This window comes from Cyclopterus lumpus, chromosome 11 (genome assembly GCF_009769545.1).
Source record: "Cyclopterus lumpus isolate fCycLum1 chromosome 11, fCycLum1.pri, whole genome shotgun sequence".
NCBI lineage: Eukaryota > Metazoa > Chordata > Actinopteri > Perciformes > Cyclopteridae > Cyclopterus > Cyclopterus lumpus.
Genome location: NC_046976.1, coordinates 9,299,733 through 9,528,384, shown reverse-complemented (window position 1 = coordinate 9,528,384; position 228,652 = coordinate 9,299,733). Strand labels below are relative to the sequence as shown.

At 43.1% G+C, this 228,652-nt stretch overlaps 5 protein-coding genes and 1 long non-coding RNA gene across 9 annotated transcripts in view; 3 read left to right on the top strand and 3 right to left on the bottom strand.

Annotated features, from left to right (window-relative positions):
* atxn1a (ataxin 1a) overlaps positions 1–12,071 on the top strand; it is an 86,533-nt gene extending 74,462 nt beyond the window's left edge. The window contains exons 5-6 of the mRNA XM_034545055.1: positions 2,507–4,860; positions 7,026–12,071. Of these exons, the coding sequence (XP_034400946.1) occupies positions 3,001–4,860; positions 7,026–7,619 (2,454 nt within the window). The 5' untranslated portion in view covers positions 2,507–3,000 and the 3' untranslated portion in view covers positions 7,620–12,071. The remainder of the gene's footprint in view (positions 1–2,506; positions 4,861–7,025) is intronic.
* A 4,567-nt stretch (positions 12,072–16,638) lies between these two features.
* gmpr (guanosine monophosphate reductase) lies at positions 16,639–22,169 on the bottom strand. Its single transcript, XM_034545204.1, has 9 exons — positions 22,083–22,169; positions 19,578–19,697; positions 19,331–19,414; positions 19,063–19,236; positions 18,899–18,980; positions 18,287–18,393; positions 17,636–17,678; positions 17,367–17,526; positions 16,639–17,294 (listed from the first exon to the last, which is right to left on the bottom strand). Exons 1-9 carry the CDS (start codon positions 22,167–22,169, stop codon positions 17,111–17,113), a joined length of 1,041 nt encoding a protein of 346 aa, XP_034401095.1. The 3' UTR covers positions 16,639–17,110.
* Positions 22,170–28,802: 6,633 nt separating this feature from the next.
* Positions 28,803–44,305, bottom strand: mylipa (myosin regulatory light chain interacting protein a). The gene is made up of 7 exons (XM_034546056.1): positions 44,095–44,305; positions 42,705–42,895; positions 34,137–34,322; positions 32,812–33,009; positions 32,535–32,699; positions 31,468–31,885; positions 28,803–30,511 (listed from the first exon to the last, which is right to left on the bottom strand). Exons 1-7 carry the CDS (start codon positions 44,179–44,181, stop codon positions 30,317–30,319), a joined length of 1,440 nt encoding a protein of 479 aa, XP_034401947.1. The 5' UTR covers positions 44,182–44,305; the 3' UTR covers positions 28,803–30,316.
* Positions 44,306–73,374: 29,069 nt separating this feature from the next.
* dtnbp1b (dystrobrevin binding protein 1b) lies at positions 73,375–101,575 on the top strand. Of its 4 annotated transcripts, XM_034545945.1 has the most exons (5): positions 92,019–92,050; positions 92,178–92,299; positions 95,824–95,991; positions 99,438–99,581; positions 100,866–101,575. In XM_034545945.1, exons 2-5 carry the CDS (start codon positions 92,278–92,280, stop codon positions 101,198–101,200), a joined length of 669 nt encoding a protein of 222 aa, XP_034401836.1. In that variant the 5' UTR covers positions 92,019–92,050; positions 92,178–92,277; the 3' UTR covers positions 101,201–101,575. The 4 variants fall into 4 exon arrangements, with proteins under 4 accessions (XP_034401837.1, XP_034401834.1, XP_034401836.1 ...); XM_034545946.1 differs by lacking the exons at positions 92,019–92,050; positions 92,178–92,299 and adding an exon at positions 73,375–73,419; XM_034545943.1 differs by lacking the exons at positions 92,019–92,050; positions 92,178–92,299 and adding an exon at positions 73,715–74,256.
* A 4,820-nt stretch (positions 101,576–106,395) lies between these two features.
* jarid2b (jumonji, AT rich interactive domain 2b) lies at positions 106,396–204,539 on the bottom strand. Its single transcript, XM_034544699.1, has 19 exons — positions 203,974–204,539; positions 157,758–157,884; positions 150,733–150,856; positions 136,890–137,113; positions 127,899–128,111; positions 124,534–124,775; positions 117,821–119,276; positions 116,114–116,679; positions 113,578–113,670; positions 112,601–112,719; positions 112,313–112,383; positions 112,015–112,129; positions 111,697–111,802; positions 111,415–111,597; positions 110,459–110,589; positions 109,895–110,081; positions 109,286–109,393; positions 109,003–109,057; positions 106,396–108,907 (listed from the first exon to the last, which is right to left on the bottom strand). Exons 1-19 carry the CDS (start codon positions 204,016–204,018, stop codon positions 108,669–108,671), a joined length of 4,404 nt encoding a protein of 1,467 aa, XP_034400590.1. The 5' UTR covers positions 204,019–204,539; the 3' UTR covers positions 106,396–108,668.
* Positions 204,540–217,444: 12,905 nt separating this feature from the next.
* LOC117738682 lies at positions 217,445–219,184 on the top strand. The gene is made up of 3 exons (XR_004610105.1): positions 217,445–217,645; positions 218,064–218,102; positions 218,816–219,184. It is a non-coding gene; the product is annotated as an uncharacterized LOC117738682 (long non-coding RNA).
* Positions 219,185–228,652: the final 9,468 nt, after the last annotated feature.

Sequence of the window (228,652 nt, the reverse complement as noted above, 5' to 3'; positions counted from 1 at the left end):
ATTGTATGCCCTGGTGTATATTTGGATAGCTTTTCTCCCATTAACCTAGACCAATTGTCCTCAACGGTTTCTACTTCTAAACCGTCGACCTGTCTCTTGGACCCCATCCCAACGAGGCTGCTTGAAGACGTGTTGCCTTTAATTGGCACCTCTCTGTTGGATATTGTTAATGTGTCTTTGCTAACAGGCCATGTACCGCATTCCTTCAAAGTAGCTGTAATTAAACCTCTCCTGAAAAAGCCCACTCTTAATCCAGAGGTGTTGGCTAACTACAGACCGATCTCTAACCTTCCCTTCCTCTCTAAGATCCTTGAGAAAGTAGTCGCAAATCAGTTGTGCGACTTTCTACATCAGAATAGTTTAATTGAGGAGTTTCAGTCAGGATTTAGAAAACACCACAGCACCACAGAGACAGCACTGGTGAAAATTACAAATGGCTTCCTAATTGCATCAGATAAAGGACTCATCTCCGTACTGGTATTATTAGACCTTAGTGCTGCGTTCGACACCATTGACCATGACATCCTATTACAGAGACTGGATCAGTCGATTGGCATTTCAGGTACCACACTAAGTTGGTTTAAATCCTATTTATCAGATCGATCTCAATTTGTATTTGTAAACGATGAAGCCTCAGTGACCACCAACGTTAATCACGGAGTTCCACAAGGTTCTGTGCTTGGACCAATTTTATTTACCTTTATATATGCTTCCTTTGGGCAATATTATCAGGAAACACTGCATAAACTTTCATTGCTATGCAGACGATACTCAATTATATCTATCGATCAAACCAGAGGAGACCAACCAGCTCGCTAAAATTCAAGAATGTCTTAAAGACATAAAAACATGGATGACCTGCAACTTCCTGATGTTAAACTCAGACAAAACTGAAGTTATTTTACTGGCCCCTGAACACCTCAGAGATCAATTATCTGTAAAGAATCTCGGTGTTATCTTTGACCGAGACTTGTCCTTTAACTCCCACGTTAAGCAAATCTCAAGGATTGCATTTTTTCATCTACGTAACATTTAAAAAATCAGGCACATCTTGTCCCAAAAAGATGCAGAAAAGCTGGTTCACGCGTTTGTTACTTCCAGACTAGATTACTGCAACTCCTTATTATCAGGCTGCTCTAATAAGTCTCATAAGTCCCTCCAGTTGATCCAGAATGCTGCAGCTCGTGTACTCACAAAAACTAAGAAAAGAGATCACATTATTCCTGTATTAGCTGCTCTGCACTGGCTCCCTGTAAAATCAAGAATCACATTTAAAATTCTTCTCCTCACCTACAAAGCCTTGATTGGTGATGCACCATCATATCTTAAGGAGCTTGTAGTACCATATTGCCCCACTAGAGAGCTGCGCTCACTAAATGCGGGGCTACTTGTGGTTCCTAGAGTCCTAAAAAGTAGGATGGGAGCAAGAGCCTTCAGTTATCAAGCTCCTCTTTTATGGAACCAGCTTCCACTTTCAGTCCGGGAGGCAGACACAGTCACCTCATTTAAGAGTAGACTTAAGACTTTCCTGTTTGATAGTGCTTATAGTTAGGGCTGAATCAGGTTTGCCCTGGTCGAGCCCCTTGATATGCTACTATAGGCTTATAGGCTGCTGGGGGATGTTTTAGGATACACTGAGCACCTATCTCCTCTTCTCTCTCTCCTTATGGATGAATTTACATCTCTCCATTGCACCTTATTAACTCTGCTTCCTCCCCGGAGTTGTTGTGACTTCACGTCTCATAGGGTCCATTGGACCTGGAGGTGTCTGATGCCTGGTGAGCCGGCCTCCCGCGTTGGCCCTGCTGATGCGCCCCGCCCCCCCTCCTCTCTACCTCCTTCTGTTTCATGGATTGGAGTTCCATTCATACATTGTCATATTCATGTAATGTGTTTATGTAACTTTGTAATGCTGTTCATTCTGTACACATGACATCTATTGCATCTGTCCATCCGGGGAGAGGGATCCTCCTCTGTTGCTCTCCTGAAGGTTTCTTCCCTTTTTTTCCTGTGAAAGGTTATTTTTGAGGAGTTTTTCCTGATCCGATGTGAGGTCCTGGGACAGGGATGTCGTATGTGTACAGATTGTAAAGCCCTAAGAAAACAAATTTGTAATTTGTGATATTGGGCTATACAAAATAAACTGAATTGAATTATTGACAAGTATCTTGCATAGTTTCACTTGCCTATATGGTGATTAATCAATGGTCATATTAGCTTTCATGAATTTATACGATATTTCTTTGCAATATTTTTAGAGACTGCAAATAAGAGCAACGCTCCTTTGTATCACTGTATCACAGACCAGGGATACTTACTGTATGACGCAGTGCATTTCAGTATGTCAGCTAATTTCATTTTCATTGAAAAACAATTAGCTGATGCACCCGCGCAGCGTTGGACGTGGTTGCTGTTTAAGTTCAAAACAAACTGCACTATTGAACTATTCATCAGTTTGAGAACCACACCTTCATCCTAACAGTCTTCCAATCTCTCTCTTCGACAGGATTGTGCTGGGTGCGGGCAGGCTTGCTTTTACAAGGAAATGATTCCGCATGAAGTGCGACGCACTCGGCCCCCCGTCGTCCTCGGCGGCAGCAGCAGCAGTAGCAGGTGTGGCGACATGACTCTCTCCCCTATCACACTGAGCTCACCCTTCAGCCACTAAAGACCTCTGGACCAAACAGACCACCCTACCCTCCCCTCTAACCACCCCTCAATATCTTCATCTCCATCTGTAATCCTTCCTCACCTGCTTGTTACGGTCTGGATTTTCTTTGTTATCAAGAAAAGCCCCAATAATCAACGGCCGTGGGTGAACTGAGGAAAAGAGGGACGAGATTGGTCAAGATCATTTCTGGCTAATTTAGGCGAGACAAGGGATGGCTCAAAAGTGAGAAAAAGAGACAGGAAAGTGAAATCAAAAGACAGAAAAAAGCTATAGAAGGCCAAAAGTAAAAATAACACAAGTTCAGTTTAGGGACGTGAGGCAAAGTCAACATGAAGTCCAACTATGAACGCAGTAATGAATGTCTGCCCCCAAAGAAGAGGGAGATCCCCTCAAGCACATTATCATCTGACTTTCGCTCACCGGTCAACCCACCTGCCAGTGACAGCCAGCGCACTGAGAACATGGCCTGGCTGGCCAGTGTGGCTGGTGGGAATGAGAGTGCCGTACATGGACACCGTAGCTCCAGTCAGTCAGACGGCCTCCAGAATAAATCCCTCTTCTCCACATCAGACTCTTCATCCTCCTCTTCCTCGCTGAGGCTAGTCTCATCTCTTCCTACGGTGTATACGTCCCCCCTGTCACAGTCCACAGTTGGAGGAACTGTACATTACGCCCAACTGCCTCCCAACCTGCAGTTTATAGCCTCACCCTACTCTGCCCCGTATGCTGGCTACATCTCCCCTCAACTGCTTCCCCCTCCTCCTCCGCCTCCCCCCTTCTCCTCCTCATCCTCCTCTTTAGCCGCACAGAGACACTCACAGACAGAGACAATCTCTGCTCCTTCGCATGCCTCCAAGCATGACCAGCAAAGAGCATCCACGGGGCGCACCTCCATGCCTCCGCCTTCTACAGACCTCGCCCCTCACTATGTTCAAATGTCAACCTCAACACGGACTGTGCCGTCACCTCATTACCATGGAGGCATTCACCTTCCTCCCCATTCACTGCACCCCCACCATACTTTGGGACATGGGATGTCCCACCTTGTGGTGCAGTATACGGACGGACCCACGAGGAAAGAGGAAGGTGGCTCCAGAACCAGAGAGCTCCACAATGGAGAGCTGGAAAGGGGTCGGCGATTTGGGGTGTCCCCTGAGTCCGGCCACTCTAAGCCAGGGGGCAAATCCCGGGATCCCACTTCGTCCTTGTCCTCCTACGAGGCCCGCCAGCTGGTTCTGCATTCAGACTACTCTACTCACGATCCCTCAGGGCTGAGAACCTCTTACATGCTAATGCCCAACAGCCATGGGGACCACCAGCTGTTGCCACCCAGACCGAGCCCTGAGAAGCTGACGACTTCTGCCCCCACACACCTGGAGAAAGGTGGCATCATCCTGGGCAGGCCTGTCAATCGCACATCCTCCTCCTCCAACACCACCTCCTCTTTCACGTTTCCACCCCCATTAAGTGTGGACAGCTTGAAAGCTGCTGTCAGCAGACTGTCGCCCCAGACTGTTATCCAGACCACCCACAGCGCTACAGAGTCACTGTCAATGGGGCTCCCATCCACCATATACCCTCAGCCGCCTATCATTGGTTACATAGCAGGGGGCAGTGGGAGCCAGCATACGCCAATCAGCTACCACACCAGCCTACAACAACACGTACTCATTCCTGGCGCCCAACCGGTAATCATCCCCGTCAGTGGAGGTGGAGTCACCACATTGGAACCGGTAACCTCTCACATAACATCCTCTACCCAAGCCGCACCGTTTCCTCCCACACTCCCACATACATACATTGCTGCCACTGCACCCAAAGGAGAAACTCTAGAGCCTTCCAGTGCCTCGTATCTCCAGACCACTTCAGGTGCAGTGGTCCAAGCCCATCTCCATCTCCCCATTGTTCCCGCTCCGCCGGGGCTGGTCGCTCCTTCTGCTCCTCCTCCCTCATCCACTGCGGTGGTACCCCACTCCCTCCCCCCATATTTCATCAAGGGCTCCATCATCCAGCTGGCCGATGGGGAGCTTAAACGCGTGGAGGACCTGAAGACGGAGGACTTCATCCAGAGTGCCGAGATCAGCAGCGACCTGAAGATCGACTCGTCCACAGTGGAGCGCATTGAAGGGAGCCACACCTCCACCAACTTTGCTGTGGTTCAGTTCTCTGTTGGTGAGCACCGTGCACAGGTGAGAAACATGTAGCAACCTTTGTGAAAGGATAACTTTGACATTTTGGTAAAGACACTTTTTCACTCTCTCATAAGAGTGCATTACCTATTGAACTTTAGCCATGAGTCAGCTGGCTTAGCTTAGCATAAACAGCATAGCTACTAGCACTTCTAAAGCTCTCTGATTATCAACATTTAATCTTGTTTGTTCAACGTGTACACAAATTCCATCCCTGAAGAAACACATTTTGTTTGTGTACAGATCAATGACACAACATTTTACTCTTTAGGCTTCAGAGATGCTAGAAGCAGCAATGCATTTCACAACTTTGGAGTCAAGCTCTTTCCCCTGCTTCCAGTCGTTATGCTAAGCTAAGCTAACCAGCTCTCAGTGCTGTCTCCATTGTCAATGCACAACAATGAGATTGGTATTGATCTTCTCATCTTACTCTCTGCAAGAAAATGAAACTATTCGTTTAAGGCTTGTTCTCGATGTGATTTGATGACGTTATCAGAGCGCTAAAAGCTAATGTCAATTTAAAAGCTTAGAGGAACAACAACTGATTTGATTAATTGCTCAGCTCCTCTATCAAGCCCTTTACTGGTGTTTCTATGTGGAATTTGGTAGATTGCAGAGCTAATTAGCTCAGTTGTATGTTGCATCTGTGAGTGAAAAGCCACTTCTGTAAGAAGTCTTTAATGCATGCTCTTGTAAATGTTGAGCTGCTCTCTTATTTATGACTCTTACGGTGAATCTCACAGGACTCCACTATTCCTTTTTAATTTGGTTCACTCATGGAACAAACATGTTCTGATTTATGAGCTTTGGAGAAGTTCACAGAGTTGAGTGTTGGAATCGACTCATCGCATATTCAGTACAGGCAGAATGCAGTATCACATTCTGCTGCTACATGTAATACTGTAGTACTCTGAGAGGTTCAATCGGTCACAGAAAACTTGTATAACTTTGATCTCTCAGTAATCTCTTGACATCTAATACTACGCCTCGATGTTTCTGTCTCCGGTTTTACCCAACTCCTTCAAACACACACACACACACACACACACACACACACACACACACACAAAAACACACACAAAAACACACACAAACACCCCCTTGTCACTGTCTTTGAGGGTGTCCGTTAAAGCCAGTTAATCTATTTCATCTGTCCAGGCTGTGGCTCGTCCACCCACACAGCACATCTCTAACCATCTCTTCCGCCCCCGGCTGCTCTTTGATGCTGTATCCCACAAAAGCTGACAATCTTTCAAAGACTTATCTTTCTGTCTTTTACTCCATCAGTGGCTCTCCTTACTTTTTTTCCTTGAGAGGTGGTAGCAGCGTAAATCAAAAATTACATAATCCAGGAGGGAAAACATTGCCTGTCGTTTGCTTTGAGGGGGTGTTTGATACATCTTACATTTGTATCGTTCTTGACATTGTTCTCTTTCACATTCACTTCCTCACTCCTCCTCTTGTTCAACACACCCTCCCTCTGTAAACTTGCCTTTTCATCTCCATCTCAGTAAGTTCCTCCACTCCCACCTTCTCATTCTTTCTCCTATATTTCAGATCTTCCTCCACATCCCCCTCTCTACCCATCATGCTTCAAAGCCTCCTCTGCTTCTATCTGTCATCTCTTCCCTCTGTCATACATACAAATGATAATGCAGACATAATCAGTTCTAAAGCTACAGAGCTCAATACAAAACTCAGACAGAAGAATTTAAAAAACATAAATATGTTCCATCTGACCAAAAGGCTCAAATAAGTTGCCGCTTTGGTCACCAAGACATTTCTTCCTTGTGAATGTTTGTATTTCTGTCCTGCTGTTATACCAACAACATCCAGCTGTGCCCCTAACAAACCATAATTATTCATTATTATTAATTATTACATAATCGCCTTGTCCAAGTTGTTTCAACAAACAACCATCTCTATACTCCTGTCTGTAAAAACAAAAGGTGATTATAGTTGGTGCCGAGTCTGAGCAAAACATATCCATACAGTCCAGATTAGTGTTTTTGAGTGTGAGCAAAATTGTAATTAGTTTGTTGCTTATTTTGTCATAACTATTTAGTGTTATGGGACACATCTGTAGGTGCTTTAAAGCACAGAAGATGGGTTGTATTGAAGTGTCTCTCTGTTGACGTTTCTTCCCATCATTCGGTCTCTTCCAGGTGAGTGTGGAAGTCTTGGTGGAGTATCCCTTCTTCGTCTTCGGCCAAGGGTGGTCTTCATGCTGCCCAGACCGGACCACCCAGCTTCTGGAGCTGCCCTGCACCAAACTCTCTGTGGGCGACGTTTGTATTTCCCTCACCCTCAAGAACCTGAGGAACGGATCTCTGAGGAAGACTCAGACCCTGGAGCTCGTCAACCCTGCCTCCGTCCCAGCCTCCAGCCACGGGCACCTCAAACCCCCCAGAGCCGTCTCTGACGCTCCCCAAAGCTGCGGTGGAGGAGGCTCCAGGCACAGCGAGCGGGAGAATGGCATCAGCCAGCGAGGGAAGGGTGGGAGTGGAGCGGGCACCAACGTGGTAAACGGGGATCTCATGTTTGGGGAAAGAGGGTCCGTTTCTAAAGGTCAGGTTGCCAGCAGCACAGAAGCTGGCACCAGTAAGCCATCAGGAAGCCGGAAGCGAAGATGGTCAGCTCCGGAAGGGCGGAAAGTAGACAAACCAGAGGAGGAGCCGCCCCTGACCCTGCCCAAACCTTCCTTCATCCCTTATGCGGTGAAAGTCAGCATCGAGGGAAGGTCAAATATTGGCAAGTGAAGGCTAGCAGGACTGTTAAATAACCATTGGGATTTGGAGAAAAAAAACAGAAAAGGATTCTACAAAAAAAAACATGAATGCTCACATTAATGTTTCATTTGTCTTGGTTGAAAAGTTTTGTTTTCCGTTTTTATTTTTCTATCTTGAATAATGTACTGTAGAGGCAAATTTACCCTACATGATATCACCTTACATTAAGTCCACATAGTTAATAATGTAACAACATTTTATTTTTAATAGATGGATTTGATATCACACAAGCAATCAATGCCGGTTTGGTGAGGGATTTGTGAGGCGTTCTAGATGTTTATTGATGGCTGTGTGGCACACAGGAGCAATGCTTGATGTCTCTTTTTTTTGCTGGCTTTACATTACACATAATGTAGATTTAAAATTGAATATGCTCACAGTTTGCCTATTGTAAGCAATGTACTCCCTGTGCGCTGCTGGTGAGGCTGCCACCTCTTTACCGCGCCAGTGGTTTTACACTCGGCCTCAGGAGTCATATAATGTCAGATGATCCAGAGCATAAAGGATTTGTGATTATTTTCTAAATCAGAGTTTATGGCAGTTGAAAAAAACGCAATTCTCCACGTCTTGAGTACAAACAAACCCTGTGTTATTATTCACACCGGTGATGTCATTAATTGGTGCTAGTGTGCCACACAGAAGAGAGCTCAGTGTGATGACAGTGGAGCCTTTACTTTCATCTTGAGCGTTTTAATTTTTGTTTTCATAAACCCCTCGTCTTCTATCTCACCAGATAGTTGATTTCAATGATTGTCAAAAAATCTTAATCAGGGGTCATTTAGTCCTAGATTGAACCTAGGTGGGTTAATGTATAAATGTGAGATACCCTAAATTAATACATACAAACACACTGGGTTGGCGAACTTCACTTCAAGAATGTGTTAAGAGGAAGACTGCATACAATCCTCATTGTTTATTGATGAAGTACTTTATATTTCTTTATGGACAGAGTGAGAGAAACCGAGAGAATCTGCATGTCAGCTCTGAGAGGGTCAGGATGTTTCAAAGCACTTAACAGACCTGTCACACTCGCCATACAGACGAAAATTATTTTGTTGTCTCTTTATTTACGCAGTACTGTATGTTTTTAGATTATTTGTTGTATTAAGACGAGGGTAGAAAGTAGCAACAGCACTTTGTAAAGGTGAAGCTTTTGGAAAAGTGGAGCGGTGGTTTGGTAACGTGGGAGCGCATGTGCCATTGGGTCACAAAGAAAGGGATGATTGTGACAAGTTCTGGAGATGCTCTATCCAGTTAGTAGGTTAGGTTAGTTAGGTTAGAGCAACATTCATGGTGACGAAAGGTATGAGAAATATGATGGTTTACAGCATGTGAGCTTGTACAGCCGATGCGAACGTTAGGGGAAAGTATTGGAACGTGTTTTGAAAGTTTGAGATCTGGCAAAAGGATTAACAAGGAACAGGCTTTTAAAATATCCCAATGATGTTCTGTACTAGACTTAGAGCATTGATTAGAAGGTCACGCCACAGCATTTTGAAGGCTGTCATATATTTGTAATGTGTGTGTGTGCTAGAGTGTGTATGATTCTGGTCTCTGTCTGTCTATACAAACACACACACACACGCTCACACAAACACAAAACAGTACAGACCATCCCTAAGACTCAATGACCTATAATATGTACTGTATTTAGATGAATGCAGATGCTTTGTGGTGCATATTGTCCCCACTGCAAAGACACTAGTTGACTGACATTGGATTAACACACACTGCTCACAGCAAAGAGTGCTCTGTGGTGTGTGTGTGTGTGTGTGTGTGTGTGTGTGTGTGTGTGTGTGTATATGTATGATTGTATGTATACAGTGTATAGGAACAGGTTATACTCATTTGATATATAGTCAATGCTAAATGTCCAGGGTTTCGGCTTGGAGTCGTAGTTAATAGAATCTTGCAATTTGCACATCAGGAGGAGGGAGAAGGGTGGAGACATGATTTAGAACCGCCCGGTCCTGAAACGAGCCCTAGACCACATGACACACTGGAGGAGACCAGGGTTGTTGTTCCTCAACAGGCACTTGACACATTGTAGAGGAAAAGTTTCTACATCAATGCAGTTAAGGTCAAATTACATTTGAGTTTTCACGAACATACATGTAAACCATAGCTGTAAAACAGAATTGTAACACGTGCCTGCCTACTGAATTTAAAAGATATGCCATGTAGTGTATCTGAAGGAGAATTTTGATTTTTTTTGGTCGACTTTACCCGCTGTTAAAAACAGGGTGCAGGGGCTAGGGTCCAGTTTTGAACACAGACTGTGCTTTCAGCCAGCTGAAACCCTATTTAGCTAAGATGTAGCAGTTACCTCAACAGATACGCCTGCCAGGTCGGCCCAACATTTACTTTACTTAAACATCCTCACCGGCTCTTTCTGGCTCAAGTTCAGTTTTTTTTTTCCTGAGCTTGGTTTTTGAAGTGAGGTGTACACCACCTGTTCATCCTTTTACTGTAGCTAAAATGGTTTAGTCTGTATTTCTTTCCTCTAACAGTGTAACTGAAATACAGGGATGCTTTCTTTTTCAATTTTGAAATATGATCAAAACATAATGAAATTTGCAGTTTTTATATCTATCCATGATGGCAGATAAACATGGTCTGGGAAATAGTATGATTTGCCCAGTAGTTAGATGAACATGTGCAGGTTGCTGGCCCAAACGTGTTGTAATGGAGGTGGAGACGACGTGGCTTCCTGCAGGCATATCTGTTGAGCATCTGTATCGAGGTGTTGAGAAAGAAGTAGATCAGTCGTATTCATCCCACTGAAAATATCTGTGGAGGGCAACGCTTCATGTGGTGGGAGTTTAACCAGGTTGATGGCAGGATGGATGTGATGTATGGGGAAGGTGAGTAAAAGAATAGACTCCATATGAGATTTGAAAATGCTTTATTTTTTTATAATAAACAGGGTTTCTCAGATCAACAACACCACAGTAGTACATATTCATTTCTTCCTTTTCCTATTGAAACATCCATGATGATTACTAGTAGAAGTAGTAGCATGTGTGTGGGTATGTGTGCATGTTTTGCAATCTGTGTGTGTGTGTGTGTTTTTGTAAATGTATCTACATGTCACACACACACACACATGTTTGTTTTCCAACCCTCTTCCCGACAAATACAAAAGCAGAACCAACAACATCTAAACAAACCCGTCAGTCACTCAGACCATTGAAAACTTTCAGGTTAGAAACATGTTTAGCCAAAGCCAAGTGATGCTGATGTTACTTTGGTTACTTTAGAAAGCAATAGTACAACAATATTCAGGCAGTTTCTTTTGTGTATCAGTAGAACACACACACACACACACAAACACACACACATTGTCATTCCACTCAAATTCTCTGCAATAAAATAAATCATAATAATCGTCTCGCATTGCAATCAAAACAAATCCTCCTTTCCTCCCATAGAGAAAATCTTGCCATATACTGGAAAATGCACATAGAAGCTAATATACCTGAACACAACTCGCTCCAGGTCGCACTATTCCCCTCATCATGAAGTACATTTTAAATCTTTAGAAATTGCAGTTGCAACACCAGCTGCTAGTTTTTCAGGGAAGTGTCTCATATATGCAGTATCGGACCCCCAAAACCTCCAACGTCCCAGCTGGTTGGAGTCATACATTCTGTTGTCATGCTACAGGCGAGCATATGTCACATGCACCTGAAGTAACCAGAAGACATTTTGACTCCGCCAAGGTCTGCCTCGTTGCCACGACTCCCGTAGTGACCTCGTGAACTTTGTTTCAGGTACCCAATCAGAGCCAGCCAGCCTCACACCTCCTCCTGAGGCCAAGCAATCGATTAACCCTTAACAACCGTTAGCTACCTTTCAGTGTGGCCTGGGCTGCCTGCTCCTCATCATATTTTGATGTTGGGTCTCCTTTTCACTGCTAGCTTATAACGATCATTGTGTTCAATAGGAAATGCATGCTTAGTAGTAGACGATGAAACAGAGCAATCTGAAATGTAGACCCACTTGAATGCAGTGGAGGAAATGGCGCATCGCAGCAAGGTTTCACATTTCTTTAGGGTTTTATTGTAGTTTTCATTTTGTTAAAATAACCCCAAATTTAACCCTTTCATTCCCTTGAAATGTTCCACAATGTGCAATACTTACATGTGTCCCCCCCCACACACTCTTTGCTGTGCCAAGTATATGTTTAAAGTCCTACTCCAGTGTCTCATCCATGTTAATGGCTTGTGTGTTTTACTGTCTGTCGATGTGTGTGTCACATCTGTAAACAAGGATGTTTGTGAAGAGAAACAAACCCAATGGAGATTTTTCCCCTCGCCTTTCTATCCCTTTTATCCCTGCGGCCTTCCTAAATTTGAGTGTGTGTGAGAGATTGTGTCATGTCTCCTTGATGTGTGTGTGCGTCTGTGTGTGTATGTGTGTGAGTGTTCATGTGTGTGTGTGTGTGTGTGTGTGTGTGTGTGTGTGTGTGTGTGTGTGCACCATGTGTCATGTGTGTGGTATGTGTGCTTATGTAAACCGTGTGTTCAATTGTGTCCTGAGCAGGTTTGAGTGTGTGTGTAACGGAGTGTTCTCTCCTCTAATTGTCTGTGAGATCGTAGACCCTGACACTTGACGGTTCACGGTGAGACCCACAGAAAAAAAAAAGAAACCTCATTGCTTAGTGGGGACCACTTTTCTTTTTTTTTTTTAGAAAAAGAAAAAACGACAACCAACCAACAGAGATGCACATGTAAGTAGATGTAAAAGACTTGATAATATTTCAGCACTTTCTAATCCTAGGATGGGCTTGGTCTAACCCCTCTGTCTCAGACCGATACCCTCCCTAGGGGTAACATTCATTCAAAACAGACAGAGAGAATGAGAATGACAAAGAGGGTGAATAAGGATGAAGAAAGAGAGATGGCTCAGTTTAGGTTTTTGCACATCACCTTGTGTTTATCTGTCTGTGCTCCATCTCGCTTGGCGCTCGGCGCGTTCTTGGGTCCAACGGGCCGAGGTGTTAGGTGGTTCCTTGGTTCTTTTCTTCTCGGAAAGCCTTTTGTCATGGAATGCATCCCTTTTTTTGTTGTGTTTGGATTTGTTTGGAATCTTTCCCACCCTACGCCGACCAGGCTGTGCGGTTTTATTTTGTTCACATTTTGAGATCTAATTTGGACACATTTGTAAGGAGTTTGGCACAGCTCGGTTTGGTCGTGCGGTGTGAAAACGGTGCGTACAAACCTAAACCTTATCTTTGGTGCAGAAGCTTTTTCTGTGTTTTTGGTCTCCTTGTAGCACTCAATATAATGTCAGGAGACTTCGAACTATGTAGAGAATGTGTCATTGTTGAGTTTTTACGACAAGCTTCCTCAATTGAGGAACACTGCTAATGTCTTTTTTTTTAATTGGCTTCTTGCACAATTTTACAAAATAAAATGAATGTTGGTGTGTGAGCTTTGACTTTTTCGATCAGAAAAATAAGGCATGTGTGCTCTTTGTTTCTTGATGTTTGTACTTTCATTTTGCAAAAAATATGTGTTTTTGGCACTTTGTTGTGTTTTAAAGTGAACAGAATTCAATCAGGATTCCTTTTTTTTTGTGTATGACGTCACGTCAATGTCCATAGCGCTGGATAACCAACTCAGGCAGAATGAAAAAAACACTTGTAGAGGCCCACTTAAAAGTTTAGTTTCACCCCAATCAATTTACATAGTGGGCTGTTATAAGATATGTAAATGTATTACATATTATTTGATATGATTAACAAATGTCATTATTGACAATTAACTATGAATTATTATTATGATATGTGTATTATGCTGGAGATGGCTTGGATTACTCTTTAGTGTACTGAACATCTTTGTTCTGCCTCTCTGTGCAAGGCGACACTTCAACAGGGGACAGGCTGTAAGGTTTGTGACCTTTGACCCTGCCCACTGCCACGGTGGGGGGGGGCGGCTGTCAGCTGTGGCTCAATTGATTTCCCCCCCCCCCCTCCTGTTCTGAACACTCAGCCCTGAGGCTAGCAACCAGTCCATCTCGATGTTTCTCTGCTAACCTGTGACACCAAATACTGAACTAAAACTGTTTGGCCCACTTGATGGTAGCAGAGAACCGGACATCAGCACAGACCTTCTCGGACAGTCTGGCCTGCAGGGAGGCCGCAGCAGTTCCCAGCCAACGTGTCTGTATTATATTGTACTCACCATGTCCCCGTGTCTCACCACCCCTTTCCTCTATAGCAATGGAGAACCCCTGTCGGCGTATGTGTTTGACATCTGTACAAATGCACCTCTTTGAAAAAGAAAATGAAACCTTGACATATCTGGAATAAATGTGCAAGTTGTGTCTTTATTTGAATACTAATGCTAACAAATGTACCCACAACACCACAATTTGATATAGATTTCCACACACAACACAAGCACTGCATTTGAAACCTTATCGTTCACACGCTATGATATTTTTACTCCATTGGTTGGTTAAGTGCTGAAATTAAGCAGAAAATACCCCCCTCTAGTGTACAATAAGCTGCATGACAACTCCACTTCATGCAATGACACTGGTCGGTTCGCTCGCAGGAGTTCTTTGTTGTGCAAAGACAACCTGCTCTGGTTGTCTTTGACAGTTTTGATTTACTGTCAACAAATAAAAGCAGAGGAAATGGAGAATATACTTTACTGCACTAAAGACAATGTTATTGTAAAGAACAGAGTAGCAAAAGGCTGGAGATTTTGCAGATATTTCCAGTAAGGTATATTAACAAAATAAAACTACATTTGAGTTCAATAATAATTTACACAGAAGAATAGATATTAGGTGACAAAATAAATCTCCTGGCCTGATAGATGACTACAACAGTCACCAAGAAAACAGCATCTCTGTGTTTTATAACTCCAAGAAAGCCCCCCAAAAAGATTCTTTCATTTCCTCGCTCCATTTTGCAGTACAGAAAACAAATAATGTGAATTATATGTTGTATCGTTCTCCTCTAATTTGTCAATTGGCTCCTGCTGGATGATTTTGGTTTGAGGGCTATACTCTTTTTCATTCAACAATACCGCAAATATAATAACGAAAAACAAATCATGCTCCAACCTCTAGGTTGTAAATGTGACCAAAAAAAACCCTTTGTGTCATTCAGCAACATAAATGTTAGTGTTGTTTTCTGACGCCCAGTTTGATTGAAATTGGAATTGGAGTCCAGCGAATTTTGTTTTAAGTTACATTCCTTAATTGATGATCCATTAAGTGTGAACTAATGACATGAAGTCATAGTGTATTAATAATGTGTTAATGGTGAGCAACAGGAATTCATGATATATTGTGCATTAATGCAGTCAGGCATTAGTTAAGCATATTTTGTTCTTCCAAGCCAATAAGAGCAGACTGGGCTTTTTTCGGGAAAGATAGGCATTATTTCTTTAGAGTATAATCACCTGAAAGTAAGAATTGTTGTGTTAAGTTACCTTAGCATGAGTTATTTATATCTACACACAGAGTGAGACCTCCTCATGAGAATGAGTCATTTATATCTACACACAGAGTGAGACCTCATGAGAATGAGTCATTTATATCTACACACAGAGTGAGAACTCCTCATTAGAATGAGTCATTTATATCTACACACAGAGTGAGACCTCCTCATTAGAATGAGTCATTTATATCTACACACAGAGTGAGACCTCCTCATTAGAATGAGTCATTTATATCAACACACACCGTGAGACCTCTTCATTAGAATGAGTCATTTATATCTACACATGGAGTGAGACCTCTTCATTGGAATGAGTCATTTATAGCTACACAGAGTGAGACCTCTTCATTGGAATGAGTCATGTATATCTACACAGAGTGAGCCCTCTTTATTAGAATGAGTCATTTATATCTACACAGAGTGAGCCCTCTTCATTAGAATGAGTCATGTATATCTACACACATGGCGAGGTCCTAGAGAGGGCCGGGAGAAGTTTCAGTTGGTTGCAATTCTGCAACATCGCCGCTAGAGGTCGACAAATCACACACACTGCACCTTTAAGCACCACCCGGTCAGCATGCCGAATGACCAAAATCCAACGTAGGCTACCCACTTAACAGGTGCCTCCCGGGTCTGGATAACTGCTAAAGCGCTCACGGTGAGATCCTCCAGTGTGACTTCTGAGAGATTTGATGGACTGGGTATACTGGGAAAGAGAGTCTGCATGGACTGGTTCCAGGCTTTGAGCATGAACAAGCAGAGAAATTGAACCTGGAGCAGATTCAGGAGGAATTGACGGTGAAGAAGACTCACAGAAAGCCGTTCAGACAGGTGAGCGCATGATGAGTTCAACCACGAACTGAATTTACTCTCCCAATGATTTAATTCTTAGGTAATTGTTTTGTTTAGTTGTCTGAGTTATGTCCCTTTTATTGTGGTAATGTCATAATTGATAATCAGTTGAATGCACATGCTGCAAGTCTACAGAGATGACATTTACTGTATAGGTGTTGGACATCAGGGCTGCTTCCAGTGCGTTGACATGTGTAAGGCAGTAATGTTTACTCGGAGTACATTTCAACTCTTTTCTTTTTACTTTGTCCTACTTTTACTTGAGTAAAATGTTTTAAAAATAACAGTACTTTTAGTGGAGGATGCTATTCTAGGACCCTTTCCATACATGCACAACACATATTATATCTGATGGTTTCTATAAATAATTGGACAGGATAATCCCATCAACAATGCACATGAGGTAACCACTAGCACAATGTTAACAGCTGTTGTGACAGAAGATAGTGGCTGACTCTCAAATTGTGTATTTAATGTTTGATCCATTCTCAATAACCATGAATCTGGTTTGCTTTCAAATTACACATCATCGCCTATCACATATGCAGTTTCTTATCCAGAAACAAATCACACTGATCATTCAGGTTTATTTTCACCATTTTCTATCTTTGCAAAAACTATTAAATGGTGTAAGCGCTGCTTGTCTCGTATGTAATGTAAACTTTGTCGTCTCTTTACGTGACTTTTCCCTGAAGTTCCTTGCGTAAAGTACAAGAGCATTAGAGGCCAGAGGACGCTATTGATTTAAAACGCCAGGCACAGTGGAGTCAATGAAGAGGCCTTAAACATGACTATATGCACAGCGTGGTGAATTATGTCAAATGTGTCTGATGCATATATTCAGAAGTCCTCATGTCCAGCTAGCTCAGTCTTCCTGACACACCCAAAATACATGCACACACTTAATAGGGGTACACAATGATGTTGTCTGTCATCCAGACAATGATTACAATTCAGAGAATAATCAACACCACTGAGGAAAAAAAAAATTGCAGAGGGTCCTGCATGCGGTTTATTGCAGAATGATTTCTCCAGTAACCGTTAACAGGTGACTCCTATGGATCTTGCATATTGTATTACACATTCATTCCAACATACAGTTAAATAGAATAGTTTGCCCCTTTTCTCTGTCTGTGTGTGTGTGTGTGCCCTAGGAAGTGAACATGTGGCTGGACTGTTGTGTGACACGAATGAAGGTGGTTCTCCGGCTCAGCTCTTTGAGCTTCGCGGCGCCCACGTAGGTGCAGGTGGAGCGGAGGCCTCCCAACACGTCACGGATGGTGTTCTCCACATCTCCTCGATAGGGAACCTCCACGGTCCGTCCCTCAGACGCCCTGAGAGCAGAGAGGAGGAAGTAAGAATACGAACATCTTGTATTGATCGCCGTATACTCCTCAGTGTCTTACCTGTACTCAGCCACTCCACCCACGTATTTCTTCATGGCTGTGTCGGAGCTCATGCCATAGAAGAGTTTGTATTTCTTGCCGTTCTTCTCAGTGACCTCTCCAGTGCACTGGTCGTGGCCTGCAAGCATTCCTCCCATCATTACGAAGTCAGCGCCTGCACCTGAGGATTTGAGGCAAAGAAGATGGAGAACAATACAGCACAGTCACATAAACACATATGTGATTCATTAAGAGTGAACAGAACATCAATGGTGGGGTTGAATACTTACCAAAGGCCTTCGCCACATCCCCTGGGCAACTACAGCCGCCGTCCTGAACAGAGAAAAATAATCGTACTGGTGTCAGTCACATGGCTTCATGCTGGATCTCAGGTCTGAGACGTTTTTTCTTGTTATTCTACCAGCCTCAGAAGACTGAGGACGCCCTCTAGTGGTTACTGTCATCAACAACATAAACTATTACAACCGCTATATAAAAGCATATTATGGACTCATTTTAAGTTTAAAAGCAAAAAAGGCCCTAAAATAAAAGCAATCTATTTTGTCATTGTGCATAATGTCAGTTATGACCCAGGCTATAGTGTTGATCTGAGGGCCCTTGGTTATGTTTGTTAGGACCCTATCCTGTACGTTGAGAGGCATTTCAATAGCGTGACATGAAAAAAAGCTAATTTTCTCTTTGAAGAGCAACATTACAAAATGTTAACTTGATTGTTATACTTTTATTTCAATGTCCATCTATATCTAAGTCCTGTGCATCCATGACAGTCCCCTGCTCTATGGAGGATGATGGCCTTTTGCCCAACGAGACCATAGTTAATTATGCTTTTGTTGGACTGATGTCTGACTGATAGCGTTAACATATGCAGTGTATTTAATGTACTCATACATAATAATATCCGTTTGTGCTGTGAGACTTACAGAGATAATGTGTCCTTTGAGTCCGTGGGCTGAGTCTGCACACTCTATAACGGCACTGAGTTGTGGGTAGCCAACTCCTGTCTTGATCCTTGTCGTGCACACAGACCCTGCAATGCAGTTCACATGCACGCATTAGAGAAGTCCATCGGTACGTCCCTGTCTGTGTGTAACTGCTGCTGCCTCAGCTACAGGAGCCAGTTATCTTTCAGGTCAGGTTGCTATTCCACAGACTGGAACCAGAAAACAGCACTGTCTGAATGCCAGGCCCATAAGGGATTAATCAAACTTCATAGCAAAACAGAATAATTGATACTAAAGCTCTTTTCTTTTTTTACAATGATCTGCTAAAACTGGTTCTGCTGCATTGAAGACTAATCTGCTGATAATAAAACCACGTGTACCCTATTTGTAACTCAAATCCAGCCTTGCTCAGTGTGCTAACCTCGCTGATAAAGGCAGATGTGTGTGTCGGTCTCCCTGCCTCCCATCTTAGTTGTGTCTGTGTTTTATATGTGAGGTCATGTGAGCCTTGTACAGTCATTTCTGTTGATTTAGGGGGAACTCCCTACTCAGGCTATTTGCAGAGACACTCAGACAGTCGTGCCCACTCACCTGGCCCGATGCCAACTTTGATGATGTCAGCACCAGAAAGGATGAGCTCCTCCACCATCTCCCCTGTTACCACGTTACCAGCCTGCAAAGCCAGACAGCGTTAGCCCCAAGGCACCGTCTCACAATACAACGCATCCCAGAACAGGGGGAACCGTCTCTCTTACCATGATGGTGTGCTTCGGAAACTTTCCTCTGACCGTCTTGACGAACTCCACAAAGTACTCCGAGTAGCCGTTGGCCACATCCAGACAGATGTACTTGAGGATGGGGACTGCTTCCAAAATGGCACACAGCTTCTCCAGATCTGCAACGCTGCTGCCTGAGCTGGCGGCGACATGCTGGGGAGAAAAGCAATGTTTGCCATTTAGGGGGAAACCCTCGTGAATACAAATGTGTGTAGTTACTGTCGCTTACGGGGAACAACATACATACCTCTAAGCATTCTGGATGATTAGCAGCAAAGTTTTTCCAGTCCTCTACAGAGTAGTGTTTATGGATGGTTGTGAAGAGAGTGTGCTGCAGAGAAAGAAAGAAAGATGGAATGGAAACAAATCCCATTTTTGTCTGTGATTCCATGTCAAATACAAAGAGATTGTGCAGAGAGATCTTGTCAGTAACACACGGAGACAATCGGGGATGCTGTGATTGGTCTTTCATCCATTCAGGTGTGTTAACTCACTCTGCTGAGGACCTGTGCCATCTCAAACGTCCCTGTGGTGTCCATGTTGGCAGCGATGATGGGGATCCCAGTGTAGGTCTGTTTAGAGTTGCGGAATGTGAAGGTCCTCTGGAGGTCCACCTGGGGGGGAGAGAGACGTGAGTGCTTCTGGAGTTAATCATAGCTACTAGGAAACGGTTTTATGAGGCAGATGAATATGTTTTTCTCTTGAGCTGACCGTGGGACTTTTCCTTGATAATGGAAGCGGCTCATGTGGCTCATGTTCAGAGTGTTGATGGGATGCACTGAAACATTTAGAGCTACTGATTACCTTCGCCGATGCAGCTATAATGTGATGAGCTACATGCAACAAGCGGGGCCCATTGTGACACACTAGCTGTTCCCTTTACAGGAAAGTATACGCATATATATATATATATATATATATATATATATATATATATATATATATATATACACACACACATATATGTATGTATGTGTATATATATATATATATGTATATGTATGTATGTACCGATTTAAAGCCTTCAAACTAATTCCATCTTCTTAAATCCAACAATTCCATAGTGCTGAGAGCTGTTTTTGAGTACATTTACATGTATTATGCAAACCTGGCTAACAGCCCCAATGTGTGCCATAACTTTCACAGTGGAATTATTTTCAGAGCCACAGCAAAATGAGTCAATAACTCATAATGGCGGCAGGAAAGAGGAAGGTGGTGAAAGGAGTATGGATGAGAAGGGAGGAGCGCCCGGTCGTGCACGTGCATGGTCTTGCAGCAGTAGATCAATACAGGACTCTTCTTTTGTTACAGCACACTGACTCAGCAAGATTGTCCAGTCTAGTCGCCAGTGAATCATGACAAAGATGACATGTGGATCCAGTTGTCTCGGGGATGAAGCATCCTTGATTTATGCAATGACATTTTTGTTAGTTCTGGATATATCCGACTGGTTATAAAATCGGTATAGTCTTTTACATTTTTGCATTGATTTAGAAATCCCCCTTGATGTGAAACACGAATGAATTGTCTTTCATCGTGACAGGTTTTGGGGTTAGAATCTCAATACATCTGTCTAAGCGGATGCAGATGTGCAGCCATACAAAAGGGCTTGAATACAGTTGCTGTCATCTTCTGTTTATTACCGTGTTGCAGGTGCTGTTGCTAACTCCAGCTGTGAAAATTCATATCAATGATTTATGCAAAAAATGTATTAAAGAGACCCGTCACCCAATACAATTAGCAACCATCTTACCGCGTGTATATGGTCTCTTGTTATTGATGCAGTTTGTCTTCCATGACATTCATATACCCTCTTCTCCTCTAAACTTTGTGGATGTCTGCTACTCTTAGCTTTGACAGGTGGATTTCTGCTCTTGCTAAATGCAGCAATAACAAGAGCAGTCAGGTGGATGCTTTTAGGAGTGTATGAGCTCTTTGGATTGGCTGCTTCAATGAGGTCATCGTGTGTAGACTATTGACATCTGAACTCATGTCAGTTATTTTAGGTGTTTATTTAGATTATTTTACTATAGTGTCGTGCTGGGTATTCTCTTTGCTGTTATCTGCATCAGTGTATATACTGTATGTATATATAATGTTATCCTGATGCCTCTGAGGCATGTGAAATGTGCTCTGGTTTGCTGTAACACACTGTACTATTTTTAAACAGGATTTCTGAGAAGTCTCCCATATCTCATGTTGTCAGAAGCCAACTCCCACCCACTTCCACCTTCCACCCCAGGTCTAGTGCCACCAAACCAGTATCGTGATCTTGGGTCGGTACCAGTCCATGATCTAGTGACACGAGGTATAAAACCACTGCCACAAGAGAGGGCTGTGTTGTCCTCGAGAGAGAACCCTAAACCAGTGGGTGCCAGAGACACTGTGGCCCATTATACATAAAATAAAAATGACTAAATCCATTCTAATCAATCCATTCTTTTTACATTTTATTAAAACATGTTTATCTCTGTCTCTCCTCTTCTTCTTACGTTGTTTTATCTGCTTGTGGACAGCTGTTGTTTACCTCTGTCTGGTACAGGCTTGCCTTGTTTCTTGTCACCTTTAAGAAGGTCACTCTGCTGTTACATGCTCAGTCAAGGTAGCATTTTTACTCACCAAAGCACAAAGGCAACAATGAGACTTGCACATATTGAATTACAGTGAGCGTGCACTTTACAGTTTCAGTGAGATATTCTTTCAAGCCTGTAGGGTTATTTATTGTCATCTCTGTTCTTGCTCATCTTCGATCATGACTAGCAAACAGGTTTAGAAGGCCCCAAAATACTGCCCCCCACACCTTCCACCCCCTTGTATTAATAATTTGTATATCTCTAATGCCTCACATATCATAGAGGCGCAATAGCAAATATACTTTCTGAATGCAGCAGTAAGCAGATGACACTCCTCCTGAGAAATATGCCGGTCTGATGTTAATTGACCTGTAGCTGTACTATTTGGATTACATTATCAGAGTAAAGCTAATTAACCGCACCGACCTCTGAGCGACTCTTCAGGCTGCTCCTCTTGGGTCTGAAGAGGACATCCTTAAAGTCCAGCTTGAGGTCCGAGTCCACGCGAGGCATCTTGGCTGCTGAGAACACCGACGACCAGGATGTGGATGATGAGTATGCAGAGGAGACTCTCCTGAGGAAGGCTGCTACAGCAGTGGTGGTCACTGGTCCCAAGCCCCAACTACAGAACCCGAACCTCCAGGCGGCCAGCGTATTTATAGCAAAGGGGGGCCCAGCCCAGCACCGGCCCCCATGGCTTTATTTGGATCTGGATTCTATCACCTCTCTATCCCCCTTGCTCTCTTTCTCCATCCACTCCACCGATGTCCAACACCCCCCCCCCCCCCCCTCTTCTTCAGCCGAGTGGCAGGAGCAGCAGTGGCCAGGCTGGCATGCACGCCTGACGCATCCACACAAACACACCCTCTTACACATACAGACATGGTAGAACTGCAGTGGGTTGTGTGCTGCAGTGCTAAAGAGCACACCTGCTGTCCAGTGTGGGCATTGCTCCCCATGCTAATGTATGCAGACAGAGAGAGAAGAGGGAGAGAGGGAGCGACAGCAAAGAAGAGAGATGCAGAGGAAGAAGAAAAGAATCAATCATGAATAGTGTGTAATAGGGAACATAATACTTTTATTTGTACTGTGTTTTTATATTTATCTTTCCTTGATCAAATGTGTTTTAAATAGTTAATGCTTCTGTTTTAGATTTTGCTTTATAATTACAGAAACTATTCCCATCAAAGACAAGAAAATACATTCAGGTTTAACCATGTGGTGTCCCACCATCTGTAATCCCTTCTGTTAGATGAAGTCAACAAACATGTTTAGAGCGTATCACATGGTCTATTATTGCATTTTCTGTTGTGAAAGATCTTTTCCACTCAAAAATGATGTGTGGAAATCCTCCAGTGCACATACACTGAGAATGGACTTTTCAGTGGACTGGGAAAAAACTTTATTGCAAAAGTAACATAACATATTTAAGTGAAATTAAAGAAATGTATATGTCCAGCTATACACTGACTTTACATGCATACACACAGTAATCAGTTTAACTGGGGTATTCCAATAAGCAGAATTTTCATCACTTCAGATTTGATCTGAGACATTGGAGTTAGTATGTGCTTGTTATTATCAATATTGGTGACGTAATTGTGTGTCACTACATCTTGATATAGGATGTTATCGCCATATAATTCTATTGAATGATGATGAATTATCATATTGGATGATCAGAGCCTTACTTAAATGTAATTAAATGTACCGGCTGTAAGAAATACTACAATTCACAAGGCTGTCCTGAAAAGGCATTATGGAGACACAACTATACTTCAGCAGCAGAACCGTTGCACTTCACTTCACACATTCCTGAAGGCAATCAACGAAAGCCCTCCATCTACTCTGGTCTCGTGGCTTTCAATCCAGTCCTTCCTCTGACTGGTTGTTGTTCAGACCCAACGTCAGCTCTACTCACTCTGACATCCAGCAGTCGGTGCCTCAAAACGTCCAGTTGATGCAGATGTGGTCGATCTGATTTTCCGCTGTGTGGTTGGCGGACACCCATGATGCTTTTTGGATGACCTTGTTTCGGAAAACCGAGCCAAGTAGTTGTGTGCACAGACTGTTGCAAATCTTTTTTTTTCACATTGCCATTATTTGCTCTTATCAATCTTTCTGGAGCATGTATGTTTTTTACAGGTTAGAGTTGCTATCAAAGCCCAACCTTCCCCCATTTCTGTGTTGTTGTTGTTTCTGGTGTGTTTTGGAGTTGGTTAGTTTGTCCCTTCCCCTAGCCTGTTGTCCTTCAGGTATGGATTGTGGTCCCATACCACATGGGACCACAGAGACTTTGGGTTGTGCACAAGCTTTCTTGGCAATGTAACAGTGAAATGTAATGCACATGTACAGTACCCCTAGACACAGTACATGTGTCTCTATTTGCCAGCATGTATAACTGTTAGCACAAAGGGAGACCAGTAGATGTCAGCAGAGCCGAGGAAAACAGCAGAGTGAGTGCCGGGTCAAAGCTCTTGTTAAAGTGTGTCCTGGCAACAAGAGGGTCCTTTGAGATATGTATGTCTCTCACTGCCTTTACAGCTGTGTGATATTGTCTCTAACTAGGGTTTTTTTGTATAGGGCCTTTGCAGGAAGCAGTTATTCCTAAAAGCATGATGAGTGTGTAAAAAAAGTAACCTTTTCCACAATTCCTGCACTGCGAGGTTGTGTAACAAAGGCTTAAACAGAAGAGGGTTTATTCATCAGGACATGTCAGAGGAAAGTCTGCATTGCTGTATGAATAAAGGAATCAAGTGAAGTTAAATTAATTAGATTTAAATGAATTGGTAACAAATTGACTGAACTGAAATTAAATCCTGAATAAATTGACTGCTTTCAATTCAAATTAAGAACAAGAAACCATTTTTATTAACAGATCACTTTTCTATGACAAATTTAAAGTGCTCTTTAATAAAAAACACAACGGTATACATTTTTAAATAACTCTTTATTCCCAATTGGCACTGGATCTACAGGTCTAACCTCATGCCTTATTAATATGTATGTATGAGGTCAGAATAATCCACAGCTATGAGGTAAAGCAGCTGCTATGAACCCACTGCTCTTTAACTTCATGAGCACGTCCCACTGAACTGTATTGATAAGAAGGTTCTGAGATAAGTCTTTCAAAGCCTTTTAGGACATTAAAACTGATAAGGACAGAACACGTTGGCCCCATCTTCGTGTACTCCGTGTATCCTGTGTCAGCTTGCAGCGTGGCGTCTCAGGTATTCCTCTGAATTACAGCCTGAGGTAGAAAGTAGGTGAAAGACCAACAAGTAGCTGCCTCTGTATACGTACATGCATGTTTTACTGCCTGTATGGTATGGGCCACTCTCTCTGTTTGGAATAATATACAATAACTGTAAAATGTAGCTTAATGTCTCTTATCAAAACACTTTGATATTTGACACACCATTATGTTTTCATTCGTGGTTTCCAGTTACATCTCTCAACAACTATTGGAGGAATGTCAGTAAAAACATTCATGTCACTGTCAGAATAAATTGTAGTAACTTTGTTGATCCTTTCATTTTTCCTCGTCCAATACTTTAGTTTATGACCGAATATCTAAATAATGACAGCCTCACTTGTACAAGTGTTTATGTAACTTTGTAATGCTGTTCATTCTGTACACATGACATCTATTGCATCTGTTCATCCGGGGAGAGGGATCCTCCTCTGTTGCTCTCCTGAAGGTTTCTTCCCTTTTTTCCTGTGAAAGGTTTTTTTGGGGAGTTTTTCCTGATCCGATGTGAGGTCCTGGGACAGGGATGTCGTATGTGTACAGATTGTAAAGCCCTCTGAGGCAAATTTGTAATTTGTGATATTGGGCTATACAAAATAAGCTGAATTGAATTGAATTGAATAGAGCAGAATCACACAAAAAAACAAGAACATGATATCATCATAAGCATCGCAGTGTTTTGCTGACTTTCATTTTCTTGGACATGGAAATACCCAGGAACTAATACTTTAACCTATAGAAACTATTTTCAGCATCTGGTTTTAAATATGTAGAAAACAACTTAGTTTGTTATTTTGATAATGAAACCATTGACTATTTGTGCTATCCTTTTATAATTATGAAATAAGTATTTCAAACAACAATGCAATCTTTAAAATGTATCAGGTATACACGGAGAATGTAAAGCCTTTGCAGTCAATAAGAGCACCAGCCTCCACAATAACATGGTAATGTGGACGTGCTAATGGCGGCACTGTAATTCTCTGCATGGAGAACATTGTGCAGCCCGGCAGCAGCAGGCTGTTTACACCCGTCTTAAACCTCTGAGAGGCGTGCACACGCATAGACTAGACGCTGTACGCCGTTACCAGCTGACAATGCCATGAAGAGGTGGGCTCTGTTGGCCCACAGGAAAGTTATCTCCAACACATGCGGAGGAGCTGCGTTTCCCTTGGCAGTGTGTCATTGGGCTGAGCAGATGTGAAAACCACACGGCAGTGAGTGGGTGAAGTTGTTGAGAATCTTTGATGTTCTTTTTCTGGCAGGAGTTGAAATGACGAGAACTAAAATATTCTATTTGTTTCCTACCTTGAGTGGCTCAAGTAACAAGGAGGAAGACGAATCTTCTCCATCAGGGAATATGCGCTGCTTTGTGTGGAGGAGGTTTGAAGTGATGAACTAGAATTTTAATGCAGGAGACGACATCGAGCCACACGTGAAGCACGTCCTCTCTCTCTCTCTCTCTCTCTCTCGGTGGGCCCTGGCTTCTGCGTGGACTACACTTAGGTAGTAGGTCCACTTCCATTAAGGGTTAACAAGACAGCATGGCCTCAGAGACACGGTTTGATATGCAGAGGAATGGTGCAGACTTGTTTACTTGCTCCATACAATTATATTGTTATAGAACTGAGTTCTACACACCTGACCTAATTCTGAAGTATGTTACTTAAGTCATAAACAAGTTCCTCACCGTAACCACCATGCAGTCACAGTTGGCACGAGCCTGAGAGCGTCTGTCAACACACACTTCCCGTCAGTTCTGTCTGAATCTGTTGAAATAATTCCCATGTTGAACTCTCATTGTCTGTCGTTGGGTTGTGGCATGTGTTTCCGTGTCGCATTTGACATGTGACAGTGAAGTAATTTCACACCGAATGCAGCGGTGCAGGCCAGAGGGAAACGTCTCTGCCTGGGTTTAAGTAAAGGAAATGTTGTGTACAGGCCAATAAACACAGGGAGCCAACGTTGCAAATTGTTAGATATGATATGGACTATTGACTGCACACCTGAAACTTTGATGCTGTTTCCCATCGTTTTGTATTCACACAGAGCTCAACCTGACCAGTAGTTTTTATCCTGATGCAGTTTTACATCCAGCATTAACTAAATGTAGAGTCGCTCCCAGTATAGTATAGTCAAAGTGGGTCAAACCATGCCTCCACACGGTTTTATTGACTATTGCTCTTTACTACACCCACACTAAAAAGGGACCTTTGCAATAGAAAGCCAATCAAACCTGATACAATAAAAATAATTGTTTGTAAAAATGTTTTTGGCAGAATATTTAAATATGTCTGATATACATATGTTTTTTGAAAAATGTATTGTTTGAATGATTGAAAGGGCTGTAAAAGCCTCAAATACCAGGGTCGTTTTTATTGAAACAAGATTGCAGTAGAACATAAATATGCAACAGATTAGGCAAATCCAAAATCCAGTGTTCAATGAATCTGCTAAGCCTTTTTTTTGGTTGTTTTCTCTTTCTATTTCTCTCTGACATTGGCTCTACATGTCACCGCCCACTGCAAAAATCCATATTTTGTTGGAAATTTCTCAACAAGAGATTAATGCAGTTGTGTGTGGGGTATTACAGATACATTTTGGATTAGTGTGACAACAGAAAATGTCCTCATGTTGCAGTGTTCCCGTGTTTTTTACCCCACTGTGTTCTTATATATATATATATATCACAAGACCACAAACTCATCTTTCTTTTCCTTGATATGACTAATCATTTCCCTGATTGTGCTTCAGCTACATGTCCCTGGGTCAGGGCAAAGCATTGGGCCGAGTCTGGCCCTGTTTTTAGCTAAATGTGCATGCATGTGAATCTGTGTCAGGGATGCAGACAGTATGAACAAGAAAGCGGTTGATGATTGATCTCGGGCGTGAAGTGCCTTTTCACAGCTCATCAGTCACACCTTGTATTTTAAGGTCAAAGTTGAACTTTAAAGCCAGGTGAAGTTCTATGCGATGCTCCTTATGGTGTTGTTTTCCAACCTGCAGTTCTGCATGTCTAGAAATCACAGCCCTCTTCCTCATAAGTCTCTCCCTCCCTGCTGTCATCAGTGTCCTTGAAGTGTTTAATGGCAGTGCTGCATGAGGGATAGAAAGAGAAGCATTCTCATCCAGAGGGTTGTGAGAAGAGAGAGGGATGGAGTCTGGCTAATCAATAGCTGCTGCACTGAACTCTTATTGGCACACTTTATAATTACAGTCCAGTGGAGCTTGTCATTTCTCATCAACATAGTCTCTCTTTGTACCACACTGAAACTCTCAGCTCCTTTTCCTCGTCTGACAATAACAAGAGGCACGTTGACCTTTCAGAGTACGATTCCCCTGGGGTGCTGGAGAAGTTAGGACTGAGGTCACAGCAGACATTCGCTCCACTGCCCTTTCTCTTCTCATGTGTCATCTGGAACCTCAAGACAGCAGGTTTGATGGTTCATCTTGAAAACTTTGCCGAGGTCAACAGTTGGATTTGAGGGAATTTCAAGCTGTGACTATCTACCAGTATATTGGAACAGAGGCATGGCATGAATGGGGTGACTAGTCAGCCTGGTGGATGAAGGATTGAGTTTTAAGAACATTTTACAAGAAAGTAAATATTTTAAAAAGTAAGAAAAAATACTTTTAAAATCTCTTTTATTGACCTTGTGACCTAGGCTTTCCAGCATTCAGATTGGGAACCACTGGCCTAGTCCGTTCCCATAACTTTTAAAAGTGTACCTAAACAACTTATGTTCAATTCAACATACAGAAAAGTATTTGCATTTTAATTCCAGAAGTCAGTAAAAGTTTGGGTTTTACTGGCATATTTGTTCTAATCGCGTGTCAGGTATAATTGCTTTCAAATAACATACAAAACAAAACGTCCCCACAATCCAGGTTTTTTTAAAAAACAACTTTAATACTTTCTCTTGTTAAAAACAGAATATATAAAAAAGGGTTTAATGCAGTTATTTTTTTTACAGATAAGTGGCTTTTGCTTCAGAAAACAGAAACAAATCACTACTTGTAAAATGTGAAAAATAAAAGTCCTTCCCCTGCACCGACTGAGCTTAATCGAGTCAGCATTAAAAGAAATAAAAGTTTTCCTTTTCTTACCAGAAAAAAAGTCTGTGGAAAGTTTATAATAAACACGGTGTTGCTGCTACATTAAGGCCAAACCCCCTACAGACACGTGGACAACTTCCTTGGTAAAGTGACAGTCGTTTTTCTTCTTCTTAAATATAGTCTTTGAAATTAAATATAACTTGAAAATTAAAAGCTTTTCAAAAAGCAAGCATGTATTGCACGGACAGATCTCCTTGTACCCTTTAAAAATATATAAAAAAGGAACTCGTTAGTACATCCCAGAGGAGAGATTTATAGCGGAGGTTTTCAGAGGAAGCAGCAGCTACTGGACAAAGTCAGATTTCTTTTCTTTATAACCTTGTGGAACTGCATTTAGTAGAAGAGCATTTTGTGCTCTTCATGTCTAACTTTCTGTTGGCGTGGAGATACAAATGGAAAGGTGCATCAGACTATGAAATCAGGCTTGTTGTTTTGGACAAGTGGCAGTTTATCAACAATACCCGTTTCAAGGTGAAGGTGGCAGTGTGAGAGACAGCAAGCTGCCGCATTTCACGTTCAAGCTCAGTCCCGGTGGGCTAAAAACCTTCAAGAACCCCATTGAACTGAGACCACAAGAATAGGACCATGGTGGTCTTAGCGCCTGGTCTATCTTATTAGTATGCACCGCTATACCGAGCGCAGTGCCGCTTCGCCTCTAAATACCCCCTTATTGGCATGGACAACATGACAAACAAGAAAAGAAATATTTCTTAAAGTCAAAAAATGCATTTCACTCAAACAATAAAATTCAGTTCTCAAATCAAAAACAGAAGCTTTCAAATGTAAAAGGAAGCATTAAAAATAAAAAAATAAACAAACACTTTTTACAGTGTTTAGCTATTCTAAAACACAAACGTTCACCATATGGTTCAGGTTCTGGGAGAGGAGCCTGATGTGGAGCTGAGAAAAACAACTGACACAAATCTTAAAAAACATAAGAATGTGTCTATTCTGTATCAGGTCAACTGATGCAATAATTTAAAAAGACAATGAGAGCCTAATCTAAAATAAAAATCTCGTGGCAGGGGCTCTATAAAATAAACAAGATCTGGACAGAATGACATGCAAACCAATAGCAACGATACTATCAACCAAACTGACGTCCAAAAAGGACGATGGTAAATAACATTAACACACACACTTGTTTAGGGAGTGGTTAGAGTGTGTCGATCTTTGAATGTGCTCAGGAGTCTCTATACGTTTGATAGTTCCTGGAGTCCAGGCAGGAAACAGACGGACTATAAATGTTCCTTCTTTATGAAACCCAGTTCCAAAGTGTCCGCTGGAGTCGTCTTTATGAGTGGTAGATCTTGTGGTCGTACTCCGTTGCAGAGCAGCTGTGAGGAGAAGCCATTTCTCTGTGGATGGGCACGGGGATGCTGCTGCGGTGTTGGTGGTTGTCCGTCAGCGTCAGGTTCAGCAGGCTGGTGCAGGTGGGCAGGTAGACGTGCTGCACGTGCTCCACCTCCGACCGACACACAGGACACATCTGAGGGAGAGCAGAGACAAGTACTTAGCACCGAGTTTGTGTTTTAATTAGTTTATTCTATCATATTGAGCTAATTTATACTTTGAGCCAACGCGGTTCAACGAATGCATTAAAGTTGTGAACCCAATGGCAATATATCTTTGCCTGCTTCGGGGATCTCCTCCAACATTCATTTAATGGCCACATCATCATACATTACAACACTGTTAACTTGGTGTAGTCTTACTCAGGTCTCTTAGTGTGTGAAAGCACACGTTTCCAGCAAACGTGTGACTTCGAAGCAAGAGGTGTCAAAGCCAACACAGTGCAAGCTAAGAGAAGATGCAACAACCACTCAACTGGCTCCCTCATCTAATGAGCTGTGGAGAGTAATGTTGACGGCCATCAAGGCACCACTCAGGTCCTCCGTCTGCTAATGTTAAGACTGAAGGACGCCGTGACAAATGCACTGAAACAGGCGAGGTCAGCTCAATCATAAACAGGTGTAATGGATTGCTATAGTGGGAAAATGGTTTTCACAATCATGCTGAAAGCAGTGGAGCTTTCCTTCTCGTCTTTTGTCTCGGGTTTCTACCGACTCATCCGTCAATTAGCTGGGTCGCGTTTCTTAGTTAAGGTAATGGAAGTGAGATCTGCCTGGCTGCTAGAATCCTTTCATAAAGACAAACTCACTCACACCCACCATCTGCTTCCACAAAGAGGGGCAACATTTAGCTGATTACATGAGGGACAATCAGGTCAGCAGAGTGCAAGCAGAGGACCAGTAAGAAATATAATTTAAAAACTGACAAAGCAAAATCCATTTAGTTTTTAAGCTCTTGCCTTTTAAAAGTACGAGGACGTCAACATTTGCAGTTTAGCAAATGCCAGCAGTATTGTCCTGTGTCAGTATGTGACTCCCCCCCCCCCCCTCCCAATGTGGCTGATACACTCATCAGCATTCCCAAGCATCTCACCTGCAGCTGATTTGCGCAGGTCTGGCAACACACCATGTGGCCGCAGGGGCAGAAGGCAGCGTCTATCTCCTCCTCGCAGCAAAGCATGCACAACAGAGCCTCCCTGAGCTTCTGCAGCCGCTCCTGCAGGGCTCGGCTAAGCTGGCAGCTGCCGCAGTCCAGCCCGTCGTCCTGCTGGTCGTCTTGGCTTGGGGAGCGCGAAGGAGAGGCGCGTCCGTCGCTGCCGGACACCAGGTCAGCGACACCAGAGTTGTAGAGTGCGCGGCGGGCGTGGTCGTAAACCTCCTTGGAGGTGCGTCGGATGTCGAAAACATACTTCTTACCCAGGTTGATGTTTTCGTTCAGGAAAAGGGAAGCTAGGTGTCCCTTAAAGTCTCTGCTGTATTGCATCATCACCGCATTAGTAACTGTGTCGCACCTGCAAATCAAAACAGGACGAGGTCAGACAAATTGAAGCATTTGACCAGACACAAACTAATCTGCAGTATGACTCACATCCGTCTTCACAGTTTTACATTTGATTTATCCAATATCACCCATGCACTGTTTATTTACGCAACATCTAAATCATCCTGTACCGATGCCACATTCCCCCACTGTGAGATAAACACTAGTTTCTGAGCAAGCAGGACGAGGACATGCCCGCCAAAATAAATCTGCAGACTCAGAGCTAAACCCCCCTCCCTGAAACAAAAGGACAGGGCTGTCTTTTGTACCGTTGTGCTATTGTGACTGACTGACAACTATTTCATAGCTCAGCCATTTGAGTTGACACTGACTGACTGACACACACGTTTTACCCACTGCACGTGTATTTATTCCATTAAAAAAGGGCAATGTGTACAAATGTGGGAGAATCAGGAAGCACTGCATGCCAAGGAGAACAGAACAAACATTTACACAACACATTCTTAGATCCGTTCCCCAACCTTTTATGATCTACGAGTCTTTAGTGAAGGGCAGTGAACAAGTACTTGCTCTAGAACATTAAAACATGCTGCAGTGAATAGAAAGATTGTTCTCAAGCAGGTCAGACTTCCTGTTGCCTGAATGTCGTCAGCTCTCACCTGTAGAAGGCGTGGGTCTCTGTGATGGCTCTGTACAGACCACTGGCTGCCCGGTTACTGATCAGCTTGAACAAAAGCACCACGCTGTCACTCGTGTCCTTGGTAACTGTCAAGTACACGCTCTTCCCCGACTGGGTGGCAATCTGGATGATTGGATAGCTTATTCTGCGATGAGGCAAACACAGAAGAAACTGTTGAACGTTCTTACATCAGAAAAGACAGACCTGCATGCTCGATAACCAGTGCAACATGAAACGTAGCATCACAAGAAGCATACCTGTTGACTAAGCTGAAGTCCTCCTTGCAAATGGCGATGCCCTCGGGGCCGACTCCAATGGCCAACCGTTGACCATTTGCATCCCGAGCCCAGTGCCACTCCACGCCGTAATGCTCCAGAGAGGAGACCAGCTGCAGGGCCTGGTACTCCACTGAGCCCTGACTCAAACCCTCCAGAGCCTTGTGTCTGGATACGATACTGCAGACAAGATGGGGTTGGAGAGAGGGGAACAAAGACAAGCATTTAGGTTTATTTCGCACGAAAAGCTCATATTGGAAATTACACAAGCTGCATCATACACACTCTTTTAATAGTAACACCCACTGTATTGTATAAGCAAGATAAAAGTGTGTTTTAGTGGTCGAAGTTGAACACATCCTCAGGCAGAAAGCTCCGATGCTAAACTGGTTCTTTTATGACAACTATACCAGCACTCGGGGAGCATAGCTGATTACTTCTTTTATCCAGTGAGGTCTGCTGATTTCCATTGTACTGGAAAATGCCTGATGGCCATGGGTGGAAGTAATTAATTGAATTTACTCTTGTTACTGCAACAAAGTTGTTTTTTGTACTTTTTCTATTTACTATTTCTAAAAATCAGATACATTTCTTTCCAATGGGGAAGTAAAAAATAAGTTTATTTCAACTAAATCTGTTGGGTAATTCTGTCATGCACCTGCATACATAACATGCTGGAGTAAGAGTAGCAGGGAACAGCAGTGCTGTTTCATGTAGCAAATCTGGCAGATTGGGCTCAATGTATTAAGTAAGGCTTTGCATGCGAGGAACACATTTTTCCAGTGTGCCCCCCAAAAGGCTTAAACTCCAAAATGGAGACATTGCATTTATTCTTAAACAGGCATTTCTATCGAAAGTGTGCTGCGGCTTTTGCACAATGCAATGGGATCCATGTTCTCGGACTCCACATCCTCACACTAGGAAACGTTGTGTACAAAGAAAACATTGAAGATGTTCAGTGGGAGGGTCCGTCAGTGGAACCCTGCAAAACACATCTGATTTCCCATCAGCTGCTGTTTGGCTAATCTGTGTATGAGTTAGCCGTGACCCATTATTTAGATTTCATCACGTCTTCCCCATAACGACCCGTCTCCCTTGGAGATAATAAGGGGGCAGAGATTTAAGAGAGCTGCCACAGAGAACCGGTTTCAATGATTAGCCAGAGCTTGTTAACTTATTATGTCCAAATTCCAGTTGTCTTGTTTGAATTACCACAAAACCACAGTCAAGGTAGGGTTCTTATTATAATAAGTTGTAGTGGACCACAAGGAATTTGGGTTATTTTGGGTGATGCAAGAGGGTTGTACCTGTTGATGGTTGCAGTGCTGGGCTCCTCTCCACACAGCTCGGAGTACCAGTACTTGGCCGTGTTCTGGTTGTAGTCGCCGAACTCGGCCTGTGCCAGCAGTGCGCTCAGCTCCTCTGCTTGTTCCGAGCCCATACGTAGGTGACCGTTATGGAGGTCCTCCTTCACATGCATGAAGAAGACGTGTCTGGTGGTCAGGAAGAAAACAGAGCAAATGGGAATTAAGTCATGTGCTGACAAACTCTTCACTTTAAAGTTCATCCAGAAAGAAGACGGATCACAAACACTGCACACTTTCACTGTTTAACTGACTTCTATGTGGAGACACACGCACACACACGCACACGCACACACACCAGAGCAGGTGGTCATTACAAGGCTAGAATTTCACCACAGACTGCAGTTGTTGGCGTGTGTGTTAAGCAGAAGGAAAAGCAACTGTGACATTTGTTCAATGGTCACAACGACTCACTTTCCCTTTTTTTATTCTCTTCCTCAGAACTTCCTATAAGAGTGAATTCACTTGAGCCTCTTAAAAGTGGAAGTCAAGTGGTTTTCTCCAGTCGAGGAAGTACTTGGACTTTTAACCCGGTGACTCAGTGGGTAACTCTGCTTGTACAAGCTCTTCTATGCCAAAGAGTTACCATGAAAGTTGAATGCAATAATGGGACTTAACATGAGTTACAATGTCCATCATCCCACCTGTGTCTCTGTGGCTTGCCGTCAATGTGGTCCAATCGAGCCCATTTAAGACAAGCCTCCACTAGCCTTGTTTTGCCCGACTTGGGGGAATTCTCATTTGAAATGGAGGTGTGTTTTATGGAGTGACAGTCGAGAAAATAGTTCAAAGATTATTGGTGATCAAAAACACCATTGTTAGTGTTAGGGCTGAATGATTAAATAAGAACACAGAGTTCTGGTGTGGCCAAGGTAAACAGCTAAATCCTCAAAATAAATAGGCCGCGGCTGGTCCTTTCCATTGTTTTGACCAGAAGATGTGAGGAATTCTTTCCTTCTAGCAGCAGGAGACAAAACGTCAACAGAAGTAACACCCAGACTGACTCGATCCTTGCATCATGAGCGTTGAACTAGAGTAACCTAAACTGATCCTTCCTTGAGATTACCTATGACACAGTAGCCTTAAGAAGATTGTACAGGCCAAGGACCGACTTCCAGGACCACAAACCAGTCTGACAGCTCGTCACCAGCCAATGTTGTTGACCTAACTTACATTTCTTTTTCAATAAGAGATGTTATGCGACTCCCGTCAAGTGGTGCAGTCAGGGTGCGCGAGGAAGAAAGTTGTGGCGGTACCGTTTGTTTTTACAATCTAATCATTTTTCATATGCCAATATCTGTCTTTTTACTATTCAAATATTAGTTTGAATTTAGAGTATTGGTTGAAAGCCTCACTTGACAGAAATGAAAGTCCTTCCTGTACCGAGGAAAGTTCTCGCAGTAGAACAGTTTAATGCACAAAAGAATGTCTGAATGTCTTTACCCGCCGCATCCTGATGTGGTAGACTAAAAGCAGACTGCGCCAAAAACTGCTCATTTCCGAACCCCCCCCCCCCCACACACACAAAAAACCTCCCTCAGGCTACAGTTCTCTTTGAAGCATGATGCAAAGAGGGACATTTTTCATTTTTGCAAATCAGGTCACACCGTGACTTGAGGATATTTGAGAGGGTTGGGTTTGGGGGGGGAGGGGGTAGCACTCGTCACCCCTTTTTATTAAGTTTATACAAACCCATTGTGTGTTTATTTATATCTTGTGGGAACCACAAGAGGACGTGGAATGAGCTGGATGTGACGTTTCCTCTGTCATCTTATGGGACTAACAACCGGACTCTCTTGAGGGACCAGCGCACAACAGGCTGGCAAAGTAGGAAACCGTGTATATGGCAAAGGCTTCAGCAGCAATAACAGAGGCACACCTCGTCCAACACACAACAGCGGTAGCGAAAGCAGCTGTGAGGCACACAAACTGAGTGGCTCTACGCCACGCCTGATAAAGCCAGACCATAACAACGAAGCCCCAAAGCTGACTAGCCTCAGGCATAACAAACATTGCTTTGATATGGTGTTAAACATCACATTCCCTCCAACACACGCACAAAATACTGCTCTCTATTGTGTCAGGCCCAGCAGGCACCATGTGATGCAGCGCTGATAGTTAGCTACCTGTCTGATGCAAACAATAGGGCCGACAAAAGGTTACTATAGGGCAAGATGCGGAGGTTACTATAGTTCACCCGAGGGTTGGCAGGAGGTTAATATCGGTCACTGTGCTCCTGAGCAAGTCGTTTAACAACTTAAAAAGCTTCCTTCAGGACAAGCCTCGGCCTGTTGGTTTGGTGTTCTGACAGAAGATGTCACATGATGGGTTTTAACCCCCAGCGAACCATCTGGGAAGAGGTAGAGTATTTAGCCACTGAGCTGCTGAGCAAGATTCCTACATTCCCAGTGTTTTGGGGGCTCACACGCAATATAAGATGTGCGTTTAGAAGCAAACGACTACAAGGTGTACAGTAAGACAGGTTAACAGGCCCTGCAACTTTAGGTAACTAAAGTTCAACAAGAGCTGTTCCTGCATGACGTCCCAAGGCTGAATGATCTGCTACAAAAACATGACTAAAATCCACAACACACAGCTGCTTCACAAGCAGAAGGTAACACTTTCTCCCAGTGAGGCTCCTGTGAAGCTATAATGCTACTGTATCAGCTCTAAATACCAGCTGCAAACTCCTGTTAAGATAAGGAGAAACGTTTTGTACAGATTATCCTCCTGCCCTCCTCGGCCTCCACAGTCAGTAGATCGCTTCTCATAAGACCGTCCCAGCATCAGTGTGCTCAGGCAGTGCCGTGCTGCCTCACCTGTCAGTCTCTGGTCAAGGACCATCCAACACTTTGAACATGGGAGAGATAATGGCCCATAAATCTTTCGGCTCACATGTGTTTGAGGCTGGAACTAAAAAAAAAAGACTTTGAACTGTCTTCAGTGGGCACACCATTTGAGACCAAATGAAAATAAGTTATTCCTGTACAAACCCCTTCAGGCTTGCACAGGCTTGTAACCAAGGTGACGAGAGACAGAACAGATAAATGCCCCAGAACACAGCCATGTAAATATTGTCGACTGTCTTGAGCGTGACTTGGCCAGACAGAGTCACAGGAATCTGGTCTCTTGTTGGGACGCGAGGATGCCATGCTGAATCAGCGATTTAAAAAGCAGCTCGACCTCTCCTCTGTGTGCCTCAGCCCGTTAGAGTCACCATGTCAGGGACTAACCCACATTATCATTCAGACATATTTGCACGTGCATCACGACTGGCTCATCCGTGGACACTGCAGTCATCACCTCTCCAACACACCAGACACAGACAGAGTCTTAGTAATACACTTGGGGGGGGGGGGGGGGGGGGAGAGAAGAGGTCATGTTGGGTGCTGCAGGAGTGTTTGAACACCGTCTGTAATAATTAAATTAAAAGCAGGTCAGAACCCTGAGACAGAAGATTTGGAAATGGGTCACTGGCTGGCAACAGAGACGAGAAGTCCAAGTTTTTCGGCAGATTTCTGCCCAGTCTTTGAGCCATTCAAATATAGAACACCAAAATGCAGTGTTTGCAATTCAACATTTGTCCTCTGGTGCCAGAGAATGAGGAGGAATTTATTAAAGTAACCGGACACTCATTGCCAAGTCAAATCCTCTATCGTCAGTTCCGCCCATCTATAAAACCATTGTCTCATTTGAATGTTTTCTGCCCAAATCCAGGGTCTATTCTCTGAGCAGGCAGCATGTCAGCCGCTTCACTTCACAGAAGAACAAAACGTCCCCACAAACTGAAACCCAACACCTCTGCCTGGAGACTGCACCTCATCCAGCCAATCACCAGTGGAGTTTCAGAGCTCATCGGTTGGGCTCTCAACAATGTGGTTTGTAAGCTAGTCAAATGACACACTGCCGTGAGGTTACTAGCGGTCAATGAACTATGGTAAACCCTGCTCTTCTCCCTAAGGTGCGAGTTTAATGGAAAGTCAGACTGAAACACTTATAGAAGTTTACCAGAAAGTTGCTAAACAATCATTTCAAGCTCTGAGCCGAGTTGACCAGAAAGCTGCACAGCAATAAAACAAAGAAGCGGTTTGTCTGTTAAATGCCTTGTGTTACAGGCTGGTGCTCTCAACTGGATAGTAACACACTGATTAAAGCTCAGCATCAATCCTAAATTCAGGCGCCAAAGAAATAAAACAATTCTATCGTTCTTGGACAGGGGCTAATGTTGCATCTTCAAGCGATACAGATCAGGGCTAGGTTACTCGAGTGCACAACAAACGGAAGAGGAAAGAAACGCGGAGCATGCAGATAAATAATTTGCGTGGTGCTTTGGAACACTTGAAGACCCACAGGCATCGTGTGTGATCTTTGGCTTAATCGTCTCCGTAGCCTCCCGCAGCGAGCTAAACATTGTAACTTCGGTGTGACTGGAATAAATTACCTCAACTTTGGCAAGAGCATTCAGTTGAAAATGCAGAGTAGAGACATAATGCCCGTGTCTCAGTTTTCATGGGTGAACTAATGTATGATAAAACTGCAATTTAATGTTGTAAAGCAAAGCTGAATCATGCAGGATATTAAGTGGAGTCAAGTATGGCTGCACAAGATCAATGATGCTTAATGTAAATGTTGGTACATCCATGCAAAGTCATGCCTTTCATTGTAAAATCTGTCCTCAGTTGACCCATTCTACAAACACGACACTGGGTTGGGACCGATGCCCCCGTGCACTGGGGGAAAGGCGAGGGAGCACCCCGCGCAGACAAAATTGTCTGTTGCAAGGTTAACATGCAGTCATCTCTGTAGATTTAGTCTCCTGTGCCCCTGACCAGAATGTCTTTGAACTGCATGGGCTTATGCAAGAAGGGAGGCACAGTCCGGAGAGAGCCCATGACAGTAGTTGAGCAGAGTCATTAAAGTTGGATTTAATTCAATATTTGTTTTATTTTAAGTTAAACTTAATACCCGGGGAGGTAAGAGGGATTAGCAATCAGGAACTCTGATAAATTGTGTACTAAAAGTTGTGCCCTTTCAGGATATCCAATGTTTGCCTGATCAGAATGCTAAATACGAGGGCTAATGAAGGGAAAACATTCACATATTTAAACCAGACGCACCCCCGAGCAAGTGGTGCTTAATGTTGCAGATAACACATGCTGTTGTTGAGGCCCTTGGGTCAGTGTCCCGTAACCAATAAAATGTGTTATTTCCTTCTGTTGATGCCTCGTAAAAATACAGATTAAAAAAGGTGAACCGGTTGTTTTTAAGCATCTAGAATTTTAGTGAACCGTTTTTGTTTTCCATCGACATAGAATAAAAAAATATTACGGCAGGAAAATAGTTCAGTGCAACGCCATCTCAAACCACTGGAAGTATGGTCTTTGTTCAGATGCCCAAAATAGAAGCTGAAGGCCAATTTTACGCATTTTCAAAGAGTGTCTTATTAGCCAGGCGCTCTCTGTGAGCGCTCCGAGCTTTTTAGAGATGACGGTCATAAATAATTCACTGATAAAAGCAGTTTTAGCGCGTCTTGTGATTTTACAAAGACAGCCAATTAGTTTTACATGCTTTAGCTATATAATATATACACATTTGAGTATATATTTTGACAGTCAAATTAAATTGTTTACAATAATACCTCATTTGGCATGGTGGAGGTTGGTTTATGGAGTTTTCATTATCTTCTTGCTTCTTCACGGTACATTTTGTTTGTACGCTCTCTGGCATTTGAAAATACAACGAAGAACACAATAAGCATAATGCCTCTGTATGTTCGCAGCACACGCCACGTGCGGGGACAAACAAAGCTTAAGCCTTGTAACTAAAATAGATATAGCCTGCACGTTGTTGCACAGTAGTACCTAAAGGTTATATAGGGATTACACATTTGAGGAAATTAGTTTAGATACTATAAAACATTGGGTTTGATTCTGTATAGTTTTGTAGCAGTGGTAGGCCTGACAAAAAGAGGAAGATGAATTACCACAAAGTATCTAAATCATCAGCTGCATGTGAGCAAGAACATGAGTGACCTGCTCGGCTTTTAGATGGCAGCAGAGTACAGAGCAGCTTATATAAGCAGCTCTGCGCACTCCGTCCAGTGCAGGTTATGTAATAAGGCCTATAAGAAGGGCGTTGAAAAAGAGGCCCACCCCTCAGCTCAACTGCGTTGTGGCACGTTACAGTCCCTTCTGCCTTTTCCAGAAGCTGCTGAGAACATTTACTCCGGCTCACATACACTCGTGGAACTAGTGAAACATGCCATGTGGTTATAAAGTGGGCGTGTCCAGTCTCATGTTGGGTTGCAGCTTCTGAAACCTGTTCACGGACTGACATTATCTGACTGTTTACAAGTGTAAATGCGGCAAACGCTGGGCATATTGAACTTTCAGTAGACAAGAATTGGACACATTTCTATTGGCATATTGGACCAAAAATGTACAAAGCTATGATCCCGAGGGCCTGCTTGTCTGCAGTCAGGACGAGTTCAGTGGAGGCATTGGTAGACCAAAGTAGGTCAAAGGTGACAGCACAAGAATTGAGTCAAACGGGACCCCACCGGCTTCTCAACCCGCCAATTTATTCACATTATTCCTTGCAAGTTAAGTTAGACATTTTAAATGCAAGTTTAGAAAATTAATGCTGTGTAATAATGTATGACCCTTTTAAATGTTCCCAGACCTGTGTTTCTCCCCAAAATGCCACTACTGTGCACTGTCAACATCTTGCCCTCATCTCTAAGAGTGATGCCAGTATTTGCTTAACCACCACTTAAATGAGATCACATGAGCTGATGGAAGGCATGCAGGGTGTGCCAAGATTTAACACATAGCTTGACAGCATGTTGGCATGTGCGAGTAACTATTAGCAGCAACCCCACATATCCTTGCCTGCCATCTCACATCCTAATCTCACTTTTTTTTAACAACCCCATAACCCCCACCCGACACCAGCCATCTGTTGATAACCCCTGCTAATCTAGTGGAGGTCAGAGCGCAGGCAGCCAAGTGTCTTTGAAGCTCACTCTCTCCCCCCGCTGCCTTTCACTTTTTGTTTCAAAAGGTTGCCAAATATTGGGCAAAGTGTGGGTTGGGCTCAGAGGATGGACGAGGAGGGCATGCGAGTGGGGACAGTTTATATCCGACAGCGATATAAATATGGCAAAAGAATAAAGATGTCTTTATATTTGATAGCGTGATGTGAATGAAGGTAAACGGGAGTGGAAAAACAGCAGAAGATGGGGCAGTGGGTGAACTGGGGAGCAACTGAGAGCGAACTGGAATGCCAAGCAAACCCCGGCCAAGGCAGATAAATGTCAGTTTAATTAACAGTTCTAGTGGCACGCTGCATTTCTGAGCGAGGGCAAGAGCAGCGTGGCGGAGTTTAAAAAAAGAGACCAAACAGTCTGCCCTCCCTCCACATCATGGGTCCAACGCTGCAGTATGAAAACACTGCCTGAGGTGAATAAAAGATCTACGGGATCACACCAGACAGTGTGTAAAACAAGTCTTTTGGATAGGTTCGGAGGACTGAGAGTGCTATTTATAACTTCAAAACGAAACTGGGGTCGGGGAATACAGAGTCAGAATCAAGACTTGACACAGTTTGTTACTTTGTTCTCAATAGTGTTGTTTTGGTTCCTCCATCAAACTGACTTGGTACAGAGGAGATATGCAATTCCAATGTGTTATTCGCTATGGCAAGTGTTATGCTGGCTATTAAGTTTCTCAAATGAAAATATGCAACTGTAGCGTTAAAAAACTACGATAAATATCACTATGAAAACCGGCTGCAAACTGTGACACATTTCTACGAGAACAAAACCTCCAGAGGAAAACAACCTACACCCAGTCACAGTTGCCAAACGGCATCTATAAAAAACCCAAATGTAGGAGTGTGCTTTTGTTCTGACAAAAATGGCCAAACAAATGGACACAAAAAAAAGGCAAAACAAAAGTTATTTTGAGTTGAATGGGGGCAGTGACAGAGGACTGTCCCTCAGAGCGTCCCTCGGGGCAGTCAGAGCGACACATAGCCCCAGGGCTGCTGGATCACATTTCCTGCCTGGAACTCCACCAACTCAACCTTTAGTAACCCCGGAAGGGCTCGGGGAAGAGGTTACTAGAGGGCATTCTACTGTATTGTATACAAAGTGATCAGATTAGGAGCTGGCAACTCATTTATGGTGTGTTTGTTTTTTCTTCCGCTCATTATTGCATGTCATAGTCAGTCATAATTGTATGTGTCAATGGAAAAACCCAGCCCAGATCCAATTCTTACTAAGCTCTTTCTGTGGAGGCGATGAGCTAATTTGCAGGTGCTTGGCCACAAAGGAAGTGGTTACTCATGCATTTTTATTTTTTTTTAATATATATTTATATACATATATATACATATATATACATACATACACACACACATACATACACACACACACACACACACACACAAATAGACGACTAGTTTCAAGAGGCAAGTTTGCTATGCAAGCACGTGAGTTGGTAAGCATACCTCGTCTGTTCCTGCAGAATGAGATGGGGCTCCACAAAGAACTTGACGCGCAGCCTCAGTCGACAGGGCGTCACATTGTCCATCTGCTGGCAGATGCGGTTCCTCAGATTCAGCCACAGGTTCTCTCCTTTGCTGCCTGTAAACTGCAGCCCAAAGTAGTCCACTTCAATTATGCCCAACTTTCTGCAAACCTGGAAAGCAATGAAAGATATGGGTCACAAAAGTAGATTTGGAACAAAGACATTCAAATAGGACCCGGTAAGAGTGAGGGGGGGGGGGGGGGGGGGGGGGGGGGGGGGGGGGGACCACGATACCAGGATTGTACCACGAGTAGACAGGAGTTTTGAGTTGTGACAGCCGCTGAATGTCCTTGAACAAGACAATACATATTGGCTCTGGTCTGCCAGGGGAGAGTACCAAGAATCAACTCCACAAAAGGAATCAATAAAGTGTAGACTAACACGATTTAAGAGGAAAGAATATAAAGGGTGCTTTTATCACTTTCTCCATTTGGATTGCTGCTACCCCAATACTACACAGATACAAACCCAGCACTAGTGGAAGTAAACGTGGAGGCTCTCCCGGGGTAAAGGGGCTGATCAAACCCACAAACCCTCGGGTTTATTACATAACTGCTGGTGAACGTCTGCGGGGAGCCCCGGAGGCGAAGATGAAACTCATTCATGCCACACGGCGTGCATTTAAAGTAGCGCTGCACTTCATGAGCGGACACGAACACACAACTTGAGGCGGCCGATGAACTGGGAAGCATGCGAGGTCTCTTCTCTCGTGCCCACCTTGGAGGGGAAAGAGAGGACTGTCTGAAGCGCTGAGTTCACACTGAAGTTTCACTTGAGTGGAGCGAGAAGGTTTGAGTGGTTGAAAGAGCAGAATGAACTCAAGTAACCTCGACGAAGCCGACCGCCTCCGACTAAAGTCACGCAGGTAGAGGCGACCGGTTTCACACCGATGCACCACAACCTTGCGACAGTTATTACAAGCCATACGTGTAGACCATAAATTGACATTTGTTTTTGTTACAAACAGATTTTTCCTTCTGCACATTTCATTCTGCACATTTGGTTTCCTGCAGTCCCCATGTGCAACAACAACAACAACAAAAGCCGATGCATCGCGAGTTCTGGTAACAGAATAAGTAACGCGACACACTGAATATTAAGTCAAGCAGCGATTGCGTCGTATTTGAAGCATTTCTCTTAATGCATAAGCTGGAGTCGCAAATAAGCCGAACGTGCGGAAGTTTAGGAACATGGTAAATCTAAAGTTACGAAAGATGACTAGAGCACTGCTGCTCTGCCTGGCCATGGCACGGTGTTTTAAATAAGGTATCAGAATGACTAAACGTGATGCGTGTCCCACCACAGCCTACCTTATTCAGACAGTCTTCCCCGTTTGCCTTCGCATCAACTTCCACTTCCATCACCACCGAATCCGGCCGAGTAACGTGGCAAAGCATGTTGGCTGTGTACTCTGTGAATCTTTGTGTGTGCCACCCTTTAAAATAATAAAACACGTATCGAGCCTTCTTGAACCCCCCCCCTGCATCAAGCCCTCGACACTTGCATAGCCCTTCCAGTCCTTGTGGCGAATCTATAGCCACCAGCTGTAGGCTATATCAATGAAATGCCACGCACGGCTCCGCCTCCTCGCAGCCGACCAACGGTGGCCCGTTTGACATATTCGCCGCAGAAATCCAACCAATCAGAAGTCGTGTTACATGCGCACGCTGCTCTGGCTCCAGCTCGACCCCCCGCCCCCCTCCCCCCGTGCCTGGAAGTGTGACGAGTCTACTGCGCCCTCCTCTGGCTCGCCTGTTGCATGTCGCTTTAAGCCGCTTTTCAACTCACCTGCTCCCTAATAAATTAGACACGTTCGCGAACTTCAGCATACCTCGGGGTGAGTTTAATGGCTTGTATACGGGCTCCCACCTCGGGTTGTGTGAATAATGTATGGGAATGCAGTCCAGAAATAGCTGGGATAACGGGAGAAAAAAATACCCCGCCTTGCTAGTCTGCAGCTGCTGTCCAAAGCTATGATGAATTTTTCATAGTTCGGTAAAGTTGGAAAGATATTCATAATGGTGGTGGTTGTGTTTCCAACTCTGGTCCACCTTTCCCACAGTATCCCTGCTTGTGTAACACCGCGTTGTGTCCATATATGCTAAAATTACTTTATAAATTGGAGTTCTAGGCTAACGTGTTTTATCAAGGTGACGAACAAAGGTCCGAAAGAACGATTTGCTGATATGGAGATTGTGGTGACATCATCATACGATTGTATTGTGAGGTTTGGCCTCTAGCCACGTTTGTCAAACCTCTGACCTGATACGAAATACTGCTTCTTTTGTTTGTTTCCTGCCTTTGTGACTACTTTTGGTTTATAGAGAGCTATTCCGTAGTTAAATGCAGCCTCGTCTCTTACACAATACCCACTCTTTTCTGATATATTATTCATGAACACAGCGTTGCGATTTCCACGTTGGGAGAGACAGCGTCGGCCAGGAGACACTGCAGACAACTTCATCCACACGCTCATACATCCACTAGGGAGGCACGTGGTCTGGAGCCAAACCCGGAGTCTGTCTGCCAGGGGACATTTTAGGGTACAGGCAGCGTGCTTCTCCATATTGATGTGCTCTCCCACCACTGCATTTCTGACGTACCACTAGGAACTCTGTATAAAAGGACCCAGAAGGAACCCCTACAAAGTCACTTCATAAAATGATGACAGGCAGTCTTGTTTTTATGTGTAATAGGTCGGTTGGTTCAAATGTATTAGCCTCTTAAATGTTTCTCAGGTGTGAGAGTCTAAGCAACTTGGATTGGTCCATGCTGGAGGAGGAAAATATCCATAGCTGAAAGCCGGGAACATCATAACCTCCGGTGGGGCCCTTCTGGCCTTTCCAAAGTCAAGGCTTAAATCAAAGGGTGACTTTTGCCATCAGAGCCCCTCGACTTTGGAACAACCTACCTGAGGAGATAAGGCTTGCAGAATCTGTAACTTCTTTTAAATCACTTCTTAAAACCCATTTTTATAGAACTGTTTTTAAGTATTTGTATTTTTCTATTCCATTATTGTGTTCATTGCCTATATGGCATGGTCTCCAACATGTTTTTTGTCTTGCTTCTATGTAGAGCACTTTGTAAACCCTGTTTTTAAAGGTGCTATATAAATAAAGTTGTTATTATTATTATTATTATTATTATTATTATCATGCGACGGTGGCTTGCATCTGACACTGTTGATCACCCCTAATGTACCTAAACAGTAACAGGTGTAACTGTGAAGGTGTTCCGAGACCGACTCACTCTCTGTCTCAAAGATAAGCCCCCCTCTACACACACATTGACTGACCAGATTGATCAGCTGCAACATGTGTGTCTTTCTGTGTGGGATAAGGTCAGCCGGTCTGGAGTCTGCTGTGGCTGGGGTCCTTTTGTCCTGAGGTGATGCAAGAAGGTGTCCGCTGAGCGAACAGAGGACGTGCAGTCTGAACAGCCGTCCTATCGCTATAAATGGAGAAGCAAAGAAGATAGCGGATGACCTCAGATCCACTGTCGACTATGTGGTGACAGGAGGTACTTTCTGAGCAGGACAGACATACTCACGTACCCTACGACTGTACTGCACATGTAGAGCACCTTCACAAACAAAGCGGATGTAATCTCGGTCCCGCAGCCCTCCAAAATACAACAACAGACATGCATGCCAAAGTTATTCGATAAATGCATTTTTTAAATTAATGGTTATCTGTGATGCCATTGAAAACATCTTATGTGAATAACAATTTTAGTGGTTGCTATATTTAGTATATCCTCTATATTTATATCTCTGTGAACACTAACATATTATAGAAACACTGTTGTTTCTAGTTACTCTCATCCAGATCTTATACATTTACACTGTCTCTGTTATTATTATTTACTATAATAATAATAACTATTATTTACTATATTATTTGTTAAAGGATACCAATACAATGATAGCTGTAGAAGAAGTAGAGTAAGATGAATGGGGTAAGGGGGGAATCAACATTTATTTATCAAGACTCCCCTTTTGCACATCTAGGTCAATTTTGGGGGTAGGGCATATTTTTTACCATCTGGGCTCTCGCACAGAAACAGACCGGAGCTGACTCCTGGTTCGCGGCTAGGTATGACATCATGCAATGTGACATCACTTCCCTTGGAGGCAAGTCACCTCTCACTCGACTGGAGCGTGAACACATAGCCATGCAGGGTTTCTGTGTGTGTGCATGTGAGCACATGACACTGCAGCGTCATCACTGCCCATCTCCATAGCCAAAGCTGTGCCTCTTGAAGCAGAGATTATGTCAGAAAGTGCCATGTTAACAGAGCTGCTGCGGCTGTTGTTGTTTTTGTTGTGGTGGTGGTGGTAGCTGCGATTACAATCTTTTTCAATTTATCTCCTGTAAGCCTAAAGAAAAGCAGCAAAAGGCAGCTGACATTAGGCAAAAATGGAAGGACGTGTTTGCCCAATTACGAGGAAAGGCCAGAGGACGCGCAGCTCCTCTGAGTCAGAAGAGAATCAACAGCCACGGTCAACGGATCAGAAAGAACAGTCATCACCACGTGGGCGCTCACCAGATAAAGACTCGTCGTCAGATTCCAATGTGGAGGCAGAAAGTGCGATGAAGAGGAGCCAGAGGTTCAGCAGCTCCTTCAGCTTTGGAGAAGATCGTCAGCTACAGCCAACTAAAGAGGGCAGAGAAGAAGAACAGTTTCCAAAGAACTCTGATGGAGTCACAGAGCTGGTGGAGGCAGAATGCATGCGAGATGCTTTTTGTGACACAAATCATCCTCCGAGGTCAGGTGTTTTCAGGCCTCAGGCATTATGGCTGGCTATGACGAGATGTCTCTCCCTTCGATGGCCTCCTTGTCTGTCAATCAACAGGCAAAGTAACAGGAAATTAGCCTACCAAGTGGACCTTGACCAATCAGAAGACATGCAGTCTTTTGTCAGCTCCGAATCAACCAATGAGAGCTCTTCAAGTACTACCTTGGATGATAGAGAAGTGACATTGGTGAAACGCAAGGAAGAGGAAGTTCAAAGCAGAGGGGTCAAAAGTGGTCCAGCCCCTTGTCGCGGGATTTCTCGTTCCTCCCCCACTCTGCCGAGAGCCAGACAAGCTACAGACTCTGCGCTAGCGTCATTGATCTTGGAGAAAGAAATGTTCCTGAGGATTGAGCTGGTAGATTCAGGAGCTGAGAGAGATGATTTACGCTACCGGGCAGAGTGGAAGCTGTCAGAGAGAACAAAGAAACTGGGAGAGGGAGTCTGGCTCTCTAGAAGCCAACAAAACAACGGCATGACCTATTAAGTTAGACGTTTGGTTGCCTTGATGGGGTCCTCTTTATATTATTCATTTACATTGGTTATTGCAACCATCAGTACATTGGTTATTGTAATCTTCTAATCTTAGTTTATGTGACTGCTGATGAGAAGTGGCCCAGATTTCAATGAATAATCGGTAATGTTGGTTTGGCATGATGGCCGTGTAAACTGCTGTGTGCCGACACAAATGCCGTGACTGGAGCTAACTAATTAGAAATGCTATTTTCAGAAACGCAGCACGGTTGGTGTTAATGTTTATTTTTCCGCCTTGCTGGGTCTCTCGGAGAACATTTTACACATGGCTGGCTCAATGCGTTGGGGGCGCGGGAGCTTGAATAGAAATATGTCATGTATTTATAAATAAAAGCCTTTTTGTGATATGGGTTTCACTTTTTTAATTTCTGTTATAACAAATGCAGGCCAGACATTTATAGTGGTGCTGGAAAGGGGCATCCTCGTTGCAAGATGATGCTCAAATTTCCCACAAACATTGTATGTGAGGAACATTTGGGGCATTGTTTTTGTTTCTCATAGTTTGTCTGCATGCTTAGAACAATTTCATGTTTTGAATTTTACACCAAATTAGGATTTATAGTCATTATGCATTAAAACAATAACAGAAAAGCAATGTGGTTTTATACACACCAAATAAATTTGATTACAAACCCAAATTTAAGTTTCATGGTCAGTGTGTGTCAGCAGTCTTTAGCAAATCCCACCGACTTTTCTATTTATTCATTTGGTGATTTGTGTTTTAAAAGTCTCAGACAGCATGTTTTTAATGCCTTGTGTGAGTAAGAACATGATTGGAATTATTTAAATGTATTTAATGTCTGTCAGAGTAACTACATTTCCAAAGTGTTTCAACAGTCTCTCAGCTGAGGAGAATTATAAGTAGTTTTAAAAAATAATAATTGAATTATTGCTCAAATCTAACAGCCTTTCATTTCCACATTTTGAGACAAAAATAAATGGAAATATAATAGTAGTGAATTACTCAAATTCTGACAGTCAACCCTTTTAAAGCAATTACCTGCAATAAAACATATGTGGCTGCAAAATTATGATTTTACACTACTAGTGATATTTTTATTGTAGCCTTTCCAGGAGTGTCTCTGCATAGCTGTAACTCATCTCTCCATGCAAGCACATAACAGAGCTCTGCTATGAATATGGATATGTGCAGTGTGCACAGTGTAGCTTCTTAAGCAGTAGTATTACATTGGGCCATGCCACTATCAATAACTGCAGACATCATACATTGCAATGCATGTTATTAGTGCTTTCCCAAATAAAATTGCACGTTTTAAATTTTGATTACTTAATCACACGGTAGCAGTCTCACTATCATACATTTTGCATTTGATGGCTTGCTTGTCACGTTCTCATTTCAAGTTAACTTGCTTCCTGTTTCTGCATGTACACCCATAGCTGACGGTACATCATGCAAATAGTTTCTTGTAACAAAACACATACAACAAATTGTTCCATCACGGGAAGATATTTTCTATTTTCCCAGCGATGTGACTGATTATTGTAACCGAAAATGGAGCACTGAGGAGTTGGCATGAGGTGCGGAGGCAGAGAGAGTTGCTTGGCTTGACTGCCAGTTACCCTGATCCCTGTAATGAGGAGCACTGGGGAAATACGAAGGCGAGATGGGAGGGTATAAACAATATTGTTTAGATTGTTTTTGAGTTATTTTTAGAAAAGGAATGAGACATTTGTATGCACATTTAAACTGTATATCTGGCACGTATTAACATCCGGAAGATGAAAAATACAGGTGGTGAGAGTGAAGAAGTGTCTGGTAAGGCAATGTGTGCATTTGTAAAAAAGGATGAGAAAAAGGAATGAAATGAGTCTCGTCTGTTGTGAGCCAGGAGTTTCATCCCTCAAGCCACACAACTAGCGCCCCATCGTCCCTAATGACTGCCTCATTAGGCAAATGATACATGTACCACAGACGATGACAGTCTTGGAGTGAGTATTCAATGATTACTCAGTTCCTCTTGGGTAAATTATGTTTAAATACTGAATGTATAACTCCTCAACTCCCAAGTCTTTATAGACTATGGAAAGGAGTAATTAAATAGCAACTATAGACGACTAATTAGTAAATATTGCTTTTTAAAATGAGTTTAGGAACTTTAGGTGATTTATGCATGGGATGTATGCTCATTTATTTTACGTTGTGCCAGATTCATTGTCACTAGGTCATTTACTTTACTTTATATTATATTAGACAATTTAAGTGATACTTTATCAACCACTGTGGAGAAATGCAGCTGCTGAAAATCTGCATTCCTAAAACGTAGGAAGAAACTCTTGGCTTCGATCCTGGTTTTAGTTTTGTCATGAAACACCAGCAAGCGAGCCAAGCTCCTAAACATTTAACAAGTAAAAATAATCTAATCTTCTTGTTGTAGGACATTGTGTTGCACAGCACCTTAGAAAAAATCGCATAGATACGTGTATTTAGCATACATTACCTTCATAAGTAATCAGTTATAGCAAATATAGGATAGCACAACATATTTGAGGGTTTTGCTTCATATTAAAAGTAAAGATGTATTTTTTGGATCAATTGTTAGTTGTTGCAATATGTTGTGACTGAAGTATGAAACGAGTGACATCGATGCACAAAAACAAGACTGAGGAGTTTTTACCTCGTAAAATGTTTCTCTTTCAGCACTCACAGACTGTTTCTGACCAGTTTTACTTCTGAACATAAAGTATTTCATGACTTTGTCTTTGTCTGGCTGTTCCAGAAACTATCAACAGCCTGACCTCCTCTGACAGGAAGCACTCACAAGATTGTAATGACACCATCATACTCTGGCAATCGTCAAGAGGGAAAGAAGGAAGTATTCCTCATCGTCAAGAGAGGGACAAAGCATAGAATGGCATGTTCCTCCGTCCCGGTTCCTCCTCAGTCATACAAGTGTGTTTGTTAACTCCTGGAAGGAACCGTCCCCAAAGATGGTTACGTAACGTGGCGATGGGCTGCTAATCCCAGCAGAGGACACACGTTCCAGTTGTTAAAGGACAAATGTACTTTCGGAGGCTCGCCAGACTGTAATTGCTTTATCTACTTGGCCTTTTAGTTATATTCTATTAGATTTCAAGCTTTAAAAAAAAGAAGGAAAAAAAAACATATTGCTCTTCCCCCACACCTCATACCATTTTTTAGATAATCTAATGACCAAAGTCTTAAAATATGCAGGAAAATAAGTCTTACAAACTTAATAATATTAACATAATGTCAATATTTGTCTGGCCCTGAAATCAAATCTTAGGAATGCATTAGAACTGATGGTATCTGTTCCTTTTGGCAGGCTTCAAATAAATCAGATTCATTTACAGGATATTGATTTTTTACTCACTGCAAATAAGTCCCAAGTTCAATTCCAAAGTATTGCCAATTATACGCAAAGTGTTGTAAAAAAGAAATTGATTGAAAATAGTTCCTCCCCAGGTTCATATCCACAATGTTAACAGCACAAGAGATAGAAACAAAACATATTACTTGTGTGTATGTGTGTGTGTATGTGTGTGTGTATGTGTGTGTGTTTTCTGCAGATTGGTTTGTGAATTTTCGTAAATTTCTCTACATTTGTGTTTCATAGCAGGCAGGATACCACGGTGGCACGAAGGGGCAAAGTGGACACTTTGCAAGTTGAACACTTGACTCAGGATGATGAATTGGAGGTGTGTGTGTGTGTGTGTGTGTGTGTGTGTGTCTCTGCGGAGGACAAAGAATGTGATGGATGATACCAGCGGGGCATTTGTGGTGACGGCCACACACACACACACACACACACACACACACACACCAACAGGCTTTGCAGATGGCCTGAAGTACCGTGGTGGCTGTTTGGGATTCTTATGAGACGTGTGCGTCCTTGTGGGCTCATAGTCTGCTGCATACATGTGCTTGGAATACAAGGGTGGTATTCTGCTACAGCACAGGGCTGATTGACTGATAGATTACTATCATGAGACTCTTCAATATTCCCGCCTGTGTCACCTACACACACAAATACACTGCTGTAACAAGATGCAAGTAGGTTCTGCTGACAGTGGGGTAGTGGTTAGGGGTAGGGTTTCCCTTTAGTACTTGGAAGTATTGGTTGGTTAAACATTATCTAGCTGCAGTCATCATCATCTGAACTTTACTCACATTGTCAGAGAAGGCTTCGGCTGGGGATTATGTGCCTCAAAGCCATACTAGACATTGCTGCTAAGTGAGATGGGCCTGATTCTCACTCATAATTCCCATTAATAATGCCCTTCTTCAAGCCTCACCCATAAAATCCAGTAAGCCCGAAGCAACTGGATTTGCTGTGTAGTAGAAATTGAATTTCTCCCTAATCTGTAAGGCTTAATCATACTCCCCTCCACCCCCCCATCATAACTAACGAGTATATATGAATATATTCCATAATATACATGACAAATACCCTTTTAATTGTCAAAAGGCTTAAATGGAACTTGTCTACAACCTTTATGCTTGTATGGTTGGACCAAACCGTTATAGGATGACCAAAACAACCTTTTTCTTTTAAGTTTGAAAATAGCCATAGTGGCAAAAATCTGTAATTGCTGAGTTCATGTTTATTCTCAACCAGAACGACTGTGAACCAACAACCCTCTTAACATTTTTTAATAGCAGAGCACAAGTATAGTAATCTGTGTTTAACCCTATGGGATGGCATGTGGTTACACTATGACTGTTGGTATGGATACAATATGAGGATTTTCTTGGAACGATGGCATGTGAATTGTGTGTCTTCATCGATCTCTGTCGGATTTCTCGTCTCATACTCATCTAATAATTTTCACTGCATAAACTAAAGCTGCAGGACTCCTGTAGATGATTGTCACAGTGCTGTAAAAAGTAATTAACGCTCCTACTTAAGTAACTTTAATAATGTTTTATTCACAATGGGGCCGACAAGGAGCTGGAAGTATGTTCTGATGTGAGAAAGTTAAGTTTAAACACCAATACTAATTGAAAAAAATTTACTGCTGAGGGTTGCTGTAATTTAATAGTACCAGGTAGGTGAACACCATGGAATGCATTTGTTTTCTGACTACATTGTGAAGACATCAAACACATTTTAATGTGCAGTATGGCAAGTTTCATGAACTTTTAATGTATCCTTCTTTCTAACTGCAGCTTTGCTCAAGATGAGAAATATGTATCTTTACTCTTAGAATCTTAATAGAAAAAAACTTGGATGTAATGGAAACAGTAAGTTCCTTAGTTCAAAATAATCCCTGAAATACTATTTTACAGTTCAGTTTGACAGTCGTGCCACGAAGATCGATTCTGGTTAGTGGCTCAAAGAAAGCCTTTTTTTTACTGAGTAATGATCTGCTTGGGTGATCATTTACAGAGCTTTCCATCAGTTTGCTTAGAAATGCCCTGAGAGGGTTTCCACTTTCTGAAGTGAAAAATTCACGTTACACAGTGATTTTCCACAGTGACGTTGCACTGTTCGTTACACCGTGACGCGTTACACCGTGACGCGTTACACCGTAACGCGTTACATATGTTAGAGGGGACATGGATCGCTAGACACTGCTGAACTTTTTTACATTTTTTCAAAAATGCATGAAACGCAATAAGCACGTCTGTTTAATTAGTTTGCACCGACTATTAATAACATGAGCATGGGAGAGGTTTTTGCAGTCAGAACTACTCGGATATAATTGTGCTGTCAAAGAAACCCTTGAGGTGAGTTCCGGCGTCTGTCATGTTCTTTGATGCAACATATCACACCTGTGTTGAGCTGACTGCAGTCTGTCCTTTGCCATGTTTCTATATTTCTCTCAACCTTCCTCACAAACCACATGTGATCATTCCGTGAAATAGTCATGCTTTGTCTGGTCAAGACGAGAAGGTCACATGGTTACAGCATCTTGGGTTGGTGTTCTGTGCATTTTCTTAGTGCTTGTTGAACACTTTGAGAAGTTTGCTCTGGTCAGTTTGCTGGGTTAAATGCGTCTTTGAGAACCTGTAAAGCTTTTGGTAGGCCAGAGGATAACTTTTAACTCCCAGATAGGATATATCTCCTTGAATGCCGACAGTGTTTTTGTCATTACTCTCACTGCCAGAAGGGGTAGACACAGGTCTCCGCACTGCATGTTTAACCCTGGAGTATCAAAAAATAATCATTTTAATCATAAACTAATGTCTATACATTTGAACTATCTGTGCAGACCTTTATCTAAAAGTAGCAGGGCAGAATAAGGTGAATATATTATCAATTGGTAATTAGAGTTTGCCCTCTTAAGACCTTAATTGTCTGCCTACATGGAGTTTCACGAGTATTCTTTATGCCGCAGGGCTAACTGCTCATACAGGAGGCTACAGTAGATTATGTGTGCGAGAATCACAAGGTCTAGTTCTGAGCTGCAGACCGTTCTGAAAACGATGTTCATAGAGGTCCATTGGTTCCCAAATACTCCTTGCATGTCTGTGCTTTTACTTGCCTTGTCATGCTCATGCTTGCTCGTGTGTGCCTCCATCCCAATTCAATTCAGCTGGGTCTTGTTTAGATGCATTCCCAGCTGCCCCACTGTACCCATTCATCACGCCTCAGTGAACAGAGCAGAGTTCAACGTAACTTGCATGCAACTGCCCGAGGGAGATTCTGGCATACAAACACTTTCAATAGCAACCGGGAATACATATCTTCAGCGGTATGTAAGCACTAATAAATGAATGTTCATGTCAATTCACCCAATACCACCTTATATAAGAATAATGATTCTGCTTCCAAGCGTGAAAAAAATCACATGTTTTATCTGATTACACAAGGAGATAGATGACTGTAATTTAGAATTGTTAAGTAGGGGGTGGATATTATTTGTAGGCAGAGTTGTGTAATGCCTTGTCTTTGTCATGAGGACACCGATAATCAAATAGCAGAGGAGGGCTGAGTGATGGAACATGTGGATGTCCGAAGTGAAGAGGGGAAAAAGACCAGATGGGTCCAAATGGCCGGCAGAGGTGTGGTCTTCAGAGAAGCAGACAGGACTAGACGAGTAGGTTTAACCGGCACCAGTACATCCCACATACAACAGGCCTTTTGTCTGAAACCAAATGTTTCACTTCAACACAGGAAGACCAGCCTGTAAAAAATGGACTTAATGACACATTGACATTTCAGCATTGTTTCTTTTGAACAATTTTAAACATGTTATAAAGTTATCAGACCAAGAACGTTGGTGAGTTTAAGAGGCATACCATTTACCAGTAATGGTTGTATTTATATACAACATTTAACTATATTACAGTTTCACTGAAACAAAAAGTCCATCTCTATTCTTTGTCAAGTCGTCCTGAAATGAATGTAACGGCTGCATTCTGTGCATCTTCATCCATTTGGGGAAAGTTTCCCTGTAAGCAGGGAGGTCCTGGGCTTCGGTCAAACTGACCTTTTTGCAATGATTTGAGTGAAGAAACTGGATGTTTTGTGCATTTATATTCTGGGTCAGCATGTAGCAAAGAGAGACACATTCAAAAGGTTATAAAACCATGAAAACATTCATACACAACACAATTGCTCAACGATTGCTCTGATAGACAATGCTGAAAAAACACACCATTACGCTCATAAACTTGGTTTGATGCCTATAATATTTGCATTTAAGTTAGTTAAACCTAAATAAATATCATAGTTCATGATTTTGTTTAGCCCCTCGCAGTTACCACATTCCCACTAATTCAGTTGGAACAATCACAGGAGACACGTCTCCTCACCCATGTGTGCAAGTGAAAATGTGTACTATACCATTCTCTGAAAAATACCTGTATGTCACCACACCAGGTTGGACACTGGCAACTAAGCAGCGTTATGTGCCGGGTGGAGAAATGCAGACGCATTGTATTTTTGTCCTCATGCAACACATTTAAAACCTACACATGTACGGTAATAGAAACACTTTGCTAAAACAAAAAAGCAGCCATCTGGTAGTTACAGAAGGTAATAACTAACTATGAGAACTACAAAGATAGATTGAAACATCCAAGCAAAAGCAAGGCACCACTTTATGCTGACTTCAAGAAACGCATGGAACGGTTTTCATGGAACTTATAAGAAAGTTAAATCTCCAACAGATAGCAGTGTGGTTTATCTCCAAAGGCAGCCGTGGTCCAGACCCGGAGGCTCTGTGAGAAATCCGTCACTAGTCTGTGTGTGTGTGTGTGTGTGTGTGTGTGTGTGTGTGTGTGTGTGTGTGTGTCTGTGTGTGTGTCACTCTCAGAAGTTTTTTCTTTTATCTCTCCCACTCTGACGTGCTCTTCCTTTCTGCCTCTCTTGCTTCAATCAGACTAATCATTCTCCTTGTTAATTGCTTCTTTACCCCGCGGAGCTGCCACGTCTCAGGCAGACTGTGAGCAGAATTGTGAGTTTTAAGATCTGATGTGTTCTGTGCTACACCTGCTCAAATATACCAATGTGTATCCTGATGTATTGTTCACATTTAACAGTAACAATCTAGAACAGAGGCTCATATTTTGGTGGGGTCCTTGACATGGAAAAGTATGTTTTAAAGTTTAGGTTTATAACATGGGTCACCGGCAAAGTAATCAATGTAAATCCTTTTGTTATATAACCGCCTCACTCCTGTGTGTGTATAGTCCAAGTGCAGTCACCCTGGATAGATAATGAGATATCAGTGACACATTGACAGCTTCCATGTCATCACTAACTTATGTAAGAAAATCTGGTGCCCAGCCATAGTCGCTAATATTTGTTAAATCCTGCTAAACATAATGTTAATGAGCTTGCATGACCATCTCCATATCCTGATTATACAAATGTGACCTATATACCTACATTCATTGCTTGAGCAAGAGACTGCCCATTATCAGGCATGCAATAAATAATCATGTCTAATGCTTTCTATGCAGCCAGCCAACAGTAAAACAATGTTTCCTTTCAATAGTTCAGATGATGCATCGTTCTGTGTTTGTGGAGGTTTTGCACCAATATTATCTCTTTCCATCTGCAGACAGAAATCCCTTTTAAACTGCTTTTCAAAAGAGGTTTTTTGATAAACAGAAATCCATAGAAGCACATTAGCTAAAGCTGGGACAGCATAAACCAAATGTGGATTATAACGACAGTTAGAATCGGGGAACAAACTTATCCCTGCCAAAATAGCTCATTACAAAAATCTAGAGACAACAGCAGAGGCCAACATTTGAGCTCTGGCTCTGTGCGTTTTAGACATTCCTTCTGTAAAGGACAGCCAGCATATAGCACTACCGATTCAGACCAATACCAGGACTATACAAATAAGATGAACATAGAGGTTGACAGTACTGCCATTTTTAGGCAAAACAGGTTTTGCATTTGTCCATAAATAGCCTAATCTGTTGCTTAAGTACACTTTTGTCAAGTCAAGAAACTTTTAAATTACACATTAATGTTTGTATCCTTGTAGCTGACACTGCAAGTTCAGTCTGTGAGCAGGTGACAGGTCAGTGTATTGCCCAAGGACCCTGTCGTATCACATTAGTGGATGTCAGGTTGAAGCCGGAGACCTTAGTGGCAGCTCTCAAACCAAAGCAGAATCAGCAGCACTTGCTTTTCCAGCAGCAGTCACACATCTGCATAAGCACTGCCTCGACACCGGGTTAGGTGCAAAGTCACATGTTACAAATCTATGATGTGAACCTCTGCCCTACGGCCAAATCACTGCCATATCTCACCCATGTTATCTATCACCCCTCTCTCGCCTCTGTTCGCATGCCCAAAGTACTTCTCCAGTCTGCTTTGTTGTCTACGCCCTTCCTCAAAGATCTTTGCTGTGCAGAATCAATTAGTACAAGAGTTCTGGCTGATGGGCATAGAAAAGATGGTCAGACAAGCATAGTTCAAAGCTGACAAGCTGCGTCTGGATAAACATTAAAGCTTATTCAGTGCTTTATATGTCACCTTGCCTTAGGACAGAGCAAGAGAAAAAGAGAGAGCTATTCTTGACTGGGTGAGCATCAGGGAGGAATAGAGCAGGAATTGGAAACAGGGATTAGAGGCAGTGCATAGCCTCTACACTCTGTAAAACATATCTTTTTTTTTAATTATCTATGACTAATAAGCATTCATGTAATTGCGTCGGGCTTCATTTTATGTTTTTGAACCGGGAAACCATATTAATTTGGATCAGCTACTATACATGTGCTTTTGGTAGTTATGTGGTCAAAACAACAACAGTCATATTTTGATTGTAAGCACTGCAAATCCAAATTTAATTAATTTAAATGTCCTTTTCTGTCCTTTTCTGTCCCGCTTGTCCCGCTCCGCTCTCCCGTGTGTGCTCCACCCTCTCATTTATGAGGCTTCCCAGCTCTGCCTCAATCAGGTGTCTTAAGCACCTGCAGCTGGGTGCGTGACGAGGCAGTCTGGGACATGTAGTGTCGGCCATGGCGGCCATTTTGTGGGGTGGCCGCTGCTCCTGAGTGGGAACGTAGCGCCCCTCCACTATCTGTCCCCTTGTGATGCCACGGTATTCATTTTAGTCAAAATGTGACTGACTGCTTCTGAGGAACTCCATTTCAGATTTTTAAAAAAATATATAAACGTTCAAGGAATTGGGCTGTTTCACTGTTTTAATAGGCCTACAAATTATTGACATATATAATCATGAACAAAAAATACTGGATAGATACTCAAAGTTTATGAAGTGTAAGTTGACAGCAGTTAAATAACCAAATATCCTATCTGTGTGCCCAAATATATGAGTTCAACTGTCTTTTTTGTTTTGTTTTGTCAACAACAAGGACAACATAAAGGTCAGTTGCAGCATTACCAGCTCTCGAGAAGAAGAGACAACTCCTGATATTACTGATGATGCATTCAAAAGCACTCAAAGCAGATGCATTATGCTGCTTGATGGAGAAATGATGGGCCCATGTTGTGGGCGAGGGGAAGCTATTATTATTTCTTATGTTTACCACTGGGTGTGTTGCGGATGCACGTGCATAACGACTTGGTTTGGAGGAAGGCATACAATTGGCACACTTCTTGACAGCTGCCAACACTGCTATATTGGTATATGATAATCAATGTGGACTTCAAGAAAGCCCAAGGCCACATATTAATGATTTTACATTGTGTTGAAGTCCCAAAGCATGTCTCTTCTACCGACCACTATTGCTTGGCATATACCAGCTAGACATTTTACAGGAAAGGATGTGCTAATTCACTGGCAGTTAGGAAATGAATACAATGGATATCAGGCAACAGGTTGATTGACTGACTGACAGATGTTTATATTTAGTAAATGTTTAGACTAAAGTGACATTTATGAGCCCTGAAATGAACTGGTGACCTATATTTATTTGACCCCCCCCCCCCCCCCCCCCCCAGTGAAAGCTGGAATTAACCTTCTGATCCTGATTTGTTATAGAAAACTGATAGATGTATAGATCATGGAATATATAACCATGTATGTGTATATATATCTACATTATATATAATTGCAATTTATTGTATCAATCTGCTAAGCTGTGTCTTATCTGTCAGATAATGATATACTCATGCGTCTCTAATGCTTCTCCACATTCTGTAGAAAGACGAGATTCTTCTCCAGAGTTACTGCAGCCTGCAGTCTGTTCTGAAACGCACAAAGTCACCGGGAGTCCATTATGGGTTTTTTTTTGTTCACAATATAAAGTTGTTTTTATAAAATCCGTCACCAGCCAATTAAATGTGCACATGTCCAGCTCGCTCAGCCATGTTTATGAGATTATATTTAGTTTAGCTTGTAGGGGTAAATTCAGCGTAACTATTATCATAGATCACAAATCTTCTTAGTTTTCTCTCAACCTTTACATCAAAGAATACATAAATTAACATCTCAATATCGCTGTTTGGAGAATGGTTGTATCATTATATCAATCAGTGCTTCAGTCTCTAAATGTTCAAGTAATTATGCATAATTAGCACTTGCCATCTAACTTAGTAGCAAAGCGACCAGCGGTTGTAAACTTTGTATCCACATTGTTTGCCACACAGGTTGGAACCTTTCACAGTTTGTCAGACTGCACTGAACCAGCCAAACTATACTCTCAATGATGCATAACTTAATATAACAAATATAAACTGTAATCAAACCTCTGTCCATCTTGCTGTGAGTCAACAGTGTTTACCAAGCAGTGCTGCCGTGGGAAGTTATCATGGCTGACATGTCGAACCATGACAAGTAATCTCATGCATGTGATGTATAACTAGGAAATGAAATTAAAATTCTACTTCAGTTAAATTTTTTTGACATGAAGAACTTCCCACAAATTAATTAAGAGGCATCTTCTTACATTAACGCTTCACTAAATTTGTAGCCACAACTGGAATTCAGGTCGCTCCATGAATTCAGGTCGCTCCATCTCGTGATGAATGATTTTAACTTCATAAAAATATATATTTGTAATGTATTAAGGTGAAACAACCCACACTCTGTCTCACCATCTCTGTTTCCACGTTCTGTGGAGAGTCGAGAGTTCAGACAGCAGAACAGAAGCGGCAGGTCAGCTGCTCGGCTCTCAACACACATCTTCACTATTACTATGCAAAACGTTTTCCTTTATGAACGTGAGTAATTGCAGTGAGTGTAGATGCTCCTACCCCACATTCCCCAGAATGAACACCAAACCACAAGTCCTTTCCGACAGACGTGGAGGACACTTCACTCTGGATCTGAGTTCACTGAGCCAGGGGGATATTTCTAGGTCAGGGAAACGGACAAGTATTAGTATACATTTCATATGTACTGTAGATTTCACAATTTCTCAAAGGCAGAGAGAGTGTGTAATGCTTTATTTAGCTTGGTTGTCTGTTTGCTCATTGGAGCGATCCATGTTACATTATTATTCATGACTGAACCAACATGCTAGTGGTAAATGTTTAATTCTACAAATGAGGACTTCAGAATTAACTCTATTTTTAGCCAGTTAAACAGAGGAAAGACTGTTCTTCAAAATAAGCTTGTGCATGCATTGTATGTAGTAAGAAGAGTATTTGTGTGGATCTCAAACATTGCAGATTTAATCCTTTTACATGTTTTTAAACATTTCAGAATTCAAATGCATATCAGAGTAGTACTCGCATAGAAAGTGGTTTCAGAAATTTGATTTATCGGGGCTAAAGCACTGCACTCATCAGCCTGTCGCTACAGACTTCTGTCCGCTGTTAACTAACCATAATGGATCCATTCAGAAGCATGGCTATTCAGATTAATTGAGCTGAGTTTATGCTGTGATTGAAGAGAACAGTTAGCTATTCGGCCCTCATCAGGGATTCTGAGCGAGGACCTGATTCTCTCGTATTTGCAGGTGGCTCTTCGGCCTGCAGACCAAACGGACTGTGAATATTATATAATATTCAAAAGATTTGACTGGTTGAGCCTGTTCGACATTACACAGCCTACGTGCTGTATGACATACTTTGTTCTGGGCAACAGCATCTCTGAAGCTCTGCATGTCCTGAGAGGGAGGGGCAATAAGTGGGCATGTTTCTTCAATATGTGCCCTATGGAGAGTGAGAGAGTCACCCTCTGCTGGTGCAGTTGTTACCTCAGAGAGAAATATCAAAATTCACGAGGCGTAGCATGCATTACCCTTCCTTTTTTAAACTTTTCATTGAACATTTTGACTCGTTACCACATTGCCGCACACCTTTTATCTCCAGTTTCAGCACTTTCCTTCGCACTGTCAGTGTACAGTATGTGAATGATAAATGCTTCTGTAATATAATTTTCTACTGGCTAGCAGTATTTAGTGGAGTCTTTGATGCTTTACCACCATGTGTAGATCAGTGGAATAGTGTGCAAGCATTGACTGTCGCGTCACACGGGTACATGTGTGTCAGAATGGGAACACACTCATAAGAACATAGCAGCACTGGTGTTCATAAACTCAAGACATTTAATCCAATCTGAATAGTTGTGTGCACTAAAAGATCAAACGTATTATTGAATTTCCAAGAAGGGCAACACAGCAAGCATCATTTGGATTGTGCCTTTTAAGATAAACTGTCTATTTGTCTCATAAATGACACACACATCTTATTATGTGTATGTTTTAGTGTCACCTCATCTACAACTGCAGATAAGATTTATAAGACAAGATAAAGTATTCCTTTCTAGAAAGATAAACAGTCAGGGGTTCAACCAATTTATTAGGCTTGTACATCTTCGCTGCTAAAACCACCTTCTACTACAGAAGCAGACCACTAGGGGGACACATTGAGCCATTTAAATCCAAGTTAACCAACATTCATCTCTCTACTTATGGATGAATTTACATCTCTCCATTGCACCTTACTAATTCTGCTTCCTCCCTGGAGTCGTTGTGACTTCACGTCTTATTGGGTCCATTGGACCTGGAGGTGTCTGATGCCTGGTGAGCCGGCCTCCCGTGTTGGCCCTGCTGATGCCCCGCCCCCCCTCCTCTCTACCTGTTTCATGGATTGGAGTTCCATTCATACATTGTCATATTCATGTAATGTGTTTATGTAACTTTGTAAATGCTGTTCATTCTGTACACATGACATCTATTGCATCCGTCCATCCGGGGAGAGGGATCCTCCTCTGTTGCTCTCCTGAAGGTTTCTTCCCTTTTTTCCCTGTGAAAGGTTATTTTTGGGGAGTTTTTCCTGATCCGATGTGAGGTCCTGTGACAGGGATGTCGTATGTGTACAGATTGTAAAGCCCTCTGAGGCAAATTTGTGATATTGGGCTATACAAAATAAATTTAATTTAATTTAATTGAATCTCTTTTGTCAGTATGACATTTTATTTAAGAGATAGTTCATAGAGGGATAAGATAAGATAAGATAAGATAATCCTTTATTAGTCCCTCAGTAACACATGATCCCCTTGTTTTATTTCCCCTTCTAAGTTAAGTGCAAAGCGTCAAACGTAAGTGTAAACAAGTAATGCCCCTCTCTTAATCATGTTTTAAGTTCAGACAGAGCTTGACATGAAAAGTTATTAGACCACATCAGAATATGAGAATATAATCAACTTTCTATCATTGTATCCAATAGGGATATTGCATTCGGCCATTTAAAATGTCAACATTGAAATTGACGGTATCTTTTCGAAGTGAAGATACTCTCTTTCACTGCTGGAGATTTGTGAATGTCAAAATCCCATTTGCTATAATTTGAGAGAGCATGTCTAATGCAGAAAAGGTACGTGGGGGAAACAAATGAAATGAGATCAGATTTTTTAAAAACAGATTTAGAGGTATCGCCATAACTCTGTATGTCCACCCTTCCTCATCTGTACATCACATCTGTGCTGTGTGTGGTTATTTACCCTCAAACTATCTCTTCCTTTTATCTTCCCCTCTGGAATAGACATGCAGGGCTTTTGATTCTGGCTGTGGTTGGCCAGTCTCAGTGGAGTTAACTGTGACAGATCCTCTCTGGCGGAAGAAAAGATGGAGTTTCACACAGAAAGCCCTCGGGACACATTTTTACCACTAACTCCCCTTTTGTCTCCTGTTTTCTTTTTTGCTTCGTCATATTCCTCACACTCAGCTGGAGTCTGCTGAATATCAATGTTCTCCCCTGTCCTAATAAGATAGAGAGAGTGTGTGTGATCTTCACACAGTCTATGGAGGGAAAGAGTTGACTTAGGAGGAGATATTGGGGAATATGCTGCCTTTGTGTGAGAAGCTTCAACAATCCAAAGACATGAATATCCAAATCTGATTCCATTCCTCTTACATCCTGCTTTTCCCTGGGCGTATTCATGATATCTCTGTCATTCGCCACTTTCAAAACCGCACTTAAAACCCATTAATTTAAATCTGCATTTAGGCTGTGATACTAGTGAAAAAGTCATCTTTTTTTGTTTTTTTTGTTTTGCTGTTGCTTCTATTGTTTACCATGTAAAGTGCCTTGAGTACCTTTTAAGGCGCTATACAAATAAAATGGATTATTATTATCATGATTATCCTCTTTGAAGAATGTCAACAGACTGTATGTTGTTTAATAAGTAATGCAATTGTATATTTTACTATTTGCTCTATACACAAGACTGGTAGAGGAGAGGTCAGGGGTCACCAAACCATTTGGATTCATCCTCTAAAAAAGGTTAAACAAAAACAACTGTTTTAAGTCAGTGTTTTTCCATTAATGCATTTCTAAAACAATACGTGAAATATGAACAACGTGTCGTTTTTTTGTTGCATGACACTTTGATTGAGCAGTTCATTCTGCGATAAAAAAGGTTCGGGGAGCTAAAACATTCGGTTTGGGGGAGGAGCTAAAAAAAGCTTTTAGCTCCTCCCCCACACCACTCACGAATGTCACCGTTTCCATAGTAACAGTCATTATGTATACTGGTTCTGTGATTCCTTTATCACAAACATTCGGTTCAGTAACATCACGTGACCTCTTCACGGAACACAGAGCCAGAGGGTATAAATAGAAGCGAGCGCGGCTAGTCCGGTGGGATTTTATAGTGACCTCTAAAGGCAGCGGCCCCTTGGGGGCCAACGGTATGTAAGACTCCCGTCGACATACTGACGCAGCAGCTGAGGAGAGACTGACAACCTCAGAACCAGCTGCTGCACGCCGGACGGCGGCTGAACTACCGACATCCCATAACGAGACGGCGGGACTCGGTAAACCTCTTCTCTCCACGGCGAACCGCCACCTTATCGCGGTGGAGGAGTTTGAGTGGCTCGGTGACCCTGAGCCCAGATTAAGAGCGGTTCAAACACACAAATAACGTCACCATGTTGTTTACAACAAGTGTGGAGAAGTGCTTTTAATGTTATTATTTGTATCTGATCAATATCAGTACGTACTCAGATGTTGTGTGAACAATAGACATTTAAGAGTCCGCCCATTCCTGTCCACGTTTCTCTTTGTGGAGCAACAGGTGAAATCACTTCTCTCCTGTCGCTCCCGTGTGTGTGAATATGGCGCTGGAGTCGAGGGCGGGGCTTAACAGAATACACATGTGTGATTGTCCGAGGAGGATCACGTGAGATGATTTACAATGCGTGTAATTGGTCGGTGTGTTTCCTGGACCGGAGAACGAGAGACGGAAAGGCGAGAAAAGCTGCGCCGGGGAAAGAGAAGCGATCCATGAAAATGTTATCACTCAATTTCCCTGCTCCCTTTTTCAGCTTGATTGCGTTTTGACTTTGCTTACTGTGTTCATACATTCATCCAAGAGGAAGTGTGTCACAGTCAGGTTATATTACCATGCATGATATTTTCCTAACTTTCCACAGTGAGATTTAACCCGCCAATCTTTGAATCATTATATAGAATTTGTTAAAAGGCGTTATCCAGTTTATATGTTATTCTTATGTCAGTCAATGTGACATTTCCTCTTATATTGATAGACACTATTTTGGACTAAAATACACCATTTTTTTCGATTTACAAAACAATATTTTAAATAATATATTTTAATATACTATGAATATTGTAGCATATAGGATATAATACGATACAGTGAAGTTGCACCTTACCCTTCAAAAATGTATTTTGTTATTCTCACACTAGATGGGGCTGTCTTGTGACAAAAGGTGGCAGAGGATACAGGCAACATGCAGGCCTTTCCCACTATTTTTTAAGATGTTGTGCACATAAAGTTTTGCATTATTCTGAAATGAAACATGGTGCATGCTTCACATAACTTTTACAAAGTATACCACATTGGTTGTTTGATTTACTGGTAATGCAGCTTAGACTTTCTATACATTTATTATGGTTTTATAATCCGCTTACATGATCTTGACATATGTTTCCAAAATCTAAATGATTTGTGAACAGTGAACATTATTGCCTGCATTTATTTTGATCAAAGTTAACTTATTGTTGTGGTCATGCAGCTCAAATTGATGCCTGATTTGAATAATGTGCAGTGCATAACTAATGATTATGTAACCTCTGACAATAATAAAAGTGGACACGATGGTCACTGTAATGGATTATCCATTTTAGGCAATTCTCTTCATGTTCATTTTCACACCAGGCTGTTGAACTGTATGTTACTAGATATGTTGTCTGGCCTCAACAACGACATCAAACTTGTTAAATGTCTGTGCAGCAAAGTCAGCGAAACATTATATTAAAAGGGTTATAAGGAGAGAGCCAAGGACAGATTGAGCAAATCAGCTTCCTTATTAGATGTGTGCTGGAGGTCAGGTGTTGTTTGGGTTGCATCACAGAAGCATCAGGTAGTAATAAAGTGAGATAATCCTCATTTTTGCGTTTTCAGTGGAAACCTGGACATCTTCAGGAGACCTTAAGGGCTCATTGTAGTGAGTTGTGTAATTACCAAATCCTTTTTTCTCTCTTCCTTAGTTTTTTTAAGACCTATAGGGCAACTGCTATGGTACCAAAAGTATTGCTCAATGTCCTATTGATTTAATTTGCCTATTCGGGTGTTATCAGCAGTTGAGACAAATAATGAAATGCAGCTCATGCATTTTACATATGCTTTTATATATTTTTTCACATTTCCTAGTCACATTTTGTACTACTTTCTATATAGGGGATCTAAAAATGGTAATGGCTCACTTTCAGATGAGGCACTGGACTCAGCTGCAGCTCTGTGTTGAAAGTCACCTTTCTGAGCTGCAGGACAGTTCTGTTATTGATATGATCAATTGTTGGTCCCTGTTGACCCTGTTCGGAAGAATAAAAAAGTGTTTTTATTTTATTATTTTGATATTAGTACATTTGTTTATGAAACTTGTATTGTCACACTGTATTGTAAACCTTCAGGGTCATCCAAGCCTTTCCATGATAACTGAGCAGGTCTCACACTGATTATGTTCGTACAGTAGATACTTCCAAGTGGTGGCAGCACTATGCCATCCAACATTATGCCCACACAAATAGAAAAGTCTAGTCTAGGGTATGAGCCATTAACCATGGCAGCTCCTGGGCCCTTTTTAAAGGGAGGCGACATGAGGGGGGAGGGAAATCATGTCATTTCTAAAAAAGGCTGGCTTTTTATGGTCTAATGTAGTCTATCAAAAGGCTCCCTGTGGCAGGAAATGGGGGGAATTCAAAGTGATAAAAAGGATAGGCGCACAGGTCAGTCATTGCCTGTAGCAGAACAGAGAGATGGGAGGTGTACTCTAAAAACATGAGGAAGAACTTGGATGCGTAGGACAGAGTTTAGGATGTGGTTTTGCAGGGACAAGGCAGCAGGCTTGTGTAGGGAGGTGTTGAGTAGGAGCAGCAACACACTCGCACATATCATGTTCATAGGTCAACAAAACACAACATTTCTTCTACAATTATGTGATCTCTCCACGATCTCCCGAATTCCATAACCGTTATGTGCATGACAAGTTTTACCAGAGCTTATTTTCCAGACATACAATGCTAATGTTAAAGAATGAGCTCAAATCCATCAGTAAATATTTCAGGCAGCCAGTATTGCTTCAACTGAAGGCCAAGACATAGACCTATCATTGTCATCATGTTGCTGGTCCAAGTTTACCCCCTGTCAGCTACTGCATTAATAAACATGTATGTTTATGTTGAAACGGTCTTCATCACTCAGACTAAGGAAATGATCAATGTGCATCTCTACAAGAGTGTCGGATAACCAAATACGTGTTGGCCTAACCCTTTCACACATGTGGATATTCATCAGTTGAGAAGGTTTTGTATTGCCGCACAGTGGAAATGCATTTCAGCATACTCAGTATTTTATAATAGAAGTGGGGAAAATCATTTTAATATTCTATTAATATCCGAAAACCTGTACAATTCTGCAAACAGTCTCTCCCACTGTCCTGTAAAAAGCCAATAAAACAATGCTCTCTTGAACAGACTGTGAATAACAAACTGTCCCCTCTTCCCCGCTGCCCAGTGGCTCAGTTTCAATCGAAAGGACGAAGGCTGGGGATTAACATGGGAGCCGTATTGCTTCCTTAATGATTCCTGAGTTTATGTCTCCTTGAATTGGCCAAAGCAAGAACAGATGGCCCCACGGGTGGAACCCAGACACACTCTCTGTGTGTGTGTGTGTGTGTGTGTGTGTGTGTGTGTGTGTGTGTGTGTGTGTGTGTGTGTGTGGAGAGAGAGAGAGAGAGAGTCGGTGTATGTCTGAACATTTTGTATTTATGTGGATGTGTGTTAACAGTGTGTCATTTATTTATTTTCCAACATTTACTCTAGGCTCTTGCTCTCAATAAGAACGTGGTCTTAGTCAGCCATCGTGGTTACATAAGAATAAGAACACTTCTTCATTTGTATGCCTGTATGCCCTGCCACTGTTAAAGCATGTCTGTTGTCGGTTGAGTTCATATTGAATCCTATGGAGGATGTGTGCACTTCCTGTCAGGAGTTGTTTTTTGTTTTCTCCATCTACAGGAAACGGGTACAGGGGGTCTCTATCTATATCACTTCCTCTTGTTGTTTGCTCGCAGTCTGCTCGCCGACCTTCTGTGTTTGACAGAGCTGCAATTACAAGAGTTGCAGGTGCTGTACAATGTGTCTTTCTAGCCGCTATAGATCACACACCCAACTCCCAGGATGAGAAACTTGTTGACATGAGAGATGCCAGATAAGATTATGACAAAAGCTAAAATGTTGACATCTGAAGACAACATCTGTTGCCTTCTGCACTTTTTTTCAAATCTCTGTCAAACACACATGTATGCGCTGTCATTTACACACACACACACACACACGTTTCTATGGACTTGTCACATATCACTCTCACTGGAATATAAAATTAACTAAAGAATTTTAAACAAAATAATTTCCTTGACATGTATTTTTGAGGTTGAGACAGCTCCTGTAACTCTACAATATATGTAAAAATATATAATTGGAAGAAAAAGAAAAAAGAAATCTTATGCTACTTAAGTGTAGGTACGTTAGAGTGTGATAAGAAAATAGATGCAAAAATGAATAACGGAGACCTTTCAGACAAGGAGAGGACTTGCATTGCTTGGAAGAAATAAATAACCTCAGTGTTAATATAGAATAGGATTGGTGTTAACAAAGACAAATTAGCTATGACTCATTACCCACAAAGTCAAACTCAAGAAAGTTGTTAAAAATTGAAAAATATGAACTTGTTTCACTGTTTTTATCACGACTTTGGTTTTCTCATGCAGTAATGTTTAAATGGAATTGTACTATTTTGGAACCCAATTGTGATCTGAATGTTAATGCTTAGGTACATTCCCACATCTGTTTTATTTCAACACTTTTTAAAAGAGTCTTTCGATTCACTTCTTGACTTTTCCATCTATCATTCACTCTTCTGTCTCCTCTCTGATCTACTGTATCCCCAGTCCTTGTCTTCTTTCCCACCCACCTTTCCCTGGATCCAATCCTCCTTGTCATTTTAACCTTACAGGGATCTCCCCTGTAAGTCTTTTTTAATGTTTGATTTCACTGGCAATAGTATTATCTGGGACTATGGGCCAGCATAAAACTGCTCTTATTTTGTGGTGATGTCAAAGAAAGTGTGATCCAACAAAATAAAGAGAAGTGCCGGAGGTGTAGAGTTGCCTGGCAACAACTTCCCATCTGTGTGTGAGTTGGCCTTGCAGGATAGACATTTAGAAACACTCCAGCATAACAGTTGGTTTGCACACAACGCCGGTGAGACAAAAGAGACTGAGTAGGTGAAAAGGAACTGCTGAAGAATAACTTTGTCAGTTCGGTTTGGGCATACAGCACGAAGCTGGCAATCGCCTTTGTGTCTTTATCTTCTTACCAGTTTTCATTTATCTGACTGGACCCCAACCTCTGGGGTCTGGAGTTGGGTAATTTGAACCTATCAGCTGCATGAGTTCTGGACCTGGATCGTATAACTCTAGTCCTCCAAAACCATCATTGGTTACCTCTTGCTTTCAGTTAAGTGGTCTCTGTTTGCTGAACAAATGCATTTATGCTTATATATCTCAATGCGGAGAGCAATTGTGTACATGGTCATTCGTCTAAATGTTTTAAGCTAGAGCTTATATGGGTATGGGAGGTTTTTATTTTGAAAATTTAAAAAAAACACTAGCTGGTACCGACACTGTCAATTCAATTCAATTCAGTTTACAGTTCAGCCAACAAGAGTTGTGTTAGTCCAACCATCCAATTTCAGGTCCCATATGCAGGTCATAGTGGCAACCGATCACGCTGAGCAGCCTGTGTAGTTCCCCACAGTGATGTCCCTCAGCTCCGTTCTGACATCCTGAGGGGAGCTGGGAGATGTAATCCCTCCGGCTCTGCTCAAGGGGCTCTTCTAGTTTAGTCATGCCGGAAAGGAGGCACCTGGGGAGACACTGGGTGAACCACATCAATCTGCTCCCCTGAGTTTGAAAAAGCAGTGGCTCGACACAAAAGTCATCCCAGATTGCTGTGCATCTCCCTATGGCAGCTACTCTGTGGAGGATCAGCATCTTGCATCAGTGATCTCAGATAATGGCCTCTTTCAGTGATCAGTGGTACTAAATCTGAAGATGCTCTGATGCCGACAGCATCCAATGCCACCATTACTGTAACACTGTAATAGTAACAGTCTGCCCATCCCCATGCACTTAACAGTAGAGATGCAGGTAGTGAGCTCATTTGTGGATTATAAAGCTGGGAAATGTTTGAGGCAGAGGACTCCTAATTCACTGAGACCTGCTCACAACCAGTCAGTTGCTGCAAGTTTTGTAGAAATACAATTTTAGTGGTGGTAATATGCTCCAGTCAAATCACCAACAGATTTTGACAATTCATTAACACCATAAATTATGTTTGCACCTCTACACTTGTTTGCAGAGTGGATGAAGATGAATATCTCACCAAACCAAAAAGCTGCGCCTTTCAGATTATTGGACAGTTTATTAAATGCACAATTAATTAATAAATATTGTGTCATGGCCATTGCTGAATTAATCTATTCATGAATCTATCATAAAGCTATTCATTCGGCCCCATATTCTTTTGTATTAGTTTAATTTCACATTCATTGACAAATAACGGTACTGAGTAAGTTCCTAAGAAAAATGTCATTCATAGCAAGCCGGGTCAACCACGCCCCTTCTCTTAGCTTAGTTTTAGCCTGTCTTTGTTCCTTAAAGGGTTTTGAAAATGTCTTAAGAGGAAACTCTTCGCACCATTTAGGAAGAATGCAGTAGTGAATCCCTGATCACCAAGGTATTGATAGAAATGTAATCAGCCTTATATCTCTTCCTAACATGCAGTGAGCGAGCGAGCAAACTCCAGCAAATGGAGTGCTAAGAATGTCCAAATATACTACAATCATTGATCAAATGTCATGTAGTGTCTTTTCAAACTAAGCTTCCTCAAAACTACTTAGTTAGGTTTAGGAAACGGCTTGACGTGACAAAATGTCAACTTTACTTTATTCTTACAGGACACAAACATTAGTCTCCTGGATGAAAGCCATGTGTTGGTTTGACACATCCACATTCCCTCCCACTCGCCCTGAACTATCGTGCACTTTATATACTACATCAGTTGCTCAGCCAGAAATGCAACTGCAGGGTGCATCGCATACACATACTACATGAGCGTCAGTGGCCGATGCCGAGGAGCGCTGACCAAGCTGCTTTGTTTGACTCATTGGGATGAAAACAACACTCCGCTGAGCCTCTTTGCTGACTAATGTAGCAGGTTAGGACATCTTCAAGAAACTGAAACCATCGGATGTTTGCTGCTGCGCATCGCGTTTAGGAAGAGATGTTAGGCTCAAAGTGGAAGTTAGTGGGGAATCAATATGTTTTAGTAACAATGCCTACTTGTATTTGGAGAGATGAATATTCTTAATTTGGATTTTCAGATTCCTATTAAGAGATTAGGCCAATTATGTGACATCAATCATACGGCAAAAGAGAACTGCATGGATTGGAGTTCCATTCATACATTGTCATATTCATGTAATGTGTTTATGTAACTTTGTAAATGCTGTTCATTCTGTACACATGACATCTATTGCTTCTGTCCATCCGGGGAGAGGGATCCTCCTCTGTTGCTCTCCTGAAGGTTTCTTCCCTTTTTTCCCTGTGAAAGGTTATTTTTGGGGAGTTTTTCCTGATTCGATGTGAGGTCCTGGGACAGGGATGTCGTATGTGTACAGATTGTAAAAGCCCTCTGAGGCAAATTTGTAATTTGTGATATTGGGCTATACAAAATAAACTGAATTGAATTGAATTGAACTGTTCCTTTTGGACTAGAAGGTTAAAAAGTTAAACGGTGGCTGAGAGAATTTGTCATGTCTCCGCATAGATTACATAAAAGTGGATGGCAGAATGTCTGTCAGTTTCCAAGGCAACGGTATTTTTGTGTCTTTGCTCTCATTCTTATCTGTCAGTTCTCTCAGTACGCTCAGTGTGTTTGTAAGCTTAAATAATAGTTGGTCAAGTGTAGAAAATGGTACGTACGTCACATTTGTGGTTAATGTTTCTGCACTTTAAACACAATTGAGAACAAATCCGAGTTTACGATGCAGGGACGTCTACTTCCTCTGAACACCAACACGTTGCCACGCCAAAAAGTGGGCCGTCTAGATGCAAACATTTAATACAGTCCCTTAAACTTTCAGATGAAAGTGAGGTTGAGGAATGTTTGCACCGAGGAAAGCAACTGAACCATTTTGATTAGCTTGGTTATTTTCACAGTCCGTTCTGTACTCTAATAAAGCATCACCGCAGCTGCTCTGAAATTATGTGTCACGGGTTCCTCCCCCTAACTAGCTAGTGAGGTATAGTCGAATAATGTTTCTTCTTGCACTGCATGATGTCATGTTCCAAGAGTCCATCCTAAAGTCCAGCCAATGTAAAAAAGAAGCTCATGATATTTCCTTCAGATTGACGTTTGCAGCTGTATCCAAATGCTATTGATTGTGGCTGCTGGTGTTTGTTTCTTGTTTCTCTTGCTCAATGGCCTTGAGGGCTAAGATGTGTCATAAAGATGAAGCTAGGGTTGACATTATGTGGATTTGATGTGTGTGTGCTTAAGCTTGAGGGTTTGATATCTCTTCAGAGTGACTCACTACCCTTTTTTGACTCTTAAGTCCTGTGTTGTTTGATTGTAGATATGCATTATTCAGGTGGATGTTTCTCGACTGTGCTGCTTCTAACAATTGCACAATTGATACATCAACAATGTGTCTTTAGTGTTTCCCTTCAATTGCACTTGACATGCACTGGAAAAGAGCGGGGCATCTCTGAGGAGGAAAGAGAGGGGAGGAGTTAGTGAAGGACATGAGAGAAGGAGACAGAGCAAGGTGAAACTGTAATGCTCTTCACAGCATCATGCTAATGAGGAGGATTATTATTTCCCCCCCTCAGGCAGTGGAGGCTGACAGAGTGGGTGTGAGTGTGTTTCACTTTTGACCGTGTGATTTGTGTATATGTTTGTATGCGTGCACATGATAAAAGTAGAAAAGAGAAACCTCACTTTAGAGGAATGATTCTATTTCGATGCTTTGACATCTCTACTCTGTTTCCACTTTATTAGGTACTCATCCTTATTTATGAGAAACACTTGGTCCTCCAGCCACTGAGTCATAAACAAAAAAGGTGTACAAAGCATGCAGACTGGGTTAAGAGACATTGGTGTGTGTTTAAAGGTCAGAGGCTCATTGGTTATAGACACATAGGCAGCTCACAAACTCCTCATCACCTATGCTCCTTATTCCCCCTCCTCCTTAAGTACACCCCCTCTCTTTATCCTCTCTTCTCTCCTCTGGTCCCCCTCCTCCCTCTCTCAGTAGCAGCCAGTGGTATGCTCCACTCGTCTTCGCCTCTCTCTCTCTCCACTGTCAGCCTCAGCAGTCTCTACACCGGAGCTAGACACTGGTGCAGCGTCGATCCGTACGTACATGCACGTGTGTGTGTGTGGGTTTCGTGGGTTTCGTGGGTACCGGGTTCTTGAGACCGCTCAGTGTTGGAGTGTGCAAGCTGATCTGCAAGAGAATGTGTGTGTGACACCTTTCTGGAGCATCCTTTGTATGGAGCAGCATGTGTGTAGAGTGAGAGAGACAGCGTGAGGATGTGTGGTGGGAAGGTGTTGTTGTGATCGGTGGAGTTTTCGGTGTACTACGTCGTGCTTCCACCTCCCTCCCATTTGGTTATCTTGTGAGGGCAAAACGCATCCTGCTGGGATGTCCACCTTGCCTGGTGCAACAGACGGGAACCAGAGGAACTCTTGTAAGTTACTTTTTGTCTTCTTCTTTTGTCATTGGGTGTGCTGACCGGTTTGTGTTTCAGTGTGCCAGATGTCTTTGTGGCAATGGTTTTACTTTGATACCAACCTTTTACATTCAAATAGAGGGTCTTTATTTTGAAAGGAGATCTAACCAAACAAGAAGGAGCACATGGAGTAAAGGCAATGTGACAACAAATATATTGTATTATTGTTTATATGTTACAAGTGAAACAATGAATGCACTTTATATTGGCAGTAGAAATATGTGTGTGACGGCAGAAAGATATTGAGTGGGAGTGAAGATGTTTGATTGTGGAACACAGTATGTATAAGGGAAGATGATGTCTACAGTACTCAACGTAAAGTAAGGATAACACCTGCATACTTGTACATGAGTATGTGTTGGAAAGAGAGGTGGGGGTGGTGTGTAACATGGGAGTGTGTCGGAGCATGCGTGACTGTGTTTACATATTCCCTGGAGCGCCTCCAGCTGTCGATCTATTGGAGAGGAAATGCGTATCGATTGACAACCAATTCACGAAGAGGAGGAGACCAGATGACTTGCTGATGTTATTCACTAATGTAGAGTACTGATGAGCATTTCATTTGTATCCTGGAAAGACAGCATAGTCTGTGTGTGGTTTGACCAAAACATAAATACAGAGAGAATGTTGTTATTATTATAATAATTTTAATTATAATAATTGATGTTACTATTATTATTGAACCAATATTGGTTAATAACTGAAATACAGCACTGGCTTCCTTTGTACGTGTAAGTGAGTATACTTGATGTTTGCAGAGCCTGTATCTCTAGCAGTAACTTTGCAGTGAAGGGATCACAGTAACGGAGTAACGAGTGCATCAGTTATTCAGTGGACTAAAGTGTGTGGGACTGCTCTGCAGTTTTAATGTTTGACTTTATTCTGCCCTCGAGCAACAAACACAAACACACACACACACACACACACACACACACACACACAGAGAAGCAAAGGATTGCTGAACTGTAAGTGGGTGATTGATAATATGATGTGACTCATTTTGACTCATCTGAGAGCTCAGTGGGAACATACAAACAGAAAATGTCTCTCATACACACATATCCACACATATCCACACACACACCCACCCACACACACACACTGCCTTGACTGAGGCACAGATCACATCTGGGAAAATGAGTCTCCTTTTATTGCTTCCATTATTATTGCCCCCCCCCCCCCCCCCTTCCCTTTCCCCTTCTCCCTTCTTGTTATTTTCAGGATGTTATTTACTGCCCAACCTCACGTGGAAACCTTTTGTGTGTCTGGGGTGATGAGTTAATGATCACACGCTCACCCACCCACAGCAGATACCTATTGTGATTGTGTTTATGAATGTGGGCATTTTGAAAATAACGACATCATTGTGAATTCAATCAATTGGCTGAGTAATATATAGTTTATTGTTGTATAACATGTATTTCGCTCTCACGTGTTTAGCTCTAATTCTTGGCTGCTTTGCTTTGCACTTGACCAGTTTGTTAATTGTCAAGACACATCCATCACATTACCTTCTTATAGAGCTTTCAAACATAAATATCAGGCCGCAGGCTACGATCACCGATTTACTAACTGAAATGTTACATAACCAAATGCAGGCAACAAGTCAATAGTCTCAGCTGAACAACAGCTGTTAAGAAAATGAAAAAAATGGAGACAGGATGGATTTTAATTAAACAGAAGAATATTTGTTTGTCATATTTCCATTTCATGAGTTGTGATTAAAGGGCTTTGGTGTCGATTTCAAAGGAGCATGCCCAAACAATGCCGGATAAGAATAATGTATGATATAAACTCTTTAAAATATCAAATAAAAGGCGTACAGGGGGATCCTTTTGCTGATTTAAAAATTGCAACACATAACTGTAATTATGCAATTACATAACGCCACACCGATTGATACAAAAATAGAGCACAGTTAAGGACAATGTATGCCTTTGTGTTTAAAGCCCTTTCACTCGTAAGACAGTAATATTTTGAGATAAGACAATCTGTAGCACTTTTTAATCTCTGTTCCTGCAGCTTGACTGAGTGCGGTATTATCACAGAGTAATGCCACTGCAGAGCTCTCTCTCGCTGTTAGTTTGTGTCCTCTGTGAAGAAGCAACAGCAGGCGCCCGCCACTGAGACGGATGTGCTGTGTCATCACTTCTGCCAAAACATGATGGCTGGCTCTCTATGCTCTTCTACTTGTCTTCTCCCCCCTTTCTGTCCCCACATTTCCCTCTTCTTGGTGCCGTTGCTGTGCACAGCTGCTCTCTTCTCAGCTGGTGTCTCATCTGTTCCTTAATCTCCTCTCCTCTGTATTCTACAGCGCTTTTCATTAGGGTTGTCACAATACCAAATTCTAACTTCGATACGATACCTGCCTTAAATATCACAATACCCGATACTTACGATACCACAAATATGATACGATACTGGTATATTTATCTATAATAGTAATAAATAAAACATCTGTATGATTCCCTTTTTACCAGCTTGTTCCTTCCCAGCTTTTTCAACAGTTAACAAATGGCATTAATATTAGTATTAGCCTACAGCAAGATATTAATGAAAACTACATGGTGCCATCACAGCATTGATCATACACGGCTATGTAGGCCTTTTGTCCGTATCTGACCAGATGACTACATAGTTCCTTTCATAAGTTAAACTAGGCTAAGGCTACTCGTGTTAGGCTGTATGTGGGTAAGCTTAAGGTGTGCACCATGTTTATAATCACATTTGATTACCTGTCGTTCTTTGAACTCTTTGACAAGTTTGGAGTGTCTGTCTGAAAGGTGCTTTAATGTTTGACGTGTTGCTCCTTGGTCTGAGTGGCTTTGAAACACGTTTTGCAGACGGGTCTCTGTGTCAGTGGGCGTTCCTTCACCGTCTGTATGTCAGTGGGCTTTCCGCATCTTTTTTTTTTATAGAAAAAGTCGCAAAAAGCGCCTGCACGTGACGCCATGTTGTCTCCCCAGCGATCACTGAGTGAGAGCGCGCGCCTGTGCGCAGCCCCGCCCCCTTGCAGTCAACGCGCTGGGCAGCATTAAAGGAGCGGAGCAGTGCGTGCGCTCAGACCGCGCGCTATTTTAATAAAGTAGCGATACTAAAAATATGCAAAACCGTATCGTTTTGAACATACTGGTACCGCGGTACCTTTTTAGTATCGGTACACCGTGCAACCCTACTCTTCATCTCTCCTCCTCCCCCCTTCCTCCGCTCTCCTCCTGCCTGGTTTATCTGGGTTCACATGAAACTTTAATTGCATGTAAATCAAAGCGCTGCAGATGTGATTAGTCTTTTGTGCTGCTTTAATGAGTGGGGTCTGGACTATTGAAATATGGTACGGTAGCTTGCTCCTAAACTGTCTCCAATGGCTTAAGCCACGGGCAAACTCCCCTTTTAATACTGCCAGAAGACACACTTCTTTCGAAGAAGAATACGTTTTCAGGGCTAAATCCAAAAATACATATTGCATGTCTATAGTTCTACTCCTGGCATAAAATATGGAGGAATATTCAGCTCTATTCATAAATTAGTATTTAATGCGTTTTAAAAGTGTTCATTAGGATATCAACATACTCTAATAATAGTACATGTATATATAGATATATGTATGTGTGTGTGTGTGTGTGTGTGTGTGTGTGTGTGTGTGTGTGTGTGTGTGTGGGTGTGCGTGTGTTTGCATGCTAATTGTGGACATTTTAAATCGCTAATTGGCTTGCAGAAATTGGTGCAGTTTCTGAGATGTGACATTTAGCAGGTGGCAGCACACAGGGTGCTCTGTTATTTTTTAGGTTCAACCAAACATTTGTTTACTGTAAGTGACACGATTGCTGCCAAGAGACAAGTTTACATCCTGTGCTGACTTTGTATCCATTGTCCCCTGTGACTGATAGACTTGTTATACATTTATCTATGCATACATAACCAAAATGCATTTAGCTTTCTAATTAGCCTATTCAAACATCGCTCCCACCGCATGTAAAAATAGACGCTGTGTAAACAGGCAGACGCATCTTCATTTGTCTGCTCCTTTCCATGGAGGTCACGCTCCCTTTGAAGCCACCAAAGGAGGGTTAAAAGTCTGGGATTTATGGCTTTAATTCTCTTTAAACATTGGTTTTCTTCAAGAGATGAAAGAATCTGTGCTATCAAGCTTGATGTTCGTTAGACATAATAATTACATTTTAACTCCACGTGTTTCATTTTTTTTGTTGCGCATGACATACAATTGTAATTCGATCTGTGTCAATATTTCAGCAAAGAGGCTTTTGGGATGCAACACGTGTGGAGACAAGGGGAGGAAGAGGAGTGATACAAGATTGCGAGAGAGAGAGAGAGAGAAGGGGGAGGTTAGTAGGTAGTTGGGTAGAAGAGAAGGAAAGGAGGACACAACAATTAGGAGATGAGATGAACAATGAACAGGGAAAGAGGAGGACGACAGAGTGAAAAAAGACAGCAGAGGAAGAAGAGAGCAGAGAAGGCAAAGATAGTAGGTGAAGGAGGAAGGGGAGTGGGTGAAGAGAGCAAGAATGAGAGTGACTTGAGAATAATAGAAAGCCAATATTGGTACGGAGGAGAAATTATAAAGACTGAGCCAAACCAAAAAGCACATTACAGATAATGAAAAGGAATAATAAAAAGACGAAGGAGAGTCAGACGGGCTGCCACACTATCTGGGAGTTTGCTAATTGGTGGCGGTTGATACAGTTGCACAGAGTTCCAGGAATAGAGAGTCTCTAGCCTCCCCTATCCGGAGGAGAGGACGTTTCATTCTTTAAAAGAAATTCCAGTCAGTGGAAACTGGAAAAACTAGGACCTTTATTTCAACATATTGTTTGGGCTTTTGGCTCCATGCGTTCAGCGAGGTTTCAGTGCACATTAACACATTTAATTCAGTTGAATTTTCAGTAGCACAGCCCAATGTTTACTAAATAATACTCACTTATTATTTGAATACTATTGGTGCTATATTTCTAATCTATTATCATGTACCAGACATGCAGACATGGATGCAGTTGAATCGAGTCAGATAGGTGAAGCTACCTGAACACAACATGTGGATGCTATGATCTTAACTGATAAGGAGATATGACATACTGTATATGTGAACTGACGGTTCGCTAAACCCCTCCTCCGAACAGTTTATCATCCAATCATAGCTTAGCAACAAGGTTCTACAGGCCTATGAAAGAATCTGGTTGGAAAAGTATGAACAGCAATGGGGAGGATGCAAGATACCAGAAGCAATTAAGTAGATATGTATGCCACTTTTTGAGGGGCTTTGCATTATTTAGTAAAAAAGTAAATCAGAGACAGTGTTTTCAACCAACTTAGCTTAAGTGACTAACCATTTCAGCTGGTGAAATTGATTGTTGTGACTAATAAGAAGCGTGTGTCCGCCATTGTCTGAAATCAAGCATCCATTGTTTGAAAAGTTATTAAGAATCATGAGTGATTAAATCTGCCACCCACTGTCTTTGTAAACTGAGTAAGTGTGAGAACAGAAAGCTGATCAGACAAAAGCAACAGTAAAGAGGGTGAGCTTGGCAAAATGTATTTTTCCTGATTTTCCTCATCAGAATAAGGTCATAACCAGGGTACGCAAAACTTGGAGTACCAGGACTCCTGCTCAGTCATCATTCAAATTATTGATGCATTGATGCAATTAGTGAGATGTATCCCATCATCCAGCCATACATACATCAATTAATTTCACCATAACGGTGAAGGACCAGTCAGTATCACAGCTTCAAATAAGCTCCCACTGCTCATCATGCTGAGAAATGATGCTGCGAGCTGTGCGGCATGACAGAAGAAAAATAAAAAGACGGATCCACAAGGAGCATAATGATTGTAATTAAAGGGACAATAGTGACTGGTATATCATTTACATACACAGAGCTATGGCAGTTGTTTTGTGTTAAGGGTGTGCTCCAGTTACATCAGTGGTGAAGTGAGCGGGATGCATCCGAATTTAAGTCTGTCAGATCAGTCTTAAATTATACTGCACACAATAATACACTCACAAATGCTTGTGCACACACACACCGAGATGAACAAAGACCAACATGCATTCTTATACAGACATTTATCTATTATAAATCGTAATCTTTTATCAAGTTGACAAGTTTTTGTCTCAAATCCTGAAATTGCATTTTCCATCAGTGTGTGATGCACCTCAGCAGGTGGGTTATCACTTCTTTCTCTCCTCTCCTGCCACTACAAAAGTAATCGTGTGGTCCGACAGCCAGGGAGTTTCTCTAATGAGGTCCATGGTTGAGCAGACAGTATGTACAGACTCAGACATACAGGGAGTCAGTTACAGAGAGCATGCTGGCGGGTCCTGACACTTTAATGTTGTAACATGTACACAGTTCTTTGCATTTGCGTTTCTACTGAAGCAAGTCTTTGCCTGTCTGTCTGTAAAGTGAGTTTTTCTTGGCTTGACTACATGCTGAGGGCATCAGTACTTCGGTGCCTGCTGTTCGTGCTCCTATAACATTTCCAAGGCTTTCTTCTGCCTGTTTCCTCTCTGTCCTCCAGCCCCCCGCCTGCAGCCTTATGTAAGGGTAAATAACTGGGGTCAGCCAGAGATGGATTAACCCCTCAAGGACTACTCATTTGGACTCTCCCTCCCTATTCGTCTCTGTGACATCTACCTTACTCTGCAGAGAATAAAGTGTTATATCATGTGCACATCTATATATGAGTGAGTGAATATGAATATCAGTCCACCTTACCTACTCGCTTTGGGGGGAAAAAAACATTCACCCCCTCATATTGACTGTTAATTTAAGAGAAATATATATTGTATAAAGATTGCAGTATTTGAAGGATACTGGCTCAAATGTTTTAACTGCAAAATGTGCAGTAAAAAAAAGAAAGAAAGAAATTGATTTAGAGGTCAGACTGTACGTTACATGGAGCCAAAAGGGCATATACATACGGACAGGAGTATTGTACTGTGATCACGATGCAGGAGAACTCTAATATCTCAGAGTAATGAGTATGGCCAATGGCATTAGAGAAGAAGGACACATAGTGGAATAATACAGGGAAGATTAGATAATATGAAAGAAAGGAGTACAGTATGGAATAATACGTGCCCCGGGGGTTCTCAGTGTGTGTGTATGTGTGTGTGTGTGTGTGTGTGTGTGTGTGTGTGTGTGTGTATGTGTGTGTTTGTGCACGCTCCGGTGTGATGGCATCTCATCTCTGTGCAAATGCTCTTTGCAACATTCTGTCCCCTGTCCAAGATCAGGGCTTTTTTTCACAATTCATGCCGCTTTGACTGCAGATAAATGAGGAGGAAAAAGAAAGAGAGAAGCAGCAAAGGAGGGATGAGGACAATATGTGAGAGATACACAGTGACAGAGAAGAGAAGTGGAGCTTGACAAAACAAAGAGATGTTGCTGTTTTTCAAATCTCTGTCAGGGTTTCACAAAAACACCCTTAAAATATTTAGTGTAAGACTTGAGAAGAACAAGCTCTCTGCCTGAAAGTTCACCCGCAGAGCTGGAAGGGATGAGCTTACAGAGAAAGACTCCTTTTTAGTTTCACACCATTACCATGACACCTAAAAATCGATAACTGGAAAAGTAGAGTATAACTATTTCACGATAACAACCCTACAGGCAAAACAAGGAATGATTTGTGTAAGAACATAGCCCTTTCATATTTGCTTATGGGCCTGTTTGCAGTGACATGATTGAAATGTAATTGAAATGGAAATTGCAGTAAAGTGCACAAGAGGCGCATCAATATGTTCTCTACGGTGTAGACTGGAGTATAGCACTTACCCATGACCACCTCAGTGTGGAGAGCAACTCCACTACTCGAGTCCTCCACAGCATGTTATAGTTGTTTTGCTTTTCCTGTCGGGACAATTCCTCCATTTGGGTAATGGGTTGTGAGCGTCCTGTCAGGCTGAGCTGAAGGTGATCTGTTGAATTGGTGCATTGGAGTAACAATGATATTATTATAATCATTATTATTATTATTATACAAACTTATAATATCTCAAAATATATGAAAAAGTACAGCAATTTGGTAGCAATTTGAAAAGAATAGTCTAAACCCATGAAGGGATCACCTGGTTAATAACGTGTACTGTGAAATGATGCTGTGCTTTTTAAAGTTATTTACACATCTTTCAGCCTTCAGTTTGACACGTTTCAAAATTGATCTGGGAAATTATTGAGCAAAAAAAAACTTTTTCCAGACTCATTCAGTTTTGATAATAATAACAGCTGTTTTTCATAATTTTTGGTAAACTGTCATATTCTAATATGCTTACTTGCATCACATTGTTTCAAAAGAAGCTTAAATTATGAAGCAGGTCCTGTCATATTTCCTGGAGGAGCAAGAGTGCTGTCTGCATTAACTCACATTTTTAAACTATTTATTATCGTGGTGTTGTCAAGGTCACAAACTACAAGTTGGAAAAATAAGTAGATTACGAGTTGTAACCACTTTGCTGCGGCCTCACTTACACACACACACACACACACACACACACACACACACACACACACACACACACACACACACACACAGACCCAGAATAAGAATAGCTCTCCCTTCTTTCCCTTCCATTTACCCGTTCACCACAGGATGGCTGCCGGCCAGCTCTTGGGGAAGTGAAGGAATCACATTTATAGATTCATACAATAGTTCCATGATCCCTCTTGGCTGCCTCTTAACACACACACGCATTGCAAACACCCATTGTCGCTGGAAGCTTGTCTATTGTTGTCGAGCCATGCACGTAGGAAATGAGGTTGCTAAATAAAGGCAAAGGTTAAGGATGGCATGGATCCAGGAAGGAGACATCGCATAGTTCTCCTGTGAGGGCAGAGCAGACACGAAGAGGCCTCGACTCTGTGTATCACAATTCTGTTTTACATTCAACTCATTGTCACATATTCATCCCTGTGTACTTTATGACCCGGTTTACTAACCTTCATTCAGCCTAAGGAGACATCATCATAGCCATAGAGGGAAAACTCATTTCCTGTCACTCACCAACATCTGTTAGGATGTTCGCTCCACTCGAAGGCATTTCTACCAGGTACCCAAGATCTGCTCAGAACTTAGTAGAAAAGTGTTTAAAATTATTTAAAGGGAGTGTTATGTACTGTACCATGTATATTAAAAACACATGTTCTTAGTCGAGATGATGGGATATTAATGCACAAGAGACTGAAAACTCTCAAAAACATTTTTTCTGGTAATGTTTCATAGATAAACACAAATATTATTAAAGGAAGTACTTCCTTTCAAGTTATATTAGCTGTAAACATTTGTTTTTTTACTAGGCGGGAGAGATGTAACCTCGTCAAGGTTATTCAGACATGAACTGGCTGCACTTGAGATTTTGTTCAGCTCTTTCCAAGGAGAGTTTTACATTTGGATGCTTTTGGTCGTTCCACAATGTGCATCCGCTTCACTGGACTTGGTTTTGTGCTGTCTTAGCTGTGCGTTTCTAAGCCCGCTGTTCTCCACTGTCTCTTACTTGATTTTTATAAAACCTAATAAGCTACGCTAACTCGGGGTCTAAGACAATATAAATACGCTTTAGTATCGCAATATTGTTTTTGTTTTACTGTATCGATTCTCAAAAGCACTATTGATTTTTAATGAATAGTCTACATGGTTGTACAAGGTCTGTGGCAGACAGTGGCTTAGATTGCACAAAAAGTAGGGACTGTGATAAAATGTTAGATTTTATGAGTATGGTGGCGTATTGTTTATACTATAAAGTTTTCCTAAATTTAAATGAATAAAAAAGTGCAATATATTGGAATTGAATTGTAACCCTATCGCCAGATTCTTGCCAATGTAAGGCCCAAATACTAACGAGGTGATGTGCAAGGCCAAACCTGATCTTTAATAATTTGTTGTGTACAGAGCACCGCAGAGCTCAGTTATTATTTATCACATACTGCATACTGTATGCAGATCCTTTCGGGTCGACTCGAGTCAGTTGTAAGTGAGACGGCTGAGTTTCAAGTTCAAGTTTTGGCTCAAAGCCTCAGATCCATGTCAGCCCACTTCTCTGTCTTCTCTCTCTCTCTCTCTCTCTCTCTCTCTCTCTCTCTCTCTTTACTCTCAAACAATATATAGGAAATAGTGAATAAGTCATTCTTGAGAGGGGTCTTCACAGAGGACTTGCAGTGGGTTTTGCTGAAGACTGCATGTATTGCAATAGGGAGAAAAGAGGGGATTCCTGCATAATGCATCGAGGCCTGTGCGGATGCTGTAGAGATCTCACACATTTTGTTATCCCCAATAATAAACACAGTGTGTGCATGTTGGATGGGAATATCCACCCGCATGCATTTTACCATCTGCAAACACCATATGCACCTACAAATGCTGTACCTGTTTGAAGCTGACCATTTAATATGCAGTGCCACATGTGATATTCTGTTGTGGAGAGCTGTTGCCCGTCCAGAATATCCCCGCTGCTCAGGTTAGATTGCTCAAAACACCTGAGGGCATGTGTGCACTCTGCTTTTCTTCTTCTTCTGATTGTGTCTGTTGTGTTTTTCAGTCACTGGAGCCTTGTAGATATGTTACCTGCCTCCTTGTTGTGAGGATCAGATTGGGAGGTTTCCTCATTTAGAGGCTAATAGGCAGTCATTCCATATCATTAAACAAGACATCACCCTTATCGGTGAGAGTGAAGCTCCCTTAAAGGCAAGCAATTAACTTGTTAGAAAATGCCTATCATCCTCACTTTTCTTCTCCTCCTCCTTTCACCTCCTCATTCAGCCTCTATTAACGGTTCACAGAGGTTTTGGCAATGTAAGCATTTCAAATGTTCTCCTGCTTTTAAATCTGTTTCCAGCTGTACGGCTTGATGTATCTGTACTGTATGTGCATATGGGCGATGCCTTAGTGAATTAATAAACGGCATCAGCCACAGTTTAATTCCTCGTTGTCAGGTGCTTAGAGCCCATTGGCTGAACGCTGATTTATTTGGCAGCCCGAGGATTCTTTTTCTCTCCTGTTTATCTCTGAACACAGGGAAGAGTATTGGAAATTACATTTTTCATTATTCTTTAAGAAGTATTTAATCCCCGTTTGAAAGGATGGGTTTAGCAGCATTTGAATGGCAAATGAAGCAGGACTGGAACTGCAAAATTCTGATTAGCACGAGAATTCAATTTCCACCTATTAGGTAACACCATTTATCTCCCATGCCTCAAACATTAGTTCCAATGGGTTGTCATGGTAAAAGTGTGTAGCATGTTCAGGGTCCTTATAAGAATCCAGCCAGGAGCAGTCAGCTAAATGAAAACGTGAAGCGGGTTCACGTGGGCAGCACGCTTCGCTTCGTTGGCAAACCGAGGAAGACGTTCCCGAGCAGATTGTGTGAGGTGGGCCGTTTGACAGGCTGGTGAGGAGCCGGAAGACCTCTGACAACATGGAGACTTTCTCCTTGACGGACGGACCCTCTATTTAACAACGTGCTGTCAGGAGCTGTCACATTAAACAACCTACTCTCTATCTTTTTCGCTTTCTCTGTCGCTGGTTATCATGATATCTTTTCGAGGCCTCAGACACATATTACACATTAAACTTCATGTAATTTGCATGTGAGATCATTGAGACCATTCTGTCATGGGATCAATGATTCAAAAATGTTTTACACACATTTAATAGTCATCTATTTACATTACTTACATGTAGATATAATGTGTACTCTAATAAAAGTTTCACTGGAATTTATTTATTGACATTCATTTTGCAAAACCACCAAGAGCTTTGGTTTCCCTACGTGTGGATTTGTGAGGAAGACTTCAGACTACTTCCTAAACTAAAAGGTTCCACCATCATCTCTGATGCACTGATGGAAATGCACAAAACTCTGAAAGCTCCCTCTGCTTGAAGTTGTTTTGCTTGCACAAAGACATCAACTATTCACTCTGATTAAAGTGGCTTTTTTGCTAAGCATAAATATAGATCTTTTCTCCTATCCTGATTTACCTGCTTGATGTGAATGTACATTCATATACGCAGCTACAGTAATGTATAGTCTGGATATGTTCCATGCCCTTTATCTCCTAACCTTTCTCACCATCCGGCCCCTGCTGGTGTAAGCCTGTTTTTTCCAGGCCTGTCATTTGTGTGACTGCATGCTGCAACATTCACATGTGTACTGTGCACTTTATATACAGATCTAAAAAGGCCAGATGCCTTGCAGCGGTGGAAATGTTTTGAGGTAAATGTCAGCTGTGGGAAGAAAGAAGCTCTACGTATGTTCTATATGATTTATATTCACATTGCCAGTACATTTATTTAAAAAAATTCATCTTTGTGAGAAACTGGGATATGATCATCATTGGCCCTGAATATCTCACCAAAACCAGTCACAACTTCCCTCCCCTCACATCCACAACCTCGGAGTCATGTTTGACAGCAACCTCTCATTTGAACATCACAACAAACAAATCACCAGAACCTCGTTCTTCCACCTAAAAAACATTGCCCGTCTCCGCCCATCACTTTCCTCATCTGCTCCTGAAACTTTAATCCACGCCTTCATCACCTCCAGAATTGACTATTGCAATAGTATTCTTTATGGCACATCTTCCAAAATCCTAAACAAACTCCAATACATCCAGAACTCTGCTGCTCGCCTGCTCACCCACTCCCGTTCCCGTGATCACATCACCCCTTTTCTCCAGAGCCTTCACTGGCTCCCCGTCCCACAACGGATCCAATACAAAATCCTTCCCCTCACTCACAAAGCCCTCCATAATCAGGCCCCCTCTTACCTCACCGACCTGCTCCACCACCACACTCCATCCCGTCAGCTCCGCTCCTCTGATGCCGATCTCCAGTCCATCCCACATAGGACCAAGCACCGGACGTGGGGTGACAGAGCCTTCTCCATATCTGCCCCCTCCCTCTGGAACTCTCTCCCCAAAACTCATCCGAGACTGCACTGATATTTCCTTATTCAAATTGCAAATCAAAACCCACCTGTTCAGAACTGCTTTTAATGTGTGATTGTTTGCTCTTATGTTCTTATTATTTTTATTTATTAGGTTAATACATATATATATGGTAATTTATATATATGGTAATTTAAAACTCAGTTCATGACTTTATTTTTTCCTGACTTAAGCTGTATTTATTTTCTACCCAATGAGGCTCAAACAGTTGATACTGCTGGTGCTTTTATTTACTTTAGAAGCCGAAATGCTCTGTTAGCTGCCCGGTTTTTATCAAATCTGGCTCTAAGCTCTTTAGATGATACAGACTGAGGCTGCATTTAAATTCCCTGCAGTGCATTAACTGTAAAATTGCCAGAATCTAGCCGGTATTAATGCATCAGCAACATTAGGGCTGAGGAGAGGTCAGGGCAATATAGACCACCACAAATGTTTTATTACTGGGCTAATAAATGAGGGTCTGATGAGATATTTACATTTTGGAGAATTAGTCATGTTATTCAACACTGATTTATAATATAACTTCTCAATCATAAAACGTAATAGAATCACACAAAGTTTTGAGGTGTATAATAACACATAAAAACATTTCCTAAAGACATTTTCCTTCACCCCTCTTGCATCTAAATGGTACATTCCTAATCCATGCAGCCTTCTACTGAAGGATTGTGCTGCTAGCTGACACCTCTGATTTGCTGCTAGGCCTCATCATAACTCATCCCCTCTATCTTTTATTGTGTGTGTGTGTGTGTGTGTGTGTGTGTGTTTCTGCACACATTCACTCTGTCTAAACCATGTGTTTATTTATATCCTTCTGTTCTTCTTCTGTGTCTAATTGGCAGATGGTTATCCAGGTAAATGACGGTGGCAACTTTTGATACATTTGTTTATTGTGTTCAATCAGTCACAAGGAATACATCAAGTCATTTAGGACTATTGAATTTATGCAAGTCAGAATTTGTAATGATAAATGTTCTGTCCGCTGGTGGTGTTCAGCCTGTGAATGACTTCGCAGAGAGAAGCCCTCCCACTAAGCGTCTCCTTACATGTTAGAGAGCGGTTGCCTGGTTACATGTGTAGTTTACAAAAGTGGTTGAATGTGCATTTTCACGCCTACTCAAATTAGATGGTTATTAACAGAGGAAGAGAGCAAAACTTTGATGCATGCCGTCATGAATCATGTGGACCGAGAAAATATGTAACAGGCTCCTGAGCGTCGCTCCCACATCTTTATCCTCAAAACACAGCTTCAAGCATGAAGAGGGTTTGAAGTGTAACTACACACGGCCAAGCACTCTTTCTAACATAACTCGTGAGTCCAGTCAGATGTACGACTCAATCATATTTTATGATCTGTCATATCAGCAGCAGTCACAGTAGTTCTAGATTCAACAGACTCAGGATGTTTTATTGTATTCATTAGATATCCATCATTGACTGCCGCATCACTGAAAACACTCATTTGATTACAAACCGGCGAAAACTAGTTTGTGGCATGCTCGCCAGCTGTGAATGCGGCACGTCAAGTAGCACTCGCGTTAGTACGCCACTACAATGCCACATCGGAAGGGTTTGAAAGTAATGTTTGTAATGTCTGTCCTGGAGACTTGTATTCTAGCACGAGATCTAGAAGGAGATAACTGGAGTAGTGAGCTATTCTAGGGAACTTATTTAACACCCACGTGTGTGTGTGTGTGTGTGTGTGTGTGTGTGTGTGTGTGTGCGTGTGTGCGTGTGTGCGTGTGTGCATGCGTGCGTGCGTGTGCATGTCAGAAGCTTATTTTTCTGATGACAATGTTGGGATAGTGGATAAATACAAACCACAAAGTCACAGCAACGTAGAGGGAACACAAACTGTGTGTTGAACTCTGTTCGACACCCACACTGCATCTAGTATCCAGCAGCCGCGCTGAGACTGCAGCATTTAGGATCTGACACACTATTGAAAGCTGAACGGTAATATTTGCATAGTGAGAATAAAGGTTGTTGTGTCACAACAGCCACACTGACTGTTCTCAATGATATTCTACCAGTTAGATAATTCGATGGCAGCCATATTCCTCTGTCTTTTCTTGGTCTCCTGGCACCTTCAGATTCCAGAAATGTCTCATTTAAATCACACATAGTTTTAGTCTGAACATGAATTTTAAAAGAAAGTTTCCCTGTAAATTAGAACAAAGTAAAGCCTGCAGCTAGTGTTTTGCATTTTGGATAACATTTAGTCATTGAATAATCTCACTGTATAGGTTTTTCATTTGAAAATGTCCCCATATCCAACAAACAGAGAAAGAATTGTAGTTGCCGTTTCCCAAGGCAAGAGTTCTGAAGGAAAACAACATACACTCCAAAGTATAATAACACCTACTGTAACTGCTGGAAGGCTGTCGGAGGCTTGAAACTAGATGTAATATGTGCTAGTGATGTGCAAGACAGCTAATACATACCTATTGATGAGTTAAATATTCATTCAGATGACAACCTTTCTTTTTTAAATAAACAGCACCAAGTGCCAGAACCTCTGTCAGTGATTGTCTGAGTGCATGAACGCAGCTGATGTTTCTGGACAGAAACCTCATGAAGCTGCTACAGCTGTTCGACAGGCAGAGTGACAGCAGATAGATGTTACCGGCAGGAAAGGTGTGTGTGTGTGTGTGTGTGCCACAGAGCATGGGGATGATTGTTTTGATGATGAGTGTGAAGGCAAAGCCAGCAGGGTGTGTGTATATGTTTATGTAGCTACATACACATTTTCTTACATCTGTCATTACAAATTAGTACTCGCTGTAATCTGAAGCATAAAGCATCCAGGCATTGTTCTGTTTACCCGTCAAGTCAGACTTCAACCACAATAATGACTCACTCCTCTGTTATTGTGTGTAAATTCCCCATGCTTAAATATGTTTTATTTGCACACACAAATTGTCTGTCCAGTCTCTCTGAAAGAAACAAACATATTTTCTGTATCATGCACATTTTTCTCACTTTACAAAAAGTAATTTTGAAAGGTGTGTGTGCAACAGAGAGAACACAGTGATTGTGTGTGTGTTATTTCCAGCACAGGGGCTGCCTTAAACCTGAGCACTTGAGAGATATAGCGAGGCGGACAGAATCTAAAAATACCACGGCTGAGTGAGCAGGACTTAAGAAGAAGAAGAAGAAGCAGTGGCTGTCTCCACTGTCAGGTCTGCCTCTTGGTCTTCAGGCTGCTGTCTCTGAATGAAATATTAGACCTTTTATAAGCAAACGGAAAGGAATCCATCTGAGACCAGACAGCTCATTTAAAATGACAGGTAGAACAGGGGGGGGGGGGGGGGGTATATCAGATATTGAACATTTGATCTGTGTGATGTAATGTGTATGAAACGGCTATAATGAGATTGTGGATGGATTGTTTGCGTGTTTGCGTGAAAGAAAGGCAACTGCAACTCATGAGGAATGAGTATCAGAGTTTAATCCATGCTTGACAGATGCCACAGTCTCTTAAATAAAAGCAGCTGGGATTCAAGGCATCATTGACGGCAACGTGGACATCAAATAAGTGTCCTGCATTTCAGTGTTTTAAATGTTGTGACCCTTTTAGCCTCAACGTGAAGGTCACGCCCTGTGTACCTTTCCTCTCGTCATCAACTCCTCAAAGAATGACACTGCATGAAAACATTTCCGCCCCGACGCATCCTGCGCCTCCTTTTTTGTCTCTGTGTGTCTTTCTAGCCGACACATACACAAACAAGCTCAGAGGACCATTACACGTCTAATACTGTCTGCACACACGGGCACACAAAAGCTGGCTCTAATCCCGGGCTTGTGGCTGGCATTAAAGACCAACCGGCACTTTCATCCGTCCGTCCGTACCTTTGTTTGTCCACCAAGGCTTCAAACATAACCGTCTCTCCATTGGCACAGCTCCCTCAGCACCTGATATGTGAAGCACACTACAAAGTGTAAATGGCTGTGGACCGGCTCAGCGGTGACTTGAATTGGCTGTTGATGACTCCCTAAGAGCTATATTTCCATTTGAAAAGGCGGCTGTTAGTGTTGCTTGTTATTTACGGTCACTCAAATGGAGCCTGTCGGGGCTCTAACTCAAAATCCTACTCAACGAAATTCTGAAAAGAGCTCTAATTAAGATTAGTGCTTCAGAAATTGTGTTGAAAAAAAATCTGCGATGAAATAAGATTAGTTCCTGTTGCAAGTGAGCCCAAATTAGCATTTCCTGTACAAAAGAGAAGTGGTGACCAAGCCTGTGTGATGAACGCTTCAACCAAGCTGTGAGAAAATTACTCCATTTAGTCAAATCTAAAGCTTGAGTTGAAGCCTAAATATTTTAATTGCCCTAATGGTGTGTATTTTTCAGCTGGGGTTCTTAGCTGCTTCTCTCACAATACAACGGCTGCAAATAAATGGCAAAAGCTCGTTATGGTCTAAAAAAGTTATGGTCTCTGCATTTCTATACATGGACACATATTTACATGACATATACGAAGGAAAATGAACAGGTCTGCTTTTGACACAAACTTGTAAACACAAAGCAGATAAAATACAGACTGCATGTTTATGAGAAGGAATAAAAAGAAAAGATAATTAATCAGCAGGTAGATAGATTTACGCTTGTTATGTCTGTACATGAATATATCAAAAGATGCACACACCGGAGCATGCTCACCCACACATCCACGTACGCAAGCGTGCGTACACACACACACACACACACCAGCCTTTTTCCTGTGGCTTTTGCTTCCTGCATTGTAGAGCACATACCAGACGCTTTCCCACTGCACAAAACAGACATGAGTGTAATTACATTAAAAGCCTCATTTCATATCGACCCATCTGCACAAATAGCCATCTGAACAGGCAGAGCAAGATTATTTTATGTTATTTATGTTATGTTTTATTTCCCCTGGGTTTTGGTCCACGCAGCGTCGAGGTGAGAAGGAGGGCAGCTTTGCGAGGACATGGTGCGTTCGCTTGTCTGCTGAGCTTCTGCGCAAAAGAATCCCTTTTTATTGTTTTGGCCTGTATGATGATTGCAGAAGACTCAGGTAGTACAACAGGGTTTTCATTTAATGTATTTATTGTAAAAGATTTTCAGTTGAAAATATTTTGTTTTCACTTTGAGAGCAACACTGTTACAGGAAATCTAGAGATTTTGTGACCCTCCTTCACACATGGATGATTAATTTTCTCTTGAAGAACACTGTTCTTTGTGCTAATTTCTGAAGATGTGGTTCAGTTTTCGATTGTAGCAGCTATTCCACACAAAATATTTGTCTTTGTAATTGAATGAAATGATGTCATTTAATTTGACATCATTTGCTGTGACTAACATAATGCAATTGCTTTAGCTCCTATGAATCATCACCAGATGTGTAGGTCTGTGTGAGCGCTGTATATTTGAATTATGTCCCATAAGTGTGAGGCTCACTTGAGAATTTGTATTGATGTAGTGCTTCCACAATTCTGCATTCATTATATTCAGTCTGTTCATCTATATGTGCAGCTCAGCATAGAATGTGTTGGATTGAATGTGTTCCTTCACTAAAGTCATCAGCGCAAACTTAATCCTGCGGGCTAAATATGAGCGAGAGCTAAAAATAGCCCCTGTAGCTACAGTAACATGCATAGCAAGATATGGTTGTCTGGTAGATTATGATGAAGAAAAGACGAGGAGGGGGGAGAGATTAGTAGGAAAATACGCAGCATTAGAAGAGACGTTTCATGATAGGTGGTGTTATGTTCTGAAGAAGCCTGGAAAGAAAAAAGAAAAAAAAGCTCATCCTTAAACGTAGAAAGGGACATAAACTATCTGTTCTTAATGTCTTGATTACGTTAAGAAGCTCTTTGGTTTCATAGTCGTACTTGTGATACTGATTTATTTTTAATTTGAATAGTAAGATTGTATATTTGATAGACAGAAGGACAGGTTTGGACATTGAGACTGGCAGACTAACGGATGGGCACACACCCTCAGTAGGTACATAGATGGTCTCACTAAATAGACTGCTCCAGCTCATAATGGATTGAGAATTTGATTAGACACGGGGATAAGAAGACAGGATCTAGCTCCATCAGTTCTGCTGTCTGTCCGCAAACCCTAATTATACCTAAACGCACTGGCCTTTTTCTCCCTCACTCCCTCACTATCCTCTTACTAACCCCACACAAAGCTCGACAATCTGAACAAAGCTTCCCTGAGGCCCCTAATCTAATAGAACAGTCTCTACAAGACACACACACACACACACACACACACACACACCAGCCAGCAGAGCGGGTAGGACAGAGTCTGGTGGGAAGGATGAGGGAGTGGTGGAGAAAGAAGACGGGTAGTCAGATAAAGGAGATGAATTGGACACTGATTGAGGAATAACACAGAGAGAGCTTTTCTTTCCCAAGTCTCCAAGGGCTGCTGGTGTGGTGTTTATGATCAGGGAGCTCTGCTGGGACCTTTGTGTGTCCTTTGTGTGTGTGTGTGTGTGTGTGTGTGTGTGTGTGTCAATCTGCTGTGAGCCCCTTTAGAGCCCAGCCTGTTTTGTTCCTGTGTCCCAGGGTGCCCACTCTGATGCTGCAGTACACATACCACTCCTGAAGCAGTGTATTGATTTTTGGGGGAGGTGTAAACAGAAGAACGGCAGTGATTGGTGCACAGCTGTGTAAGACGGGCAGCTCAACAAGACCTGTGATGTAAATACAAATAGTCATAAGGAGGCAATGTTCAAAACGCATCAGACCACCAACCATTGACCTCTGTGCATGTGGCACATGTCACTGTTTCTTTTTGTGTACTGCTGTCTGCATGCTTTCACCATTGTTTTATTTTATCAAGTAAGGATGTGTGAGTTTGATTTAGTATTTGTTATTGCAGCCAGACTCATGCAGGAGATAATAGGTTCAGTGTTACGGAAGAAGAGCTGCTTATTGCATTGACATACAAGTGCAAGTACAGAAGTCAATTCAATCTGGCTAGGCATCTTTTTAAACTCATCATTCCAGAAATGTTGATGTTTTTTTTAGTCTATAATACTCAGGATCAAAAATATGGGACACATTAGACATGTTATCTGTAGTGGCACGGCTCTTGCCACAGTTGTTAGTGTCAGCGAGTCATCTTATATAATGCTGCCATCTATCAGAGGGAGACAAGTGAACTAAAGAGACGGTCTTTCTGAGACTGCAGGCTGCAGCCGTGCACACATGCACACACACACACACACACACACACACACACACACACGCACACACACACACACAAACCGAGAATCTTTCTCTATCTGCAGGGTCGTGCCTTCTATCACCCCATCTCTTGAATCTGCTCCTCCCTCTTCCGCTCTGTCCACACAGTCATTTTTATCTGCCCGGACAGGGCCAAGTGCACTGTTCAGGCCAATCACAGAGTCCTACGGGGACCAATCAGAATCCAGTAAATTCCTTCTAATTCCTCTTTTTTGTGCCACCTTGTTTTCTTCCTCCTTCGTCTTCCTGCCTCCGACCCGAAAATGTATCCTACTTACCATCTTGAAGGATTTCTCTGTTTCATAAATGCATCTCGAGGAGAGAGGAGGCTTGGTGGAGGAGCTATGAGTGGTGATGCACAGGTGCATCCTTTGCGGAAGTCTTTTAGACACCTGTGATGTAGAAAACAGGCGTGACAAAAGACAGCTGATGCAGCTGTGCCACACATCATATTCAATTGAGTTGCTCTAAAATCCTGCTCTGAAGTATGGACGTCTCATTTCGTTAGACGCCAGTTGCCTTGACTCTTCTCTCCTTGTGTCACTTCCTTTCCTCCTCTGCTCACATCTAAGGTGGTGAGGCAAAGAATCGAGGATGTAGAAACTGAGAAAGGAGAAGACGGGAGAGTCAAAGCCAGGCACATTTAAGACTCTATTTAAATACGCTGCCAATGGATGTTTTGCAAATGGTTGTCAAAATAATGGCATGTTTTAGAAGAAAATACAATGCAAAGACCCTTTTAGCCCAACTCCTAGTGCAAATCAAACTCAGCGACTAAACGGTAACTGAATGAATTGTAAGTCCAAGAAGGAATGCCGCACACTTACAGTACATGATACATGTTCACCCTGAGGCTCTCTTGGCTTGACTCAGTGAGCGTGCAACCCGAGGAGGCCGAGCACTGAGTCACTGAGGGGGAATTGCAGAATGTGTGAATGCTGTGGAGCACTGAGCTCTCCATTCTGCTTTAGTAATGATTGAATGTGGCTGCTTTCTATCTGTCATAGCACTCTTTCATTGCAGGTGAAAGGGTGAGAGAAATGTGTAAGATAAGTTCTGGCTGTATGTAAAGAGGAGGTGATTTTTCCTGAAAAGATAAAATGATGAATGAATTTTCACAACATTTATGGGAGAGCAGAGACCTTGAGCCAATTCAAATGGACAATATGTTGGTGGTTATTCAGGTTTGAGATACCTTGTATGAGATATTTGTAATATTTGAGACATGAATATTAAGGACATGTTTGTAAAAATTGCTTTTAAGTTGCCTATGTTTTCATAGCACCTAACCCTATCTGCAGACTTTAAACACTTTCATCTCTTTTTTTCCTAGTGGAGCTGGACGCGGAGCACACACAGAGAGTCCCTGGGGCAGAACAGGGAGGGGCCCCGGCCCCCCAGGTCAAGCTGAAAGAAAGGCAGAAGTTCTTTGAGGAGGCCTTCCAGCAAGACATGGAGCAGTACTTGTCTACTGGCTACCTGCAGATCGCTGAGAGGAGAGGTGAGAGAGGAGCGGTGGTGAGGTCGGAAGGTCTTCAGAGGCCACAGGCCTGCATTTTGATTATTTAACAGCTTGAAATTAAGCATTTATTTTGGTCCGAGGCCAACGAAGGAAAAAACAAAATGTTGAGTAGTTGAGGTTTAGGTTGTGTTGTCTGCTTCTTATTCAAGGGTTAAAATACAATGCCATTTACACTTCAACTGCATATCAAGAGATGGAGCCATCACAGCTGTCTGACACAAGTAGAGACATTTTTATTAATAATGCCATCGCGCCATATAAATGAAAACTTCAACTTGGATTGTATTACAATCCTGCTGCAATTTACCCCATGTATTACTTACAACTACTTGTGCTAGAATACCCAAAGCATGTGCTTAACGGAGGGACTTCATGGGATATGCACCCTGCACTGAAATATGTGATGTTTCTTCTTTTTTTACTCACCTACCCTGCTCCATTAATCCTCTGGAAATGGCTTATTGGGTATTGTGGAGCAGGAAGGAAGGAAGAGAGATGAAGTGAAAGGAAAGAGACTTAAGGAGAGGAGCCCAGAGACTTACATGTTGTTCAGATCAATGCTGTGTTTTCATAATATCCATGACAAAAACAATCGCCAAAGGTTTGAGGTGCAGTGAGTGAAATATTCACAGCTCATTAGCTCATAGGCAGAATCTGGTGTCGCCTGCATTCATTTACGGTAAAAAAAAAAAAAAAGACAAGGGAGATTTTACATTTAGGCTTGACACTTAAAAGAATGTGATTCACCGTACAAAGGGGAGCATGTGGGATGCTCAACAAAAATCCATGTCAGACCAATTCAAATCAACCTGTCATAATTGCGATACGAATATTTATAATTAGTTACAGGAGGGGGCTTATTTATAATGCTGTCGAAATACATCTGAAAAAAAGCCTACGTTTCGAAAACTCAAAACACTGCGACTCATTATCTCTCGCAGCTACAAATCCTTACAGCAGGGCGGCGCCACCGTAGAACAAAGATACAGCTGGAGACATTGAGGACGAGGGGAGAGAGATGAAGAGAATCAACTGAAAGGAGATAGTCAAGAAAAGGAGAGAAAGGGCTGCGGATGTCACTGAGCTATCAAAAGCCACTCTCCAGGGTCTTATACACACACATTCACACACACATATAAATACTCTATCTCACTGCAGGAAGCACAGTCCTTCCCAACAGGGGAGCCTTTTAGGCAAGGTCACAGTACGGCTAAAAGAAGAACATGTTGGAGGCAGTCGCATGGAAGTGATGTTCTCAAAGCAGTGCACCTAGACCTTTACAACATAGCCATAGTGTGTGTGTGTGTGTGTGTGTGTGTGTGTGTGTGTGTGTGTGTGTGTGTGTGTGTGTGTGTGTGTGTGTATGTGCACATTTGTTTATTTGTATTCATGTGCTGGAAAGACAGCTCCATTTAGGCCTGAAAACTGAATCAACATCCCCCATACTATGTTGTTTTATGAGGCTGAATAGCTATGTGATGGTAATGTTGTAGCTGACAAGCGAGATATGTAAATGCAGAGCGTCTGCATACTGAGAAGTTATTAGCGAGCATTAGACCCTTATTCCTTTTAAGACGTGTCACAGAAAACACCACTGCTGTCTCCACAGAACATTTATTTCCACTGCATACACCAATCCAGTAATATGTGTGCAGGAGAGATGTTGTGTGTGTGTAAGTTTAAATTAAAAACAACATCCATCCATGTGTGTGCATTTGCATTAATTACATCTGGGTTTGTGTGTTACTTTATGTACATTATAGTCAGTTTGAGTGTTTGCTACGTACATTTGTGGATAGATTGCCAAAGTTGAGTGATTGGAAAATATGACACTAACTTGTGTGTGTGCGTGTGTGAGATCTTGTGTTGCTTTTTGAAGGACAAAGAGACTTTTGAACTAGTCTCCATGGGAAATAACATTCCCCTTCTTTCTCTTTCTTCACTCTTTCTTCTGCTCTCCCTCCCTGTGCCACCCTCTTCTGCTCTCTTCATTTCCTTGAGGTACGGTAGCCAATGGCATCTTCTCTCACTGCTGTGCGCCGACCAATCACCTCCCTTCTTCCTCCTCAGCTCGCAATTCTGCCCCCCCCCCCACACACACTTTCGTCCCCACAGTGCACTGACTGGCTGTTTGTGATGCATGCAGCACATCATGATGGTGAACAGGGGGGGTTGTACCCCTGCAGGGGGGTGAATCCAAGACTCTAGTTGTTGTATACTGCTGATTAAACCATTAGTATAGAGCATCAACAAAGATATCAAAAACAGAAAGTAAAATATATTTTTGGTCAAGATGTATTGCTTCATTACATGTCATAACAATTATGTGGAAATCGTAGAATTAACCACAATACAGTTAACATTACGCTAAATATAAATTAATTTAAGTTTGGTCTGTATGGCTTTCACCTAATTTATGTATTGTATGGTTTCTGATTTTAATGTATGTACTGTCAGTGGACTGGTGCTGGGTTTATTGTATCATGTGGCCAGGTCGATCTCTCATCCCATTGAATGTGAATTTAATTTTAAGCAGTTTTACCCATTCCTTAAATAAACCATGATCATTAGCATTATTCATTTCTTAAGCTTGATTCCAATAATTTCAACTGGTCAAAAGTGGATCGGTGCATTTGATTTGTCTGTCAGGAGAGTTTTCACTGAAATATGTCCATTTAAAGGACAGCTTCATTGTTTTTTTTCAAGTCTGTCTAAAAACAATATTCACACGCACATTTAGAGTCATATCGTCTGCTGCAATTGTTCCTCTTGACTCTCTGCTGGCTGTGAAAATATTCCATCCTATTGCAATATCAATCAAAGCAAAGTCCACAATCCCAGTTCAGTCAGAAAAAAAGGCAGAACAAAAATGTAGGCAACGTTAATATGAAGCTTCAGCAGTCTAAGTAAGTAACATCATTTAGGGATCTTTCAAAGTCTAATTATTGTGTGTTTTGTACTAAACATTTGTACGTATTAAAAGACATGTACTCCATTTGACTATTTCAGACTGCTGAAGCTTCATATTTGCTTCATGTTATATTGTGATTGCTTCTTCTCATGGCCACTAGAAGGCAGGATTATAGGGACAATTACTTTTTTCAATTTTCATATGGGCAAATAAGAATATAAAGAACATTTGGAAAAATGTTAACCTATCCCAAAATGATATTGCTTGTCGCCTTCATATCCAGCTTACATACAGTGACACCTGGCAATTCATTATTTGTGGTAATCGCTTTGATTGTAAGGTAAACAAAATGTGTTATGTACACAAGCTTACTCATTTCAAATACCATCCAGCCTGAATGTGCCCATTTGCTTCTTCATTGCAAATAAAAACTGTAAGTGATGGTCTTCCTGGACTCAGCCCCTTGCTGCTGCCCTCCTCAGGCTGACATCTTGCCGTCTTATGTTGTGTCCAGAGCCAATAGGAAGCATGTCGTCCATGGAGGTGAACGTGGACATGCTGGAGCAGATGGATCTGATGGACATGTCTGACCACGAAGCCCTGGATGTGTTTCTGCACTCCGGGGGGGAGGACAACAGTGCTGCCTCGCCTGTCGCAGGTAGGTGGCCACTAACACACACTCAAAGTATGTGTACCTTCATACTAAAACTATATTCATTTAAATACATTATCTTATACAGCTAATCCATCTCAGAGAAGTAGGAAGTAGATGAAGTAGAAACTTGTGACTCAGAAGATTGACAGGAAAAGTGTTGAGGCGAAATACACCAACAGCATCTGTCCACATCTGCTTGGGAACAGTCCCAGTGAACAACCACCAACATCTAACTGACGGCTCAGTCTTTGTGTAGAAATAATCTTATGCAACCCCTTCGATGTTGTATAGTTGTGTAGGCGTCTAGCAGGTTTAAATAATATTACAAACAATTTACTCAGAGAAAAAGGTTAAATTCCCCAATGACTGGAGAAGTATACCATTTCAGAATGACTAATCCACCAACCTACAACTCTCCCAAAGACTACTTTGTTAAGTTAAATGCCAGTATTTCACTTTTAAAAACAAGGTTAGCCGAGACATCATGTCTATGTATCCTAGGCCATTAGATGTCTTTTATTTGCAATTAGAAAATACCCTCCTTAGCCCAGTTGGTAGATATGGCACCAACTAACATTTTGGTTTACAGGCATATCTGTAGTCGTTCAACAGCTGTCTAATTGGTGACTAGGTTATACCTGCATGGGCTATAGATGGACGCTTACTACACTTTCACTGACAGCCCAAATATAGATGTCAGGTGTATGGATAGACTGCCATCAGATGTAAAATTGTTTGCTGGGAGGGAAATATCTAAAAGGTTAACAGGTGCCCCGCCCACATTATACAGCTTTTCAATAAATGTATTACCTGATTGCTAATGATGATGAAACATCTCCAGGAAGACACATGAATTTGAATATTTGAGTAAAACTAAATTTGATAATTAAGCTTACTTGTCATTTGTGAAGTTTGATTGGCTTCAGGGTCGCAGGTTAATTGATATAGCAATAAGACATTTGACAATACCTATACTATACCAATACTTGAGCTTCGTTTAGATGACTATTAAACGTTCACCGACAGCCCTAACCTAGCTGTTCTTCAGCCTAGTTGGATGGCACACAGCAATAAGACGTACATTAGACCAGAGGTTCCTCCGAGGACAAGATAGAGAATATATCGGTCACCCGCTCATGTAGAAATGTATTAAAATGTAGGTATTGTTATGAATATGAATTGAAAATGCAAATTTAAATCAATGATTCTGAAAACTAATAATGGAACCCTGAATGAGTGCTACGGACCCCACTTTGAGAATCAGTGATCGAAGGCACTTTTTCCCAGGTCCAGATGTTGAGTCCTTCACCACAGAGATCAGTCTCCAGGTTCCCACCCAGGCGGAGCTGCGCCACAAGCTCTCTTCCCTTTCATCCACCTGCACCGACTCTGCCAGCCAAGACACAGAGGCCGGGGAAGAGGAGGAGGACGAGGAGGAGGAAGAGGAGACTGAGCAAGGAGGAGGTGTTGGAGGACCAGGCGGAGGAGGAAGGAGGAGAAGGGCCCCCGTGGTGGTGACCCTGGATGAAGAGGAGGTGCACCCTGACACAGCGTTGGTGGACGGGGTGGAACAAGTGGACCAGACCAGCAAAGACAGTGAGGCGAGCAGGCCGAGGGTTTGAGGACACACGGACTGGATTTACACACAAACGCACAGAGCTGCAAAATCAAACTAAGATATGTAACAATATTGGCTTCCTTCTCAAATTGTCATCCTGAAGAAAAAGATGTGAAAGAAAACACACTGAGGTTGCACTAACTGCCACATGAACTTGCCTTAAAAGACCACTGATGTGTGTTTTCAATTCTAATTGAATCCGGTAAAATAGGTTTGAGTTACCTTTCCAATTAGCATTGGATGGCTTAACATTCACATAAATAGGTTGAAACTATTTCAAGAATGCTCTAATATTCTGTTTCTATGTTTGTGCATGTTGAGACCAGGAGAGACCTGTGACTGATAAGAAGTGAGAGAATTATACACTAAAATCATCATCCATGTGTCCCTCTTGCTGTTTTCATGCTTCATGCTGACACTTGCATTACTGCTAAACTGCAATTAATTTATGTGTTCAGACATATAAATACATGATGGTGTTTGGATCCAAATACTTGCCAAACGTAAAAGGCTTGTAAAAGCTCTATCAGGTCTCCATTGCCTCTAGTGGTATCTCGCCATGCAGATAGTTTCATATGCCCAGGTTTTGTCATATCTTTTTTAATACGTCAATAAATGGCAATTTATCGGTTCAAAAAATGTTGAACCGATAAAGCCGAGCAAGAATTTGGGAGAATTGCCCCCAACAATTCCCCACCGGAGCCGAGGATCGCATTTAATCAAACCTGTTAAAAAGCATCCAAACACAACTTTTTCAGTGCAACAGGTGTTTCAGTTTAAGGAGTTGCCGTGTTAACTGGTGACTTTCAGCCAAATGTGTGCTTGGTTTCCCGTAGCAATTTACGTAGATGGTTGGCGTAGATAATAAACACAGAGGAGTAAGTATCTAAAGTTGATTTTTTTGTGTTTTCATAAACTACCGTCCCTAACAGCAACAACCACAAAGGCATTCGGCTGAGAGACACCAGTTAACATGGTCACTCATTAAACCAAAACACTGCAGGCATCTATGGCTGCAAGATATTCAATGTTTAGACTACTCCTAGATGGATAAAACATGCTTGTGTTTGTAGTGGCCATTTCAAAACACAATGAACTCAAAACTCTGAGTTTGTCAAGAGGGCCCTTCTGTGTCGAGTTTACATGCTGTCAGCGTGGGTTCTCTCTGGGTTCTCCGGCTTCCTCCCACAGTCCAAAGACATGCAGCTTAGGTTAATTGGTGACTGCCCAAAGGTGTGAATGTGTGCGTGAATGGTTGTCTGTCTCTCGGTGTCAGCCCTGCAATAGTCTGCCGACCTGTCCGGGGTGAACCATGCCCAATTGGATGGATGGATGGATTGGATTGGAGACCATTAAATTAACAAAACACAATGACAATGAAAAGAAATCTCCGTTGGTCTTGGTTGTCTGTTCCAGTTGATCTGCTGGATCCTGAAGAAGGCCTCAAGCACTCCTTTGTCCGAGCGAGGAGAAAAACGTTCATGCGTAGTAAAGCACTCTCGCTCTCTCTCGCTCTCTCTCTCTCTCTCTCTCTCTCTAGGTTGTGGTCAGTGACAGTATCCAATAAAAACGGCCCACGCTGAATTGTTCCGTTTAAGTTTCTATCGTAGGGCACTTTGAGCAAAGGTCTCGGCAGCTCACATTCTGAAGGGTCCCCACGGACCACATTGTCCCCTCTGCAGCCTCAAGTGGCCTCTCTCTGGCTGATATCGGGGTTACTGGGATACAGAAGGACTACAGCGCTGTGCCCCAGAGAACATCAGTAACAACTGCAGATGTTTTTCACAATACATACCCAACTCAAATAAGCAAATACTGAATTATAAACAAATGATCTGCAACATGGATGCATTTTTCCTGACTTTATGGATAAGCTGAACCCCCAACGCGTGTTGCAATTCTTTAACTGGTTTATGAGCTGCACATTGCAATAATTTAAATACAAACTACCAATTAGAAAATACTTTCGGGCCATTGGCTTTGATACACCTGGTGGTGTAATAGATGAGAGTCACTTGGGCATGGGTTCTACACCACATAGTACTGTATAAGACCACAGATGGAGTTCAGGTACCAAGATATCAAAGATTTACACACACACACACACAGGAGAGTTACCCATTGCCATTCTTTTGACCAATAATATTGGAACTGCTCTTTTTGAACGAGGATCAAATCCCTGTTCGGACTGTGTGCACTTGTCAACCCCCAGAAGGTTGAACTCCTTCCAGATTTGTTTTGTATAGAAATGTTTAAATGTGTGTGATGTGACCACATTACTCCTTCCTTTCTTTCACCCTGCCAACAGTTTGTGACTTTAATAAATGTTTTTCCCCCCAAGCATTGTTTAAGTTTCATCGAAGCATTTCACAATAAAGAATTAAATATTCGCAGGATTTAGGGTCTGAGCATGTTAATATAATATAGTCCCTGTGCACTAACTCTTGTGTAGTCCTGCCTCAGCTCTTGCCAAATGGGAAAAGCTGACATGGCGAGGAAAGGGATGGAGAGTGGAGAGGGCTTTGAAATACAGGGGGTTTCTCTTGGGAAAGAATATTTTACCAAGTATATATTTATTACAGAAAAGTAAGTAAAAGCAAATGCTAGTTTTATACTGAGTGGCATTTGAACGCTGAGCATGAATGTGCTGGTGTTGATGTGTGGCAGTCCTTCCAGTGCACTTTAATTAATGTTAAAAAGAACTATAATGTTGCGCGTATAATGTATGAGGTGTGAATAGAGCGGTAAACATGTTAGCACTATAGTAAATATCCCACACGTTGTACTGCCTGCTGTGGAACTCGATACTTTTGCGGTGCGGCCTGTGTTCCCCGTTTACCTACAGTAATGAATTCTCACTGTAGTGTTTTGACATTTCTGTTCAAATTTGAGAGATTATAAAGTCAGACATTAACGAGACATTTGAGCTAAATGGTGGTAATGAAGAATAGTGGGTTGTTTTGTTTTCAAATGCCACCGTTATGTATATTAAAATATATTATATTATAGCAGACTCTCATCCACATGCCCAGGGCTGGGTACTCCAGATGTCTCTCTCCACAGCAAACTCTGAGGACGTAATTTAGCATAATCTGGGGTTCAACAAAAAGTTATGTTATTTGCCTTTTCTGTGTTGTTTTCTCTTCACACTGACAGTTGGGCACAACTCCTTTAAAACACTTGAGTGGGTAACTATGGTAACGCAGTGTGTTCGGAGTAACGTCCTCAGTGTTAGCTGTGCTGAAATAAAAGCCTTTGTGTGCTCAAAGTTAGTTTTTTTTAGTCTAAGTATTTATCTATGTTTATAAAAGATCAAGAAACAATGTGAAAAAGACAACGTATGTATCTTTCTGAACCATCGCCTTGCTCAGTGGCCATCCTGACATTAACAAAAACTACTTTGGGAGCAACTACGAAGTTTAAAATCTTGTAAATTTACCATTTTAATCTCAGACTATCCAAGTTTTTCTTGAAAGATTTCTAGGAATATTAATATTAGGAATATTTAGCTCCTTAATTGTATATCACACCTTATCCACCTGATAAGATTTAGCTTTTTGATGTTTAACTCCAGAAATTAAACCCATGACCAAAATAATCATACATTCTGTCTGTTTTACTAATTGAAGGAATTATAGTGAGAATAAATGATTTCCCTTTTTGCAGGTGAACCCCAGAATTATGAACGCTGCTATCGGGCTACAGGGTGTAATGACGGCAATTTCTAATTTCATTCTCAAACTTTTTCACACCATGACCCCTTAACTGACACAAATAAGACCATGGACCCAGGGACCCCCATCTGATACAACTTTTGCTTAGATATTTTAATACAAAATGAATAAATTGTCACCGTAACGTGGTGGATGGGTCGGTGGGCCCCAGTGACCCTAAGAGCTGTGTTGTCAAGGGCAATAGCTCCTGGTGGGGTCCCCTAAGGTAAATAAGTCTCGGGAGGGGCCAGACCAAGAGAGGTCCATTGACCCTCTATTAATCAGCTGGAAAGGTCGCACCTCGCCCGGAAAAGATAAACCGGGGCCCCCTTCTGGAGCCAGAGCTGAAAGGGCCTTATGGCCTTGGCACATGGGGCTCGGCCGGGCACAGCACGGACCACCGGGTGAGCGTGGGGACACTCACCAGCCGCTGTGTTGGAGTTTGCCACAGGCAACGAGAGGGTCATCTCTATGCTACGATTTTCACAGACAGGATTTCAAGGCACAGTCGGGGAGAAGAGAGTGTGTTCAGTTTGGGGCCTTCAGAACGTGATATCTAGCACGCACTGGGGCAGTCTGAGGCCATCTGGGTTAAGAGTGAGTCACTGACCCCAAACAAGGGAGTTCAAGTATCTCGTGGTCTTCACGTGTGAGGGTAAAATGGAACATGAGATGGACATGTGGTTCGCTGCACCGTAACGTTGTGATGAAGAAGGAGCTGACCTGGAAGGCAACACACTTGATTTACCTGTCCATCTTTGAACCGACCATCACCTGTCGTCATGAGCGTCCAAAATGAGCTTCCTTTGTAGGCTGGCTGGGCTCAGCCTTAAAAGGTAGGGAGAGGAGCTCAGACATCTAGAGTGCCGTTGCTCTCTTCCTTTCGAGGTTTTCCGGGCACGTCCAATCGGTAAGAGGCCCCAGGGTAGACCCAGAAGACGCTGGAGAGATCTCGTCTGGTCTGGGAAGGCACTGCGGTCACCAAGGAGGAGCTAGAAAGCATTGCTGGGGACGTCTGGAATACCCGCCTAAGCCTGACCCCCCCTCCCCCCTCCTCCTGCGACCCGGCCCCGGATAAGCCGAAGTAAATGGATGGAAAATGAATGGAAAATGTATTAAACCCATGACCAAAATAGTGATTGATGATGATTTAGAAAAAAACATAAATTATCTTTCTATATTTCCCTATTTGGAACTCCTCAAGGACCCCTGGGGATCCCATAAACCTACTTTAAAAACCAATCCACAGGCCTCACTGGCAACCGTTAAAATGGGAACAATGGTCTGTGGATTATCTGTGTGGCTTAACAATTAACGATGATTTATATAATTGATTAGATGATTAGTCTATATACCATAGTTCCTAGAGCCCACGGTGACATCATCAAATGACTTGTTTTGAAATACAGGTACTGTATGTGAAACTCTAAATAAAGACGCTATTAAAACCATTTGCACACAAAGAGACAAGCAGGTTGGAAAGAAATGACAGTGAATTGTCGGTAAGTTTTTATTAAACCTTAAGTACAAACTGCAAAAGTAAAAAACTGTCAATATAACCAACATGAGACTCTCTTTCCGAGTCGAGGGAAAGGCCGAGATGCGGCACTAATAAATTAAGTCACCAGAGACCCCACTGTGAGCAAGTAGTTTATACTGTAGAAAATAGAAGAAACCAACAAAAAAAAACGATAGAACTGAAAAACAAACAAAATCCCATCAGAATCAAATGTATTGTAAGGCCATAAAAACTTGACAACCACTTTTTATGTTGAAAACACCCGACTTGGTATTTTATTAAATAGTCCTAAAACAGTTCAGTCTTCTGCGAGGGACGACAACCAACAAACTGGATTATAGGATTTTTCCTTGACAGTCACCACTGGCAAGCTCAGTGCAACATGAGTAGCTACTACATTTTTGTTGAATTTTCAGTAATGAAAATGTAAAAACCCATTTTTTTTGTGAACATATCTTTTTCCCTTTTCTTTAAAAAAGTAAAGCTAAACAAACAAAACTAGGTTGGGGGGAGAGGAGGGGGGGCTGTCGTTGGCTACTCCATATCTTCTTTCTTAGTGATATAAGCAGCACTTAAAATTTGTATACACGTTTAACCAGAGCAACTCTGTAAGCGTCAAACTCACACGGATGAAGAAAGGGAAATGTAAGGCTTTTTCTTCATCAACCACTCTCCTCTGGAACGTTTTCTCTCTATTCTATTCCTTCCTTCCTTTCTTTCTTTATTCCTTAACCCCAGAACGAGGCTCAGGTATTTAAAGAGATTTACAGGATTATGTACAAAAAAAGTTGATGTTTTGTTTGTGTTGGACTTTTTCCTCTCTCTAAAAATCACTCATAATATATCTGGAAAAGGAAAAGAAAAAAGAAAAAAGCCAAAAAAGGACAATTTAAAAAATACAAAAAACAAAACTTGGATTTGATATTTCACATTTTACACTCTTTGACTAGTGGCTCTACTTGAGATAACACGTCAGACCAACAAAAGTAAAAAACACAAAATAATAATAATATAATATAATAATTAATGTTTACTGTTACAGATGAAACAAGAGGACTGGAAGAATGGAATGTTAACACGATTGCACATCTAGAACCAGAAACGCCTGAAAGCCTTTCTGCCCTGTGGGTTGGGGGAGCGTGAGCTAGCTGTTAGTAGATAGCATGTGCCAACCCCCAGATTTTTAATTTTTGTGTTGTTATACAGTAATTATAACAAACAGCACCAATAAAATGGATCTCCTCGCTATGGATCAGGCACAGTTTTCACTTGCTAGCGAAGGAGGGATCCCTCCATACTACCAGGGAGTGAGGTGAGCGGTGACCTTTCACAGGTCAAGCAGCTGGAGCTCTGCCTCCTCTCACATCCACCAACAAACAGAAACATCCACAATGACAAAGAAAAGGAAATACAAAGAAGACTTCTTGCAAAAAACAAAGCTAAAGTTTAAAATAGAACTTGAAAAAACATAGCCAACCAACAATAAACCAACATCGTTATCTTTTCAAGTTTTTACCTCGCGTCACTAACCCCCTTTTTAAAACAATCAAAAAACTATGCAGGAGCTGCACCAAGAAATAATAAAGTAATTAAAAAAGGACTCCTCTTCCTCAAACCAAGGACAGAGAGAAACTTTGGGTAACTACTTGATGTAATTTTCATTTCATAAAACTGGAGGAAAACAAAGGCCGCCTTTTCATTTGTCCCACGTTCAGTCGAGTGACATGATGAGAAGGAATGGGGTTCAGTCTCAGGGGGCGAGATGAGGGCAGGAAAGAGTGATGCAAAAAGAGGGTAACACATGTAACCCACTGCAGTTAAGGGAGGATGGAGGTATAAGGTTTAACAGGGCCCATCAAGTTTTCTTGTGAATGTTACGCTTAATGCTTGTAATGTTGTAAAAGACGACTTAAAGAGGGACAGTGGGATTCTAAAATCATCCAGGAAAAAAACAAATTCTTCTTTCACACTAGTGCAAAAAAGACATCTTGCTTTTCTTTTTCTTTTTTTTTCTTTTTTTTGTAAACAAGCCTGTCATACTAAAGGGAGGAGGTGAATATTGGAGGACTTCGGTCAGGTGAGGGGCTTTTCAAAGCTAAAAAACAATCAATCTTAAATATTGAGTGGTGGAGGAGGGATTGATAGTGATCCTGCTTAATGTAAAACAAAACAGGGGAGTTTGGGAGGGTTGGGCCCGACATGGGCAGAGCACACCGGATGGTAATGTCGTGGCGTCCTCCTCAGGACACAGCAGCAGCCTTGGGTATGTGGCTGGAGGACAGGCGTGCCAGGGACACCTCCACGGTTGCGCGCTTTCGGGGTCCTCGCTTGGCTGGCGATGCTTTGGAAGGGCTGAGGCCATGGTCCCCCCCTACTGCAGTGACAACAACTCCACCACCAACAACAACAACGCCAACGCCGCCAACGCCGCCGCCTCCTCCTCCTCCTCCTCCTCCTCCTCCTCCTCCTCCTCCTCCTCATCCTCCTCCTCCTCCTCTTCCTCCTCCTCTTCCTCCTCCTCCTCCTCCTCCTGCTCCTCCTCCTCCTCCTCCTCCTCCTCCTCCTCCTCCTCCCCGTTCTTTAACATGGCCCGGCCACACACCTGGTTCACCAAACTGTTGATTTGCTCCTAATTAGAAAGCACAGAAAAAGATACATGTTTAAAGAAGTTACCATTTGCATTTTCTTGATTTATAAATGACCTTGACTAACTGTTAAATGACTCTAACATCATTTGTTCATCTATAACCGAGTCATACGGAGTAGGAATTAAATCATGAATACTGCTAAATAAGCAGTGTAAATCTAGCTGATGTCTCCCCCATCTGGACGGAGAGCGAACTGAACCACAGCTCACCTCATCGTATCGGTACATCATCTTCAGGCCTCTGCAAGACTTGTGCTTCTCCACATAACGCAGGGCACACTCCAGACAGAAGACCACATTGTCAGTCTCCTGAACCACCTGCACAGACGGAAACCCAAACCGAGATGTTACTGTGGGAACCGCACACTCAGATCAGACGCCTCTTAGGACTCAGATACATCAGTTCGATGGTATCAACTTCCACACTATTTTGAAACACGTTGAATTTATTACACAATATCGTGGCATTCAATTTGATAACATCATAAAATTGTCAAACTTCATCATTTGGTTTAGACACTTTAAAAATATTCGGCCATAAAAAGCCCAAAGAAAAAGTCGTCTTGCCATGCGCAAATAAATGGGGACGGTTTTATCTATAGCAGGTCATAGTTAGTAAGTACAGTATATAAACTATGTTTTTGCAAGGTATAATGCAAAACAATGCAAACTGAAAAACTCTTGCAATACTTCTGATTACAGGAATATATAAAACGTGCCAAAGCGCATCAAAACTACTAGAGTTAAAGCATTTTAGAAATCAAGTCCCCCATGTCTCATAACCCCTGTTAGTTAAACTTGTGTGCCCTCTGCTCTCACCATGGACAGGTAGCAGAGATGCTGACAGATCTGGCAGCGTCTCTCTGAGGACTCGAGTGCCAGCCATTTCCCACGGGGCTTCTTGCGTCCTTCCCCGGGGCCCAGGCTGCCGTCGTGGGTGCCGTAGCGGGCTGAGGAGAGCAAACCTGCCTTGTAAAGTTCCTGTCGTTGGCGCATCTCTATGTTCCTATTGGACAAGAAAGCATGTTGCATTAAGTTGGATGCGTTTCATTGCTCTGGGAAAATATGAGGAGTGGGATATCCTCTGATAAAATGAATGTGCAGTTATTAAAATCAAATAACACACACAAAGGAATAGGAAATACAGCATAAAAATACCCTTGCTTCATCAAGCGATTAGTTAAAAGGACGTGCATATTGCATTTTTCTCTTGCAGATAACACTGTACAGTTTAGAATAGTAGTAGTATTTGCGTATATATATATATATATATATATATATATATATATATATATATATATATATATATATATATATATATATATATGTGTGTGTGTGTGTGTGTGTGTGTGTGTACTTGCGTGTATGTTTGCTGCATCCTACCTGAGGTCTTTGAGTAGAGCGGAGATGGTGGAGAGGAGGAGGCCATTGTCCCTCTTGGACTCGGCTGTAGCGATCTGGTACAGTAGCTTCTCCATGGAAAAGGGTTTGGCTATACGACGACATTTCAGGTCCTGCACACAAAATTGGAACACATTACAAGTTATGATTCTCGTTAAAAACAGACTGCTTTTGAGGTTTTATTTCTTTATGTCTCAAAATAAAAATGTCGGCCATTTATTCAAGCAGTTTTATTTCCTTTTTTTCCTCCCCAGAGGTTTGCACACTTTCAAATACCGTTATTTTAACGAGGTGAAGTAAGAGTAAAGCAAGTTGACTGATATGATCCAACAATGCTAATGAGGTCTGTAAAAAAATATTAAACCCTTGGAAGAAAAGGTTGCAGGCAGAGCACCACAGTACGCACATTATATTACCCTTGAGAGCAATCTTTGCTGTGGCTACACATTTCATAGTAATGCCTATGGTATAAGTACTTCCTTCACCATCAATAGTGACAGTAAGGAACATTTTATTTTCCTCTATTACTGCAATAATGAGGTCCAATGGTCCAAAGGCATGCTCATGACCACAACAAATATATAAATGCACCCCACGGGAGACTTATAGCTGCAATTACACGCTGGAGATCAAACTCTAGTTTCTAAGTTTAATATCGAATTATGGTTTCAATCAACTCTACATGAATCAGAGCATTAACTGCCACTGCCACAGGGGGGCAGTGTTGTTAAGCATTACAAAGCAAAAGCTAAATAAACCAAATAAATTGTGTAGAATCTTGAATACGCAGGCTTTTGATCTTGTATTTGTAAATAATATTATTAATAATCATCACCCCTTGTGTCACATTTTGTTTTCCACATATACATAAGTTATGTGCCTTTATTAATTGAACATAGCCCCTGTACCGGTCTGCCCACCCAGATTCATATGCTGACCTTTGCGGCCTGGTAACCCAGGTTCATCCAGTGCGGCGTGGCAAAGTGCACCGTCTCTGACACGCTGTAGCCACAGCACACTTTAGAGACAAAGGCACCGGGGTAGCAGACCACAAACTGGCCACTCCGCTGGACCGTCCGGTAAACCTTGATGCCTTCGTGGCACAGCACCTCTGGAGAGAGCTGGAGGACCAACACATGTGGGGGAAGAATAGCATTACATTTCTGAAACTGTATATTTTTGGTAACCAAGTGGCTTCAGAAAGTTCAGGAAGCACTGACCATGATGTTCTTCTCCAGCATTTCTAGTCCTGGGGTGCCATTGGCCTGAAGCAGTGTATGGACCACCTTGTCCAGCTTAGCCTTCTCCTCAGCAGGGACAGAATACCTGTGGGAGGGAAAACAAGACATCAACACACATGGACAGATTCATACTAAACTTTCCATCACATTAAGGATCAGTTGAATCTGTTGTCCACAGATAGGAGACTTTGCATGCAGTTACTTATCTCAATGGTCCTTTACATGGGAGTTTGGGGAAGAGTTTTCAGTGTACTCTTTATCAGTAATGATGAGGAAAAGAGCCTTGTGAATACTTACCAAATGCAATCAGCACCAGTGTGTAAGTAATCAATAAATGGAAGGCGATTTTGGTCTCGAGACCAGCATGAGGTAGAAAAGACCATGCCAATGTTAAGCCAGGGAATGGTCACCCCTAGGATTAAAGAGAAAGAAACAAGAGCATATGTGATTATTACTAACTGAAAATTACACAATGACAATGTCAGTCAGATTTGCCCTATAAATGCATTTTCTGGAGCAGTTCATTTAATTAGGCTTTGTTTGAGTTTGCTAATGAGCCTCAATGCTGTAGAGAAATGCCTTTACAATTCCTTACCAGGCACAGCACCCAGATGCCTCAGAATAGATCCAGAGTTATTGGGAAGGACAGTGAGGTTCCATCCATGTCTGAGGAAAAGATGAGAGGAAAAGGTAATTTCTACATTATTTTCCATGGATACCAAAGAGACAAGATGGCTAAAGCACCTTGAGGAAGCGGACAGTGTTCCTCTCAGATTCACCATCTGAGATTAATACCTTTTCGGTTAACAGGTCAGGTCTTGCAACACAGGCAAAATATTCTGTGTGAACATTAAAGCGAGTAAGGGTGTAATGAGCTACTTACTTTGAAAATGACTCTGACTTTCCTGTAGGGAATCCACTGCCATGTGTGCTAGTGTCCACCTTCCCACAATGCACTGCCACATGGCTGTCTCTCTGCTCCACAATCCTCCAGTACTCTTCCTGCAAGAACGAAAAGAAAGGAAAGCCAATCAGTGGGAGAATGCAGACAGCACGGTACAGGTTTCAGCTGAGCTTTAGGTAAAAACAGAATAATACCATTTTGAATGAGGTTCACATGAATAAAAACATAAACATCCTCTGAAAGTGACTAATTGTGTCATTAGGAACAAAATATACATTTTCAGACATGCCACTAGAAACTATATGTCGTCATCATTACAATATGATTGTGTAGTATGCCATTAACTACAATTACCACCTAGCATTTGTATGCATCCACCAACCAGTCATGTTGTGGTTATTTAATAACGTTAACATATTCGATATGTTTGAGAAATTGTAATAAATGGCATACGAATCCTTGAGTTATGGCCAGAAGCGTGTTTTGTGAGGTCGCAGTGACCTTTGACCACCGAATTATAATAAGTTCAACCACACCCGCATTAACACTCCTAAAACATCATAGAATATTATGGCATGAAAAGTCATAAAAGGTCATAGTAAATCATAAAAATGTCATACTAAAGTATGCCATAAAAGAGTCATAGAAACCTTCCTAAATGTGACTTCTCGAGGGGTTTCTAAGTCCTTTGGGGACTTTGGACAGTTGGTCAGAAAAAACAAGTCACTTGGTGACCTCACCATGGGCCCCGGGAGCTGTTATAGACTAATCAACCAATTGATGACTCGATAATGAAAATCGTTTTGTAGCCCTTATTTAGCCATGTAGATAATCAGAACTCTTCAGCTGCCTTTATTGGAACCATTGACTTGAAGAACATTGATCCAATACAACGCCTGACAGCGCGTCCTGTGGACTGTCTGTTTACACTCAGGACAAGATGTGAGCGTGCTCACCTCAACCTCAGCAGCCCCTGGTTCCTTGTTAAAGCACATGGTCATGGTGTTCCGGGCTATCCTGAAGAAGTTAGTCAAAGACACCGATTTCCCCTGCAATAAAGGAGGCATTAAACATTATGAGTCACAGCATACAACATGAATCTGAGGAGAAGAGGAAAAAGACACCTCCAGACTTCACTCCACATATGTATGGTGTTACGTCATGCTAGAATAACTTTTGGGAATATGAACCAGGTGCTGGACATCAATAAAAGTACAAGTTTCGCTACATGTGTGAACGAGTCAGAAAGAAATGTATCTCGGGGAAAGCATTATGATCAAATAATTGACATGCACAGACAAATGTATGAACTGTATACATGTGTATGTACTGTGTGTGTCTCTATAAGTCTCCAACTCTGTGCCTCCCCTACAAGCCACGGAAACATTTCCCATGGTTTTGACCCGCTCTCCCATGGACATTCCTGCTACAGAGAAGCTTTGAAGGTTACCATAAATCTGCCGGCTCGGGGCTTTGATACAGACGGACACTGCTGAAAGATGACCTTGCAGATTTCTCATCCTCAAAGTGACAATCTATCTTTCTTTTCTTGTTTTTTCTTCTTCTTAGGTATCCAGATGTTAAAAAAAAAAAAATGAACTGACCTCATTACAATTTCTATTTTTACAAAAGCTGCAGGGTTGTAAAAATAATGCAGTTAAATACGGTAGTGACCCAATAAGCAACACTTTCTTTAGGTGAGTCAGAAGCAGCACTTATCCCGACCTTTCCTGCTGTAATTGGAGTGACACGCACTTTGTTCTCTTGATAGAAAAGTGAAATATAACCTCTTGTCGGGGGCCACTCGTATTAAAAAATGCATACAAATCTGAGCTGTGGAGAAAAGTGATGGATCACTGTCCTGTCAGGATGGTGACAGCCCTTCACATGTCACCACAATAAACAGTGCTTCTACAACTCAGAAGTCTATAGAATGTACTTTGTCTAGTCTGTTTTTCAGAGGGAGGTCATAAAGAGGGATTTAGTTACCAAAGGGAGGTCGGAAGGTATCAAATGAGCTCCACATTTGAGGGGGTGAGGGGGGTGTATCTTCAGTATCTTACAGAAATAATGAATGCTTCATACCATCAGGATATCTTTGAATGACAAAGAATGTGCTCACAAGCTCTTTGCAAATAAATATTGCATCACAATACGAGTACAGTTATTGTGAATAAACACGGGTGGTGTATGTTTTTGCACATGTGGATTTCTACACATACATAAAGACCTGCTTCCCTTTGCACTGATGTGCGTCTTTGGGATACCGGGGCTTGGCAGAGGGATTGTTGAGAGGACTGGGCATGATAGGGAAAGACAGGGTCGGTGAGACGACTGGAGATTTGGATAAATAGCTAAGAGCAAGGGCATGGGCTGAAGGAGAGAAGCCATGGGGGGTGGGTAGGGGGGCCTGGATTAAAGGAGCTGGAGAAGGCGGGGTTTTTTGAAGGGGGCGGGACAGGGGGTGAGAGCTGCCTTCTCTCTGACCTACATTTCAGCCAGCCAGAGTCAACACAGCTGCTAGCAGACAGGGGAGGTGGGAAAACATCTAGTGTGCGAATACACACACACACACACACACACACACACACACACACACACACACACGCACACGCACACGCACACGCACACGCACACGCACACGCACCCATAAAGGTACTGTTCATCAATTTCACATTTACACATACAAATGTGCAAACCGCTAATGTTTTTTTTTTCTATAACAGCTAACAGCAGGATAATGTTACTAAGGACACTGAATAAAAAAGATTTGCAGATAGGGGGCATATGTTGTTACTTTAGAACCGGCACAGTTATATCAAAACACTCACGTGGTGATAATATGACAAGAGTAGGCCGTTTGCACTTCCAGTGTAACATTAGTCTGGATTCAGATAGTTGTGAGATGCAGACATCTGGCTGAGCAACAACGAGGCCTTTGAAGACTGTTTAGGTGCTGACAACAAACTATAAACGGTCTGGAATTTAACATAAAACCAAGACAATGTTCATATTGTTTAGGATTTTAGTTAAGTCATGCCATCATCATCATCATCATCATCTAATCTGGTTCGATTAAAAGGACCAAAACAAACCTGATAATGGACACCAACATACTAAAAAACAAAGTCAAACTATGATAGTTGGCTCTTAGTATAGAACATTAAGTGATGGGGATTTTTCTTTAGGTGTCTTTTTGCTGAGTAGACAAAAATGAAAACAAGTGCAACCATGATTAGGGGGCGGGCGGGCCATCCAGAGATGTTTCTGTATGTCAATGCTACTGCTAATGCAAAGAAGGCATTACTGGAATAGTCATACAGTTATACTGCACGAGTCCTGTGCAAACTTGTTAATTGATGTTTTGATAGAGTTTTGCTGTTCTTAAATGCACCATAATCTCACTTGAAAAGAAAACCAGACAAGAAACACATCTTTTCTGTTACGTTTCAAATATGTTGCATAAACAACAAATGTTTCCTTCCTCCTCACCTTGTTAATACATTTGTGCTGGTCACTGAGAACGCCCCTGTCCTCCTCCTGCTGCTGCTGCTGCTGCTGCTGCTGCTGCTCCTCTCCATGCTGCCTGTCCTCTTTGTCTTGTTTTTCCTGAGCGAAGAGCCGGCGCCGGCCCGCTTTGACCTGAGCCTCGAGCTCCTTCAGACGATGATACACTCCATTGGTGCGGTGGTTCCCCGTCGCCCCTCCCACTATTCCACCTACAAGCCCATTCTTGGGCTCATAGCGTGGCAGCACCAGTGCACTAGGTGCTGAGGAGTCCGAGAGGCCCTCCAGAGGGCCCCGGCGCGACTCCAGATTCTTTTTCTCCTGCAGCACTTCGGCCTGCAGCGTCAGGCGCTCCTCAGCGCTCAGCGAGTCATAGGAGAGGATGTACTGGAGATACGCCTCCTGCAGCTTGGCCAGCCGGTCCTGCGCTGACTTAGGGATGCGCAGAAGGTCGGCTAGCTTGGTCCACTTCTTCAGATCCATCACCTGCTGCATGCCGCCCATGTCATTGATGAGCTGGAAAAAACGTGACAGGTCCACTTCACAGCCACCTGCGTGGAGCAGAAGGGAAAAAGGAAGAGTGAGCTTACAGTGAGACTCCATGAGTCTCACGGTAACATTCAAATGTATCAACAGTGAAATAATCGCCACCTCACGAAGCTATGTGTAAAAATTATTCCGTAGTTTTAAAAAAAACTGAAATAAAATCAGCAAGACTGCCATCTTTGAGCATCTGCTCCTTTGGCAAAACATGTCCTTTCATCCATCCCAGTTCATTTAATTTCTAACTGCCATTTGATCCATCACCTTTCAAAATCTTCTGAACCGTTATTGTGCCAAACGCAGACACAAATTCTGTTAATGTAAAACTGATCTGCTGGGCGCGGTAAAGGAAATCATTTGGAAACAGAGCATGCTGGCTGGCTGAAGCCACAACTCTGTGGCTTCAGCCAGCCAGGTCTCTCTGGCTAACAGTCGCATACCAACTGGGCTAAAATGAATACAGCTGTATATAAAAGCAACAAACACTGCATAGCACATGCCCAACATGAACCAGCGCAAAACTAATCAAATTCAACGACCACATAGGGAACAGAAAACTCACACATAGAGTTTTCAGTCTTAACTGAGCTGTTTAAAGGCTCATAAAATGCTGATGTCATTGTGAGAAATGGAAGGTGAGCAGACAAACTGGAGTTTTTATGGCCCGTCAGGCCCCTCGCCAAGTTATTCCACATTGTTATTGTCATCTATAAACGGGAAGATATAATCAGGCGAAATGCCACTGACACCAATGGAAACAGCAACCTTTGTGCTTCCTGCACAATACAATAAAAGTGCAGGATCCCGGGAAGGTGAAAGGCTTTTTCTTTTTCTTTAAATCATGCATTATCTTCTTTTTATATACTGTATTTAGTTTATCCTTTTCTTATCGTCTACATTCATCAAGCTGTGAAAAGAGAAACGGGTGTAGACAGGGCTGAGAGGAGGCCTCGGTCTGGAATGGGGTATCTGGGTTTAATACACTCCCGTAAAATCGATGTCTCTGGTCCTCTGTGGCAGCCTGCAGGAAGAAACCTGTGGCTTATTGCGGAGTTAATTCAATCAATTCAGGAAGGAGTTTTGTAGAGTAAAATGTCTTGTGTACCACTCACATATACATATGTGTCTGCCCCTGTATGGCTCACTTACCAATGACAGGTGGCTCATCCATGGTAATGCCCTGAGATTTGAGGTGCTTGCGAATGCAGGCTAGCCGCTGCACGTTGGGGCCCCAGCGCCGGCTCAGCATGTGGACCCTCTGCACCTGTGTAACAAAACGCATCTCCTCGCTCAGCTTGCACTCTGGCCTCCAGTCTGTTGGTGGGACCACGCGACACATTCCAGCCACCTCGGCCGGTTCCCTCACCGCATCCAAGTACACCAGGGGGTCCTGGAACTCCCGCGGAACCGGCCGGAAGACCGGGGCGTCACCCAGAGCTGCCCACCCATCTGGCCTGCTCCGCTGGCGCTCCCACTCCTTCTCTTGCTCGCGCTCCTTCTGGCGTGCCATCTCTTTCTCACGCTCCCACTCCTTGTCTCGGTCAGCAAGGCGAAAAGCTGCTGGTTTGAGCTGCCCGGAGTTGTTGGTGGAAGCAAGCAGAGAGGAGGTGTTGGAGGAACACGTAGAGGTTTGTTGGGGGTCTGAGGTAGTGTTGGCACGACTGGGGTTCTGTGGGTGATTCGGGCCTGATGAGGGGGAGGAAGAGGAGGAGTTCCGACCATGAGACCTGCTCTGCTGCTGCTGTGCTTGTCGAATCAACATCAGCTTGCCGGCCGATGCCCGCTTGGGTCGCTGGTTCACCGGCTCCGCATTGGCTGCTGGTGTATTAGGAGGCGGGGTTTGTTGAGGAGGAGGAGTGGGAGGTGGAAGTGGAGTAACGGGTGGAGTGTGTTTGGGAGAAGGGGGTGTGTCTGATTCATGTCCGTTAGAAACTGGAGTGGTAGGGGTGGTGGTTTGTGTGGCAGCTTTCTCTTGATTGGCCGCCTTCTTGCTGCTGCTGCGCGTCTCCAGAGGTGTCGGTTGAAGCTTGGCCTTCTTGGCCTCAATGCCAGTGGTTTTGGCTTTTTGCTCCACAACCCCGGTCCCCACAGAATTGAGGACCACCTCCAGACGCCGCTTGGAGTAACGCAGTCCCTCTCGACCTGGGCACTCCCCTTGCTGGCACTGTCTCTGCCCGTCCTCCTTGGCCAGGGTGTTGTACCGCTGCCCATTTAGCCTGCCGTTGAGGCGGGCGACGGCAGCCACATTGTGCAGCCCATTGGATAGTAGCACCTGTTTGCGGGTTTTTGCATTGCTGTGGTGGGCTGGTGCCGCTGCTTTTCCTGAGTTAGCCAGCCCATTGCTGGCTGCTGGCTGGCTGTGCTGATTGTGATTGTTCGCTGACGATGTTGCCGAGGCGGCGCTGTTGTGTTTGTAGCTGCTGCTGAGTTTGGTTTTCTTGCCCAGTTCTCTCTGTTTGGCTTTGGTGTAGGTGACGTGGCCCTTGGACACGGTGGCTGTGTACTTCTTCACAGTTTTGGACGGCAGTCGGAAGTCGCGGCTCTTCTTGGTACCACTGACCGCTTGTGCCGAGCCCGCCCGCGTCAGCCCGTTCACTTTAGAGACCTGAGAAAAAGCAAGAGAGGAATAAAGATGAAGAAACGTATCGCAATGCTCTCGATCAATCATGGATATGAAGTAATCGAAATATTCTGGAAAACAGGAATCTTCACTGGAAGGGAGGGGGGTTAGCTTACATCTCTGAAAGAATCATGTTTGGTAAGATCTGACTGTTGAACACAAAGTTCAAAATACTATTGCATTAAATAGTAACACGTTTCCTGAAACCTACCCACACACAGATACAGATCTACAATCAGAAAGCACAACAAGAAACACACACAGGGGTGTGGGCACACCCACGCTCCACAATGAAGGGGCCAAACATATTTGTGGAAACCTACACTATTCATTTGAGAACCAATCAACTGTCTTAATGACTATCCTTCCATGTCCAGTACGCATTTGTAAACTGCAGCTCAAACTGCTTTCAACACAAAGGCAGACATTTTGAAAAAAGGATATGTGCAAACCAAAACCACTACATCCCGAGATAAACAACAGTTTATAACGGGTAGATACAAAATAAATTACATGAGAGGGAGAGAAGGGATGGCTCCATGGTTTCTGCTAGCAGATGGCTGGACAGTATGAGGTTGGAGGTGGGGTCATTGGGATGGAATATAATCCCACCCGGGCACATAAAAACAGCCTTTTTTCCCCCTTAAACGCTATGATTCAATTGTTTAGCAAAGAGAGACAGTCAGAGAGAGAGGGAAGAGAGAAGAGAGAAAAGAGAGGAGAGGGGGGGAGAGAGAGAGAGAGAGAGAGAGAGAGAGAGAGACTGTGAGTGGAGTCTTTGAGGCCTCCAGCTGTAGATGTGTTCTCAGTGGTTTGGTACAGTGGTGTCTGGTTATGTGGCTGGCCCACTGGCTACAGCTGTGTGAAGAAATAAGGTCACCCTCTCCCTCAGTGCAAAGATATTTACAGCTGGATCAGCACATATAACAATCCATTGTGTAAAATGTATTTCTGTATAGGACTCCATCTAGCTCCATGACTACATTCCCCACTGCTCCTTTCTTCTGCTTATATTTCCCATGTATGCATTTCTAAGAATATTCACTCCTCTCTCTCTTCCATGTTGTTGTCATGGCCCACTTTCAGCTCTGCCAGTAGTTTCTCATTTCTTTCTCTCCAACGTGTGTACGTGTGTATGTGCGTGTGTGCGTATATGTGTGTGTGCGTGTGTGTGTGTCAGGAGATCTTGTCAAATGTGAGATATTTGGCTGCCGATATCTGAATAGGTTGAGCTGGAGATCTTATTTCTGTAGTTTAAACATAAAGGGGCAACATCGTCCTTTTGTATAGGCGTACAATGTATTTTCAGAGGATATATACTCTTGTTTTATATTCTCTAATATCTAAACGAGGCTAGCAAAGTTGGGAAAGACACACTTGTACATCAGCTATCATAGAGCCCTGATGTCTTAAAAAAAATGTATGATCATATTTTGCTGCCATACATCCACGGTGTCCGTGTGCCTCTCTGTCCAGACCAGCTGGAAGTGAACCACAGAAAAAAGAAAGGAGGAGGGATAGGAGAGATGGAGTTATCAATCACAGTCGGGGCGCCACAGGAGGGAGGTGACAGCCGGTCCATTGACAGGTTTGCCTTTGAAGGGCTCTCGTGTCACACTTGTGTGTGTGCGTGTGTGTGTGTATATGTGTGTGTGTCTGTGTGTGTGTGTGTATATGTGTGTGTGTCTGTGTGTGTGTGTGCGTTCATGTATTGTATTGTGTTCGTCTCAGGTGGCGGGGGGCCGACACAAAGACCAGGCCATTAAAAGATAAGGGGGGACTGAAACCTAACCCTGCCTCCGTCAATCATTCGCCTCCAACACACACACACACACACACACACACGCAAATACACCATGGAAAAACACAGGGTTAGAAGGAGAGAGGGAGTAAAGAATGGGCGTTGAGGAGTGGGGAGAGGAAAGGGATGAAGACGGAGACAGAAAGACAGAAACGGGGCTGCTCAGCAACAAGCACCTCAAGTCACATTATGTGCATTCCTCGCAAAAAAGCTGCACACTGTCACATGTGATTCTACTTGTTATCCAGGAGGTCATCTACCAATCTGACACATAACCAAATATCACAACGTTCAAACTGTTTTATTTAGAAATGTTTCATGAGCCAAATCGATACGCAGTTCAATGTGACAGGATATTAAGTGTTACACTGATGCTGAAAAAGCACCTAACTGCTAAAGAAGCACTTGTCCAGATAGCTACTATATTTCTCCATCCACAGTTTGCTGACAAAGCGTTGAATATGAGAGACACACTGTCATAACCGCTTCCGGCCACAGGAGGGCTCAGTGGACCGGCTCTCTTCAGGGGAGCTCGGCAAGTCTCCATCACTTTTCTCTCTTTAATTATTCGGTCTGGTGGCAGAGAAGGATGGCGAGAGGTTGATGACGAGAGAAAGGAAATACGAAGCAGAGCAAAGAGGCAGGAGCTAGTTTAAATACTTTGCTGGGGAAGGAAAGAAAGAAAGTCAGAGAGCAAGATATATATGGGAAAGGACACGGAAGCTCACTCGTGCCAATAGCCACTGGTAGAGAGAATTTAAACAGAAATGAAAGGAATGATGGACAGAACAAGAAAGACAATGAAGCCATAATGAAAAAAATGCACACGAGCGCAGGCGGAGAGGATTTTGGTCGCATGTGAGGGGGGGGAGGGTCTAGATGACATCATGTGTTGCTATAGCCCAGCTGAGGACTGGCAGGAAGATTTTTAACATCTGCAAGAGCCGGGCCTGAGAAGAAGGGGGGAGAGAGAGAGAGAGAGAGAGAGAGAGGAGAGAAAGTTTAACCCTTGCAAAGCCCTGCTGACTGACAAAGGAAGGGAGATGCAGGAGCGGTTGTGCACATCTTGAATCACATGTGGTCACAGTCAGATTTCTACCTCTTTGTCAGGAAGTTGCAGAAGCTGCTTCGGTCAACCTGAGGCACCACTAGTGGTTTAATGAGGTGCATCCCAGGCACCTCATTAAACACACAGCTACACATCAGGGCTATTTTGTGTTTTCTCCAACACGTGTCGGAGAGATGACCGAAGTGAGGACAAAACGCGTGGCAAGTTGAAGAAATCAGCGATGTTCTCGTTTGTGATCTAGCGAAACCATATACAGCACAAACCTCCTCCTCCTCACTGTGATGCTCTCCGTCACCAGGTGCATGACATTATGTAAACGCCATAACTTTGGGAATATAATGAATGCATGTCACAGCTTGATGGCGTGCAACCCATCCATCAAGTGTTACGGTGGTGCGATGACTATCAACGGGTTAAATCCTGTGCTGAGCTACAAATCAATTCCTATGCCGGAGTCATTTGCCAGAACACCTCGGCAGCGAGGCATAAATCCGGCTTACGCCTTCTTTCCCCTCTGCTGTCTTATTAGGGAGCAATGCGTCCCAGGGCAGGTTGACTGTTAAGCAGCCAGAGAAAGGTCAGTACAGCCTGGCACTAATAACACAATGCAAAAGCCCTTTTATAAAGTAACAGGGAGAGATCTATATACAGTAGTGGCTGGAAAAAGAGGCGTGCTGAGAAACACCTTATTTCATTTTCAAGAAACATTTAATTCCCCTTGAAGTGTTTGTTATCCATTGTCATGTGTAAAAGGTTGGCGTGTTAGGAGGGGGGTTAATTGACGATGGCAGAGGACAGACAACTAAACAAGAAAGAGCAGAGTCCTTTTCAAATGATGCCGAGTCGGCTTAATGGTTTGGCCCTGCACACACCACCTGCGCTCGCTGATCTGTGCAGCTGCTTTGCATCCCTGCTTTTGTTATGTAATTAAAATGGATAGAATCATATTGTTTTATAAAAAGGTCCGGTTATGGCGCATATATTTTGTTGATAGAAGCCACTATTAAATTAAGCAGAACTGAATCACTGTGAATTGAATTATGATAATGCCTCTACCCTTCGGTTTTACACACACAACCCTGAGTTCTTTTTACGGCTACATAATCACTTAACCTTTCATATGGCTTAGCCTGTATTTTCGCAGTGGGTCATGTGTATAAATGTGTGTGAGTCTTGAACACACATGGTTAACACACACACACACACTGTTCATGCTAATTGAAGGGAGAGTGAGAGGGAGAAAATAAATGCACTAATCCTTCCAAATGATTGGAGCCATGTTGTCAAGGGCAAGATCCGTCTCTTTGTCACACACACACACACACACACACACACACACACACAGAGAGAGAGAGAGAGAGAGAGAGAGAGAGAGAGGTAGAGGAAGAGCGATATAATAAAGACTAGTGAGTTAGTGAGGCTGAAGTTTGGCTTGGCAGGCAGTCACTCTCATTGAGTCATTGTTGGTTTTACTGGACAATTCCAGCTACTCTAAAAATCTGAAGCACATGCCTGAGTCTGCATCGGCGGCAGCACATTACAGCAACAATAACACTGGGTAGAAGGTTGACACTCGACAGGAAGGAAAAGGCAGAAATGGAAATAGGAAAGAAGACAAGATAGATTATGAATGAGAAAAGACAGAATGATATGTGGCACCTCAACAGACAGTTTGCTCCTGACTAGCTGACGTGGTCATACGAATGCCACCTCTGCCCCCTTTCTCCCATCTCCTCCTCTTCTTCTTCTTCTTTCACTTTGTGGGGTTCCTTGAGACCTGCTAAGTGCCACACGGAGAGGGAGGCAGGCTTTCACAGGCCCTAGTCGGCATTACTAAATATAGCTGCAGTCGCAGCAGGCCAAAACACAATCATTACTCTCCCAGACACAATAGATGGAAGGGAGGGGAGGAAAGGAGAGGAGAGTAAAAGGAAGAGCTCAGAGAAGACAAGGCAAAGGAGGAAATCAGCAAACAAAATAAAGTAGAGAAAGGGGACAAGAAAGGCACAGGAGTAGTTAGGATGGATCATTGAGAGAAGATACAAAGAGGATGTGACTGATGGGAAAATGGAAATAGGAGTCAAGAGAAGGGAGGATTTCAAGAAGTCAGCATAATGCCCAAACCAGCATGCTGCACCTCCAGCCAATTAATACAGAAAACGCCATGGTAACTCAAGTTATACCACAGCTAATGCAAACCATTCAGCAGCCTTACACATTTTCCCTTTGGAGAATAAGTTCTCTGTATGCTACTGTCACATTTTCAAAGGTCTCCTGAGGAAGCTTTCGACATAATTTCATCCCTTCTCATATGATATCTACCAGATTATGGCGTTGAAATCCCAAGCTGGGGGCTGCTGGCCATACAGTACCTGTTTGCGTAGCTCCTCAGCAGCTCTCCTCGGTGGCAGCCCGTTGGCTGAGCCTCTACTGCTGGCCAGGGCCTGCTGCCTCACGTGCTCCCGCGCCTCCGCCCGCTCCCTGCGCTCCCTCAGTAGGGGCGGAGGTGGAGGCGGTAGAGGTGGCAGTGGGGGGGCTGGCGAATCCCTGCCGTGAGCTCCCGCCTTGGGCCTGGGACTCTCCCTGGTCCCTGCCTTACCGTGGCTGTTGAAAACTGGAGGGGAAAGCAAGAAGAGTCATTTATGATTCATAATTAATCTGGGCGAGGAGGAAATCAAACCCAATTAAGGACAGACATCTTATTAGCTTGAAGTGGTTATTCCCATACTTGAAATTAGATTAGAATTTTGCTGAAATGACATTTAGCAGAAATGGTTTAAGAAGAAAATTGCAGACACCATCTTTAATAGAGCTATATAAGAAAACAACATTGTACTGTTTCTTGACCACTGATCACTGAGTAAGCTTACTGGTTTTAGTTGTCTATCTATATGAAATATACTTTGAAAAATGAAAAAAAGTTTAAGGTTCTTCTTAGATTTAGTACTGTGCAAGGAGTGCAGCGACATGACACTCTGCATTGAAGCTTTGCATGATTCACTGTTGATTTAGGAATGTATAGGGCTAATGTGCACAAGTTTAAAGTAAATAAATAACAACAGATGAAGCCCCTGTAAGGAAAACGGGATATTGTGGAAAGTTCCTATTAGGTAGCAAGGCATGAATATCATTGGACATATACTATGTTTTTTCAGGCTACCGTCTACCTATGCCAATGCCAACATGTGGAAATAAGTCTCAATACCCCCCCTGTAGTGCAGAATGGCATATAAACCCCTTGCACCAAAACCACAACGACCAAGTGGAAAAGCCTGCACAAACATCGGAGTGACAGGGTTTTGGCTAACATATAGGGCCCAATCAGTAAAATATGCAGGATTTAAGGTGTGCATGAGAACGCCTTTATACTACATGCCAAAGAACCTGTTCAAAATGGACGTAGACTCCACCAACCCCCGGCAATGATGTTGAACGGGTGCGAGGTAATTAACAAAACACATTCAATGGCTCCATCTTCAGCTTTAATGAGGCTCAAGTTAAAGTTTCATGGCGTCTTACCATCAACAGGCTTCATGGAAAGAGTGACAGACGAAACGCACAGAGCATTCGCAGCACAGCACGACAACACGCGTGCACATTTTTTTTACATCAGTGCACGCTTCTGTCTACAGAAGATGCTGTGTATGTGTGCAGTGTGTATGTGCTACACTGTATGTGTGTATGCGCTCAGAACCACAAGTGAGCGCCTGCGAGTCTCTCAGGGGCCGTAGCTCGATGAAGAATGAGAGAAATTCTGACATTTTGAGATGTGAAATAAAGCCCAATAAAAGCTGTTTAATTTAGCTCTGTCAATATGGCACATGGCCGAGTGGGAGAGAGAAGCGGAGAGACGGCGTACCGATGAATGGCCTACAATGTAGGGCCTTTCCTGTCTCTGTACCTCCCAGAATAAAATGTTAATTCTATTTCTCCTCTTCCTTGACTGTTCTCCCCGCCTCTCTCCTCCTCCTCCTCCTCCTTCCTAAGAGCCCATATAACTCTGCTCCTGCTGGAGGGTGGCCCAAGCTGCGTATTAAAGTGTCAAGTTTGACACCAATCTTAAAACCACAAAATGTACTGAGGGTGTGTGTGTGTGTGTTTGCTTTTCGTCTCTCTTTGTGCCCGATACCCACCACGGCACAAATACTGTCTCAGCACTGGAGCAATGACCCAGTCTTGCCTGTGTGTTCACTTATGTGTGTAAACGTCTGTGTGGGTGTCCTTAACCCCCTCATCTCTATTGTTCCCTACAAAGCATATCTGCCTATTTCCCCCGTATCTATTTATTTAGCATATCACAGTGAGGGCGGCGAGCTGCTTTGCAAACAGTGTTGGTGTACGAGATAAGAAAGGAGACTACGCTGTCCTCATGAACACAACAAGCCTGGGTTTGTTCAAACAGGTTTCACTATCCTAGTTCGTGCTCCTTATACAGATTTGTGCATATGTACAGTTTTTTGTTTACAACTATAGATGTTCATGACAGAATGAGAGACAACTGTAGGTATCCAAGTTTGTTTTGGGTGGTAGAGACAGTAAGTGAACTATGCAAAGGCAGTGCGCAGTTCTCCAAGAGTTCATTTCAAGCAGATCTATGGGCCTCTCTCCCTCTTCCTCTCTTAATCCCGCCAGTCTCTCTCCTCCTCCACATTCCACTTGAGAGGATGACTGAGCAAAGCGTTCACCTTTTGAACCTTTCTTGCGGCGATTCTACAAGGAGGGAGTTTGTGTGCCGTTGTTTTGTGGGGAAACGCCTGGCTGGAAGGATTGTGTGTCTCTAAAGTCTGCCAGAGAGTGAGGGCCTCCAGGCTAAAAATGGTTTCTCTATTGCTTTGTAAAAAAAAAAGAAACCTCGAGGAGCAATATTATGGATTCTATGAAATGAGTACATGCTAGACCTTATCCACAGCAAAGAAAGTTTCCATCGTATCATGTTCATACACGATTGAGCCTTACAAGCCGGATTTTCTTAATGTGATTGAAATCTGCCTGTGAATTAAGAACATCCGTTTCAAAGACCTTTCTGGATTACAAAAAAAATTGAAATCACTTGATGCATCATACTTGATTTTAATAGTCATCAATCTTGGGATTGGGAATGAGACTCTTCTTATAGGCTCAGTTGCATGCATGCAATTTCCTGAAATGTTGTGCGCAAGTGTGTGTATGTGTATTCAACCAAATGTCTATGTGCCCCAAGGGGTGTACGCATGCTGTCACTCCGCTGTGTGTGTGTGTGTGTGTGTATCGAGGGTCCCGACCAGCTGTTGCAGTGCGTGCATAAACACCTTGTTAGGGCTTAGCAAGTTAAGTGTTAATTGGGGTGGAACGAGTTGATGTGCAGCTATGCTATCCCATTATTTATTATTATTATTACTTATCCTGTCTCTGCAGGGGGAAACAAGAGTGCAAACTTGGGAAATTGATCACGTTCACACGCAGAAACAAGCACTACTAGTCTGTCCACTGACTCTCCTTCTGTGCTCCTGTTTGGCCAAAGTTTTTCTCTTCCTTGGTTGCATTTCTCCATCAATCACTCACAAAGATGGATATCTAGTTATCCTGCTGGTGCATTATTCTTCACTCTTCTTCTTCCTTTCCCCTCATCTCCTTCTTCATCCATCTCTCTCTCTCTTTCTGTTTTTCTCTGTCAACTCCTTCTTCTTCTCCTCATGGATGCATTTCCCATAAAGCTCTGTGATTATGTAGTCAAGGAGAGCTCCAGTCCTGTCCTTACCATGCCCGTTGAGCGGCTGCCTGGTGGGGTGCTTGCCCTTGCGGGGTGTCGAGTGGCAGGAGGAGTAGGCCGACACCTGGCTGTTGCTTCCCCCACCTTGAGAGTGGATCCCACTTCCGTTCCTCACCACCTCCACCTCCTCCTCATCGTCCTCCAGGTCCTCCTCCTGGGAGCTTCCGAAGTAGGCCATGTTGCTGGGCAGGGCTGATGAACCTGAGTGCAGAGAGATGCAGGAAAGCAGGAGAAAGGGTAACGAGACAGGGAGATGAATAATAAAGAGGTAGGTTGGGGGAGGAGGAGAGCAAGGAAAAGAAAAGGGAAATAATTACAATTTGAAATATGGGGCCGGCACTGAAAAACACAGCTTTACTGTAATTCTGCTTCCCACTCAACATCTTTGAGACCCCCAGCAATCCACAAATGGGAAAAAAATCTATTTTTTCATTCTAATCTCTGATATTACAGATGAATCAACATCAATATGCGAGTCGTGAAATATTAATGTAAAAATAGAAGTTGCTAAAGCAATTGTGAATAATGGTGATTGTGCTGCTGTTTTTTTCATCTGTCATTATCCCAGCTGGTGGCCTATTTAAGCTTTGAGAGCCGCGCCGCACATCGCGGCCTTGATTGTTGCATTTGCACACACATACTAAAAACACAGACATAAGGACACACACACACACACACACACAGCACAATGTTCAAATGGTTTGCAAAGCTATGATAGTTTCACTTAAATCAGCATGTATACTGCATCTGACTTAGGCTAAACCTCTATTATCCTCAAAATCACTTCTTAATTCTGATATCTATGGATTTACCATTTACCTAGTGACCTTGCCTTTATTTTTGGTTTCTTGTTGCACTGTTTTGCAAATGCCACTGCAAGAGATTAGTAGAAGTCGTGGTGGCTCTAGCCAAACACGTTGTATAAGTATAATCAGTGCAGAAGGAGAAGGAGGGGATGAGAGCAACATATTATGATGGCTAGAGCTGAAGCAGAGCACTGGGAGCATGCAACAGGTCGGCTTTCCACAGAGACTCTTGAAGCCGACTTTTGAGTTTTATTGAGAGGGACACATATACTGAACATGTGCTCAAACGTCTAACTCTGTCAAAGACTTACTTTAGAAAACCAAACAGTCACCGCTAAGCCAATCCCAAATGTGCCTCTTTAACACTTCGAAACATGAGAACAGTCAATCTCTTCCCCCATTGGAGAAGAAAGTCGGCAGTCCCTCTCTTTCCGTCTTTCCGTCACACTCGATCACTTTCATTGTCGTCTCTGAGAAATCTAGCTCAATACGTGCTAGAGCGAGGTGAATGGTGTTTGGCAGTGGATAGATAGCCTATAATGTTACATCAGTTAGCTGAATGTAGACACACACACACACACACACACACACACTCATAAAAGGTCATAAAGCCCAAAGCGATGTTATTAAATCTCATAATGTTGCACTCGTAAATCAGTGTGCAAACAGCTGCTCCACTCATACAGATGCAGGAATAAAACAACTGCGTGTGTGGAGTGTAATCAGTAGCGACGGGCACGCATAGTGTGCCTCGCTGTGCTTCCAGCGACAGCGTCTAAATCTTCACAGCAATAGGCTGATCTTTGCCGTAAATGAAACGGACCAGGAGAACGCTACATCGCTCGTGAGGGCGCTTGTTTGTACTGAAAGCTTCTGAATGGGCTCGCTCTGCAAGGCCAGTGACGACGGAGAGGAAGAGAAGATTTGTGTAGCCGCCAGCCTTCTCTATGTTAGCCATGTAATGCTGAGAGATAGATGAAGGAAACGGACCGTTCTCAATAACATAAGCCTGTGTGTGTGACAAGAAAGGGGAGGCACATTGACTAATAGTTAACTGGAATGTGTGGTTATGCAAACATCCTCATAGCCTTGATTATATTGAGTTGTTTATGAGGGGGAACCCCTGGATTTCATTATTCCTTTACAAATCGATTGCATAGCATGAGCAACTACTGTGGTTTTTATTACCCGTATAGAGGCCATGGTGTTTAAAAGGGCATTAATGGGATGCATGATTATAAGTCAATTAAATGATGTTAAGCCTCTGAAAAACTGGCTGAATTTAACAAGCCTGCATTAAACTATACAGAGCAGTTAAAATTAGGAATTAGCCAAGCCAATTATTTAATTAGCACAATTGTTTAGGAGGATGCAGAATACTTATCTTAGAATGTATACATTGACTACTTTAGTAAGGGGTGTAATACAAATACAGAGATAACACAAGTATGACATTAACATTATTATATTTTCTTATGGGCTTAAAGAAAGAATATATCTTAACATATATTAGAATAAGATAGAAATTAGCAGCAAGACTTCAAAGCAAAGCTTAGAGAGAATAAATGAATGAATGATTGTTTAGTAACCAGTCTTTAGTAAACAAGTGTATATACACTCAATACATAAAGGATACGGCTGAGAGGGATACTTTTGATTATTTGAAGTTACAAGGTACTTATCAATAATCAGTGTATTACCAGCAGATGGCCTTCTGCTTGCCCAGTTTGGAGAAACAGACAGGAGTACTGGCTCAGGTGCAAAGCAGTGTACTGCGGGACAGGAAAGCAGCAACACGTGTTTTGACCACCTAAAACAAAGGCTGACTTAAAATAATTGATATTTTTAGATCCTTTAAATAGCCTAGACTGCAGAGCAAAATAAGACAATAAAGTCCTCAAGGGAACACTGGAGCGTGAAAGCTCGAAAATCCCTATTCTTTTATGACCAACAAACTGCTGCTAGTCTTCTTAAATTACATTGATTTGACAGATTACTTTATGCTTCTTTGATTTGAAGATAGATTAATTGTCATTCTTTAAGTGCACTAACAACTATTATTGGCCTGTCGGGGGACCTGTGGTTACCACGTCACATCAAATCTATTTTAAAAGCTTATTTTATATTTCCTTCTCGTATCAGGCATTTACAAAGCACAAAAAAACAGAGCCTGGTAATAATAAATGTGGTTGTGCTTTGGATCACACTTTTCACTCAGCAGCTCTGCCAGTTTCTAATTACCTCCTCAGAGAGCCGGAGAATATCTGTAATAGCAGCAGATTCCCTGAACAGATAATAATGGAGTTTTACCTGCTCTCTTTAACAAAATAGTAACTGTTCAACAACAGTGAAATATGTCTGTCATATAATCCATAGTGGCCCACATGGTAAGGCCCGTTTCTTTGCAGGCAGGCCATTGGCCAGTGTGTGTTTTTGGTTTCTTGGCACACAGCATCTTAAGTGGTTGAACCTGTGTAGTAAAGTACAATCTTCTGGCTTTTAACCAGCACTCAGAAGTTTGGTGACTGCAGCACACCTCCAAGCATGCAGATACAAAAAGCCACACGGACACACACACACACACACACCTCGTTTATCTTGGCGACAGAGCAAACGCTCCTCTCTGAGACCAAACAAACACACAGAGGAGGCACACATACACACGACCCAATCAGCTTCTAATGACTTGCTTCATTAGCTAAATGGCTGTAATTTACTGCTCTGAACAGGGGTCAGAGGGCCAATGGCAAACAGACCACAGGGGCACCCATGGGTAGAAATGGAGAAAAGAGTGTGTGTTTGTTTGAGAGTGCAGGGAAGTGGGGATAAAAATGGTTAAATATATTAGAGGAAGTGTGCGTGCACCTTAACAATACTTCTGGAAACAAGTTTCACAGGGTAGCTTTCAGGATTTAGGAAGAAAAGCAATCCTTCATTCAGTTTTACACAGAGTGTGAACGTGAGAAAGAAAATATGAGATGTGGAGAAATGTTTTGTTTTCAGGCTGCAGGAAGAAGCAGAACGGTAGAAGACAAGGACCAGACATACAACAGAAACAGATGTAACAACAGCACAAATCTAATATATTCAAGATGCCCAAAATAAGACTTCCGAGGCTTTGGGAGAGACGGAGAAGAGGGGGTAAACAAAGAAAGACAAAAACACAGATCCAGCAGTCCAATTCAGTCCACTGCCATCCCAGCTACGGGAGTGGCTGCATAATTACAAACCCTCCATTCTCTGGCTACCCTCTTTTGTCCCCTTAACTGGAACTGAAACAATGAAGACAATTTAAATAGTCAATCAGGAGGCTTTAGCTGCCGTGGGGACATGTGCACGTGCTGACTTAGAACAAAGTGCCACATGTGTGAACAGGATGTGCAAGAGACCTTTTTTTAAGGGAAGGTCAGAAAGAGAGAGAACTGTAGGTTCTCTGGAGCGGAAAGTTATCTTCTACAGCTGAGCTCTGACCAACTGTTCATTAGTCAACAGTGGAGAATCAGAGAGCTTTGTATGAGAGACGGAGAGGTTTAGGGATTACTTCACCCAACTGACATTGCTTGATGTAAAAAAAAAAACATTAACCCCATAAACAGTGGCTGTGCACTCCGTTGTAAGACCAACTTCTGCATCATGAGTGACAAGTAAGTCACAACTCTCCTTACACAGTTTCCAGGCTTTAATCAAATAGCTATCACACATTAGAGAAAGAAAAATACTGTAACCCCTTAGGGAAATTCGGTTGTCACAGCAGCAATGCACTTGAGAGACACATGAGTAGCTGTCAGACTTGAAATCCTGTTCCCATGAGTGAAAATGTGCTCCTAGTTAATAAATACCATCAAACATAATCAAATATAACAAATCCAGCTCCAAAGATAGAGGTCCCAAGCACAGTTCCCAGCAGTGGCAGTCCTTTCTTCAAAAACCAGATGTGAAAAGCCCACATTTGTCTCATATGTGTAATCACGTACTGAGGTCTTTGGTTCACGAGGTCAAGGATGGAGGTTATGCAAACTGGACTTGCTGAACCTGAGAGAGAGGCACCAGGCTGGGGCTGGCAGGCATGGAAGAAGGCCCAGAGGGCAATGAGGTGAACACATATATGTGGTTCACATATACGGTGCTGGCATACTGGAGCACGCACACAAACACAAACACACACACACACAAATCTATTATTATCTCATCTATGTCAATGTGAAAAATAATATCATGAAACAAACAATGCCAGATATTTATTGATGAATATTTTAAAGATGCACAAAAACATCAAGTAAGGGGGCGACCACTACCACTTAAATGTTTACATGTAGTTTACATGTAGTTTACATCGATGACGGCAATCATTCCTGAAAGATTGTGCTGTTTACTTAAATAGTGAGTAGCTCAATTTGGAATGAAACCCTTGGATGACTTGGAAAACCTGGAGCGAGCCCATTCTGCTGCTGTCAGTGCTGCCCCCAACTGGCCGACCGCATCACTACACCCTCTATGTTACCAGAGGCAGACAGAGCCAGAGGCAGACTGTCTGGCTACCACCCAAATGGCTTTCTCCATGGATATAAACAGAGCAACTACAGGCCTGGACCACACATAAACACCATTCTGAGAGCACAGGCACGGACTCAAACTCAGCTTGTGTGTGTGTGTGTGTGTGTGCGTGTGTATGTACGTGTGTGTGTGTGTGTGTGTGTGTGTGTGTGTGTGTATGTGTGTGTGAGATCGCAGGTGAGAGAGAGATGAGCAGTGAGATAAATACAGAATATAGGCCCTAGACAGTGTAGGTGGTGAGCATACATAATGTGCATCCTTCCAAACACAAGGAATAAATCTTTTTTTTGTTTTTTTGTTACTTCTCTGTCCGGTTACTCTCACGTTGCATCACAATTATTTCCTCTGATACAGCAGCTACCCAGTTCATTAATGTGGGGGGTAATCTCGCCTATATCAAACGTGGATGCAAATGAACACAATTATCATGCATAATAATGACAAACTCATTCTGAAGCGGATAAGACATGAAGGATTTAAAGCTGTAAAGTGAGCAACAAAAAAGAAACAAAATGTTGTGAGAGCTGAACTTTTGTTTCACTCCATATTTTAACATCACGACTTAAAGGGAGTTATTTATTAATCTAGATTGTTTTGGTGCGAGTTGCCTAGTTTTGCTCATAGCACAAAAATATATATAGATTTGAAAAACTCAATGGCAATCTCTCTTTCCAGAAGAAATTACCCGGTTACTCAAGATAATCTACAGACCTTTTGTGAGCAGTTTCATGTAGGAGCTATTTTCTTTCAACTATAGAGCCAACATGAAGCTGCTCAATGGAAGAATATGCATTTTTGATTTTGGGGTGAACTGGCCTTTTAAGTAGTGATTTCCCTATATATTTTTTGTTGCTCACTTTACAGCTTCAAATCCGTCACGTTTTAACTGCTTTTATGTAGCTGTCAGAATGAGTCATGATAGAAGCCTTTTGCGTATTGTTTACCAGATAAGAAAAGCAAACATCGTGAATGTTTGACCTGCAGATCCCAGGATTCACCACTGATAAGGATTCAGGGTAGAAATGTTGCTGAATGTGCCAGCATTACTTCAAAAAATAAGTCCAAATTGAAAAGAAAAAATTAGAGGGATAATGGATTGGACATTTCCATAATATAGCTAGAGATCCTGACATTTTGATAGCAGACATGAAGCCAGCCTCATGTTTGTGGCGGTCAGATCACCAGAGAGACATGTATCGAGATCTTAAAGGGGATTTGGGGTTTCAGAGGATATCAGAGACTTGAGTCCCTTTGAAAAGATTAACCAGGCTAACACAGTTGTCCTTATAGGCTGTGACACACACACACGCACACACACACGCACCATTGGTGAGCATGGATTTGCACTCACGCACACGCTTCAACACACACTGACACACAACCTCAAGGGCTCGGCTGACATTCTCCCATGTCCTTCTCTTGGTAAGGGTCTCTGCATATGGGTCACATGAGAGGCCAAGGGGAAAAACAGAGCAGAAGAAGCCCGCACAGGAAAATATCATCCTCGCAGCATGGATAGTTCATAGACACACACACACACCTATATACATATACGCAGAGTTAAACTAGATCTATAAATACAACAGTAAAGCAGGGAGCGGCAGAGTGGAAAAAGCTCAGTGGAAAACCATTCAATCATTAGCTTAGCAGCCTAGCTCTAAAATAAGCATTAGTAGGGCAGTATAGTACAGAAGACCTTGTACACACACGCGCACACACGCACGCGAGCACACACGCACGCGTCTACATACACACACACACACACACAAAAAAGCACTATTGCTAACCTTAATTATAAAGAGAGAAAGCAGCAAAACTGAGTCAGGACCAGCCACCTACACCTCATTAGGCTACCACTCCACATGGAAGGCTGGAGTTAGTTTAGCACCCAGAGCTCAGAATAATCTCAACTTCAAAGTATATGGGACATTATATCATTAGCTTATGTACCATCCTGGCCTATATCTGCAAACCAAAGCCCATCTCACCAAGGGCTTCAGTCGACTTTAGCAACCTCCAATTATGCGCTCTTGAATGAGCCCTGTAAGGTTAAAATGGCGTTCCATATTGGGAGCATTCTCGTCAGAATAGCAACGTATAGCCATCACGTCCCAACAGATTTTAATCTAAATTCAACTCTCCTGAGTCTTTAGCCTACTTTGTAAGACGGGCAGAGGTTAATGATGATAACAGTAAATTAATCTGAAGCGAGGGGTTTTGTCTTCCAAATGAGTTCATTCTGGCTGTGAGGACATGTTCAAGAAAAAGAAGAGTGAGATGTTATTAACAAAGGATAAAATGAAGATAGCAAAGAGGAGTCACGACCAAGGTTGTTTGAAAAAAAAACAAAAAAGCACCTAAACTTTCTTTATTATTCAGGCCTTGAATGCGTCACTCACTCGCCTAAAGGTAGACCTTATGATTAAATGAAGTGTCCTGTGAAGGGTCATTGAGTGTCCTCACATCGTATGTGAAAGTCTACCTATATAAAAGGACTTGTAGTAGACTAGAGAATGGGGTTGTTCAAAACATCTATCGCACCTTGTAAAATCAAAACAGGCAGAAACTATGCAACAATTAATTATCCATGCGGAGAATTAAGAAAGCAGACATGATGTCTGTTCCAAGTTAAAACAATTCATAGTATATTTCGGCCCCTGTGATTGTTATGGTTTCATTTTAATTGAAGAACTGTTTCACAGTCGTGTTGATAATGTTTTAGAAAGACGATTCATAGGTTTGGATCTAAAGAGGATACACTTTTTGCAGTGTCCTGGCAGCGTCAACAGAGCATAGATCATAAGTAACAAGAATCCTTCATCAACTCCAAGGAAAAGGAGGTTAAGTTACTCCGAGTGGGCGGTTCACACACATGCACGCGCACACACACACACTAATTACTCCATGGCTTTTACAGTTCACTTGACATCGAAGGTGCTACATAGTGTCGATGAACCTCTGTAGTGTTTGTAGTGTGCGGCCCCTGACTGTGCGAGTACTGTATGCACTAACAGCTGCTGTGGTAGAGGGTGATAGGCAGGGTGTTAAGGAGACAGATAGTTGTTGAAAGGTAGGAGGGGGAGATGTGTACGCTGATGAAATGCAGGATAATCTTAGCCCTGGGCAAGTGCACAGCTATTTGAAGTATGCGTGTGTGAGTACGAGTGAGTGTCGGGTGATCAAAACCCGACTTAACAGAACTAACTATATGTGCTCTTGAATTGCTTGTGTATGGGTCTCTGAGTGCGTCTAAAACCAAAGTTTGAGTTTCTCTTTAGACCTTCGTATGAGACAATCCATCTCGGCACTGGACTGCATGGACTGTTGACAGGTCTTGGAAATGCTGGGTGTGTTCATAAGCTTGCAACTAGAGGCTTACACAGCTCAGGCCTATCCAGCGACAGCCAAACAGTAGCAAACTGTTGTCCAGCCTCTGAAACCAATTTGTAGTTTGGCTTTCTAGCAGAAACCCGCGTCCTGGACACACATTAAAACCTGTAATACTAAAGCAAGATGTATCTGCAGCCTCCTTGCTCAACAAACATCCCAGTGTGCCTACCGCTGCTTGTGGGTGTGCATGCAATTATGTCTTCATCTGCTCCGTTGTGCCGCGTCTTACCTCTGAGGCAAAGGAAGGTGAGAAAGTCCTCCGTCTTGGGCTTGCGTCTGGACAGGTCCTGAATGGACAAGAAAAGGGATGAAGAGGAGAGCGATGACAGGGACGTTGAGGGCACAGTGGCCAGGGCGGTGTTCAGGCTGCCTGGTTCGGCCACCTTGACGGGCGTAGTGCTGGGCGAGTTGGGCTGCGACTGGGCAAACTTCCTCTGGGCCTGGAGCCGAGGTCTGAGAGGGGGGGAAAAAAAGAGAAAGGAAAAAGAGATTAAGTACCCAAGATGTGGCGACTGTGGGTCAGTGGTTAGCAGGTCTGTCTTTCAATCAGGGGGTTGGCGGTTCAATCCCCGCCCTAGTCAATGTGACCTTGAGCAAGACACTTAACCCTGAATTGCTCCCTGTAGCTGTGTCTACGGTGTATGAATGTAACATGATTGTAAGTCGCTTTGGATAAAAGCGTCAGCTAAAATGACATGACATGACATGACATGACATGACATGACATGTAATGTAACATGTCCTATTTGATTACAGCTAAACACAACAGTGTGTACTCCACAGCGGTGAGCCAACACGACAAAGAGACCACCAGGACTGCTTAAGATATTAGGAAAGTTAATACATTTTATCAGATTTGATGTTCAGGTCTTATAAGATAAATCAAATTGATTTCATCACAAACACACACGCGGATACCTCTACATTAGCACAATGTACAGTATTGTACACCTGGTAAGTAGTGATGATAGATCCCCATCCATCTCAGTGGAATACAAAGTAGTAAGCAGCCGATTAAAATCCTACTTTTGCTTTTTTTACATGCACGAACACACACCGTTTTCATCGCTGTGGCCCGATGGCTATTGTCTAACTGTGGAGTGGATTGCAGAAACAATTACCCTGTAGTGAAGGATTGATCACCTCTGTGTGTGAGCATTTGCACATTAGTTCAGAGAGGAGTGGGTGTGAGCCCATCATGGATGACACACTCCCCAGCTCACAGTCAGTGAGTGTTTGGATGCTTTTGCATGTAAATGAGCGAGCACACACACACACACACACACACACACACACAGTGAAAGATAGTCAAGCTGCCAGACAACACGTTCCTTCATCTTTTTGTATCTCTGTATGTCTTCTCTCTTTTTACTTCCTTCTCACCTTTACACCATTATATTTTCTACTATTTTCTCTTTCTCCAAGTTGCACGTATTATCCTCTGTGGTGCACAAAGCCTTTGAGATGTCGCTCTCATTTGTCTCTCTGCTTGTCTCTTTTCTCTCTTTATTTCAGTGTGCCTCAGTGGAGGCAAGAGAAGGAGAAGAATATTAAAGAAGTGGGTGTCTGAGAGACTCACACACACACACACACACACACACACACACACACACACACACACACACACACACACACACACACACACACACACACACACACACACACACACACACACACACACACACACACACACACACACACACACACACACACACACACACACACACACACACACACACACACACACACACACACACACACACACACACACACACACACACACACACACACACACACACACACACACACACACACACACACACTCTTCACCCTAACATGTAATGATTTAGGTTATGGGGTTGTGCATTGTGTCTTCAAACGGAATGCGGGTCCCCACAATGGGAATATGTCCCCACGAGACAGATAAAACTGTCTCTCACAGACACACAGGCCTAGACTACCAGGGGTCACATGAACCAGCAAGTGGCCTCAATCGATTAGTGCTGCTGTGTGTGTGAGAAGGACAGAAAGCTGTGATAGAAGCAATGTGATATCCTGGTATTATTTGTCAATTTGCTGTGGACCCGATTAAAGTAAGGGAAGATAGGATCATGTCTGGAGAACACCCACAATGCATTTGGCGCAGAGCTCCGATTACACTTCAATCAGAGAACACTGTGGTGTCAAAACGTGTCAATTTCCCGCCGTGACATGGGTGTAAGCTCAATATGTGAGAAATTGAGGGATGATTGAACGCACAATGCCGAAGCGCTGCATTTGATGCGAGGTGTGAGAAAACTGAGCAAACAGCTGTTTGCACACGCCCAGTTTGTTTACAAATCCAACACTCCGTAAACAAAAGCATGTGACTGTGATCAGCTCGGCGTTTTATAAGCTGGAATGCAATAGTACAAAAAATTATCCGCGTTTACACAAATCTGATTGGCTTTGATTTTGAGTCTTCAAAACATCCACCACACTAATCGTTCAACGAGATTTTTTCTCTGCGAACAAAAGAATACACTTTTATTCTCCAAATAAATGTGGCAGTGAAAAGTTGAATCACTCATTTTACAGGTATTAAAGTGCTGCCTTATTTCGACATGCACTTAAAAGCTATGTGCATAAAGGATGTACCGTTTTCCCCTGGTATTACAGAACAAAGAACACGACAATTCAATAGGCAAAACCACACAATAAGGTGTCACTTCACACACAGCCGGGATTTACTTGCAACATGTGGAGAAAAAAGGGACAGGGCAAGAAGATAATAAGTATTAAGATACAAACAATGAGTGGAAGAGAGAAATAAAAACAAATCAATACAAAGAATAGCAAATGAAACAGACAAAGGCAGTGAATGAACCAATGAAAATCAAAAACACATTCAAGGCCAGCTGGGAGGCTTTCGCATCAGGGAACCGGCCCAGATCAGAGTACACTTGACCCCGAGCAGCGCACACCAATCTCATCCTCTGAGCTGCACGTCCATGAGTCATAACACAGGAAGGCAGGCAAGAGGTGTGTTCTCGTCTTCAAAATATAAAACAACAGTTTGCGTGGGCGGAGAATCTTGCGATTGGGTGGCACTTTCCCATGCCGTAGCAACCACATGAACAAATGTCACATTGATGGCGACGCAAGTGTACGATAGTACGGAGCAACATTATTCATGTGGGAGCTGAGAGGCGGGGCAATGGAGGGAGGGGGCAAGCGTACGCCAGCACGGCACCAATCAATAAAGGCGTTACAGAAGAAGAGTGTGACAAACAGCTAGAGAGACAAAAGGATGAGAAAGGTGTGCTCCTCCTCCTCCTCCTCACCAACAAAATCAAACACTTCCACATGGGCACACATGCAGAGACACAAAAGATCCTAATACCCCTGCCTAACCAACTTCCAGTCAGTCCTCACGAATTGACCTCATCATGCACACCATAATAAAAGTCTACTTCTGTTGTGACCACGAGGGAAACGGAAGTGCAGAGAGGGAGGAGGCCAAAGCCACAAAGTGAGATGAAGTGATGGAGAGAAAGGGGGATGTGCAGATGGATGCTGGGAAAAGAGGGATGTTTGCGTGACTACAAGACAGGGACAGATATCGTGTGTGAGAAGAAGACACGTGATGGAGATGGGAAGGAAGTATCGAGGTAAGGAAGGACTCACAATGTACACAGAGATGATGCAACCAGAGTTAAGAAACTATAACCACAAACATGCCTCACATGCTTCAACATTTGACTAAAGACGGAAAAGCTTTCAGCGTCAGTGTTCGTCTACTGTATGAGTACATGCATGTGTTTAGACTTTAATGGGTCTTTAAGAAACAATGATTTGTTACACACTCAAAACTCTCGTTAAAATACAAATATATCAAGTCATTTCATATTAATAAGTATGTCCTAATGCACAACGCTTTTCCATAGACTTTACTGTGAGCATGTGGGAACACCTGTATGTATGCTTGGCTGCGTAACGGTTGCTGTGCTCATGCACGGTTCAAATGTGCAGCAACCCGAAGCCGATTCACCATCCTGTGAATTTAATGGTCTGCAATTTAATAGTGCAAATGGGGGAGCAATGTAGACTAAGCTCAGCTGTGCTATGAACACTTTCTAAATAGTAAGCAGAGATGGAGCTCTCCATAAAAAGCCTCTTTGGTAAGCTAAACTCTGGATAGTTGTAATGCTCTGGCCTAAGATAAATAGGATCCTATTTAGGTGCAGAACAAATAAATTGTTTGACAACAGAAATAAAGCCCAAGCAACTGTGCAAAAGAATGGGGACAGAGACAGATGAGCTAATAAAGCATTGTGCTTACTACATCCCGCCTAGACAGTCAACCAGAGTCTCTTTAGACGGGCCTCAGGTTTCCCTTGGACTCTGTTATCTGTTACATACTGTATTAACTAACATGGAAGATATGCTGGGGGCAGTCTGACAATCACTGAAAATACATTTCTGGTTAGAAGTAATCTCTAGTAATTGGACTAAATTCTCTTTATGTACATTTCTATGTATAATCAGTTGTTCTTTCTCTTTTTTCGTGCTAACAGCAAAGATGGGGCGAATAAAATAGGTAATAAAAACCGATCTGCTTTACTGATGGAGGGATAATGAAGGGTCTGGCAGTGAATCCACAGGCGGAGCAATCGAAAAATAAAACCCTATCACCTTACATTATGAAAACTGCAACTTCAGTAACAAGTAATTACTATAAACATGACGGAGAGCTCTCTTCCTTGTTAACTGTGCGCCCGGGTGGCAAAACAGAATTGCTGTTCTCATCACCATTAAGAGGTGTCAGGAAATTAGAGTATGAAAACAATTATAGTTACACATATTTAACAAATGTGTCCAGAAGTTATGGATTGTCCTCAAATATGTCAATGCTGAGGAGACAGTCACACACACATGAGAAAGACTTGAGTAGCGCGCACGCGCGCACGTAAATAATGAGAAATCAGCATGGGAACAATTTGCAATGACATGACTCGTGTTACCACTGTGCTTTGGGCTGAGTGGTAACGTGAGCCTCTGACTTAGCCCTCTGTCTGCCCAGAGGAGGGCTGCCGGTGTGGGAGTGAGTGTGTCAGCCAGGGTACAATATGTTCCCAAGCGAGTTGAGTTATAGTATACTCATAGGTGTAGTGCCATGGCAGGTAAGTGAAGCTTACATGGGTAAAATTAGACTGATTCCCCCGATTGAAGAAGAAACGCAGGGAGGGAAAAGAGAAAACAGAGATCCAAAAGCGGAAGAAAAGCAAAGAGATTACAGCAGGATGTCCCCATTCATCCCCTTTTAATCCACCTTTCATCCATCCCTTCCTCCCTCCGTCCCTTCCTGCCATCCCCCAGCCATCCCCTTCAAAGGGCTCGTCTAATGTCTAATATTACACATGCCACCCTAGATGCTAGGGCATTGATTATCTCCGGGAGAGACTGTGGGAACATTTTGACGATCCTGTCAGCCAGCAATCCCGGGAAAGAGCGAAGAAGAAAGGGAGAGGATAAAGGGCCATTTGTGATTTCCCTCTCACACATCAAATGAAAAATGGGAAGGAGGTGGTGATGAAGGGACACAGGGGCAGAGAGAAAGATGAGCTACAGCTTCTTTAATGTATTTCACTCAGCCAAAGCCAGACCACCGTGTGCTCAGGCACCACAGTCGTGAACAGTTGACAGAGATCACACTTATGCACACGGACCCTGTCAATCAAAGACGTCTAGCTCCCATCTTCACTCTCCATCTTATCAACACCTTTCCATTGATGGCCGTTTCCATGGGAACTACCTTGATGGCACTTGTGGTCATCTCTATTGATGCTATGTTGGCAAGCATCCACCCTGCTGGAGTGTCACCGAGCAAGACACCGTCTACCCACTTGATCAGTAACGGACTCTGATCACTTTTCCCAGTGGAAGAAGCCAGAAAAAACAGAACTTATCCTTCATACTCAGTCAATAAGTCAACATATGTCAGTGGAGGACAAGAGTATCATAAATAGAAACTTCCAACCCTGACTGGCTCCTTAGACCAGTGTACTGTCAGCCAAAGCACATCGGCAGGGTGCAAGAAACTAGATGACTAAGCACATGCGTGTATTTAGACCTGACAACAGCTGATTTATTAAACAACTCATTTGTGATTTAAACTAACGCAAAATACCGTAAGTGCCAATTGTAACCATCAGGTGGGACTGATGGTTAAAAAAGCAGTCTCCCATGCATGTTTGATTTATTAGAAAAGCTGCTGGCTCAGCATTTTTAGAATCTTTACGTATATTAAATATTGATGAATGGAGTCCAATGTGTGCAATGTGTGGTTGGAAGTTAACGGCATGTTACAGATGACTCCGTTTTAATTGCTCAAGCTTAAGAAAAAATGTGTCACTTGTATTACTGGGTGAAATCTAGCTTGAAACTAGTAACCAACACCATCTAAAGTTAGACATGAAAACTGACACTAAGGTTTCAACCTAGGATGAAGCCAATTATTTTCATTATATGGGTATTTAAAGCCAGATTCTACTTTTACTTGTCCATGTTCACCAAAGACAGCTTCACGATTAAATCCTTTAATGAATTAGGGGATGCCATGACACGCTGAATGGCTGAGCACCTTACTGTGAGGTCTGTGTCTCTGTGCTCCTAAGGTCATATACGACACTGTGTCCCTTGTATATGATGCCCTGGTCCTCCACAGTGGAGCCTTGGCTGTTGTGTGTGTCAGTTGCAGTGTGGTTTGGTTTCAGACCTTTGCTGTATCACTGTAATCTGATATAGGGATCGAGCTGCCAAGTGGAACATGAGCTAGTAGCCCCCGTGTTGATTTGTGCAAATGTGACTCACTTTTAAAGCACTCTGCTGAACCCAATACTGTGAAGTTCTTTGCACGCCATAGCCGGAGTATTATTTAGAAAAATAATAATAATTAATTAATTGAATCCATTCCAAAACTCCACACAAATCACTATAACGAGAATGAGATCAAGAAAGACAAATAGCAAGGAAGAAAAAGAGCAAGAAAGTAAGCTTCGATTAAGTGGGGAAAGTGTGCCAGGCCAGAAAAAACAAAACAAATGAAACAGCGAAACAATTAGTCTCTGTATTTCATTTTCAGATACCTGTTAAGACGGCCAAAAGAGACCGCACACTGACAAAAACAATATATCGACAAAACCAAGTCTGTTTGTATAATTTCCTAATTTGAATGTGTTTCACATTCATCCCAGTAGCTCAAACTATGTCAGATATTAAAAATCTGCAGACCATTTTGCAGAAATAATATGGCACATCTGAATCAAGCTCGTCCACAGTGTGTCTTAAGGTTTGATAGAAGCTGGCATGAGGATGTACTCAAGTCAGACTTTCTGTTCCCTCCCATTGTAAAGGTTATTGTATGAGGAGAAGAGCACTGATCCAGAGTCTGTACCTTAGGGGCTGTATTAATTGGCTCCAGATGGCCCACATGGTCCTGATAAAAAACGACCTCACTGCAGCTGGCTCTATGAGTGTGTGCTTGTGTGTGTATTAGTGTGTGTGTGTGTGTGTGTGTGTGTGTGTGTGTGTGTGTGTGTGTGTGTGTGTGTGTGCCTTTAAGTTCATTTTGTCCAAATCAGAGCAACATGAACGTCCATGTGTGTGTACTTAAGAGTTAAACGTGTATGAATGTTTATATGCAGGGATTAAGCTTCACGAAATGTGGTCATGCCTTTAATCAATGTCTCTATCTATATTTATGTCTGCGTGTGTGTGTGTTGTCGGACAGTCTGTTCCGGTCAAATCCATCAGCAGATGAAAGAGTGAAGAGAAAGTGTGTATATTCGCAAAGATGACACTGTAATGGACACCATGTGTATGTGTGAACGTGAGCATTTAAGCATCTGTATGAAAGACACAAAGCAGTCCCAAGGCTGCTGTGTTTCAGCAGAGACACCAAACCTTCGTTCATTCACTGGATACCTTTCCGTTTGGCACGTTGCCGACGTAAGGGCTCCATTCTAGTCTATCAAACCATGAAAAATAAGTTACTTCACAGCCTCTAGGGAGCAGCTGCCAGGGTTAAAAGTGCATCATGATAAATTCGAGCGCTTGCAAAATCTTCTTTGTAAAAAAAAAAAAGAAGACTACGCTGACTACACATCATCCGTTTTAGGATTCGTGTTGGGAAACTAAACAGTTGTAACTGAACACTCGGCTTACTCAATTTGTTTATTGTTTTTGTGTCTCCATGTATTTAGGAGAGGGGTGACACTGCAGAGAAATGGCCCCATAACCTTGTGACCTTCACGTGTGGAAACAGCCCCTGTATTGACCCCAGTCACATATACAGTGAGCATGTGCACACCAAACACAAATAAACACCACCATAAGTCAATGAGACAAGGCCACCGAGAGGACAGATTTACAGCAGGACATCCAGTTATTGCTCACTATATTCTACTTGAACAGGGCTCGATAGCCATGAAAGTAATGTATATTCGACAATATTTCTGTATATCGGGTCAGCATATGGTTTTCACACTCAACTGCTTTCTGTTGACATCAAGATAAATGTGAGGTTGTTATTCAGGGGTGTGAGTGTGCGCGTGAGTCTCTTTGTCCAAGTTCAACCATGACAGCTATATGCTTCAAGAAGGACCAATGAAGCCAATATTCATTTGAGATATAAGATATAGCAAGGCCTGTGTGCATATTTAAATATAACCTTGGCTTTTCACTTGCCACCTTTTTTTTATTGAATGAAACGAGGAAGAGGGGAGATGGCCAGATAGGCAGATGTGGAGAAAAAAGACATCTTGACAATAGATCACGCTAAGCTGTATCTCTGTGAATATATAAATACTATATTAGGTCAGGTGGAAGTCGCCAATGTCCCCTTTGTCACCTTAAAGATGCTAATGCACTGTGCTTAAGCTAAGCGCCACTAAAATAACTTAAAAACACCAATAGAGGCACAGTTTTTGAATGTGTGGGGAATAACACAGCAGAAATTACAGAATGAAACGGTCCTTCCCGCACAGCTTCCTTTTACTTCATGCCCAGAAAGAAAAAGATAAAACACTGCAGTTAAATATAGGCTTTGTTAGCAGTCAAGCTCCACTGGCTCAGGGCTATTTGCCATCCCCCCACACTCCTTCACAACACGTGCAAACTCAAACCCTATGACCTCTGACCTTGCAGACCACCTCAGCCACCCCTGGGAGTGGCTGACCACAGCCAGATTAAGTCAATAAACATCAGAGGATTCTGTATTTGCTTAGCAATCAGTCTAATTAAGCCAGAGTCCCGTATGTAGACCTTCAGAGACCTTGAGTGGACTTGAGGCCTTGGGGCTAGGCACACAGCAGACTGTGGCTCAAACAAAGGATCTGGGACAAGTGGAATACAGTGTGGCTCGAATAAAATAAGTAAAAGGTGCATAAACTGAAAAAGAAATGTGACATTTTGTTTTGTTTGCTGTTACATCCATCTTGGTATCCCGTGGTGCAGCTATGCTTGGAACAACCAAGTTCAAATATGTATGCTTGGAACAACCAAGCATACATATTTGAACTAAACATTAAGTACACACAAACAGGCACACCCAAATACACACACACTTTTATTTTTTTAATAAATACTTTCTGACTTACTGGAACGGTACTTTTTATTAAGAGGCGTCTCAAAATTAGAAATTATTGGGAAATCATATACTTATATATTGATACAGTATTCAGTCATATTTTTCAATATAAAGTCATCTTAACAGCTTAGCTTACAATAGATATTTTTGCAGCTAAAATTAAAGACACATTATTAAAAGACATTTCGGACCTCAGGCTGGCAGCCCAAATTGCTCCCGATACAAAAATAACAGTGTCCAGTAAATCCTGTCAACCATTTAGATTTTGTTGTCAAGAGGCACCATGCAAACCAGTGGAAACATGGTTAATCTGTGCCACAATCACAATGCTATAGCACTCGTATTTGACAGTGATTATGGGAGCGAGTCTGTGTGCTGACTGACATCATGCACTGTGGTGGCTGGCTAATGCTCCTTCACCATGCCATTTGAGTGGAAGGCTTTCATAAAGCTGCACGGACCCAGCGACAAGGAGACGAGAGTTTAGAGGAGATTTTGGAGACTGACATGCTGACATGCCGAGTCTTTGACAGACAAAACAAAGAGAGACAAATGCTCAAGAGTTTAAACTGCACTCAGTGACACAGACACAGTATTTAGTGGTGTTCCAAATATCTCTCTTTTTTTTAAAAGACACACAAAGTCACCACATGACCGGAAAATTAAAGTTGCATTCTAATGGACTGGATGAAAGCTGTCCAGCTTGCTAATAAGATCAGAGTATATCTGCTCGTTTGTGCATGCGAGGTCTCCCCTGTGTCTGAATACAACATAAAAGGTGTGAGAAGCACAGCTCGTTGTTGCACTGAATATATAGGTTCCCTCACATCTAAAGTAAATCAATAGGCACATTATGGCCCTCTATTAAAACACACATTCGCAGTGTGCGTGCAGACCTGTACGCACATGCATGTAATCCCGTATAAATGGAAATGGTGATTATGCATTACTGACAAGAATCATTGGTTACGCTAGACAAGACAAGTGTGTGTGTGTGTGTGTTGTACACACTTGGCATTCATTAAGTGGAAACAAAACAAGCGGCAGCAGCTGAGTGTGAGAGTGTGTGTCTTGGCTGAGACAACAGAGAGAGCAGATTCAAAGAGAGCCAAAAGTGGGGTTCAGTGAAGACGGAGAGAGAAAAAGGGAAGCAGAGAAGAGGGATGGAAAAAGAGAGTGAGAGAAATGCAGAAATTAAGTTAAGAAGGCTCTTTAAGAGGGCCACTCAACCTGTGATCCACACGCTCCACCCACACTTTTGCAGTGCTTAAATAAGTTTGTCTTTGTTTCTTTTGTTTTTTTACTCACACACAGTTCAGTTGAACCAACAGCCAAGTTGCCGGGGACGACGCCATGAAAACCTCTCGTAAGCATCAATCAGATGAGCCGAGATAAGATACAAACGTAACGCAAAAGATACACCAAAAAATACACATCCGATTAAGTGCTCGAGATTCGTGATGCATTTAGGGACCACAAAAAGACTACCAGATTAATCATGTTCAACACAATCTATTTACAACATTACTACATTACAACATTATTTACAAGATGCTGACAAAATGCCAGACTGATGACAGCTTATTGGAGAGGACGCTGCAGTGACAGCAGCATGTTTTATGACTGAACTAAAAGACATCTTTCAGTGGCTCCAAAGAAGTATTCAACGGAAGGAATATTAAATCATACATGCGAGGGATGAGGCTACCTGATTGTACTCTGCTAGCCAAGACAACAACTTCCCTAAATACCATTTATACGCCGTCTTTGGGACTGAACCACCTCAGAGACCAGTAAATAAATTGACTGTCTTCAATCAAAACCAAATGTGGGAGAGGAACAGGGGTGCAGGAATATAAGTAGGTCAGTAAACCATGGCAGTGGAGACGAGACTATGTGGGGTTGTGAACGTAAGTTTGCGTGTGTGTGTGTGTGTGTGTGTGTGTGTGTGTGTTTTGGCAAGGGAACCCCGATTGGTGAATATGGTCATGCTGGTAGGAGAGCGGTACAATGGGCTGGCATGTTGGAGGGGATGTGCTGCCAGTCTCACCACCAATCTCAGGAGCATGGGAAGGCAAACATAGAGTTGATCTCAGAGACTTCTAAAGGGGGCCGCTTCCTGCCAAAAATCACTCGCACCTGTCCTTCTGTCCCTGCCTCTCTTCCTCTCTCTGCTGCTCCTCCCAGTCTCTCCCTCTCCGTCTATCCCTTCTTCCTCTCTCCAGTGTGAAACTTTTTCTTCGGCTCAAAATTGGAACCTGCAACGCCACCACTCCTCCCTTCTGTTTTGGCAAGTGCCAATTGTAAAAGCTCCTGGCATCGTCTCAGTTGGTCCCGTTCAGGAGCAGTGCGGGGCAGCCATGCCAGGGCACTGGAGTCATCCTTCACACACACACCGCTTTTAAGAGGGCACGAGGCATTGCCAAGTACTGGCTAGGCTTGTGTTTCATTAACATCAGATAGAAACCCTTTCTTCATTCAGTCCTGCTGTGTGTGTGCATGTGTGTTTGTGTGTAGTGAACTAATAAAAACAGTAGAGCAAGTTGGAATCTAACTGAACCACACACACACACACACACACACACACACACACACACCCTTGCTGTTCGTTATTCCTTCTGTGTTTTTATTCCTCCTCAGTTGGTGGAGAGAGCCATGTTAATGCTTTGCTTTAATATAAGCCAGAGGGTGAACTGGTTTCTATTCAACACTTTCTGTTGTTGTCAGGCTATCCCTCACTTTGATTATTCTCCAAGTTTACGATCCAACCTCATTCATCCTGTCTGACTTCAAGAGGACGTTTTCTACGACTTGGAACAGATTTTCTGTCTTTTTTTTTTTTGTGTTGCATATTGATCTTTATTTCATAGTCGAGGGTTTATGATTTCCACACATTCCAAAGTCTACAAGATCTCCAACTTCTACATCTCTAGAGCAGCACCCTGAAAAACTTGAATTTCTTATCAGCCGTTTCAGAGGCACGCTCTTCTGTTTAAAAACCAGGTAGATGAAAGCTTGTCATGAACGCACTCAGATTTGGAGGTTACAGTATCGAATGACAGCGAGCAGGACTTAGGCAGGTGCTTGACACGCAGTGAATGGAGCCTGTATGGGCTGCTCATTACAGAGGGACATCTGCTGCTGTCCGGCCCCCAGACTCCGCCCCTAGCTTTACACTGATGCTTTGATGCCCTGTCCCTGTGTGTGTGTGTGTGTTTTGTTCTGCCGCTAGTCACACACACACACACACACACACACACCCACACCCACACACACACACCTGCCATCTACAGTAGCTGGCTACTTGAGATTACAAATATAAGAAAAAAGTCTATGGCTTCTGAAAATAGAAGCATGAATGCAATTGTGCATTTTGTACTTATATTGTATGCGAGTGCATGTGGTGTTGAGGCGGAGGGAAAACATCAGCTTTGTGGCCAGCACCAGCCATTTTAATCTGCTGTACACGCAAAAGCTTGTGACTTTAAAATTAGCGTCATGCCTAATGCATTACAGAAGCCGCACATCTTCCAAACCCCCTTTATTCCATTTTCCAAGAACAGAGCAGTGTTTGTACCAATCTATCTGAAACCTACTATTATTTTTTCAGACAAAATCCTTTTCAATAATCTACTTCATGACTAAATGAATGCCTTCTTTAAAAAAAAAAAAACATAATGCCGGTCGGAAATTAACAGCTTATTGTATTCTGTAACAAGTTACATTTTTAAATGATTAATTTGGAAATGCACGGCGACATTCCTTTAAGTGGCTAATTATAAATGACTGAAATGGCATTTGCATTAAAAGATGAAGGCATGTGCTCATTAAAAGACCCCGCAGTTCTTTGAATGGTGCTCCTGTTTACACTTCTCTGTTGAATGTGATCTTCTATTAAAGAACTAATGGCCTACTTGCACTTCTCCAAAAATGTTACCGCACACACTTGTGAGCGAGGAAGAGGAGCGAGGGGAGGAGGAAGGACAGTGCTTTCATTGAATATATAATTCATTGCAATGAACAAAGTAGCACTGAAACATTTAGAGTGGATTTTGCGTGAGCGAGAGAGAATACGTGCAGCATGGTAAGACAGAAAGGAATGAAAGGCCAAGAAAGTGAATAAAGTGTGTGTGTGTCAAACAGTGCAGAGAACTTGAGAGCAGCTGGTATCATGTGGCAGCTTCTTAACCATCGGGGCACAGGACATTTATCACAACTGAGCTGCAATTTGGATCATGGGCGCAACGTTTCTCATCGAACTCGCTAACTCACACAATCACGCTCTCGGTGTCAGCAGCATTTGATATGAACGCAAGACCGCAAGCTCTTGAATGACCCAACAGGATGAGGAACCACACACACACACACACACACACACACACACACACACACACACACACACACACACACACACACACACACACACACACACACACAGTCTCACCTTTTCTTTGCAGGACCGTCCTCACAGTACTCACGGCTCCCGGGGCCCTGAGAGCGCAGGGATCCATCTTCTTTGTGGCTGCCCTTTAACCCCGAGCCGTTCAGCTGCCCATTGGCTAGTGAACCTGAGGAGAGAAGCACCAAAAAGGGTTAAAAGAAAACATGTTTGCTGATCATACATTTCTAAAGGCAGAGTAGATACATATGGTTGTTCTGCTTAAGATGACAGTGTACAGAACATTGAAAACAGAAGACAGACAGAAAGAGAGAAGGGGATAAATACAGAGCGATCCAGACTGAACAATTACACAGAGCTCCGGAGCAGGAAGCGTCGGCAGTCAATGAAAACATAGTGACACATGGTCTCCCCAGAGATTGTGACTGAATGCAGTCCTTCACATCAGATATTGACAAAACTATTGCAGCATCATGGGGGCTAGTTTAGGAGTGAGGAGAAAGTTACTCATTCATGTTGCTGTCCACATTTCCCTCGTCAAGTGCAACCGCTTTTCTCTGCTGACGTACGTGACATGATGTCTGCCCTTTGACAAGGAATTTAAAAAACCCACGCCTGAGGCAGTGAGAGAAGTGAACTGATAGTGCTGGACTTGACGTTCTTAGTGAGCCCAATTGGCAGAGCCCTAATTAAATATTTAGCAAGCAAACAAAAATAAGCCCCCAGACAGATTCTGAAATCAAAAGCAACAGGCACAACAAATTCAAATGAGGTCAAACAGAGGAGAGGAAGTCAATAGTAATTAAGGGAGACAACCAAATTAAATAGATAACACAAGGCTTGATTTCCTCATGGGCAGGTCTTGCGATTCTTGGAACGTGTCATTCAGACTCAACGAAGGTGCATGAAAGAGCAAATTTATCTGGAAACAGCGGCTTTGAACTTCCCTCAGACTTATCTTAAACAAATCAGAATGCGGTAGCTGCAAAGGAGACTGAAACCAACTGGCTGAAATATCACTTTGCAGAGCTGAAAGCTAAAGATTTATATCAGAGAGTGAGCAACACAGCCATCAAACATTTGACAGCGACGGTAATTCATCACATTCTTTCTTCCCATCTGCAGCTCAAACAAAGCCCGAGACCCCCCACTGGCTCAGACACTTACATCGCCAGGACAATTTCTTCACAACTTCTCTCTAATAATTTTCACTATAATAACATACTCTTGTTTGTTTACCATATGTTCTACTTTTAAATTATGTCTTATTCTATTGTACTGTGTTTATTGTTATGCTAAGAGCCAAAATCCTTGTATGTGTAACGTACTTAGCAATGAACTGTTTCCGATTTGACCCATTTTGACAATTATTCATTCATGCCTAACTGGTAGATCATGTTGTGCAATTAATCACATTTATTTTGCTCAAACAAATGAAGACTCACTGAATATTAAAGCCTCAATCAACCGAGAACGCTGCCGTCATAAACCTTTGCATTCACCTTCCTTCCTGCACGGGATTCTTAGTCAGTTGCCTTCCCAGCACGCCCAGTCAAATTCCATTTGACTGATGCTTTGGGGGATGTGTCAATCACCCTGCACCAAAAACTCCTAACGGTGGGTGTAAATAAATTAAGATAATAACGGCAGTGTAGTGCGGGTTAGGATAAGTGGCAACTTGAATGATATCCCGTTACCGAAGAGGATGCAGACAGGATGAAGATGAGCAATTGTAGAGCAGATAAAAGGAGATTTAAAACATATGATTTCACTAAGATTCATAAATGTGCTTTTGGCTGAATGAGCACACACACACACACTTTCTCATTATTGCATAGACACACTGGCGGTTAGTTTCTCTCACAACACTCACGCAGGGCAGGTAGATACCTGAAAGCCTGAGGTACAGTCATGAGACATGCATTGCTGCGGTCAGAAAGTTAACAGGCGCCGACATGATGAGTAAGGCCATTGCACTGCTGGAAATGCTTTATGGTTGTAGAGCCACGAAGTCTATAGGCCAGTGAATCACTGCTTTACAATGCCGGGGTTAGCACGAAAGGCTCCAGCCGCTTGCCTTTAATCAATCAAGAGGTTCGCTTAGAGAACGTGGACTTTTTCCTTTCGGGCAAAATGTTAATTTCTCAAAATAAAAAAACCTTCACATGGCAATAGGGAATTTAATTAATCTCCATTTGGGAAAGATATGAAAAATAGGATAAATTCCAAAGATTGAGAGAAATTAGGACATTGAAAATGATAATTAGTGAAGGCACTGCCGAAAGGAGATGGTGCGAAGAGTATTATCGCGACTTTGGGACAGTGTGCTTTGCCAGTGAATCTTGCACCAGAGCAAAAAAAAACGAAATTGCTCATTAGCTTTAATTGTGCTCAGAAATGACTGACGCATGATGTCCCCACAGAGCTTAAACAAACAGACGGAGGCCTGTTCCACCGCCCCCTCTTCTCAGCTCACTCTCTCCATCTATCCTGCCCATTCCTCCAAAGACTTATTTGACATATGCTGGTTGCACATGGATGCCCACCTGAGGGCCAGAGCTGGGAATCTTGGGAAAGCAGGGGGCTGGGGACCGGGGGCCTTAACCCAAGCTCCTGGTTCTGGAAGTGGCAGTGGTTAGAGGCTGGGCTGGGATGGGGCGGCGGAGGACAATGCTAGTGTGCAATTCCAATAGCTGCTTTTATGGTGGGGGTGGGAGGGGATTTATGCATGCTTAACTAAGCCGACCGCCTCACTATGTTCACCTCAAAGTCTCGAGAGAGCAGGGGGGAGAGAGCAGAGGTACACAGGGTAACATAGCATATCACAGGGCTGAGAGGAGCCCATTAGTGTGAGCTGCAGTAATAAGTGCAGCTATAGCAGAGTAGTCATGGTTCAGCAAAGACAATCATAATGGGGCAGAGAGTGCCCTTACAGGTTCGAGATTACACTTACAAACACAAGCTTAATGTGAAAATGAGTGCAATGCCAAACCTGGAGTACAAGGAACCATGTACGAGCCATTAATATACTACAGGTAGTTATGATCCAATTATTTCTTGCTTCTAGCTTTGCAGATAGATGGTAGTAATCTGTCTTTTAACTTCCATCTCATAAATGAACAATTCTCTACAATTTGCAGTCAAAATTCTAATGTTATACTAGACCGTAATCTTCTGTTCCCTCTTGTAAACAAGAGCACAAGAACATTTTATTGCATGCCCTTTGTTCATGTAACTCTCTGGGCCTGTATACAATTCAAATTGTCGGATGATATAAAAAGAAACAATGGGAAGTTTTATTTTAAGGAAAACTCCCCATAGTATTCAGAATAGAGGCTGATATAGTAAAACTGACTGAGCAAGATTCCAAATTGCTCTAAAGAAATTGCTCTTCCCTCCAAAATTGGACCTAACAACGCTGCATGACACTTACCACAATCCAGAACAAAAGCGTGAAACAATGTGATTTTCGTATTCATCTCCTTTTATCCAACCTTCCCTCCTTCTCTGCTGGTATCACAGAGAGTGAACAGTGGGCCCACACAGTGTTTCAGCTGCCACTCTGGCCATGCAAGGGGCTGGCGGCATAGGAAATACAGACAGACAGCAGAGTGACAGCAGAGCGAGTGCTGAAGGAAAGGGGGACGACGTGCGTGAAAAAGAAAAAAGGGTAGGACCGGCGAGTCCCGAAATGGGCAGACCGACAGGAAGAGACAGAGAGGGGGCAGTCAGAGAAATGGGCAAACAGGGATCCCTCTCTCTTCAGCCCCTTCTGGGTGTTGGCCAGCAGCCAGCTCCTCCATCAACAGCACTCAGAGAAATGGAGAGGGGGGAAAAGATAGCAGGGGAGAAAAGAGGTACGGACCAGTCCTCCGGGAAGAGATGGCGAGGTAAAGCGGTACAGGAAGAAGACGACGCAGCTTTAATGATTCAGAAAACAGGAGAGGAAGGGTGGGAAACAGGAAGGAAGGGTGGCGATGGAGGAAGAATGGAAACAGGGAAGGAGGGTTTGGATGACAGATACTGTGGGCAGTTAAGACAGAAGGAGCAGAGGACAGGAAGGACAAAGCGGAGAAGAGGGAGATGGTGAGAAAAAGCAAGACAGAGACGGATGGAGGGAACCGGAGGGAGAAAGAGGCTATCGCGAGGTAGAGTGGGAGTGTGGCAATACATCCAGAAGATGTAGATTGAGCAGCGGGAGGGAGACAGGAGACAGGAGCTTGCGGTGAAGGCAGTAACCAGAGTCCTATTGATGTGTAATAAAACCCGGCATCGGGGGGGAGACAACCGGAAGGACAGACGGATGGAGGGAGGGGGACAGGGATGAAAAAGGGAGAGGAAGAATGTGGCTGTGATGGAGTGGGAGAAGGGCGAATGGGTGAACAAACGGAAGCCGGGATGCAGAAGGGTATAATGTCATTTGTTAAATAATGCAGGCAGCGAGCGGGAGAAGCAGGAAGTGTGATGGACACAGAGATGGACGGCGGCCAACAACGAGACGCAAAGTGGCTGGGGAGATGTGGCATGATGGCTGGCTATGGGCAGGGAGAAGGCTGGGTGGGTGGGGAGATAGTGACACACACACACACACACACACATGCAGCTGACTGACCGACTGCCACACCTCCTTTAAAACAGATTGCCACTGCTGCTAGACAGTGACAGAGAGAGGAGGAGAAAGTGAGAGGCTGGGGGTGGATGGAGGTATGTGGGTGGGGTAAAGATGGAGACAAATGAGACACATGCTGCTTTAAGGAAGTATTGCTGTAACCTCCTTTGGTCACATGACACCTATTTCCCAAAATGGTGGATGCTTATAAAATATACTGAAGCGGAGAGGACCGTGCCTTGATTTGGATCCTGTGTATAGACTTAAAACATTTATTCAATTATTCTTGTAATCAGAGCAGAAACAATTAGCAGATTAATCTACTAGACAGAATTGATGTTACTATTTTGCCAATCAATATGCTTCTATATTTTCTGGTATTCTTAGTCTACTATTATACACTCTCACCCTATTTTCTGATATTTTTGTAGAAGAAAATATAAGTTGTTGTTGTTGGCAGCCCTGCTTTATATTTATAATTCTATAAAATAACAAATGTTGTTCAAGAAAAGACTCACTTCCCCAGAGCCCAGGGCGATGCCTTAAAATAGCTTAATGTGTGCAACCAACAGTCCCAAACATAGCATTCATACAGCAAAGTTTGACATTTTTGCTTATGCAATTATCCAATTATTAAAATGTTCTGCCAATCAAGTAATCCATTAACTGACCAATTATTTACTTACACCGGTTATCTCTCCTCTTCTCAAACTCCATCTATGCCAAATGTAAGGATCATGTGCATGCACGGTCTGGCTCCAAAATGGGCCCAGACTCTCCGACCCATAGTCCTCTAAAACAGCAGGAGCTGCCCATTTAGGATGTAACGCACGCTGAGTGTGATCTTCCAAAATGGCTGACAGTTTCACCACAACGTCCATGTGAGCCAGGGGAAACTGTGCCGCTCGTACAACCTCCAAAGCCTGGCTAACCCACGGTGCTCTAAAACAGCAGGGCCCGTCTATTCAGTCGGGCTCCCTTTTGTGTCAGCGCGGGCTGCTGTCGTTACCCCCGGCACGACGGGCCGCTGACGCTTTCTAATGAGTAATTTTTATTCAGGCGATAAGGTCAGCTACCCGCGGCGGCTTAAAAGGCCCCGAGGAGCTCTGGAGTGGCAGCTATGAGATGCCAGACAGACACACACAGATACACTATAGCTACAGGGAGGGGAGGGGGCACTCTGCACTGACGGAGAGAGAAGAAATGAAGGTGTGAAAAAATGTATAATAAAGACAAAAAAAATAGAAGGGGGAAAAAACAACACTAGGTATAAAAGATAAGCTACATTTCAAAAGAGACTTCCCTCCTGTCTGTCTGTCTCCCTTTCTGCCTAGCTGGATGGCTGGCTGGGTGTGAACTTTCAGAGGCTCTTTTTTCCTCCCATTTCCTTTCTTCCGGTGTCTGGGTTGTGTTAATGTCAGCTGAGAATAGCTTCTGAGGCACATGTGAAGTTCAAAATCTCCACTGTTGGCTGGCACAGGGCTTTTTTGTGTTAGAGCACCGGTGTCAAACAAAGACATGGTGGCAGCTTGGTTCAAAACAAGCTGTTCATCCCCCCATACTCTCATTCTTCTTGCTATGTTTCAGGTGTACACGGCCCAACAGCAATATCCCCTAACTGTTACTGTAGCGAGCGTCCACCTGGTCTTACATTTCTGTGGAACCAAGCGACTTCAAGTATTAATTCATGTCAGTGTATCTATTTGTCCATGTTTTAATGAGTTTAAATGAACAACAACCTACCCAGGTTTTTCTTTTGTGTGAGTGTGTGTGTGTGCGTGTGACAGCAAAGTGAAAGACTGCAGCTCGCTGCCCACTGACTCACAAGAAAAGGAAGAAGAGAGTCCTTGATCATCTCTTCTCCTTGGATTCTTTCTATTGTCAGTAAAATGAGTTTCTGTCGTCAAAGTAAACACACTTAGTCTCCACTTACAGACAGACTAATGAAACTGTCGCCTTCAATTAAAGGAATGAAGAGTGAGACTGCCTTACAAAGCCAGACAAAATGGGCAACTCTGACATTTACACCACAAAATGCCAGGGCAGCCGTTACTTTGCTTCCATTTCGTCAAAACAAAGTGAACGTTTTTAGCAATTAAATAAAAATGTACCTCAGAAGACTTCTAAGTACAGGATGGGTGACAAATAGATACTTTTTCACACCCAAATCCACTTTCAGAACAAAGTGGTGAATTAAACGTGTTCTTAGACTGGCATGCAATGGCACTGGATGGTCAAACATCTGGCTTAACTTCTAGGATATGGCAGACTTTAGTACTAGCTTTTGCTGCAATTATTGTATTCCTGTGGTTTAAACAAATCTGATCAGTTTGTTTTTTTCCTGTTATACGCCATGTGACATGTGGCACTAAAGTGTGTCATACTGTAGTAAAGGAAACAGCTACAACATCTTATATTTATGTCAGTACAGTGCATAAACACTCAAGAAATGATGCCTTACCATTGGCGTTTGGGGTTCCATCACCATCCAGCTGTCGTTTCTGTGCGCTCCTAAACTCCTTGAGGGAGAGGTAAAGCACCTTTCGCATAACCCGCTCCTCTGACCACGGGATCCCGTCACTGTCATCCTGTGGGAACATCCAGAGAAAGAGAACAGGTCAGTACAAAGTAATGCCATCCGACTGAAACAATTGTTATTTCTTTCACCAATTAAAACCATTTTTAAACTGTGTTTCTGCGCTTGTGGAAAATGTCTGATACGTAAAATTATCAGATCTGAATTATGATATGAAAACAAAAAATCTAACTAGCAGACAGTAATTTACACAGCCTGCTGAGCTTTTGCCATAAAAATGGGCCAGTACAAAACAAAATGTAACAAGCTCATCTTGGACTGGCCATATCCACGCAATGACATTATGACTGGAACCCAAGAACAACTTTTAGTATTTTTCATTTGGTTCCGGTTGCATCATTCACTTCCATTTCCTGCTATATCGCGACATTAGCATGACACAACATTAGCATAACGTAGCAATAGCTTGCAGCTAGACACAGGGCAAAGCATTTGCATAACAATGCAAAGGACTGCATCTCCCCACAATGCCACGATAGAGGAGTGTTCTGGTAATGAATAGGTAGGAAGCAAATGAAAAAAGCATCATGAGACGGCGAGTTCATGTGTTGCTAATCTCTCCCAGCGAGACTGAGACAGAAGATGTTATTGTCAAAGAGGTCACCAGAAGTCACACACACACACACGGTCTCACACACACACACTTTCCCAAGACAGGGGCTTTTTAAAAAAAATCTGAGCAACAAACACGTTCATAGCACATTAACGCCTCGTTTGATTCAAAACACGATATTGCTCATGTATTGAGAATTTTAACAGCTGAATAAAAAAATATTCCGCCGCAACACGCATTGTCAAAAGGGTGTTTAGTGAGTGTCCAAGAGCAATAACCACACTTCTCTCCCCTTCACGCATTGCTCTAGCAGCTGTGTTTGATGTCGAACAACGCTAATGACTAAAGGAAACTAGATTAGGACATGAGCAACAACAAAGAGGTATTAATAAATAATGGAAATGGAAATAGCTTTTCTCTAGTCATGGGGTGAGTGGATTTCAGCTGTACGGTTTGAGAAAAGAAAACGCTCTGTGCAAAAGGCTAATGTATGCTAATTATTGGAATTAAACGCAACACATTTCTTATCCTGTCGGCTCATCCAAGCTAGCACATTTCCTCCTGCGTGAGTCAAATGTGTTATAAGAGAGCAGACGTGGAAAAGTAACGTGTGTGTTGGGTGTGTGTGTGTGTGTGTGTGTGTGTGTGTGGGGGGGGGGGGAGAATCATTAGAGTTGGCTGGCGGACATCACGGTGACATCAGCGCGAGGTGTACCAAAAAAATCTCCAACTCACACGGAGATAATTAGACCAAGATGTTTTATTGCTGCCGTAAAAACAGGATCTCAACCCCCCCAGAACCGTCAGCTGACTGTGGCTGAGGTCGACACAACCAAGTCTGTATTTGCGTGTGAAAAGGAGAAAGATTATCGTATCCTAATATCATGCATCCTCCCACAGGTCTACTGAAAGACTACTGCTCATGGATGTCTTCCAATCCCATGTCTCGCACACTCTAATCACACACACAAACACACACACACACACACACACACACACACACCCACACCCACACACAAGATACCAGAGTTGTTGTGATAGATAAATTATGCCCTCTGATCAGGGCAGACAACTCACAGCTTATTATAGTTGGGTGTGTGCTAATGTGCCTGAACTCTGAAACTTTGAAGTAAACACACACACACAGTAACCTTACACCAAGATGACAGGTGTGAGCCTTAAAAATACACGTTTTATGAAATAAATAAATAGATAATCAGCTCACCATGGTGCTGGGTATGAATTCAGATTTACTTCATGCAACATCTGCCTCGTCACTGGCCACTATTTAGTGTGGAGTTCAACAGAAAGCCAGATTGCTTAACAGCCGCAGCTGGGTCAGGGTTGTGAAGAACAACTCAGAAGTTGGTGAATGTGGTTGACTATCTCCATGGAAACGTTCAGTAATTACAACAAACAAATGATACGACCTCATTCACTCACTTGATTCATTTCACAAGTCTAAATATTTTATGACAATATTGACAAGGCTGAAGATTTATTTTGTCTGTCATGCTTTTGTGTTTTTCTCCCTCTCTTTCGCTCTTCAGCAGATAAAAATAAGCTATTTGTTTTGATTTTGTTTGGGGATGAGGCCTTTAGGGGGGGGCAAGATTAAAAGCTGTGTGTCTGCACATGATGGGTGACAGCCACGCTCACTGCATACAAAAAGCAAGCCGACACACACACGCACACACACACACACCGTCCATTCAGTGCACCGATGGCCTGCAGTCTCTGACAGAGGTTGATGGGGTGTGTTCATTACACTGTCACATGTGTGCACACACACACACAAGTGAGAAAGGTAGTGCAAGTATTCCATTTATGCCATTTTCTCCTGCAGGTAATGTAATATAATCCATTCTGTGTATGTGTGTGTGTGCGCACACAAGCATGTGTGCAAAAGCCTGCCAGGTAAGCACCAATTACAGAGACAGCTCACTGGCACTCTTTCCCTCGTGGTGTGTCACAGGGCCAAATGTACAATGACACACACACACACACACACACACACACACACACACACCGTATCGACAGTATAGCTCAGTGTTACAAACGCAACATAGATACACTGCTTATGTCCATATCCATACCTGACACACAAACACAACACAAATATTCCCTCGTGAAAAGATTGACCCAAAAGTGAAAAAAAAAAAGTTAACATTTCTTTTTCTCTCACTTTCTCCCTGGTTTCCTCACAATAGTTGGCAGTGTGCCACAGATATGTTCTACGCTGTGTACAGATAGCAACAAGGTCTCAAAAAAAAGGGGAAATGCTGACTCTCATTAGCTGAGGGGAAAAGAATGAGTATTAAAGCTCTGCTCTATTGCAGCTGCTGTGCCCCGAATCCACGCTAATAGTTACTTCAGATCATCTGTTAAATGGGTTTTCGCCACCTTTGCTCAACTGTAGGTTAACCATTTGTCTGACCTCAGGGGTGGTTTGCCATCTGTTTCAGGTCAAGGAGTTGCTCTGCTTTCACTAATCTCAAAAGCAAGTTCCTGCCTGTGTCTGTGTGCTTGTCAGGTGTAAGAAAAAAAAATTAAATAGTGACAGGAATACTATGCAAAATCCCTACGTAGACATTCACACTGCCTGCCAGAGGGCTAAGTGTAGCATGACAGAGGAGGGAAAACATCCACTCAAATGAGCAATACGTCCAAAATCATGTTGCATCTCAGATTCATACACTGCAGTGTGTGTGTGTGTGTGTGTGTGTGTATTTCTGAGGTATTGCCAGAGCTCTTTAGAGACCGCTCTTACAGAGCAATGCCAGGCAAGCGCTACCTGGCACTGACACACACACACACACACACACACATCTAGACCCCGTCCAGCTCCCATCAGGCTGGTGGAATCCCACTAATGAGCGCAGGGAGCTTTTCTCTGCACGTGTGTGTGTGTGTGTGTGTGTGTGTGTGTGTGTGTGTGTGTGTGTGTGTGTGTGTGTGTGTGTGTGTGTGTGTGTGTGTGTGCAACCTAGTGATGCACCAGGAACTCTGTGTGCCTACTGTCACCCGCCAACCCAACCCCCAACTCCTATGGAACACACAGGTAATCCCACCGACCTGCAGAAAACATGCAAAGACACAGACGGATACCTTTCATGCATCCATCGGGATGCTGTGCTTGAAAACTATGCCTCCGTCTCCTTCTCTGTCACACTCACATGATGTGATTAATGAGACAGGGCTTGGAGGTATACCAACGTAATACTTCTCCTGCTGGGCTTATTTAAACATTTTACTATGGAAAACATCTCCAAAAATATGGAACCCAAAGGGGAGAAAATATCAGTGAACACACACCTGAGAAGCAATTTTTAATTATTGTAACATTTTAATTCTCTTACTGACATTATTCTGGCTTTTATTCTTCTAAATATGTCATATCACACTCAACACAAGTGAATAAACAGATTGTTTGGAAAAAGAAAAGAAAAAACAATAGAGCAAATGTTAAAAAGCTTGCAGTGGCATGCCAACAATATAAAGTCAAGAGAGGATCAAACCATCACTGCATCTGTATCCGTTCTTTTAACTGGATGAAAAGGGGAGCTGGTTCCGCTTCATAACCCCAGGCTTACTCAACAATCATCTCCCCACAGCAGACAAATCCAATAACTGACAATTGATGGGGAAACAAGTGGATTGCATTGGCTGCGTAATAGTGGATACTGACAAAACCGGAAGGGAGAGGGCGAGGGAGAATCTATTTAATTTTTTTTGTTATATAAAAGTATGTTTTACTACCAGACTTTATTACTGTGGCAAAAATCCAGCAGTGCTTTAACATCATTTTGTAAAATATCTTAAATGTGGAAATGTTATTCACGCGTTGTGCCTTTAAGAGCATCGCCGAGCCTCCGTGTTGTGTTCTGGCTGTGTGTGCATCAGTGTGACAGAAAGCCACACCAACGTCAGCTTAGACGCGTCAGTGCTTACTGTACAGAAGAGATGGAAACAGAGATTTAAAACGGTGATAAAATCAGGTTCCGTCATAATGTTGCTAACACTATCACCATAGAAACAAAGCCACACATTTTTTTAGAAGTAGAAATATATACTACCTTCAAGCTAATGCATGTAAACATTCACACACCTGGGAATCTGTGTGTGTGTGTGTGTGTGTGTGTGTGTGTTCACTAGCTGTTCTAAAAATAGCGCTGTGCTGCTGTAGACTGTGCGGATGTCAAGACAGAGGAATGTGGGCCAAGCGCCAGCTGCGATCTGCTCTACAAAACAGGCCCAAAATGTGTTATTCTAACACACATTTCCCTTCAGGAGGAGGGACGGGGAGAAGGATGGATGGGTGAATCAATGGAGGAGAAATGTTATTATAACAAAGCTTGGGTTGCTGTATCCAGTAGTCAGGACAGTCTTCAACCCCACTATACCCTCTTTCTTCCGTCCGCCACATCTTGAGGTTTTCTCCTCTTTCACCAACACATGGGCCCCAGATGAGCGGCTGCCGTTATATCACGGCTCAGGGTTCACAAGTGGTGCAGAGGTTGACATAATTAATTAATGGGACATTTTTAAGAAAGCCGAGAAATCCAAATTATGCCTCCACAATAATATTGGGCTCTTGTAAGTGAGCGATGCAAAGAAAAACATCTAAGCAGCATTTTCTGAGGAGAAGTGACCCATTAAGTAAACTTGTCAGTCCAGGTAGTTTTTTAACCCACTGCCAGCTTTTGATGTAAATGACGGCTACCGTTTCCCAAAAAGCACCCTGGCAGTTCTAGAGTCAGCACAATTTGCAAACAACTGAGACAATGGCTAAAACCGGGCTGACTTCCTCAACTAAGAAGCACGTGTTTGCTCACATTCCAATCCTAACTACATCCTGGTCCCCGTGCCCCTAATGGCTTCAAGTAGACCGGATGCTGAGCTCAGCTCAGAGTTTAGAGAATAAGCGAATGGAACAAGGTTGTGGGGTTGCCGGGGACGAGAGGCCCTATATAATCGCCTCATTACACCACAAGCTCACTACATTGGAATGTGTGTGTGTGTGTGTGTGTGTAGCCACAGGGCCTTCCCTTTAAACTAGTCATGCTGGGATAGCCCCAACAGATAGAGTAGAGGGATCCAGAACACTTCCATCTGCAGGAGAGGAGAGGCGATGAGAGCAATGCTACAAGGGCTGCAATCATGACTTAAACCAGTTTTTCCATAAGAAGACATGCACACATCCTCCTCATATCAACTTGATGCAGACTGATACTCAGAGCCAATTACAAATCGACATGGGAGAAATTGTGTGTGTGTGTGAGACCTCTTCCTCTCTCAGCCTTTTCTCCCTGCACCTGTACATGTGTAGCAGATAAAGGTTTCTCCCTCAGAACAATGCCTTCAGTCTGCAGGCTGGCCATGATGGACTCTCTGCTGAGCTCAGTGTCAGACACACAAACCTCCTGCACCTCCACTGTCAATCATATCAGCTGTCTGCCTCTACACACTCACACACAGTCTGAATCTATCTGAGCATGCATAAGTGACAGACTGCCAGCGCCATTCAGCCCTGTCGAGCACAAAACGCTCTCAGGCTGCACAAAACGCTCTCAGGCTGGTAAAAAGTAGAGCACACAGGCAGAGAGCGAGAGAGAGTGAGAGAGAGAGAGAGAGGAGAGAGAGAGAGAGAGACAAAGCTTTTAAATACAGATGTGACAGCGTAAATGCCACAGTACTCTGAAGAATCTGTATGTATTTCTCTGTGTGTGTGTGTGTGCAAGAGGCCCAACTGGCAGCATAATAAAAGGGGTTTAAATTGACTGGGTTGACCACCCACACTGGCTATGTGACCAACTGACCCCGGTTCTGACCCTTAACCCGAAAGCACACAAACGTCACCGGACCAAATTATAAAGATGAGAAAAGCTGTACAGAAACGGCAGAATTCGATAACACTTCCAAAATGACAAAGGTGAGGTGGTGTTTTTGCATGTCGAAAAGGAGTTGATGTGCTGAACAAGATATATTCAACCTTTACTGAATAAATTCTGATCCTTAAAGACTTTTCTCCATTTTTCTCTCAAAGATGGCGACTGGTGCTTCCGGTCCTCGACCTCTACTTCTCCCACTGTGTTTACTGGCGGTTGACAGCCGTGCACAGCCCAAAGCACTAAGGTGTGACCAAACAACGCTGCAGCAGAGATTATTCGCTCCAAACCACTTGATGGAAATGCATTAGTTTTATATTGTTAGTCTTTAAGGCTTGGTTTTAGACAAATGAAAGAACCAGCTGTCTGACCTTTCTACGACCACAATGAATACCACTTGTGTCTAAAAAGAAAAGAGGCAATTGTTTGACTGCAAATATCACCACAATCTAATCAATAAATTATATGGGCCATCTGTTCACCAAATTTCTGCCAAAACTTTGAGAGATGTCTTCAAAAACAAAACAGACGGTAATATGTTTTGTTGTTAACAAGCACAAGAAGAAAATGAAACCCAGAATATTTTTTGGGGAAAAAAGGATGAAATCCTTTCCAATCTGTAAAACTTTCCTGGAGCGCTGACTGATCTCGCAGTATTGACAGATTATCCAATAGTACGTGGAAGCAGTTTCTTGAATGCTTGGCACACGGCACCAGAGGAGCATTAATGTAAAGAGCCGGGGCTCAAAGCAACGCTGTTCCTGTTCATTCCGTGCCACAAAGCCAAGAAAGGATGGCGGAAGTGTTGTGGGAATTCAAAGTGTCTCTCATGAAGTGAAATGCTAAAGTAGCGGCGTGATATCAGCTCTGCAGCCGCTCTCTGTCAGTTTCACAGTCGTGTGTTGCCATGGTTTTTAGGGCTCAGTGGAGGGATATTCTTCATATTCTTAACTAAAGTTTTGCAGGTTTATAAAGCGTTGACTGTTCCGGCGGAGGACAGGGCTACGTCTGGTCTCACAATAGACTCAAATACAGGTTCTTGTGCTAGAAATGCATGTTAAAATATAGAGCAACCCTTGTGTGCACGTGTGTGTGCATGTGTGTGTGTGTGTGTGTGCACACTCTCTCAGATCTTGTATAACAAACGGCTCTCATTCAGTAGCAACAGCCTCATTCAGCACGCTTATCCTACAGCCCTGTCACAATATCACTTTCACTTTGGCTATTTGCCTCGGACCAGCGGTTTGACTCAATCCCCTGCACTGCGGGCACACACACACACACACACACACACACACACACACTAGCTGCGGTCACGTGGACAGTTGTGATCGACGGCGCTCCACAACGCGCTGTCATTCCTCGTGGTAGCAGTAGCAATGTCTCCTACGCCTCCCTGCTATTCCCTCGGGAGCCTTGGAAGCTCTCTGCTTGTCCAACCTTCTCTCCCACACACACCGGCTGTGCTGCACCGAGAGATATGAGGTGCGACTTCTAACATCAGCAGCGATAGTTTATTTCTTTAGATCTTATACTGCAAAAGGAAAAGCTTGTCCTGCAAATTGCCTCAGGCTATGGTGGTGCTAACAGACAATTCTTTGAGAAAGATTTTCTTTCTTTAAAAGCAAGGTCACATTTCTGATGCGCCACTTCTAAAAGATTAGATTGTAAGGACATTTACAAAGAATTATCTGATTTCATAATCTGAACATACACTTCGATTCAAAGTCATTTAAATAGCAGACAGGCTGAGGGGCATGCCACATTGTGATTCAGGTAAAAACACAAAAGTTGGCCTCTCTCAGATCATTTCATATGACAGCAGTGATATTTTAGGCGATGGGCTGCCAACTTGCCGGGTTTCGCCTTTTTTGGCATCACTTTAACATTCCTCCAAATACAAGAGAAAGTGTAGACCACTGAAGTGTGTCTCGGTTTCATCACATGACCGGACCTTAAGACATTACAGGCCATGACATAATGTGCTAAATACTTGCAGGGGTGTGGAATGTCTATGCATACATCCATACGCACAATATGTTTCTGAGCATATGCGAGTAATGTTACAGCGTGTAGACATATCGTGCCAGGACTGAAGCCCTCCCACTACCACAAACACAAGGAGGGGACAGGAAGGCAGAAACAGGAAACAGAGTAACCTCATTAGCCTTGTGCCTTGTCTGACAGGAACAGCCTGCAGGCTAGCAGGCTTATCAGAATATACAGAGAACCACCAGCCTCTGGTCAGCTTATACCGCATCTGTCTGCTACTAGTGGAGGAGGCCATTTGTATGGGAGCAAGCTGGTACGAGAGCAACGCCTGAGGGGTACTTGAAGAAAGTCGCCCTGTTAGCCTTGGCTAGTCAGACTCATCAGAGAGACCGGAGGATTACATCTGGACTCGAGTTGAGTAAGGCTGTAAACAATCAGACAGGAAGAAGCACACAAGCACCATCACACTCGTGCACACTTGCACAACAACAACAACAGCTCCTAGCCTGAGGCTTTAAACTCATTTACCCTTGCATAGCTTTGCTCAAGCTGCTTTACTAGAAGGACTCATTAATTCCCCTTTCCACAACCAGGAAATAAAAAGATATTGAGCGTGTGAAAAGGGCTGCCGCCGCTTGCCCGCGCGAGTGAAGAGTTAAACGACTGTGTATCGCGAGACGCAAGTTTGATTAACGCAAAAGAGTACATTTGTGAATTTAAAAAAGAAGCCCCTTCAGAAGTATCCTACATACAGATGGCTAAAATGGTGTCACTGAGTATTTGACTGCTGCTTGCGACTTTGCTGAAAAGAAAAAAACAGATGGCCTCTGCACCTCCCTCTCTCATCTATCGAGCCCTCCCTCACATCGCTTCCAATCAAAAGGAGTTTAGTCTCAGTACAATCATTTCGATAGACACTGAACGAGGGCACAACTGTCTTCAAATCGATAACCAGCTTACACACACACACAACCACGGAAATACAAGTAATCCTTAAAAGAAATCACAGGTGATAGCCGAAAGTGCTCTTTTGTTGCTTGTTTTTGTGGTTTTGCCAGTAGGTCCAAGGGCCTTAGGCTTATCAATCAACATTTGGAATTGGTGAATTAAAATGGGAAACAAAATACTCGATGATATGACCCTCCAACCCCAGAAGATTTGTCTAATAAAACTAAAAAAACAAGGGTTAAATAATGTCCTTTGTGCTTTTGCCTTTTTTGTTCCTTTTCCTGCTGGATGTTGGCCTAATCTCACTGCTGTTCTTATCCGTTAAGTCTGACACAGACATCATGTGTTAATGAAATGTTGTGTGTGTGTTTCTCACAGAGGCGTAAGAAGGGACGGACCAAGCAAAGAAGCAACAAATTGTCTGCTTTTCTGTGAGCCCATAATGCACCACGCCATTACTGCGTCCAATGCGCTACCCCTTGCTCTCACACACTCATGCAGCCAATGCACTGTCCAGTGTTGTTCATTGAGATGGATGACCACCCTGTGAATGGGCTGGATCCACACACACACACACACACACACACACACACACACACACACACACAGTGTCATTTTATATTTAAAGTTCACTTTGAATAGAAGCAGAACAGAAAAAAAGCAGTGCAAATGGGAAAATAAACAGTGTCAAGAAAATAAGAAGAGGAGAAGAGAAGAGAAGCACACAGTGGCTCCTGTGTGACCACTCTGGGCCTGGTGCCTGTTGGCGTTGGTTGGCATCATCCCCTCTGCAGCTGGTGGCAATATTAACCCGCCTGTTGGCAGTTGGCTGGTGGGGGCACGCGGGCAACAACTAGCCAGGCTGGAGAGTTGGGGCAGTGCTCTCTGTGTGTGTGTGTGTGTGTGTGTGTGTGTGTGTCCTGAGATGCCCTCTGTTGGCCCTGATGTGTGTGCACACTTGTGACTAAGTCACTTGAGGGCAACTGTGCACATGTGTCTGTCTCTTCATGCAGCTGCTTGCAGTGGGAAATGATCCAGACCATAAACAAACCAAAATGAGCCGAGGTGAGAACATGACAAAATATTGGCGTGCGTTTCTAAATCCCATTTCAAAACACGATGCAAAATCAGGCCTGCGAATACGTTGCAAAGGAACCCGGGTGCACGGGTGGTCATATCCACTCCTAAAAGCTTAGGCTCTCGGCCTCTACCCACAACTCCAGAATAATACTGTTTTTTATACAACTGAATAAAAGGCGTTGTTTGACTGACAGCTATATTTGATTTTCTATCCGACAGCAATGTGCAAATACCGCTTTTTCAGTGCTGATGCAACGTCACAGTGATATCCAGAAGATTCCTCCTCTTCGAACCTGATATCCAACACCAAGACTGCTGTGCAAAGCAAAGAGACCCATTTTCCACTGGTGTGACTTTGGCTGATGACAGCAACAACAAAATACCTTGTACAAACCATGTAAGGTCATGTCTCTCTCTGGCTGACAATCTCACTAACAAGCACGTCAGAGCGGCCTTTCTACAATGTACACACACACACACACACACACACACACACATACACATAGGTACACAAGACTGTCTCTGAAGGACTTAAAAGCTCACACTATACAAGTGCTTGTCTGGATCATTACTGGCAGACTGTATACTGTTATGTACACATACACACGTAGCCATGCCCAAGATGTGCATATCAATCCCTTCTCCTTGCAGCTGTTTCTGACGAGCATGTCAGCGCTGTCCGTGTGTGCGCGAGTGTGTTTATGCATGTCTGAATGTGTATGCACACATACACTCGTGGGTTACTAATTATATGCCTTCCACTGTGGCTTACAGATGAATGAAATAAACCTTCTCAGTCAAAAAGCATAAGCCGGGGCACGGTACCTCCTACACGTCATCCTTTTCAACTGCAACAAACGGGAGAAATATCTATGAACCGCCTTCAAACCTCATCCAGCAAGAAGCAGGAAAATACCACAAACTAAGCTCATTTAGAATACATGTCAAGGATTTCCCGAAAAGAATGGGTACACTGCAGTTGAAATATTTCTGATGACAATACTGTGCAATTTTTCATGTAACTCACCAGACAAATGAGACTGTTCTAACAAAGCAATAATTAGGCAACACAACTATTATTTCATAGACAACACAATTATTTTGCTGTCTTCCATTGCTTAACGGGGGGGGGCAGGGGGGATGAATCAAACTGTTGTGAACAAGCCACAAATATCACTTGGGTGACAAGTTAATTACCCAATTTAACAAAGCAAATAATTACCCTCTGGCTCAGGGTCTAGCGAACTATTTTCTTTATGGGAATGAGACTTTATGGAAATGCGCATACAGAGGCTTGCGTTGCATGGTGGGGAGCTGACATCAGCACAGTTGCTCAGAAAAGAGCTATGTGGGAGCTCTGGGGTGGGTCAATAGTTAAGGCCTGTTATTACTTTGTTGCCTCTCCTGGTCATTGAGGTAATTCAATATCAAAGAGAAGAGAGGAGCGGCAGGGTGTGTCCGAGTGTCGTAAAGCTCTTTTGTTTCATCTGGCTCACACTTTGAAGAATGTGAGGTACACATAGGGCCTCTAACCCTGCCTTAGATTTCCCAGTATGTACATGCCGTTTATCTTGAGTGGGCACATAAAGTCGAGGCCATGATTCTGTACACACGCCGACTGCAAAGGTCCACAGTTATAATCTCAAACCCACATGTGCTGGCATTAATTGAGAGCAACAGGGGTCACAGTAAACTTATGTCCGACATGACACACTTCAGAGCTTCTACATGTGCACACACTTCACCGTGTAGGCAGGTGTACTGGGACACATGATGGAAAAGCCTTGTTCAACAGCAGGAACTCATGAACTGCCAATACAGTTAAATTAAACTGCAAACTGCAATGAATCTCTAACATGAACAGAGAGAGGTGGCCATATGTAATCATGCACAGTCACATCTACGCACACACAGACATCTGAAATCGTGTTTATTACTGCAACATTCAAAAGGCTAAGCTAGTCCACAAGCAAAGTGCTCGACAAGCACTCTGTGATAAATCTATAACTGTTCACGGGGGAGTGGAGAAAGCAACCTTTACAGCATAACCTCTTATTCACACACACCCTCTTGCCGCTCCACTCTCTTTATTGCAGTACAGATGCATTCTGTTTATTTACCCCGACACCGTGGCACAATTTAGCCAGAATGAGGAAAATTAAATCAGGCCTCGTGAAATCGCTACACTTCCAAGACCCCGTTTCGTCCATTAAATTGTCATTGTTGGCCAGCCATTTACGAGACGCAGCGAAACAAATGTAATGCTCAAGGAGCAGAGCAGAAAGCCAGAGGACGTGGCGGAAATGGCAGCACACAACGTGGGTGGGAGGTGGGGTATCCCGGGCTACATGAAAAATGATTTGCTGAAACATTCAATGAGATGGATCAGAGTTTTTAGTGGTTACATAGGATCCAGCCAATATAAGTGTTTTAAGTGGACAGAGAGGAGAGAAAATGGAAAATGGTATTTGAATAATGCATTATGCAACATTATGGTCAATGTATATGTGGGAAAATACAGATAAACACACACAAAACTAATAAAAGCTTGTGTGCAAAACCACCTAATTTCTTATCGAAGGCCACATGCGGTCCACCGCATAAGTCCAGCTAAAGGTCAAGGGTCGGGGGCAAGCAGGTGGCCAGAAGGGGTCAAAGTTGACCCCCCGGCAGGCACATCAGTGGGCGGGCCTGAGTCACTCTGCTCAAAGGACCCGTCAATCACAGTCACTTATTTACCATGCGTCGATCTCTGTTGGCCCCAGGGATCCAGCTTGCCATTTCTCTCCAGCCTCTTTACCCCCAACCAGAGCCAGATAAGGGCCTCTTTACATGACAAAGTGCTGTGGAAGACCCGGCAGAGAAAAGAAAGAGGTTCCTTTCAGTTGCCGATGGGGAGCAAATCCTCTCCCCACAAGGGGTTATGGTCACATGGTTCTAATTTAAAACTGAAAGGTAAAATGGGAATTTAGGATTCCCTAGCCCAACATCATATCAAATATCTTGCATCAGCTTGATCTCAAATGTGAGTTAAGCCGCCATGGCCGTGATGTCCTAGATCGCTGCATCTAATCTGTAAAGCTTTGAGAATAAAGGTCCTAAAAGCTATTCTATTATTTCTTTAGTTTCCATCCAGTCACAGCATAATAAGCACTCTTACAAAGTTAGATTTCGTCAGCGTAACAGCAAACAGTCTGAACACTACAACCTAATGAGACCGAGATGCTCTGAACGTGAAAACACGGAGCTACTCAACAGCATGTGTTACAACTTTAGCTCGCAGCTGTAAGCTCCCTCACCTCACTCTGAACCTCGCCCTCACTAATGATGTGCAATGTGCTGAAGTTGTCGCCGCTTAAAAAAGATGAGCCGACTGAAGCAAACCATCTTCTTTTTGTCTTCGAATGATCTTGGATTCAGAGAGATGTCTTGGCACGTGAAAGCGAACGTTTTTGAAAAAGAGAATAAAGATGTAAAAAAGGGGAAGCCTGGTTTCCATGGTTTACAGAAACTGGCAGACAAACAAGGCGTCTGCTATGAGTAAAATCTGAAAATAAATAAATATTAGCACAGGGAAGATGGAGGATTTGGGGTTTGAATTTGTTTTAAGTCTGGGCTGGAGAAACTCCTGATCGAGCCATCTGCCCGTGTGAAAGGAATCGGAGGAGTCAGATGGTTTCTGCCAGCAGAAAAGAAAAGAGGGAAAGAAGGGGTGTCACAGGGGAGTTGGAAGGAGAAACAGAGGGAGGGAGGACAGGTAGGCATTGTGTCTCGAGTTCCCCTTTCTATTCATTCACCCTGGTTTCTTTTTGGCCTCTTGGGGGATGGTAACTGAGGAGGGTGTTAGAAATGTCTTGCCGCTCCGAGGCTGTCATCTGTAGACAGAAGGAAGTTTTGTATACGGTGCTCTGTGAGGATGAAGGAATTCAATCATCTGGCATATGTAGAGGACAACAGAGCCCACTGAATATCAATAGCATTGGTTGTTTAAAAGAGATGTGTCACACATTTGCAGCTGAATGTGTGAGCTTCAAAAGCTGCAGCAATGCTGGCAAAGACAATGGTGTTATGAGGCTACTTTGATTAGCAAGTGGCCTGTTGTGTGAATGGGAAACCAATGATAGGAAGTTAAGCGTGGTCACTCTCGGTCACTCTCATTTCTCAAAAGCTGAATGCATAAGGTGACTGAAAATAATAAAAAGGCAATGAATTTCTCTACACATGCAGCGTCCACACAATCAGCCGGGTTCTCTTGATAGGATTGTAAACAGTTATTTTCCTTGTGGTGTAAATTGTTTTTGTGTTATTAAAATGGTGATTGCTGAGTTACTACCGCTATGGGGGGGCATTGCATTTGAGATGAGGTGAAGGTATGATGACAGGTTGTCCCATAGGCCCGCTGCGATTTCTCCTTGGGGAAGTTGATTTGAAAACAACCCCCTCCCAGCGCTCTCCGCCATATTTCACACAGACTTTTCAAATGCGAGCAAATCTTCATCCATCACTGACAGCAAGGCAAAATAAACAATCATACCGTAGATCAATCACTGTCTGTTTAATGCCGCGCGGTGCCGAGGCTGCGAGGTGGGGAGGTTTAACGCGGTGGCGCAGTGTGCTCACATACCTACACATACCAGTGTGTAATATGTATGTTGTTTTTTGACACACACACACACACACACCTTTTCTCTCTGTGACTAAGGAATCTAGAGCCCACCGCCTCAGAAGGCAGTTGACAAAAACAAAGTTACATTCAGATTAAAAGATGTCTTTGCGTCCATTCGTAGCCACAGGTGAAACACAGCCTTAAATGTGGCCACAGAGAAGTGCATCAGGTCCTGTGCTGATATCAGTGCTGCCAGGACTGATCCTGTCTTTAATGTAAACCTTAGATCTGGGCCCTCTATCACAGCGTCTGCTTTGGAACCAAAGTCCACCGGCCGTCATCACCTGGCCTTCCCTCCTCTCATCTAACACTTCATAAAGACCATTCATCCCACCATCCTTTCATCCGTCCAAACCAGGGGCCTCGTTAATCCTCCTCTCCATCCTGACCCTGTACCACTCTACTGGACTGGGACAAACTTCAAAGAGAGATGGTGTGTGTGTGTGTGTGTGTGTGTGTGTGTGTGTGTGTGTGTGTGTGTGTGTGTGTGTGTGTGTGGCTGTGTGTGAGAGAGAGAGGGAGACAGATTGGGTGGGTGGGCAGCTGTGTTGTGCTTGGCCTACACCACAAAGCCTTTAGAGGACAAGGGCCCACACACACACACACACACACACACACACACACACACGCCGCTACTCTTCAACATCCTCTCCAGTCCTGCAGTAGTTAATCTCTAAAGAAAGTGAGTAACTAGGCATGGTAACAACCTGACCAATTTACCCTAAGGCGGCATAGTGAACATTAGGGCTGGAACTCATTTCTGCAACTAATTATCCAGCAATGTAGTTATTATTTTCTAGAGTCATTGATTGTTTTACTATGAGATGAATTAATGAATATACACACTGGAGAAGCTGGACCCGGAGTATCTTTGGTATCTTATTGCGTAAAAAAAAAAAATGTTTCCACACATTTTTACAATCAGACAAAGAACAACATGTAAAGAAAGACACATACTACCAGTCAGCGCTATCAAATGACAGGGACACATCTTTTTCCCACAGGATGACGCACTAATAATATAATTAACTCATCATGAACTGGACTGGTACACAGTGTGCTAGGCTAATGCCCTGCCATTTGGGCTGCAATGTGCCAGGAAGGGGTCAGTAACACAGAGAGGGCTTTGACAGACAAGCCTCAGCTAAAACTGACAGTCTATGTTGGAAATAGACTCACAAACATGCATCAAATACCCAACCAACCCCCCCAGACACACAGCTGATGACAGCTAAGGGAGTCTGACATGTCTGCCACCGCCACTGGTGGATGTATGTTTATTTTATTAACCTGCCACAGACTTGGCAAAGACGGGGGAGGGAAGGAAGGAAGGAGAGAGGGCTAGAAATCGGTGCATGCTGTGACCTGTAAATATGCATAGAACTTGAAATACGTCCATTTATCTGAAACATTTCAGGCTGTGCGCTAATCTGTATTTCTTTGATTTTAAAAGGTTTCCCCTCTCCAGAGCCTACGGCGCTGCATCCAGTGCATGTTGTTCCCAGTGGGGAGGTGTTTCAGACTGACATTTTACTCTGTGTCCGACTGTGACCTATTGTGTCCAGATACAAACGACAAAACCACGGTACGTTACATCTGAGGGCCGACTTCCCTCCCAAAAGGAGAAAAGCAATGAATGGGAATAAACATACCGTTGTTTATTTTGCCAATACGTTTACATTATGCCTTTTAACGAAACGCTTGATGCTCCTTAATGCAAACTCAGATGAAGCATTTCCATCAGGCAGTTGGAAGAGACTCACAAGATACAAGCATGTTGTGCAAAGGAGGCATTCCTGCATCACCTGTTCATCTTGCCTCACAGTATCGGCCATAACTGCCTCTCTTATCACTGGCCAGGCTGGTAACTGACACCCAGCCATGCGTGGCACACCCTGCCTTGAGACTAGTCAGCCCTGCTCTACTTATTATTGACACTGGCTCCTTTGCAGGTGAGATTCTACATAGGGGTAAAGACAGCGTGCATGTGATTGTGCCCCACAGCACTGTGGCTTAATTGATTCATGTACTTTAATAACTAGCTTAAACTCTTCCCCCGGCCGGAGGAATGCACCTGTCACATGAAGTCAGCAGTTGAAAAGGAGAGAACAGCGTGCGGCTTTTAAAGTCCCCCGTGCCACACCTACCAAGACGCACTGTAAAATATATATATATATATATTTTTTTTTTTTTTAAACAGCACAGAGTGTGTGGGCAGGGGGACAGACGGGTGTAGCTGATGTGCACATGAAAAGTATGTCAGTAGAGATCCGTGCTCCTCTCGAGCAGCGGTGAATGAGCGAAAGAGAAAGTGGGTGTCGTTCTTTGTTAGTTGTGTGTGGATCAGCTGTTGCTCTTGCACTGGTTTACCCGCACAGCCTTGTGGCTTCACGGGACAGTGACACCCTGTTCTCACGTCCCCATTTCCCTTTCTCTCACGAACGCTGCTCATGATATAATGCTCCATTCACCGCGAGTACCGCAGAAACACACTCGCGTTATGGAGGGGCCGGGCTCCTTTTCACAACACGAAGAAATCCTTTACTTCTGGCTGACTAGCAGAGACCGTTAACAGTGCTTTTACATCTACCACAAGCGCTGTGCCATCAGTATAAGTACCTTTAATTGTGCCCAACGCACCATTTAAATCAATGTTGTGTTTTTACATGTCTTGAGCCGAGTTGCGTGATGTACAGAGCTCTCATAAAATGTACCATTTCATTTAAGCTGGTGTTAAAAAATGCTCACAATCGTTTTCCTGTATTAGCTCAGCCTTTTATATCTGCTCCGTCGTTTTGCTTGGAAAAAGAGAGGAGGGAAAGACTAAGAGGGGAGCGCAGCAGAGAAGCACAGGAAACACAAGGGCATAATTGCACGCCACTTGCAATCAACTTGAATTCTGCTTTTGTGCTGCTTAAAAAACAGAGAGAAAAAACGTGCTAAAGACATCAGAAATATGGAATCAAATCAACATGTTTTTTTTTTTACCACCACTAACACCCTTTAATTTCCATCTTGCATTGAGGCAACATTTAATACAAGAAATGCTCAAAGTGGTTAAAACTGAAAGAACATTTGTTCATTTAAAATAACGGTTCTACATTTCAGTGTGGTGGCTGGGCCATTATGAGGGAGTAAAAGCAACACTTTATTCTGCATAGGGCTTCTAACACATTATCAATATCTAAAATTACAAGGATATTGAAATAAGGACAGGCTCTCATTCCTTGCCCTCTCCTAAAATGTCAGGCCTCTGTATCCGTAGTTTTGATTGGTATATGCTAGAGGTCTGAAAGTTGACACAGCACTATTCTTATTATTTCAGGAAAAACTCGACATAATGCAATTTCATCAATGACAGTAGAAACTTTGTATTAACATTGAAGCAGGCAGTTCTATTGGCCCCTTTCATCTCCTCCATCAACTTGCTGTCAATCAAATATTAAAGAATGCAAAATGAATACAATGCATATGAAAGGACTATAAGTGTCAAATGTTCCTCAGCAATTAAGCATTCAGCAATAAAACACAACCTCCGATCATTCAAAACACATTACAACCGCTGTTTGAATGTGGCTCAATTAGCAGAGTGTTAAAAACTACAACACAAGGGGCGTTCTTGGAGCCCAGACACAGCAGCCAGAGGCCCGTTTGCCAAATAACAAATGCGTGTTCAATTACTCTCACCTGCCAAAAAATGGTCGTAAATATTGCTGGAGGCAGGGAAGGCTGGCTGGGGAACAGCCTGAAGCTCTTTGGCCAACTAGGCCGCTGGCCTTCACAGAGTCTGGTTGTTTCTCCTCACCCTTCCTCCCCTTGAAACATGCCTTTCCCCACCTCGCCCCACTCAGCCTCGACTCCCGTCAACATGCCCTCCAGTAGACAACAAAAACACATACTACCTGCAGTAACAATGCATTAAAATGATCAACATGGTAAAGTATGCAAGAAATCTTGTGCCAAACCCATCCCATTGCCCCCTGGTTTCAGCAGATGCAGGGGGACTCCAATAGCCCACCATTTCCTGTCCAAGTATACGTACAGTCTAACTCACACACACTCAAAGTCTGCCACCCTGGCGCCTGCTGCCAGAGGTAGGATGGAGGAAGCAAGAGGAAAAGAGAGAAAGGATATAAACAAATAGAACATTTGGCAGGCAGTCACAAAGGGCTCCTAAGTGAGGTCATCTTTTCCCCTGTTTGCCACATAACCATATCTCAGTCAGCCCCACCTTCACTTTAATGCCCTCGATCTATTGCCACTCACCACATCAAGATAAAAAGCAGCTAAATATAAGCCAAGACAATTCCAGATAAGACCCTGCTTAAAAAAAAGATGCCGCCTTGTCTCTCTGAGAAGCCCTGCTACCTACCACCCGTGAGGGGCCTCTGCTGCTTACTGACATTTGGGAATGAATGAGCTGTGAAGCCAACGTGACCCAACCATTTTGATTTCAATGAACTCCTTTAGCTTTTTGTACATTTTCGCATTGGGTTTCTTGATGAATTAAGTGTCGAGCAGCCGCTAGTGGTATTTCCTGTGTGGTGGAAAAGAAATATTGAACTTCAGAAATGAACCTTCTTCTTCAGGGGTCTCTTGCTTGTGGATTTTTAAAAAGGTCAAGTCAACCATATGGCCAAACAGTGCTCGCGGTAGCGTGCGAGTTCTTTCTTACAATGTCCCAGTACGTTCTGTCTTTGTCCAACACAGCAAACACTCTTCTCATCACAAGGGTTGAACAGCAATCTTCATAACTTCAGACTGATATTCATCGTATCAGGTAGGTAAACAAAAGCTAAATGGGAGCTTGTGAAGTCGACACAGTACCCATGTAAACACAAATACACACACACACACACACACACACACACACACACACACACATAACGCAGAGATAAAGAGCTCAGAGCCTCTAGCAGGTGAAGTGGCCACTATGCTTCATTAAGCATGCTGTGATTCCCTTGGCCCTGCTACATTTAGCCAATTTAAACAGGAAATGACATTGTGTTAGCGTTAGCGAGCATGGTGGGGGGGGGGGAGTGTTAAGAGAGAAAGGGAGAGACCACAGGGGAAGAGAGAAGGAGCGGCTAAAAGTAAGCCAGATTAGATTAAGAATGGAGGGAATGGTCTACCATGAAGAGAGGGATTGATAAAGTGAATTAGTGAATTAGCACACAGCAGAGGTACGCCATTGCGGCGTTACCTCAGCTCCAGCACGAAAGAGACAAAGATGGAGGAAGAGAGAGAGAGAGACGGAGAGAGGGAAAGACAAAGAAAACAGCATGCGGGAAGCAGGACACAGGCCTAATGACATTAACACTGACTGGAGGGAGGACGGAGGCAGCAGAGAGCTGTAAGACAAACCCATATTGGAAATCAAGTCTCATTCTGCAAGCTAAAAAGGTCAACGTGGTCACGGCGTGCATGTGTGTGTCTCTGTGTACTTAACAGGTTGAGGCCACTGGAGAGCCCAAGGTCTGCAAAGTAGGAAAGAGGTCGATAGTGCATTACTGAGAAAGAGAGAGAGAGAAAGAGAGACAGGATCTCGACTGGGAGTCAACACCGCCTATAGCAGAGTGTGTCTGCATGGGGTTTGACGGGAGCGGCTGTATGAATAGGCAAGCTAAGCAGCACTAAGTAAAGTAGGGTTGGGCCGGTGAACGGCCACACCAACAACGTGGTGAGGGTTTGCGGTGGCACTAATGGCGTTCACAACATGCTGAAAAAGAAACAATTCTGATTCATACGACGCGCAAATTGATTTTGCAGGATTTGCAACCGAAGGGTGGTCAATCACCAGGAGTGTCACAAGCCAACACAGAACAATCATTGTCATCGGTTTGCATAGTTGTAACTGTGTATTGCTTCTACAGAGAGAGAGAGGGAGAGGGAGAGAGAGAGACAGAGAGACAGACGGAGAGGGAGAGGGAGAGAGAGAGAGAGAGAGAGAGAGACAGAGACGGAGAGGGAGAGGGAGAGCGAGAGTCCCAGTCTGCAGTCTGAGTGCTCAGCACTCAGTCATGCAGCGCAGCACAGAGGAGCAGTGAGAGCTCACAGGAAGCAACATGACTGAATGAATGAATATACATCACCGAGTGTGTGATGGTTAAAATATCAATACCTGTACCAACTTCCCCTAAATACCAGCTCCGGTTGCAATAAGCGAAAAACAAACAAACAATGAGATACAGTATCACAGCTTTTGTGAGCTTGTTGTTGTTCTTGCAGACATTACATCATGAGGCGTGGCCTGAGAACGATCTGGGAACCATTCTCACATTTGTGTCCGGCCCTCATCCAAATCCCAAATTCCCATCCTTCCACTTCAGCATAAACAACAGCCCATATGCAATACACTGTGATGTGAAGTAGCGCTAATGAAGGGGAGATGGAGAATTTTCTAATTAAACCCCCATTTGCCGGGATGGAACGCGTACTTCATTGATTTGAATATGATATTATAAGAGGGGCCGAAAAAAGGAAGCGAGGGGAGGAGAAGAAATGGTGAGAAAGCAGAAGAGACGGCGATGTGTGGGAGTATAGTCACAGAACTGACTGGCAGTCCTGCTGAGCGCTAGCAGGAGACACACACACACACACACACACACACACACACACACAGAGTGTGGGCCAAGGCATCTGTGCCGGAGACCTGTGTGAGTCAGGCTGACGAGATGACGAGCAGACAGACAGACAGACAGAGGAATGAGGCCCAAGCGAGAGAGAAGTGATCTTGATGTGCAGCCAGTAAATGTGGCTTCATCACAACAGCGCTGAGCAAGTACACAACTTGTCAGACAGATACACACCCCGAAACACACGCACACACACACACACACACACACACTAGAATAGCAGCGGGTCAAAGCCACAGCAGAAACAGATTTATCTTCCCGTCTGATAAAGTAATACTTTTTGCACTTGTACACCTCGGTGCAGCACACTTAAGACTTCGGATATTGGTATATTTCATGAGATCTTTTGGCAACACTATAAACAGCTTTATGTCATGTGGCACAGACTGCGTCACAACTGTAAATTTGGTAAGCAGCTGCATGACCAATTTGCCATTATATCGATACATCTTTGTGTCATTGCTGCAGTCGGTTTACAGTCCATATAAATAAACTGAGCGTACCAAATTGTCAATTAGTTTTTTACTATATAATAACAGAAGCATTTTTGGAGGACACCCCAAAGCACCATGTAACTCGATGGGAGGGCGAGTCAAAATGTTACATTCCAAACCCAACAAAAAGCTTTGAAATAATCCTCCCTCGCTGCACTCAGAGCTCCCCTGCCTGCTATAAATCCTTATACGACCATCAGCGCTTCCGCATCCAAGTGTAAACTGCATTCCAGCGCTGCCCTCAGAGTGTCCCCACTTTAAAAAGATGGACAAGACACCCTGGCTCCATTTAAATTCACTCCCTGGTATGATATCAGCGTCCCTTTCCTTCTTACCATGGTAAGAGCACTCGCAACAAATATTCTAAAATCTCCCTTTGCTACCCCACTGGCCTGCTGAAACAGATTTTGGGCTATTATTAGAAAGCATCATTCCCTTCAACCCCCGTAGACACAAATGCATGCTGACACACAGACAGACAGGCAGACACACACAGAGGAGGAGGAGGGGGGCATAGAAGGAGAGTGAGCTAGCAACCGAGAGGCCAGCTCACTAGTTTAACTCAAGGCCGTCTGCATATCGTCATAAAAACACTTCATATGGCGTCCCGACCACATTAAACCCCCCTCGATTTATAGACCGGACACTTTATTGGGTCTCCAAAATGTCTCCAGCCAAATGGGCTCTTAATGAATGGTGGAGGCACGGGGAGAGAGACCTACACAATGTATGCAGTGGCACTAATGAGTAAGACGAGGCCGTGCTCCGACACGGCTGAGAGAACCACCAGTCAGTGAGAGGAGAGGTGGGGAAGGTCCGTCAAGTAACGCGCTTGAAATATTTCCAGGAGTGAAATAAATGGTTGGTGTCCTTAGTCTGACAAGCTGGAAGAGACAGCAGCTATCTGAAGCACAAATTAGATTTTGATATTCGCCACAGAGCAATCTGTTAAATATCACCAGAAGTCCCGTTTTGTCTTTTCTGGACACAGTTACCGTCTGTCTTCAGCAGGGAAGGATGGGTCGAACTGCAAATGACAAACCATGGAGCTAATAATAATGAAGACGGAAAAATACATTTTAACCAGAGGCAGAGTTGTGTGTTCATCTCCAAAGAAAGTGTTTTGTCTGGCCGCGTTACAGTTACCGCTACGTCCTCGGCCCGTGCCCAGAGGGAAATACCTCCAGGGGTTTCCTCGCGTTCGTCTCAGGAAAATGACGCCACAACAAAGCCTGAGGTCTTCATCACGGATAAGCGGCGCAGGAGCCGCTGCTCTATGTGCAGGAAACCATTTAGCTGACTCAAATGTGCGTCAGTGACCCACTCCAGATACACACACACACACACATATATTTAAAGAGAAGCAGGTTTGACTTTGAGTCACTCCTTCATGTCCGCGTCATTATTTAATGAAACCCACAGGAAACATTTGTGTGCAGCGGGAAGGCATGGTATGCTGAAATCGGCGAGAAAAAGGAAAGCTTCAAGCGTGCTGGGGGAAAAGAAGTTGTGCTAATAATGGTGGCTGTGTGGGCATGTTTTCATCAGGCTTTGAGGAAATAGAGTTGACAGGTTTTGGTGCAGAGAAACAGATGTTCCATTGGTCATGCTTCTCAACGCTGCCAACGTCGCTTCAGCATTAAGACATGGCAAAAACAAAAAAACACAGTGGGTCACAATATGCGAATAAATTATGTCCCGGATTTTGCTGCACTGTACGAGAGCTTCTAGAGACGTCTTTGATGCAATCGAGTACTTTTATTTCAAATTATTCCTGCCCTTCCACAACACTGAGAAAATCCTCAGTTTAATCCAACAGTCGCCCTCCTCCTCAAGATTGTTGTCTTCCTTATCGGAGCACGAAACTCTTGCCTCAGTCTTTCCTTCTTCCTTATTATAATTCTCTCTCTCTCTCTCTCTCTCTCTCTCTCTCACTCTCACACACACACACTGGGCTGCTGCCAGTTAAGCCAAGGAGCACATTACAGCAAGGTAGAGCACATTTAGGACTTCAGACAATGACTTAAGTAGATCTTCCACTCAAACGTCACTCTGCATTGGCCCCAACTTCAGATTGTTGTTCGTAGATTTCACCCGCAGAAGGAGCATGCAAAGACAATCAAATGTGGGCCCGCGTGTGTTCCGGCATGTGTATCCTTATCTCGGCTGAGCAGGAGGAGCGAGTTCAAAATGATTTGCGATGCATTTATCCTGCCCTAAAAGCTTAACGCCCATATGCCGGGTGTGTACACGCTCGCTTCTCTCTTTGCCCGAGACAAAGGGGTCACTGAAAGCATTCAATCATAGTGCAGCACGGAGGGAAAATGTTCCCATTCGTCTCTGGAAAAATAAATCAATCTTAATCTATCGTGTCCCTTTCATTCACATTGACAGGGGGAGTGGGAGGAAAACTAAATCAATAGACGAGAAAGGTGTTGTGGCGGCAGTGACGTGGCATTAGGTGTGTGCGCACCGCGTTTCGGCCGAGATGTTGACATTCCTGAGATTCTCGAGGCCACACAGTTGGTTTGACCTGAGAAACCTGACAGTGAAGGAGAAAATGAGAAGATTCACAAGATGGCCAAAAATTAAAAAAGGCAATAATTTCACACATGTAACTATTTCTCACACACTGCCATCTGTATTGTAACACTGAGCTCCGTGTGTGAACTCTACACGCCCACTCAGCTGGGAGTGAGGGGGAGAGTTGGGGGGCACTGAGACTCTGGCCCTCTAAAACCACAACTCCCAGGAGGCTCTGAGGATTTATTGACCACAGGGGCAGTCTGAGAGTCTGGAGCTAACACGATCTCTAACCAGACCAACTGAGAGAAGAAGCAGAATTAGTACAGGGGAGGCCATAGGGGAGTGTGAGCGTGTGTGTGCTTACACAGAGAAGTGTTCCTGTGCACTGGAGACAGGTTAACTGCTAGTGTCTGCACACAGCGGAAGACGGGGCAGAGAGCTGCCGCCCCAAACATCCGTTATTTAGGGAACAGCCATTGATCTCTCTCTCTCTCGCTCTCTCTTTCTCTCCTTTCCTCACACCTGCTCCCCCCCTCTCACCTCCTCCCCTCCGTCTCCCTTTGACCACCACTTATTCTGCCTCTCCCGTCGCTCCTTGCCAAGTTACGTCAGTCAGCGGGCAAAAATCACTCGACACAGAATTAAAAGTCTTTTTTTTTTTAAATGTTTTTTTTTTTTATCGCCCTTTGTTTGCGAGGAAGCCGATTTGACTCTACTGGCCTGTACAGTGTTGTACCGGTAGCCACGCAAACTGAATGCACAACGGGAAAAGCTCCATTGGATTTCTTCCACTTCCCAAGATCGTTTTCCCACACAATCATTCCCCCTGTGTGTGTGCAGAACGATGCGAGTCGCAGGGGACCTGCAGACCTTTCACCATACAACCACCAAGTGGGATACTCAGGAATTTGGACGATTGTCGGGGTTTCCCCTCCCGGTTTGCGATCACTCACTATTTTGGTTCCTTTTCCCACTAAAACTTAGCGAGGGGGAGGATGGTATCCTGTCAGAGAGATCTGTGAATTCTCTGAGTGAGCACCGAGTACAGTGAGGACTCAGTGGGGAGAGAGGCCGGTACACTGTAGCCATTGTAAGACAGCCAGCCATCCACACGTGGTGCTAGGCTGGCATATACAGATACACTCTTATGTTCGGAGGGACAAGAGCCGTCTCCCGGCCACACTATAAACTATCATGTGGTTTTGGCAGTTAGTATCCAAAGGAATTAATACATTGTGCTTAATTAGATAGTCAAACTGTGTCTGGCAGTTAAACTTAAAGAAAAAGCAATATTATTTCCAAATGTTTATTTTTTCAAGGTTTTGTTTGCCTAGATGTTTCCGTAACGTCTCTTCGCAAATTGGATTCTCTCCAGCTGCCTTTCTTTATTTCCTTTGTGCTGGTAAAAAAAAAAAGCCAAATGTAGTATACATGGTGAATGCAATACTCAACCCCTGCTTAGAACTAATGCGTTTTTTGGTGCCGAGATAGCTAAAGTCTAATTTGGACTGGAAAGCAACACAATCTCCTGAGGTTGAACCGTTATCAAACTCAAAGTTATCAAAAAGAAGAAGTCATCATCTTAGTTGGCGCAGTTGGGTGGTGTGCTTTGACTGTAACCGAGCGTTCCATCCCATAAGCGCCTACACACGACAGCTTCTTTTGGTGTGACTCCGAGCTGAGCATTATATCAGTTCAGCTCTTTACAATGGAGGAGTGCATTTACGTGGGTGTGTACTAACTGCACTCCCTCTTGTTTCCAAACCTCCATTTACCACCTAGGTCACATAAAGCCCAAAGTGAAAGGCTCCTCAGATGATGGGAAAGAGCAAATATGGCTGCTCCTCCCACTTGCACACACCTACGCACTGCTGTCACTCACTGTGTCTCACATACACAAACAAGAATGTGCTGAAATTACCATCTACAAGACGTAATGATGTGGCTTGCTGTATAGACACAGCATGTTGCCCTTTCTCTTTTGTTCTGCGCAGATAAGTGGGATCAAAGACAGTAGCAGCCGACTGGGGCAAATGTCAGGTTGTGTTACTAACTACTGCCATAAAACAGTGTGAACCTGCACAGTGCTGTACGGTTAAAGTCACGTTGTGTGACGCTAATTTACTGGTTAAGAACTGTGCAAGTGGTCTTCTAATCTAAAGCTACGTGGGATCCATTTTATGGCAAGCGCGTGTCCGGAGGGCTGAGTCGACCAAATGCAAGAGGTGGTGGATGTGACTACTTTTTGGAAACCCAGTGGTGACGTAAGACAGATTTTCCTCTCTCTAAGCTCTGGATGTTTATTGGTGTTGGAGGCTTTTCTTGCCAGTTGTGTCATAATGAAACCACTCTGAAATCAGGTCGTCTTCCTGTCAGTGCAGCTGAGGAGGAGGAGGTGGTGGTGCAGGGGAAAGTGTAAAAGACGGATGACTAAGATGAACACATTATCTGAGAATAATGTGTCATGCAAAAAGCTGGAAACGCACACTTTTAGAAAGCCAACTGGAATTGTTTTATCAAAAGGACAACATGTGCATACATTTGTTTTAAGTTAATATTTTTTCCCAACACTACCATTCAGCATTTTGCATGACCAAACCACAGGCGGCTGAGCAGGAGGGCCCGTGCACTATCCCTGGGGAAACCCTGCGCATGTTTGCGTGCCGTGCATCTCTCCCGCTGGTTTGAATAATTAACTTGGGGCCTCTTTATCCTCCGGGCTTATTCAGAGTTGCTGGACCGTTGACTCGCCTTTTTTAATTCCCCCGGGCTTTGGCTAAAAGAGAGACGGGGAGATGGCGCTGGCTCTTACGGGACTGCGCTTAAACGCACCACACACGTTCACCTCTTCAGAGTGTGAAAGTTTGTGGTTTGCGCACCACCTAGTCATTTCAGAAAGAAAACAAAAGAGAAGACAAAATGATGCACAGCTTCTCTGATCGGTTCCCAGTTACCCAAAACACGGGGATTTCTGCTAACGTGTACGTGTTTTTGAGTCTGAGTGAAGGGTGTAGGCACAGAGTAGTATACCGATATGATGAGAAATTTGAATGAACAGGAGGGACAGTAACGGGAAACCTCATTGTGAGAAGAGTCCCAACGTACAGGGACAGTGTTTTTCATCCTTTTCTATACATTTACCTTTGAGACGCGTTAACATTTTACAAATGTTTACCAGATTTCTGACAGACACGCCCACACAGAGGGTTTCAGGGTAGCCGACAGTCTGGTTTAACGTGATAGACACTGCCTTGTTAGTTTTTGCTTGCCTATACAAACAAGACAACGTAACTTGAATCCATGCAAGTTAGGAAGAAACCAAACAATAGAGCCAACCTACATTCAAAGTTTTCCTGAGCTGAAGTTGCTGCGAGGAAGTGGGAGTAAAGAGCCTCAGCAAAACGCTTGCATCTCCGAATTAATGTTTTATTGACGCAACTGGTGGCGAGCAGCAGCTTTTATTGTACTTGGCAGGCCATTGATTTGAACACGTGCTGATCTCTCCTCTCATCTATATTCATTTGGACGCTGAAGGTTCCTTAAAGAGACCGAGGGGGAGAGGGTGCTCATGGTCAGAGGTACACACGGACGCACGCTAATGACAAAAAAGAGGGACCCTTCTGAATATGTTCAGAATCGCTGGAGCGAACGCTCCATATTCACAGTCGGTGCGTTAACATTTAACAGCATGTTAACAGCATGTTGTTGACGTGTAGCTTTACTGAGTGAGAGTTCACTCCACCAACACATCTACAAAGACAGATCACTACATCAGTCAGTACCCTGAGAAAACATTTGTCCAGGTTGAGACGGACTCTTTGTTGTGGATTTGGAACCAGATTTTTTTATACATCTATATGTAACAAATAAAGCGTTCCAAACTTGCTTGCTTATATACATTTCACATCTTGTTCTCTGCTAAATATGCAAACATAGTTCAACAAAACGCAGCTCTTGCGTGGTGTACAACATACCCAAGGACATAGCTCAGCAGCCATTAAGGAGCAATCTCCAGCTCTGGTTTCACTTCCCATTAGCCACTCAGAGCCATGACAATACCCAGGGGGGGGGGAGACAGTGCAGCCCTGGCTTTACCCTCTCTACCAAGGCCCTCACATTAGTCACTTCTTTCTTTCTCTCACTCTCTCTCTATATATATATATATATATATATATATATATATATATATATATATATATATATATATATATATCCCACCAACTCCAGAAGTCTAATGTTTTCCCTAAATGTCCAATTAAAATGAATCTCCTCCTGTATTAAAGGGAAGAGTGTGTGAAGAGGGGCAGTCTACCTCCAGCCTCAGCAAACCCGGGGAGGCACAGGAGGTCCTGTTTGGACCATGCTGAGCGTATAGTATGAGCCATCGAGTTACATACATGTTGCTTCTAGTGTGTACAGAGGGATTTGTCTGCCAAAAAAATATTTTTTGTGACTGACCTCTTAGTAATTAAATAAAAGAAATCATGAAAAGTAATATGGAAATTAAATGCTGCACATTTGGAATATCCTATGTTTTACCTTACCCCTGCCCCTCTTCCCCCACCTCCGGTCCCAGATTACCCATCAATCCCATTTCATTCCACTGGCTAAGACAGCCCACCAATCAGACGGCAGGATGGAGAGGAATATGATAGTGGATTGGCTCGTGTGGGTGGAAAGGGGTGGAGCCACTCAACCATCCCCTAACAACAGCAGCGTGCTGTGAAATGAGTGAGCAGGAGAGACCGAGAGAATTCACTGGCCCAATTTCACCCCAGTCTCGCATTTAGTTCTTCCTCTGCACTTCTTTACTTGCCCCTCGTGCCAACGGCCTTCTGTCTTTCTCTGACTCTTTTGCTCACACCTGTTCCGTCTAAAAAAGAGTGCACCCATCACCCCCCGCTCGCTTGGCTGTCAGTCAGGGCATATGACTGCTGACTCGATTGCTCGCAACGACATTAAAACAGAGCTCTGCCGGGACTTCGTCCGTCACCACACACACACACACACACACACACACACACACACACACACACACACACACACACACACACACACACACACACACACACACACACACACACACACACACACACACACACACACACACACACACACACACACACACACACACACACACACACACACACACACACACACACACACACACACACACACACACACACACACACACACACACACACACACACACACACACACACACACACACACACACACACACACACACACACACACACACACACACACACACACACACACACACACACACACACGTAGAGGCCTGGGGAGATCAGGCTGGTTCCTGGCAGAAGGAAGCAAATTACACACACTGTTCTACACACACACACACACACACACACACAAACACACACGTATGCACTTGCACACACACAAGCTGCTCAGCTCGGGTTGAACGGGGTCTCTTTGCTGACCTACTTCTTTACCGTCATTCAGAGGCAAACACCGGGCACACTCGCACTCAATGGAAGCTCTGCAATAAAGCCTGCAATAGAGACTGCTGTTCGCATGATGTGAATGTTTAGGATCAAGACCCCCCCCCCCCATCTTTCCTGTGGTGAGGAGATGGCATCAAAAAGAGGCCCTCTTCTGTAGACTAGAGGTGTTATCAGCCAGCTACATCCTCAAGCAGCCATCTTGTTTGTGTGCGTTAGAATAATAGAATGAGATTAAAAATGAGAAGCAGGTGTGAAGATGGGTTATTATTATTATTATCACGCATGCACCTTTTCCCAGGTATTCAGTATGGATGACATCAGTTTTGACATTTTGTAAGATCACGCCTTTAATTCTGTCCAATAAAGTTCTCATGACAGTGAGAGATACTTGTGTTGTCTTGTTTGTTCAAAACTAGAGCAGCTATTCCAATGGCTCATCTTTATCTCTGGAATGATATCAAGCACAAAGTGCTTCAAGCATCAACAACCCTGCCTCGGCCTCAGTCAGGAACACTTGTTTGTTTGCAGGTTATTACGAGCACCTGGAAACTGAATTCTAATTCTCATGTTGTAAACAGTCTTTCAACACATCGTTCAGCCTTAAGTCAACTGCCAGTCAGTCAGGAAGAGCAACTCTGGACAACTGGATTGCATTCAATGAATACAGACACTGTAGTCACTGGCAAGCAAGCGTCACGTTTCGACCAACAATCCAGGGATGGTACTGATCAATCCACTCCATTCTTGGTCAAGGTTCCACGGGAGCTGAGCCGCTACTGGAAGATGGCGTTAAAACACTGCAGACCACTGATTTGGCAGAGAGAATCGTCACCAGCATCAAACACCGTTTTTTAAAGAGCCAAGCTTCCATCAATAGCAACCGCAATTGTTTATTTACTCGACCCAGAAAGAATGTCAGCTCGCAAACGCTCCAGTAAGTCGCACACACTGGGTACACTACAAAGTTTAGTGCAGATCGTCCGTTTGGTTGCCATTGTCCCGTGGAAGATGGAAACACAGCTAACGGGTATCTCTAGCACAAAGGTTCTGCTATTCACATCTATCTCATCACCAAAGTAAACCACTGGACACTAGCTACACCTTCTGTAAGAAGTCCTGAATGGACAAGAGTTCGAAGGTTGTCTCAAATTACCAATGCAGCCTAGAGTTTCATGCTCTGTGATTATGAGATATTTGGGTGGATCTTCTGCATTAGACGCTAGTAAAATACAGAGTTGCAGGTGGTTTCCAGACAGAAAGTGATATTTAAAGTCTTTGGCTTATTCATGGCAGTATAAGGTTACCATGCAGCTGTGGTATATTTCTTTGGAAACTTTGCCGTTTGGCACGGTCATGGATGCATAGCTGGTTCATGTCAGCAGTTTGTGTCGTAACACCTGCAGCTTAAACAGGTGACCATTAGAGAGAAAGAGAGGTGATTCCCAGACCTCTAACCATTGCACTCACACTTGCGCGCACGCACACACACACACACACGCACACGCACACGCACACGCACACGCACACAGGAAGCCCATAGAGGGGTAAGCATGTGCCCATTGTCAGGGGGTCTCATGAGCCCCCCTGCTCTTTCAGCCTTGACAATAGCGGCATTGATCTACCAGCTACCTACCAGCTAGAGACATATGAAAGGAGAGATAGAAGGAAAAAGGGGACAAAGAAAAATAGAATGAAAAAGGCATTGCGGCCCTTTACCGGATATCCATTTGCCTCCTTGCCATGCAGAACATGTTTCCCAATAAGGAAAGTCATGTGACTTAATGGGACAATAAACATAAACAGCCCTGTGAGGTGAACAGAAAAAAGAAAGCTATAACTCCATAACCTTGCATTGGTTATCAGTCAGCCAGCCACTCAAGTCAGCTGCTGATGGGTCAGGTTGGGCACGCTCAGAATAGACTCTGCCAGTGAGTGACAGCTGCCTTCATAAATCAATCCATTTGACAACGTATTCATACATCAACCCCCTCATTTATGGAAATCAGATGCAAACTCGCTGTTGCGCACTAGACACATTTACAAGAGACTTATCCAATTCCCCCGCAAGATTATTTGGTGTGCAGAAGAAAAGATATTTCTTTATGGCAACCTTTTCACTAACGATGGGAGCGAACGATATTAGCCTGGAGATCTGCAATTTAAAACACATCCAGACATTGCCTCGTAGAAAAGTACGAAGATGGAATAGAAGTTCAAAAGTAGCCGACATTCAAATTTGCGCACGAAGATATAAAAAAAAAAAAACTGTTGTTGCAGAAGGATGGATTTAAACATCCTTATGATCTCACAACCACACTAGGAATTCTGGGGCTCGTGACTGAGGTTGAAACAATAAATATCTAATCACAGGGCCCCTGTGCAGCTCTGGGTCCCCTGAATCGACCCTCCCCCCAATTCGGTGCCCCTGTGACACAAGTGAAGGCGTAATCAATGGGATTTAGCGTGTGCTACAGATGCAATAACAAGACAAGTGAATGAAAGACTTAGAGCTATGTGTGTGTCTAGTATGTATGTTTGTGTGGATGGATGATTGATAGATTGGTTCAGTGGCGTGCTATAATGCTCATGACACGTGGCGCGTATGCACAAAGAAAAACAAAGAAAAAGAAAAAGGAAAAGAAACTAACAAATTGGAGGCAAAGGGGGCATTGTGTGCAACCAAGAGGAGGGAATGGAGGAGATGCTGAGCACACAAGCAGCTTCATTTCCCAAGATACCACCTTAGCCACCAGCTACACTCGACATGATGATCATGATGTCATGAGGCTAAAGTCATATTCATTTGAGGTCAACACGTTTGACTAGAGTAACAAAACAAACCGCTCCTGTAATCACCTCAACAACCCCTTGTGTGTTCCACAATGAGTTCTGTGTCATCCTTAAAAACAAGCCCTTGACTTGTCACATTGAACTACACTAATTCAATGTAATGAGGGCCCAAACAATTATCTTGCTCCAGTTCCAACAACACTGAGCAGGAGAAATGGCATGTCATGTAAGCCAAAGTCGACACACCGAGATTAGAAATTCAATATAGGCCAAGTCGCTCAATATCACGACCATCATATTTCAGTCGGGCTAATCAAATTCACAAGCATGACCTCTGGGGTATATTAAATGTGTATATAACATGTGTCATCTCTCAAATGTTTTGCCCGGCAAGATATCCATCTACACTGGTAAATACAGCGTTGAAGGTGAGCCAGCAGCAGTCGCACTGGCTCCGAGGAATTTGCCCCGCCATAAAAATGAGCAGTGGAGGCTTTTCAGCGTGCCAGATCCACGGGAGGGGAGACTAAATGATTATGTTACAACAACAGCACTCCAGCTCTCAGAAAACAACAATCAGGGTCTGGGTAGGATATTGTGGCCGAGTGAAATTAAAGGGGAGTGGGGGCGAGACAGGCCGAGGGAGGGAGAGTGGGAGACGGATTTCATGGAGATCGGGGGCTGGAGGCAGTATGTGTGTCTATGTAACTAGCCTGCTCCAAAATTCATACATCCTCTTTATGAGTTGAAAGATGGCGGAGGCGAGAGAGAGAGAGAAGCTTCTTCTATGTCCAAGCAGCTGTGACAGCCTGATCCTGTGCACAATATGGCCCCGCCACTCAAACTCTATTTGGGCCTTTTCAACAAGCCAAAGTTCAAACACAAAACAACAACACTTCCTCTCAACATACAGTGTTGCTCAAAACTATGCCTGCGCTGTGGCCCGTTAGGGGTTAACCGGCATCAGGCTGAGCCTAATGCAGATTGTCAGGGAGATAAGATCCCCAGTTAGTGTGGTGGTTAATGGAAGCCACCACAGGCCTCCACTGACAGTTGACAGGAAAGGCAGTCACACCGGTACCCCTTTCAGGCCGTCAGAGTGACGCCAGTTCAACCCGTCTCCATGCTGATTGCGCATCATCCAAACTAGGTCCCGATTCTAAGAGGCGTCGCGATACGGACGTGAACGACTGTAAATTGCTACAGTGACTAACCCGAGCACACTTGTAATACACTGCAGAATAACTTATATTTAGTATTTTTAAGGTGTATGTACTGAGGTGGCTCACACAGAAACTACCATTGAAAATATGCAGCTATTTAGGTCATAGATATTTTTTAGAGCACTTTCTAAATAAAAAAGGGATTCAGATTTATTTGACTGCTTGTATTCATTCTTGAAAAATAAGCCACGTGCAGTACTTTCGATTGAGCATGCGATACATTGAGATGCATCGAGAATCTTTGACAGGTGAACTGTAATCCAAACCTGATGCAATCAATCCAAACCGGCCTCACAACCTTCCTACTGACCTGGAATAAACACCGGCCGTTAATAAGGAATGACACTTCAATGTTACAGATGTTTAAATAACATTTAAGTAAATGCTTGACTTTAGCAGAGTGTTGCAGATCAGTGTCCGACCCCTAACAACGAAAAATTAACCTTTGACATAAGATCCATACATATGATTTCTTATCTCCAGGAAGAAAATGGTGATAGACAGACAACACATCAACAGCAAAATGGGTCTTTTCAGGTTCAATTACCAATAGATCCTGGCCGGAGACATTTAAATCTACCTCTAAACAGACCGAAACTAGATTTAAAACCAGATTACACTACTTTGTACAGAATAAATCACTCAGGGGAGCCAGAAATGATGAGACCATTTTTTATCTCACAGAATAGGCCCGCATTAGGGCAGCTGCAAGACGTTGTGGCGAAAGCCAAGCTGCTGTTGTACAATATAGACCATTTTTAATACAATGTGAAATATGAGAGATTAAAAAGTACAGGACGAAAGCAGCTTGAAAGGTTAGTCATGATCCCAGACAATATTGGAACAAACACATGACTATAATTCACACCAAGTAAACTCAATTTACAAAGCAGCACAACTGCTCATTTACAATTCACCTAGACCTCATAGTGCTATATCCAAAGCCTATGTTCTCTGTATTCTGCTGTGTCCAACATCTTAAGCCCTTTTTAAAGCCTGTGTGTGTGTGTGTGTGTGTGTGTGTGTGTGTGTGTGTGTGTGTGTGTGTGTGTGTGTGTGTGTGTGTGTGTGTGTGTGTGTGTGTGTGTGTGTGTGTGTGTGTGTGTGTGTGTGTGTGTGTGTGTGTGTGTGTGTGTGTGTGTGTGTGTGTGTGTGTGTGTGTGTGTGTGTGTGTGTGTGTGTGTGTGTGTGTGTGTGTGTGTGTGTGTGTGCGCGCGCGTGTGGCTGAATGGCTGCAGATTACAGTGTAGCCAGAGAACGTTATGAAACAAAGCCAGGGCTTAGGCGAGGGAGTTCCTCTGCGTGGGGAGTTGTAGTGTCGGCCCGGGAGTCCATTCCCTCGCACAACCGCTGGCACAAAAAAGACAAGAGGCAATTAAGAAATGATTTTCACCTCACAGCTTGGGACAAAACCCTCATACCTCACCCCACCCCTTCCACCGGGGCCCCTAGGCCCCAGAGGAAGGGGAGAAGGTGGGGGGACAGAATACAGGGGACAGAGAAAGAGAGAAGGTGAGAGACGACATGAAAAAAAAGGGACTATTAGAACAGTGAGACAAAGTACAGCAGAAAGATTGTGTGCAAAAGCAATGGCGCACGCAGTTTAGATGGAGGTGGAGTGGAAAGCAAACGGGTGTGAGAAAGAGGTGAATAATGGCGTTAGTACAGTGGGGATGAAGAATGAAGGTGATGCATGAGGGGCGATTAGATGGTGTCAGTGTAGCTTGCAACCCACAGGAGGGAGAGAGGGAGGGAGAGAGAGAGAGGCGCCCACACGTGTATTGCAGACTCTATCACTGGTAATGGACCTCAAAGGAAGCCTGGATAGGAAATTAAATTAATTAATTTATGTCGAAGCACCGAGTAGAAAAGAAGCAGCTCAGAAAACGACGACACAATGTCAGCTCAAGCTGCATGGGCGGAGCAGAGATGTGTTGTTGGGTTTGTTTCCCAGTCACTCTGCTTATCTGCCAGTTAGATCATGGCATTACTGGATGAATTCTGTCCGACTCTGGTCAAATAAATCTATAATTGACATTGTCGGCATAAGAAAACAAATAAATGGAGTTCGATATCCAGTGTCTCGCACCAACACACTGTGTCAAAGTTGCTCTAAATTGGTCATCAGTGATTTATCAATACGTAAACCTCTGAGTCGAAGCTCTAGTTTATCATCAGGCATGCAGCCTACCCTGAATGTGGCCAATGGACAAAGGAACAGTGTGGAGCATTTAGGGAATGGAATATAATATCACATAGTATGTTTTCTTTAGTGTTTGATCACCTAAAAATAAGAACGATTGTGTTTTAGTTCCCTTAGAAGGGGATGTAAATACAATTTCTGGCTTCAGACTCTAAAACCTTAGGAACAACATTGCTAGGATCAAGCAGAACGATGAAACGCACCACACTGGCATACGTAGATCTATTTCTGCTACGTCTCACTTCTTTTGTCATACATCTGTGTGTGAATAAGATATTTAATGAATACTTGAACAATTTCTACAACTCAAGAGCACAACAGGAACCAAAACCAGATTTACGTCTGACTGGTTTGAGTAATATGAAATTCCACTCTATTGCAGTGTTTGTTCAAACTGAAAATGACTGCTGATAATGGTAAAGTAATTGTCAGGAAATGGAAGTGGGCCAAAATCATGAGAGGTTACCATTTTTTGTATGACTTTTATGAATTTACTGAACACAACAAAAACAGCTGACTAATACATGAAAACCAGATGACTAAATAATGAAGAGTATTAGTAGAAATGCACATTTTCTATAAATGGTTAACACAATAATAGGGTGTTTGTTCTCATTTATCTCTTTCATATCAGCTTTGGCATGAGCTTAGAGGCAACGCTGTAGCCTTTGGAAGAAATTAAAATATTTAAAACACACAGCATACCAAATGTTTGTACGTAAAATGCCCCTTCTCAGTTTCACCGTTTCTTACTTTATTTCTCTGACTCACATGGTTGCAAGAAATATCGAGTAACTTCCCCAGAATGCTGCCAGGAACCAGACGCTGCAACAACAATCTAACTTTACTCTTCATCTCGTTCAACGGCCTCATGAGCCAGCTCGAAAACTAAAAAGAAAGAGATATAGTTTGAAATCTTGTAAGCATGACAGTTTCGAAAGAAACCTCGGGGTGGGACAAGTGCCCCCAACACACACACACACACACATTGAGGGGGGTATACTCTAGTCACCATGGTAACTTACTGCTTATACGCTTACTAAGTCCGTTTACCCAGAGTAAGTTTTGATTTTCTCTTAACTGCTAACCATCACCTTCATTACTCATTTTAATGTGTGAAAGTGAGTGTGCATCTACAGCAGTCAGACTTGGAATCAACTCGTGGTTACCTCAAGTCATATCCACATTCTCAAACAATTAAATCTAAATACAGCATCAGCCTTTGTGGGATGTGCTTTTTCAGGAGCTGCATTTTGTACAGAGAGGAATGTCAACAGTGATCGGTAGACAGGCCTTGCCGTCACTGTGGATATTCCACTTGAGATGGTGCCTAATTTGATTATTTCTATCCTCTTGGACTTCTTCTCCTTGACGATCACAGGTTGCGATATCTCCACCCCCTCCCTCCACCCTCAGGCCTTGTGATGTTTGATCCAGGGCCAGGGGAGGCTGGCCAGACATTCAGGCCAGACTCTGGCGCCCTTCCCTCAGTGTACCATGCACTCTAGCTCCCTGCTGTGAGGCCTGGAGGAAATCACGCAGCCAAGAGAATTATAAAAGCCCTCATCTATTGAGCAGAGGTTAAAGCAGGGGGGACAATACCTTTGACTCACACTCTGCTTCTCTCTGTGGAGAAACTTAAAAAGCACCTATTGCTCATAAAAAAAAATAAAAAATCAATAGGCAAAAAGAGAAAACGAAATCAATACAGCTGCTCTGACTTCATTCATACTCTCCTTTTCAGTTATCGGACTAGGAATAAGAACAGCCCCCTCCCTCAATTTACCATCCCAAATATATTTTGGTTGCAGCAGAAAATGGACACTAAATATTGAAAATGTGTCCAACAGCTCTTTTAATAAATTTGTGCAAAGGCATTATAACAAGAACAAGATTTACAAACTGCAAAATGACAACCCCAGAGGGCCAGATTATATCTGTGAATGCATGTTAGTATGTTGAGGGTGTGTGTGTGTGTGTGCGTGTGTGAGAGAGAGTCTGGAAGGGTGGTGATGGAGGGGGTTCATTCACACAGCTGTGTAAGATCAAACTGGAAAGAGGTTTCCAAAGTTTCCTTTGGCAGACAAAATCAAAACAAATCGGATGGGAGAATGCGAGATGCCGAGTGAGAGACCAAGAGAAAAGAGCCGCAAAGCCACCAACAGCCTCATCGTGCAGCTAAGCGGTGGGATCTTTCAAGCAAATGATAAATCGCATGCAAACACATATACTCAGTAAAATACATTTTCTTTTTTTTTCTTTTTTATGTGCAAAGACGAGGGAACAGATCGTGCCGACCAGGAACCGGCTCCTCCTCTGCTACTGCGAGGGGTGTAGGATGGACGCAAACAGAATGTGTATATATTGACCTGCGAATCAAATAAACGGTTTATTCCGCCTCTCGCCGGTCTCAACCACCCTCCACCTCCTCATCCCTTCCGTTTTCGCACACGTGAGCCAACGCGGTAAACCAGCACATTTGACAGCTGATACACACAACCTTCCACCAACCACGTTCAAGCATCAAGACATAATCTTGTCCGTCTTCCAAATACAGTTTGGCGGGCCGAATGGGTACGAGTGAGGGCCAGATGCAGTTAACACCTTTTTCTAAAACCAGTAATTTTCCTCTAAATCAGTCAAAACCCACAAAATATACAACTACTTTTCTGCCTTGAATCAATAAACTTTGCACAAAACCTCTTTACACCACGCCACCTTCACCACATCTGCTGTTTGTATTTATTTGTATCTTTCAGCGAAGGCTGCCATGAAGAGATTAGGCAGCAACAGTGGTCACCCAGCCACTCTGCTCCACTGGCTCATTACTAGGGGGGGAGTTGCCATCCTGATCCCCTTGCAAGGGGCCAAATGCTTGGTGAAAAGGGTTGCATTCGAGGGCTCTTTCACAGAAGGGAGGTCACTGTTCCACAACTAGCCATGCATGTTGGAGAGCCACAAATGACTGTTTTGAAAGAGAGGGATAATGAATTTTTGTTTTGTTATCACAGGAAAATACCCTCATGAGAGATTAAATGAGAGCACGATTTATCGGCCAAGGCAACGCAGTGCCAAAGAGGACCTGAATAGAGTGGCCGGTGGCTTGTTGGCAGGAAAAAACAAACTGCTCCATCATAAAAAGAGTGATTCATAGATTACTGCGCTCGGTAGGAGGCTCGTGAGGCCGTAACACATAACAAGCACATTTATAAACGTATGCCGAATGGTAAAACCAAACAGACTGAAATCTTAGTCGGCATACAGCAATTTCTGCAGAAGACCATGACAGGAAGCTTCAGTTAAACTAGTCTCAGTATAGTCAAGACATTTTATGATACCAAGTCTTACTGGCATAATCAGTGACAGTGAAACTGGTATTCCCGGCAGAAAGAGACGGAGTAATGGAGGATCGATACTGACTGAGCCTCTGCTCTGTTGCTTCATCCCTCGAGGCTTAATTCACTGGATGTGTAAAGACGACGGTGTCACAATAGGGGATCAGATGGGATTGACCATCGGATGAAAATGTAAGAAGTGTTTATTAAACTGATGTAGCTGTGATGAAGAGTGGGGTGAGGGTGAGCAAGGATCGGTCAGAAGCTAGTCTGAGAGATGTACATAATGGTCATTAAAAGCTAAAGGCAGACTAAGCTACAATGGCTGGGTGATTCAGAAATGCATGAACAACCTAATGCCTCCTATTTCAGCTTACCGAGCCTAAAGGGAAGCCCAGGGCTAAGCTGCCATCTGAACTAGAAGCTAAGGGCTCCTGAAGATCTGTATGATTATTTTGTAGTTTTTTTTCTTAAAACACAAAATTATGGAAATGTATGCAGAAAGATATACGTCAAACAACTCAGTCAATTTTTTTCTTTTCATTCTACTATTGCTGAATGTCCTTCGTGGACCCCACAAAGCCTGCAAGGCCAAACCAAAGACAAAGCTAAAGTGTTGATTCAGCTTCATAGGGATCCTGAACAGATAAGCTGTGGCAACCACTCACTCATTCAAACACGCACAAACATGACTGAGCAAGGGGGGGAGCACACACACACCAGCTGTCTCACTCCCCCCCCCCCCCCCCCATCTCCATCCAAACCCACAGGAGCAGGAGGATATAAATCACTCGTGCACACCGGGGAACACACGTGGTGTACGTAACATACACGTGTGCACTCACTCAATCCCCTACTTGCATTGGCTGTCCACAATTGCACTGTGTCCAGACGTGCCTTGTGTCCAACTATTGGAGCATATGCTTTAAAACACACCTACACAGTCCTACGGTCATACGCAGCGTTATGTGATTACTCCTATAAATGGCCTACGCCAAGAAACCCTGGTTTTTAGGTTGGCCCTAAAACCTGTTTCTCTCACCTACTGACTGCAAGTGTACACCCACAAGGCGTCTGTCTGTCTGTCTGTCTGTCTGTCTGTCTGTGTGGCCAGAAAAGAGCCGGAGATTGTGCTTAATGCCAACAGCTGATAAGAGAAAAGGTCATATTACATAACAGGAGTGTGTGCCGTCCGTGACATAATGCTGGAGAGAATAAGAGAAAGATAGACAGTAAAGGGTAAACAGGGAGAGGGAGAGAGAGAGAGAGAGAGAGTCTGCATTTGTGTGAGAGAAAAAGAGCGGCGTGGTGATGCATTTGGCCACTGAATATCCCTCTCCGGGCCAAATCGAAGCCGGCAGCTCACAGAGAGCCTGTAATGATGCAGTAAACTCTCCGTTGGCAATCTAGACCTTTATCTAAAAAGAGGGGGGGAGGGAAGGGCTCTCTTCTCCTCATTTAAGCACAAACTAAATAAATAAGGCTGAACTAAATTAGACTGGGCTCGCCAATATCACTCCCAGAATTTTTCTGGCGGTGCGTATCGAGTCGACAGGCCCTGCGAGAAGAGAGATGAGGCCAAAGGGATGTGAGGCCAGGCCCCGCAGAAGGACTGCTTCCTCTCCGCTTTAAAACAAAACTGTTGAGGGGAGGGGCACGTGCACTGAGGCCTGCTGGTGTTTCATTGCTTGACAGGTTTCAGCGAAAATTACTAATCTGTCACTGTGGCACAAAGAGGAATACGGCTGCTAAACACATCTGATTAAGTGTTTTCTTAACCATTATGTCAAGTATGTAGTATGCAATATGTTTTGTCTGCACAGGGTGACACAAACTTATTTTCCATTGTGTGTGAATTGCTGGCAACCTTCATTAGGACTATTCTTGGCAGTAACTTTTATGCCACACTGCAACATAATCCAAATTGATTTTCCCTCATTGGTGAATAAAGAACAATAAAGCAGGGTGATGTTACTATCAAATAAAAAAAAATCTTATCCTCTGTTGCCTTTTGTTTAAGGACACACACACACACACACACACGCACACACTTCGTCTGCATGGGTATACATGCATGGCTAAACTGTCTCATCAAAGTGACGCTGATAAAATGAACAAGAACATATGGAAAGCACTTTTGTCTTTTAATGTGGCGCTTTTCACAGGTGCCATGTTACCATAGCGAACGTAGTCAAATAAACAGGCAGTAAACCGTTGCTTTTGCCATAGTACACTTTGGTTTTGCCCTGGTAGCCATAGTGACGGGGAGGTTGCAAAGTGAACCCTGCCATGTTGCACACGTGAGGAGAAGGGAGCTTATGAAAGAAGAATTTGCATTGAAACATAAGGTTAAATGAAGCGCATTGAGGCTCAGGCACGGTGAAAAAACAACCCTGTGACCCTCTCTTCATGGTCCGACATAAGGCCCACATTTCATTTGGACAGCCCAAGAACGGGAGAGCGAGACAGACGGGGGGAGAGAGAGGGAGATAAAGAGAGGAAAAGGAGGAGAGGAGGGGGAGTCTGTGCCTTTGCACTCCCCACGCGGCCCCGCTCTCTATTTTTGTTTCCTCTTTTTGTGCACGCTCAACGCACACACTCACAGTGCAATGGATTTCCAACTTGGGCCCTCATCAGTTGTGCGCCTGATGAAACAAACACTGACAGCCTCTTTACATTTGTAAAGGCCCCTGCAGCAGCTGTGCTTGTCCCACACACACACACACACACACACACACACACACACACACACACACACACAAACACGCACACACACAACCTTTGAATCCGAGGCCTAGCCCCAGCTGGGGTCTACAGGAAGAGCCGACTCTGCACAAAATGGCCATGGCTGCACAAGGCTGCACTCTGCTATGCTTTCCTGCTATTCTCGCTTACACGCATTCACAGACACACACAGCGCGTGTCATGTTTCGTTAGACAGAACACTGCCGTACATTAGTGCCTGCCACCCCAGTCATCAGCTCCTACGCTCAACCCCTGGCATGAAAAGCACCAACAAATGACAAAAATAAAAACATAATAAAAGGGGAAATAGTCATTTTAAATGGGAGAACAGGGAGGAAAAAGAGCTTACTTGCTCCCGCAGTGTCACTCTGTCTGACGACGCATCTTTGGGGGAAAGAAACCTGACGGGGCAGTTTCTCTTTTCGGTTCTGTTTACATTGGCAACTATACCTTCTAGTGGAAATGGTCATTTTATTTTTTATTAAAAAAATCATCCCCTTTTTCAATTATCTTATGATGAATTTTAATATCTCTCGAAGATAGTGGGTGTTTGTTGGATGCAGAGGGTGGGGGCGGATGGCGTAACAACTCACACTCATGTTTCAGGGGAAATGGTTAAGCCAAGCATGTATAATTGTCTTACGCTAATTATGGGAGGGGGAGGGTGGTTGGATCAGTCATGGCCAGGAGTCCTGTCTCAAAGCCTGGAGGGAGGCTTGGGGATCTGGACTCCTCCAGGTTGCTGTGGAAATGCACATATGTGAACCTTATTTGGTCCGGGCCAGACTTCATGCATCAACTGCAGCTGCCAAAAACACGTGACAGATGTGACACACATACACACTTCCTGCAGTCGGGCACACAGACAAACCATTTCCCCCAACCCTGATACTCTTATGAATAGATACAATTTTAAAAAAGGGAAAAGCCAATCTAATTTTTAGAGTGTGACACCGCTGGCCATCATAATCTGGCTCAATTTTAAGTGCAGACTTGGGTACTTTAAGTACCCAAGTGCACATCCCGAGGAAGACTTAGACAAGTAAACAAAAATCTAAAACTTTGTCTTATTAGAAATAGACAACTCACTAACGGTCACAACTTTGTCACTGGAATGATTTAAAAAAGTCAACTCAGACAATGTCAAAGAACACTATGGGATGTTGATATACAGCAGAATACATCAAGCCCAAATGGTACACACAAGAGCTGCAGTGTACCATGTTAGATTGACCTTTTTAGTCATTTAAAACATCCATCTTATAAAGGGATGAATCACATATGTATTGCTTTCCAACAAATACATGTTGATGCCCATACAGCACACTGTGTTAGTGGCAATGACATGACTCAAAATGTATGTTGCTCAAAAGAAGACATAAAGATGTGTTAGAATGACAACAGTATACAGAGGACCGGACCGTAGAAACCAATTCAAAAGTGGCGGATTAAAAGCTTGATGAGATGCTCCTCTGGAAGTAATATTTTAGTGGATCACTTATACATTGTGTTCACACGTGTAGTACTTATGAGACAGAAACCAAATGGACAACTTAAAAGTGATCAGGGAATATTCAGACTGAGCTTTAATAGATTACACATGGAATGTATTTGAATTTCCTTTAGGTGTTGAGAGAAATTCAAATTCAGATCAAAGCAAGAATGCACAGAAACAAACCCCTTTTTAAAAAAAAAAACTCAGTCTCATTGTTCCCTTGCTCTAAAACCTGTTGCTCAGATCGGCCTTTTGCAATATTTTCTTTCAGCACAAAATAGATATGACAAATGGTTCAGTTTAAAAATTAAAAAAAAATCAGCCAGAAACATTCTGCAGGGGGGGGGGGGGGGGCACTTTTAAAGACACTCCACGTGTTGTTTGGATGGGGGGGTGGAGCAGTGGTTAGCTCTGCTGACTTCAGCTTCGGGTCATGAGCAGATATAATGTGCCTTCTGCCATTAAACGCAACAAAGTGCCCATAGGGTCTTGTGATAATCCACAGCAGCAATTTATAAATACACCAAAGAAGTGCGGCGAACTTTAAAAAAGACCAGAAACAGAGGCCCGGTCTTCATGAAAAACGATAAATTGCAACTTAGTCGAGCCATTCACACGTTTCCAACATTTTAAAGTGTGCGTGTTGCATTCACGAAGGGGAGGACAAATGGGTGTTCACCTGACTAAATTAACCACGTCTACCCCTGGACTGTTTTTTATTTCACATTTTATTTCGCCCCTACCCCAGAATTTCACCCGTGTTACTTGCAGAAAGAAAATGGTTGCTTCTTGGTATCGCTTCATACATGAGCCCCTGCAATGCGACTGAACGAAGCCTCTTTAGAAGATCGGAGCACGCGGAAACATTGTGCTCAACCACCAGTCAGCCAATGTGCCGTTGGATGTGAATTATAGGCAGCCGAGGACGAGACCCGTGCGCCTGTAAAAAAATAATCTCCCGTAGTATCGCAAACATGGAGTTGTTCCTCAACGGGCTGCTGCAATATCTGTTCGTTACAGAGGTCACGCGGAGACCCGCAGGATTACGGAGACCCGAGCGGACTTCTCGCTCAGAGAGCGGAGGCGACCGCATCACAACACAACACAAGAGTGTCCTCGCGCCGTTTCAAGTGTTGGAAATTGAACGAATATTTGAATCGCATTGACCCCCTCCCCTCCTCCTTTGCTCTCGCTCACTCTTTATAGAGAAAATTAAAGAGCCACAACAGTCCGCGAAACATGTCGCTTTGCCAGCCCTTCAGCAGCTAGAGACACACACACGCACACACAGACACACGCACACACACACACAGCGGGCATTCAACCTCCCCCCGAACACAAACTCCGCACGTAAGCTTCAGCACGTGAACAAAAAGGTTTTACGTGTAGATTTTCTCAAGGTAAAGAGCTCCAGTTTGAAGCGGAGGTATACAAAAAGAAAAAGAAAAAAGAAGCCGCTCAGCATGGGACGAAATGGAAGCCGAAATAGCTGAGCCATGGCCGACAGGCTCGTCTTCACGGCTCTAAATGGGAAGAAACGGGGCGCGAACAAAAGCATTTTGTGACAACAGTTCGCAAAGTCTTTTTAATTCGCCAACCTTTCATGGCTTTATCGCATAGCCGGGACACACTGTGGCCACACGGTGTTCTTGCCCCCCTCCCTCAATCACGCGTTAAATCGAGTCGGAATGAGCGAAGCAATCTCTCCCCCCCAAAGCACCCGATGTTCAAATAGCCTAAAACATGTCTGATGTCGAAGAAACGCTGCAACACAGACCTTGAATAAACATTGCTGTCTCTTTAAATACAAAAGCATGTAATTGTTAACACGCCGATGTGACTTACAGTCGTTACCATTAAATGATATCTGACCCAAATAGTGCACGAGCTGCCCCGTGGTAACCTTCACAGTCCGCGATGAAAGTTTATGCATTTTCATCGTAAACGAAGCAAGGCAAACTTGAATAGAGCGATTTGCGTTTGTGAGCAATTCGGGCACAGATGTGTGTGTGTTTTTGTTTTTTTACTTACGTATTTCTTTTGAATGATATTCCTCTTAGGCCTTTCCTTGCTCATTATGCGATCCCAAAAAAAAATGTTTGGCTATAGAGAGAATGGCCACATGAATTTCTTTCTTTGACTCTCGCCTCTCTCGGAGCACCACCAAATGACGATTTAAATCCCCGGCTCTTGTCGGAAAAAGCTTGCTGGCTTTGCAGAATCCTCCTTCGGCGTTTCCCCTTCAACTATTCGGATATAAATCCCAAAATGCAAGGGTCGACGACGGACAGAGACGGACTGGACCCAAACTCGCTCGGGGATAACATAGTCAAAACAAATGCACAACAATAAGTTCCATTCGCCAAAACAGCTCGGCTTCTCGTCTCTGCGCACTCACTCCCGGCTCTTTTCAAATGCATGAATATACTTGAGGGGATGCCCACAAGTTACATCTTGTTTGAGGTGACGACACGACGAGAAATGCAATAAATATAAATTAAAAACGAAACGTCGGGTGACACGTCTTTTTGTGTGTGTTGAAGCTGGAGCCTGCGGTCGACGAGAGAGCTCTCCAGCGGCACTGCTCTACTGACTGAGCTCAGCTCCTTTCTTCCCCAGCCTCAGCCTCTCAGCCTATCACATCCTTCACCATTCAGCGGCAACTTCAAACTCTCAACGAGGCGACCCTCGGCACTTTGCACCGCCACATAGTCCTCTGCCATATTATATTTATGGACTCCTATTGTGTTGCTGGTAATTGCAAGCGGCAGTTTACAGTGCTCTTGCAATAAACTGTGCTCTTGAATATTAGTTTTGAGGCTCGGTGTTTCTGTGGGATATCAAGGAGACACGAGTATTGGATAAGCTTATACATCCCCCTCTGCGCTGGTGTTTTAAATCGTAATATTCATATGGTGATGGTGTGTCTAAGTTGAGAAAATAATATATATTTACTTCTATTTCCTATCATGATCTCATGCGCCGTGTTTTTGATACACTACATTTACTACATCAACTTTTGTTGCGCAAAACCAGTCCCATTTCAAGAGAAAAGTATTCTCAAAAGAGGTTAATGGTCCAAAGTAGTGGTTCCCAAATGTTCATGTAAATGTCAGCCCCCAACCACCAATCTTCACATCACCCCCACAAGCGAATGGTGGTTAACCATTAGAGTATTCTTTCATAGAATGCAGTGCTTTCAGGAGCCCCTGTAGTTTGGGGAGTTTACTTAGATGTTAGGAGGCAGAGCCTCCACTCTTAGCAGTGGCAGAAGGCTCAAAAAAGGTTTTTACACATTCGTTTTCCTGAGCCCATAAATAGTCAAATACTTTGGTAATCAGATTAGGGTCTTCCCTCTGGAGACCTACAGGGAAACACCCAAGGGTGTCAGCAGTGGCACCCCACTTTTCGAATTGCTGCCCTAAAATAATAGTCATTATACATCTGTTCAGTCACACACCTCCAATACGTTTTGCTCTGATCAGTTCAAACGATGACCCTGTCTCACCAAATGTTCACGTGATGGACAACAACACGGTAAAAACTGTAATTGGGGTTAATTAATATTTAATAAATACATATTTGTAACCTACACATCATAAACAAGACAATGTGTTGTTTGCAATCACATTGAGTTGAATCCAACCGATTTCTTTGATTTATTAATTGGATTTTTACTCAGTTTTGTTTGAATAAAATCAGCTGTGCATCACCAAGTAGAATTTAATTGTAATTCATCAGGAGCATAAAAGATGCAGAAAATTGACACATTTTACTCATTGAGAGCTCTTTGATTTTAATCATCTTAAAATCAACCCACAGTATTTTGCACCATATAGACATCAATCATTAATCATCGGCCGCAATCAGGGACAGGGGCTGCCTTTTCCCAAAGGTAAAGAAAAAAAGAGGATGGGAGTCTCAGCCTTATTTACTTTAACCTGAGTTAATAAAGTGGATGCACATTTTCAGATTATCTCCCCAGTTTTCATGCACCGATTTTACAAGAGTGCACCAAGATCTTATAGAAATGTGTGGATGAGGAGATTGATACATATTTGTTCAGGTAATATTCACACATTTGTGTTCTCCACTCTGCTATAACTGTTGTTGAGCTGGCTGGGTGTCCTCATCCCCCTCACTAAGTGGGCTCTCTGTGTCATTATTCTAATATACTGAGTGGGACGGTTGCTCTGAATGAACCCAGGAGGTAGTTAAGAGTAATGTGTGTGTGTGTGTGTGCGTGTAGGTGTGTTTGTGTGGTGTTACAACAAGACAGAGATATAGTTGCCTTGCCTTCAAGGTATAACTTTAAAGGGAGCTCAGCTCTAGCTGAAGTTAACTGTACAGTAGTAAAGCTTTTAACCGTCATTAGGCAGCTATGACCAGGATTGGTAAAAGCTAAAAGCTTCACTAATGTGGTCAGTCGGTCCGCCATGTTGGGCCGGACTGAAATATTTCAACAACTAATTGCTATGAAATGTATCTGTGGTCTCTAGAGGATGAGTCCTACAGAATCAGGTGATCCCCTTACTCTCTAATGCCACGAGAGGATAAAAGGTTACATTTTTAGTGAAATATCTCTACAATTCTTGGATGGATTGCAAAGATTTTTGGTAAAGATATCAACGGCGCCCAGAGCAAAAATCCTCATGACTTTGGTGATCCCGTGACTTTTCGTCTAGCCCCATCAGTAGGTCAAAGTGTTCACTTATTAAGTAAAATATCTTCACATCTGCATGATGGATCGGTAGACAATGTTGTACAGACAGAGAATGAATCCGACTAACTTTGCAGATCCCCTGACTTTTCCTCAAGCGCCACCATGAGGTTCAAAGTTGTGATTTTCAGTAAAATGTCTCAACAACAACTGGATGGTCGGCCATTAGGTTTGGTACAGACATACATGGATGATTTTTATGAACTTTGATGATGCCTTGACTTTTCAATATTTTGACCATTCGACATTCACATCCACTGATTGGTCAGCTTTGTGGAGGTGAGGGAGGAGCCATGGTTTGAACTTCTCACATCTTAAGAACTACACTACTTCTGATGGAGAGCCTCAGCCCTGACGCACACATTCAAACTCACAGATAGTTGGAGTTCATTTACCTGCATGTCTTTACACAAACCAGTGGACAGGTATGATCAAGAAATATTACAAGCAGATTGAGCATCTCCCCAAAACCCCTCAGAGCTGGATTACAATCAATCACCAGCATCCGTGCAATCATGCTGATTTCATTATCATTCATGTAACGAGCAAGAGCCATCGATTTGTCTTCTGTGTTTGATGTAGATTTAGCATAACACACCAAATGATCAAAGCACTAAACTTACCCATGAATGCATGAACAAAGACACCAAATCAATAGCTGATGGGTCAATAATTCTCATCGAGGCTCGCGGATGACATGAAATTTATGTAGCCTCCCATTAAATCACGCCGTATGTAATATATAAACAGAATAGGAAAGAAATATTGAGGGATCAGTAAGAATGCAGATATTATACAGTGTTGCAAGAGAAGGGATTTGAATAAATGCTGATCATAAGCACGTTTACGGCGCAGTAAAATAAATCCTAATCCCTCACTTTCAGGTAAATCCTCAGAAAGTATATATCAGAAAATCATTACAGTAACTTTACCTGAGAACATCATATTCTTTTTACTGCCAGATAAATGATGTCTTGTCCTTTGACAGCGTCCGAGTCAAGCAGGCTATTTTGAGACGAGGCTGTGGCTCACGCTGCCTTTAGCCCCATCACCCTTCACTCTCAGGGGGTTTACCAGGGTCCTCTGCTCTGCTGGTGCTGACATTTAGGTCCCCATAAATCAATGAGACAAGCTGTGGAGAGACGGCTGAATTTCACAGCGGTAACCCTCCCAGTTCACGTTTAGCCCACGCCATGGACAGCCTTCAGGGTTGCAGGGTCTTTGACACATTTCTTTTGCTTCATTCCTCCTTGAAAAGCTTTGTAAAACAAGGCGAAGCAAAGTGTTTTTCTGCTTGACACAATCTAATTAATCTTGCTTGCACAGTGCTTCACTTTTCTTTTTTTTTTACATTGATATTAAAATACTTAAGTGTTGGGCTAAAATGCCTAAAAGTGTATGCCAGCTCCAGTGAGTTAATGACATGTGCATCTGGAGACATGGTGGTAACGAAGTAAACCGTAAGTCGACTGTGACGTAAGTGCACGGTGGCCTATTGAAGCTCCGAACCCATTTGATGTGAGTTAAATGCAGGAAATGATTTAGACGACTGGTCTGCGTTCATTCATAACTCCTGCAAGTAAAAGAAACCGAGAGTGTGTTTGTGTCTGTGTTTTTTGTGTGTGCTTGAAGAGACAGCATGTTGCAAAAGTGCTGCCTGGACTGCTCTGCTCTTGTGTAAATAGCAGAGACATCTACACCAATAGATTTAGGAGTGTGTGTTTGTGTCTATATGTGTGTGATGGAGAAGGCCAGGGATTGATTAGAGCTTTCACTCTCAATGTGCTTAATTGCCCAGTGAGGCTTAGCAGACGGTGCTGGCTAGATTGATGTCCGATAGCCAAGAAGAGGGGGAGGCAGTGTGTGTGTGTGTGTGTGTGTGTGTGTGTGTGTGTGAGGGGGTTGATTTACTTGTGGTAGGGACGGGGGCCCAACAAATCCCAAATTAATGTTAAAAGTTTGAATGGTTAAGTATTGCACACTGTGGAAATAAACCCAAAGGAGTTTCCTTCAAAAGAAAAGAAAAAGCAAGCGATTGTAATCATATCTGCCGGAACAAAAAGAAGATGCATTGAAATAACAAATGTCACCTTTTGGTTTGTTGCCAGCGAATAAAAGAGTTTTGTCTTTTTTAAAGGGAGAACAGCCTCCCCTTTTAGAAGACGCTTCCTTTGGGTTTAATTCAACAATGACCTGATGTTTTCATCTTTCCTCAGTCACTGAACTTGCTCAATATTTAAAAACAATGGTTTATTCTGGTACTGAATCAAGCTAAAATCCTTACTACTACTCTGACTCTCAGTATTTAAGTAGAGATTATGCTTTTGACAGAATTGTTGGCTTAAACAGTGTTTAATCTTGTAGCTAAAATGTTTAAATATGTCTATGAATGTACACACTGCAGCAGAATAAGATCTCTAAAGCAAAAGAATGGCTGCCTGACATTATCATGAGGAATAGTGTACACCACTCCTGATTGTTACTGTTTCATAAATGATGTGTTTTGTTCAATAAGAGGGGTAGGGAGGTATATGGGGAGCTGAGCATCACACTGTGGGACAGCAACAAGCGAGCTGCAGTGTTGGCTGGATGAGGAAGCTGTAAAATCACGGCTTGTACAATTCTCCCCTTTTTTCGCAGGCTGTTAAAACGCTCAGTAATACGAGCACCAGGGACATTAAATACCTCATGTAAATAAAGAGAGGAAGGATGAAAGGAGTTTTACCCTTCAAAAAACAACATATCTATGTCAGATCATCTTATATTCAGGTATAAAGGGAATATTTAGTATACCAGACATCTCAAGACATAACTTAAATATTGATTCTCTCTCTCTTTGTTTGGGTTATTTTAAATAAATACGGGGAGAGTGTTATCAATGCAAAGGCATTTGTTGTCGTTTTGTTTGCTATTAACTTCAATTTAAAGTTGAATGCACATTTAAACACATTTTACAGTAGTTCTGCTGTCAAACAGACTGGATTTGAATCCTGTTTTCAAGAAATCTTATGAAGTCTTTTGTGTTTGGGGTGGATGGGGGGTGGGGGCAATGTTTTTCGCAGTGCGTGCCTTGGTGCTGATGATGGTAGGAAGACTGGAGGTCACGGTGGCTTTGAATTACTCTGCTGAAATTTGAATCTTATAAGTACTCTCATTAAAGTGAGGTTAACCTTCTCCACAGCCACCCCCACCTCACACCCACCTCTCCCTTTCCGCTGTTCAGGGACTCGTTGAGATCACAAACACAATTTATTTTTCGACAACCCCCCCCCCCCCTGATACACACACACACACACAGAGACACACACACCTCTCCTTCTGGAGGGACTTGAGAGTCCCCACTCTACTACCATGGATAATTGGACACCTTCAACATGAGGAATCCCCTGCCGAAACAAAACCGGCACCAGCGGTTTAGACTCGTATCAGTTTTGTCAAATATAAGCACAACAGTGAGGATGAGACAGAGACTCGGTTAAAGCTTCGCTACGAGCTACATTTGAAAGCCCCCTTTGGCGCTGGTTCCTTCTGATTCAATTCACACTTCCAGTATCTCCCTGCCCCGAGCAGCGGTGACTGCGGTGTGTGATGGAAGGATCAACAGGAGGAATATCCACACCCTCGGGCTGCAGTGAGGAAGCTGTCCTCAGGGCAAGTAACTGGGATCAGCACACTCCTCACTGTGCCCTAAGTTGACTCATCTGGAAGCTAAATGCAAAACTGCCAGCTGATCAGAGCCCAGGGATGACTTGCCATTACTTCTGCCCCCAGTGCTGTTGTTGTGTTTCACTAATGAGGCAGACCTCCCCAAGCTCACCTGCAGCTGCAATGCTGGATAAATCTGACCTGGTAAGCTGCAGACTTTGAGAATGAATAGATGCTCAAATGGGTTTGGATGTTAAAGCACGTTTTACAGACGCTTAAACAGTCTCAATAGTGGTCGGGTCACTCACCATATTAAAGGATGTGTCCTTGTCTTTATAGGCCACTGTTACAGAACCATGGTAATGTCAGACACATTTCCCCATGATGTAACACCGGGGACATCAGGGCCGTACTGGGATGGAAATTCAGCCTGTGACTTTGAGATGGAGAGGCCTTTTGTGTGAGCACCTGGAGGGCACGGCAATAGTTATAATGTTAATACAGTTGTTGTGGTATAAATAATAATACATCGAATTTATACAGCGCTTTTCAAAACACACAAAGACGCTTTACATAAAGAGAATCACATGATACTAAAGACCTTGATGACACTTTAAGATGTCTTGCAGCCATCTGCCTCCTCAGTTTGTATCACCACGTCACCACTGCACTGGATCAAAACAAGACCAAATCAAATCAAGAGAAGCTGGAACACTACTCTCATGTCTCACCATGAAAATGACTGAGCTAATCAGATTTCAAGAAGAATCCTAATCGTGAAGGGCTGCTCGTACACCCCCTCAATATTGAAAGTATTTAGATTGGTCCGGTCTGACAGGCAGTGCTTGGCTCTGTGCTCTCTGCGGCTGCGAGGGCCGGGCTGGTCCTTGCCATGGCCGAGGACCATACAGTAAATACTGACATCAGAATTTAAAAAACATGACCACTGGCCGATTCTGCCTAGGATTGATCGGCCGTGACAGAGAAAAAAACAATCTCAATTGTTCTTTTGTCATTCAATGTGAGCAAAGAACCTTTTCTCATGCTTAATTCATGCTTCTTTTTTTATTTTACATATCCACAGTTTTAACATTTAATTAATGTCCCATGTGGCCCCCATTCATGGATCTTTTTGCCATCTGTAAATTATACATCCAATCCACTGTGAGTCCAGTTTCCCCATTCAGTCTGACATCATTCAACACTCTTGTTCCCCTTCCTTACCTCAAACCAGTCTGGACTGGAGTACGGTGTGGATGAGTAGCTAAGCATGAATCACTCATGAGGAACAAGCAGCGTTGTAGCGTTGCCAGGTCCCTTGTGTGTATCTAGCCACACAGAGAGTAATAGCGTTCAGACACAAAGGTTCTATAGCCCAGCAGTGACTGGCTGACTCATGTGGGTCAAGACCTGCCACAGGTGGGGGATCCCAGGCTGAATAACCTCCCCCCCTGTCAGTAGGCAGCCACAGCCTCTGCGCCCCTTTTCACCCACCCGGGACACCTGCACTGGACACAAAAGCCATCCCTCTCCGATTCTTTGAGGGCATGAGCAGAGAGAGGAAAAGGGACGCAGGGAAGAACGGAGCAAGCGGAGAAAGAAATGGGGTTGGATGGGTCGCAGTGGGGGCTGCCTCAATCGTAGCCATGCGGAAACAAAGTAACACAAACTCGAGCCACAGCAGGGGAACAGCTGGAGCACACAGGGACGGCTGTCTGGGTGGTCTGAAAGCGAGGGAGGGAGAGAGAGAGAGGGGGTGTGAGCATGCAGGAGAAATGAACGAGAATGAAAGACCCAGAGAGGGTTTGGATGGAGATGTTGGAAATAGAGGCTATTAAAAGAGTAGTACAGAAAAAGAAAAAGAGAAGGGTTAAAAAAAAGATAAAGCAGCTACTTGTGGGTTTCCCCATTATCCCTGCAATTATGGCAAATCGGTACACATCAATATCTAATTATCCAAAGAAGCCCTTCCACCAATAGCTCCATTAGAGGCAGAGGTGTAATTCAAAGTGCAGGAGAAGCCACTTCTGTGTAAAAACAAATTACAGTGTATTTAAAATCAGTTGCAAATGTCTAAGGAACAGCTCCCAAAGATGGAATAATAAGTAAGATTTTTTTGTATTTTGCTTGGTAAGAATATAAATATTGCTATCCCTTCACACCACACACTGCAGCCACATAAACAGAATGTTTGCTAATCAAACAATTTCCCACTGACCATTTAAAGATGTTTTAATTCAGCTGTTTTCATCAGTTTAATTAATTATTTGGCATTACCAAACACAGGGTGTTGGTTATTAGGAAAGCATTTGGTAACCCATTTCATAATAGAGGACCTTTCACTTGCACACAGTGAGCCCTATGCTTTTTCATATGAGGCTTATCACACCAACATAGTTTGCATGATAAAAAAGAGAAGGTAAGTCATGCGGGAGGTCCTGGACATTTGCATATCCCCTGGGTGCACGGTGTAATTTAGCTACATATGTCCCTTCCCTAATAGGCTGGAGTTGGCTTAACACGAAGCTTGTGTTTTTGGAAGCGACCTTGCTTGATTGTCTATTCGGATTCGCAGCTCTGCTCTGATTTGCAACTGAAAGGCACTTAATTGTACTTGGACTAACTGAATAACTATAGGTCTTCTAAAGAGGGTGTGTGAGGGGGAAAGGTGTTTTTCTTTTGTGTGTTGGATTCACGCTCATCATCCCTTAGTGCAATCTGCTTCATGGGATATCGTTCACAAAGCAGTGGTTGGGTTGGTTGTTGAATATGGTAAAAAAAAGAAAGAAATACAGCGCACGTGACTATGAAGTTAGCCTAATTGCTTACATGTGCTAACTCCACCAATTCAGCCTGTATCACATCTCACTGAATTCATAATGTCACTAATCTGTCTCCATGTTTCCCATGATAATACATAATATATCTGACTCAAACAAATGGAAATATATTCATGATATGCATTCGCTTATTCGCTAAGTTTGACATTCTCCTTTCGAATCCACAGAGACTCAGACAACATTAGTCGGGCTGATACAACACCAACCAGGAGCCACGATAAATTGAGGACCTAGTCTGTTCCTGGTCATAGCACGCTGCTCGTCTCCCATATTTGACTACCATAATTTGCCTCTCAAATGCTCTTGTGTATGATGTCACCTGAAAATGCATATTCCACCGATGCAGAGGAGTCTCATGTGTGTTAATCCCAACTTGTTATCCATGACATCAAACCCAATTTATCCAGATTTAACATCAATTTTCAGTTCGACGGAGAGGAAAAGCACCGGAATATGAATTCATGTTGTTTTTTTAATCTTTATTAATAATTACCCAGCCGCTCCTGCAAAACACTCTCCACTTTCTCTCTCCTCGATATTAAACAAGATTAGGGTAGCTAAAAATGTTAATGAGATCCCTTTTTTTGAACAAACTGAGCCTTATTTCTCCCTTTCAGAGCAAGCTATAAACATCCTCCCTGTAATAACGAATGGTGATTATGCCGATGATATTAATTATCATTACTTTCAATTACTACACCCAGCCAGGCCCTGTCGGTTATGAGGGCAGCTCCCTGTGGAGGAGCCGCCACCCGCCGCTGTACAGTCATTAGCTGAGCCGAGTGATTGTGAGTCTCTGTCTCACTCCTTCTTCTTCTTCTCTCCCTTCCTCCACTCGTGGCCTTTGTTTTGTTGTCCCTCTTCCTCCAGCCAGTCTCAAAGAGTCCAAGAAGCTCCACATATTGTCCCAGGGAGGCCAATGAACGAATGAGGTGAGGTGGAAGTTAATTGTGGAGAGATTTGAGATGAGCGGTGAGGGAATCCGTCGTACAGATTGTACAGATTCCTCAATTTTCTTTCTCTCTGTACCCCCTCCTCCCCAAACACATACACACACTCCCCCTCCCTCCTATTTTATTCTTCTCCTCTTTCCCTCTCATCTCGTTTCTTTGCTTTAGCTCTTGTCACCGGTGCCTCGCTCTATCATGTTGCTTTGTCTCTCCCCTTTCCACTCCTCTGTCCTGACATAAAACATCCATTTCAGCCCCATAAAATATGGAAAGGGCCCTCATGAATTGTTCACAGGTTAGCAGCATGCATGCCAATGGCAGCCGTGGGACAGGCTCAGGTTTTCAGGAAGCTGCAGTGGGCGATGGGCAGGACTGGTCACATCCAGTCTGCTCATGAACCTGTGGCGACTGATTATCCCGGCTTGTAGCTGGTCGTAAGGGAGCTTCGGAGAATTCTATATACATACAAATAAGTTGCCACACTTGGTGTATGTTTCTATGATGCACGTACAAATAAAAACAAACAAAGCTTCAGGTGAGGGCATTTAATGTCATCGTTCACCTGCATGTGAACTCAACCAGCTTGCATTCTTCTCCCTGAGCAAGCCACATTTTTTAAATGCCTGAGCACTGTTGCATGACCCTGAAGGGGGCGGGGAGGGGTGGGGCATTGAATGGAAAATGGGCGTCAAGTCTTAATATTTGCTTTCACTAAATATTTTTCTTATAAATTCTCCTCTACTTTGCTGAATGTAAATATTTAATATAATTATAGTTGTTGTGCAATTATTTAAGTTTTTTTTTTAAAGAGGAGAAAACTGCATTTTGGCATAATTTTAAAAAAAGAGTTTTAAGCAGCTTCTTTTTCTTTTTTTCAACAATCCCACACAGCAAATTCCTCTCTTGGGAATGACCATCATGCTGTTTGCCTAACTTGTTAGCTAGCACTGATTCCCACTAGATGATAATTAGGGTGTTAATAGGGTGTTCTGACTTACATTTCTTCTTTTACGGTGCACAATTTTGATCACATAAGTACATCAATGATATATGTGCTGGTTCCTTAACAAAAAAAGAATTTAAGCTCAAACCCCTGCAGCACTAAAAACCTCCCAGAGGAAGGAAGAGGAGACTAAGAGGAAGACGATGGGTGCTGTAAAGTGATCGCACGGTCGGATGGTTCCGGGTATTTATTTAGTTGGTCCCACTGGATGAAACGTGGCCTCTTTCGGTTGGTTAATTTCATCCTGATGAGCTTGTAGATCACGTCAGCATTGCACCACATGAAGGATGAATATGAAAGCCTCAATTAAGATGTACTTTGGTGAGGGTTTTATCAGTTTTTTCCTCGGGCCTAATAGCTTGTGATTGATAGCGATGAACTTGAGCAAGAGGGGTGTGCATTACAGATGGACAGATAGAGCATTTTGAGGGCTTGCTGACTAAAGTGCTTTACTGCAGCTCGTGCACTTGTGGTTATAATGGAGTGCCTGGGAGCCACACCACTTGAGAGATTGTGTGGATATATTATTAATTTGTTCCCTGTGCCATTGCTGTATAGTGCAGAACTGTGGGCCTGGCAAGGAGGATGCTGCTGTGGCGCCATTCCCTTATCTGTTTCTTTCTCTCTGTCTCCTCCACTCTCTTTTAGCCTCCATCCTCTCCCGCGTCTTTGTCACTCAACCTCTTTCTCCCGAGGACTATCTGAGGACAGGAGCTGGAGCTATAGAAGAATGGAGGAAGAGATGATCAGATCAATATTCCTCTCAGGAAATAGGCCTCCTCTGTCTCTCTCCTTCTGTCTCCAACCGTCTTTTGTATAGCCAGCTTGTCTGACCACATTATTGGGGCATTGTGGCCAATTTCACAACACACCAGATAAGCAGCCTTACACAACCTGTCATGGAGTGTGACAACTGCTCGACACAGTTCTCATATATCGGGTGGAGGGGAACGAAACTGATAGAGATAAAGAAAGTAGGGGTTGTGGTTGAGAAAGAGCAACAGTACACGTCTGTTACTGAATGTCATGACTAAGTCATGTTGGAGTCACGGCTAACAGAACCTTCTGTCTTCCTACATTTCACTCCGATGCAGGGGGAGTGACGCCTCGCTGTGTCGTTTTCACATGATGACTTTGTGGAAGCTCATTTGTGGAAATGACACTTTCCTTTGCGTTCATTCATTCCAGATACTCCAAAGATATTTAAAGAGTTTGCATGTGAAAAATATATGTGTATTGTTAAACTGTGTAAGCAGCTATTTCATCACAATATACTGGAGGTCACGTCCCAAAATGATCAGCTCAGCTGTATTCTGTGTCTCTTATTGAAGGCGATTGTCGTTAACTTTCTCTTACTTTTCTATATTATACCCTTTGTCCTCCAAAAATAGCGCATATAAGCGGGGTTTTAAAATATGGTAAAACATACTCAAATTAGTCGATAGACCCGTCTTCCATTGCCAGTAGCCTTTCCTTTTTCTTTCTGGTGGGTCAATGTTCGTCACGGATGTGCCGGAAAACAAGTTTAGTAAACAGTGAAAACTTTGATTACTTCTTTTCTTTTCCATCTGTTACTTATTCAGTCTTTCAAACTCTCAAACCAGAGTTGGCTATTGTTGTAACAGTGGGAAGACTAACAAAGATGTTTTTAATTTTTGAGTTTAATTTTGTTTCTGTTTAAATTTGATTTTACAATGATCAGCGACTTAAAATGTTGTCTTTTTGGAGTCTGGTTGCTTTGAGGAGACAATTTATGACATTGTATGTTTTGTATTTTAATACATTATAATAATTGTCCAAATCCTTATTGATTTTTTCAATTAAATATTCACTTCAACGCACATCATATAGCATTGCGCCGATAAAAAGGGGCAAAAATTGTTTCCATGGAGCTTGAGCCGATAAATGTAAGACAAAAGCCAGATGTTAGTGGGTTTCTGAAAGAGGCTTCAGTGAGCTGAGCTCTGTGAACCAATCAACCCAAATGATAACATCTTCTATGCAGGCATTTACTGTAAAAAGTCTATTTAATAATGCCATTTAGTATACTCCAGAGATATGTAACATTATTTTAATGCATGAAACATATATGATGATTTATAGTTGTACTGTGATGTGTGATATAATTAGACCTGTTGTTTAGTTAAGGGAAAGGCTAAGTAGATCCTAATAGACAAATAAAACAGTAACATACATTTCAGATGATGTATTTGTTGAGAGAAAAGTCTAAAAACGAGTGAATAATTGGATGTTGATCTTCATAAAAGGATTACTGAAGGGCACTAAAAAATAAAAGAAAGCTGAAACTGAAATCAAACATGGGGGAACAAGATCAGACAGGACATCTGAGCCACAGTACATTGTGTTAGTTTCCTACCAGGATGGTGCATCTCTTCAAACAGCTCCCTGGCTGCACCCATTGTTTGATTGCAATCACTTTTTCCTCGTCTGCCAAGATGGCTGATGTCATAGGGCGCTATGCGTTCTCCTTCTGTTCTACATCGTTCACTTCTCACTGGCTGCAGAGCCGTTTCCACATTCCAAGGTAGGTCATAATTTGCTGTCGGAACTGTTCTGTGTTTTGACTGTTGAGGCGATGAAGCTGTAACCACAAATTGTGTCAGCTGGAGCACCGTGCGGATGTCAGGGCCGGTAATGGCTCATAAACTGCATTAGTATTATATCATGGAAGCACGTCGTTTGTCAGATGTTTGCGGTGTAAGGTCATTGGGAAAAGACCAAAATGATCACAGGCAATCTATGTAACAGATTATTTCCCACACGGCGTTGTTTCACCACTGCTCTCTGGGTTGGTGTGTGTGTGTGTGTGTGTGTGTGTGTGTGTGTGTGTGTGTGTGTGTGTGTGTGTGTTTGTGTAGAGTGAGAGAAGAGGGCGAGATTGTGTGGAACAACAGGGAAGGTGAATGGTGTAGATGATACTGTATTTGTCTCTGTGTGTGTAGATGCGGAAGTTTCCACTGCTGCCATGAACTGGCACTGTTGTAAGTGTAGATCCCATCTCTCTCTCACTCTTGCTCACATTCACACACACACACACACACACACACACACACACACTCTTGTATTTTATGGACCTGCTACCTAGAGATTAGTTTATCCACAGAGGGGTGTGGCTGTGCCGTTGACCACTGTCCAATCAGGCGTGAGCTAGCAATGACAACCAGCCAACCAACACGCCCAGATCTCTGCGGTCTGCCAACGGGGCGTCACATGATGAGACCAACTGTCACCACACATGTTCTTTTTTCTCTCTAAAATCTGTCCATTTGTGTCCTAGAAACAATCAATCCAGTTATCCTCGATATCCGGGAGGAATCATTTTCTTCTTTCTGTTTTTGGATTTCATTCAAATCTGCCTTTCCTCCAGTTAGGAAGTAGACTTCAATGGGAGCCAAATCATCTTTCTTCCTTACACTGTGCTCACATTAAGTGGTTCAATCCACTGATTCTAGAGCTGCACAAACTCCCCTCTTAGCAATGATGAAATGGCCAGAACTCTCTGTATCGCTGCTTTCCAACAGTCTGGTTAAAAAAACTGAAAAAGAAAGAGGACTTTCCCACTCCTTTTTCTTCTCAATTCGAGAACACAAATGCGTTCCTTACAAAAGAATTCTCCCCAGGTGCTCAAACATGATCACTTTCTTTGTAGCGGCCCACATTGACTCAACTGATGACTTGTTTTGTGTATCGACAGCACCTGACTCCAAATACAGAGATTCTACACTGGATGCAAACACTGGAATACCGTGTTTGTTTTGGACATAAAGAAGAGGTCCTTTTGTCTTCAGTCGGATCACCTCTGATGAAATATCACTATTCAAGGCCAACCTGCAAGACTTTGTTCCAAATCACACAGCAGCCATCTGTTGGCAACAACACGGTCCTTTGCGGTTTGTTGAACGTAACCTCTCCTGATCTTTGTTTGCATGACTTACAATGGGGTTGGATTGTAGTCACTGTGGATTATGTTTATACCTTGCATCCTGTACTGAGAACATGCAAATGGAGTAGTATAGAATGTGAAGATGATCCTCAATAAAAGCAAAGTTCTTTGTATTCTCTTCACAGTGTCCTTCACATGTCTCTACCAGCAGGCTGGAATTTATCCTACAATTATACATGCTTTACTGTTTGATTTGCTCAAGGTACACTTGCAACTGAAAACAGAAAAAAAGAAAAAGCTTGTCTTTCGCTCTATATCTCCCTCTGGAAATGATTAGGGCTGTTGGGGCAGCCTGGAACCATTACTGATGTACACTGATGAAGTCCCATTTGTTTGAAGTGCAAGCACTCTGTCTAAGCTCTTGTGCGCGTGTGTGTGTGTGTGTATGTACGTGTGTGTGTGCGTGTGCGTGTGTGCGTGTGTGCCCGTCCCTGTGTGTGAATTCTCCCTCTCCTTCCCTTTCACCCTCAGCCAAGCCAACACCACTAAAAAGTGATTGCAGAGAGGAACTGGAAATAAACTTGTGAGGAAACCCGATCTCTTTGAAGTGTCAGGCTCATAGTTCAAACCGTTGCCGGTCATCAAATATGTGTCATCAACTACCAATTTACGTATAAAACGTTTCCTTTGGCAGCGGATGCGTTTCGCCATTGTTGCGTGGCCCCCATGCTTTGACAAGATAACACAACAGCTTTTTCTGTCCCCTGACACTATTCAAGCCACAGAACGTCAGTCGAGGAGAGCAGTGGCGCGTTAGTTCAATGTCTCTGCACACGTTGTATGCTTTTAGACGATTGATCAGAATCTGGAGGGTATTGTCAGAGCTTTGATGTAATTCAGTGCAATTGTTCTTTCAAACAAAGACCCATATACTGTATATCTGTTCTTCATTTTTTTTGGCCGGTGCGTAAAATATGAAATCAGGCTTTTTCATTTGTAGTTAAAGACAGCTGTGTTCTCTCTGGTGAACATTCGTCCACAAACTGCAAATATTCTGGATTTGTGAAAAGAAAAAGTAACACCCCATATAGAGTATAACTCAGAACAGGGTTTCAACGCTGAAAGTATCTAATTCTCCAACACAATGTATGGATTTGCAGCAACACAGAACTGTAAAACACAAGCTCCATACTGGTGGTTTTACATATCTTAACCAATTAACATATTGTGTATACTTACAGTTATAATCCTTAATTTTCTTCATGAAATCCAACCCTGTTTTTTAATACCGTGGCAGTCTGTCAGCAATAACCATGAAATGTATCTACATTCTGATATCACCTCTCTCTATCATAGTTGTCATTGTTAGGGGTGGAGTCCGCCATTTCTGTGCTAGATAGACACTGGCAACAAAAACACAACTGTCATTTTTGTACGACTTTTCGTTGTAATGTTCAGTAATAATGTATAATATACGTGACTTGTTAGAGGCTTATACACATAGAAACACTGGTATAGTTCTTTAACCGTCAAAGCTTGGGCCTCACGTTCGTTTCCAAAGAGACTACTGTTCATTTTGCCAGGTGGGGTTAATTATTTTTATGCAATCTAATATTAAATGAGCAAAGTGGTGGGGAAAAAAAATCAAATGAGGATTGTCAAATGTCCTCATTGTTGTCTCTTGACATCTCCTAACAAAGACAGAAAGGAAGAGAGCACGGGCCAGGCGGAGCAAAGGGTGATTTAAAGGAGACCTTAGGATGTCCTCGCTAATGGATGATGCACTTTACTCACCAGTGCACAATACTGTACACTTCTATTTAAATTCAAATTATGCCGTTTGAGGCCCAGAGTGTGTGTGTGTGTGTGTGTGTGTGTGGTGAGAGAGGACCGTGGTAAGTCCCCTTTGTCGTGTTCATTGTCGACAATGAGGCTGAACCCCTCTTAAAATGCAAGACAAAAGCAGAGAGCAGGAAACCGCTCGCCACTTCTCTTCCATTTCTTTCAGCGTACACACGTACACCCTCTTCTATCTTTCTCCTTCTGCTAATTACATGTGCTACCGCCATACATGCAGTGCTCCAATTGTGGGACCACAATTGGCTCCAGCTATAAATAGATTGACTTATTGTGATTGGAGCACATCAGTGTTGATTATCAAATCTGTGACTATCAGAAGTTGAAGCTCCAAATGATTATTTGATGCAAATACAAGCAAATAAGTAAATGTAAATCCGAAAGGAGCATTGTATTATTTTTAAGTTGACCTTTCGCAAGATGTTTTGTAATACTTTCGCCGAGCACATTTGCAAAAGAAGTTAATTTAATTTAAAATAGATGTGATCAGTTTGGCTAGCTACTCAGATAAAGAAGTCTAAATCACAATACAGAGTTTTCTTCTCATTGTCAAAATGGGGTTGATTTTTAAATGTGGAGTTCTTGTTTTTGTGTTCATTGGGGATTCTGCAATGGAAGAACATTGTCTTTAAGCCACGTTGTATATAATAAAAGTATGATGCAAATGAAAGTTATGTCGCATAGGCCAAATTATTTGCCATCCAATTCATGTATGATAACTTCAAGAAATTGATTACAAAAGTAGTCGCTGCCCATGAAAGAAAAAAAAGAATTAGGCAACATAAAAGAGTTAAACTGAAGAATTAGGAGCAAACTAAATGGTTGTTTGAGCTGAAGAAAGGCATTGTCATGAAGTTTAAGAAAGCTGCTCTTCTTATCTTGTGAAAAATTGCTGTTTAAGACAGCATCAAATTGCTGTCTGATGTGCGACTAAAGCCAAAATTAATTAAAAAAAGAATCTTGGTATTAAATAAAACATGGAAATTGAAAGCTCAACATCGACAGCCGAGACACCGCTGGAGATAGTGAGCTTTTCTTTTCTCTCTACAAAGAGCTAATGAAGGATCATCACTGCTGTGGGAAGTTTGGACAGACTTTCCCCATAAAGCTGCTCTCCTGCAGCAGACTGGACCAGGCTGGTATATTATCCGTGTGCAGTGGCGGTGAGCCTGGTGAGCTCCTAATGACAGCTTTGCCCTTCGCCACAGACTAAATCAAGGCTTGCTGGGTAAACCAACTCAGTGTGAGCACTTAACCCGGTCTACCCCCCTGCCGCCAACGCAAAAAATGTCTCTGTATTTATATGCAAATCTGAGGGGACCACCTGACCACCATGTATCCCAGGCACCCTTCACGTCAGCCATACAGACGGCCGCAGTAAGCCTTCTCCAAAAATAACTTTCCTTTTCCTGTGCCAAAATAGTCTCACCGTTACAATAACAACTGACATTATTATATTAGACTAAAAGGTGTTCTGTTTGCTTCCCTCACATTTGAATCCCTTTCTCTGTCTTCAGTTTCTCTTTTTTCGACCCACTCTGTCAGTTCTTCACCCCACATCCCTTCTAGTATTTTCTGTTGCACGTATACAACATGGGGGAAAATCATCTGGAGCTACTTGTATCAGTTTCCTCATTTGACATACCCACACGCTGTGAGCCAGGACCAGAGAGATTTCTCCAGAAAGTCTGAGGTTCCATCTGGATTATCCTCTGAGTGTTTTGAACAATCCATCTACAACGTCAAAAACAGCAAACTCAGGGCCTCAATTTATCTCCGTAATGTGCAACTGTCAACACTTCACAGCCAACACCAAAGAGGCTCTCCCCTTAACTCCGGGGCCTTAAGAGAGGCATTAGAGCAGACTTGAGAATGGAGACGGTGTGTGTCTGTGTGTGTAAGTGTGTGAGTGTGCGTACACCTGTGTGCACGTGGCGCCTCAGGGATCCAGGTGTGTTCATCTGTCTGCCATTCACATCCCTTCAAGGAGAACGGAGCAGAGGCAAGACACTCAAGATGTCCAAAGATCAAGTTACACTTCTCTCTCCCACTGTTTTTCATCATTCACACAAATACACACACACTCACACAACAGTGCGTAAAAGTATGCAGGAGGTCCATGATCCATGAAATGGGGAGTAAGGGCTTGAGGCCAATGTGAAAGCTGTGGAGAGGAAGGGAGCGGCTTGATTGATGGCGTGGATCAGGAAGTGGTGCAGGTTGCGTTACAGGTTGCCGCGGGACGGGGGGGCAGATACATGGACCACGGCGTAGAGGCGAAGAAATGAAAACGAGCATATGTGTATGAAAAAGTATTCACTTGGACAAAACGAGAAGCAGACGCAGGGAACATAAAGGAAATGAGAGTAAAATGTTAAGTGCATGCTTTGTGGAGATCGCAGACAGGCGACGGTGAAGAGTGAAGTGAAGAGTGAAGGGCAGAGTGACAGAGACGGAGCAGGCACATTGGATGAGGGCCAGTTCTGAACCCTTTCAACTTGGGAGGATGACAAATATGATGGTGAAGCCGAGCATTGGGTATGAATCATGTTCTGCCGATGTGAAGTTTTCATAAAAGTTTGAGCCTCTTGTGCCTCGCTGGAGCATCAATTGACTTACTATGTCTTTGTTTTTAGGTTTCAGTCTAAGTTGTGGAGCAATGAGTTTTGAACTTATGTCGAGGCAGTTAATAACTTGGTTAACTCTGTTTCTGTTAGATACACGTACAGTAATCAACGTTCTAACAATGCCTTTTAAATCAGTTTTACAACAACTTGTGTGCGGTAATGACATCGAGGTGTCAAGAAGACAAATCAGAAAACGGACAATCGAATAACTAGAGGAGGGTTTGAGGTGGGGGAGGGGTTCTTGTGTAAATGTGACCCAAGTATAAACATTGCGTTTTCCAAGACCGCAATTTCCTGTTTTCCCAGGCGATTAGAGGGAAATGTAAACCTGGAGGAGTCACGGCACGGTCATGTTTCCTCCTGCGCTTTAAAGGGGGCTGGAAGAAGAGAGTCGAGGAGGGCCAAACTGCTGAGCTCAGCCGAGCCCAAATTTACATATGTGTGTTGCTGGTGAGCACATCCTGAGCACATTGTTTCACTTAACTTCCTCCACGCGCTGCAGAGTGTGGGCGTGTTTGTTACGTAGCTGACTCGGCCTCCCTACTGCTCCATGTGCAAGCTGCCGCACAAGAATGAACCCGGTTTGGCAGCTTATACACATACGTGACTTATGCTGGAAAATAAAGTGAGATGATTTATGGGAGTACATTTGAAAACAGTACTGGCTTTACTTGTGAAATCTTAAATCTAAAAAGATAAGTGCTGTATATGAAAAGGGTGGGTGAGGATTACACAAACAGTCTTAAAAAAACAACATAGCAGTGTGCTTGCAAACACATTGTTGTCTTGTTTTATAAGTGAATATGAAGCTGCGTATCGGCTTTAGGTCCAAAAACAAGGCGTGGGTTGACCAGACTTTGGTCACGTGAAAGTCTGGGTTGACTGGGTGTTCACACTGAGTTTTCCCTGGGAATGTTTAAGGATAAGGAGGCCACGCTGTCCTTCACCACGGGGCCTCACGACTCTGTGTTTTGTGAAAACGGCACCCACAACCCCCTCCATCAACTGCCTTCTCTTCAAGTTGTCATGGTGATGCAACCTTTACCAAACTCAATGTGATCCCCTTTGGAAGTCAGATCATTATCCACACATGTTGTAGTAAATTGCAGCACTCCCACTAAAAGGATTCATTTGTTATTCAAATTAAATGTGATTTTTTTTTTTTTCTTCTGTTTTTTTCTACTTTGGCTGAGGCACTTTTATGGCACCAGCCGATGGTTATTGTGAGGGTGTTTAATTTAAGATTTGATTAGTCCGGATGACAGAGCTCCAGTCGTCATATTTCCCACAGCATGTTCCTGTTTCTTCGTCATACGTGTTTTGTAAATAGTGATACATATTTCATACAAAGAGGAAGTACTCTTGAAGAAAAGGCCACTTCAAAAATAAGTAAAAAAACAACAACATGTGACAATGTAATTAAAAAACAAACAATCTGCCAATGAAACAATGGAAAATGAACTTGATACAATTTCTTGAAGGAAGATGTTATATATCAGCCTTTTAAAATCAGAAGAGATCTTGAAATGAACTGAGAAAACTATTTTGAGCTATATGTCAATAGTATGAGGAAGTGTGTGTCAAAATGAGCCTGAAATGCTCAAAAGCAGTATTTCGTAACATTACACCACATATTCAAGATGCATTGTCCACAAACAAGTCCCATCTCACTGACATGTTACTTGTTTGGTGTCTTATAATAAGTGTGATATTTTGACAAAGATACCTGGTAAGATTTTGCATATGAACTTGACAGGTCTGGGTATTATATTGGTATATGGTGTCTATGAGACAATGATTGACTGAACTAATATACAAATAATGGGACAATTAACGTAAGGCTTTGGGAAGCTCCATCGGCTTCCTGTGAACCAACATTCTCTAAAACTGAAAACGAGGTACATCAAAATGATATGTGACTAAATAAAAAATGTCACAAATGTCACAAAAAAAGACTCATGCATATGTGGACTCACGAGTCGGCAGTGAATCAGTAGTTACTGCCCCATTAGACAGTTAACCAACAATAGAGCAGAAACATTTGACAGTAAACGAGGCTTTGAATCAAACATAATCTCCCATTCTAAAGAAACATTCATCTCTGTTCTTCTCCATTCAAACAGAAGTAAATGTGTCTTTCACGTTCGTAGGCGACGTCTGGCATGCAACAAAGTATACACCTGATACTGTGGGATAACCTGAGCCCACGGGATGAATCAGTAAGCCCTGACTAAGTGTGTGGTTCCTACCCGACCAATGTGTCACTCCTTTTTCCTTCGAGGCTTCTCACCAGCTACAATATGCTGTCAGGGCGACACATTGACATGTCGGAAGAGGAAACTTTAGTCACCAAACGTGTTGGAGATGAGCCTCGATGAGTGTTTTCTGATCCAATTTACAGTAATAACTCACTACTTGGTAAAGGCAGTAAATGACGAAGCGCTATCTCCGCATGATTTTAATATCAGCATTTCTCGCAGAGATAAAAGGACATTTGGAAGTCCTCAGAGACGCCGTTATCTGATCTGCGCCTTTATTGGAGTTTCTCTGCTGCCACCCTGTCTCGTTTTGCCCCTCTTTATCTCTCTCATTTCATCCGCCTCCCCTTTTCTCTCCATCTCTGTGCTTTGGCTTCCTGTCTCTGAAACCTGCTTTTTATTCTTTCTCTCACTCTATTTCATCCATTGATCACGTCTTTCGGCACAGCGTCATATAGTTTATTAAAAACATAATTATATTGTTCCATTAGTTTTTTTGCTTTCTACTTCTGTAAAAAAAAAAAATTGAAAGAGAGCTGAAGAACTGCAGAAAGCGAGAAAGTGGAGCTGCGAGGTTGCCTCGAAAGAGTGTGCCGTGTTGGCCCCTTTACCTCCCTCCTCTCGCCCTTCCATCTCTCTCCTCAACCCTCGTCCTCCTCCCGGTATTTATTGCCACTGGTGTGTGTTTGTGTGCTCGTGTATGTGCATGACTGTCTTTGTGTGTGTGTGTGTGGGGGTGTGTGTGTGTATGTGTGTCCATGCACAATGGATGGAAACCCCGAAGGTTGGCCCCATGACAAGTGACCCCCTTCTTCTCCCCGACTCCCCGTAGCAGAAACCATCAAGAGAAGCAGACAGCGCTTTCACACACAAAAAGAGAAAGAAGAGGAAAAAAAAAGAAAGCGAGACGAAGAACAGAGAGCAGAGAAAGAGGGAGAGAGCAGGGAAGGAGGGCAAGCCCAGCTGTAAGCAGCACAATGCGAACGAGAGCTTGGCAGAGGCTCAAAGCTGCTCCGAACGAGTGCCTCTAACTAACCCCCCGAACTCCTTCACCCCTCCTGACAAATTAAAAGCGTTTGGTGCTGTAAAGCATGGAGAGAGAGAGGAGGGAAGAAAGAGGAGGAGAAAGGAGAGGTGGGGGGAACAAGGGAGAAGATGATATAGGGAGAGGGGACACGGGAAGGATTAGGAATTAATGCGTTTCTGCACCGGCTTAATCCTAATGATTACACCACAATAAATACAACTCAGTTGTAGTTTTTTCATTTTTTTTTCCATTTCATGTTGGTGGCAGATGCCAGGGGCCAAAGGTGGGAAGAGCAGGTCTCTAGTCTGAATGGACCCCGGGTTTTCTTTCTAACACGTGCCAAAAGTGTTTCTAATTATTTCATTGTGTAAATTCAGCAGGCTCCCTGTATTTTTCATTAAAGCTCTGAAGGAAAATCAAGCCCGGAGGAATAAAAGAGCAAAATGAAAGGAGAAAGGTGTGTTCCTGTGTGTGAGTGTTATGTAGGATACAAAAGGAGTGGGCATGTCACGATACAGGGGATGAACAGATACTAGTGATTCACAGTTTGCATACTTCACACACCCACAGCCAAACACATACAGACTTGCAAACACACACACACACACACACACACACACACACACACACACCTACAGGAGTCACACCAAGCCACTCGCACAGGAGGAAGCCTCAAATTAAATGAACCACAGATGAACCCAACCTTGCGCGCAACCTGACATCAGTACTTCCATCTTCAAACCATAAAACATGAAAACAAACCATATTCAGGCAGGAAGGCATTGATCTTGTTAATGGCATTCCACATTTGGGGCCGATCCTTCGCTGTCAATACTTACACATCCTTCAAAAGACACATGTGGGCTCACATCTGTGGGGCATCTTTCTCAAATCCTGTAGCAGTGAAAACGGTGTGCATGTGTGTGTGTGTGTGTTTTGCTCTTATTGTAGCTGAACACATTTTAAACAGTTGTCTGGATTTGACTGATTATGTAACGTATGAGTAATCAGGTCTGACTAAACTTGATTAGAGTTGAATGACCCGAGCTGTTTTTAATTTACTAAATCTGCCATATAGATTTAAGTGACCGTGTGCTTTGGGCTCTGATTGCGTTAGTCAGGAGCTTGTTCAGCAGTGTTACCTTGAGAAGGTGCAGCTTGTCTAGCATTTCTAGGAATTGAAAATAGGCCACTGGAACACGGCGTCTACCCCTCAAATGTCTGAGAAAGAGGCCCAACTCCACCCTTCCCCTTCCCCTCTCCTCCTGCCCTTCCTATTCTTTTTACCAGAGTGTGAAAGGGAATACTCTGCCCCACCGAGACGGCCCCACATTCCTCCATTACAGATGACAAGCTGCCCCCACCCCTCCACCACAAACCGCCACAACCCTCCTAAACCCAGGCCGCCGACTCTGCAGGCCTGCTGTTTCAAAAGCCTCGGGTTTCACCAGAGGAAAAAAAAATCAAACTTTGGCAAGGCATCAAATTCGACCCCCACCCCTCATAGTCTGCACACACATTCAAGTGTACACCTGATTGCCCGTGCTTTGGCTTTCCCCACCACCCGCTGAAATCCTTCCAAAACCCATGTGAGGTGTCGTGATTGATGGCAGCGAGAGTCCTTCTCCAATTGCAATTCCAATTAGATCAGACGCTCCGGTGAGGCACGCCGACTCTCCGTTAGTCCTGTCCAGCTTTGTTTTCTCTTCTCAGACCTCAGACCAGGTGCTGAATGGTGCCGTGTTTTGTCTGCGGAATTGCGGTACATTATGACTTCTTAACACAATGGGGGGGGGGGGGGGGGGGGGGCGCGCGGGCACATGCAGTGCCGGCGGGGAGCTGAGAATTTACAGTCCCATCAATCAACATTGTCATGTTT

Excerpts from the sequence above, each read along its gene's own strand:
- gmpr (XM_034545204.1), bottom strand. The coding sequence starts at position 22,169 with ATGCCTCGCGTGGACTCGGACCTCAAGCTGGACTTTAAGGATGTCCTC. Across the intron at positions 19,415-19,577 it reads TGGCACAGGTCCTCAGCAGA|CACACTCTCTTCACAACCAT; the intron begins GTGAGTTAACAC and ends CTTTCTCTGCAG. Across the intron at positions 18,394-18,898 it reads CAAAGTTGGCATCGGGCCAG|GGTCTGTGTGCACGACAAGG; the intron begins GTGAGTGGGCAC and ends ACTGCATTGCAG.
- mylipa (XM_034546056.1), bottom strand. The coding sequence starts at position 44,181 with ATGCTTTGCCACGTTACTCGGCCGGATTCGGTGGTGATGGAAGTGGAA. Across the intron at positions 42,896-44,094 it reads GGGAAGACTGTCTGAATAAG|GTTTGCAGAAAGTTGGGCAT; the intron begins GTAGGCTGTGGT and ends ATTGCTTTCCAG. Across the intron at positions 30,512-31,467 it reads CCTGCGCAAATCAGCTGCAG|ATGTGTCCTGTGTGTCGGTC; the intron begins GTGAGATGCTTG and ends GCTCTCCCTCAG.
- dtnbp1b (XM_034545943.1), top strand. The coding sequence starts at position 74,211 with ATGTCCACCTTGCCTGGTGCAACAGACGGGAACCAGAGGAACTCTT. Across the intron at positions 74,257-95,823 it reads CGGGAACCAGAGGAACTCTT|TGGAGCTGGACGCGGAGCAC; the intron begins GTAAGTTACTTT and ends TTTTTTTCCTAG. Across the intron at positions 95,992-99,437 it reads GCAGATCGCTGAGAGGAGAG|AGCCAATAGGAAGCATGTCG; the intron begins GTGAGAGAGGAG and ends TGTTGTGTCCAG.
- jarid2b (XM_034544699.1), bottom strand. The coding sequence starts at position 204,018 with ATGAGCAAGGAAAGGCCTAAGAGGAATATCATTCAAAAGAAATAC. Across the intron at positions 157,885-203,973 it reads ATATCATTCAAAAGAAATAC|GATGACAGTGACGGGATCCC; the intron begins GTAAGTAAAAAA and ends ATGTTCCCACAG. Across the intron at positions 137,114-150,732 it reads GACGGTCCTGCAAAGAAAAG|ACCTCGGCTCCAGGCCCAGA; the intron begins GTGAGACTGTGT and ends CCCCCCTCTCAG.